At 37.2% G+C, this 288,358-nt stretch overlaps 1 protein-coding gene and 1 long non-coding RNA gene across 7 annotated transcripts; one reads left to right on the top strand and one right to left on the bottom strand.

The window, feature by feature from the left end:
* Positions 1-119,255: 119,255 nt before the first annotated feature.
* TTLL7 (tubulin tyrosine ligase like 7) lies at positions 119,256-275,399 on the bottom strand. 5 transcript variants are annotated; one of them, XM_047794247.1, is made up of 22 exons: positions 275,167-275,399; positions 226,295-226,475; positions 225,987-226,118; positions 221,277-221,398; positions 220,386-220,453; positions 218,873-219,031; positions 211,297-211,513; positions 205,887-206,051; positions 200,931-201,089; positions 195,528-195,622; positions 186,710-186,857; positions 186,552-186,625; positions 185,378-185,513; positions 177,335-177,421; positions 173,018-173,216; positions 168,832-169,037; positions 167,687-167,821; positions 166,531-166,611; positions 151,981-152,141; positions 139,001-139,174; positions 122,522-122,665; positions 119,256-121,201 (listed from the first exon to the last, which is right to left on the bottom strand). In XM_047794247.1, exons 2-21 carry the CDS (start codon positions 226,317-226,319, stop codon positions 122,545-122,547), a joined length of 2,664 nt encoding a protein of 887 aa, XP_047650203.1. In that variant the 5' UTR covers positions 226,320-226,475; positions 275,167-275,399; the 3' UTR covers positions 119,256-121,201; positions 122,522-122,544. The 5 variants fall into 5 exon arrangements, with proteins under 5 accessions (XP_047650203.1, XP_047650205.1, XP_047650202.1 ...); XM_047794249.1 differs by lacking the exon at positions 122,522-122,665; XM_047794246.1 differs by lacking the exon at positions 119,256-121,201 and having other exon boundaries at positions 122,294-122,665.
* LOC125134668 (uncharacterized) lies at positions 163,298-173,098 on the top strand. Of its 2 annotated transcripts, none has more exons than XR_007136705.1 (3): positions 163,298-163,366; positions 163,855-163,973; positions 172,838-173,098. It is a non-coding gene; the product is annotated as an uncharacterized LOC125134668 (long non-coding RNA). The 2 variants fall into 2 exon arrangements; XR_007136704.1 differs by lacking the exon at positions 172,838-173,098 and adding an exon at positions 164,534-164,605.
* Positions 275,400-288,358: the final 12,959 nt, after the last annotated feature.

The following is a 288,358-nucleotide window of genomic DNA, read 5'->3' as shown; positions in this document are numbered from 1 at the left end:
AAAGGGGAAAAGGGAGAAAAACATCCCCAAGAGAGAATTCCTCAATAGCAATTTATATTTCAGCCTAAGAGGTGCTTTTTGTAAATTACATTTGAAAACAGTTGCTTTTCCTGCACCAGGTTTAACAAGGATAATACCTATCCTCTTGCCAAAAACCTTATAGAGATGTTGCAAGAAATAATAAAAGAATGTCTGTGGAGACTCTGAGCTACTTGGAATAAATATGCTAATAAATACAAAGGCTCATTATTAACTCTAGTAAATATACCACCAGGAAAAAAAAAAAGAAAGAAAGAAACACCATAATAAAAGTGAAATTTGGGTAAAATCTACTAACTTCTAATCCAATTATTCTAGATGCTTTGATTATTTTCTTCCTGACTCCTTAAATTTGTAAGGAGTGTATTAGGTATTTAACATCTTCTTATCTCACTGTTTTAAAGATTTTCAACATTCTCAGCAAGTAATATCAGGTACTAACGAGAAACACTATGGGACTCTTAGATCACTGGCAACTGGGTTTCTCCATTGCAGTCAAGAAACCTAATCACTTGTGATGGAACATGATGGAGGATAAGGTGAGAAAAAGAATATATATATATATGTATGACTGGGTCATTTTTCTGTTCAGCAGAAATTGACAGAATATTGTAAATCAACTATAATAAAAAATAAAAACCTCAAAAAAAGAAGCTGTAAAAACATAAAGATTGAGTCTTCTTCCTGTCTTTGTTGTGCATCATATGCTTTCAATCTCCAAGGGATTTTTTTTTTCCAGATGCCTCAGCCAGTCTTCTTGGTGTGTTTGAAAACTCTGTTCTGTTTTCTGAGTCCGTTTCCCCTAAACTATACATACTTAACTGCTCAGGCTGAATTGAACACAATCATCCTTCTTTACCATTTTTCAATGAAGCATTCTGTTCTGTCATCAGGTGAAAGTGAGAACAATACCTTCAAGATCTCATTTGCAGATATAATATTATGAGAAACCTGACACAGATTGATGTACCAGCTTGTAAGGGCACAATTAGGATCTTTATCTGCACAGGGAAAACGTAGGCCAAAAGGCATTTTTCATTTTCTGAACATGCACCAACCAAACTGGTGGGCTGTGAAAGAAGCAAGATGTCAGGTTGCATTGAGAAGTTTTATTTTGTGATGCTTTTCCTGGGCCCAGACAATGACAGACCCTGAAAACTACATTTGTCCTAGCAGGGACCCCCAAACTGTGATGCGGTTGTTACTTATGTTGGTAGGGTTACAATTAACATATCAAATGTGCAAAGAAAAAAGAATTGCTTTATTTTCTACAGGGGATAGGATCTTTTTCATCAGCTCTCACTCTGCTGGATAGCTGATGGGGGTGGAGTGTGGGGAGCAACAGGCTTTAACTGTAATTGGCCTGTTAATGTTTCAGCTCCTTGGAAGTATGCAGTTTCTTTGGGGTAATTTTTCCCCTGTCAGTCAATTCAACATTTGCTCCCTCATGGAATCGCTCCTCACCTCTTCCTCTTCTTTCATCAAATGATGCTTGAATGGAGGGGCTATAACTTAGGAAGCGGGGCTAGAGAGGCCCTCGGTCTCTTGCTGGTATCCAGCTAGGTGTCTAAGATAGGCTGATGTGGTATTTGAATGCATCCTTTTGTGCTCACTTTTGAAATGAACAGCTGTAATAGCAAAGTTCTTGGGGAACTAGGCCATCTGCCTTGATGACTGACTCTAAAATGGGATCTCATTATCCAAACAGGGAGCTCTGTTGAGGCCTGGAACCCACATTTGGTGACTCCCTAGATCTAGATCAATCCTCAGAACAGCCTTTACTATTTATTTCCTTACTTTTTCTCCAGCTATCATCCCCTAGGACAGTAGGTCCTACATTTTTATGTTCTCTTCTTCCATAACCAGGACATTCCTTTCATCATTGTCATAGCTCAGGCTGCTGTAACAAATTACCATAGATGGAGTGGCTGAGACACCATACATTTACACTGCACAGTTCTAGAGGCCAGGCAGTCCAAGATCAAGGTGCCAGTCAATCTTGTTCCCAGCAAGTGCCTTCTTCCTTGTTCATGGACAATCATCTTCTCAATGTAAACTCATATGGCAGAAAGAGGAAGTAAGTTTTCCACTTCTAAGGGCACTAATCCCATCATGAAAGCCCCACCCTTATGACCTAAAGGCCCTTATGACCCTTATTACCCACTAAAGACCCCTTCTCCAAATACTAGGATTAGGGTTTTAACATATGGATTTTGAGGGGGATAAAAATATTCAATTCTTAACAATCATAATCTTTATTTCTTTTTCCAGGTGGTACATCCCCAAACCCACACCTTCCCAGGGGTCATATGATTCAGTGCTCAGCCTTGGAGGTAGAAGGCTTCAAGGGGCAATAAAACACATAGCCTAATATTTTCAGAATATTATTTTTCTTGTTGCAAAATACCGACATTTAAAGACTTTTTTAAAGGTGCAAAGTTAAGAAATTGGCAGTACCTATGTGTGTGTGTGGGAGCCTAGGACCACTTGCCCACACACACACGTGCATGTGAATTGTTCTCTATGTTGGTGTGAGTGTGTGTACATAGGAAGTAGGGGGCTGTAAAGACTCACAGGAAATGTAGTTATCTCAGCCTAGGAGGGCAAGACCCTTCTGAATTATTCCTACCTTCACCATGTTAAAACTTACAGTGTTTCATCACCTGCTATAGGTAATGGTGCCTTGAAAATAGACATGAGCTGTCAGCCCAGGGCACTCTCCCCTCTAGGAACATGCGTATTTCCTCCAGGAGGTATCAGGGAAATGTCAAATCAACAGAGACTGCCTTTCCAACCCCAGCTGGCCTTGACCTGGGATAAAACACTTGTTTCCTGAAAACACCTCATAATTTAGACTCTATGACAGAGGTCCCTTCTGGATTTTCCACACACCATTTATTCTGCTTTCCCAGATTTCCTCATGGAGAATAGATAGCTACAGTGCCTCCACTCCATGCTATGGATTAGGCTGGTATTTAGACAATCGTTTGTTTTCCCCCTGGAATCAAGTACATATGTGTTTCTCTCCCAAATAGTATCCCAGAAGTTAATTTTAAGTAGATTCAATTTTATGGAAAAAAAAAAATAGGATCAGTGAAGAGGAAGTCAAGTAAATGAAATCTCTTAGAGAAAATTCCATCTGGTAAATAATTATTTGCCAGAAACTCTGGAGAAGTAAATGGACCTAACATGATAATCATCCCACCTCACTTTAACCAGCTTCTTTTTATAGCCAAGAATGTACTTTGATGATGGCTTTCATTTACTCACATGTTATTTATGAGTTTTGCCCACATAAAATTTGCAGGTACTTTGCTTTCTCAGTAACCTTTCTATTGCAGATAATTAACAGACGAGTGTCACTGAATTTGCTTTTTTTTGTTCAAGGAATATATAACTCTAAACAAACTAATTTATTATAAACTTTGCTTGAAAAATTTCAGGATTGAAGTTGTTCTAAGTAGTGTTGTGTGAAAACAAACAAACAAACAGAATTTGGGTTATTAGATATAGGTCCTGGCTCATTATGAGCTTCTTGTTTTAGGGGAAGTTGCTCTCAGTCTTATTTGATTGTCTATATAATGTAAATAATAATACTCACAGTGTAATTAGGAGAACTAAGTTAAATTAAGCCTTTAGGAACTGACTGGAGCCGTTCTTGACAATTTTAGACATTCTTTCTCTCCAAGTTTAACATGTATATGTGCAGAAAGGAGAGAAGCCTGAGTCAGGTAAAGAAATCATCATACACGTTCCACTGCATCATTTTGTTTTCTTCTGAGCTTCAGACTCTGGCTGAGGCATCAACAGAAGAAACATAAATAACATAGCATGATAATCAACATCAAGGGGATGGTTGATGATTCAAAAAGAACAATACCCTAGAGGACAAGGATCACAGACCACAGGTCCCTTGCAGTCATCCCCGTGACATTATCAACGGACACATTCTATTGCTCAATATGCCTTTTGAATGGACCAGGCATTGCACACTGAGATGAATAAGATGGATATAGCCATAAACAAGACAGTCCCTCCACTCAAAATGCTTATTGTCCCATAGTGGAGTCAAGAAGTAAACCTGCAGTTCCAGTTAGGTGCAGTAACTACTGGCCAAGAAGTAAGTACTAACAGCCATGAAGAAGGGTTTCTCAGAGGAATTGGTACCTAAGCTGTGATCTGAGGTTGTTTCCAATCACCTACTTTATTTTTGGTATAATTGATTTGAAATTTCTGCTCTTGCCATGTCCTCTTTCTCTCTTAGATAATACTATGTTGAATATAATCTTATTTCTAGCCCTGAACCATAGTTTATTTACTTTCCCAATTCTTCTCAGCAGCTTTACAAAGTTAATTATTTAGCTGAATTCCCTAGAAGTCATTGGATCCTGAATTCATTGAACATTCATCTAAGGGTAGACTATAGAAATTGCTTTTATGGAAAAGTAATGTCATGCACATTTTATAGCACTAAGTGCATACTATTTTTCATTTGTTCAAAGTTAATGTTTGATAATGCTCAGTTCAGTGGATTCAGATGGCAGATTTCAAAATACAACCTTAAAATGGCTAAAAAAATGTACACCTTTATCTTATCAAGCCTTTATCATTTGTACTTGTATAAATAACCTAGGAACATGTTTGTTTGTTTACCTGCAGTCTTTACGATATAATTTTAACAAAACCAATTCAGACTAGCTTAAACAGAATAAAAGAGAATTTTTCAACTTTTCAAATATGACTGGATGTCAGTCCTCAAACATTGTTCTCAATGCTCTTTCTCTCTCTCTCCTTCCCTCCCACGCATCTTTTGGTTCCCTTTGTCCCACCAGTGTTTTCATATGTAATGTCAAAAATAGTCCCCAGCAAATCAACTCAAAGCTTCTGTCATCCTACAGACAATTACAAAGAGAAGTCGGGGATTCTTTCCTAACAAATTCAGCAAAATTCCTGAGGATGGCTAAATCTGAGCCATTTGGCCATGTAGGAAGTATCAACAGGAGCTGAAGGAAGTAACCTGATTGGCCCAATTGAGTCACATGGGCAGCAAAATGGTGGGAGAAGCAACTGTGTGTAACCAACATCTTCACCAGCTTAGAAGGGGCAACTGATGAAAGAGAAGGATGTTGGGCAGACAGCATAACAATAACTTATTATAACATGAAACTATCAATCAAGCATGAAGCATTTTTGAGTCAGGCCAGGAGACTGTTTAAATACTCTGAGTCCTGATCATTTGTCCACCCGGGAAAAGTGTTGCCTCTGTTAAATAAGTAAGAACTGTCCTTGGAACCTGCACATACTTTGACTGTTTCCAGCTCAAAGGAAATGAATCTTAAAAAAAGTAAAAGCTGAACCATGTTCTCAGGCTAAAATAGAGGATTTTATCTTTAGAAAAACAACAGCAGGAAATTCAGAGAAATCTCACCTGGGAAGAAATCTCTATAAAAACACATATGAGCATGCAAAGGGGCTAAGGGGCAAATTATGGGAGCTTCTTTAACTGATCACTTAAACATCCAGCCTTGATGGAGATACTGCATTTTAAGGGGATTGTGGGGGAAATTCAGATGGTTCCAAACTGGGCGATAGAGATTGACAGAATCCAAATGAAAGGTTTACCTCAAAGAATAAGAGTAAAAAAATAGTGAAATATGGATTATTTAGTGGGTGGAAGAGAATAAAGTGACCACTTTGTTTTCTTTTTGATTCCCCCAGTGTCCATGTAACAGATTAATTGTAAAAAGATGCTTTAAGCAACCATCAAAAATCATTAAGCTGCTCTGTTATAGGAATCATGCTATGGGCTGAGGACAAAACAATAAGTCAGGCATGATCTTCTGGTAAAGTTACTGTTTCATGGGTAAGAAATCCTCTTCAGCAGACTGTTAAAATGCAATATCCTAGAAAGAGAACTTTGTAAAATGTGCGGATTTAAGAGTTCACGCTTCCAACTCTGCCAATAATTATGTTCCTCTATGTTGTCTGAAATTCTCCTATTAGAAGTTGACTCATCTGGGTTGGAAGGTATCTCTTTTAAATTTTAAATAACCCTGGTAAGCCTACCACCTTAATCAGGATTGTCAATTGTTCCTATTTGGTGTGAATTAATTAATCAAGCTTCTTAAATCAGTAAACTTAGGATGGTGGGTTGGGTTGGGGTAGGGAGGGCAGGGTTGGGGTGGGGGGTGGGGGGGCTTGAGGAGCAAGGGTAATGGAAGAAAGGAATATTGGTTTTGCAAGATAAGAGAACCAACCTTCCAAGTCCGACTTCCTCTAAGAGACCAATTAAAACTCAGCCTGGCCAGGATAGTTGTGTTTACTGGTTCCATACACTGATGCTCTGCATGAAGACATTTAAGAACACACACTGCTGTAGAATGCATAGATGAATAATTGTGTCTTTCTTTGGTTGCCTCTGGACTCATCAGAAAGAACTGAAATATATTTCCTTCTGCACACTTCCCATCTTACCAGCCAGAGTCAGCTGATATTTGTGTACTCAAGAACTTGGGGGAAGTTGTCAGATAGAGATGGATCCAGGCAGATGACCCCTAGTAGGCTTAGGCAAATTCATTGAGATTAGGCTGAGTTTGTCTGAAAATATGAAACCATCTATACCAGAGAGGGCTTAGTTTTCCAGGGCCTGAGAATACAGAGAGACCTGCAGGAGCTAAGAGGATATGGGGACCTAAAACAACATCAGAGAAGCCCTAGAGGCCTGGGCAAGGGGAACAGCTATGAGCACTGAGGACCAGGGCTTCCCTGTAGCTTCCAGATGTATGTAAATAGCAGGTCCCCATCCATCAGAACTATGGAAGGAAGGGGAGCTGTGAGCACTGGCTGATGGAAGACACCTCACCAGTCCTCATGTATGGGGATGAACCAGATTTAATTTGATAGCAGTACTTGTGCACGGGATGGCATGGAATAATCCATTGCCCATTACAGAATTACCCAGAAGTTATTATTTCAGTGGAGGAGATTCAAAAATCAAAAGGGAAGATATTTAAAGGAGAGCAGAACAGACATACTAGTTGACTCTCCAAAATCCACTGTGAAACTTTACCAATAATTCATTCAGGAAAGGACGATTGACCTAACATGGCCATTAAAACAGGAGAGAGGCCTGCTAGGAATGTCTAGGAAAGGAGTCCTCATTCCTAAGACAGAGATATTTTATTTGTTTGTTTGTTTGATTACTTTTTAGGGCTGCACTTGCAGCATACAGAATTTCCCAGGCTAGGGATCGAATTGGAGCTGCAGCTGCCAGCCTACACCACAGCCACAGCAATATCAGATCTAAGCCATATTTGTCACCTATACCACAGCTCATGGCTACACTGAATCTTTAACCCACTGAGCAGGCCCAGGGATTGAACCTCATGGATACCAGTCAGATTCGTTAATGCTGAGTCACAATGAGAACTCTAGAAAGAGACATTTAAAAAAGTGACGGTCCTTCTTCCTCCGAACATTGTGTGTCTAGGTGGGACTTAGCCACACTGCCTCCAGCCCAAGAACAAAGTCAACTCTTGGAAGTGGCCTTGCTAAGAGAACCACTGAGAAGTGGAGCTTGACCCTAACAGACCATATATACATCACGTTCTGAACCTCTTGTCAGATAAGATGCTAAATTTCAGTGTTCTGTCAATTGCTACCAGGAGTATTTGATAGGCAAGCCACCACTATTTGGGTGTGACCCCCTCTGTGCTTAGCACAGATGGTTCGTTAGGCTTTAGGCAGGACAGTGGGTCAGTATGTATTACAGTGGCCCCTTTTGTCCCCACCTCTACCTATTCTCTACCTTATACACATGTGCCATCATCCCAAAACAATCTGATCAGACTGTATCTTTCCTTTAACACCTCTATGGACTTTCTATTTTTCTGTAGGGAAACTTCTCTAGCATGGCAGACAAGGTCCTTGGAAATCTGGGCTTCACTTGCAATCCTGTCAATCTCCCACTACTCATTCCAGGCTCACCATTCTGATCTCCCTTCTGCTCCCCAACATATTAACCCCGCTTTTTGTCTTTTGGACCATGCATGTGAAGGTCTGCTGCCTAAATTTCCCTTACCCATCTTTTCTGCCTGAAAATCTGCTTTTCCATCCATACCTGCCTCTAAAGTCTTTCCTGGACCTCCATTTGCTTTGTGTTTCATAACACCTGGGGCGTGTCTCCTAAGACCCTTTCATATACCTATGTATATATGTCAATGCTCTGTAATGGCCTGTATGCCCCTTGAGTCCATCTCTAACCTCAGTACCAAGTTCAAGTCTAGACCCATGGTAAGCATTCAATTACTGGAACAAATAAGTGAAGGAATGAACAAATGAGTCCAACCCACCCAGGATCCCTAAGTTAGAAACAAATTCTATAGTATCTAGGTCCTTCTGCTAAGTAACTACTCATATCTCTGAGTGTTATCACAGTTAAAACCAGTTTTCTAATGCTTCCAACCCATATGACGATTTTTTCCACCACCTAAGCTGTATTCCTAATTACTGCTTATCCAAAGGGCTGGATCACTCTGGTGGGCATGACATTTTTATACTGCATTTTAAGTGTGAATGTGAAAAACTGACTTCCAGCCACAACAAGGTTATTCGGGATGGTTGCTTAACACATGTATGACATTGTGTTAATAAATCTAAATTAGAAGCGTGTTATGTAGTGACGCAAAGACCAAAACAAATAGCTAATGTATTAAAATAGACAGTGTATTTTTGAATGTCTTTGCTTACTGATCACATACAAAGGACATCTATGTATTTTTATATAAAAAGTATTTTCAAAGAAGAAAGGCATTGGTAAGAAGTAAGATTTGGTCATATTTTAATGGTGCGATTAGCAACATTTATGCATGCATTAGTAAGTATGAATATTTGTTGAGATAGAATAAATATATACAAGAGAGAAGACAGGCAAGAACACAGAATAATGTGTCTAGGCATTCTATCGGTGCAGTTTTTTCTCCACGGCTCTGCTTCAGCTGCTTGCCACCAGGACACAAACCACCATGGCATTCGGGGAGCTGACAAAACTGCACTGCTCTCTGGCAGTTTGCAAAGTTGGCTGCAAATGGAGATTTTCTAAATGGCTGCTTGCTCGTGGCCTTAGTGCCTAGGAAATACCAATAGCTAAGTGCTTCCTCTATTTCATTTTCTGAATTTCATAGCCTGATAGCAGTCAGGCTGCAGGCATTGTATTCTGAAAGGATTATTGCACTTTCTGAGAAGTTAGTCACTCAGCTTTTGCCCCCATGGCTTGGGACACCAACCGAGACATATTGCAATCACACAGCTGCAATAGACTGTCTCTCGTGGCTTAGTGCTTAATGATGTTCCCAACATCAGACCTCCCTTCTATTGTGTAGACTCTGCCACCAACTCCCTTTTGCTTCTTTGAAAGCTTTTTCTATTTTTGAATTTACCTTATTTATCTTACCTTCACACTTCCCTGACCTGATTACCCTTAGACATAATCAACTCCTGTTTTCCTTTCTGTATCAGTGGCTGCCGCTTGATATTACGGTGTTATTTTAATATCGTAACGGAAAATGATAAAGGCCAATCAATTACTTTGTATTATCCATTGCGTTCCATTGGGATTGATTTTCCTCTATGTAATCATGTTTGCAGCCATAAAAACAAAGATTAAAAAGGGGTTTCTTTCTATTTTTCATATTCAGAGGAGTCATGTTAGTGTCCCTGTTTCATAACATAGCTGCTAAGAACTAAATCTCCTCTAGAGAAATGGAGTCCCTAGGAGGTGGCGAGAGCCACAAACAGGACCCCATGCCTCACCTTGGATTTTGGCCCTTGTCTTGAGTATTTATTTTCTCTACTGCTCTTTAGAAAATTCTGGCATCCCATTTATTATCTAATGAATGTCAATCCTGTGTGGGCTGCACTTTTTTTTTTTGCATTTCCTAAGAGACTGCTACATTGTTGCTTTGCCTTCTCACCACATAAAGTGTTTAAAATCTCCCATGTCCAACAACTTAGAAATGTAGCAATATCGAATTTTCCCCAGGACTGTGGTGCTGTTCACTTATGGAAACTTCAGCTGCACGCCAAGGCTCCCGGTCCTTAAGAATAAATATACATTAGATGCAAGCCTGGCACAGAACAAATTCCAGGAGATAATACAAAGCGGGCAGGCAGCTTGCAGGAGAAACCCGAAGAAGACTCCCAATGCCTTTTGCAAGGAGATCCTCTGAGCCAGGAAATGGCTTCAAGGAGATGTGCTAGAGAGACCAAGTCCCCTAATCACTAGCTTTATAGGAGCTGAGATTGATGAGCTGCTGGGCAGCCTGGAACAGCAGCCCAGGACACGGTGGAAAACAGAGCTCCTCCAGAACCCAACTTGGCCCCAGAGCTGTGCCCCTGCCATTCCTGTGGCCACACAGGTCGACTGGCCTTTTGTCTTTGGTTTAGTGTAAAAAACGCCATCTGGAAACCTTGCCTGGAGGCAAGCTTTGTGTGGCTACGTTTTGTCTGACCTCACTTTCAGTGCTGGACTGCTCCAGACTCTCTGCCCTCCTTCTGCTCCTCAGAAGACCTTTTTCCCAGAAGTAAGCAAACAGCAGACATTACAAATCATTTCAGGTTAAGGGCAGGGTAGGGGGAAAAGGGGGATGTGGGACTGGGATGGGGCTTCTGATGCCAATGTCCCCCGGCAGCACCCAGACACATGTGGACGCCAATGGAATCTCAGAGGTCAGTGCGGCCATCAGGGGACTCTGGGGTCTGGATGGGCAGGATCACTCTGCTCACCCCCTTCTCCCCTCCAGAGGTTAAGATGCCACCCCACCCCAGGCCCTGGGCTCTGGAAATCACTGCTTCTGTCAGTTGCCACAGTGCAGACTCTGCCCTTTAGGCTACGGTATAGCTCTTATTTGCTCCTGTGTTTGTGAAAACGTTCAGGATATAAAGGAGACAAAGAAGGGCTCTCTGCTTGTGTTCGGGAAGGTGGCCACCACCCCGTACTCTGTCGAGACCCTCCATGGAATTTCGGACTGCTGCTTCCCCCTTTCCGGCCCTTGAGTCTATAGCCTCCTTTGCAACTGCCTCATCTGCCAGGTCCCTTCGGGCAGCCCTGTCACCTCCCTAGCAAATGAAGCCTGAGGAAGTGAGCAAGGCCCATCACAAAGCCGCCCTCAGCTCTCCAAAGCCCCAGGCTCCTGTTTGCTCATTTGGTTAAAACAAAGTCTCCAACTGCTGCCCGCAGCACCCTCCCTTTGAGAGTTCATGCTCAGAGCCACCGCGTAATTTTTATTGTAGAGCAAACAGTCGCTTAAATGGGTTGTCTCTGAATGGTCATTATCTTCCCCTCCACCTCCACCTGCCACAAGCCCCCCGGGGTGCGGGGCAGCTGTTGCCAAGCCTGCTTGCTGCCGCCTGCCCCTACGAAAACACAGACCCACCAAGAAACTCACAGCCGTGAGCATGGCCGAATGATCTGGAACTTTTAAAAAAGCGTTCCAAAAGCTTTGCAGCCCACTTAGCGCTCTGGGAGAAGAGAGGCTGTGGAATGGGGTCAGCTTTCTTCCTCAGGGAAATTATTAAGATAGGTTTTAGAATGTATAGTCTGTGTTGGGATGATAAATACAAATAAAATATACCCTCCAAACTCAGAGTTTCTTTGGCTGAAGAGGTCCTCTGGGGTCAGCTATCTCTCCTGCTCTTGTTTTGACAGAAAACTAGAGAGCAGTTTTCCAGGAAACTGATCCAGGATTCCCGCCTTGTAGCTCCCCTCCCATCCCTACTTATGTGTTTCCTCCAAACAGGAACTGTCCTTGTCTGCAGATTATCACTGACGCCCTGACCCCTCCCCACCCCAGGGCCATCTCCACTGAGGCTCCTTCCTCTGTGATTCTTTCCCATTCAAGCAGAGAAACCCTCCCGAATTAAAAGCAGTTTCGCCAAGCCATCAACAGCACACTGATGTCTGATAACAAAGCGGGTTGCTCAGGGTACCTCATCCTATTAATTATCACCCCCCTCCCCAGGCCACTGCACCCACTCCAGATCACACACGTTCCCAGCACAACCCAGAAAGGTGGCATATAGAATTAAGTCTTAACCGTTAAAATCTACGGTTCCCAGTTTGGGTGCAATTACATAATATTGGGTGCAATTACATAATATTTGCATGTTACAAAATAACATTATTTGGAGGCAGAACTTGGAGATGTACCAATGGGTGTTTTCCTGTTTTCTGAAAGAGGAGACCTGGTTACTTCCGAATGCAGCTCATGAATTTTGTCCAAATAGAAGGAAAGCAGACTAGCTTTGAAATATCAACACCTGCCCTAACTTACTTGCTTCTGCATTATGATTCTAATTGCACTCCATATAACCTATTGTTGTTGGATTCCCTCGGGATCTTGGAAAAACTAGCGAAAACAATGTAGAATGAATTTCGTGTGTGAGATCGACAGTGTTTTGTTTTGTTTGGTTTGGTTTGGTTTGGTTTGCCTTATATTAAGTTAGAATTTACAATACAGGTTAGCCCATATGAAAAACATTTCAAGTGATATGAAAGAAATTATCTCCTGAAACTAATGTCTCACATAAAAATTGAACCAGTTGAACCCTTCTCGTAAGCAGCTGACAGGTAAAGCATCTTCAATGAGTTGCCTTCAGATTTGGAATATTCTTTACTTTAAACAGATTGCTGGGGCCAATAATCCAAGTCATTTGCAAAAAGGCATTTAAAGGTGTGTGTTCCTGAAATCTCCTCTTGGGCCCCTCTTAAATTTCAGGACCCAGCATTATAAAGCATTCTTGGGGTCTCTGCCACCTTTAATGTTGTAATAAGAGTAAAATAATAAGGACTTCTTGTAGATTTAAAAAGCAAAAGCAGGTCTCTTGCTGAAAACATATTTATCACTGGGGGAAGGTGATTTACAATTATTTCCTTTAATAGCAATTAATAATAAGCTTAATACTTAAAAAAATGTGCTGGGTACCACATTAAGCACTTTATGTGCATTAACTGTTAGACTCTCACAATTTTTGATGGTAGTCTTTTCACCACTTGTTTTACTGGTAAGAAACCAGAAGAGATGAAGGATTATGCTCAAGGGTATGCAGCAGAATCTGAATACACCTAGGTCTCTCTGTACATGACAGGAGCTTTATCAAAACAGGAAGCCAAAAAAAGGGGAGTTTTTTGATATTTTTGTTTTGAGGGGCTTTTTTGTTTGTTTTCCTTTTCTTTTTATTTTTTTGTTGTTGTTGTTGAAGTATAGTTGATTTACAATGTTGTGTTACTTACAGGTGTACAGCAAAGTGATGCAGTTATACATACATAGACATGTGTGTGTGAATATAAGCTAGATTCTTTTCCCTTAGAGGTTAGTGTGAAATATTGAGTATAGTTTCCTAGGTTATACAGTTGGTCCTTGTTGGTTATCTATTTTACGTATAATAGTGTGGACTTCTTAATCCCAAACTCCTGATTTGTCCCTCCCCATCTCCCTTTCCTCTTTGGTAACCATAAGCTAATTTTCTCTGTCTGTGGGTCTATTTCTGCTTTGTACATAAGTTCATTTGCATCAAGGGTTTTTGTTGATGATGGCTGTTTTTAATGTAGGCAGACTTTAGTGACGGTGGAAGAGCTAATGTTTGAATATTGTTAAGGAAAATCCCAGAGGAAAGAGCTGGGCCTGCAAGGAAAGTAAACTTTTATTACTGTGTTGTTTTAGAAGACTTGGCAGCACAAGTTACTCTCACAACTCGCCCTGTTGCTGTTGCTTAATCAGTATTACACAGCACTACTTAATCCTTTTTATGGCTTAGCTTGTCCTGTAAGGTTGTTGTACTGCTGATAAACCCATTCACAGAAATAATGTACCTTTAAAACATCGACACTGCACTCTGTTTGTAAAGTCAGGACACTTTATTTGCTCAAGTTCCTGTTCTATCAGTGCATTCATTACAGCACGAGGCTAACATCGGGGTTATCTACTCTGTGAGGACTTGAGAGAAGTGAAACCGTTTTAAAACAGGTATTTATTGCACTGTCTTCTGAGATTCTGATTCTAGGATATGAGTCCTTTAAAACCATGGGTTAAAAGTACCTGGACTTAATTTTTCTCATGATATATATCAAGTACATCAACAGTTAAAACTATAATAATTTTTTTTTTATTAAAAACGCAACTCAGTCCTGAAAATGTATGTACACAGGTTTCCTTTTTTTTTTGGCTTGTAAGGGCAATATTGATTATAACCTCTTCTGTAAAAGCTTTTCATAGTCAAATATCCAGAATATCTAGCAATTTTAATTTCACTAAAATAAGCACGTTTAAATCAAGAATTTTTAACATCGCATAATAGTGACAGTATCTGTCGGCTTCCTTTGAGAATCAATTAGCAGCTAAATAACTATACAGATTCTGTAATGATACATGTCTGTGGTATTTCCCCAAATTACCTGGAGCAAGGTAAATGGCAGGAGAGCTGTGGTCACCAGGGAACGCATGAAAGAATATATGACACCAGCATGAAGTTATGCAGGAAAAATCTGTAAAGGAAAAAAAAAATTAGTGTCTGAAGCTGCACAGCAGCTGTTTCAAATAATAAAGTATCATTTGCATCTCTGCTGAGGGTTTGGTTCTGTCGGCTGGCTGTGTCCTATGCATTTTTCCTGAACTTGCTGCTCATTTTTTGAGCTTAGCCAGTTACGATTAATCCATCAAGTAGGTACACTTGTTTGTTTCAGGTATATGAGAGACAGTAAAGCTTCATTTCAAATAGAGATGCCCAAGAGGAAAAGGTTAGAAAGTGCTGTGCAAAGCTGTGAAATACTGACTAGCAATTTAAATTGGAATCAGACAATTCAGCATGAGTAGGGAAAGAAAGAAAAACAAAAAAAAAACACTCACACACACAGTGTGTGCAGTGGAGGGAGTGAGGGATGGCAAAGAGGTTTTATTTTTAGAAGTCTTTGCTAAGTTCTTTATAAGCATCTCAATCTTTGTTAAAAAGAAACAGCAGATATGCACATTTTCCTTAGGGGAGCATTTTTTTTTTTCATATAAAATTTTAGTAGTTGGCTGCCTAGAGTGAGGCTTTTTGAAACAGAATATACAAATTGTATTTTTTATGATTCCTTATTTATAGTGAAACAACCATTTTAATAAAATGATTCACTTAGATTATTTTACTGCTTTTCATTACAGATCTTCATATTTTTCATTTATTCTCATCTTTCTCCCATTTAAAATTGAAATGTTCAGCTCTGCAATTAATCCCAAATGGACGTGATTTTGAAATGCTTTACTCTTTCAAAAACTTGATAAAATATCTTTTTACAAATACTAAAGATTAAAATCAATACAAACCATTTGGCTGCTCATATGTCATCCTTGGGCTGAGTAAAACGTTACTCAAAGCAAATATTTATCATTTATTTAGGGATGGCAGAATTAGGTAGACTTAGTGCACAAAAAAGAACAAACTGCTCTTATCCCTTTCAAATTAGAAAAGCAGTATTGATACCTAGTTATCATTTTGTTAAGATATGGTATCGCCACACACCTAATGCGTTTTATCACAATGATAAGGTGATTTGTTTTGACTTGTTCTGATGAAGGGACAGAGGTGGATTTTGCTTTGTATTTGAAATATCATAACCTGAAGTCAATTCTACGAAAGCCTTTTTCATGTGGCACGTACCATCATTTACCTTAAAATGATGGAGAAATACTGCATTCTATGTTGTCACCAAATGTTAAAGAAAATCCTTAGGATTCTATCCCTAGACTCAGGAAATCCAGTTTAAAGCGACAGGGTTTACATTTGTGGGGATGAAATGGTACACTGTCCTACATTATATGAAAGCCTTTTGAACCTATGTTAGCAACCTAAGGGCAAGGTGACAGTCAACCGAATGTTTATGGTTCTAAAAGAAATTGTCAATACAAATTATTTCTTATTCCACAGGTATGAGCGAAATCAATGTTAAGCATCACTGATTCATTCATGTAAAATTAATCTGCTAAAATAAATGTTACATCAGAGAGCTTAGTTAACACTGGAACATTCAAAATCACATTCTCTTTGTTTTGAATGTATCTTATTGCTGAAACTCTCCCTATATTGTTTTAACAATAGTCAGTACACCCAAAGATATGTAAATAAAGTGAGAGATTTCAGTTAGAAAATGTGTGGAAAGAAAAATGCTACTTGCATTATTACTACATTTTCTCCTCACAGAATGTGTCGTAGTTGAAAACGTAAAAATATATACATGCAAGCACACACACACATCGTCTCTACCTAATTTGCTGAGTTAATGTTCCTTCTCAGAAAATATATACTTTGAATAAGATGGATTAAATATGTTGGTTAGATTTTAGAATGCAATAACATGATTACATTAAAAATGACCATGTTTAAGAGGAAAATAGCGAAGTTGGGCTAATTTATTATTATTACTCATTGCATTTAAAGAAACTTGGACCAGAGATCAAAGTGCATTTTGATTTGTTTGAAAATTGTAAATGACCCATTCCCAGGTTTCCATCCCCATAAAGTTAGAAGGCAGTCTGTGAGTACTCTCTGCTCTAATCAAGAAGGAAGGGACTTCGGCTTCAAATGTCAATGCTGTAAACATGTTAAATCTGGAAAATATTTTCTAAGCAAGCAACCATGTGTAAAATTTACCGAACTTGTCATGAAAGGGCTGCAGCTGCAAACCTGCAAACTTCTCACTTCCATGAAGACTCCAGATGCTAAGACAGGGAAGCAAGGTTTTCCTCGTGGTTCCCCAGCTGTTGCACCTTAAAACGTTGCCGGTCGCCATCTTCTTAACAATCTTTTACAAGGTAAAGAAGCAGTGACCTTTTAATACCAGGAAGGAAAATCCTGGCTTACTTCAGAAAGTGCTCCATGTAATTTACTACAACATTGCCAACCCAAACATTCAGCCATAGACTGAGGTTTGCCGTCTTTCCAGCTGCCCAGTGAAACCAAGTTAGTTTAAGAAAAGCTTCCAAAATGCAGAGGGAAAATAATCAGCTAATTATAGAATTAAACAATTGTCATATGCCGCTGCCAAAGAAGACTTCCATTAAATTACACTTATGCATCATTTGATGAAAACTTTCTGAAAACTATGCTTGCTGCTTATAACTAAAAACATCTTGGGATAAATTTAAAACTTTGCTTTACTACAGAAATGTAAAATCTGCCAGATATCATCATAAACAAAGACAATTTGATGAATTTGAAAAAATTACTAACATTACTTTTAACACTACTACAACACTACTAGCATTATATGTGATATTTACAATGTGCAATCTTCTTTTATAATGTAAAGTGTTTTTAAAATGAAATCTGCACTTAAATGCCAATATCCTCTCCTTCTGGCTTCTCACTTTATGACACTAACATAGGATCTCATTCACCAAGCCAATTGAAATTTTAATAAAAGAAAGCAGGAGTTTCTAATAAACTCCTGCAGTGAGCTGATAATACTAAACATCTTTAGCAGCATGGTGTTTTTTATTATTATTTTAGCTGTATATTAATATGCTAGTATTTGTAAACTCCCCAGTGCCTCTAGATTTATTTCAGAAGACTTCACTACATTCTTCTATTGTGAAAAGTTTATCTGACAAAGAAAAATTCTTTTTCGGTGGTTTTCCACCCAACAACTACTTGACAGAAAACATATAGCTGACAAATGCATCGTGGCTATGTGTTTAGTCCTAGAAGGAAGAGTGACTGATTTCACTTATCGTGGTGCCAGTTCTGGGCTAACCAGAAAAGCTGGCATATCCACAACTGCAAGGGAGGCATTATTTGGGCTTTTGTTTGAGAGTTAGAAAGATATACTGACCTACATCTCTCACCACACTGCATCCCTGCCAAGTCTACCTTCTATTCCATCCCTCAGTATCTTCACCCCCTCAAGTCCTCACCCCACCTCCCACTGGGCCACCATCATTTTTTTTTTTTTAAATCAGAGCAATAGAAACTGTGGCTGCATAGCTTCCACTTGAAACATAATATATAAGGATCCATGTTTGCGGTGCAGTTTGGAGTATGGAATTCAAATAAAACCATGGGGGATATTTTTTTATGACACTGAGTATGATGCGGAGCTGTTATAGTCAATAGGCAGTGAGTTGCAACATATATTGTATGTAATGAGAGTCAACATTTAGACAGTGTTTACTGTGTGTCAGGTGCTCTTCCTGGTACGTTCCATGTATGAACCTATTTGATCCTTTCCACAGCTCTGGGTGGCAGATACTGTGATTGTCCTCATTTTATAAATAATAAAACCAAGGAAGTAACTTCCTAAAGTCATGCAGCTAGAATGGCTGCACCAGATTCAAACATGTAGTCTACACATGGAGTTCAGTTCTTCATTACTCTGCTGCTGTAAACTACATTGTGTTGTGACTGTCTTAGCCATTGGTTTTCATTGCAGCCACTCCTCTGGATGGCACCCTTCCCACTGCTTCATTGCCCCTTATGCTCTAAGTAAAAAGAATTTCTCTGGTTTTTTTTAATCTTAAATTCAGAAAGGAAAGTGAGCCTTCTCACCCTCAATTACTATTACTCCTTCCAATCTGATTAGGTAAAACAACCAACAGTTCACAACCAAAAGAACACAATTGTTGATGTTTTTAAAACAAAGTTGAAAAGAAGACTGGAGCGAACCAAGATGAGCTGGTCTTTATCGGCCTTTGTGAGGTTTAGGTCAAACCCAGAAGATTCACAATTTGACAAATAAGGGATGCGTACACAAGATTTTTAAAGGCAAACTTTCTTTGAAGCTATCAGAGCCAGGGTACAAGGCTTGGTGAAAAGACCACCATTAGGAGTCAGCATCCTACATAGATACCCATGGTAACCATGGTGACTCCAGGACCAGTTTCAACTGGGCTGGCACAATGTGTAAGAAAACATATGGGTCTCTGCAGTCTGGCCTGGACAACCCTCATGATAAGAGCACACATTTTAGGAAAGGAGAACTTTATATCTTCCAAAGTTAGAATACCAAATCAGCTCAACAAGAGAATGACAGCCCCAGGGGCTGAGGCTGGGGGACAGTTTAAACCATTGTACAAAATGCATCAAAGTTGACCCAAAAAATCACAAGTCTATTTTTTTTTCTCCAAATTTCTCATCTCCATATAAGGCCTGGTATTGGTTTTGAGCAGAATGTCATTTCTTGAAATGCCACTCAAATGTGCTCATGTTAGATTACTCCCCAATAATATTTAATCATTAGACGTTCTGGAACTGGTTTCCACAAACAGCTACCAGAAGCTATAGGCACATTAGAAAAAAAATAAGGTAACATTTGGTGATAGAAATGCCATATATCTTTGTTTAGAAGTAGTGGCTTCTATTAAATTTAATTACTTCCCCTGTGGCTTTAAATCAAGGGCAGCTTCTGTTAAATTTAATTACTTTCCCCTGTGGTTTACATGGCAAAGGTGTCATTGCTACTTGCCGAGTGCTTCTGGCCAAAGTGAAAGCTTAGGTTTGATTTGCTCCATTATACCCATGCCTTCCCTCATAATTTTACTTTCTCCCCCTGTCCAAGACATTTTATTCATGAAATCTGCCTTTGGTAGCTTGGAAATTATTCAGTTAGTAGCATGTGATTGACAACTGAAATCTGGAGGAAAAAAAGAAATTTTGGTAAATTTCAACACAAGATAGCCTACCTTCATTTTACCACTTTATTGTACAAATGTGTAGTTTATGTCACACAGTCACACATGAAAGGATGGTTATGCAGAATCTGCATGAAGTTTCACTTTCTTAAATTTTCTGAATGGGGCAGTCATTATCGCTTGTTTCTATTAATGGTACACTCAAGTAAACAATTTTTACTACTAATTATGTTGACACCCATTCCAGCGGCTCTTATGCCCCTTCATTGTAGCTGACTAACAATGTTGCCCTCTATTGAACTGCCATTGGTATATATTCACAGAAGAGAATTCCTAAAAGTTTGCTTCCCTCAAGATGAAGTGGATCTTCATTAACATTCTGAAAATGAAATGCAGCTTCATAAAAAAAAATAAGGCAGCTTTCAGACTCTTCTAGAATTTCAGAGAAATTTTGCATTATCTTTCCCATGATTCTATGCTGATGTCAGACTGTATTTCAACTGAAATGACAATGAAATCATTTCAATTCCATGCAATGTGCAAAAAAACAGTCAATTTTTCACTTGGCAAGCTGAAGTCTAAAGTAATTAAGCACTGCTGTGTGGGAGGCAGCTTCCTGCTCTGAAGTCAGCCTGAGATAATTACCATATTAAAGTCAAAACATCATGTGCCGCACTGATAGATAGATGGATGGAGAGATTGGGCATCTATTAAATGATCCATTTTGTTATGCTTCCTGGGAAATGTGCCATTGATGCCAATTAAGAAATATATATTCCAAGTGAGTATTTCTAAGTGACAAAACTTCTATCCGGTAAATTGAATTTATTATTTACTGATCATGAAGTACTTAAAGTCATAAAATCTAGATAGAGAGCAACCTATGAGGAGAATTACATGCTCTGACTCGGTTTACAAACCCCTCATTACCCAATTGCCACGTTAGCATAAACTTCCTCATAACATTTCCAGCCAAGGTTCTAAGTTATTTCTGTCATGAAAACTCTAGCTGGAATAATAATATGATATTGCAGATAAAATGTAAGCATTCAGAAATTTCAAAAACCCAAATCAGTTAAATGAAATTTTCATTTTTTTGTATGTTTAAAAGAAAGGTAAATGAAATACACCTTGAAAAAATAATCTTTCTTAAATATCTTTAAAGCTCTGCCTATGGCATTGAAAAAAATGAAATGACCCCCAAATATCAAATATGGATAGTAATTCATTAATGCATTTCAACTGAATGCACTGCAGCAAGATTAAATGATGTTAAAATTCTTAGCAATCCCGTTTCTTAAAAGTTAATCACTTATGAATACTCCTTCTCTAGTAACAAAATATATGGTATCACTTATACTTTTAAAGTGACAACTGCCTAGGAGAGCATTTGGTCTATGATTTAAATCTGCCCCCTATTTATCAAAGTTAACATCCAATTGTAGCAAACAATACAATTTTATTTTCAGGTAAATATTAGTGAAAGAAAAGAAGAATATGTTGGCCCTCTGAGAGAAGAGGGCATCGCCAAATCAGGATCTTTTTTTAAGTAAAGAAGAATAGGCACCTCTAAGTCTGCAGTGAAGGTTATGTTTGATCTTCCTTAACTACTTTCTGTGGGATTTATTCGCCACCTTTTCCACTAGCTTATTGATACCATAAAGGACAGAGAACTAAAGAAATATCCCTTTAAAATCAGAGGCAAGAACTTTGAGGATCAAAACTAATATTTCTCTTGTTGACCAAAAAAAAAAAAAAAAGTAGATTTTAAAATACAGAAATCCACCCATCTAAAGATTAAACAATAATTAGTTTCCCAAGAAGGTAATCTAAAGAATCAATAGGCTGCCTTAATATCAGATTCCATCCATGCCCTCTGGCAGATCACTTGATCAGGGGGCCCCGGGAGTCAGGCAGTCATCTGAGCAAGGCTGGCATTGCTAAATTCCAGGCTGTTCTGTAGACAGTTTCAGACCTTCAGTTCTATGCGTTTCAATAGAAATCGTAAAATGAATGCAATTTTAAATGATCCTGTGTAGGGGGGAAGGAAAACTGGAGTTTTATTAGGGCTTGTTTTTGCATCCTGGGATTCAACCGGGAAGTTCTCTAACGGACTTTCTCTTGTATCTCTCACATTGCTAGTGATGACATTCTCTTAACTAGAAATGGATAGAAAAACAGAGAAAATTAGTAATAATGGAAAGAAGGAAAGAATAAACATTTCCTTTGATTCTGTGTGTATATCTGCATGTGCAGAGATAGACATAAACACACATACCCAGAGACACGCAAACACACAGTAAAGGATTTCTGTTTTAAAGCAACAAGAAAAACCCTCTGAATCAGTTTAAAAGAAAATGAAGATATTTGTTTGAGTTTGTTCTCAGCGGGAGTTAACATTTCCTAGTGAACCACAAAATGTTATTTTGTTCCTTCTTTCCTGCTCCTTTTCACTGTTCTAAAGTGAAAACTCACATGGTTAAAAAAGTAGATTTCACTTTCTAAAGGTTTTTTTTAATATATAATTTAGAGAGAAATATTTAGTCAATTTATAACACATCCCCAACCAAAATCAGGCATGCAGTCTTCAGAGCAGGGAGAGACTGCTTTGCTGTGTGCGGTCCTGGTGGGAAAACAGAAGGAAGCTGGAAGTCTCCCCACGGTCAGCCCGCCCCTTGGAGGGGGAGGCCGGTCCAGGCCGGTAGAAGAGCATTAATAGCACTAATAACCCCGATGCTGAGGCTTATCTGTAGATGCAAATAAACGGGTGGAGCAGAGAGTGGGAATTTGGTTTAGTGACTAGAGCTCTGGTCCTAGAGTAAGAAGATCCAGTTTTCTACTTCTGATGCTGCCATGGAATCACTTTGTAAATCGGAACAGTTCAAACTTCGCTCTTGCCTTTTTCTCTCTCTGTAAAATGGAGGCGATCATATGGCCAGCTCACCCTTAGCAAAGAAGAATTAGCAGATCGTCGTCGGAGAAAGACAGCATGTATATTCACAGCATGATTAGTTCTGGGAGAATTTTCAGTTCTTCATTGTGGATGCTAGCATCGTTTTCAACTGCCAAAATCCAGGTGCTATTTAGAGAATTCAGCCTCAAACAATGCATTTATTTTCTGCCCTTTAAATGTCCATGGTTTTGAGGTTTTTCTCACCATATTAACTGCAACAGTGAAATTAGATTGTTCAGCTTCAGTTTATAGTCCATTTCATTCTTTAATTTCTGTGTTCAGAGATGATGAGTTCTGGTTTGCATTCACAGTTGTTCCAGAAAAACAGCAGCTAAAATGGGCTTTCATTTGAAACATTTAAACTTCATGAAAAAAGAAAGTCTGGCTTTATCTATTGCACTGCACTATTTTGAATATAAATAGAATATTACGCATGAGAGCTGTCTTAGGTTTTTCTGAGTGTCCCCAAGTTAAATCTACACACGCCCTCCCCCCAAACATACACTTTTCTACAACGAAAGCTGACTTAAAGCTACTTTCAAAGTCTACCTTGATATATTTTGATTATGTATTGGAAAGTACATTTTTAAGATAGTTCTCCTAACATGCTGAAAAATGAAATAGATTGATCCCATCTCAAACCTCTAAATCAAATAAACAAGACATCAATGCATGTAACCTTTCATTCACACTTCATCCACCACCTCATTCTTTACTCTCTTGCACTTCACCCATGGTAATCTTCCTTCTCTCAACAAATGTCATATCCAGTAACTCAATCATACATCTTAATCAAAAGCAATAAGTGTAGCACCCGACATGAAAGAGCACCTACATAAACATAGTCTTTTGTGCCTTCAAGTCTCTCTCATACTGACACTGTTAACACAAGACAGCATTTCTCATCACTAGAAACACACCCCTGAATTCATTAAGTTCAACACTTTCTCTAACATCATGGAACGACAGCCAGCAGCAGTGTCACCAGATTTTTAAAGCAGACTGGCACTAAAGAAGTTTAGACTTCAGAATTAAGAAGAGACAAGAGAGTCTTTCTTTGATAACCAAGATAATTCCCCCAAGTCGCTAGAATAATTACTTGACCCTTAAATATTATTTTTACGCATAATTTGTCCAATCGGTCCTGGCAACTAAAGTGATAAAAGGGGTGCTCTTCTGTCTTTAAATTTCAAACCAAAGCAAAAAAAAAAACAATTTTTTTTTTTTTTAAATGGGATGTGCTAACGGATCTTCATCAGATGAAGTTCCCTGCAATTTCATCCATGTCATCACTCTGGAAAGTATGACTATCTTCAATGTGTGCCTGGGTAGAGTAAAAAATATAGGCCTTCTCTTCCCTCTCATAATTTTACAGCTTGACTTTTTTCCCCTAATATCATAGTAATATTATCCTGATTGGCCATTAATACTCAAGAGGATACAGCTAGAAGAAAGGAGACTAACATACCTTGAGCCTCTCAGACACAATAGACTCCTGACTAGATGTCCTTGCATGTCTTATGTCAATTCTCTCCACAGCTCGGTTAGGCCAGTATTGTTTCTCCCAATTTTTACAATGAGGAAAATGTGACTCAGCCTTAAGCAAGTAAGTCACAAGCTAGAAAATAGGAGCATCAGGCTGGATTACAAATGGTAGCCTTTCAGTAAATATTTGTGAGTAAATTCCACATCCAACTATACCTGATTCCAGGCAGAGCTTAAGTATAAGCTTTAAAAATTAAGATTTTTTTATCTACACTGCTCAGGATTTTGCTTTTTAGTTTCAGAGGACAGTGTCCTACCAAGGTACCTTCCATAAACCACAGATGAGATATTATTATGTACCCACATTGCACAGATGAGGAAATTTGGGTTTGAAGCCATGTTAGTGCAGCTGGTAAATGCCAGGACCAGGACCACACTTACACTGCCTCTTCGATTATCTCACATGTGAAAATTTATAGGGAAAATAGAGTGCCATCAACCAATAAATTCACCTTTGGAGAGTGAAATGATGTTTGTAATAAATATCTATAATTTTTTGTTCCCATCTGTATCTCTCATGGCAATGGCTACTGACTTGAGTATACTGAATGTAAGGTAGGAGATGGATTCAAGTCCTGGCCAGGCCACATGTTACAAAGGCTCGGTTTTCTCATACAAGAAATGGGAAGTATCCACTTCCACTCAGGCTTATCGCTGAATCCCTGGCATTGGTACCTAAACCAGAGCAAGCCCTCAACAAATTTTGTTAAATAAATAGATGAAATGATTAACTCATAAACAGGGCTTGTTCTAGGTAGACTATAAGAATGATAGCCCTAGAGTTCCCGTCGTGGCGCAGTGGTTAACGAATCCGACTAGGAACCATGAGGTTGCGGGTTCGGTCCCTGCCCTTGCTCAGTGGGTTAACGATCCGGCGTTGCCGTGAGCTGCGGTGTAGGCTGCAGACGTGGCTCGGATCCCGCGTTGCTGTGGCTCTGGCGTGGGCCCATGGCTACAGCTCCGATTCAACCCCTAGCCTGGGAACCTCCATATGCCGCGGGAGCGGCCCAAGAAATAGCAACAACAACAACAACAAAGACAAAAGACAAAAAAAAAAAAAAAAGAATGATAGTCCTAGTTCTCTAGACTGTGGGGTTTTTTCACCATTGAAAAGACAAGTTCCTAAATATTCATAGAAAGAAGCTGCCTTTTTAACTTGCTCAATACTGTACATTTATATAATTTATCTGCTAATAGTTCATTTAGGTTGATTTTTCATACTAGTATTTATTACACTTAAGCCAGTAATTGTCTTCTTATAATAGTCAGTGCAAAGATTTGGGCCAAGGATCAGCAAACTTTCTCTATAAAGGGCCAGATAATAAATGTATCCGTCTCATGGGCCACATGGTCTCTATCAAAACTACCCAGCTCAGCCACTGGAGCACAAAATTATCCAGGTGATATATAAATAAATGAGCCCAGTTTATAGCAATAAAAAAATTTTTTTACTAAAAAGATAGGTGGCAGGCCAGATTTGGCCCATGGCTGTTTAGTTTTCCAATCCCTGTTCTAGAGTCTAGGTGACCACCAGAGAGTGGCATGTTGTCATTATCTTGTTACCTTAAGTGCTTTGTGCATAGTTGGTACTCGGTCCTACTTTACTAGGTTGAAGGAGCTTTCTGAGTTCTGCTGGGCACAATGTTATGCATGCAACAAAACAAAGGAAAAGAAGATAGTGGCTCATGTTCAATAATAGCCCACCCACATGAGAGAAGAGTTTATCAAGAAACACATCCAGGAGGTTAAATTGGGCCAATGGAGTCCCTTGATAGCCCTAGTACCAGGCAAAAGGTATCAAAATAGGATGTTCTTTTGGGTTGGGGGGGCCATACTCAACTTACAACATGTTCAAGTTTCTGCAATAATGAACTATGAGCTATAATATCACACCAGTGACAAAACAAAAAGAGGCACACACAAGCAATCCGCAAGCTGAACATATCAGGAAAAGCTTTTAGCAGAAGCAGATTTTAGAGCTGGTTTTTGAGAGCAGGCTATGTAGAGTGGTGTGAGAAGAAAAGGCATCCCAGGTGGGAGGGAAAACCTATGCAAAGCCAGAGAACAAAGCAAAGTGAAAGACAAGCTGATGAGCTTACATGAAACAGCTGGTTAAAAACAAGAAACAATATCAAAGATTTGCTCAAGACCTTGCTCACTCAAAGTTACCTCTTTCTTGTACACATTGTTAACTTGAGAACTGGATCTGCTGTCTGACAAAAAGTTCTACAAAGCTAGCCCTGTGGTATGAAATGATTTGTGGAAATGTCTTGTGAAGCACATCTGCCAAAGGTGAATTTTATTACGTGATGGGTAGTAGATTCATAGCAACAAAGGAGTTAAACTCAGAGAGAAATTTCATGTAGTTGCAATGGCTTTAAACAGCCAAAGTTCCATTAAGTAAAATTCTATGTAAGCAGAGGAACAAACCAAGTATGAGACCCAAGCACAACAAGAATTTCATAGCCCTGCCAGCAATGCTGAATTAATATCCTCTAGCTCACACTGGCTGGTCACGTGGTGGCCCCTATAGGGTCTTGAACTGACAGTCCTTGCAACAAGCAACATGTATCAAAATGCAGCTGGTTTTAGTGGGCAGGTAAAGTTCAGTAGCCAAATCACTTTTCTTATTTTTGCTTTTATAGAAAGAAGAGTTAGTTTTAAGGCAGGCAGGGGAAAAAAGCTAACCCACATGCTCCCTACTTGGAAAAGCCTCCTGTTTGCCCTGGGGTTAGAGTTTTGGGCTTTCCTCATGAAAAGCTCTTCATGCTGCTGGGAATACTCAAGGGTCTCCAAGGTCAAGGCAATACATATGGCTTGGAGATGGGGACTGTCCTTGCCATTCATCCTGGAAAAAACAAGTGTTAGGGTAGAGGGTGGGAAGAGGCCTTAGTTCACAGATGCGCTGAAGAATTTATTAGTTAAAAGAAAACTGGTTCCTGGAGATTGCCTCGTGGAATATACATTTCATCTTCCTAGCAACCCAAGTGTGCCAGATTTCTACTTTTGTGGAGTCTCCAACTCCGTGTGATTCAAAAGATAAAATGAAGAAAGCCTGTTATCAGTGGGAATTAACATTTAAAAAAACAGAGCAAAGAAGCAGGAACAAATTAGATGACAGTACACCATATCATTTTATATGGCAACAAATTATCTCCAAGATTCTCTGTGATCCCATAATCTCGCACATGGCAGGCTTGAAAACCAAAGGAACCCATTACCTGGAATGCTTGAACCTAGATGGAAAACACTTCTCAGATTGACATGAAGTACAATTAGTAAATTGCTGCATTTCTTTTAAAACACAAGCCTTTGACTGGCCTTTTACTGGAAGACCGTGATGGAATTTCTCTTTGATGGGAAACAGAGAAGCAAATACTTCAACAGGGCAAAGGCGCCAGGAGGAAGCTCCGAGTCTCTCATCTTTCACAGAAGATCTGCAGCATGCATTCCTGAAGACAGAGTGACATCTAAAGGGATTTTGAAATAGCCAGGGCTGCTCTATGGCAGCCAAGCTGACAAAGTCAAGGGCATGTCATATTTTGGAAAACTGATGAGTTTTCAGGTTTCCTGTGCTTGATTGTCCCAAGTAACCATGAAAAGAGGATCAAATTCCGATTTTAATGACATGCCTCAGGGTGCCCTCAGGACAACTGCCATTTTTATCTTAGATTCTGCAGGTCCTCAGTGAACAAAAGGAGGGAAAATCAGCTTTGAATAGATTCCTTACGCTCTTGTCAAAAGTAATCCAACTCTGAATATCTATATCCCAAAATATCATCATGCGGGCAGTTTTTATTAACCTGAGGAATTAATAGAGCAGAATATTTAAAATGGGGTTTCAGTTATTGATTCTCCAATTAGATCTTGTGTTCCCTAGGTGCTGTGTATAATAATGGTTTTGCTCAGTCTCCCGCACTCGCTAGCTCGCCCTGGCACTCTCTCTCCCCCCCACCCCTCTTTCCATGTCTCTGTGCTTCTCATAAGCATGCATGCTTTGAATACACATGTGGTGCATAAAGACCAGATCTGGGAGGCAAGGCTGCATTTGTGGCTTCTGATTATGCTTTTGAAAAATATCCTCAATCCCCAAATTTCGCCTATTCCAAGCTTATAATCCCCACTCTTCTTCCTTCCTCACAAAGTAATTTTTATTTTGGAGTTGACTATCATAATACTCGGCAGCTTAGCAAGAGAGCAGGGCCCCTGCGCTTGTTAACAGCACCCTGATGTTAACAATGAACTAATTACTTTTACTACTGATGTGCTCTGGGGCATTATTTTCTTTCTGTGCATTTTCCTACTGAACTATTGTCATCACTCAATCAGAGGACTGAAAAAAGCAAAAGCAAAAGCAAAAAAAAAAAAAAATGAATGTATTTTCCTCCACAGGACTGATGCCAGAGCCCCCTATCCTAGGTCTTGTTTTTCTCTGCCTTCTTTAATTGCGCATTCCTTGGGAAGTAGGAATGCCTTCTGATGTGTTTTTACTTATTTATGAAAAATAGTATAAAATCATGCAAGGCTCCCAGGATACTCTATCACATTTATAACCATGATGCCCCAGTGAACTGCTTAAGCACGGATCAGCTGCAGACCGAGAACTTAACTCTTTCTTCTTTACAGAAGCTGCGTCAAAGTGGTAAAACAGTGTGTGGTGTATTCCCTTTCCGATAAAAGTGCCTCTGGAAAGTATGTACGTTTCTCCATTTGCACAATAGCATTTACAGTTTTATTGGAGGTGGTGGGGGGACATGCGGGGCGGGGGTAACAATGAGAAAGGACCACATTAGCCCAGAGAAAGCAATGATCAGAGAACATTTACAGAGGCAGATCATTTGCAGCAAAAGTGTTATTTTGCCTGAAGATAGAATTTGCTCACACAACTGATTTTCTGTGATTGTTTTTATATAAAACACCCACCCTAGACCCATTCACACATCCACCCAAACGACAATATTTCACTTTCACGTCCAAAGATGTTGGCATAGAAAATTCAACAAATCGTGGATCCTGAGGCATTGAAACAGTAAATAATGACGGAACTTTTCATCTAGTCTTAATAAAGGAGATTAAAACAACATGTAACATAAGATGTGTGTTAATAAAACAAGTGGTGAAAAATAATCAATTGACGATCCTAATAACAGAAGCATATCTTTACATTTCAATTAATCTTTTGCCAAAGCTGTCTTTTCTTCCTCCAACACTTGCAAATATGTTGCAACCATAGAAAAATGATGATTATCAAGCCAGAGCATTCTTGAAATTATGGCTATTAGTGTTGCTGTTTTTAAGACAAATAATCTTTCTCCTAAGGTAACTTTTCATTCAAAGCTATGGCAGTTAGAGCAAGAAACAATCGTTGCATGTTCAGACGCTGGCTGCTCAGTTTCCCAGAACTGTCAGTGCCCACAATCTGCCTCAGAGGGTTAGAATTCTGATAAGCCATCAGAAATGTAAAGGCTAGGATGAAAAATCACGGGGCCGGGGCCAACGATAGTCAGAATAGTCATTATTGGTCCACGAACCAGTATTTAGGACCAGAAAGAAAACAGCTTCCCATTATTACTGCCGCTTGAACTTTGTTGCTAAAATATTTCTTCAAGTGTGAGTCAGAGAGTCTCATTTTGATTCTTTTGTTCTTCCAATAGTTATTTTCACAGTAAGATGTTGAACGTTTAGCTGTTTTCTTATGGAAGCGACACTGTGCTAACAGAATAGGTCTTTGTTCCTCCTTCTTTACCCAGTTGAGCAAGAGCAACGTGAAAAGAAACTGTGGAAATAAGGAAGCAGAATGATGGCATCATTTAGCTCTTACTCTGTATTCTCCTCCCCGCACAACGAGTAAGTCTGGCTTAGTTCCCGTTCTGATGTGAAACTATAATTTTATGTGGCAACATCAGAATGTTAGGAAGTTGTTTCTTTTATAAAGAAAACATCTTGAAAGTAGGGCTTATAAAAGAGGACAACAGAATCCATGAAAACTACATCAGAATAGATATACTGAAAAGAATTATACTAAGCTGTAATACTTAGGCATCATCCACTAGCTTTAGATAGAATCATAAAACTAAAATGTGGGCCAGGGCATAGCTCTAATGAAAGAACAAAAACCCTAAAAGTAGCTCAAAATGTAAAATCAGAGCATTACAAAAAGTATGCTGACTTTGTATTTTTTTAAAAGGTTAAAAGCCTATGACTAGAGAAATGATAACAAAGATGGGCAGTATATTTTAGTGAGAGAGGAAGGAAAGAGTACGGAAACGACGAGAACATTCGGGAGCGAGACGGCGGCCGAATCTTTCCAAACTGTGATTTTATTATTTAGCCTCTGTGGGCTTTAGTCTCTTATCGCTAGATGATGGGTTTGATTTATACATATCTTTTTTATCTTGGTAAATTAAATAAGGCTTGAGCAATATAAAAATTCAAATAATGCTTTTTTAAAAAGGTTTTCTCAGGAGTTTCTTTACTAGTTCGTGTCCGAATCATTCAGCCTCAATTTGGACTTTCTGTTGTGAAACAGATGCTTTTGCTAGGATTAGCACAATAATCCAAAATATTCCCATGTATCACATATAATAATTTATAAAATTGTCTACAATTCCGGCAAAATTGGTATAGAGGACAAAATGAGGGAAAGAACTGTGCCGTTATCGAGATGGGTTTAATTCCATGAGGCTTCTATAGCTGAACGCAGGGTCTCATACACTGTTTTCTCCTTGACAGGATAACGGTTGTTAATGTTTTAGGGACAGTGTATTTGAAGAGTATTTTGAACAGACTGAAATCAGCTGAAGTCCTCACAAAGTGAATAATGCAGACATTGATCAATTCTACACCAGCCATTCCCACATAATCATCCACATTGTGAATGGAAAATATAAGCTATAATTACTATGTTGTCTGAGCTAAGATGAACTTATTTCTATCCTGAGTTACCAACAATTTTCACTCCTTGCTATACAACCCCCAACCCCTCAAAGGAGGGTCTCATTTCCTAGTTCTAATTTTAACTTGAAAAATCACATCTCAAGAAACCCAATATCCTTTTTAAGAGTAAGAACAATCAAAAAGATGCATAATATATTCAGTTCATAGCAGAGTGAATCATTGAGGCAGCTTCCAAGATATGAAAATATATCTGTGAAAGCTTAGACTTGGTTTTGTCGGAAATGTAGTATTAAAAATAGCAAGCTGATTATATAACTGTGGGAGGGGAAAGTAAGGCATTGGCAAACAATGAAAGAAGGAAAAAATAAATTTAAAACCATCTTTATGAAAGTATAAAGAAATGAGGTGCACCAGAACAAAAGTCTAAGTTTCCAACCAATGGCTAATCCACAAGAGAGTATAGATACATTTTCTTTGGAATTAATGAAGCAAGTTACTGATAAACACCTGGAACTGCCTAGCACCTTCTCTCAAAGCATCACCCTAGGCTGCTTTATTTCTCATTATGGCTGTGGATTTAGAAGAGCAGATATCCTTAGTACCATTTTGCAGAATGACAAAGCTAAGGACTGTATTTAATTTCCTAATGTTTTTAACATCAAGTCAGCCCTATTTATTTTTCCTTTTTTTAATACCCTAAATTTCCATCTAACATATTATACATGGTAGGTATTTTCTAAGTTACTTTTGACATTGGAAATAATTTAATAACTAACTGTGTAGGCAAGGATATGTTTTTAAAAAATTGTTCTCAAAGCCCATTCCAAACTTCTGTCTCAGATATTTGAATTATGGATGTCATTAGCATTCAGAAGGCTGTTCCAGATTGGCCAAGGTGTTCGTTTATTCAACAAGTATTAGTTGACCAACATTGTGTGACAGGTGCTCAGACACAAAGGTGAATATGACATAGTTTTTGCCCTCTGGAAAATCGCAGCCCAGTGGACTAAAGACAATGTCCCTATGATTACAAGTTGGTAAGTAGAATAACCAAGAGCGCCTCGGGATATCACAGTAGTTCCCAGGAAGTATACCAAATGCAGCAAAGTGGTGTGGGAGAGATTCACAGGTGGCTTCCTGGAAGAGGTTGTCCAGGTAAAGAGGGGAGGGGAAGAGCATAGGAAGGAATTCCAGGCAGGGGAGTTATGGGGAGTTCCCAAGGCTGCCTGCAGGTTTTATGATTCTCAAGGAGGGCTTCTGATAGATTTAGCCTATATTCACGGCTATGATTTGTTAAGATGAAGTGAAATGAACAAAAAGAAAGCATGCATGGGGAAAAGTCCAGGGGAAACTGAAAGCTTTCAAGAGTCCTCTCCCAACATGCTTAATTCTCTCAGCTGTGAGTATTGCAACACATGTGATTTGTTGCAGCCTGGGATGCTTGTGAGAGACTAGAGCCCATGGCTGTTACTGGGGGATAGTCATGTAGGCATCCTTTGCCTAGCATGCACCAATTTTCCAGACTCCCAAAAAGAAAACCAAGGTTCATCATAAATCACTTCATTTACATAAACCATTTAGTGGTACTTACTGATTCTAGAAGTAATTGGAATACTCCCCAAATCCAGGTGTCCACACACAAGCCAAGGGACAACTTTGTAAGCAAAGCTTTCAAAGAATAGACATCAGGGCTATTATGGCACTTGCTTTTTACACAGGGGTTATCTTTGGGTACAGAAAACATAACTAGAGGTTTTTAAGAGGAGGATAATTCCTATTAGGCTATAGGAGACAATAGTTCCATGTTATAAGAGAGTCAGGCAAGGGCTGGCTGGGACTAGATCAGAAGTTTAGGCTTTAACCATGGTGGTGGAGTAGGAAATAGGCCAATCTCTGTCATCTGGAAAATCTAATATTTTTAGTTGTTGAGGATCTTGAAAGAGAAACTGCTCTTCCCTTCCCGTGATCTACCAAGGCAATATAACGTATAAGAACAGAGACTTAAACCCCAGGTGCTACATTCTAATCCCAGATCTGCCACCTCCTAGCTGTGTGACCTTGGACAGTTTAACTCCTCGTGCCTCCATTGTCTCATCTCTGAAAACAGATAATAGGAACATAAAGGGCATTTATGTGAGAACTAAATGAGCTACTGTATTTCATTAAATCAGAGCACTGTCAACAGAAGATATATTGGCGGGGGGGAATCTACCTATTAAAGTATGACTCAATACATTACCATCACTTCAAATTTTCAGTTAGCCACAATTTATACAGAGTTTTCTCCTGTATTACCAGAATGCACATGTAAAAAGGAAAATACAATGAAATTAATTGTTTGTTCTCTGCCAGGAAACATTAAATTGTGAGCAGTCTTCCTATAATATTTGTTTTACTAATGTTACATTTTACTGACTTTCCTTGCCTTTCTGAACATACACTATTTTTTGGTTTCAGCACTGAATCGTAATGTAATCATTTTAACAATATTTTAACAATGAAATGCAATTTAGGTATCAAACATGCATGTGACTCAACAGAAACAATGAGAGCGTGAGGAGCTGTAATTAAGTTTGTGGGTACACAGGCCATGATGACTGCACTGTGACTTTGCCTGGTTGATAGCAATTATAAGATGCTATAGCTTATAAGGCATATTCCATTTTCAGAGATATTAAAATGGGGGTACATCTTAAAATAAATTAAGTGCAATAGTAGTAGAGGTGGATTATTGTCAACCAGATGAAGCTTTAGTTTCAGGGCCTTTCAATTGCATCGTCACTTCCAACATCCTGTGAGGGGCCCTAGTAATATATTCACACAGTCACATAGTTCTGAAAATTTGGCTTATATTAAAAAATAAAAAGAGCTTAAAATCAATGATCTAAGCTTCTACTTTAAAAAGCTAGGGGGAAGCAAAAAAGTAAAATAGCAAAAGTAAATAGAAAAAAGAACAATATAATAAATGAGAGGAAATCAGTGAACTAGAAAATTTTTAAAAAGTAGAGAAAAATCAACAAAGTCAAAAATTGTTTCTTTAAAAAGATTTATAAACTTGACAGGTTCCTAGTAAAAGAGAAAAAAAATTTTTTTTTGCCTTTTTGCCTTTTCTTGAGCCGCACCCGCGGCATATGGAGGTTCCCAGGCTAGGGGTTGAATCGGAGCTGTAGCCACTGGCCTACACCAGAGCCACAGCAACGCCAGATCCAAGCCAAGTCTACAACCTACACCACAGCTCAGGGCAACACCAGATCCTTAACCCACTGAGCAAGGGCAGGGATCGAACCCGCAAGCTCATGGTTCCTAGTCGGATTCGTTAACCACTGAGCCATGAGGGGAACTCCAAAAGAGAAAATATTTTAAATATTTTAAAAGAGAATACAATGAATAACTTTATGCCAATAAATTTGACAAACTTAGATAAAATAGAAAAATTCCTTGAAAATACCACCTGCCAAACCAAAATAGGAATAAACTATTTAAAATAGCCCTCCATGTAGGAGACATACTCTAACAATTACCTTAAAATTATCCCCACCTCCTAGTGCTCATCCTTTCTAATTCCCTCCCTTGGTAGTAGGTGGGATTTGTGACCCACTTCTAATAATAATACAAGGCAAACCTGAGAGGAAGTCACTTTCATGATTATATTACAGGATTGTTACTCCTCTCTTGCTAGCAGATTTTCTCTGTAGACTTTCCCCCTTGCTGGCTTTAATGAAGTTGCCCGGTAGAGAGGCCCAAGCGGCAAGGAACAGAGGAGAGCTCCCAGCCAACAGCCAGCAAGGAAAGGCAGCTCCTATTTCCTGAAAAAAATTAAATCCCAGCAGTAACCACATAGGCTTGGAAGCAGATCTTTCCCCCGCTGAGCCATAGATGAGCCCTCAGTCCTGACCAATACCTCAATGGCCCCATTCTGAGAGATTCTGAAGCAGAGAACTCAGCGAAGCCATGTCTGGATTCCTGACTCACAGAAAGTATGAGATGATAAATATGGGATGTGGATTTCCCATTGTGGCTCAGCAGTTAACAAACCCAACTAGTATCCATGAGGATGCAGGTTTGATCCCTGGCCTTGCTCAGTGGGTTAAGGATCTGGTTGCCGTGAGCTGTGGTGTAGGTCACAGATGCAGCTCAGATCCCATGTTGCTGTGGCTGTGGTGTAGGCCAGCAGCTACAGGTCTGATTCAACCCCTAGCCTGGGAACCTACATGTGCCATGGGCACAGCCCTAATAAATAAATAAATAAATAAACATGGGATGTTTCAAGCTGCTAAGTTTGTGTAATTAGTTACACAGCAATAGATGAGTAAAACCTCTTTTTTATTGAATGTGCAATAAATAATATTCTCCAAAGTAAAACTTCAATGGTGAATTCTATCAAACAGCCCACAAAAAAATAATAGTAATCTTACAAAAATTTATTTCGGCACACAAAGGAGGAAGAAATATTTTCCAACTGATTTTATGAGGCCAGAACCACCTTGAAATCAAGATCTGATGAAGATACAACAAGAGAAGAAAATTATAGAATAATATTTTTCCTGAAGGCGAAAATAAAAATACATATCTAAATTAGTAAATTAAATCCAGAAATATATAAAAAAGAAAATACATCATGACTGAATGGGTTTATCCCAAGAATGAAAGGTTGGGTCAACATTTAAAAATCAATATAGTTCATTCACCACATTAACAGAATAAATGGAAGGAAAAAAAAAGTCTTCTCAAAAGAAGCAGAAAAAAAAATGGCAATGCTATCTATGATTAGAAACTTTCAGCGATCTAAGAATAAAAGGGAATTTCCTCATCCTGGTAAAAGCACCTAGTAAAAACCTAGAGCTAATGTCATTTAATGATTGGTTAAGATTGGAAGTAAGGCAAATATGACTGCCTTCACCACTTTTCAACATAACATTGGATGTTCTAACTAGTGGGGGGAGAAAAAGGAAGATAAAAACATAAAAGAAATGAATATTGAAAAAATAGTAAAAGTGTAATTATCTATAGGTAAGATACTTGTGTACATAAAAAACCCTATGGAAGCTACAAAAAATGAAAAAATGACGGTAGTTAATAAATGAATTTTGTACAGAATATGAGGTCAATATTTAAAAATCACTTTCACTTCTATATGCAAGCAATAAATAATTGGAGCATGAAATTTTTAAAATTCACTTTACAGTGGTATTAAAACATCAAATACCAAGGAAAAAATTTTAATGAAAATGAGCAAGAGCTCTGTATCATCTACTATACAACACAGATCAGAAGTTAATATAGACATAAATAGATCAAGAGATAATATCATATTCATGGACTAGAGGACTCAACAGTGTTTCTATACCCATTCTTCCCAAGTTTATCTAGACCTTCAATGCAATTCCTATCAGAATTACAGTAGGCTTTATTTTCATTTTTTAAAGTTTTATTGAAGTATAGTTGATTTTCATAGTACGACAAAGAAATTCAGTTATCATCTACATATATCCATTCTTTTTCAAATTCTTTTCCCATATAGATTATCACAGAATATTGGGTAGAGTTCCCTGTGCTGTGCAGCAGGTCCCCACTGGCCATCATTCCATATAACACATTGTACAAATGACAGTAGACTTTTTTTTTACAGTAGGCTTTTTTGAAGCAATTGACAAGTTAATTCTAAACCTTATATGGAATTCAACAGATCTAGAATAGTATTATATATCCTGAAAAGAAGACCAAGTTGACCTAAACTGACCAATTTCAAGACTTATTACAAACCACAATAATCAAGACAGAATGGTATTAATATAGAATATTTAATCCATGGAAAAATGAGTCAAGAAATAGACCCTCACAAATATGATCAATTGATTTTTTTTCTTTTTACCACAATACCAAATTAATGGAGAAAAGATTTTTTTTTTAACAAACATTGCTGGAGCAACTAGATAGCTATATGAAAAAATAATAACAAACATGAATCCCTCTTTCACTCCATACATAAAAATCAGTTCTGAATGGATCATAAGCCTAAACAAAAAACTCAGATCTGTGAAGCTTCCAAGAGAAAACATAGACACAAGAGGATGTCTTAGCAACCTTAAGCTAGGCGAAGATTTCTTGCACAGACACACCATAAAGGAAAAAAACTGATGTTAGACCTCATCAAAATGAAATTTTTCTGCTTATCAAAAGGCACCATTAAGAAATTGAATAGGTGGAGAAAAGATAAATTAGGAGCTGGGGATTAAAATACACAATACTATATATAAAATAAGTAAACAAGAATGACCTACTGTACAGCACAGGAAACTGTACTCAATATATAAGCTACATTACAATTTGCTACACTTCTTGAGGTAATGGGATGTGAAGAAAATATTATTGTATCAGTCTGTGTTTGTGGCTGTTGTAATCACAGATTCAACATTTAGGTGTAAGCATCCAACTACTTCCCTGTTTACTCTGCAAATAAACAGCTACACGATAATGTTGATGAATGCTTGACATTTTGCCAAAAGAAAAATTTGGATACAAAAGAGTACATGCTTGATAATTCCATATGAAGTTCTAAAATAGGAAAAATATTGTAGAAATAAAATTTCTAGTTCTCTGCTGAGAGTCCCAACTATGTTAATTCGCTATGTCCACTCTTTCCCCTTAATCATATTTATAAGAAGTATTTCAAAAGTCCTTATCTGCTATTTCAAACATCTAGGTTACACTAATGTCTATGAATGGTTTCTCCTTGACTATGGTTCAAATTTCCTTTCTCTTTTATTTTCCTTGTCTAGTTATCTTTGATTATATGTTTGACATTGAGACAATGCCTTGTAATCAATGGCTTTTGTGTTTTCCATTAAAGAATGTTTTACTTAAATTACTAGTGGGACCTTTTTTTTTTTTTCCTGTCTTTTTGTCCTTTTACAGCCACACCTGCAGCATATGGAGGTTCCCAGGCTCGGGGTCTAATCAGAATGTTGCTGCTGGCCACAGCCACAGCCACAGCAGTACCAGATCCAAGCCATGTCTGCGACCTACAGCACAGCTCACAACAAAGCCAGATCTTTAACCCACTGAGCAAGGCCAGGGATCGAACCCACAACCTCATGGTTCCTAGTGGGATTCATTTCCACTGTGTGACGAGAGGAACTCCCCTACCAGTGGGACCTTCAGGTCTTTTCAGACTTTGTTATCAATCTCTGTTTGATCCAGTCTACTTTAGATTTGTCCTTAGTCCTAGTCTTATTTTGAGGTCATTGTCAAGTTATAGTCTTCCTATTGTCTTCAATGAATTTGCGACGTGGTCCATGAAATCTCTCCACTCTGGCTGAACTATAACACCAACATCATCCAGTGCAGTATAATTTCAAGTATCTGTGTTCAATGCATCTCCCAGTTCTACAGTAGTCACTCTTTCCTAAGCCTCATGGCAATTTTTTTCTATATATGTATGCACCAGTTCCACATTAAAGGTCTATGATGTGGATCTTTGGAAGAACCCACCTGCAGACTCTTTTCTCTCTCTGTCACATAACTCCTTTTACCTAATATCCTGGTTCACAAATTCCAATCAATTCAGCTGCCTTACTCTACATTCTCAGCTTGGGAAAACCATCATTCATTACTTGGGCGCCACCTCCCAGTGCTCAAGTCTTAAAAATAGCCTTGTGGAGTGCTCTTTGTGGCTCAGCTGGTTAAGAACCCAACTAATATCTATGAGGATAGGGGTTCAATCCCTGGCCTTGCTCAGTGGGTTAAGGATCTGGTGTTGCTGCAAGCTGCGGTGTAGGTCGCAGATATGGCTCAATTTGACCCCTAACCTGGGAACTTCCATATGCTGCTGGTGTTCCCCCCCACCAAAAAAAAAGAAAAAAAAGCCATGAAAGGTGGAATAATTTGTATAATTCATATGCCTATAGGGCACTTAGCATGATGCTTGCTCTTAGTAAATGGACAATAAATGCTGATTTTTATTTTGAAATCTGTATTTAATAAAATGAAATTATACCTACAAATTTCATTAAAGGAAAACAGTCTATTATAAAATACTTAGAGTGATCTTATTAAAAAAAAACTTGCATTGAAATCTGAAAAAGAAAAGGAAAATGAAGAGGCAACCCACAAACTGGGAAAAAAATATTTGAAACATATTTTTAAAAGACATGTAAAAATATAAAGAGTATATAAAGAATTTCTACCAATCAAGAGTAAAAAGATGACTAAATTTAAAAAGAGCAGAAGGCTGGGACTCTTTAACAACAACAACAACAAAGACAAATGGTCAATAAGTACCCCTCAGTACTCAATATCAGGAAAATGCTAATTAAATCCACAAAATGATACCACTTCATAACTACTATATGGATAAAATTTAAAAGATTGAAAATGCCAAATGTTGGTGAGGATACAGAGCAACTAAAACTCTCACATAAGAGGAAATGACAAATAACATGATCACTTCAAAAAATTTTATGGCATTTTCTAGTAAAGTTAAATAAATATTTACCCTATAACCTGGAATTCCACCCTAAGTATTTACCAAGAGAAAATGAAGATTTTCCACAAAAACCCTTGTTGTAATACATCAATAGGTTAAAACTTGGAAACAACTGAACTGCCCATCAAGAAAACAATAAATAAACAAATTGTATTATATTAATAAAAGTCAGTAATAAAATAATGAAGTACAAATTCAAGGAACAACATGAATGAATTTTTAAAATGTTAAAATGAGAAAAAGACTCCTGATGCAAAAATACACTGCATGTTTTCATTCATACTAATTGTAATAATTGGCAGACCAATCTATGGAGAAAGAAGTAGGAAGGAGTTGAATTCAGGCATGGAGTAGGGATTGACTAAGAGGCAGGAGAAAACTTTCAGGGTAATGAAATTGTTTTGTGAGGGTTTTTGGGTGGTGTAGCACTTACAGGTTTGGGAAATAGTCAAATTTCATCAGATGAATAACAAAGATGTGTGCATTTCATTGTATATTGATTATATGGCAATTAAAAGTTTAAATTCCAATTCAACAAATATAAATTGAAAACCTACTGTTTAAAGGTACTATGTGGGGAGTTCCCTTATGGTCTAGCGGTTAGGACTTGGTTGCTTTCACTACTGTGGCCTGGATTCAATTCCTGGTCTGGGAACTCTTATCCCACATCAAGCCACTGCACAGCACAACCAAAAAATAAAAACATAAAGATACTCGGCTATACTGTGAAAATGCCACATTTTTGATACTGAGTGGATGATAGAGACACACCCTTAACCAGGTAGCCCTATTTCTGCCAGCAGTGGTTAGTTACAGAAGCTTTAACAAGCCTGTATTCACAACTAATTGGGAAATATTTTTGGTCTTAAAATTCCAAAAAAAAAAAAAGCCAAGTAGATTTATTCTTACAAAATAAATGTAAACATCTGCCAAGAAATTAGTTTCCTTGAAATGAAAAATCCAGGGCATTACAGCAGGTAGAAAATATCAGAAGTAAAGAAAGGTCAGCAGGAGAGGGAAGATCCAGTTGATCACACAAAGCCCCTTGGGTCAGGACACCCTGTGACCACTCCTCCTCTTGAAGTGACTGGCTTGATCATTGTTGACACTCTTTGCTCCCAGCTAGTTTTCCATTCCAAAGAGCTTGGCTTTACCCAATTAACACACACTTTGCAAACAAAATAGTAGGAGAAGCAATTCAACATATTTTGAAAACTCTTCACCAGGTATATGATTTTCACAGATGCAGTTATTGAAATGTGAGGAGGTCTCCTTAAGGAAAAATTTGTGCTTGAGTTATCCTGATTGGTTTTCACATGCATATTTGAGATGTTGCTGCTGCTTGTTAAGTTAAATATTTTGTTTTGAAATAGTCAGCTAACTTAAATATTTTCTGAGATCAGGCCTAAAATGATCATTTTCAGACTGCCTCCACATTTGTTTAAATGTGTTTGCCACCATTTATTCATCCCTCTAGAGATTTTCTGTGGTTGAGGAAATACTATACAACTCTTTTACAACCCACCTGGGAAACCATGGGGACAGCTCACTTGGCACACTAGACATAGGTGCTCAATAACGATTTGTTGAATGAAAGAAGGAATAAGTGTTTTGGTCATAAAGAGTCAATATTTCATAATGTCCTATCTCACATTATTTTAGAACCAAACTATTTTAGTGTTGTAGTTCAGTTTGTGGACCATTTTCCCCAGTTTTGAGTCTTGGGTTCAAAGGACTCAGTGTTCAAAAAACATTGTAAGATTATGAGATAATAGGACAATTTCTTAATTTTTCTCTCTCAATTTTATCCTTTGTAAAATGGGGATTAAAAAGTACTCGCACCTACTTCAATTATAACAAAGGCAATGTTCACAAAGCCCTTTGTAGCTAGCTTATAAAAATCTCTCAACTAGTACTTATTGCTATTATTTTTAAGGTATTTTCCATTTCTGCTTTTTAAATATCATTATTGACATACTATAATAGCCAAGAACACAAACTCTAGAACTAGCCCTCTGGACTTTAGTTTTCACATCTATGAGATTACCAGTAATGCGTTAGTACCTACTAGGTAGGGTTATAATGAGGATCAAGTAAGTTAAGAGATGACCTGCCTAGAATAGTAAAAACATGAGTAGGATTAGTTGTTCATATTGTTGATGGTGGCATTTAGTGATGTTGCCAACTAGGAAAGTGTGTTTTTATCTTTAGTGTTATACAGGGTTGAATCCCAGCTCTGTCCATTATTTACAACATGTTCTTAGGAAATTAATGGACACTTCTGTGCCTCAATTTCCTCATCTATAAAGAGAAAATAATAAAAGCACCCATAACACGAAATTATAGTCAGGATCAAATTAGAAAATACATGTAAAGAACTTAGATTAGAGGCCTACAGAGAATAAGGAAGTAATGAATGTTAGCAATTATTGTTGTCGTGCAATAGCTTGTGGCCTGAAAATATAAACAAATAAAGATCCTGTCTAGAATGAACATATAAGCAAGATTCTCATAGAGCATTCCTTTCATTCACAAACCTAATAGTTCACTGTTTCAAGCTCCTAATTCTCCGTGCTGTTCTTTCCTTTTCCTATCTGTCTAGATTGTTCAAAACCTCCTACATCAAAGGCAACCTTTTTTCATTAGCTTTGAAGGACATTTTCTCGCTAATTCAGTTATATCTTTAAGACTAACAATATAATAACAGCAAATCCTGCTCCACAAAGATCAAGATATTTGAATTTTGTTCCCGAAATCTCCACTAAATTGAATGTCTTTGGCTAATTCATCAGGTCTGAGTTGTGCACATTCTTTCTCAAAAAGTATGCCCACAAAGTATCCTGCAAACTTTTATACACTCAGTGCTATACATAAAAAATGAAAGAGCTCAGGGCACCAAATAAAGTCATCTGCACTGGTTGTAATTACCATCATTAAAATTCCAAGAACTGTATCAGAGATACAGTGTAGTTGACCCTTAGCATAAAGCTGCCCACTGTAAATCCATGTCTCCTTAACTTTGTCCAATGGGCAAGTATTATTCAATAGTTATTTAAAAAAAAATATAATTAAAAGACCCCAAAGCTGAGCTGGAAGAAATATTTCAGATCATCTGGTTCAAACCCTCACTTTTTAAGAAAAGAAAATGAGAGTAAAAGATGTTAAGTAACTTGGCCAAGGCCATAAATTTATTTTGCATAAACTTAGTAGTCAAATAATAGTAATCACAGCAATAAGAATACCTTACATTCAGAAAACCCTTCATAGTTTAGAGAGTACTTTTAGACATATTATCTTATTTAATCCTCATAGCACAGGTAGATGGAAGGTAAATATTATTATCTAAATTTTACAGATAAGGAAACAGGTTTAGAGATCTGAAACGATTTAACCAAAGTAACCCAGCTTCTCTGTGACAGAATAAATTTCAAAAACCACTTCCCTCTGGATTCCCATTCCCCACTTTTTCTACTCTCTTACAACATAATATCAAATCATCTAATAGGAGAAAAGAATTGTGTACTATTATCCAAATATGTCCCCCCAAAATACATATGTTAAAATCCTAACCCACAAAGTGATGCTGTACCATTAAGAGGTGCTTAGGCCATGTTGTAGCAGCCCGTATGGACTAAGACATTATGTTCAAGTGTATAACTTTACTATTTGCTTTATGGCAGGAAGAACATAGGATATTTGTTATGTATTTTCCTAATATCACAAGACAAAATACCTTTGAGCCTTTATATATTCCATCCTCCTGTATCAAAGCAGGGTTTCACATAGGTCACCTCTGGCTGAGCAGGCATCTATTTGAAGATAAAGTATTTATCAAATTCTTCAAAGTGTTTTTAGCCAACTTCATCCACAATTATGTTTTTCAATATAATTTAACCAAATTGGCAAATCTTTTATGCTGTACCTAGTACTACATGGAATAGGCAATTAATATTTCTTTGTATTTAAATTCAGAATAACGAGCTATACTAAAGTTATGAGTGTGTTTTATACATATATATATATATATATATATATTCTATTTCAAAGTTGCAAAAGTGGTCTATAAGGGGCTCTGATTAACTTAATTCTATCAGTGAAACGTGTCCTAGGCTACATGATTGGTTCAAAGATGAGCATGTAACCCACTCTGGGCTGATGAGGCAAGAGAAGATGGTTTCCAGTCCTTAACCACCAGAAGAGGAAGTATGATGCTCACAGTGACCGGGCGTCTAGTCCTGCATCAGCCATGAGTAGTCAGTCTCAGGAGCTAATGGCAGGTACAAAGACACATACTAGGCCATTTTACCGGCTTCCTACCCTGTCCTCCCCTGCCAACCTTGTTGAATGAAGAGAATTTTCTGCTTCTGTGGACTTGCACTACAGAACATACAGTGCAACTCCTAGAAGGTCTCCAAGCTCCTAAGGGACCTGTTTAAAATTTTCCAAGTTTTTATTACCCATGTGCTGTTCACCATCCTTAGGCTAACAATTAATTTTCATAATTAGGATCCTTGAAGAGTAACTCCACTGCCCAACTCCTGCAGACAGCAAACCTGGCCACATCCTTGGCTCATATAACTCAAGGCACTTCTCAAAACACAACACTCCCTTCAACAGCGACTGCCCTCTGACCTCCTCCCTTTCCTCTTGCATCACATACAGTAGGAAATAACATGTCCACAGAATGACCTTAAGGAAATCCTTAGATAAGCTGAAGAATGAGATCATTTAGCAGAAGTTCCTGGATTGGACATCTCATGAGAGGGGATCTGGCTTTCTTCTAAACCCACACGTTCCACTAAGCCCCAGAAAGAAGGTGGAGAGAGAAATGTGGTTTTTCATCAATGCTTTTGGCTTTCCAAGTATAGTTTCTTTTTTTCCTGAACACCCGCCCCCCCCTTATATTCTGCCAAGGAAGTAGCACGAGTATCTTTGTCTGTTTAGGCTGCTGTAACAAACTACTATAGACTGAGCAGCTTGTAAACAATAGAAATGTATTTCTCACAGTCCTGGAGCCTGGATGTCTGCAACCAGGATGCCAGCCTAATCAAGCTCTGATAAGATTCTCCTCTGGGTTGCAAACCATCAGCTTTTCATTGTATCCACAGCAGAGAGCAGAGACGGGGAGCATGCTCTCTCATGACTGTTATAGAGCAATAATCCTAATCATGACCTTCTCTAGTCATAATACTTCCCAAAGGCCCCACCCCCTAACACCATCACGTTTCAACAAATAAATTCTTTTTTTTTTTTTGTCTTTTGTCCTTTTAGGGCTGCATCCATGGCATACGGAGGTTCCCAGGCTAGGGGGCAAATCTGAGCTGTAGCCACAACCACAGTAATTCGAGATCCAAGCCGCGTCTGCGACCTACACCAGAGGTCACAGTAACGGCGGATCCTTAACCCACTGAGCGAGGCCAGGGATTGAACCCACAACCTCATGATTCCTCATCAGATTCGTTTCCACTGCACCAGGACGGGAACTCCAAAATTTCAACATATAAATTCTGGGAGGACATAAACATTCAATCCATATCAGTGAGATTCACAGAGATGTCATGATCAGCTTTAATACTTGGTTCTTTGCAAAGAGTGTAACCCAGAGAGCTAGACGCAGGAGTTCTTTGTTTTTTGTTTTTGTTTGCTTGTTTGTTTGTCTTTTTAGGGCTGTACCTGCAGCATATGCAAGTTCCCAGGCTAAGGGTCGAATCCGAGCTGCAGCTGAGATTGGACACCACAGCCACAGCAAACTGGATCCAAGCCACATCTGTGACCAACACTGCAGCTTGGGGCAACACCAGATACTTAACCCACTGAGTGAGGCTAGGGATCAAATCCACATCCTCACAGACACTATGCTCAGATCTTAACCCTCTGAGCCACAATGGGAACTCCTATACTTAGGAGTTTGACCCCTACTTTCATATCATTTCTTATCAGGTTTTACACTGAGTAAATCAAGTATATCTCAGCCCATTTATACCTGTGCACTAGCTCAGAACCCTCAGCAACTACACTCTTTTACTTACTATTTGACCTAAATATGTCCTATCTTATTTCTATAATACATAGAAGATAGTCACAACTGTCATTCAGTGTGTTGCCTAACACTGAAAATATAGTCCCTATAGACATAGAAAACAAGAGTTCCTGTTGAGGCTTCAGCAGGTTGCCAACCCAACTAGTATTCATGAGGATGAGGGTTCATTTCCTGGCCTCACTCAGTAAGTTGGGGATCTGGCATTTTCATGAGCTGTGGTGTAGGTCACAGATGTACCTTGGATCCTGTGTTGCTGTGGCTGTGACATAGGCAGCTTCGACTGAACCTCCATATGCCGCAGGTGTGGCCCAAAAACCAAAAAAAAAAGAAATAAAGAAAGAAAACAAACATATGGTTATCAAAGTGGGGAGTGAGGAATAGGGATTTACAGATGCAAACTACTAAAAGCAGATAAGCAGCAAGAGTTTACTGCATAGCACAGGGGATTATCTTATAATAACTTATAAACAAGTAGAATCTGGTAAAAAAAAAAAAATCACTATGCTGTGCACCTGAAACTTACACAGTCTTATAAATCCAATATACTTCAATTAAAGAGGAAAAAGAAAATGTATCTCCAATCTCACTTTTAAGTATATGTAGGTCATTATAGGGTTATATATTTCCTAACTCATAGTCCGGTTTAAAAGGTAGCTTTCTATAAGGAATATTTTCTTGATTTGGGATTTTAATTAAGCTACCTCTTGCTAGTTCTTAAGATCCATAGCTATTTTCCAGTGGAAAGTAGGTGGATGCTCAGAGGAGCAGAACAGATACCAGACATGGATACATTTACAACTAAGACCTTGGCAATGAAAGCATATAAAGAATTGTATTAGTATGTGAAAAACAACTTGGAGCAAATCATAAATTCTCTCTATCACTTAAACCCAGAGCAGAAAAACTGAGAGAAAAAAAAATAAAATCAGAGTCCTCTTTGCCTTCTTCCTGTAATTTTCTTGCAAATAGCATACACACTGATATTTTAGGAAGGCTCGGTTTTTAGGATGAAATCTTAGAAGTAGGCTATAATATTAAAATGCTAATTGATAGATTCATAATGTTTCCAGCAAGAAATAATCTCTTTCTCACATTCAAAAATAACATGTCTTGTGATCTTAGTTAACCAAACTCAAAGAGTTACTGGACACCTCTGTATGGCATTTTGTAGGCCAAGAAAGAAGCAACACACCATTTCTTAGAAGCATTTCGATTCTGATCAGGAAAAGAGTCAAGATATATAAATGTTAGAATATGGTATTTTTTTATTTTATTTTATTTTATTTTTATTTTATTTTTTTAGGACTGCATCCAGCACATATGGAAGTTCCCAGACTAGGAGTTGAATAGGAGCTGGAGCTGCTGGCCTACATCACAGCCCCAGCAATGCTGGATCTGAGCCATATCTGTAACCTACACCACAGCTCATGGCAATGCCAGATCCTTAACCCATTGAGCAAGGCCAGGGATCAAACCTGCATCCTCATGGATACTAGTTGAGTTCATTATGGCTAAACCATGATGGGAACTCCAGAATATGGTAAATTTAAAAAAAATTTTTTTTTTTAATTACGTCAATTTGAGACCAACAGAAAAAGTGTTAGGCTTTATGGAGATGGCAACTTCAAATCAGGACTTAAGAAATTAGATAACATTTCTAAAAGGCACACTCTGGGAACAGTTTAAATAAGTCAGGGAAGGAATAAGTAAATTCATCCATTAATTAAGCTATTTATGTATGAAGAACTAAACTAAGAAATCCCTGAATGAGAAGAAAAATAAATTGTTGCTGAGTCTGTGAAACTTTTCAGCTGTTTCATATGGAAGGCTCTCGCCCTCAACAAGAACATTGACGTTACCCTCTAGCAAGATACAGCTGGGACTCTGAAGCTGAGTACCAGTGGTTTAAATTAAGAAACAGCTTGTGGTATTAAAATTAAGATACTTTTTAATAAACCAACAAGATGCATCACAAACTTCACAGAGATAGAGAGCCTCTCACATAGTTCAGCAAGTACAGGAATAAGATTCTCTTCATGGGATGTGCATTCATTAGTTACCAAAGGTCTACCCCATATTGTACTAATTACTCTGAAGTTAAGGAGAGAGTCCTTGCCTGCCAGATTGCCTAATATCTAAGGGGGGAAATAAGATAGGTAGAAATACAGTGAGAGAAAATTTCTGGACAAAATACGAGAAATCGAGAAATTCAAATGCTACCTACAGTTTTTCTGTCTCCCAGGGGGCTCAAAGCACATCATAATTACCTGGCAGAGAGTATCATTCACATCAGCATTTTACACTGTGATTGGCAGGGATGCAGGGAATCTAGGTGATCTGCATAAAAACCATGTGCATTGAGGGGGAGAGTAGGAAATTAGTTTTCTATATGGGATATTGCAAGGAATATTGGTAGGTCCAGCAACAAAAGGCCTCAAGGTTATTTTTCCCTCTACCTTTTAGGCACCAGGCAATTCTAGGAAAGTTATTTAACATCTTTTAAATAAGATTTCTTCATCTGGGAATGACATCCTGGGATATCTAGCTTACCTACCTAGTATAAACTGAATGGGTTGAGATGGGGGTGGGGATTTCAAAAAGCTCTGTAATGCACAACACACTTTATAAGTATAAGGGGGAATATCATTATTATTCACGTACTTATTTATTGGGAGTCTATTCACAATTTAGGTGAAAGGTGAAGGATTTGTTCTATAGAGACTGAAAATATGAAGATATCTGTCATTTTGGTTGATAATGTTTCCAGTAGGCACAGTGCAAAAATTTGAGTGGCAGACATGAGAAGAAGAGCTGGAAAGTAGATTTAAAAAATAGAAATAAAAAAACCTCAGGTTCCCAGGAACAAATGCTAGAGAATACTGGAAATACCTGTGCAAGGATCTGGGTTACAGAGGCTCCAGGCAGCCCTACTACATCTCACTCCACCATAAAAAAAAAAAAAAAAAAAAAAAAACAGTGAAATTTTTCTGTCCTCCAAGGTGGGTTCATAAATTAACTGAAAAAGTAAGAAAGCTAGCTGGCCCAAAGAGGGCTCCCTGGTTGTCACAAAATGCCTCAAGATAAAGCCACAAAGACCATAAAATCAGGGAGAGTATGGAAACATGGGGATCTGGCTGCTTAGTGAACACCAGTATGGAGCAATGGCGCCACCTCACAGGGACAGACACCCAAAAAATGGTCAGGTAAATTCCAGAGGGTACTGTAAAACTACGGAAGTCCCTAGGAATTTTGATGCCACGGTGAGGAGAAAAGTAAAGTGTGGCAAATCATGAATGACTGGGTTTAAATGTGAAGTTATCAAGAAAAACATGAAGTGACTAGGGTCTTCTAGAATTGACTAGGAAAAAACTTCCACCACTGACAGTAAAGAAAACCTGACATAGACACATGTTCTGTACACAAAAATACAATTGTATCTTGGTTATTTCAGACTGAAAGTCATAGTCTGAAATATCATGTCTGCTACAAGAGGTTATTCTGTAACTAACAGAGAGGTAGGGAAAATTTTAAAGGCCAAAGTGACATAACCAGATGTATGTACTATAAAGAAAGATATGGAAGATGTTTGGCACAGAGGAACTAGTTGGTGGAATGATACTAGAGGGCAGCCTGCAGTAGTCTCAGCTCAGTGAACCCCAGACTGAAAGTGCTCACAGATCACCTGAGGGGTTCGTTAAAAGGCATATTCTGATTCTGAGGAGGAAGGAGTAACTGAATTCTGACCTTTTTAAAAAGTATTTTTTTAAATTTTTTTAATACATACATTCTTTTTCTCATATTATCCTCCATCATGGTCCATGATAAGTGACTAGATATAGTTCCCTGTGGTATACAGCAGGATCTAATATACAGCACAAATGAACCTTTCCACAGAAAAGAAACTCATGGACTTAGAGAACAGACTTGTGGTTGCCAAAAAGGAGGGGGAGGGAGTGGGATGGACTGGGATTCTGGGGTTAATAGATGACTTTAGAAATACATATAATTATTATAGTTGATTTACAATGTTCTGTCAAATCTCTACTGCACAACCAAATGACCCAGCTACACATCACATACATTCTTTTTTCACTTATCCTCCATCATATTCCATCACAAGTGATCAGATATAGTTCTCTGTGCTATTCAGTAGGACCTCGTTGCTTATCCATTCTTTTTTTTTTGTCTTTTTGTCTTTTTGCCATTTCTTGGGCCGCTTCCGCGGCATATCGAGGTTCCCAAGCTAGGGGTCTAAATTGGAACTGTGGCTGCCAGCCTACACCAGAGCCACAGCAACGCAGGATCCGAGCCGCATCTGCGACCTACACCACAGCTCAGGGCAACGCCGGATCGTTAACCCACTGAGCAAGGGCAGGGACCGAACCCGCAACCTCATGGTTCCTAGTCGGATTCGTTAACCACTGCGCCACGACGGGAACTCCCTGCTTATTCATTCTAAATGTAATAGTTTGCATCTACTAACCCCAAACTCCCAATCTATCCCACTCCCTCCCTCTCCCACTTGAGAGCCACAAGTCAGCTCTCAATGTCCATGCATTTGTTTCTTTTTAGTAGATGGGTTCATTTGAGACTCTCACACTAAGTGAAGTTAAGTCAGAAGGAGAAAGACAAACACCCTATCACTTATATATGGAATCTAATACATGGTACAAATGAATTCTGACTTTTTAACAAAAGCCCAGGTAGGCTGATGCTCCAGTCCATGGGGCTTGTTTTGAGTAGCAAAGATCTAAGTGACAGGTGAAATATAAACTAAATAAACTAGGCAAGGACAGTAGAAAAGCAGCAGAGAAGACATCGACTGAGAAGCAATCAGGAAGTAAAATTGACAGGATTCAGCGACTGATGAGGGTAAGAGGAAACATTTCTGATGACTCAGAGATTTTTAGGCTTAGACACTAGGGTGGATTGTGGTGCCCCTGAGTCCTTGATAAGTAAAGGTTTATGCAGAAACACCAACCCTTTCCATAGTATGTATTTCTATCAAGTTGTTGAGAAGTACTCCCGCTGAGTGAGGTTGCTTTCTGAGCTCTATGCATGCTCAGAGTTCTCTGCAGAGCACTGGCAGCCTGCCTACCCACCCTGCAGAATTACTGCTCAGCCCAATGGGCTTCCACAGCATGGAAAGCTGTTTGAGATTAGGATCCACTTCTCTTTGCCTAGTGAGTTCTGGCTGCCTTGTTTTCATTGCACGCTCTTAATGGTGTGCCCCTGAACAAACTGAAAATATGCCATTAGGGAGATTAACAAACATGGAATGCCTAAGAATCTAAAAGTACTTGGGAACAGCGCGAGTACCATAAAGTGAGTTCTTGCCTACGGAAGGAGGAAACCATGGCAAACAGGTGTTTTAAGATTCCCTGAGCAATAGTCCGGAGAGGGCTCTGGAACCCGGCAACCATCCTCCCTCGGTATGTGAACTTGGCTCTCAGTCTGAAAGAGAGGGTGATGAAGAGATCAGAAGAGGCCTCCGCTTCAGCAGATGCCCAAGAGTCATCACCACAGGTGAAGCAGCAAGTCTGGAGTGGTCCACGTGGTTGCCAAAAGTCGTCCATTGAGATGAACTATTGGAAGGGGCTGTGCAATTGCATTCCTCATTTCAGATTCTTATTGAAGTGAGACCAGATTAGACTGGAGTCCTTGTCTGTGCTCTGTGCACTCGGAGGCCAGGGAGGGGTGAAGGAGAGAGGAGAGGGGGGTGGGAGAGAGCCCAGTGCTGTGCCTCTGTGAACTGGTTTCCTTAATGCATGGAGGTAGCGCTTAGAGCAGTTCATGGCTTCCCCAGGAAACCATTCTAAATGGGCCACGTGCCCAATGGTTTCTATCCCAGTTAAGTAAATAAATGAAATATGCTAATTAGCACCCTATTAGCTAACAGCAGGGAGTAATCCATGGCATTTTGATTGGAAAGAATTCTGTCATCCAAAAGGCTGGTCTGTAACAGAATGCAAACCGGCCTGATTCCCTCCCTCCCTTCCTCATGGCAGTGGTCCAAATGTCTGAGAAGCAGACCTGACAACTGTGTGCAGTTCCCAGGGTGTCACTTCGCTCTGTGAAAGCACCTCCTGGCCTCCGCGGAATCTGGCGCGATGCCGCACCCCTAGCACGGATTTATACAATCCAGAAACGTGGTACAGAGCTCAAAAACCCTGAGCAGTTTTGAGAGGATCTTTAGGGGACAGCTCTTATTTCTTCCATGATGAGAATACCCCCACGTTTTTTCTCTGGCCCTTCCAGATGCCGATCCAGAATGCATTTCTTTAACTCAGATCCACAGGCACGTTAAGAACTTATTGGGGGTTTAGTTGGGGAACGGCAAGTTCATTTAGGTTCACCTCTTTATGTTTGCATTGTTTCAGCTGCAGGAAAACATCATCTACCTCCTGTTTGCCTATTTATTTAAATTCCTAGATCTTCAGCTTGCCTATCTATTCCCCAAGTACTTTGCAGAAGAAAGGATTTGGATTGGGGGCGGGGCGCAGTTGCGGTGAAGGGAAAAGTTCAATAAGAAAACAGTGTGCTTTCCAATTTGCTCTTTGAAGAAGTCCACTTTCCAAGAGCTTTGGGTGTTGGAAGGAATTAGACGTGATGATGCATCTGGCAGGGTGACCTAGAATTTGTCAGAAATCCCCATCCAAGTGTGATTTAGGCAATGAAGCTTACTTATACAGTGGATAGGCTTGGAACACAGTTTCTGGTCTTTATACCAAAAGTTACGGGGGTCACCTGTGAATTGACTGATTGCTGTTAAATAAAAGAGATTGGCAGGGGGCGGATTTTTAATCATCTGAATGTTATAGAGGTAGGTTTCCAGTAGGTTTACTTTCTCAAATTTGGTTCTCCTTTTCTACTATAGTCTCCTAAACCAAATAGATATCGAATGCCTATGATAAAGCCACATAATATTATGTTACTATGTGCTGTGCTGTTAAGTTTCTTCCCCAATAAAAACCAATTATACTTTTTTTTTTTTTTTTTTTGCATATGGCAGTTTCCAGGCTAGGGGTCAAATCGGAGCTACAGCCACAGCAATGCGTGATCTGAGCCATGTCTTCGACCTACACCACAACTCACGGCAACGCCTGATCCTTAGGCCACTCCTTAGCCAGGGATCGAATCCACATTCTCATGGCTCCTAGTTGGGTTTGTTAACCCCTGAGCCATGAAGGGAACTCCCAATTATACCTTCTTAAAGTCAAAATATAGTAATGGAATATATTGGTTATAAGGTTAAAAGCAAGTTACTCTTTTTTTCCATAGTAGTTTTTCATTTACCTGTAAAGAGAATCTTTATTAGATATAAATTCAGAACAAATGCTCAATATGAACTGTTATATCAGCATCATTTTAAAATTTGTCCTCCAATGAAATCTTCAAGCATGTAAGCCCAAGAAAATCTTCAGAGTAAAACTCATATCTCACTCCATACCATTACTCAACCCCACTGACTGCCATACCTGAAGACATTGTTAGGTACCATATGACACTGATGTCTATTTAGAGTGTTTTTTACTGTATATTGGAAAATAAAGCACATTACCTAAATGATTCAAATGGCAAGAAAAAAAATCATCAACAAAAGCCATCTGTGAATTAGCATATGGGCTTCTGGAACCCAACATCTTGTTCTATATGTGAGTCAGAAAAAAAAAAAAGGGAAAAAAGAAGAAGAAAACTGGACCCTATCTTTAAATATAAAACAAGGAGTGATTGTCTCTAATTAAGAAGCCTTCAAAGAGGGTGAGAATGAAGTAGTCAGCTGGACCTCATAGTGGCTCCACCCAGGACTGATCCCAAGAGCTACCACAAAACTTTGTCAGCCAAGACCCAGACGCTGCTAGTGGAAAAATGTGTGCTTGAACTTGAAACTAGAGCTCTCTAAATCTAGGCATGTTCTCTATGTAATATAGGCTCTGTCGTCTTGGCAAATCTATCTATCTTGAACTGGAAAACAGTTCAGTGAAGAATTAAGAGAGAAAGGATATGAGAAAATCAAGAAGCCTAACCATGGTGGCAGCCACTGATGTTACTAGTCAAATGTTAGTGAGCATTCAAACCCTTATCTGCCACCATGCCTGTCCCTACCCCTGTTGGCACAGTAGAACTTTGTTTGTTAAAGGGATTAATGTCCATTTTCCACTTATTAGATATAGTGTATCTGCCTTGAATATGTAACCTGACCATGTTTTGTAAATGGAGAAATGAGGCCTAAATGATTTTACATATTTGTAAAATATGAGGAAGTTTTTTTTTTCCCCTTGAAATTTACATGTTCCAAATACCTGTCCTACTTTGAGTCTGGATTCAAAAGAGAAAACTCACAACCTGGCAGTGAAAACAAAAGACAAAAATAAACATTCTATTGACACTTTAAATTGAGCATGGTCGCAAGGCCACTCAATATGACTATTACCCCCACAGCAGCTCCGATTGACAGATCGCAAGCAAACACTGCCTGCTACCTGGTAATTCTACCTGCTAATTACTTGGAAACATTCAGATCCTCAACGACTGACCTGAATGTTTTTGTGAGTTTGAGGACCAATTAGGGAGGAGTGGGGGGATGCCAGCCACACAGTGAAGTTGACAGTCAGTCAGGAGCTGTTGAAAGTCTATCAAAAATATTCTTGCAGCATAATAAGCTTTTCAGGCAGTCAACCTCCCCAGACATTTACCTTTGCCAACAGTTACAACAATAAGGAAAACTTTATTAGTGGTGTGGCTTTTTTTTTTTTTTTTTTTTTTTAGTGCTGACTATAAAAACACCCACTGAGCTGCTTGCAAGCTCTGCCAAGTGGCAAGTGCACAGAGTATTTCAGATAAGGGGAGAATTTGGACGCCAGCCCAAAAGTGATACTTGGGAGGTTCATGTGTGTATTTCTGGATGGAAGAGAGCATGAGTGTGTGTGTGTGTGTGTGTGTGTGTGTGTGTTAGGGAAGCAAGAAAAAGGACAGGCAGCAGATGAAGAAATGCTGAGACAAGTGAATGCTACTCCCCTTTCTTGCTTTTCTCCTGCTTCTCAGTCATCCCAGTCGGACGACATCTCCTGGGATAATGGCAAACATTGGTGCTGATGTTGGGCTCTGACTGTGAAAGAAATGACCTCTGAGGAAATCCTGTGGATAGAGGAGCAGCTTTCATGGGAGGCGGAGCAGAGGGATCCCATGTTGAATGCTTGTCAAAGGCCATACATGTCACCACTCAAGGTAAGAGTAATTGGTTCGTTCATGAGGTTGACATTTTCTGAGTGCCCATCATGGGCTTGATGCTAGAGAGACACCACCCCCATATGTAATTCATGCCCAGTCAAAGCTGTCACAGAATTGGAATCCATTCACTAGAAGGAGAAAGAGGCACTGTTCCCTGTCTCCAGGAAGCTCACTTTCTAAGAATAATTACTAATCTTTATATTTTTACTTTGTACTTTGACTAAAGTGCAATTTAATTGTATCCTTACTCCCCTCCTTATAAGATAGAATTATTACCCCATAAATTTATAATTGAGGAAAATGAGCCTTGACCGTACTCAAGATCACACAGCTAGTAAGGTCAGATGACTTGCTTCCCAGGGGTTTGGGGACCACAGTTCCTGCTATCTGGATTTTGGTGCACTTGTGAGTTTTGATGTGGCAGAACTCAACTGAAACTAGTGTCTGAGTTTTCCAAGACCCCACTAGGAGCTGTCTGCACTCAGACTACACGCCAGCCTGCTACTGCCAAGATCCAAGAAGAGACACAAAAAGAGACCAGAAAGATCTGATCAATAACCTAATATTATAACTTAAGGAACTAGAAAAAGAACAAACTGAACTCAAAACTAGCATAGGGAAGTAAATCATAAAGATTAGAGCAGAGATAAATGAAATAAAGAATTGAAAAAATAAACCAAGTGGGTATTAATGGTAATTATATAAGTTCCCATTGCTTCGTAATGAACTTACCCCCACAACATAGCAGCTTAAAGCCACAGGCATTCAGTTTTCTGCAGATCAGGAATCTGGGAGTGGCTTTGCTCGGAGGTTCTGGCTCAGGGTCTCTCATGAGGTCATGGTCGCACTGGGAGCTAGGGCAGCAGTCATCTGAAAGCCTGACTGAGCCTCAAATACCTGCTTCTAAGAAGGCTCACTCACATGGCTGGTGGTAAGAGGCCTCAGCTTCTTGTTGTGTTTTAACAGGAAGCATCAATTTCTCACCACTTAGGCCTCACCACAGGGCCTCCTGAGGGTCCTTACAAAATGGCAGCTGTCTTCCTCCAGAGCTAGTGATCCAAGAGCAAGGAAGAAGCCACATGCTTTCTGTAACCTAGGCTTGGAAGTCCCACATGTTTTTACTGCCACCACATTCGACTTGCTAGAATCAAGTTGCTAAATCCAGCCTTCATTTAAGAGGAGGGGAATTAGCTTTTGGAAGCAAGACTATCAAAGAACTTATGGATGTATTTTAAAATCATCACAGTAATCATTTTAAGATTATAGGAGTGTGTCTTTTTTTCTTTATTAGACAATTTTCTATATATTGTATTTATTTTATTTTTATAATGAAAAACTTTAAAAGAGAAAGTTTATATAAGGAGTTACAAACACATTTCTGTACTTCAATGCACTCAGCGAACTTAAAAAAAAAAAAAAACCTACAGAGGTTCTGTGATGACCTAATGGGTTAAGGATCCAGCATAATCACTGCTGTGGCTTGGGTCATTGCTATGACACAGGTTCCATTTGTGGCCTAGAAACTTTTGCACACCATGGGCATAGCAAAACAAAACAAAAAAATAAAACAAACAAAATTCCAAAGGTCAAATTCAACTCTATCAATTATTCCTCTAGTCTTTATCACATCCTCTGAAAACCACAGTCACTAGACAGACAGTTCATCCTCAAATGTCTGCCATACACCTGAGAGGAAGGAACACTAAGCATAAGCCTCACGCCTGCTCCCCCACATGCTTACATCTACTCATCAGTAAAGGCAGACTGCACATCAGCTCAGTTGCCCTTAAAATTGTCTTAACTTGCACAAAAACCCTGCACATTTAGCTGTTCTTAGTTCTTATAAGAAATAGCCATATGAAACCTGTTAGTATAGATTTTATAAATCTGTTTTCAAGGACACTGCATTATTAGGTCTCTCAGTGCTTTCTATAGTAGATCATGAGGGAAATATCTTTTAGAATGCGCTGCCATGGAAAATTGCTCCCTGGAAGAATGAGCATACTTAGTTCTAAAGTTTGGCCTGTTTCCTTTCTTTGTCATGGCTACAAGGAAACTCACAGTAGTGTACCAAATTTGCAGTTAACATAGGCCTTTTCTTTTACATGATCCTGATTTTATAATGTCATCACCTTGCTTTACATCACTCCTTTATCCAAAGCTATGAAAAGTATTTTTTTTTTTAGAAATAAGCTAAAAAGCTAATAAGCTAGTGCTTATCATATGTTAAACACTGGCAAGATATATGTATATCATATGTAATATATAATGTGTGTGTGGTCTCCAGTGAAAGAGAAAATTTTCTTTTCTTTCTTATAAAGCAACAAAAGTGCAATTTGGAAATGGTTAATAGTTTTCAATTTCTCCAAATAAAGACCTCTGGGATATTCTTTTAAAGGGTGGGAGGTTGGGTTTGTGATCAGGAAAACTTGCTATTATCAATACAAAGCAAGTTCTATCCATAGATTTTTTTTAGGAAAAGAAAAATTGTGGCATCACCATAAATCTTAATAACAATGCTATAGACTACAGGATTTTGCTTATTAATTATTATAATATAAACTAAGCAAGCTCTAATCATACCATCTTTGTAGATTCCAAAGTGTGGATTTAGATTGGATTTTAGAGCTCACACATGGTATTACTTAAGCTGGAAAAAACTTCCTTTTGAACAATGTACTCTCAACCTTTGTGACTGCCTTGTCAGGACAATGGAATTCAGACTATACCTCTGTAGGGTTAGGGAATCCCCTGAAGGAGGTGAAAGTTTCCACCCTCAAGTAAGAAACAGCATGGCCTTCAAAGGAGGGAGGGAAGTAGGGTTTGGTGGGTCTTTTGACATTAGGAAGGACTTCATAAATATCACTGCAGATTGGAAGGGCAGCCAACATTCTTATGAATAGTATATGTAAGAAACTACAGCAAAGGTGTGTCATAGCCTGTCTGCTCTCACATCCTGTAGAGCGCAAACTTGTAGGAATACATCCACTCTGCAATAAACGAGCTACGTATGTATTATCTCATTCAGTATTCATAACAACCCTTTTATTTGGAATATTGGAAATCCAGAAACCCTGAAAAGTGAGGACAAAAGCTGCCTAAGATCTCACCACTAAGAAATCATCATACAGCCAATTCAGTCTGACTCCAGAACCCACATACTTAACTGCCTTCAGTTCTCTGCAGTATTTTTTTCTTATTCTTCTGCATTGAATTAAACTTTAAAATCAGACTGTTATCAGTTTTATGCTGAAAGGCAGAGTAATGACAAAGGAGTGACTGGGTCTATGTTTCCAGCAAAGTAGAACTGGGGGCAAGAAAATCTTTATGAGGGAGTTCCCATCATGGCTCAGTGATAACAAATCCAACTAGTATCCATGAGGATAAGGGTTTGATCCCTGGTCTCACTCAGTGAATTAAGGATCTGGCGTTGCTATGAGCTGTGGTGTAGGTTACAGATGCAGCTCAGATCCCAAGTTGCTATGGCTGTGGTGTAGGCCAGCAGCTGTAGCTCTGATTGGACCCCTAGCCTGGGAACTTCCATATGCAGTGGGGATGGCCCTCAATAAAAAAAAAAAAAAAAAAAAAAAAAAAGCCTTGTGAGAAATTTCCAATTACCTATGTTCAACATCCATTTTCACCTCCTCTTCAATAATAGAATCTCCATGTAACCCTGCTCGAAATATAACATTTCTCAGTTTCCGTTAGCAAATTGGCATGGTCATGTGATCAATGTTTGTCAATAAGATTTATGCTAGTGTGTCCTTACAACGCCCATCTTTACCCCTTTCTCCTGCTTCAAACTTGGATAAGATAGTGTGAGCTGTGCACTTACCATGGACTCTTAGATGACCTTGACAGTGGAAACCAGTTCCTTAAGATAGTAGAGCAGAAAAACAGAGAACAAGCAATGTAATGACACTGAGATAGTCAGATCCATCAGGAAAGGCCTACTTCCTTTTACATGAGCAAGAAATAAACTTTTGTTGAAGCCAGTATTGTTTTGGGATTTTCTGTTACATGCAGCCAGAACTACCCTGGCTTGCTCACTCATGGTTCTTTATGGCCCAGAAGCATCTGGCTGGGTAAAAGCGATGTGGGCTGCATCAGCCTATACAACAAACTGTGAATCTGATGTGCAACTGAGTCCACTTGGCTAAAGAGGACTCTATTTTCTCATTTGTCCAAAGGCCTAGTCTGTCTGCTTCTAAAGCCCTGGCCCTATCTGGAAAGGGTGCCTTTTGCTGATTCACAAAAAGGCATTACTATGGGCTAGCTGGGCTTTATTCTAACTAATTTAAGCTCAGAGACGTGGATTGTGCAATGACAGGAGGTTGCAGGAGCAGAAATCTTTCAGAGAAATAGTAACCACTGGGGTTAATTTGCAGAACCTGTGTCTTCTATGGTATTCCCAGAAATAACTTGGGGAAAGGGGACCCAGTGGAAAATTAGACTTCCTATAATCAGTAGGGCAAGGGCTTAGGGTAATTTATGAAAGGGGATATGACTAGATTTTAATCTTGGACAGTTGTGCATACATCATCTCATTTAATTCGCAAAACAACATTATAATTATTATCCAAGATTTACAGAAAAGAAAACAGACCAAGAGAGAGTAAAAAAAAAAAAGTATTCAACATCACAGCTAGTAAAAGCCAAAGCCGGGATTCTAACCTCGCTGACAATCAGCCGATTGTCCAAATGTCACATGATCGAATTAGTGAAGTCTTAAATTTGGTTGCACTTGTGGAAACTTTAAAGTATTTCAGAATGGGCCCAGCAGCTATGCTACAATCCCTTTGTTTAGAATAGAGGTTGCCTGACTTCTCCAGTTATTTCTGTTTCTGAGAAGACAAGCGTTCCCCAGATGGGCGAAGCAGCCAGGATTCCCGCTCAGCGTGACGCAGACCTTCCCACCCCGGAGCTCTCCATGGGAAAAGGGCACATCCTCTTTAATGAAATTTCTCCTCTAGAGGTGCAGCTTCCTTCCCTCTGGTGCTCAACTCGGGTTCATCTTGGGATCACCCTACTCCAAGTTATTTTAAGACGGTATTAATGTTTTATGACTCATTTCCTAGTTTCCTGCTTAGGAAAAAAAATCACAGCCCAGGCTTTCGGTCTCAGACACTGCAAGCAGCTGATGTGTAATTTGGAAAAAGGATATTTTATTGTGAGTGGGAGGATATGCAAGAAATAGAAAATTATTTCTGTTGGAGTAATAGCTGTGTTTATCCCAGTGCCCCTGCCCCCATCTCCAACTGAGAACACATATACACCCAGACTCTTGAAGACCTCTGCACTCACATTTCCTCTCTGTGTCTAAAATTTACCTTTCAGAGACAAAGATTTGTTATTGAGTTGACTCAAGATCATTTCAGGGATAGATCCTTGGATTATCTTACTTTTTTTTTTTTTTTTTGTCTCTCTGGATCTTCCTCAATCTCAGATATGCACATATCTATGTGTGTGTAACCATTTGAAATATACACTTCTTCCTCCAGATAAAAGCTGATGCTAAATAAAAGGAATACTAATGAAATTGCCATAGCAGCTACATGAGGTCAGGAGTGCATGCTTTTGCATGTGGCTTAAGAGAAGGACATGAACTCTGAACATCTCCCTCTGAGGAACACAAAGGGTCCTCATCTGCACTCAGCCCCAGCGGAGCTCTCTGACCTCTGACCCCATGTACTGGCAAACCCGTCATGCCTTAGCCATTCCTGGAACTACTCCCCCCACACCATTCCAGAGGGAGAAAAAGGTTGTCTGGAAGGCAATTGATGAAAATTGTGCTTAAAAAAAAAAAATCAAAGAAGATGGCTTAAAACAAATCCTAAAGACTCAGCCCCTCCATCTGAGGGCTGAGACCTGAAAATGCCAAAGTCATGTAGTCGACCGCAGTGAAAGCAATGAGGACAATTACGTTTTAGATTCAAAAGGCATTTTACAGAGCAGAGCTCTGCCACTATTTTAAATATGCATACTGGCAAATTTGTATGAATTTCTGCAGTCAGGTATAATTGTGATTATGTGTCTTAAAGAAAAGTATTTCTTTATCTCATCTTAGAAAAAACTGCCTTTCTTAAACCGCCAAATATTTAAGCCCTGCTTATTCTAACGTGAACAATTGTTGAATGATGGCTTTATGCCATCACATTATGTATCATTTCATCTACATATATCAAATAATGCATGCCTATGATGTAGACACTATTATTCTCCTCCTGTAATAGATCAGGAAACTGAGGCACAGAGTGTTTAGGTAACTTATCCAAGGTCATATACATTTGACCCAAACCTGGCTTATTCTAGGGCTCAAGTTTCAGAATCCCAACTTTATGATCCCAGATGCTCTGTCTGGATTTGTTCGGCAGGAGATAGAGGAAGGTGTCAGTGTAGAGTTGGAGATGTGTCAGGGAAAGGACAAAAGTGGTAGAAGGACTTTTTGTGATGCAACATGTTGTGTACATCAATAGATGAGAGTGTAATTATTTTCAGGATATACTATCTTAGTATTGTAGCTTAAAACTGCACATTTTCTTTGTAATAACCTTCTAAAAAACTTGCACATTTTACATAGACTAACGTGATAAAATTATAAGCTCATGAATGATCACAAACAACTTGTAGATTCCCACTGAGCAAGGCATCATCATGTTCAATAAATTGAAGCTATTACATCGCTGCTGTTCTTGTCCTTATTATGGAGACATAGCATCTAGATATCTTTAGAGCAAAAGTGGTTTCACAGGCCTTTCCATTTCTTACCAGATCACAGAACAGCCTTAAGGCGATTCCTAAATGAACCTATCACTTCATTCAATCACCAAACATGACAGGGTGCATCCAGCAGGCAGTGAAGGTGATACCACAGTGACAAAAACAGTATCCCTGTTCTACAGGGAGAGACAAGCTTTTTATTTTTCCTTTATAGGGCTACACCTGTGGCATATGAAAGTTCTAAGGTGAGGGGTCGAATCTGAGCTACAGTTGCTGGCCTACACCACAGCCACAGCAACACCAGATCTAAGCCACATCTGTGACCTATGCCACAATTTGTGGCAATACTGGATCCTTAACCTCCTGAGTGAAGCCAGGGACTGAACTCACATCCTCATGGAGAGGATGTAGGGTCCTTAACCCACCGAGCCACAATGGAAACTCCAGAGAAATAGGCTTTAAACAAATAACAAATATGTGTTTGTGTGTTCAGAAAAATAAAGCTCATTAAGGAACAGAGAGTGGTAGTCTGCCAGTGTTAATTTAGGTGGGGTAGTCAGACTTTCCTGAAGAAGTGACTTTTGAGTAAAGGCTAGAATGATGTGGTTATATTGGGGGGGGCAAGGATCCAGGCATGGGAACGACAGGTGTGAAAGTCCTGAGGTGGGTCCTTGACTCCTGCATGGTACAAAGCCTTTGGGGTGGGAACACAGTGAATAAGGGAAAGAATGAGATGAGGTTGCAGAGTAGGCAAGGCCAGGTCCTGTGTGCTTACCTGAGCCCTGGGATGAAAAGCCTTGATCTTATTCTAGGTAAGATGGGAAGCCACTAGACAGCCCTGAGCAGGAGAGTGTTATTTATTATTTGACACGTCTGCTCTTTTGAAAATAGACTATAGCACTTAATGGCACTAATGTTAGGTGACAGCCACTCAGTGGTTGAGAGGTGACCACAGTACAGAATATCAACAGCATTGGCAGCTGGTGTCTCCACCCTCACTCCCCACAGAAGCAGGCACAGCAATTCAAATCTGCCCAAAGGGAAACATTTTAAGGTGAAGTATATGAATTGAGCAGGAGTATGAATTGAAATCATGAATGGGAACTTAAAAGTTAGACACATTTCTACTGAAGCCATCAAGGTACAAAAGAGCAGCCTTCCATCCCGGCAGAAGACAACCTAGGGCATCTCTGAGAATCGCAAACTCTCACCTCCCCTATGGGATCAACAAGGAGGTGCTGAGCAAGTTACTACATCACAGGGATTGTCTCACTGTAGGATGAGCTGGTGATTATTTATTTGCCTCAGGTTAGAGTCAGAAAAGAAGGGGGGGACAGGGAAAGGCAGGCATAAAACAATAAAGCCAAGGTGACAGGAAGCAAAGTGGGCCCACAGGAAATTAACTAAGAGAAAATGAACACTGCAGGCCTACTAGGTACCTGTACAGATGTGATTGTGTTTAACAGAAACAGCAATGCTGTGAGGAAAATTCAGCTCAAATCAATTCAATAACCCACCCAAGGTCATGTGATTGATGAGTGACAGAACAGACGTTTAAGTTCCAGCTTTTTTCTTTTTCTCCAAAGCTGTCCTTTTTTTTTTTTTTTTTAATGCTACATCTAGTTGTACTGATGGTGTTGGCACAGCGACAGTGAGAAGATTGTCCTAAATAAATGTGAGAATAAATTTTGGGCTATTCATTATCCAAGCTTTATAAGCAAGCCATCATCTCTGCAGCGTGACTGAGCTGCACTAGAGAAATTTTAGTGCACACTGAGGGGAAAGTCAGTCTACTTTATGGTACCCTTACCAGCGAGCTTGAAGGGGTGAGGTAAGGAGGAGGAATCCCCAAAACTGTCTTACTTGGAGCTGAAAAGATAAAAAAGAAACAGAATTCCAGCAAACAGAAAAAGATCTCTTAGGTTGAGCTCTCTATTTCATTTATAAAACATTATTCATTAGTTTTAACCAAGTTTTATTAAATCTCTATCTAGCTTGGAATTCTACAGAGAACTTAAATTGCAAAATGTTTAAAAAATATAATTGGCAGTCTGAGTCCACCTCCATGAATATCACCATTAAAGGTAATAATATCAATGTAATATTACCTGTGACATTCTTTTTTTTCTTTTTTGGCCACACCCTGCAGAATGTGGAAGTTCCCAGGCCAGGAATAGAACCTGCACCACAGCAGTGACCCAAGCTGCTGTGGTGACAATAACAGATCTTCAACCTGCTGCACCACAAGAGAACTCCAATATATTTTTTTATACTTTCATTCTGCAAATGTTTACTGAGTACCAATTATGTGCCAGGCACTAGGATAATCTGGCAATGAAATTCCTAAATCCTGCTAGTGTTCTTTCTGAAGAAACCCAGATCTTGTGATACATCACTGGCTCTTCTTTTTTTTTGGACCACCCCTGTGGCATATGGAAGTTTCCAGGCTAGGGGTCTAATTGGAGCTAGAGCTGCTGCCCTATGCCACAGCCAGAGCAATGAAGGATCTGAGCTGTGTCTGGGACCTACACCACAGCTCAAGCAATGCTGGATCCCAAACCACTGAGGAGGCCAGGGATCAAACTTGTGTCCTCATGGCTATTAGTCAGATTGTTTCCACTGGGTCACCATGGGAACTCCCATATCACTGACTCTTAATAACTCTGACGGAAAGAGCCCCCAGTTAAACTGTATAAAATCTACTAAGAGAAAATGAACACTGGAATTTGGAAACTGACACCATATGAAAAAATAAGACATACAGATTCTTGCCCTTCATTTTTCAGTAGTCTTGCCTCTTGTTCTCATCCTCTGAAGTCTGGTTATTGTTAGGCAACAAGCATTCCCAGCACACTATGGCAGATCAACTTTCATTGGCAAAATGTCCATGGGAATGACTGATTTCTATGTGTGGTGGGTTTGCATGCACATGAATGTTGCTCGGGTTCCCCCATGTGTTCTGAAACTCGGATGAGCTGGTATGGGGAGATGAGAATCTTGTCATGGACTGACAGTGCCCATCTGGCTTGTCACCTTCTGGCTCCACCATCATCTCCAGAAATCACATTGGGAGGCCCTCCAAAGAAATGTTCTCTGCAGCCAGTATGTCATTGAGCTGCAAGTCACGCTGCTGGAATTCTAGAGGCCAGAAGAGAGCATGGATTTATCTTGAAGCCTTCACTGTACTATTATTAGACTAGAGTGTGCTCCCTTCCCAGAGCTCTGCATGTCAGAGACATTAACTCTTCTGCCTGGAGAGATTTAAATTAGGCCAGGGTGATCAAACCGCCAAAGAAGTTGGCACGGCATAGGTCAGAAACCTCTCCTGGGCAGCCAGACACAGAGAACTGAGAACTTGACAGCCACGGCCACCACAGACCTGGTGGTGAGCTGGTGGATAGTAGAAGGTGAAGTCACAGTGTTGAATTTTAGAGGTGGAAGGGAGCCACATCCATTTTATAGCTAGGGAAATAGCCACCCAGAGAAAGGAGGTACTTTCTCCAAAGACATTCAGCTGTTAAATTGCAAAGTCAGACCTGAATTCCAGACCCCTAGAATCCTAGCCCCAGCTGTGCCCTTAGCGCCATCATAGGAAAATCCCACTGATAGTGTATTTCTTCCTCTTTTTTTAATGGAATAACAATTTAATTTTTTAATTATAGTTGATTTATAATTTTCTGTCAATTTGTATTTTCTAGAGCTCATTCTTAACAACTATCAGAGAAGCCCTCACTAACATGTTAACTAGTAACACATCCAGGCATTTCCATAGATTTTCTTCTCCTCCTTCAACTTTTAAAAAAAATAGTCTCAAACTTGTAGGAAGAGCCATATGGGAATTATGGCTCAGCGGAAATGATCCCAACCAGTATCCTTGAGGATGCAGGCTCAATCCCTGGTCTCAATCCATGGGTTAAGGATTCGGTATTGCCATGAGCTGTGGTGTGTGTCACAGGCTTGGCTCAGGCCCCACGTTGCTGTAGACTGTGCTGTAGACTGTGCTGTAGACGGGCAGTTGTAGCTCTGATTCTCAGCCCCAGCTGTGCCTTTAGTGCCATCATAAGAAAATCCCACTGGTGGTGTATTTCCCTAGCCTCGGAACTTCCATATGCTGCAGGTGTGGCCCTCAAAAGCAAAAAAATAAATAAATAAAAATAAATTCTCAAACTCATAGAAAAATTATGCACAGAACGAAGAACAGTTTTCCCTAAACCATTTGAGAGTATGATGCCCACATGCTTTCCTGAATCTCTAAATACATTAGTTTACGTGTCCTATAAACAAAGAAAATTCTCCTATATGATTTTTAAAAAAAACATAATATATTTCTCTTATGTTTGCAAATATAATCATCAAAATTAGGAAAATAATATTGATATAACATTTCTACCATCTGGTCTACAGATTCCACTCAATGTTCCTCAGTTTCCCAAAAAGTCCTTTGCAGCAGAAGAGTCCAGTCAGAATCACATGAAACATTTAGAATTGTTCAGAAGGGAAAATGTTCCCTATGATGGTAGCTCCATGGCATCATACATTTGTCCAAACCCACAGAATGTACAGTATCCAGAGTTGACTCTGGATGATAATTGATATGTCAGTGCAGGTTCATCTATTAGTTGTAACATGTGTATCACTCTGGTGGGGGATGTTGATACTGAAGGAGTTTATGCATGTGTGGGGTTTATGGGCGCTGTCTGTACTGGCTACTCAAACACTGACCTAAAAAGCAAAATATTAATTAAGCCAAAGAGGATATGTGAAAGTCATTTAGAAACAGAAAACTGAAGAAGCCCTTTCCTTTGTAAATCAAGAAGGAAAAAATAGTGACAATTATGAAGCCATGATGCATTGAAAAGAAGTAAAATGGGTGATGGAACTCATTATTATTAAAAGACAATTTAGAAAACAAAGTTAGATTCCTAGAATATTTACTGAAGGCAAGCTACATGTCAGCCAAGAATCATTCAGTGAATGAAACATTATCTTATACAATTTAATTTAATCCTTATCTGTTCCTCATGAAAACATATCATTAGCCCATTTTAAGGTGAGGAGACTGGGGCTGAAAACTGGTGGGTGGCTTGCCTAATTTGATTGATTCAGTTGCTGTTCACTGTGGGCCAAGCAGTGTGCTAAACTCTGAGAAGATTCCATAATAAGTGAGAACAATCCTCTGCAGAGACAGAATTGACAATGTCAAGAGAAGGCAGCTATCTGATCCAGTAACCATATAGCATTGAGGGCCTAGGAAATGGAGAAAGAAGTACTGGAGCAACTAACTTCACTTGGAAGGTATAAAAATGCATCGGAGACAGCATTAGAGCTGGGACTTGAAAGATGAGTACAATTTCTCATAAGTATAAAATGCAGGAAAGAATATTTCTGATGGGAATGATGGCAAAAGCCAAGAGCAGGAAGCCCAGAGGGGTTGAAGGATACCCTCAAAGAGAGATATGTCACAGAGAAGATTGGAGGAACATTCCAGGGCTGTGATGATCCTGCTAAGGAGCATGACCTTGACTCTTAAAGCAATAGAGAACCACTGGAACTTTGAGGAGGAAAGCTACACTACTCAATCTATGGTTTTAGAATATCATTTTGTGACTATATGAGAGCAATCAATTACAGAGAACCAGGGCAATGGATAAAGAGACCATAAGAACTCAAGGGTAATAAAATACAGCCAAGTGAGACAAAGGTTCTTGGAAGGATGAAACAATCAAGTCAGAAGTACTGAGGTTTCATTAAGCTAGAAAGAGACTAGTACACTCTTCAAATTGTAACTTTTCTAAGATGTGTGTCTAAATGTCACCTTTTCAAGGATGTTACTTCTAACCACCTTATTTAGAATTGTGACTCTACCCCAGACTCCCGACCCTCTTAATCTTCCTTACTCTTTCTTTTTTCCACAAAACCTATCAACATAACTGCTCACCTTTTTTAAATTGTTTGTCTACCTTCCTCCACTGGAATATAACTTCACAATGAAATACATGTTGTTTGGCTTTTTTATTAGTTTTCTCAAACCCCTAGAACATTGCTCAGGACAGAGTAGATGTACAACAAATACTATTGAACAATGAGTATGGGCAGGCACCAGCATGCTCCCAGCATTGCCTCAAGATAGGCAAATGATATAGCACAAATTAGAGACAATTTCTAGTGTATCTAGAGATAAAGGTCTCCATGATTAGTAAACAGCATATAAGACCAGTCAAGGAAACCGGATTTTTGCATGTAATAAAGCCTTCTGTGATACTGAATATACTTGTAGACTGGGCAAGACATTGATTATAAGGAGGGATGTTTTAGGTGTGGGGATTGAATCATGACAGAAATCCTTAATAAGACTGGGTAAGCAAAATTTATCACTTATCATATCAGGCACCATGATTTATTTTTTACATGTTTTATCTCAGCCTTTGAAACATCATGCCAGCACACTAAGGCAGTGATATTTCTGTTTAACAGATGAGAAAACTGAGATTTAGAAAGGCAACTGTCTTGCCCAATGACAGAGTTCAAACAAGCCAATCTGATTTTAATGCCTATGTGCTTCCCACTATAGCAAGAATACTATAGTAAGAAAGGAAAGATTTTACTAAGAAAGGAAAGATTTTTCTGGATCAGACACAGTGCTATCCACTTTGCAAAAAGCCTCTAAGATGGCTAACATTAATTTACCCATTTTACAGATGGAAACCCAGCACAGAGAGTTGAAATAAATTGTTCAAGATACGTCTAGAAAGTTCTAGAACTTGGATTCAAACCCTGATGGTCTCTAAACCCCGTGTTCATAACCACTGCACTGTATTGCCAAGTGGAAAATGATGATATTGCCAGATGGAGCAGGCTGAGGTTCTGCTGATTTAGGGGAAAGGAAACCCGTAAAAGATCCGTTTCCACAAGGCAAGTACAAAGAGATAAACATTTAGCAAATTAATGCAGTAGTTTGAAGGGTAGTTTGAGCAGATGCCATGTGGAAGTTACCAGAGAAAACATCAGTTCTTTGAGCCAAATGGTATTTTGAGAGTATGAAGAGAATGTAATTATAAGATTTTTAACCATAAGAACAAATCTATATACATAAACACTTAGCTAGGAGAATAGGGCATATTGCTGAGACTACTGCATGAAATATGTCTTTTACTAATTAATAAGATCTGGTCATTATGAAGTTACAAGTGCTCAAATGCAGTGATTATTTTGGGGTTTGACGGATGACTACTGAGGTTAATGTTCATATAGAAATAGGAATTTTCCCCCCTCACTTCTCCCAGTGGTGGGTCCTGAGAGGCCAAGACAGGGAATGTCTTATCCATGACAGCTGGCCCTCCAGCTCTGCGAACAGAGCCAGGGACAGTGAGAGACTGAAGTATGAAGGGAGCTGAAATCATTCACCAAAACAAGGTTGCTATGCAGAAACCAACCAAGGTTGGTTTCCAGCCCCAGAAACGGTGGTTTTCATGGGCGCCATCTTGCCCTCTTGCTTTTACCTGCACTTTATGATGTCTGCAGTTGAAAGTGCCAGGGGGTAAAGGAAAATAACTTAGGAGTTTACAGAGAACTCTCACGCATATGAATTATCTTGCTAGATTATGAATAATTCAAAGGCCGTAAGTAAAGCTCATCCATCTTTGTTACTCCAGCTCCCAATGTGAGGCCTAACAAGTTGTTGAGCAAAAGTCTGTTGGCTCAAAAATGACCAGTTTCATCAAGTCACGGATCTAGGATGAGTCTTAAACTTTAAGGTGTGGCTTGGACATGCCAAGGGACAAAAAGCAACTCTTTGAAAAATAGAACACCCCTAAGTACCTATATGTAGCCCAGTTCTTTCCTGCCATGTGAGGAGATGATTAAAAGAAGTAAAATTCACTAGTCTGACCTGAAGAATGGCCTCAGTAGGGTTTCAGTGTCCCATATCAGGTACTGAGCAGATGTAAAGGGTATGTTTGCACATACCATGTGGAGAGAATATGACACATTTACACTGATCGTTATGGGAACTGGAATCACAGGGAGAGAGAGGAAAACTGTGATGAAGAGCGATCTTTGTCCTTCAATGGTGGGGAACCCTCAGTCTCTCCCGACATGGTCCCGCTGGCTTACCCTGAGGGATGGAAAGAACAAACACTTTTCTCTTTCCTCTGTATTTGTTTCACCAGCAGTCAACACCTCTGCCATCACCCTGCTGAACACCAGGCTCAGATGGATGCCTCTGCCTTTCTGTACTGTATTAATAACAAAAACAAAAGCAAAAACAAAGTTTACAAGTGGAAATAAACTGAAGACAAAGATGGGAAAAAAACATGACAGCAGGGAAATACTTGCCAGAGTGGAATACAAGAAACTTTTTTTTTTGTAGCTTCCATTTTGATAGTCATTGGCAGGACAGCTTCTGGAAAATTATATTATAAATAATATAAACTGGAGTTCCCACTGTAGGGCAGTGGGTTAAGGATCTGGCATTGCTGCAGCTGTGGCATAGGTCACAGCTGCAGCTGGTATTCAATCCCTGGCCCAGGAACTTCCATATGCCTCAGGCACAGCCAAAAATAAAAAATAAAAAGGGAATACTATAAACTAACACATACATGATACATAGTTGGGACTAGGTAAATAACTGTGGAATGAATAAATGAATGAATGAATAAATGCTAGCTTCAGCAGAACAGTGCCAGACATGACAATTCAGTGTTATTATTAAAATGTCTCCAACTCTCCTCCCAGGGCTTCTGTCACAGCACACTTTGCTGATTCTCACTTTTCCTCTGTACCCTGTCTCCTTCCCTGACATTCTCATCTTCTATCCACTTAAAGAGGTCATATTTCCCAGAAGACCTAGCTTAGCTTCTTGTTCCTCTTACTGCGTACATACCACGTCAATGCGCTAAGCGTGTTTAAACTAGTATGCACCACAGCCTCCATGGTGATGATTCCGATACCCCATCTCCAGCCTTGAGCCTCAGTTCCAGAACATTCCCCACATCTGCCAATCCCCTTGATCCTTTCTCCTTCTGTGCCCTCCATGACCTTGTCAGTTCCCTTCTGGACCACTGCAATGCCTCTTGTCCTCTACAGCCAGCCTTGCCTTCCTCAAATTCATCCTACCCAGGCTGCTAACCCAAATTAAACCATGCTTGTCATTCATTTCATGACTTTGAATACTCTATCCCCCACCACTATTTATAGGACCAAGCTTCACTTCTTTGGGATGATGCACAAGTTTCTCTAAGATTTGTCTCTGCCTCCTTTGCTACCCTCATCTCTTCCACTCATTATCTTGCTCTTTTGTCGCTAGAAACACAAGCTGCTTGTCGTTACCCACACACCCCAGGCTATTCCATGCCTCCTGGCCTTCACCCTCATTGTTCCCCTAAGTCCTATATCCTTTCAAGATTTAATTCCATCTGTCCTTCTTCAGGAAACCTTCCTAACCTCCTCCCACCCCCTCTAGACTGGTCAGGTCCCCTTTATCCCTGTGCTCCTTTGTATAATACACATTGCTATCACTAAATTTCCCACACTGCATTAAAACCATCTATAAACAATTCTTCTTCCTCCATCAGAATCTGCACTGAGAGAGAACAAGACCATATTTTGTTCAGCTTTGGGTTCTCAGACCATAACATGGTGTCTGGTATAGAGGGTAAAAACTTAAAGTATGTTTTTTGATAAAAACAAACTGGGGTTGCAGATATGTAAATTAGCATCTCAACCATCTCTGAATGTGTAACTACTCAGAGCACAACCAATTATTCCAGTTCCTAAATTCCCCTTAGGGAGAAGCTCACCCCACTCAATCCTAAGCAGAGCCACAATTGCTAAACTGATATTGCAAAATTGGCCTTAAGCAATGAGTAACCTGACTGTTACTTATAAGGAGGCCAGAGACTGTTGTTAAAAAAATAGTAATGTTACCATTGTGAAGAGAGACCAAGGTTGTTCTAAGAGATCAGCTGTTATTTTGAGTAAACAAGGCACTGGTTTTCTGCCATGTCCATGTGTAGGGACAATATGCATGGTGCCCTAATTGAAAGAAAGGACTAAAGGAAAGAAGTTCTAGCCTGAGAATTGGTGGGCATGTGTATGGGGTTTGGATCAAGCCACAGCTACATCCATGGTTCATCCATGGCTCACTTTGAGGTCTACTGCAAAAGTTTTGAGGAACACAAAATGATGCTAGAATTCTAGCCACTTGGCCAGCCAGTTTAGTATCATGGCATCTTAAGGAATATGTTGCCTCATCAAGCATTCTTTGATTAATAGTGTCACAGGCCTGGACCACAAGCCAGCCACAGGTGGATTTCCTATTAACCTCACCAGAATATATGTTTCTCTGTCCTTACACCATATGCAACAATAAGTAGTCCATTTTGCTGATGCAAGCACATTCTCAAACAACTTGAAACTGCTCCAAACACCAGTAGCCACATGAGAGGGAAAGGACGAAATGTTGTTAATGGAAAGTAAATTCTTGATTGTGTTGGAATTAAAGGGTATATGTTTTGCCCTTTAAGAGTTAAGAGTTAGAGATAAAGGATAAGGAGTCCAGCAGGGTTTTACTCCAATGTCACACAATAGAGCTGGTAATTTACTGTGCAAAATAAACAGCAGAGAAAAATAGAAAGGTGGCATCTCCGTTTTTTAATTCTATTCCTCTAAGGTCATAATGAAGGGAAAAGTCATAATTATAAGGTGTTTGCTTGCTCCTTGGAAAGGTTTATAAGGTTTGTTTACTGCGAACTTTTGGTGACAAGACTAGTTTTCGTATATCAAAGTTTATAGCCTGAGTGGGCGTCATTACATATGGAAGCTGACCTGACTGTTACTTATCCAGAGACTGGTATTCAGAAGTAATAACACTACCACTGCAAGGAGAGATTAAGACTGTCCTAAGAGGTCATGTTGCATAATCAAGGCACTAGTTTTCTGCCAGCTCCAGGTGCAGAGACAATATGTGTGGTGCCCTGATTGAAAGAAAGAAAAAAAGGAAAGAAGTTCTAGCTTGAGAATTGGTGAGTGTGTATATGGGATTTGGGACAAGCCACAGCTACATCCATGGTTCACTTTGAGATCACTGAAAGAATAAGAAATAACACTCAAAACGGCTGTATCTGTACTTCAGTAGTGATTGACAATTGACCATGGATAGAGATGTAATGGATATACTAATGGTGGTGAAAGCAGTAAGTCCAAGTTTTCTTAATCCCTTTTTTATAGCAATATTTTTGGTCAGTCCTTCATTTATTTTCCAACAGTCATCAGTTTTGTCCGAGACAATGAGCTTTTCTGACTTGGGCTACAGTTTCCCCACTGAGCCTCCTACCTAAAGACTCACCTTTCTCCAATCTCTTCTTTAGAACCTTACCATTGTTAACTCCTTAAATACTCTTTGGGTACCACCAACTTCCATCCACTTCCATTCTTTTAGGAAACTACTGCTTCCCTATTCTAGCCACATGTTTTGGGACCATGGGAAGGAAGATAGGCTCATCACAGATGCCCCCTCCTAGACACAGGGGGAGACCCTTGACTTTGAGGGGACTTATAATGGTACTCATTCCCCTTGCCACAGTGAAGGTTCATGCTCAAACTTTTTACCAATAAGGAACCAGTAAAACAAGACTTTTGCAAAGGTGGACTTACAGGGATGTTAAAGAGGTTTGAACTTCAGGGCCTCTTATTAGAACAGGCTCCTGGGAGTAGTAGATCTGCTGGGAGGTATAGAGTGTCCCAATGGGGAGGGAATGAAGCTGGGTTGCAATCATGAGTATTTCTACGTAGGCAGTTCTGGTAAATTTCTTAATGATATCTCAGAGGGTAGAGATCTGATCTTCAAGGCTCCAATAATTTGATAATTTTTTTCTCATTGGAAATATTTTTTGTTCACGTCCATAATTTTACATTCATGTTTTCTATTCTTTTTCTTAAAGAAGGCTCTTTGAATTCTTTAAGCTGCAGGGTCTTGTTTCAGAGCAGAGATCTCTACATATCAGTCTTGGAAATCTCCTCCAGGATATGCCCGCTATTCAGTCCCATTTGTCATGTCCCTCCTTATTACGTGCACCCTGGGTTCCATCCTCTTCACCTCCTCATCACTCCTTCAATACCCTATGTTCAGCTTTGCAGTCTTTGTTCACCATTTCCACCTTGGAATGCCCATCTGGATCAGTCAAAGACCCATCTTCAGGTCCTTTTAGAACCCCACCCAAAAAAATGGTTCATAATTTTCTCACTTTTACTATCTTTCCATTATCCCTGTAAGAATCAAATTTGTTTAATGAAATTTAATTGGAGTAGGATACCCATCACAATATGCCTTGCATTAGTTACTGAATGTCGGCATTTTCTCCTTCTTTATGTATGTCCTCAGGTTAGGACTCGATTTGCTTCGAGCGTATATCTCTACAGCCCCCATCACTGCTTTGATCATAGTGACAACAAATAACCGAAATGAATTAAACACACGTGTTTATTAAATGGCTGGTAAGGATAACTGAAATAAATTAAACACATGTGTTTATTAAATGGCTGGTACCTATTTTGACAGATGTTTTCTGGGCTCAGATACCTGGTATCTGGCCATAGAGGCAACTTTTTTCCATTTCTCAAATGTTCTCCCTTTAGCCCAAGGAAGCACTCAGTGGGGAAAGAAGTAGGCAGCCTTGTACACTCTGGAGCATTTGAACAGAAGTCCTGTTCAAATGACTTTCCTTTCCCTTAGATTCTAGCCAACAATTATAGCTCATCATGCTCCCTGAAAGTCCCAGCCAGGACTGGCTACCTGATGGTCTGTAATATCCTCTGGGCAATCAATATATTACTTACAACTTTTCACTAAACTAAAGTTGCTGGAGGGTATGCTAAGAAGGGCATAACCAGAGAATCTAAGGGATAGCACCGAAAGCAGAGACACTTTTCCATACTCTCTGTTTAGAGAATAAAAATCACCTAAGTAAATAAATAGCAGGCCCAACCATGATTTGTGGCAGTTATGCTACTTCTGCTCAAGCTATGCGAGGAGAAAATAATAAAGATTGTAAATTGCACATGGGACTAGATTGCAAGGTTCAGGTTAAAGGTGTATTGCTTAGAGTTATCTGGGGGTGATTTGTTAACCATCTTTATAGCTTTTGTTCAGAGAAAAAAAGATGTTCTTCCGGCAATTTTTAGACCCAGATCTATATGGCAGGGCTTTTCCTGAGTTAGATGGACATCTTGAGTAAGGATGCTGTTGCACTAGAATATTTACTTTCTGAGGCTGGAATTTGAGATGGTTTGTTCCTTTTTCTAGCACATGTTCCTGACATGAGGGCACCCAGCCTCAGGTATCCCACTTACGATGCAGAGAGTAGCTCAGTCAGGCAGGGGAGTTGCCAGAATCCACAGGCAGAAAGAAAAGAAGGATTCCATATGGGGCTTGACCTCTGCCTGGCCCAGGAAGATTGAGTTTGCTATCTGTGTCTGAACAAGCTCCCAAGGGTTAGCGAGCTCTCCCTTGCAAGTCTCCCCTTTGTCACGGGGTAAAAAAATTATTAGTGAGAAATTTCAATTTCAGACCTTAAAATTGTCTTGCTTGGCCTCAAGCTCTATCCATGCCATGTATTCGTAATACACTTCCTATCACTGTTTGAACCTTTTTTTTTTTTTTCCACCCAGTGGTCCTTTCCATGTTGTTTATAAAGGGATTTTCTTTTAAAACAAAGAATTACTACTTTGTCTGGGCCATTTTATCCAGTGTCCCAAAGGATTCTTAACAGGCTTACAGTGGTTCTTAATGGAGTTTGTGGAGCATCATGGCTGCCAGGGTGTAGTGTCTTCATGCTGGCTGGTCTGTCCAGGTCTGAATGTATCATGACTGCCATTCCCCTTAGATGGAGCATATGGGGATCACTGTGTTACTTTGCAAGGGCTGCCATTAAAAAAGTACCACAGACTACGTGATTTAAAGCAACATAAATGTATTGTCTCACATTTATAGAGGCTGGAGGTCCAAAATCATGGCATGGCTGGGGTTAGCTTCTCCTGAGTGTGGTGAGAAGAAGAATGCTGTTCAGTGCCTCTCCCCTGGCTTCTGGTGGTTGGCTGACAACCTTTGGTCCTCCTTGGCTCTTCCATCTATGTCTTTGTCTTCACGTGACATTCTTCCTGTGTGAGAGTCTCCTTGTCCAGATTTTTCCTTTTTATAAGGGCACCAGTCATCTTGGATTAGATCTCTTGCTAATGACCTCATTGTAACTGCATCTGCAATAACTCCATTTCCAAGTAAGGTCACATTCAGAGATACTGGGTTTGTACTTCCACAGTGGGAGAGAAGCAAACTCCAACCCATAACAATCACTAAGGAGACACGAGGAGACCCTTGGAAAAATCTTATCTTTTGGTTCAAGACTTTATGCCATTTATCATATGACAGTCTTGTGTTGCACAAAAGAGACTAGGATATGCTCTGGTAGCAAACAAACTCATGGATCAACACAATAAAGGTTTATTTCTCAGTCATGTCAAAGTCTGTTGTGGGTCTGGTAGCTATTTTTTGAGGGTTTGGGGAAAACTTTCCTCTAACAGGGACTCAGGGATCTACATTACTTTTATTTTGCATCAGCTTCTCAAAATTCTTTTCCAGCCTTGCAGATAAGTAAGAATGAACATGAAGAACTCCCACTTGTTCTTAACTGCCTTGGGTTGGAAGTGACATGTATCACTTCTAGTCCCAATTAATAGACCAAAATCCATTACATGACCTCAACTCAATTGCAAAGAAGGTTGGGAAATGTAGAGAAGCACATGGATATTTAATGAGCACAAAATACCTTTACTACATCTTTCTTCACCTAGAACATGATATTCGATAAACCAATTCTAGAAGAGGTAGAATAAAAAAGCATTAGTTCAAAACCCTAGACTTTAGAATGAGACTGACTTTGACTGCTAGCTCCTCTACTTAGTAGCTAAGTACAAGTGCAACTAATTCATTTCCTCTCTCTGTCCCTTAATGCCCTCCCTATCAAATGAAGATAATAATACTGCCTATCTTATAAGTTTGTTCTGAGGATTAAATTTAATCAGGAAAATTTAGAAAATAAAATTTAGAAAATTACTGCTACTATTTGCAGTTAGTTATATCCTGATTGAAGGTGTTGTAGACTGACACCTAAATAAATCAGCTGAAGCAATTAGATTAAATGTATCTTGAACTCAGGAGATAGGGGTTGTAAAACAAACCTCATCTAAGAAAGTAGCTTGAACTCCTTACTTTCATAGCAACTTCTAAAAAGGGCTCCAGGTGTCCCTATTTTGAGGTAAAAAGAATAACCCTGAATACACAAAACCTCAGATTCCACATCTGAGATGAAAAACCTATTCCCTTAGTGAGTGTCACTTCAAATCCAGGATGGTTTAGAATTAATTATAAAGATGATGAAGTATTAATACTTTTGTGTCAAGTTCGAGAATAGGTTTTTAATCATTGGGACAATCTGTGTATATTCAACATTTAAAGTGTTTGTAATGATTTAGAATTGGCATATTAGAGAGTATGACAGATTAGCCTTGTGATTCCAATTTAAAATATGTAATTGAACTTGTGATTTCAAGTTGAGGTATAAGATTTTTTACTTAGTTTGTAAACAGAATTAGAATGTTTAAGAGAACTAGATTTACTATATTTATAGGTTTAATAATTTATTAGACTGAAATGACTTATTTGAATTCTCAAGGTAGTTTTGCTCATTAGAGACATAAACTTGTCTGGGAAGTACCTAAAGTGCTTAAAAAGAAAACTGAATATATTGCATTTATAGCTACAGTTTAAAATGCCCAAATTTGTAAATGAGACCACTTAAAGGGAAATTCATTTATTAAGTGGATCAAGCACGTAGTCAATCCTCCCTCAAAGTTACGACTATTAGTTACTTAAAAATTTAAATTTGTAACAACAAAAACTATTTATAAATTGAACTTCGAGATGTATTAAAAAACGGGAGGGGTTTTTTTGGGGGGGGGTTGTTTTGCTTTTGTATTTTTAGGGCTGCAGGTGTAATATATGGAAGTTCCTAGGCTAGGGGTCGAATTGGAGTTTTAGCTGCCAGCCTACACCACAGCCACAGCAACGCAGGTTCCAAGCCACGACTTCAACCTACACCACAGCTCACGGCAACACCAGATCCCCAACCCACTGAGCAAGGCCAGGGATTAAACCTTGCTCCAGGGGAGTTCCTGTGGTGGTGCAGTGGTTAACGAATCTGACTGGGAACCATGAGGTTGCAGGTTTGATCCCTTCCCTTGCTACCTTGGCCCAAGGGAGTTCCCGTGGTGGAGCAGTAGTTAATGAATCTGACTGGGAACCATGAGGTTGCAGGTTCAATCCCTGTCCTCACGGATACTAGTCGGATTCATTTCTGCTGTGTCACAATGGGAAATGTTGATAGTTTTAATTTTGAGAATTCAACATTAATATAAATTAGAGGTAACCCATATTATATAACATAGTGGATTTTAAAATTTCCAAATTTTATGTTTTGAGGGTAGTTTCTAATTAACAGAGTATTATCTATTTTGTTTTGATTATTGATTTAAAGAGTCAGGACTTTCTGGATAGCAAAACATAGATATGATAAGCTGAGGGTGGTTGTAGCCCAAAGTTACAGTTAGTATGAATCATAGGACTTAAATGCCTTTTGGTCACACACACACACACACACACACACACACACACAAACACACACACAGAGAATCATACAGGATGCTGAGAAATGCTGTAGACAGGCAACATCTTTGAAGCACCTCAATCCTCAAGTCATCTTCTAACAGCCTGGAGTTATGTGAGGTGCCCACATGTCATCAAAACCATTCAAGTTGTTCAATGAAGGGGCAGTCCTTCTGGCCTAAGAGAAATGAAATTGGTGAGCAAAGGTCAACATGACACAGATTGGGTGTAAGTAATTCTGCATATAGTAGGTAAAGACTTAACATTTTTATGTGGAAAAGTCAGACTCTTTCCAAACAATTAAAAAAAAAAAAAAAAGCTTTAGAATTAGGCATTGTTCTCTGAGTTCTGCTAATGGAGAAATATAATTGCTGCACGTAATATGTGTCTCTGAAACACTAGTGACCAGACTAACTCTCCCAAGAAAGACAAGGTCTTGACATTCAAGATGGCTGAGCTCAACATCCCTTTTTTTTGTCTTTTTGTCTTTCAAGGGTCACACCCGCAGCATGTGGAAGCTCTCAGGCTAGGGGCTGAATCGGAGCTGTAGTTGCCAGTCTACACCACAGCCACAACAATGTGGGAATCCAAGCTGCATCTGCCACCTATACCACAGCTCATGGCATCGCCAGATCCCTAACCCACTGAGCAAGGGCAGGGATTGAACCCACATCCTCATGGATACTAGTTGGGTTGGTTAATCGCTGAGCCATGATGGGAACTCCCAACAACCTTTTAAGCTGTCTGCATGTGACTTTGTGGTTTTAAAATGGAAAAACTGAGATTTTTAAAGACCTTAAGAAGTGCGTAACTGATATGCTTCTCCAGCAGAAAACGAAGTATCATCAGATTTCGGTGTGACTTTGGAATCAGAAAGCTTGGGTTCAAATCTTATCTCAACCACTTATAGAATGAATGACCTTGAACAAGTCACTTAATCCTCTGGAAGTTTAGTGATTTAACAGAGCGGTAAGTAGAAAAGGCAATAGCTATCTATCTTTTAGGGCTGTGAAATATTGTAAAGAGCTTAGCACCATAACCAACACTTAAGAACCACTCACTAAGTTATACTGCTGCTTTCACTGCATAGGAAATTTCTGTAAAAAGGACATGAGTCCACCATTAACATGGTTGTAACTTTTTTCTTCCCTGTCTTCAGCCTCTGGCCAAGAAATATACATTACTGTTTTACATTAAGTTCGTGTTTTTCATACTGCTTAAAGCAAGTAGTCTCTTTAAGAATCAAAAATGATACACTGTCATCTGTTAAACATTTGAAGAAAGGACATGAAAGCTGAAGGATTTTATTAAAATGTTTCTAGATATGAAATAACATTCTTCTCATCGAACGGTCATAAATTGAGAGATATGAGGAAAGCCAGTTTGCACAGCTGTGAATGTGGAGTTATTATAAACCAAAATTTGACTTCAAAAAGACTTTACCTATACATGAAGCAAATCCAAAATTATTAAAATTTGTGAGGGTTTGGCAATGTTTGATAAGATTTTATTGTTATCCTGATGGGTCCTTCAGTATTTCAATGTTACTTAAATTAATGCTTATGCATTGGTATTGACCAGTCCAAAGCATTAATTAAATGACCATGGTAAAACACTGTAATTTTTTTGATAAATTTAGGAATCTGGGGATGACTGTGTGGATCAGGTCACCTAAAATCTCTGAGCCCACCATAGGAAAATCAGTTTTCTAGAAAACTACCATATGGTTCACATCTACTTACCTGAGCTTCATGAAGACAACTTTCTTGTAAGCCAACTGCTCTGCTTCATAAGTATTTATTACAAAGAGATTTGAAATTTTATTTCCTGGCAAATGGCATTTTTCAAACAATATGTTCCCTATGGTTTCAATAAGTAGCAATTTTTACTAAATTGATAAGGAATTGGGATTTCATTTTTTTAATTACTTAAGGGGTATTTTTAGAAAAGAAATCAGGATTTCATTTTTTAATAGTCTTTTAGTAGAGTAAGGAAGGGTAAGATTATTGTAATTAAAAAAATTGTATACAAATATGGACCAGTACTTCCTCATCCTCACTAGGAGAAAACCAATTAAGAAAGAAAACCTTCAAATGCACAGGACATTTAGATGGTGAAAATGATTGAAGAAGGTTTGGGAACCTCTATGCCGGAAGGTCTTCCAAAGGACAATCCATACCTACGTGTGGTGACTAGGTCTTTCTGGGCCAGATGCCTTTATAAAGCCCCAATTAATCTAAATATTCCATCTTTTGATAGATATATTCTTGGGGGTTCTTTGACAGAAAACTAAAATTTATACTTGAGGAATGCATCTTTGTTAAACACTGAAATACACACCCAAATTAGCCTGACCCCGGATGTGGACTTTGATCTCAAAAGAGTTGAAACTTGCAAATACTGTCATGGTCTTTAAAAGCCTCAAGAACTGGAGATACATTTTTAAGTGGTGTATTTCATGTGGAAGCATCTTTCACAGATTTCATGGCATAATCTTTAATGAAGCTGAGAGAGAAGACTTCACTCATCACATCCAAAACCTGGGGGGGGTCTGTCTTTACACCTCTGTTTACCCAATTTTAAAAAAAGTCTTAAAACTAAAATTAAGGCACACTTAGGGCTCAAAAGTTGGGAGAACTCAAGAGGATTTATTTAAATCTCCCAAATAACAGCTTAAAAACAAATCCTGCTAAATGCTCAATTTCCCTATTCTTGTCAAAAATTTTTGCTTGGCCCGTTCCCTTTTATTAAGCTCTGTAACTCCTCATTATTTTGCAAACTAATGTCTATGGTTGTTAGCAATCATCCATACCTACAAGCATTTCTCGAAGAAGTTAGAAAGCAAAGCCTTGAGATTTGTTAACGTCATGAAGCTGGATTATGAAGATATGATTCATCAGAGAAAATAAACTGTGAGAATATTTTTCAAATGCAGGGAACTCACCTCCTATTTTTCAGATTTTTTTCTTCATTAGCATCATCTGCAAGAATTGTTTGCTCTCTGAGGGGATACCAAAACAATGTCTTAAACTGAAAATATACAGCAAAATTTTGTGGCCTTGGCTTGTCCCAGGGGTGGCAAGGATGGCCAACCAGGTCTTATTTGCAAGAAGATCCAAACTGTCAAAAAAGCTTTAGAAATACTGAAACTGACACATGCCTGCCAGGGCTAAGATCCTACCTTCTCCTGAAATGAGGTTTCCACAGGCTCCAAGCAGAGCTCCTGCGCAGTGAAGGAATGAAGAGGATGATGCTGATGGTCTGATGGGGGAAACAAGCCCTCCTAAGGAGTTCACCACTGACCCAGAGACACAGTTGTGGGAGAAATTGGGCGTCACAGAGGATGAGTGACTTTATCTCTCAGGTGGCACTTATAGTGCCTTCAAAGGAAAATGATTATAGGTATTAAATCACATAGAAGATCAAGCCACCAGAAATGAGAAAGGAGCAAACAAGTGAGAGAAGAGTATTTCCTCACTTCCATGTGAATACCACTGGAGCAAGACTAAAGGACAGCTGGAACTCAGCCATTTAAAAATAGCAGAATATAATACTATGGATACCTAGAAGCAACCTGGCGATTGCTGAGAGTGTCAAGGCAGAAATAGCAAGGTGAAATACATAGAGAACAGAAAATCAAAGGACTTGATAAAAACCATGGATACTGTTATTATTTTTCACCATTATTGTGTTGCCATTGTGGATACAGATAAGAATCTCATAGAAAGCAAATGTAAGTTATATATTGAACAGTCTGGATACTGCAGAGCTCTGTTCTTGCTGCGTATTTTCTTGTAGGGCAGATGCTTTCTGACATAATTTCTTCAAACCTTCTGTCTCCATGGTACAACCCACCACAGCTCCCTTGCTACTAGTGTCACTTCATCCAGCACCTGGTCAGCATCCTGGCCAGATGGTTCAAGCCCGGCTAGCTCCTATAGAGTCCAAGAAGCCCAAAGCAACTTATAGAACCCTTCTAGACTAGACAGTGTGGTTGTAATGTGGTGTGGTTGTAGGCAATACTTCCATTATCATCCCTTGCCAATTCCTTCTTCTTTTATTCATGTCACCAAGTCTAGTTCATACACAGAGGTCCTTCTGGAGAGAAGCAGCCAGCCTCTCTCCCTTTTTTCCAGTTTTCTTTACAAACTTGAGTGGCTCTCTTGGCTCTGCCCCACTAGATCTGGTGAATGGGGGATATATGTGCTCCAAGAATGCACTGCCGTCCACACTGGCAACTTCTCTGATTAGTCCTCTTAGCTTCATTATGTAAACAGAGGAGATGGTAGCCAAGCTAGTTTAGCTACCTCTTAAGGATGCCCTGCAAGGATTTTTTGGAGGCTGTTTTCAGAATGAGAGGCCTGCTCTTCTCATTTGGGGGGATTACTTGTATATCTGAGGCACAGAAATAGTTCAATTCAACATCGTGTTCCATCCAGTAAAAATCTGAGCAAAGAAATGTTAAATGGAGCAGCAAGAATGTTGCTGCTCAAAAGAGGAGTCTCCATGTCTTTCTTAAAGCATTGTCACTGCCATTCCATTAGTACAAAATATTACAGATGTTTTTTCTTTTTTTTTCTTTCTTTTTTTTTTTTTTTTTTTGCTTTTTAAGACTGCACTCGTGGCATATGGAAGTTCCCAGGCTAAGGGGCAAATTGGAGCTACAGCTGCCAACCTACACCACAGCCATGCAAAACAGGATCCTAGCCACGTCTGTGACCTGCACCACAGTTCCCAGCAATGCTGGATCCTTAACCCACTGAGCGAGGCCAGGGATCAAATCCGCATCCTCATGGATATTGGTCTGGATCGTTACCTCTAAGCCACATTGAGAATTTCCAGAAATATTATTTTATTCCCATTCGATAGATATAACAATGAAACAAGTTAAGCATCTTACCCAAGATCATCCAACTAATAAATAGGGTGATTCTAACTTAGTTCTTTCTTGAATTGAACTTCCCTCACAAACATCTCATATTTTTTTCCTCTTTATAGTGAATATCTTATTAAATCAGTATCCATATATGGATATGCCTGAATTTTTTATGTTGCTAAAATAAAAGTAGCCGTTGTTTTGCACACTAACCCAAACATGTAGCTAAATCCTCTATATCTAAGAGACTAATCACTTGTAAATCGATTGTTCATATTCTAACAGTTTAATGGACTTGGTAAAATTGAAACTCTGTTCTCTAATTATATGAGGAAGGCCCAGAGTCAGTAAGCATGATGGTTCTTCTATAGATGTACAATATGAGACTATCTCATATTGTACATCCTCTACTAAACAACAGACCAATTACAGGCCAATTAGGTAATGGAAAAAAGTCATTAGTGAAACTTGATCTAGCATATCTGGCTTGCTAGACAAACACCATGCAAGAGAAAAAAAGAAATAATCTGACCCAGCTTGACCCTAAAGAAATTACAAATCTGTTTATTCATTGTAATATGTCCAATATAACACAATATCCTAAATACTGGTGAATTTTAACATTCTGTCTAGGAATGTTCCTGAATAATGACACATTAACATGATAAACACTTTCTAGGGCAGCCAATGTTAATTTTTTTTTTTCAGATTTTTAAGGACTATGTTTTAGAATGGTTTTAAGTTCATAACAAAAATAAGAGGAAGGTGCAGAGATTCCCCATATATCCTTTGCCCCTACACATGCTCAGTCTCCCCCTTTATCAGCATCACTCACCAGAGTGGTACTTTGTTGTAAGTGATGGATCTACATTAACGCATCACAGTCACTCAAACTTCATAGTTTACATTAGGGTTCACTGCTGGCGGGGTATATCCTCTGGGTTTGGTCAAATGTGTAATGACATGTATCCATCCCTAATTTCCCTGCCCTAAAAATCCTCTGTGCTCCACTTACTCATCCTTCCCGCGACCTCTGGCAACCATTCGTCTTTTTACTGTCTCCAAAGTTTCGCCTTTACAAGAATGTCATGTAGTTAGAATCATTCAGTAGGGGGCCTTTCAGATTAGTTTCTTGCACTCAGCAATATGCATTTAAGGTTCCTCCATGTGTTTTCATGGCTTGATAGTTGATTTCTTTTTAGTACGAAATAATATTTCGTTATCTGGGTATACCACAGTCTATTTATTCATTCATCTACTGAAGGACATCTTGGTTACTTCCAAGTTTGGGCAGTTATGTATAAAGCTGCTACAAACATTTATATTGAAGTTTTTGTGTGAGCATAAGTTTTCATATTCTTTGGGTAAACACCAGGGATAGTGATTGCTGGGTCATGTGGTAAGAAGGTGTTTAGTTTTGTAATTGACTACCATAGTGTTCTAAAGTGGCTGTGCCGTGTCACAGTCCCTCTGAGAATGGATGAGAGCTCTTGTTGCCTCACATCCTCATCACCATTTGATGTTGTCGGTGTTCCAGATTTTGGCCATTCTAATAGGTGAGTGGTGGTAGCTCACTGTTATTTTAATTTGTATTTCCCTGATGACATAGGGTGTTGAGCATCTTTTTATACACTTGTTTGTAATCTGAATATCTTCTTTGGTGATGCATCTTTTAAGGTCCTTGGCCCATTTTTAAATCCAATTGTTTGTTTTCTAGTTGTTGAGTTGTAAGCATTTTTCATATATTACTGACAACAGATCTTTATCAGACTTCTGCAAATACTTTCTCCCAGTCTGTGACTTTTTTCCTCATTCTTTGACCAACTTTTAATTTCATCCTGAGTATACTTCACTTAAAAGTCAAGTGCCAACTGATACACCCAGAGAAAGTCTGACTGCCTTAACAAAAGTTTCAGCTGTGCACTAAGGCTATTACGATTATAAGGTGGTCAAAAGTGCTGAGATAGTTGCCATCTCAGACCAAAATGAAGACAAAATTCCTGATCTTAGGTGACATGGGAAGTTCAGGTATAGGTTTGCAACAGAGAGAAGAGTCAAGGATTCTCCAATAATTCTCAAACTTGAAAATAAAGTTACTTTCTCAAAGCAAAGGAACAAAAACAAACATTCCTTAAATACAGGGGATCTGAGGCCTCTATGATATAGGATTTGCCAGTAACCTCAATTTCAAGAATTAGTATGTCCAAAATAGATCTAGAATTTCTAAACAAAGAGTCACAGAAGGAATGCACAGGTGATGCTCATCAAACATTGTTGTGGGGAAAGATGCTCTGCCAGGCCAATAGTAATTTTGACATGTATACCTGTATTGAGGAGAATAATGAGAAATTGTAGGGTCATATAATCAAAGATCTAAATTATACATAACTTTTCTTGTTCTGACTCAAAATATACTTAATTGGATATAGACTTACATCTATTTGTATCAATTTTAATTCTTGGGAGTAAAATGATTAATGACTATTCCTCTTCTCCATAACAGCTTTTGGATATGTAGTCATAACTATTATATACCTCTCCACTTTCAAACCATCTCCAGGCCAGTCATTCCCAGCTTTTCCAATCTCTCCAGCCAAGATTATAAATCCTTTTATCTTCCAGATTTCCCTTCTCTGATTCCCTTCAGGTTGATTCTATTACTTTTAGATCTTTCAGGTGATCCTTGAACAGTTTAAATACCATAATTTCATTCATGCAAAGGAAAAATCACATTTAGCTTGTGGCCCACTAAGATGTCCAGATCAGTTTTTTAACAGAAGTTTTTGCCAAGCTAAATTCCCTACCCCTTTCCCTCATTCTGTATCCTTGTCCTTTGTTTAATTTTTATTTGAACCCAGATGTATGACCTTATAGTTAACTGGTAAAATCTTGTCTTCTTAGATTCTGCTTGTCAATGGCATACTGGTAATTTTGACCTCCAAACCAAAGTGGCTGCAGAATTTTTACACAGGACCATGGGGTGGAGGGAGGGGGTGCATAAATCTACTTGGAGGTGAGTTCTTAAATGTGCATTTGCTGAACATGTTAGACAAGACTACGAAAACTTCTAAAGGCAGCCAATGAAATGTGGAGAAAAGTTTTCCCAATTCATCTCCTGCTGTCTTCATTTATCAAACATTTGATATTCTTCCCAGCCTCATCTTATCTTATCAGCAAATTTGAAAATCACTCTGTCATATTTTCAAGCAAACTATTAACAGAATATTATACAGAACAGGTTTGAAGACAGAAATATTATAAATTTTCTATCAGATTAATTTTGATGAATTCTCAGAAATATTTTGATATAGTTGTTTAACTTGTTATGACACTGTGTAATTTTACTTCCCAACAGTCTCTTTGTCTCCTTAATTCAAACTTATCATGATGCAGCAGAAAAAGTCAAATAAAATAATACATCTCCAAGATCTTCTAGTAAAATAGCTCCAACAGAGAAAGAATTAGATTAACATGTCTTTTTTTCAGAAAATTCAGCCATCCATCAGTGGTTCTCCTATAATTTTGCCTGCAATTTACATTATTTCTAGGATTTACCTTTGGGTTTAATAAAAGTGAATGACAAGCTCCATGATGGTAGCGTACCATAACAGCCTTGTATCCTGAGAGTCTTGCACAGTACCTATCATCCAGGGGTCTTAGATGTCTGTCTGGCTTCACCATGGATGGGAGGAGCTCTTCTGTGAGTGATTAGATATCTACTTTATTTCCTTAACTCCCATTCAGCCAACCTCTGAGTTCCCAGTTTGTCCCATGGTCATTGAAACAATGACATCTGGAGTATAGCCGTCTGTGTTAAGGACTCAATATCATTTAGATATCTAGGTTTTCTTAAAATTTCTTTGTCTCCTTGGCTAAATATCTACTTTATTTCCTTAACTCCCATTCAGCCAACCTCTGAGTTCCCAGTTTGTCCCATGGTCATTGAAACAATGACATCTGGAGTATAGCCGTCTGTGTTAAGGACTCAATATCATTTAGATATCTAGGTTTTCTTAAAATTTCTTTGTCTCCTTGGCTCTGTTTTCCCTATATAATTTCAGTTCTGCCATATTTACTCTGGATATTAGTTTCCTTGACATATAACACAGAAGCAAAAATAACTGAGAAGTTCTGGAGGTTTTCTTTTTTTCTTTCCTTTCAATGTTATACAATCCATCTTTGACACATTAAACCTCAGTATTTTGTGTTTTAACCTGATTAACACTATTATTATAGGTCTGGTCCACTCTCTTTTAATCACCATGATTAAACGTCCTCCTTTAAATCTTTTGTGCATGCCTTTTTAATTAATTTATTCCAAAAATATTTCTGGGAGCCTTCCAGTTGCCAGTTCCTTTCTACATGCTGATAGTAAGTTCATGGACAAAATAAAAGGTAAAAGTCTGTTCTTTGGTGCCTACCTTCTGAACTGAAGAGAAAGAAAATCATCAAACAAGGGTAAATATAATGTCAGATGTTGGAAGTGCTATAATGAAAAATAGGACAGTGCAAGAGGGTTAATGAATAGGGTATTGAAGGAAGGCCCTTCAAGGTCACAAAAGAGCAGAGCAGAAGGGAAGGAGCGAGCCGTAAGATAGCTGACTGGAGAATTTAATAGAGGGGATAATTAGGGCAAAGCTTTGAGATGGGACTGTGTTTGGTTGGTTCACTATAACGGATGCAAGTGGGCTGATGGGTGGAATAAAATGGAACACCAGAAACCAGAAAATAAATACAGGAAAAAATAAAAAGCAAAGTAGACAGATGGAACAAATTGAAAACACATAGCAAGATGGAAGATGTAAGTCAACCACATCAATAATTACATTAAATACATATGGTCTAAACCAATTAAAAATCAAGAGATTGTCAGTCTGGTTAAAAAAACAAGACAACTGTATGCTAAGTATAAAAAAAACTGTCTACAAGGATCTTTAAATAAAGATTCAGAAAAATCAAAAGCAATAGAATGACAAAAGATATGTCATATAATCCCTAACTATCAGGAAATTAGTATGGCTTTACTAATGTCAGACAGGAGACTTCAACACAAGTATTACCAGGTATAAAGAGGGACATTTTATAACATTAAAAGTGTAAAGTCAACTGAAAGACATAACAATGGTTTTGTATTGTGGTAGAATATAAGTAACATAAAAGTTACCATTTAACCACTTTCATGACAACAGTGGCATTAAATTCATTCACATTGCTGTGCAACACGGCCACCATTCATCCATAGAACTTACTCATCTTCCAAAATTCACACTCTCTACCCATTAAACAATAACTTCCCATTTCTCCCCTGCCCCAGTCCTCTGGAAGCCATCATTCTATTTTCCATCTCTATGAAACCCAACCCGCTGCAGTGGCAATGCTGGATGTTTAACATGCTGCACCACAAGGGAACTCCACGCTGACAACTCTAGGTATCTCATATAAGTGGAAATATATATTCGTCCTTTTGTATCTGACTTATTTGGCTTAGCATGGTGTCTTTAGGGTTCATTCATGGTGTAGAATGTCAGAATTTCCTTCCTTTTTGAGGCTGAATATTATTTCGTTGCATGTATATACCACATTTTATTTAACCACTCATCTGACAGTGAACATCTGGGTTGTTTCTACTTTTTGGCTGTTGTGAGTAATGCTGCTATGAGCATGACTGTATAAATATCTGTTCATTCCATGCTTTCAGTTCTTTGGGGGATATACCCAATGATTGCTGGATCAAATGGAAATTCTGTGTTTAATTTTTTGAGGACCAGCCTAATTGTTTTCCACAGTGGCTGCACCATATTACATTTCTCCCAGCAAGGCACAAGAGTTTCAGTTTCTCCACATCCTCATCAATATTTGTTATTTTCATTTTCCTTTTTATGTAATGACTCTGCAAATGGGTATAAAGTAGTATCTCATTATGGTTTTGATTTACATTTCTCTAAAGATTAGCGATGTTGAATATCTTTTAATGTGCTTATTAGCCATCTGTATATCTTCTTTTGAGAAATGTTTATTCAGTTCCTTTGCCTATTTTTAAATTGGGTTATTTGGGAGTTTGTTTGCTTGTTTGTTTGGCAACACCCACAGCATGTGGAATTTCCCAGGCCAGGGACTGAACCTGCATCACACCAGCAATCCAACCCGCTTCAGTGGCAATGCTGGATCCTTAGCCTGCTGCACCACAAGGGAACTCCAGGTTGTTTGTTGTGTTGTAGGAATACTTTATATACTCTATATTAATTCCTTATCAGATATATGATTTGTAAATATTCTCTCATTCCATTGGTTTTCACACTGTTGATCATGTCCTTCAGTGCACATATAATAATATTAATGAACTTTAAAATAAATGAAACAAAACTGATTTAAAAGAATAAATAGACAAATCCATAATCATAGTTGATTGTTTTAACATTCCTCTTTCAGAAGTTGATGGGACAAAAATATCTGTCAAGATAGAGATTTGAATAACAAAGTTGACTTAGTTGGAATTTATTTTAAAAATAACTTACCCAGACTAAAATTTTATAGAATATCTTATCTAAGCACCACAGAAGTAAACCAGAAATCAATAACAGATTGAATAACAAAAGAGATCCATGAAATACCAAAATATTTTAAATTCAAGTAACGTATTTCTAAAAATGTGGCTAATAACAAATCACTGTTTTAATTCCATTAAAATCCATTTTAATTGAAGAAACAAATGGCATTAAAAATACGATACTTCAAAATTTATGTGCTGCAACTAAAGCAGTGCTTCGAGGGAAATGTATAGGTTTAAATGTATATATTCGAAAGGAAAGAAGGTGCAAAAACAGTGATCTAAATTTCTACATTAAGAATCTAGAAAATGAAGAGCAAATGAAAACCAAGGTAAGTAGAGAGGAAGAAGTAAAAATATCAGGGCAGGAAAAAAAAAGAAAACAAACATCAGAGAAGTTAATGAAGTCAAAAGATGGTTGTTTGAAAAGAATTTTATAAACCAATAAACTTCTAGTGGCTTGAATAAGAAATCAAGGCAGAAAACACAAATTGGTGGGAGTCTCCATTGTGGCTCAGCAGTAATGAGCCCAATTAATTATCTATGAGGATGCCTGTTCAATCCCTTGCCTCGCTCAGTGGGTTAAGGATCTGGTGTTGCTGTGAACTGTGGTGCAGGTCGCAGACACAGCTGGGATCCCACATTGCTGGGGCTGTGGTGTAGGCAGGAAGCTGCAGCTCTGATTCAATTTGACCATTAGCCTGGGAACTTCCACATGCCGCACATGCGGCCCTAAGGAGCTAAAATCAAACAAACGGGAGTTCCCGTCGTGGCGCAGTGGTTAACGAATCCGACTAGGAACCATGAGGTTGCGGGTTCGGTCCCTGCCCTTGCTCAGTGGGTTAAGGATCCGGCGTTGCTGTGAGCTGTGGTGTGGGTTGCAGACGCAGCTCGGATCCCGCGTTGCTGTGGCCCTGGCGTAGGCCGGTGGCTACAGCTCCGATTCGACCCCTAGCCTGGGAATCTCCATATGCCGCGGGAGCGGCCCAAAGAAATAGCAAAAAGCCAAAAATAAATAAATAAATAAAAATTAAAAAAATAAAAAAAAATAAAAGCAAACAAACAAAAAAAACCCCACAAATTATCATTTGTGGATATCATTCCGGGTCCTCAGACATTGAAACTACATTAAGGACCACTCCAACTCTGGCTTAGATATAAAAAGTTAAAGAGACCGTCACTCTCACCTTAACAACCAAAACCAGGTAGATCAGATAAATTACAAAATGATGGGATTATAAAATCAGTCAAAATACTGAGCACAAAAAAGAACTACAAATGATCTAAACACTGGAAATCAAAGAGTCATGTTACATAAGAAAGGAAAGCCCCCAAGTACCCTCATCCTGGACAGAAATGAGAAGAATCTACCAAGGGTGGGATTTGGATACTAGGTGATAAATAAGAGCATTGTCATTTCTGTATCCTAGGAACAAAAACCCAGAAGACAAAAAGTTTCTATCTAAAAAAGTTTCCATTAAAAGAATGGGTTATTGATACAAGCAACAGCTGGATGAATCTCAAACACATTATGTTGTGCAAAAAAACAAAAGCCAGACACATAATTATTCCATTTTTCTATATTACATATTCCAGATATGTAATACTTGTGAATACATTTAACAAAAAAAAATCAAGATGTGGGTATCGAAAATTCAAATCGTTCTGCGGAATACTAAAAATTCCTAAAAAATGGAGAGAAGTAAACCATGTTTAGAGATTAGAAGACTCGATGTTAAAATTGAGTGACTCTATACACACAAATTGGTGTATAGAGTCAATGTAAACCCAATCAAAATCCTAGAAGAATTTTGTAAAAATTGACATATATATCATAGAATTATGTGATACTATAAAGGACTTAAACAGCCAAAAAAAAAATTTTAAGCAAAATAAGTCTGTATTGATAACATTATTTGATTCCAAGACTTTAATATAAGGCTATAGTAACTATGTGGTGTACACATTAGTTCAATAATAGACAAAAAGTCTATTAAAAATGGTAGAGTGTGTATATAATCAAGAGGTTTTTGACCCAAGTACCAAGATGTTTCAATGAGGAGAGGAAAATCTTTTCAATAAATATCACTGAAACAAAAGGACCTCCTTCTGGAAACATGAATGAACTTCACCCACTAGCTCACTCAATATATAAAAACTAATTTGAGATGGATTACAGACCTAAATGTAAAAGCTAAATCTATAAAACTTGGAGAAGAAGATATTAATTTTTTTAATCACCTTGTGGTATGCAAAGATCTCTTAAATAAGACACACAAAAAGCATTAACCATAAAAGAAAATATTCATATTCATAAAGTAGACATTATCAATTTTAAAGACTTGTTTTTAACAAAATATATCATTTAAGCAAATAAAATGGCAGGGATAGTGGACTGCTAGAAACTCCTGAAATGCATACACCTAACAAAGGATTTATATACAGAGTATAAAAGGAACTACTACTATTAATAATAAAAAGAAAAACAACTTTTTATTTTTATCATTGCCAATTTTTTTTTAAATGGGCAAAAGACTGAACAGACACTTTACCAAAAAAAGACACACAAATGGCCAATAAGCACATGAAAAGTGCTCATCAGAGAAATGCAAATTTAAACCAGAATGTGGTACTACTTCACACACACACTTAAACAGCTAAAATTAAAATACTGACAAAATCATATGCTGGTGAGAACGTGTAGCAACTGGAACTCTCATACAGTGCTGGCAGGAGTATTAAAAATGCTCCAACCTTTTTCACAACTAGCAGTTTCTTACACAGTTATACATCTTCCCTTGTTACCTAGTATTTCCTCTCCTAGATATTTACCCAAGAGAAATAAGAACATATGTCAACACAAATACTTGTACAAAAATGTTGTAGAGGCTTTGTTGGTAATAATCAAAAAAAGGAAACAATGCAAAATCTCAATAAAAGAATACCATAAAAACAAACAAACAAAAAACCCGACTGTGGCATATTCATACTATTGTTACTATTCAGCAATAACAAAAAGAATGGATTATTGATATAAGCAACAACTGGATGAATCTCAAACACATTATGTTGTGCAAAAAAAAAAAAAAAGCCAGACACATAATTATTCCATTTTTCTATGAAATCCCAAAACAGGCAGAACAAATCTAGAAATGAAAAATCAGAACTGTGATTGCCCATGGGTTTGGAGAATATTCATATTTTTTTTTCTATATATATATTCTATATATATATGAATATATACATCTATATGTATGTATATGTGCCTCAATGAGAGAATGAGAGAGAATAGGAAAAGAGAAAGTTGAGACAGCAAGTAGGGATAATTCTCATGGGAAGGTCTGCTATAAAAAGATTCAGAAAAATGGAGCTGGAAGGGAATGTGGGCTCAAGGTAAAGGTTGTTTTTATAAAGCCATGTGATATTTCAGTATTTTTGAACCATGATTCAGAGAAGGAATACGTAAAGATACAGGAAAAGAAGACCCAAATGTAGAAGGACATTCTTGAGAAGGTGAGGTGGGGTGGACCCAGAGCATAAGTGGAGGGCTCTTCAGAAGGTCTGTGAATAACCACCCTGATTTCTTTAAACACCACCAGTTAAAAAAGACAATGCATTTTAAGTGTTTAATGCAGTGCCAGCAAATACTCAGTTGCCAAATAAGAAACACACACACACTTCCTTTTTTATTACTCTTCCTTACTGCTCTTCCTTTTTTCTTTTATTTGATTATTCGGATTACACAACATGGGGAGTTTCACAACATACACTTATTCCAACACACAGAGAAAGCAAAGTTTGTAACTAAGGAAGGATGATGACTTTAGCTTAAAGAACTGTCTACGAATGGTTTTAGAAACTGATAACCTTAATAGCTATTCTCAAAATAGAAGAACAACACAGAGAGGAAATGTAAAAAACTTCTTGGTCCAGTGCCGGTTCAAGAGCTGAATTAAGGTTACAGTAGAACAACTTGTAATTATCCTTTCCTCATTTTTAACAAATTGAAAGCTCCCACTTTTCTGTAAATGTTACAAATATCCTAAACTGCCTGTGATTTCTCTAAGCCTCACTGGTTTAGAATTAATATCACTAAAACTCCATTCTCACCATTTACAGGACTACACACACATATACACAGACACACAGACACAGATACAGACAGACAGACAGACAGACAGACACACACACACACACACACACACACAGCCTGTGGTCAACATCGACAAATACCCACAGCTTGAGATTAATAGTCGGGAATTAGGAGGGCAGGAACCTTCAAGAAAAGCCACATGTAAAGGGCAAAGTGAATTTCTAATATTGGGGACAACAAGCATTAACTAATTTTTCCTACTGGAGTGCACTGTCCTTTAGTCTCTATTTCTGCTCCTAATTGTTCCTGCAGGTAGTAGGTTAACATGTAACGTACTTAGAGAAGGAGCAACTGAATATGGCATAGATACTGAAAGAAAGGGCTCAATAAAAGAGCAGCATGTGCTCTAATCTGGCCTTTTACAACATCCACTATCAAAGAGCTTTGGGGGTTTAAGGGGATTAGATACCATAACCCATCTGTCAGGTCATTATGTAAGAAAACGTTCCTGCTGTTTTTAAGGGAAGATGCTTCACTGTATATTATTATCATTAAGCATTTACGAAGTACTGAAAGCTTGCAAAGCACTTTCAAGGTATTTTTATTTGTTGTTCCTCACAAAATGCTGGCAACTCAGAGAATGATTTACAAATGAAGAAACTAAGGTACAGGAAAAAAAAATGGCAAACGTCTCAGTGACCCAGGAGTAAAGGGAATACTTCCTGTCTCCTTCCACCTAAAAATATGTCAAAGGGTTATTTTGTTTGTTTATTTCCCTTTTATAAGCCAGGACCAAGTAGCCTCTGTTTTCCTGCAATCCTATGCATTATTTCCTAACAAATACTTAGGGGTTATTTTCTGTAGACATAGGATGTATCTTAACAGCTGTACATCATGATTGACATTGTTCCATATGGGAGGAGAAGCAGGATGCATTCAAGCATGGCATGTGTAAAGACAGACTGATATATCGTAGCTATCATTTACAAAACTGGAGATCCCAAATCTAAAGCATAATGAGGCAAAAATGAAATACTACATGTCCATTCATCCATATTGCTGGTAATTTGCTAGAAATAATTTAGCATCCCAGTAAACTCTAAGCATGCCACTTAGTATACAAGGGAAAAAAAATAAAGCTGCCCTCCAAAAAAGAGCAAAACTATCTAATATGGGCTCCCTGGACAGTTGTAACAGTGACAATAACATGGGTGCAGTTACCTGACTACATTTGTTTTTCTGAGATTTTTCTCTGGCCTTTTAAACAGAATTATGGGAGTCATTTCTGTGAGTTTTATTATTAAAGGCTTGCAGTTTCCCTTGGAAAAGGAATTAATCCCTATTTAAAATAAAGGAATGAATAGCATTTATATATTTAGGTCTTAATGTCAGAATATATTCCTCAATTGCACAAAATTTTAGAAAGATAATCATCAAACTGGAAGACAATTAATACTGTATTTTCTATCTTTTAAAGTTGTTGTGTCTTCCCCCTGTTAGAAGGAAAAAAAAATCCTACTATTGTTTAACCATGAGCTGCTAAAAATGATTACCAATATTCACTTACTTGTTATCTACTGAGCACCTACTATGTGCCAGACACAATCCCTTTCTTAATGAGTTTGCAGCTTGACAGACAGGATAAGATATATTTGTACATAACTTTATTGCAGGGTAAAAGGTGATGATTCCATCAGTGAATTACAGGTACATTATTCTGGAGATGGAGGGAAGGTACAACTCCAGACAGAACTGCCATCTCATTTACAAGGTGGAGGCAGGGCTGTGTCTTGTAAGGAAGGAGGAGAGATGCTGTACCTGACAGATTTCAATTGAGGTGATTCTCCAAGGATGATGCCTTGGAATTGGGCAGGAAAACAGGGAACTAGGAAAGGGGACATTCTAGAAGAAGGTAGTGGTGAGTGTAAAGGCACAGGGGCAGAGAAGGGACTTGCAGGGGAGCACTAATAGTAGCTGGTAGACCTCAGTAGTCCCTAAGTGGTTAAACTGGATTTTAACTCCTTGTAAAAGAAAGTAGGAATGAAGTCAAAGGCAGACCAATTAGTGCCATGTTTACAAATTTGATTAATTCTCAGATTTAAGAAATTCTGGGGGAGTTCCTATTGTGGCTCAGTGGAAATGAAATCCGACTAGTATTCATGAGGATTGAGGTTCGATCGCTGGCCTCACTCAATGCATCGGGGATCCTGGGATCAGGCATTGCCGTGAGCTGTGGTGTAGATTTCAGACACAGCTCACATCCCTTGTTGTTGTGGCTGTGGCTGTGGCCAGCAGCTGCAGCTCTGCTTTGACCCAGCCTGGGAACATCCATATGCTGTGGGCATGGCCCTAAAAAGCAAAAAAAAAGAAAAAAAGAAATTCTGAGTATGGTGGCCTGGGGTAAAACCTTTGAATTTATAGCTATAGGAGTTCTTGTCATGGCTCAGTGGAAATGAATCTGACTAGCATCCATGTGGACACAGGTCCAATCCCTGGCCTTGCTAAGGATCCGTGTTAAGGATCAAGTGTTGCCATGAGCTATGGTGTAGGACTCAGACACGGTTCTAATTTGGCATTGCTGTTGCTGTGGTGCAGGCCAGTGGCTATAGCTCCAATTTGACCCCTAGCCTGGAAACCTCCATATGCCGTGGGTTTGGCCCTAAAAAGTCCAAAAAAGAAAAAAAAAAAACAGAATTTAAAGCTATAATAATGCACAGGTGATCTGGATATTCAGCCATGTTGGGAGCCACTGGTTCCTTTCAGTTTCCTCTCATTCAATTTGTCTCATTCAATTTGTCTCCTCGTGTCATACCATTCTCTGCCCCTATCTCAGTAACTTCTCACCTAGATGACTGCAATAGCCTCCTTCCTCACTTTCTTGTTACTGCTAGAATCTTGTTTCTAAATCTTCACTGCCCTACTTCAATGCCACAGATAACTCCATATTGTCTCTTACACAAAGGACATGGTATGTACTAAGTTAGCCAAAAGCTTTATGACATAACCTCCCTTTCCTGTTTTATCTGTTTCCAGCACAAATGCACTCATGACACACACACACACACAAACACACACTCCTAACATTTTCTAAAGCCCATTTAACCACTGTTGTGATATCCTGCATTACCCTTCTTTACAAGTAGAAATATTAAATACTAATGATATTTAGCATTTTGTTCCTGGGAATCTAGTCAAAAGAAATAATCTCGATAGAGGAATGGATAAAGAAGATGTGGTGCATATATGCAATGGAGTACTATTCAGCCATAAAAAGAATGAAGTCAGACAGAGAAAGGCAAATACCATATAAGATAATTTATATGTGGAATCTAAATATGATACAAATGAACTTATTTACAAAACAGAAACAAACTCATAGACTTTGAAAAAAAAAGAAAAACTTTGTTAAACCTAAGTTTGGCAAACCAAAGTTTGGCTTTCAAGTCCTTAAGTCTGTTTCTGTTTTCTAAGTTCTATTGTACCATTTCAATTAGAGTTCACCTACTAGTTATTTTATATTATATTTATCTTTCTCTATCTGGTTTACATTAAGTAGTATGATAATCTCTATGTCCATCCATATTGTTGCAAATGGCATTATTGCATGCTTTTTTATGGCTGAGTAATATTCCATCGTATATATGTATCACATCTTCTTTGTCCAACCCTCTGTTGATGGGCACTTAGGTTGACTCCATGTCTTGGCTATTGTAAGATGTGCTGCCATGAACATTGGGGTACTGTATCTTTTCAAATTATGATTTTCTCCAGATATATGCCCAGGAGTGGGATTGCTGGATCATATGGTAGTTCTATATTTAGTTTTTTTAAGGAACCTCCATACTGTCCTCCACAGTGGTTACACCAGCTTACATTCCCACCCACACCCTCCCCTGTCTTTTGTGAATGGTCTCTCTCTACTTGATGGCTTCCTGCTGGCTTATTTTTCCCCTTGTTTTTCACTTTCCTGCATTTCATTCTTAAAGACCAGTTAAAATGTCCCTCCTATGATGAGTCTTCTCTGTTCTGCTAAGCAAGTAGCTATTCCCCTCACCAGACTCCATAGCCCCTGACTAGGTCTCTGCTATCTCATGCCTCACACTGCATTATGATGACTTGCTAGTCCACCATTATGTAAACCATGAGGGCCCAGAAAACAAGGAGCATTGCTTATCTAACAGAAAGGTTTATTACATGCCTTCCTACATTTGTGAATAAATCAATAAATGGTTCAATTCAGAGTAGTAAAGGCTTGAACATTTTGAGTGTTGGGGGGCTGTTGCACAGGTAGATTATAGGCTTCTTGCCTATTAAACATGAATGATAAAGCTATGAGGGGTATCAAAGTCAAGGTCAAGCCTAGGTGATGGCAAGGATGATCTTGTAAGAGAAATCAGAAAACATGGGATGAGAAAGAAAAGAAATGGAAAAATTGACAGATTCAGGGTGGGGCTTGAGGAGGACAAGGAGAAAGAGAGCTCTGGGCTCCAGGCATAGATGCAATAGACAGGCAGACCAGCTTGTGCACCTCTCTCTGTAGGCTGGGGAATATGAGCTTCTCCATGCTCTGCCTGGGATCCTCTGCCTTCTGGCTCTCTTGCTCTTGTGATGCAGTATTGATTGCTGTTAGTCACTGTATGACTAAGTGAGAATCAACATATGTGTAACCAGTCTACTGAGAAGGCTGAAAGTATTAAGAAACAAACAGGAAGCTTGGCCTTTCAACACATCAGATCCCCCATCCCCATATCTAAGTGACACTTCAGGTAGCCCCAGTAAATTTCTATTCATTTCAGTAATTATGACTCATTTCCAGGTAGTAAAAGATGTGGTTAAATTTGAAATGTTAATCTCACATCTCATTTAAAGTGTCTCTTCTCTTCTTCCTCCAGCATGGTTCAGGCTCAACCTGAGTCCGGGATGCTGTAGCAAAATGCTGGACTGTCTGCTCTTCTCCTCTCCCTCTCTCCCCTCCACCATATATTCTGGCTTTTCTAGAGTCAAAATAGGGATACGGAGTGTTGAGAGAAAGGGACACAATATTGCGACTTAGGCAATGATGCTTATCATTCCGTACCTCCTGTTCCTGATGCTTTACATGTATATTCTGTATATTCACATTATGTTTCTTGCAGGGGCCATTTGTGGGTGCCTAAGTGGCAGCAGGTCTAGCTGATGTGGGCACTACCCACCTACCTTCACGCACACATACACACACACACACACACACACACACACACACACACACACACGAGAGTCCTGTCGAAGCAGCTGGAGCATAGTTACATCTGGGACTTGCTCTGTGGAAAGTCCAGATTTGTATGACACCAACTGATGGGAGCAGAGACTTGCCTTAATGCTGCCATGTCTTCTGGCACAGATGACTCCATGAACCCCACAAAATCTTGATGAACCCACCACTCCATAACAAATGGCTTTCTTTCTCGCTGGAAGATAGTCTTATTGTAACAGGAATGAAAAGAGAATGAGAAGAGAAACAAATAGTGTTCAGTTTTTAAATTTTAAAGTAGATTTGTGAAACTGATAGCAGAGGGAAAAGTTTGAATGCTAAAGCTTTCCTTGCAAGAACCAGGTTATTTTGCAAGGAAGAGTGATTTTTTTTTTTTTAATTCAAAAACACAGTTTGGGGAATTGGGTAAGAAATAAAAAGGCAAGGCACTGAAGGAATTTGAGATGTAAAGTTTATGCCATAAACTAGAAAGATCAAAAGAGAGCCAGGTTACTGCACTCCAGAGGAGATAAAGATTCAGGGGCTGAAAGAGGAGAGACAATGATGGAAGAGGATGTGACTAGGGAGAGGGGTCTGGGAGGTTCAAGATGGGGGCCCAGGACTGGAGGAAAAGCAAAATGCACTCAGAAAGCAACCAGAGCAAAAGCAACATGTTACTGGTACCATAGAGGCATAGAAAACCATCTCAGAAATACAGAGGCATAGAAAACCATCTCACTGTCCCAGGTCCATTCTAAAAGCATATCGTAGACCACTACACATCATTGGTGTTAGGCAATTCCATCAGCTGTTCTTTTTATTATCATTCAGGAATTTACTATTCACTTCAGTCTACTTATCACCTAGTGATTATGCCTATATCATCCTTTGCAGACCATCCACTCCTTCCCACTGACTCTCTGGAAGCCCAGGATACATGGAAGTCTCCAACACAGTGCACTGGAGTCCTAGTGCAGTAGTATCACTGTAGAAGGAGAGGCCACCAGCCCCCAGCTTCTGTACATGGATTGTACTGATTACTCTCACTCAATGCCCCAAGCAGTCCCCATGTAAAAACACCATAGTTACAATGATTTTTCTTAGGATGAGGTCCAGACATACCAAGGCTTACCTAGGGGCAAAGCATAACAACAAAAATAAAACCTGATATAAATTTGGAAAAACCAGAATATGGCAAGGTAAATTTCTATCTTACTTACTGTAAGTTATTGCATTGGCCATTGTAACCACTTTCTCACCTTGAATATGTGTGAAAATTGGCTTTCCTGGATAGATAGGCTTCAAAACCACTTTCTTCTATTGTCTCATATATTAAGAACAGTATAAAAATATTTTATTCTTTTCTATACAGTGTAAATTATGTTGAATAAGTTCCTTATCTTTTTTTTAAGGATGCACCTGCAGCTTATGGAAATTTCCAGGCCAGTGACTAAAGCCGAGCCACAGCTATAACCTGAGCCACCGTTGTGGCAATACCAGATCTTTTTTAAATATTTATTTTATTACATTTTTTGATATTTACAGTTTTCTGTCAATATCTGCTAGTAGCATAGTGACCCAGTCTTACATATATGTGTGTGTGTGTGTGTGTGTGTGTGTGTGTGTGTGTGTGTGTATACATACACTTGCATGCACACACATTCTTTCTCTCATACTATCTTTCATCATGGTCTACCCCAGGAGACTGGAAATAGTTCCCTGAGCTATACAATAGGACCTCATTGCTTATCCATTCTAAATGTAATAGTTTACATCTACTAACTCCAAACTCCTCATACATCCTACTTCCTCCTACCTTCCGCCTGACTACCACAAATCTGCTCTCCATGTCCCACTGCATCAGGCCAGGGATCAAACCCACACCTCTGCAGTAACCTGAGCCACAGCAGCTATGGGATTCTTAACCCATAGCACCATGGTGGGAACTCCATAAGTTCCTTATCCTAACAGAAGAAAACAAAGAAGAAGGAGCCTATGTAGACGTGGTATGGCTCTGAGGAATTCTATGGTTGAATCAACACAAGTATTTAAAGATGTTATATGTTGAATTTGATAAAAGTCAGGTTTCAAAATTAAATACCTAAAATTTATCAGGCCATAAAATATGTTCATAGTGCATTCCACATGTCTCTAGATATGCACATGGAAATAGTTCATTCAACCTAGAAATGTTTTCCAGGTCTTTTGAAAGGTATTGTACTTATACTGACCATTTCAGAATCTATGAGGGCTGACCTCAACAATTACAAGCCATGACTCCTGCCTTCCATTGCTTTCCATATCAATAGGCTAAAGCATAATGGAAAACCCTCAATATTCAGCAAATCTCAGACAGTCCTTGAGTGAGTGACTATAGATTATATATTCTATTCAGGTCTACAATTGCAAAGTACCTTTGTAGACTACAAGATGAGATATTAATAAAAATTGTTTTCTCTGTTTTTTCCACATTTTAACAAATATTTGCTAAGAACCTACTTTGGTGTACTAGAAGCTGAAGACACAAAGATAAATGCAAACAAACCTTGCCTTTAGGGAGTTCATAATCTCTTTCATTTAGTGTATTTATATGGTGTTCCCTTCTTTTTTGCTATTCAATTTATTTAGATAAATGGGGTGTGCCTGTTAAAATCCACATTCATACTTATGTCACAGTGTTTGAGAAGAAATCTGATTCTCCCTCCCTCTTTTTGGACATTCTCCACACAAATGTCTGAAGTCTGTTTCTTTTTCTGGTCTTCTCCCTCCTTCCGCCTCAAAATTTTATTTCTCCCCCCCTTCCCTAGTGAGTTAAGTGAAAGTATATTTTATTTTTTATTCGTTAGACTTTTGTGTTCCCCGATCTCAAATCTTAATTTTATAAAACATTTGTTTAGGGAGTTCCCATTGTGGCTCTGCAGGTTAAGAAACCCAGTGTAGTCTCTGTGAGGATGCAAGTTCAAGCTCTGGCCTCATTAGTAGGCTAAGTATCCAGCATTGCTGTAAGCTGCAACTTAGGTTACAGCTAATGGCTCAGATCTTGTGTTGCAGTGGCTGTGGCACTGGTCGCCAGCTGCAGCTCTTATTCGACCCCTAGCCCAGGAACTTCCATATGCCACAGGTGCGGCCGTAAAAATAAAATAAAATTATAATAAAATAAAATAAAAGTTTGTTTATTACTTAGGTAGCTCTTATGTCATTTTCTCCCTACAAATATCAGTAGGACTTGATGGAAAATCAAGTTCTCTGCCTTCTGAGCTGACATTGAAGTTTTCATATCTAGATACCATATCCCAAAATTAGTTTCCTATGAAATATAATGATAATAAAAAACCATAAATAATAGAGGATGATTACATTCATTTCTCATTTCTACTCTTTGTCTGATAGCAAATGTCTCACTCTACGATTTTCATTAGGCTTGACCTCATTTCATTTATGTTCTTAGTATGTGGACTAGGATAAAACTATTTAATTTGAGAGCAATAAGAAATAGCCTTCAAAGAAATCAGAAAGTGGACAGCTTATGAGCAAGAAGAAAATTTCTATAATACCTAGAAAATAATATATGAACAAACCTGGCTCAATCACCATTTATTTCATGCCCTTATATAACTAACTTCCTCATACAAAATGAAATAAAGTTTACATGCATTTTAATTACACCTTATTTTGGGACACCCCTACATTCTAAATTCAGTCAGATTATCCACCTTATTCATTCTCATTTGTGGATTCTTTATTATTAAGCCTTACCCTTAGTCTTAGCTCAAAATCCTGAGTGAATAGATGATCTCCTGAAAACTTTGCTTCTTACAATCCACTTTAGGAACTCTGGGCCATGGCGCTGGATTGCTGCAGCTCTCTGTCTAACAGGGACCTTGGATCCTTTGTTCTGCTAGCTGCCTTTTCTCTGTTTTATGATGGGAAAAATTTTAAAGCTCTTTGGTCACATGTCTGCACTTGGAGTTTAAACTGCAAATGATTGACCACATCATGCTACCTAGAGCATGCGTATAGCTCCATCACTCCCAGCCCTCTCCTCATCCCCACAAATGTTCTTGCTGACTTCATGCTCAGCTCTCATTGCCGGACTAAAGTTATTCAATTCAGTGGAAATTTTTGAAATACATCTCTGTGCCACACAATCTGATAGGTGTTCAGAAAATCAAAGTGAAAAGACAGGAACCTCATTTTAATTAATTAGCACAGGAGTTCCCATTGTAGGTCAGTGGGTTAAGAACCCTACTAGTATCCACTAGGATGCCAGTTTGATCCCTGGCCTCACTCACTGGGTTAAGGATCCGGCATTGCTACGTCACAGATGTGCTTGGATTTGGTGTTGCTGGTGAGCTGTGGTGTAGGTCACAGACACGGCTGGGACCCATTGTTGCCATGATTGTGGCTGTAGCTGGCAGCCACAGCTCCAATTGGACCCCTAGCCCAGGAACTTCCATATGCTGCAGGTGCAACCTTAAAAATTATAATAATAATAATTAGCACACAATTTACTAGGAGGGGAAAATGTGAGTAATTGCCAAAAAGAAGTTTTAATGCAACATTAGAAGTTCATATAAGCAAGCCTTAACATAAAGGACTGAGGCAGGTAGTAATGAGGACATTAGGGGCAGGTGGAGATTTCAACAGATTTCAAGTAAAGGGAATAGAATTTTACAAAAGGAAAAGCATAGAGGTAACCAGCAGAGCCCCTTCCAAGAATTGCATGAAACAAATGTTACAGATAAACAAAGAGGCTCAGAGAAGCTTAAGATAAAAGAGGCTTAAAAGCTCTTGTAAAAGGCTTAAGATGACAGAGCTAGTATTAGATTTAGAATTAATACTCAGGTCTATCCGACTCCAGAGCCCATGCTTTCCACATTATTACCTCAGAATAGAATGCAATTCACTGTCCATATTACACATATATTACAACATGAGATGCCTTCTTAATTCCTAATTCCTTGTCGATATTGTGCTGCCCAAAACATGTTTAACCTGATTCAAATTGGCTTCCTTCCCCACTACTTCACTGAAAAAGCTCTTGTGAAATTCATAACCAGCCCCACATTGACCAATTCACCTCTCTTCTCACCTCACACAATGTCAATGCAGCTTTTTCCTCCTTGAAACAATTTCTCCTCTTGGCTCCTATGACCCTTCATCTCCCTGGTTTTCCACAGTGGCTGCTCTTTTTCAGTCTCCCTAGCTATCTTCTCATCTCCTTCACTCTCTCTAAGGTAGGAATATCCAGGCCTGGCTGTGAGTCTTTCTACTCTCTATCTACCTTCTCTTCCAAAGTGAGCTCCTTCCAATGGCATGGTATTAAATACCTCCAACTTCGAATGCCAAAATGACAGAGAAGTGGCTTAACGTGTAGACCCTGGAGCCAAGGTTCCTGCATTGAAATCCTAGCACCACTGACTAAGCTGGGTGATCTCAGGTTACTTGCTTAACCTCTCTGTGCCTCAGTTTTCTCATTTGAAAATGGATACAAGAATAGTAGCTATTTCTATATATAACCTGCTTCCCAATACTTCCACTTGGATATCAGACTTAACATGTCAAAACTGAATGCCGTATTCCCCAGCCTCCACAAACCTTTCTTTCTCATGTCAATAAATGTCAGTTAATCATACATTTAGATGTTCAAGTCAAAAATTTTAAAACATCCTTGATTGCTTCCCCTTGACTGCCTCCCAACACTGGCAAGTCTTACTGCTCTACCTCCCAAATATTTTTCACCCTAATCATAATCTCTTACTTGAACTTTAGTAGCCTGTCCACTGATCTTCCTATATTCACTCTTTCCACCTTACAATCTCTCTTCCAAGTAGGAGTAAGAATGATCTTTCTTAAAAGGTATAGAGCACCGCACTCTTCTGCTTCAAAGCATCCAGTGGCTTTCCATTGAACTTAAAAATCCAGCCTCCACGCAATGGCCTTGAATAGCCCCTTTGTCTCCATTGCCATCTGCCTGGCCTTCCCTGATTTTCCCCAGGCCAGCCCCTCCCTCATGTCATAGTCACTCTTTGTTCCTTAAACACACCGTCTTATACTTTCCAAGGACTTTGGGCTTCAGTGGGATGTTCTCCCACTGGCAGAGGTGTTTTACCGCTGGGTCTCTGGTACATAATAAGAGTGTTATTATATATGTTCATTGCAGCTCTATTCACAATAGCCAAGACATGGAAGCAAACTAAATGTTCATCAACAGAGTGGATAAAGAAGATGTGGTACGTATACACAATGGAATACTACTCAGCCATAAAAAGGAATGAAATAATGGCATTTGAAGCAACATGAATGGACTTAGAAATTCTCATGCTAAGTGAAGTTAGACAGTGACACACCAACATCATGTGCTATCACTTATATGTGGAATGTAAAAAAAAGGATACAATGAACTTTTTTGCAGAATAGATACTGACTCACAGACTTTGAAAAACTTGTGTTTTCCCAAAGAGACAGGTTGGAGGGTGGGGAAGATGCGCTGGGGGCTTGGGATGGAAATGTTATAAAATTGGGTTGTGATGATCATCGAACAACTAGAAATACAATAAAATTCATTAAGTTAAAGGAACAAACAAACAAAAAAGAGTGCCTAGAAATACTGTGTGTTTTGTAAATAGTTATTTGATTGATTTATAGATTAATTGATGGTATTTTACAAGTCAAACTTTTATTAATTTAATTTATATTTTACATTCTTTAAGGGAATTTTCTATATAAATGATGCCTAAAGTAAAATATTTTTAAGTGCACAGAATAATTCCTAAGTTACAATTTTTAAATTGGGATTTTTCAGTTATGTGTGTGTGTGTGTGTGTGTATGAGTGCATATATGTGTGGTCTGTATTGTGTACGTAACATGATCTAGAGTTTTTTTTTTTAGGGATGGTTTTTAAGAAGTAGGTAGCTCACTAATACATGAAATTTGTTATATTCTGAATTAATTATGTCACATATAGAGTTAGACCCAGGTTCTTAAATACAATTACTGTTTTTTCAAAACTAAGTAAGAAAAGACAAGAACAGTACAGGACCTCAAGGGTACACTCACACAGGGCAACGTCTTCCTAACACATGCTTGTCAACATTCCTAGCAGCAAGCCACAGAAACCTCGCAAATATTTTCACAGAATGTTTTCAATCCACAAGCTGCGTCCTATAAAACTTCTCTTTTAAAATCTTTCAAAAATAAATGTTTTAGGTGTGTCTTTGTTTTTTTATGATTTTTCCTGAATTTAAAATTGCATGAAAAGAACTTTCCTAAAAGCATAGAACTAATGCATTTATTTGTAGTCATGACCTTTTTTTTTCTTCTTTCTGCCCTCACCCTACTAAATGTACCCCCCCCCCAGAGGTTGACAAGTATCTAAAGATCCATAAAACATGAATTTAATAAGTATAATAAATCATTTGTCACTGACATTTTTAAGATTTGGCCTTATCGAGTTTTAACTGATATGTTTTGCAGGTATCCTGCTGTTATATGGAAGCAATATAAGTTTAATATTGAGTTACTGTAACTTAAAGACACTGTTTTACTAAAGTATGAAAACCTTAAGAGGGAAGAGTGTCCCTCAAATAATTAAGGCAAGACTTTAAGCCACAAAATCCAGCAAAATTTCCAATTAAACTTAATCATAATTAATTCTTTGGGAGTTTAAAACTTACTGGTGAAATTTTCACATGTCCATTTTGATGGTCAAGTGTCAGTCATTTGTATTCAGAGTTGCCCTTCTATTTAATAGTACTAAAATCTCTGTAAAGAAAATTTCCAGACATATCAGTTCTCTTAGAGTTGGATATAATCCACTTTATTTTCAGACAATATAAAAATGAAACATCCACTACTCACACATTTAAAACTCTTGCAGTGTTACTTAACTTCATTATACTAGATGGAGGAAAATATATTCTCTTGAGAACAATTTCTGATAGGACAAACAAGATCAATATTCAGAAACTCAAATATGGGCAATAAATAAGAATCATAATGAAGAAACACGCTGTGCATAGAAAATATCTGAAGACAAAAATATGATCCATAACCCCAACTGCCATAATCCTAACTAATCACCACACCTCATCCATCAGGTTGAGAGGCAGGTGAAAGGTTCCTCAGTAAAGCATGGACAGGATTCTACCGCCTACAATGTGAAATGATGGCCACTTAATGTATTTTTGTAAAATGTGCTTATGTTGCTCTCTCTTGGTGAAAAAGTAGTACTGTTCAAATTGATTGCTTATTTCTTAAAACTTTTTTAAAGGTTTTCTAGTTAAGAGAAACAGTCTGTTTTGATACAGCATTTTCAGTGCCATTTGCACAAATTGAAGTGCTAATTGCTAACCTTAGAACAGCTAGAACTCCTTTAAATAATTCTGAGTTTCTAAATTGACGTGAATTAAAAGCCAGTTGGAGCACACACTCCAACATTTTCATTTATGGGCTCCCAGGAAATTTCACTTTGTAATAAACAAAGAACCAAAGAAAATGAATAGAAGGGTACTAACTACTTAAGAAATTCAGCTTTGAGAACCTGAGTCACTGAAAGGTGAAAGTATCTGCAGTCTCCTAAGTGCTCTCTCCATTTATATATTTGCAGAAACAAATTATGATCCATTTGAAAAGAAAATTTACTGTATAAATACAAGTGGTAGCAAAAGTCCAAATGATTAATTTTTTTAAAAAAAATGTGTGATTACCAATTTAAAAATCAGAACCAGTGGTTTGTTGGAGCCAGCTGGTACCAACTTGCAAAAGCTGACTGTGAACATAACTTCCCAACTCCATGTTCACTGACATATTTGGGGGTTTTTTGTTTGTTTGTTTTGGCTTTTTAAGGCCACAGGTATAGCATATGGAAGTTCCCAGGCTAGGGCTTGAATCGGAGCTGCAGCTGCCAGCCTACACCACAGCCACAGCAACATGGGATCCAAGACATGTCTGCGACCTACAGCACGGTTCACTGCAACCCTGGATCCTTAACCCACTGAGCAAGGCCAGGGATCGAATCCACGTCCTCATGAATATTAGCTGGGTTCGTCACCTCTGAGCCATGACAGGAACTCCTCATTGACATATTTTTGATATTAGAAATCTGTCATGATGGAAGTATTTACGCTATAGAAATTGTCAAACACTATAAATCAGAGTTTTGTTTTTCTGTGTGTGTGTGTGTTGTGTTGGAGGACGGACTGTTAACTACTTACCATCATACCACTAGAAATGCCAAAGAGCATGCCAAAAGATCTTTCCCATTGGTCAGTGACAACTGATATATATTTAACAAATTAAGAGCAAGTGAAACTCTTCCTAACCACAAAGAACATGAGCACTGAATAAAGACCCTCTCATTACATACTAAACATTGTTTAAGTGAAAATACTACTAAATCGAGTATAGAATCTTGAAACAAACAGGCATCTTCTCTACTCTCTTCAATACACTTATAATTCAAATACCATATAGCATTTTATTGTCAGAATAGAAACTATTCACAGTAAGTTACCATCTCCTCGTTTCCTTTCCTCCAAATCAAGTCTTTTCAGAGAGGCACTCCAGTCATACTTTTAACCAGTTCTCTGCATTAGTCAATCAGAGCTCAGGAACCTCTGGGAAATTTAGCTTCCCAAAATACCACACTCAACCAAAGTGAAAGAACATTTTGTATGCTTTTGTATTTAAATAAGACACTGAATAAAGTAGATGTTCAATCATGGAAGAGGACATGAAAGATGTAAGCAAAAGTTTGTTTGGCAAAGACTTGAGAATGATGTTCCACAAACCAAGCCCCACCTGTGCCCTTCGGGTTACTCTCATTTGGGAAGGCAAAACCCAGGGATTTTCAGAGTTTTTCTTTCCCTTGGAAGATTTACCCGTAAGTTTAGAGAAATAACCTCAGGAAACAACTGTTCCAGTGTTGAAAACCTTAGAGCAGGTCCTCCTATCCATGAGACAGGAAAATTTAACATATAAAGTATCACAGTCCTTTGTAGTTGCCAAGGGGAAGGCGGGAGGGGAAGGGATGGACCAGGAGTTTGGGATTAGTAAATGTAAACTATTACATTTAAAATGGATACACAACAAGGTCCTACTGTATAGCACAGGGAAATATATCCAATCTCCTGGGATAGAACATAATGGAAAAGAATATAAAAAAGAACCTATATATGTATAACTGAGTCACTTTCCAGTACAGCAGAAATTAGCACAACATTGCAGATCACCTACACTTTAATAAAAAAAAAAATCAGGACTTTTTTTTTAGGGTTGCAGGTGTGGCATATGGAAACTTCCAGGCTAGGGGTCAATTCAGAGCTACATCTGAAGGCCTATGCTACAGCCACAGCAGCACCAGATCTGAGCCGCGTCTGCAACCTACATCACAGCTCATGGCAATGTGAGATACTTAACCCTACTGAGAGGGGCAAGGAATCAAACCCTTGTTCATTTCTGCTGAGCCTCAACAGAAACTCCTGATAATTTTTTTTTAATTTTTTAAAAAACATTTGAGATGGCTTGATTTTAGTCAAAAAGGAAAAAAGAAAATTTGGTTATTTCTATTATAGACATCCCAGTGATCTCTCCAAAAATAGTCCTCTAAAAAATGGAAAGTCCAGATTTTTAAATGTAATTTTTTTGACAACTTACTAAAATCAATAATAATTCCCAAAAAAATGTATCCCAGTCCTCTGCAGCACACAGATGTCAAAGTCACTGAAATAAACCCACAGCACGCAGGCTGATCGCTTGCGCCTGTGTAAGGTACTGCTCACTGTGTGGGGAGGCTCATCAAGGGGAGGTTTGATTGATTATTTTTATTCCAGGTCTGCCTCTGCCCCTAGGACCCAGTGGAAGATGTTACACCTCACAGTGACTATTTTATTGAAAATAATACAATATTAATTAATTAATTAATGATTACATATAAAAAATGAAAAGAGACTAATTGAGCGATAGTTCAGTTAAATAGCTCTAACAATGTCACTAAGAGTGACAGCAGAGCTGAGCAATTGATCAACAGTACCAGGCATTGAGGGTAGAAACAGCTTCTTTGACATTGGTCTTTCCATGTATTTCCTCATAATGAAAACCAATAACAAAAGCATATTTTAGATGAAAAGATGTTAGAGAAGATAAAATCGTTAAAGCAGCAAGAGTTGTCTATCATTTAAACCTCAAAACAGAATATCTAGTGATGTAAAATTGTTGCTAAAATTATTGACAGAAGAACAGGAAGATCATCATATCAGTAACATAGAAAGAGAGAATTACCACACTGCAAAGAACAATCAATGGGAATGCAATTTTCACTGTTACAAGTCATTAAGTTGAAGATATATGAGAATCAGTTTTAAATACAACATATAATCAGAATCTATTGTGAAACCATATAATAAAAATAACTTTAAAAACTGTACCAAATCAATAAGGCATTTACTTAATAAAATAGAAACCTGACCTCTGGTACAGTTATTTTTGAAGGTTCTCTATCAGAAGGAGTGAAAATAAGATTTCATCTCCCTCATCGATGACTTCAAAAATGCAAAAATCAATCTTTATAACCACTCTGTGGATATTATCATGATTATCCCCATTTTACAGATAAGGAAAATGAGAAACAGGCTTAAGGAATTTACTTAAGGTCAGACCATTAGGCTGTGGTGAGACTGAGATTCAAATTCTGACAGTTTCATTCCTGATACACCCGGCAACTGCATTATACACCTCTCATCATTTGGACCAAAGATAAAGATGTAGGAAATCCAGGAGTCCTCTCTGAAGAGAAAGTTTAACAGGGTTTGGGTTTGTTTGTTTGTTTGTTTGTTTTGCCTCTTTCTACTCTATGCTCCTATTTATAATATAAATATTAGACATCAGTTCTGCTTTCTCTTAAGCAAATTACTCATTATTCCTGGGTGCCTCTAAGGGCCATTTCTTCTGGGAACCAGAGCTAGGCCCTCACACTGAAGAGGTGTTCTGTGTTAACAGGAACAGAACATTTTATAGAATTCCTTGCATATCCCTCTTTTATTTATCCTCATTCCATCTCATCATAAATATTTGTTTAGGTGACTTTTTTCTCCACTAGAATCGGAGCTTCTGGAAAATGAGCAGGTTTCTGTGGTATCTAGAGCTCCTGACATACAGCTGATAACTTGATACATGTTTGTCAAAATGAAATTACATGCCACAGCTAGCAAAAGCAGGCTTGAAAGGAACAACTTTAGCCTGCATAGTAAACACACCATCATATTTTTATACTAAATTTTTCACAATGATTGAAAAACATAGACAATTCCGTGACTTCTCTTCTTCATTCCTCGTATAAAATAGATCCAAAAGTCTGAAGGATTCTTCTCCAGAAGTGTCTCTTGGGTCTAGCTGAGGCTCCCCTGGTCCTGACTTGCCTGCACTCTAGTCACATTATCCTAACTGTTTCTCTCTTCCACAGGCCAGCATAGCCAGTGCCAAGAAACACAGACCTCATCTCCTTACTACTTTGTTTTTTTAATGCCAACTTATTCCACCGTGTAAAGGGTAAATTCCAAATGCTTAAATGTGGCATCTAAGGACTTTGTAATTTGACCTCCACCTGCCTCTCTTCATCCACTCAATACCCCAACCTACACTGAGCCACTCTGAGCTTCTCAGCTCCCTAGTGAGTCAGGCCCTCTCACCTCTAATATTCCCTGGGTCTGGAACTGTCTCTTTTGCTGTCAGAATCCTGGTCATATATAAAGACCTAAATCCACGTCTCTGGTGATACTGTTCCTAGTTATCCCGCTCAGGATGCTCATGGTTTCTGCCACTCTCCCCCAACCCCCACCTCCACCCTGTATCTCCATTTTGCCACCTGTCTGCATTAGTATTGTGTATCTCCCCACCTGGAATGTGAGCTCTTTATATCCCAGAGCCCCATTCACTGTGCTTGGCAGGTGGTAGGCCTAATGCTCTATATGGTATTAACAGCGTTCTTCAAGCCTTACTGAGCAAAACCAGGAGCTGCCAATGAAAATCTTTAATTTACCATGATTTGTCTCTACTCGTTCTTGTTTCAAATGAGGCATGTGCATGGTAATTCTGTGATGTTTATACTCAGCATCTCCTAAGAACAAGATACTTGAGGTTGCTCCTTATGGATGGCTCAAGTTTCCCTTCTGGTCAACATATTCATAGTTATTCATGGTTAGAGGAACTTTGGGGAAATTCAACAGCTACGTTATCCCCTTATCCAAAATGGACTTGCTCCAAGAGGAAAGAGGAACTGGAAAATGGGTTATGGGAGGACCTGGAGTGTGCCCCTGAGCACCATGTCGGTTTGGGGTGCTCTCAGTCCTAAAATATCTCGACAGAACTGTGTTTCTCTGGGATGATGAATAAAGGCATCCATGTAAATAAAAATAACAACAACAAACATTTCCTGGGAGGTATGTGCCAGGCTTAGAACTTTGCATAGAGCATCCCAGCTGGTTCCCCTACACCACCGCAGGGATATCCTATTCTATGGTGAAGAAACTGAGGCTCAGAGTCATTTAAACCCAGGTCGATCTGGCATCTGAGGCCACTCTTTCAACCAGCATCTTTCTTTATTGGAAATAACAAGATCTAGGGGTTTGGGGTTTGTTTTCTTCAAAAATCCCTGATTGTGTAAATAACTTTTCATTTAAATTTTGTGGTCTTGAGACTGAATGTAGTGGGTACACAAAAGATTTTTGAGGAGTTCTTGTGGCTCAGCAAGTTAAGAACCCAACATAGTATCCATGAGGATGTGGGTTCAATCCCTGGCCTCACTCAGTGTGATAAGGATAGTGTACAAGCTAGGCATAGTTTGCAGAGGCAGCTAGATCTGGTGTTGCCTGTGGCGGTGGTGTAGTCCTCAGCAGCAGCTCCAACACAACCCCTGGCCCAGGAACTTCCATATGCCATGTGTATGGCCTTAAAAATAAAAATTTAAAAAAACAATATTTTTTTTAATAGAATGGAAGATGATTTCCACCTGGTCACAAGTTCCCTTAGTCCCATTTTTATAGCACCTGACACCTAGTGATACCCCAACAGACTTAGAATCACGAAGAAGAGTCTTCTGATCATTGGTGAGATTTTTTTAATTGCAATGAGAAAATTACACTACTTTCTACAGAGACTAGTGGTTCTCATTTTCCTCACAACAAAACTCTCACATAGACAAAACTGGTATTTATTTTTAGGAAATGAAGACCCTGTCTCACCCAGGTAGTTCATAGCTGAACCGGGATTGGAACTCACATGGTCTGCTTCTTGTTCCCATGTATATTCTATTGCATAAGAAAAGTAAACAAGAGAGCAGACAGGAGATGATAAGCTAAGGAAGGTAAAGTAAATTGCAGTCTTTTTAAGGAGCTTCTTTTTATTTTTCCAAAGCTTGAGATTACTTGGCAAGATGGGGCTATGGGGTTCTTTAGAAATCTGTTATCCCTTATTGAATAAGGAAGTATCTAAGTTATCTGTTCAAACTTCTGTGGAAATTTCTAGCATGTAGAGGAAAAAGCAAGATCAATATTAGAATATTTAAGGCCTAGAAATGGGCTTCTCATGGTTTACCTGGATGGGCATACATCCTCAGGAGATTCTGAGTAGCCACAGAATGTAAAGAAGTGGCTATGGATCTGGAGCTCAGAGAAATAGGACACTTTGTGGGCCAAAATGCGAAAAGAAATATATATATTTTTTTATAAAAGTGTATTTTATACAAATATATAATTTTATAAATTATAATTTATAAAATTATAACATGTGTGTGTATATACACATATATAGATATACATACATATATATAAAATCCAGAAGTGTAAACAATAAGCAGACATGGAATCTGCCTTTGTTCTTTCTATACCTTTACAATAAGAATTCAATTGTTTTAGTTAAAACAACCAAAATAAGCAATGATTCCTTAGTATTTTTATAATGAGGTAACCTTTCTGATGGTAATAAGTGGAAGTGCATGAGATGAAAGGTAGAAATTTCAAAAGGCTCAGAAAAAAATTCAAAAAGCAAATATAACTAATCTTTGGCTAAGAAACCTGAGGCTAAAACACAAAATCAGGCTAACTTATGAGGAATCTACTTATTCTTTATTTGCAGTAAATGTTTCATGACAAGACTATTGCTTCAGTTTGGGAAGAGTCAAAACATAATGGAATTACCTAAATTTGCTTATTTTAAAAAATCCCTTCATTTTCTGCCACAAATTTGAGTTTTCTTTTGTACATCCCATTATATATAGAACGTTTACTGAATAAATACCAATTTGAGTTAAAATGATATTAGGTTTTGATGATCTACCTATTTTTAGCCTAAGGACTAGTGATTTTCTGAATTCACATTTTCATCATTTTAATGAAAATGAGGTAATATGCTGAAATGGTATTTTTGTAGATTGTATTAAGGTTTATATACTCCAGATTTTTCACATATACTGTCATATATTTCCCCTCAGATCTTATATATATATGACAATATATTGTTTGTACTGTTTATAGCCTACCGCAGTTTTAAGAAATAAAATTTATTATATTTCTTGACCTTTTTAAAGTTATCTTCTTCTAACACTAGCAACAGCATATCTGTAACAGAACAGAGCTTAGTTATATATAGTTTTGTTATTATCCTTGAAGGTATTTGTCACAACCGTGCCAATTTAATACTTAAAGGGCTATGTCCACCTGTACCTGTTCTAAGACAGGACAAGATTTGGAATATGCTTAAAATTCCACTGTATGTTACTATTACCATATGGAATAGTGAAGGCTGACTTGCCATAAGGTTGTAAAAATGGTGAGTATCAGTTCTGTACAACAGTCCAGAGACTATTTTCTAAGCCAAAATTTCAGTATTTTTATAACTATATAAAATAGTTCAGTTTAGGTCATGATATCATCATTCAATACATAACTTGGAGTTCCCATCGTGGCTCAGTGGTTAACAAACCTGACTAACATCCATGAGGACACAGGTTTGATCCTTGACCTCACTCAGTGGGTTAAGATTCTGGCATTGCCATGAGCTGTGGTGTAGGTCACAGACGTGGCTCAGATCCTGTGTTGCTATGGCTGTGGTGTAGGCTGGGAGCTGTAGCTTCAATTCGACCCCTTGCTTGGGAACCTCCCATATGTCATGTGTGCAGCTCTTTATATACATATCCTTAAATATACTGAATAGTAGTATATTTCCTATAAGTTTTTTTTTTTTTTTTTTAGGGCTGCACTCGTGGCAAATCAAAGTCTCCAGGCTAGAGGTCAAATTGGAGCTGCAGCTGCCAGCCTGTACCACAGCCACAGCAACAGGGGATCCGGGCCTCATCTGCAACTTACACCACAGCTCATAGCAATGCTGGATCCTTAACCCATTGAGCAAGGCCAGGGATTGAACCCACATCCTAACAGACACTAGTAGGATTCGTTTCCAAAGCACCACAACTAAAACTCCTATTTCCTACATTTTTAAGGAGGGAGACTAATTCAGCAACATTTCATACAGGACAAAACAGAGCTAAAAGACAAAACATCTTATAGCTTCCAAAATGTCTAGCACATTGTTTAAGGAAAACTTACAGAAAGAAAAAAAAATTAGCTCAATAAATTTATTCTCTCACAAATAATACAACAAATTTTAATAAATCCTAGCTTTGAAGGAAATTTGTCAGCCACAAACAGGCCTTTTTGTTTGTATAAGAAGACTGTTTCAGGTGGCCAGAAAGGCTTTTAGTTAAGTTATATCATGTGTTATACAAAGTTCTTATCATCTGCTGGCGAGTGACATAAGACTCATTAAAGACAAGCTTTGATCATATTAGACCCAATGCATCATTAATATTAATCATGAGGGTTGCATTCCATCCACATCTTTAGTATTTTACATTACTTTGCATATCATGATTATGTATCAAATGTCTAATATAACTCATGTTTACCATTAAAAATATCTATGGCCATCTTTCCTCGCTCAAGCCAGCCTTGCTGACATCCTTATTCAAATGTTCCTCTGGAAATGACCAAATTCTTAAGTGGCAAGTGCAAGTAAATTTTCTTGCACTAGATTTGTCAGTGTTCAAAATCATACCACCAGGGTATATTTAATAAATAATTAAACACCTTGATTACTTTTTGTGAATGACTTGGTTTAGTTAGGTGCTCTCCAAAATCTAGTTGATAGAAGACTAGTCCTGAGAGATGCACTGCAGTAGAAGATATAATAATGAAATTAGTTTAGAAAACTAGCTCATTGTCTAGTCCCTTACTGGTGACCCTCAAAGCATCTTAGAATACTGAAAACTCTTAAGAGGTCCTGAAAGTAAAAGAAACACATTCCAATTTATATACCTAATGTTTCCCATGTTTACCTGATGATGGTAATAGCCATTTTCATCACCCCATTCTATATGTACATGAATAATCATTAAGAAATAACTCTCTCCAAATTATTTTAAAGATCTATTACCTTACTTTCTACTAAAGAGCTGTTAATTTTGTTTCAAGGCACTACATGAAGTTTTCTGAAGTTTTCTAACCCTTGAGATTATTTCAGGTTGACTTCTTTTATAATTTTGAAAGATTTTCAGTCATTTTATATTTAAATATGTATTTGTCTTACAAATTTGATAAAATAGGGAGATAACTATCCATATTGGCCTCCTTTTTATCTGCCACTGAAAAAAAATCAAAAATTCAATGTTTAGAGCTAGTATAGAATATTTTTACTTTATAAATTAATAACAAAATTTTAAATACAATTTAAAAATCATTTGGCTGTCAACTATAAAAAATAAAGTATACCTTCATTAAAGATCTTATTGTATGATAGATTTTTATCCAAAGTGCTTCCTTTCTTTAAAGGAAAGAATAATCTAATTTCCCTATATATAATCATTTTAGGAAATCCCTTCGTGGCTCAGAGGAAATGAATCTCACAAGCATCCATGAGGAGGGCAGGTTTGATCCCTGGCCTCGCTCAGTAGGTTACGGATCCGGGGTTGCGGTGAGCTGTGCTGTATGTCACAGACAAGGCTCGGATCCTGTGTTGCTGAGGCTGTGGCTGTGGCCATTGGCTACAACTCCAATTTGACCCCTATCCTGGGAACCCCAATACGCCACGGGTGCGGCCCTAAAAATACAGTAACAATAATAATAATAATAATAATAATAATAATAATAATAATAATAATCTTGGCTAGAGTTCCCATTGTGGCTCAGTGGTTAACGAATCTGACTAGGAACCACGAGGTTGCAGGTTCGATCCCTGGCCTTGCTCAGTGGGTTAAGGATCTGGTGTTGCTGTGAGATGTGGTGTAGTTCGCAGACGCAGCTCGGATCCCGCATTGCTGTGGCTGTGGCGTAGGCCCGCGACTTCAGCTCCAATTAGACCCCTAGCCAACCTCCATATGCTGCAGGAGCGGCCCTAGAAGAGGCAAAAAGACAAATCATCATCATCATCATCATCATCATCATCATCATCTTAGAGAACAATGGTATGAATAGCAATAAGGATATGCTTCTTTTGAGGTTAAGTATGTTTTAATAAGGATAAAATTATAGATTCCTGGGAAAAAATAATTAACATCATTGCTCAGATGCTGACATAATTTGTTCAGATTAGTAATGTCGTTGTTATAATCAGGGATGCTAGAAAGATAGAGTGTCATATTCTAAATTTTAGAACAGTCTACCTTCCAGCTAACTGAGAGAGGAATTGGCACTAATTTTGTTTACCCAACCTGACTTTAATAGCAGGTAAAGTAACGCCCATAGTGCTACTGCTGTCTGTACAGCAGAAGAAAATTACTGTGAAAATATATTTCATCACGCTGAAAGCTTAACTGAGAGCCAATCTCTTCTACTGCTAAAAAGTGTTTGTGTGTGTGTGTGTGTGTGTGTGTGTGTGAGAGAGAGAGAGAGAGAAAGAGAGAGAGAGAGAAACAGAAATAACCATTTGATGACATATTGTAGCTTTCTTATGTTAAACACTTTTTTTATTATGGTAACATATCTGAGTAATTGAAATAATTTCCACTGCACAGATATCACATGCTGAAGCATGACAATGCAATACTAATTGCACATTGTGTTGACATTTCAAGCATATTTTCTGTAACAACATTTGCATTCATATACAGATAGTAAAACACATGGGGATAATTTGAGTCATGATTCATGGTAGCAAATGTATTGCTTTCAAGCTCATCTTCAAACCCAGAATCTTCAGCTAATCTATTAATATTCAATGTTGTAGCATGTACAGTAGTTATGTATGAACCAATCAGCTCAGGACAAAGGACTGCCATTGTTAGCCTTTGAAAGAGAAATATCAGTATTATCTGATTACTTTTGTAAGACTTATTAATTTAGAAAATATTAGCTTATTGAATGATGATTTTACCAAAAGTTTTCAAGTTAGCAGGTGGGGATAAAATAAAAGATTTATGTAGCTCTTTTAGGTAATACAGCCTAGGTAATGCAAAATGTGTCACCTGAATATTTTTCCTTCACTATTCCATTTACCCACTCGTGACAAGGCAAAAAAAAAAAAAAAAAAAGGCAGCAATCTCAAGGTGTGCAATAAGTTTTAATATTACAATTTTTTTGGTCACAAGCCTGTTATTCATAGTCATATATCTTGATTTATATGGATCCAGAAAATTAATGCTCTTTTTTTTTAGGTACTGAAACTACAACATTGTTTTTAAATATCTGAGCAGAAAAACTGAACTTGATTCAATAACACATTTTATCTAAGTTTTATTGTTGCTGAGGCAAAAATACACCACCATAAACCATGTTTAAAAGGCAGGATTTCTCTTTTCTTGACTTTGTCCAGGCAAAGTCAAAACTTCAAAGGGAACTTAAAGTTTAAAAAAAGAAGAAGAAAAGAAAAAGAAAAAAACAGTGTCAGGAATAAAATTTTGATCATCAATATACTTCCAAATTTTAATTTATTTGTAAGTAGAATTAGAACAAAATAATTAGATAACTAAGTCCTTAAAGCTTAAAATTCTCAATTTAAAGAGAAAAGAAATTTTCAAAAATCATCAGGTCACAGCAACACAGCTAGTTGTAATTATACTTTTTTTATTGTTTAACCCTTAGAACCAAATAAACTAAGACTCGAAATGGAAAATAGTATTACAGAAAAGAAAAGGAAGGTATGTTTTTTCACTCTTCTCAAGATACTTATTATTTTTTAAAGAATATACATTTTAGAAAAAAATAGTGCTTTATAGAAAACTAGAAATAATAGATTTTATGCAAATTTTTTGGTACTTTTGAAAAGTCAAGTAATATAGATGTTTAGGTTTAAAGAGAATTTTTTAATGGAATGACTTTGACATGCTAAAGAAGAAAGAAAGCATTTGGCTTAATTTATATTAAGATGTGAAATTTTGAGTTACATAACAAAATTCTATAATCATTAAAAACAGAATTAGAATGAAATCCTTTTCTTGATGTCTAGAAGCCACTGTCATCTAGCTCTGTGTAAACATTAGATGAGAAGATTGGGGCTTTTTGCTTGAGTTTAGTTCATTTTAGTTTGGGGTAAAGGAATTAATAGACAAGTTTTGAATATTTAGACCTAGTTGAGATATATGAAAAAATATGTACAGATCTTTGCATCTGACAGAGACAACCATTGCCATTTCTATATTTTATCCTGTTATAATTTCATTTTTACACATGCAAGGTAAAGTAAAATTTGTTGCTAATAATCATAATATGAGTCACAATAGCTCCTTCAACAGAATACAGAAAGCAAATGGTAACATTTACAATGTTGGATTATTAAAGCAAAAACTAAGCTGTAATATCATGCTATGTTCATAAATGATAACTTAAACATTAAAAGATTACTTTTTATACAATTCTGGAAATCATTATAATCATATGCAGTTCTGGAAAGCATTAGTTACAGAATGAGCAGGGTGTAACAGAATGAAAATGTGCTTTCACTGTAAGTAAACCAAACTCCCTATTAAAATCTCCTGGTAAGATTGAATAGCTTCTGGAGTTTTTCAGATAAAGTTATTTCCCTCCTGGAAGAGAAAGTCAGACTATCACTTATACTGATAGCTTTTAACTCTATGAATAAAAAATTTATAATAAAAACTAAGGAATATTTTATACCTCTAAAACATTTCTATGGCCTCTAGAGACTTCCACGGTTTATTACCGTATCTTCTCTTCTTAGTTTCTCATTAGGGAATAAGCATCACCACAACCATAATCCACAGCATACCAGGTAGTATACATAAATAATGAGTACAGGACTTTTATTCACAACTTCATCATATCAGACTAGATCAGTATAAATAGGCAAGTGGGGGAAAATAAAATTCTAGTACTCAAAAAAAGCCAGGCCTAAGTAGCTAGAAGAATGAAGTTTGCTCATATGGTAACTGGGTAGTTTCATACATTTAAATCATTTAAATTTACTCTTTTTTTGTATGTTTTTTTCCCTCGAAGGGGAAGTATATTGGACATTTTTTTTTTTGATTTGAACTAAAATTTCACTTTTGTACAACCAAGAAAAGAATTTTCAAAATATTCACTCTAGCAAATTAAGTCATCACTTTGATAAGCAAATGCAAGTGAGTGGTCAACAAACTGGGTCAATATCATATAGCAGACACTTTAAATTCTGTCTCATTCATGAATTTAAAAGAAAAATGACTAAAATTGCTCCAAGAAAAGGCCTACTCACTGATCATTTTTATAACGATTTTGTTAATACCCCAACTATTTGCATTATTTATCAAAAAATTCTAAACATACTTAAGAATTCACAAGATGATATCATAAACACTCAGAGCTACAGTGTAATTTCCTTCATCCTAACATCCTTACTCTCTTTCTCTACAAAGGTAATAACAAACTCTTCTTTGGGATGCAATTAGCAAGGAAAAGTATCCATTAGAGTAAGGATACTCCCATATTCATAAAGAATCAAGTAGCTGGAGGTAATTTAGGGAAGAATCTATTTTATCCCAATACAACTGCAGAACATGGCTTTAAATGTAAAATGTATCTAACTTACAACTTTGGCTTGCCAGTTATCCAGCTTGTGAATTAAAGCAGGCCACTTTGCCTCTTTCAGTTCTCCTTCTGCTTTGGGCCCATTTCTCGATTTACTGGAAATAGCTATCAGGATAGTAAAAGGAGGTAAAACATTCATGAATTTTGCAAATAATTAGCATCTCTGAGAAATTAAAATTATTGAGTGACGTTTAATAAACTTAAAGGTCAATATTGTAATTTCTATGGCTATTTATCCTATTGCTGTTTATATTTGTATAGAAAACTGAAACCTCACACATTGCTTTCAAAACTGTAAAAGGAAATAAGCTGCTATGATACTTATGCATAATAACTTGGGACAAGAAGAAAATTTCATACTATATTTTTATTTTTTAAAATTCTCAAGGGCACATCCATGCCTAATAATATCTACTAATCAGAATCTTCTATTTGAAATAGTTTAGATTAATTTCTATGATGAAATATGAAACTCTGTATTAGAGTTTGCAATGTAAATTGGTCTCAACACTGAGAAACTTATAAGAGTGACACATTATTTTGTAACATTAAAGTAAGTTTAAAATTTCAGCTCTTCCACTTCTGAAGAACAGAAGGGATTGTATTTAACCATATGCACCCATCAGAGACACACTTTCCAAGTAAAAGTTCAGTGGTAAGAGATAGAAAAATCATATGGTAAGATGTCACCATTAACCATTATTTTCCATTCTCTTTTTGTGACTCCTGATGAAAATTAAAAATACAAGCTAGTATATTTTATTTTTAACCCACTGGATTGTCTTCCATTTCAGATCATAAATATGATCCTTACTGAAAATGTACATTATCATTTCCACAGGTAGCTAAATTTCCACATAGAGGAATAAAAATGTTAGAGTATCGGGTTGGGATTTTTATAGTACTTTACAGTGTGCCGTAGTAATGACAAACCCACCTTATACTTAATCCTACCGTCAAGCAACACCAGGCTTCCAATTTTTTTTTCCATTTTAAATAGCTACTATATATAGGAGAATTAATAAGGTAATTTACTATTACTTCTTTTTCAAGTCAAAAGACATGTTATCTAGAAAATAATTTAACACTTGTAATGGGATCTTCAAGATCAATTCTTTTATATACTCTGCAGCAAAAATAACATTTCTAGTAGGAAGGTATTAATTATAAACCTAGCAAATTCTAGACATTCACATATTTGTGTAAACAGTTTTAACATGGTTTATTACATTTCCAGAAAGGTTAAATCTTATATCCAGTTTCCTGCTAATTCTTTTTCATATATTATAATAAATATATGTTACTTGAGTGCATGTGTGTATATATTCTCCCACATATATATGTCATATATACATAAACAGTACTTAATGGTCACTGTCTTTGCCATGTTAAAATGGGAAGATAATAATTGCTATTATGCATAACCCATTGCAATCTTCCCTTCTGTTTCACAAATGGCCATATCGGGATGTAAACAACACATTGGAGCGAGCCATTCCAGGTGAACTGTATTTCAAGTTGTATGTTGGTGTTCTCAAGAAGAATTGTGTACTTCCTGGTAGTAAATACCTAAAAATAACAGTTAAAAATTAGGCTTTTACAAACAAGTTACTATAAACAACTCTCACTAAAATATTATGTAGTTAGTAAGCTATATATCCTACATAAGGAATGATACTGTAACAATGCAATGCATATAAAATGATTTCCTCTCCTAGACTGAGGAGGGGAGGCAGGGAGAAGGTCATAAATACAGATTAATACATATGTTTAATATAGATGAAACATGTGATCTTAGTGTCCCAAGACATCCCATAAAAAGCCGTGAACTCACATGCTGTTTACATGGCTCAGGTTAATTTGGAATTCATCATTAATCTCTGCAAATAATGTGTGGAACCAGTCAACTATTTCTTTAATGTATATGACATGAGAATTTGGCTAGCCACATTAAAATAACTATTTCAAGGATATCGAAACCACTGATTATAATTTTATAATATATCACAGATGTATTATGACTACAGGTAATCTAAAACCAAAAGTTACAAAGATTAACATTTAGAACTAGTTTATAAATTTTATATTCTTAGACTACGGGATGTTTATGACTACGGAACACCAAATTACATTTTGCATGCAACATTTGCACCCAAATGTTTTTCAGAATACAGGAATGTTCCAGAGTGTAGGACAATATAGTATACATACTATTTATAACATAGCATCACCATCAGGACCATGAGGAGCATCCCTGACAAAACATTAACATTTCTGTAGTGAAATCTAGAAATATTCACAATAAATCAGATAAAAACTATAAACAACACTGCATTAAGTCAGATGTGTCAATAAATGGGTTACTTTTTTAAAATTTTTTTTAGTTTTAGCTTTCAGAGCTTTGGGAATTAGGTACTGCAAAAAAAGATTGCACCTATATAATTTGTTTTCCTCTAAACCTTTGAGGCCAGTCCAATCTATACATCTACAGAGAAATGATCAAGGAAATCCACATGAGCAAATGCAAATAAGCATCACTGTTAAAAGTAGGAATTCTGGTAGTGATCAGAAGGATATGCTAGAAAGTCAAGATATAGATATCCATAAAAAATTTCCAAGAGCACGAAGAGAAACAGATTTATAAGTAGTCTTGAAAAAAAAAAGAATGAAAGGTAGGGCGCACCAAATCATTTTTTTTCTTCACTTGACATTAGAAACCTCCAGCAACAGTATCATTCTTCTCTAGATATACAAAGAAATTGAGGGCCAAGGTTACTGTTAGCTACCTATTCTATATTAAATAATGCTGGTAACTACTAACCTCTATGCCAATGGAAAATTACATTTATAATTGTGTTCTACGAATTTTGTAGAAGAACATGAATTCATCAGATCAAACCGCATATGGCCTTCAGGTTAAAATGGCAAATTCTCCATAATATTCATAAACATCATTTCATCATGAATTATCTGATAATATCCTCTAAATCTATTACTTAATATCACAAGCTATAAATAATTGCTCAAATCATTAAGTTAATAGAGCAGTAAAATAATATATAATAAACCAAATTAAATCAAAATCACACAATGGGTGATGAATAATGAAACAATTGATTTCTCACATCATAGAGTATATAAATTATTTTCTTAATATCACTTGGGTAATTTATAGGGATTAATTATTATGTCAAGAGCTAGTGGAGTCATGATAATTAATCTGATATATTATGCCATGAAAAGGCTACCCTTCCTAATCTAGGACAAAGGTGCAAAGAAAATAAGGTATTTGACCAAAAACCACTATTCTGTATTAGTTGAGAATTATTCTGTCTTCTACTGAAAATACACTCTGATTACAATGATAATTGCTATAGTAAATAGTAATTTCCACCAATTTTCTTTTGAGGAATTTTTAGGCAATAGTTACTACTGACATTACAATAATACTCATATAGCCTATTGGCTAAAGATCTCCATTTTCACAGATGAAAAAGTAAAAGTACAAAATCCAGGATTACAGCTAACTTATACTATTTCATTTAACACTGGTTTGTATTTAAATAGTGTTTTTCTGTGTGTTAGCACCATTATAATGGCTTTATAAATATTATTTAGCTATATACTATGAGAACTCATTTAGTTCTCATAACAATCCTCTATGGTAAACATTATCATCAGCTCCATTTAATAGATGAATACACCGAAGCATACAGAAATCAAATGCCTTGCCCACAGCCACATAGCCAGTAAGTGTTAGAGTCGGGATTCAAATCCATTTGGGCTCACCCCAGGATCAGTGCTCCCAGCAACTATACTATATTGTCATTTCTGTGTATGAATCCCAGTTTTAAAACTAATGGATATAATGATTATACTCATTTTTTTCAGAAATATGAAGTTATAAAAAAATCTAGGAAGTAGAAAAAAATTTCATACATCCATAAACCTAAACTTTTTAACAGAAGGAGAAAAGGCTAAAATGAAACTTTTTCAGGACTTGAAAAGGAAAAGAAATTCAGTATGAACACCCAAAAAAAGCATATATAAAATCACATTGGAAGAAGCACTTTGCTTCCCTAAAGCAAAGGCTGTGGGATATTTTAAAGCATTACTGGGAAACACAAAGGATTATTTGCCTTAATATAGCCATTAATATCTCCTGGGAGATCCCACACTAGCTGAACATCAAAGATTACTTTTGAAATGTTCTTTGCAATGAAGTTAAATAACACAACTTGATTTTTTCAGCAGGTAGAATATCTCTAGAAAAGAAGATTTATAGACTATATTAAAGAGTTTGTGTTAAAGCACCAAAAAATATGAAGTTTCCAGCTTTATTTCTATTCTAACTACTCTTGTACAAAAATAGCTAACTCATAGCTAATTCATACCAAGGAGAAATACCTCAAACTACCCTATTTCCTTCACACACATACCCTTACTCCTCATCTCTAAGACAAGTTATGCACATCTTCACATATGCATCATACTAATGTAAAACATGCATTTGTCTAATTCCTATTTGATATAGAATTGGCTGGTCTGTCATGTACCAATGTTATTGCTGACCATGGAGAATCTTTAAAACATGAAGTATTTCAAGACATAATAATTAGCCTTGAAACTTAAGCTACATCCAACTTCTGAGATCTTCCTGGATAAAGACCAGGACCCCTGCTCCCCCAGAATACACTTGCCTTCCTGGTTTGGGGAAGATAAGGTAAATAAAGTTTATCACAATATTAGAGCTGTGTTTCTTTTAAATTTTTTAAAATTGTGGTAAAATATATATAACATGAAACTCCCTATTTTTACCATTTTAAGTACACAATTCAGTGCATTAAATACATTTATAATGGTTTTGTAACCATAACCATGATCCAGTTCCAAAACTTATTCATCATCTCAGACAGAAACTCTCCGCCATAAATACTAAATTCCCATCTCCTCCTCCCAGTCCCTGGTAACCTCTATTCTACTTTCTAAGTCTATAAATGTATCTGTTCCAGATAACTCGAGTGGAATTATACTTTATTTGTCCTTTTTTGTTTGGTTTATTTAACTTAGCCTGCTTCCAAGGTTTCATCCATGTTGTAGCATATATCAGAATTTCATTCCTTTTTATACAGGCTGAATAATATTCCATTGCCTGTATATACCGCATTTTACTTATCCATTCGTAAGTTGATGGACACGTGGGAGGTTTCCACTTTTTGACTATTGCCAATAATGCTGCTATGAACACTGGTGTACAAGGATTGGTCTGAGCCCTTGTTTTCAATTTTTCAGGGTATATATATATATATAAAAGTGGAATTGCTGGTTCATATGGTAATTCTATATTTAACTTGTTGAGGAACTGTCAAACTGTTTTCTACAGCAGCCACACCATTTTATATTCTGAACCATCTCCAACTTCTAAATATCCTTACTAAAACTTATTATTTTGTATTTTTTGATAATAGCCAGTGCAACATACATATTGTGGTTTTAACTTTGATTTGGTGGGGGGCGGTCCTAGGTTCAAGTCCCGCCCCTTGTCATATGCTAGCAAAGTGGATTGGATGAGCCATTTGTCCATTCTGAGCTTCAGTTTTCTCATTGGTGAAAAAAGTCCAGTAATTTCTGCCATGCCTATCTCCCAGAGTATGGACTCAATGAAATAGTGCATATAGGTGAAATATTACTATTTATGTGTTATTAACATCAACCTTATTAGCAAGACCACGCCAGTTTTGGAATAGATGTATCAAGTTATCTTAGCCTAAGATAATAATAGTACCATGTATTTAACTTGATCTTTAAAACTTTTATATTGTAAAATATAGCACACATTCAAAAAGTGCATGAAATATCAATGTCCAGTTTAATGAATAACATAAAGTGATTACTTACATAACTGCTACCCAGGTTAAATGACTGAACATTGCTAGTACCCCAGAGCCCTGAATTATAGCACCATCCCTCCCTATAAAATTACCTGCTATCCAGACTTTAATGGTAATTAATTCCTGTTTATCACCTAAGTATACATTTTGTAAACACTATAATTCAGCTTTCCCTATTTTGTAATATAAAAATAAATGGAATGAAGTATTATTCATTTCAGTGTGGCTTCTTTTGCTCAAATTTCTGTTTGAGACTCATTCATGTTGGTATGTCTATGTGCAGTTTGTTCATTTAGGAACACAATTGCTTCAGAATCATTTGTTTAAATAAACTCCCCCCCATTTGTTATAAATTAAGTGTCCCCATTTTGTCATAAATCAAGTCTCTATTTATAACAGGGTATATTTACGGCCTTTGTGGATGGTTCCATTGGTCGCCTACCCTTATGGCGATATTACACTGTCTTGAGTTACCATAGCTTTATTATTAGCCTTAATACACTGCAGTTAATAAATCCTACAATTTTATTGTTCTATTTCAAGAATGTCTTATCTATTCTTGGCCTCTTCCTTTTCTGTATAAATGCCAGAATAAGCCTTGGTCAAATTCTGCAGCCTGGAAAAAATGGTTAGCATTTACATGAGGATTATATTGAATTTATAGATGGATAGAACTATTTGAGAACTGACATACTGTTAATACTGATTTCAATAATGAATAAGGTATATCTTTACATTTTCACATTTTCCTGAATAAAAGTCCTACACATTTTGTTACATTTATCCCTAAGTATTAGTTATTTTTTGATGCTACTGAAAAAGATTATATCTAAAATGTCATATTCTAGCTATTATTGATGTAGAAAAATATGATTGAGTACCTTGATTTTGATTTCATCAAAATTGTTAAATTTACTTATTTGTGGATTTATCTAGATTCTATGAACACAATCATATCTAGTAGTAGTGAGTTTCAGTTCTTTCTCTCAAATCTAATGCATTTTACTTCTTTGGCTTGCTTCCTTGAACCAGCTAGGATAAATAAAATGATACAGTATAATGATAAATAAAAGCAGTAGTAACAAGGGATCTTGTCTTATTTCTCATCTCAAAAGGAAAGCCTTCAACATTTCACCATTAGGTATATGTCTCTTGTAGGGTTTTTATATCTAATCTTTATTAGATTAAGAAATTTCCCCTTTGTTTCTAGCTTGCTAAGCATTTTTTAAAAGCATGAATATATACTGAATTTTATCAAGTGACTTATCTGTATATTTTGTGTTTTTTAATTAAAGCATAGTTAATTTACAATGTTTCTTCAATTTCTGTTGCAGAGCAAAGTGACCCAATCACAGACGGTTCCCTTGCTATACAGTAGGAACCCATTGCCCATCCATTCCAAATGTTTTAGTTTGCATCCACCAACCTCAAACTCCCCAACTGTCCCACTCCTTCCCCACTACCCCCTGCCTGCTCTCCATGTCTGTGATATGTTTCTGTTTTGTGAATAGGATTATTTGTGCCATATTTTAGATTCCACATAAAAGTGATATCATATGGTATTTGTCTTTCTCTTTCTGACTTACTTCACTTAGTTTGAGAATCTCTAGTTCCATCCATGTTGCTGAAAATGGTATTATTTTGACCTTTGATGCCTGAGTAGTATTCCATTGTGTGTATGTGCCCCATCTTCTTAATCCACTCATCTGTCAGTGGACATTTAGGTCTTGACTATTGTGAATAGTGTTGCAATGAACATCAGGGTGCATGCATCTTTTTGAATGAATGTTTTGACCAGAAGTGGGATTGCTGGATCATATAGTAGTTCTATATTTAGTTTCCTGAGGTACCTCCATACTGTTTTCCATGGTGGTTGTACCAATTTACATTCCCACCAAAAGTGAAGGAGGATTCTCTTTTCTGCACACCCTCTCCAGTGTATGTTATTTGTTGACTTATTAATGATGGCCATTCTGACTGGTATAAGGTGGTACCTCATTGTAGTTTTGATTTGAATTTCTCTAATAATTAGTGATGTTGAGCATTTTTTCATGTGCCTGCTGGCCATTCATAAATCTTCTTCAGAAAAATATCTATTTAGGTCTTCTGCCCATTTTTCAATTGTGTTTTTGTTGTTGTTGAGTTGTATGAGGTTTTTATATATTTTGGAGATTAGGTCCTTGTCTATTGCATCGTTTGCAAAGATTTTCTACCATTCTGTGGGTTGTCTTTTGATTTTTAATGGTTTCCTTTGCTGTGCAAAAGCTTTTGAGTTTAATTAGGGCCCATTGGTTTACTTTTCCTCTTATTGATCTCATTCTAGGAAGTGCCTATGTTCTCCCCTAGGAGTTTAATAGTATCTGGCCTTATATTTAGATCTTTAATACATTTTGAGTTTATTTTTGTGTATGGTATTAGAGAGTGCTCTAATTTTGTTCTTTGACATATAGCTTTCTAGTTTCCCATCGCCATGTATTGAAAAAGACTATTTTTCTTTCACTATATGTTCTTGCCTCCTTTATCATAGATTAGTGTACCACAAGTGCTTGGCTTTATTTCTGGGCTTTCTATCCTGTTCCATTGATCTGTATTTCTGTTTTTGTGCCAGTACCATATTGTTTTGATAACTGTAGCTTTGTAATATTGTCTGAAGTCAGGGAGCCTGATTCCTCCATTTCCATATTGCTTTGGCTATTTAGGGTCTTTTGTGTTTCCATACAAATTTTAAAATATTCTGTTCTAGTTCTATGAAGAATGTCCTTGGTAATTTGATAGAGATTGAACTAAATCTGTTGATTGCCTTGGGTAGTAGATTCATTTTGACAATACTGATTCTTCCAGTCCAAGAGCATGGTATATCTTTCCATCTATTTGTGTCATCTATGATTTCTTTCCTCAGCATCTCATAGTATTCAGAGTACAGGTCTTTTGTCTCTTTAGGTAAGTTTACTCCTAGGTATTTTTTTTTTTTGAGGGGATGGAAAATAGAATGGTTTCTCTGATTTCTCTTTCATTGTTAGTATATAAAAATGCAATCAATTTCTGTGTATTAATTTTGTATCCTGCAACTTTGCCAAATTCATTGATGAGTTCTAATAGTTTTCTGGTAGTGTCTTTAGGGTTTTCCAGGTATAATATCATGTCATCTCCTGTCATCTGCAAACAGTGATAGTTTTACTTCCTATGTTTCAATTTGGATTTCTTTTATTTCTTTTTCTTCTCTGATTGCCATTGCTAGAACTTTCAAAACAATGTTGAATAGTAGTGGTAATGAACATCCTTGTCTTCTTCCTGATCTTAGTAGAAATGTTTTCAGTTTTTCACCACTGAGAATGATGTTAGCTCTGGGTTTGACATATATGGCTTTTATTATGCTGAGGTAGAGTCCCTTTATGCTGACTTTCCAGAGAGTTTTTATCAGAAACAGATGTTGAATTTTGTCAAATGCTTTTTCTGCAACTATTAAGAGGATCATATAGTTTTTATTTTTAAGTTTGTTAACGTGGTGTATCACACTGTTTTGTGGATATTGAAAAATCTTCACATGCCTAGGATAAATCTCACTTGATCATGGTGCATGATACTTTTAATATATATTTGTATTTGGTTGCTAACATTTTGTTAAGGATTTTCGCATCTATGTTCACCAGTGATATTGGCCTGTAATTTTCTTTTTTTGTGGTAATCTTGTCTGGTTTTGGTATCAGGATGATAGTGGCCTCAGAATAACCTTGGGAATGTTCCCTCCTCTGCTATTTTTTGGAAGATTTTCAGAAGAAGAGGTGTTAACTCTCTCTGAATTTATGATATAATTTGCCTGTGTAGCCATCATGTCCTGGACTTTTGTTTGTTGTAAGTTTTCTTTAATCACATTTTCAATTTCAGTGCTTGAAATTGGTATATTCATATTTTTATTTCTTTCTAGTTCAATCTTGATAGGTTGTACATTTGTAAGAATCTATCCATTTCTTCTGGTTGTCCATTTTATTGGCATATAGTTGTTTACAGTAGTCTCTTATGACATTTTGTATTTCTGTGGAGTCCACTGTAACTTCTCCTTTGTCATTTATAATTTTATTGATTTGAGCCCTCTCTCTTCTTTTCTCGATTAGTCTGGCTAAGGGCTTATCAATTTTGTTCATCTTTTCAAAGAACCAACTTTTGGTTTCATTGACCTTTTCTACTGTTTTATTTGTCTCTATTTCATTGATTTCTTCTGCTCTGATCTTTAGGATTTCTTTCCTTCTATTAAATTTGGGCTTAGTTCTTCCTGCTCTAGTTGCTTTTGGTATAAGTTTAGGTTGTTTATTTGAGCTTTTTCTTATTTCCTGAGATAAGACTGTATTGCTATAAACTTCCCTCTTCGAACTGCTTTTGCTGTGTCCCATAGGTTTTGGATTGTTGTACCATCATTGTCATTTGTCTCTAAATATCTTGTGATTTCCTCTTTGATTTTTTTCAATGATCCATTTGTTGTTCAGTAGCATATTGTTTAGCTTCCAGGAGTTTGTGGTTTTTTTGTTTTTTTTTTTTTTTCTCGTAGTCGATTTATAGTTACATAGCACTGTGGTCGGAGAAAATGCTTGAAATAGTTTCAACTTTTTTAAATTTACCAAGACTTGACCTGTGGCCCAAAGTATGATCTATCCTGGAAAATGTTCCATGTGCACTTGAGAAGAATGTATATTCTGCTGCTTTGGGATGAAATGTTCTATAAATATCAGTTAGATATATTTGGTCTATGGTGTCATTTAAGGCCTATGTTTCCTATGTTGATTTTCTGTCTGGATGATCTGTCCATTGCTGTAAGTGGGGTGTTAAAGCCCCCCACTATTATTATGTTACTGTTGATTTCTCTTTTTATGGCTGTCAGCAGTTGCCTTATATAGTGAGGTGCTCCTAAACTAAGTGCATATATATTTACAATTGTTATATCTTCTTCTTGGATAGATCCTTTGACTGTTATATGCTGTCCTTCTTTATCACTTGTGACTTTATTTATTTTAAAGTCTATTTTGTCTGATACGAGTATTGCTACTTCCGCTTTCCTTTGATTTCCATTTGCATGTAATATCTTCTTCCATCCCCTCACTGTCATCCCCTCTTCCATCCCCTCACGGTGTGTATGTGTGCTTGGGTCTTAATTGACTCTCTTGTAAACAAGATATATATGGTTCTTGTTTTTGTATCCATTCAGCCATTCTGTGTCTTTGGCTGGAGCATTTAATCTATTTACATTCAGTGTAATTATGGATACGTATTTGTTTACTGCCATTTTGTTAACTGTTTTGGATTTTTATTTTTTGGTCTGTTTTTTCTTCCCTTCCTCTTTTGTTGTCTTCTCTTGTGATTTGTTGACTATCTTCAGTGTTGCATTTGGATTGCTTTTTCTTTCCTTTTTTTTTTTTAATGTGTGTGTCCGTTATAGTTCTTTGTTTTGTGGTTTCCATTAGATTTGGATATAACTAACTACATGTGTACAGAATTGTTTTGGGTTGTGGTTCTCTTATTTTGGATGCATTTTCAATGTTTTACATTTGTCTTCTATTCTCAGGTTTGTTATTTTTGATATCATTTTTGTCAGTGGGTGATTTTCTACCTTTATATTATCTTTGTCTTTACCAGTGCGTTTTCTCATATGAAATTTTCTTGTTTCTAATTGTGGCTTTTTCTTTTCTGCCTAGAGAGTTCCTTTAGCAGTTGTCATAGAGCTGGTTTGGAGTGACAGAAGACTCTTAGCGTCTGCTCATCTGAAAAGCATATGATCTCTCCATCAAACAATCTGTGTATTTTTAAATGATCTTTTATTCCACTAAAATTATAGTGATCACTTTTTAATGTTATAATGTCCTTACATTGATGCAATAAACAAAAATTGGACATAATACATTAACCTATTTAAAGTTTCTGGGTTCATTTTGCTAATATTTCATGTGAGATTTTTGCATCTATGTTCAGGACTGAACTATCATTATCCTCTTCCATAATGTCTTGGTCAGGTTTTAATATCAAAAGTATGGTAGCCTCATAACACAGCTAAAGAATCTTCCTTCCTTTTCTTTATTATTTCTCATTATCCTCTTCCAAATTTCATATGAGAAGAGGAAACTAACTATCATTATCCTCTTCCATAATGTCTTGGTCAGGTTTTAATATCAAAAGTACAGTACCCTCATAACACAAGTAAAGAACCTTCCCTCCTTTTCTCTACTTTTTGGGTGAGTGGGATTAGTAGAATTAGATAGTAAAGATCTGTGAATCTGGAGTTATCTTTGAAAGGCTCTTAGTTATTTAGTTAATTATTAATTTCTTAATAGTTAAGACTGTTTAGGACTTTCAATATCATCTTATATCCCTTTTGGTAATATTATTTTTCCAAGATTTTGTTAACTTAAATCCAAATTACCAAATTTAGTAGCATGAAATTGTTCATATTTTCTGATAAAATTTTCTGTATGTGTAGGATCTGTAATAATACATCTATTTCTATTCTTGATAGAAGTTAACACTATTCCTGTCTTTTATTTTTTTTTAATTTTAAGAAAAAGCAAAAATTTTATTGTCATGGTAAGGATATTAGCTGAGGGTTATGGAGAAAACCAAAACATGGGGATGAGAATATGAGTAAGATTGATTTCTTTTTTTTTAATTTATTTTTTATTGTTATTTCCCACAACACACTTTTTTCCCACTACACAGCATGGGGACCCAGTTACACATACATGTATACATAATTTTTTCTCCCATTGTCGTGCTGCATTGTAAGTATCTAGACATAGTTCTCAGTGCTACACAGCAGGATCTCATTGTAAATCCATTCCATGGGCAATACTTTGCATCCATTGACCACAAGCTCCCAATCCCTCCCCTTCCTCCCTCTCTCCCCCAGGAAACCACAAGTCTCTTCTCCAAGTCCATGATTTTCTTTTCTGTGGAAAGGTTCATTTGTGCCTTATATTAGATTCCAGATATGAGTGATATCATATGGTATTTGTCTTTCTGACTTATTTCACTCAGGATGAGAGTCTCTAGTTCCATCCATGTTGCTGCAAATGGCATGATTTTGTTCTTTTTATGGCTGAGTAGTATACCACATCTTCCTAATCCAATCGTCTGTCAATGGACATTTGGGTTGTTTCCAGCTCTTGGTTATTGTGAAAAGAGCTGCAATGATCATGCAGGTGCATGTGTCTTTTTTAAGGAAAGTTTTGTCTGGATATATGCCCAAGAGTGGGATTGCTGGATCATATGGTAGTTCTACATATAGATTTCTAAGGTACCTCCATACTGTTCTCCATAGTGGCTGTACCAGATTACATTCCCACTAGCAGTGCAGGAGGGTTCCCTTTTCTCCACAACCCCTCCAGCACTTGTTATTTGTTGACTTATTAATGATGGCCATTCTGACTGGTGGTATCTCATGGTAGTTTTGATTTTCACTTCTTTAATAATCTGGGATGTTGAGCATTTTTTCATGTGCTTGTTGGCCATCTCCACATCTTCCTTGGAAAAATGTCTCTTCAGGTCCTTTGCCCATTTTTCCATTGGGTTGTTGGCTTCTTTGCTGTTGACTTGCATACGTTGCTTGTATATTCTAGAGATTAAGCCCTTAGTTGCATCACTTGAAACTATTTTCTCCTATTCTGTAAGTTGTCTTTTTGTTTTCTTTTTGGTTTCCTTTGCTGTGCAAAAGCTTGTCAGTTTGATTAGGTCCCATTGGTTTATTTTTGCTCTTATTTCTGTTGCTTTGGACTGTCTTTTATCAGTCTCACCAGTTATTTATCAATTTTACTAGTCTTTTTAAAAACTTACTTTTGCCATGTTGATCTTCTTTATTTGGTTTGCTTCATTATATTTGTAGTTTCTCTACTCGTTTTTATTATTACCTTGTTCCATATTCTTACGGTTTACTTTAATGTCATTCTGTTACCACTCAAGATTGTTGCTTAGATAACACAATTTTTGCCTTACCCCTTCCTAATATTTCACTTAAGCTTATAAACATCCCTTTAATAATTATTTAGGAACATACCACAAGTTATTATTTGTAATATTTTTGTTATTATTCAGTTAAAAATATTTTCTTACATTCACTATAATTTTTTCTTTGAACTCATGGGTTAGAGTGTATTTTTAATCTTTCCAAAGTATGGATTTTCTGACTATTTTGTTATTTTTAATAACACATGATGAAAAATAGTACTTTTCAATTTTCTGAAATTTGTTGAAATATGTTTTATTATTCTACTATATAGCTGATTTTTATAAAAGACTCAGGTATGGTTGGTATATTATATTCTGAAGTCACTGAATTCACTGCTACTGTGTGACAGTTAAATCTTTTAGGCATATTGTCAAAGTGTTCTTTATTTTTAACTTTTTTGAAAAATATGTATTAAAATCTCTATGGTTGTAGATTTGTCTCTTTTTCCTTGTAATTCTGTTGACTTTTGCTTTACAAAACATCTGGAATGTTGTTACTTCTAGGAATATACAATGTTTATCAAGGCCCCAATCTTTGGCAGGCTCTGGACTCCTACTTATTTCCCTTTGGCCCATGAATCTAACCAAAAAAAGCACTATTCAGTACTAAAAAGTATTCACTAATAAGTACCTGGTTTTACCTCTCTGATGTCTTCAAGCAAATGTTTTGGTACTTTGTCCAGCTTTACTTGTCATCAAGGGAAGAACTGTCCAAATACCTAATGCTCTATTACCAAAGGCAGAAGCCCTAGTTCAGTGGGATTAAACAATATTTTTAGCCATAAAAATGAACTTATATGGAAGCTCAGTACATGAAAGATAGAAATACAGAGATGCTGACACTGAAAATTGTTTGGCAGTCCCAAAACTTTCCAAATAAGTCTAGTTATAGTGAAATATTAAGCTGATCCCAAGAACTCCAGGATCCTAGAAATGTGTGTGTAGATATGGATGTGGACATGGAAATAGATATATAGATATAGATATGGCCATCTGTTCATTTAAATATTAGTTATATTTGCTAAATTATGAGTTCACCTCTGAGTAATGGATTCTCAAATGGTGTGTCTGTTAAATTATTTCTCTCGGACTATAAAGTTGAAGGCCACTCCCTTCCATGTAATAGGTGCCACATATACTTTAAATCCTCTTAATAAATACCCTTCATATCGATGGTCAAAGTAAACATGGCCCATAAACCTGACTGATGCTAGCTCTATTTTCTTCTCTTTTAATTTTACAGATAAATTAGCCAAATATATATCTCCTCGTAAAATATTTAGGTATACCTTATAAATTATTTATATTAGGCATGTTTATATTTACTTATACATATAAATTTATATTTATATTTTGTTAGGTAATGAAATGTAACAATGTATTAATAAATATCAAATTTGTTGATTCCTGAAGATAAAGTGAATGCTATAGGTTCCCAATCTACAAGGGAAAGAATACATGTTCACTTTGTCCCTGTCTTTAAATTAATGTGACTTGGATTTTAATAGCTAGATATTAGGAGGACATGTTTACTTCTCTCTCCTCCTTGTGTTTCCAAATAAAACTTCCACTAGTATAAACTTTCTGGCTTGTTACCAGAAGTCAGTTATCTGATTTGCAGGTTTAAAAGAAGGAATCAGGGAGTTCCCATCGTGGCTCAGTGGTTAACAAATTCCACTAGAACCATGAGGTTGCAGGTTCGATCCCTGGCCTCACTCAGTGGGTTAAGGATCCGGCATTGCCGTGAGCTGTGGTATAGGCTGCAGATGCGGCTCGGATCCCCCATTGCTGTGGTTCTGGCATAGGCCAGCAGTTGTATCTCCAATTAGACCCCTAGCCTGGGAACCTCCATAAGGCATGGGTGCAGCCCTAGAAAAAGACAAAAAGACAAAAAAATAAATAAAAAAGAAGGAATCAGGCATGCTTGGCTCAGCAGCTGGCTCTTTTTAGATCAGCCTATTTACAGAAGGTATGAATTCTTACCTGTTCTCCTGCCAACACTATTAGAACTAGACTTCGTGGGATAGCGCTAGTGAAAGGTTTGGGTTAATCCAGCTCTGTCTTTGACTGGAGGGGTACATTTAATTCTGGAATTCAATACTAGGAAACTCGCTTGTCTCCCATTTCACCATGTCCCTCAATAGCTTTTCTCAGTAAGGAAGTTACATTCTGATGGTCATCTGACCCCTACATTTCTCTCTGAAATGGTTCTGAACCTGGGGAGGAAAGAAGGATGTGTTTACTGACCCCCCCCCAAAATGCTTATAATAATTATACTAGGGTCATACTGAGCATTTATCAGAGGTCTACAACTCAAGGGTCCAAGGTAAGTAATATTTCTTCTGACCACTAGGTCTGAAGCAACTGTAAGGTATAATTTCTTCCTCCAGAATAGCCAGGAAGACTCATCCTATTTGCTCACCCACAAAAATTACAAAATCCCTCAATAGAAAATGGGTAATAAAATCTGGAACTGCAAGAGTGACATTAAAGAGTTCAAAACCATCCTTTCTAGACTGGAACTTAAGGTTTTCCTAATCTTGCTCTCAGAGTATCATTCCTTAGGAAGAGAAGGCTCTTCACTTATACATTGTAATGTCTTAAAGATGGCCATAATTATTCTAAATCATATGAGAATATTAATGAAAGTAATACAAGCTTTATTCAATAATTTGCTTTGGTCAAGCTATTAAACCATAGAATACAGCTTTGGTATTTACATATTAGTGGCTAACTCCACGTCTACCATTTTTGTCATCAATCAGCTTCTGTTTGCAGAGGGAGAGTTAAAACAGGCTAAAGGCACTGCATTATACTACAACAGTATAATGAGAGAATACATGAAAAATAAAGATTAAAATATTTATCTCTCAATATTTTTGTAAAAAGTATGCCAAGCCATTCTGCATTGCAAGTCAAATTTGTGGAAAGTTAGCTATATTATATTCCCTGTGATCTTTTTTTAAAATAAACACATCAATTTCTAGATGTTTCAAAAAGAAAATCCAAGCTATGGTTTTCCATTTTCCTCACCATTTATTTAACTGTTAGCAGATCCTATTGTCTTTTGACTATCGCTTAGTTTTCCAAAGTCATGGTTTATTCGCTGAAGATCCTGATAGCACTACAACTTATACACACTAAAAGTCACACATTGATCTTTAAATTCTAGTAAGAATTATGACTATCCTGGGAAGTGCTAAAATGTGCTTGTTTACTCTGTATTTTGCAGCTTAAAAATAGTATTTTCAGAGGTCCTGTTGTGGCTCAGCAGTGATGAACCTGACTAGTATCCATGAGGACAAGGGTTTACTCCCTGGCCTCACTCACTGGGTTAAGGATCCAGCTTTGCCATGAGCTGTGGTGTGTAGGTCACAGTCGTGGCTCAGATCCCATGTTGCTGTGGCTGTGGCGTAGGCTTGCAGCTGCAGCACAGATTTAACCCCTAGCCTGGGAACCTCCAAGTGCCGTGGGTGTGGCCCTTAAAAAAACCAAAAAAAAAAAAACCCAAGTATTTTTATACTTTTGGGAAACTACCTATTTTAGTGGACGATATTTACAAAAATCCAATTTTTAAATGGAACTTAACAAAATTCACCTCCTATGGATTTGTTGGTGATGAAAGGGCTAGAAGAGGCACATTGAAAAATAAAAATTGAACTAAAGCCATCTTCTCAACTATATTAGGAAAAAGGAAAAATGTTGAAATATCCCTATTGGAGGAAAAATTAAATTTATTACCAGTTTGGATGCTTTATTGGCTTTTGAAAGCAAAAGTACATAAGCCAAAGAATAAAATTTTCATGTAGGTTATTTCTGTCACCTTCATACTTATGATTGCTGTCATTGGTCAGTCCTTTCAAGGTAAAGATTATACAAATTAAAGTATCTTGTAGATAACAGTATGTATGAAATTTTCATTACTAGTATTTAATTTAGCCATATAAACAAAAGAAACTTTCACTTTCAAACTAGATTGTGGCATTACTTTATATAAAACTCACAGGGTCTAGGGAATGTAAACAAGTACCTGGAATTACCCCAATCGGTACCAATGCCTGAGAGTGATCCTCTTGAATCAGCTGCATATTTGTAAACCACTAGCAGGCACTGTTTACAAAGCTCCACCAGGCGCTGGCAACACTGGAGCTGCAAAGGAGTCACCACCTCCGGGCTTTTACTGAAAATACTCTCCCAAGAGGATCTGTTGGCATGGAAACAGACATGACCTCATGTGGCTGTTAAAAATGGCAACCAGCTATATCACTTACCCAGCAACAAACCAATAAAGAAGAGTAGAAATGGCCTCACACATTTGAAGTGACTACAGATGGTTGAAATGTATAAATACAAATTTGGAAGTTAATTTTTACATTAAAAAAACACAACGTAGAATTCATATCTTTAAAGGCTTTACTGCTGCTAGCTTGGAGTAGCTAACAGGACGGTTTCCCAAAACCTCCTAAAAATTGAGTTACTCTATATTAAAGTAATTATAAAATCTGAGTTAATTTCTCAAGTTAGGTAATAGGAACTTGGGTTTTCTAGGAAGCTATATTTATTTTTATATTAATAATGATGGCACAAACAAAAAAGTTGTTACAACTTAATTAGTTATCTCTGCACTAGGAGAATTTAGGTTCCTCCTTGAATTATGACCACCCCTTTCGAAACACTTTCATATGTACTTATGTCCATGATGTTCCTTGAGCACAGGTTCTATAATGTAGGAGTAATATCCACAAGGACCATCCTATTGCAGTTCCCAAGGCAGTATTCTCCCACTTTAGTGCATTCAGCTTATTCCGCAGCAGGCAGTAGTACACGCTGTCCTGGTAAACATAGGGGGGGGTGTGTGTGTGCGCGCGCGCACACATATGCGTGCATGTACACACATGTACAGACATATGTACAATTCCTAAGTTTACTGTCATGGTTCAAATCAGGAAATGCCTTACCACCCCATCATTACCACCAAAAGAGAGAGAGAGAAAAATACAAAGAGAGGGGGAGACTTACTTCCTTAGTGTAAACGAAACCCTTTTCATCCCTCAAGGGGAAAGTTTGCTTTGAGACTTGGTAACGGTTCAAGTCTCATTTTACATAAACCAATTCTTTAACCCTCCGAAAGAGAAAAGAATAGCTTTTCAAATGAAAAAACACTAAGGAAAATATTTTTCTGAAGAAATGTAGTTCCCAATGGGAAATTCAAAGACTCCATTTTCAATCTTTTGTGTATATTTGATATCTTTGGAATTTTTAAAAAATGCTTTAGAAACTCACACAGGTATTTTTTAGTAGAAAGGCTACTGTCTGTATTTTCGAGAGAAGCGTGGTCCCAAAAAGACAGCATGTCATCAATGAGTGACAGGTTTTCTTACAGGGAATAAGATCCAAATAAGTAAATATAAAGGAATAAATTTGTGAGATGTTCAGGGCTAAATGTAATGCTTGTTTTATTATTTAAAAAGAAGTAAAATTATTTTCATTTGAGAACAGTAACATGTTAGTTAACTAAAAATTTTGATTACTTAATATCAGAAAAACTAGATGATATATATATGTGTTTATATATCTATATTTGTGCATATGTATATCTCTCTAATTTACTTAATACAATCAAGAAAAACATTAGAGAACACCAATTAATAAGGGAATATATTTATATATGTCTTCTCGATCTAGCAAGCCTTACATGCCTGGGCCCAGAGAAATTAAACTTTCATATCAATGAAATACACAAAGAAAACATCCTGTGTTTGACTCTGCTGAGCACTTTTACGTTCTCACCCTTGGAATTCTGGGTATTTCTACAAAAGTCTACCTCCATCACTATCCTCCTTCTTAACTTGGATATATTTATATTTTGATATTTTGGAGCCATTGATTGGCTCTCCTCTCAGGTACTCCATCATGGTAAAATTTTTCTTTTCCTGACTTAGAGTATAGAAGTAAGAAAAGAACAAATAAAATGGAATAAAGACAAAGGAGCTTCGTCTATAACACCTTAGTGTGATGTAACATTCTGCAGCATATGTGAGTTATAATATGAGCAGTTTGGCTTCTCATTCCCTCATTGTTCCTTAAATATTTATAATAAACATATGAATCAAGGTCCTCTACCTAATTTTGGTGTGTATGGTCACCATCACTAACCAAAGATCGCATTAATTCATATTTAAGGGTCAGCATGGCAGAATCACCAATAAAGAAAAAAGAAAATGACCAGGACCCGCTTGGTTTGGTACCAGGCTAATGCCATCCCCTTTGCACAAAAGAAGCCTGTTCTTCAACCTGAGTGTGTTAGAACTGAGTCCGCCACCTCCTACCCACCCTCTGGCATCACTGAGAAAATGTGAGGTGCTTCTAAATACTATAGCATCTCAATTTTCAATACCAATACAAAAATGTTTAAGAAGCTCAAAGGATGGAGAAATAACTTAAAATACCAATGCCTTTATCAAAGAACCCAGGGTCATACTTGCCTGCTTTCTGAATCTAAATTCCAAGCAAATGGAAGGGCCAAAATCCATGAATTCAAAAAAAGATTAAATGGTGAAAAGTTCTCTCTGCCACTCCTAATCCTCAGAAAAATATGAAAAGGAATGACTTCAAATGACATTTTTTAATAATGTAACAATAAGATACAGAATACTGAATACCTCTGGTAACAAAGGGGGACTATTAATGAAATCCAGAGATTTGAAAAGCCTCGTACCCAGTAATCCAATAATTTTCACCACCTTTCTCATCAAAATATTTAATAAAGCAGTTATCTAAAAAGTGAAACATTCATTTCTTTCTCCTCTGAGAGAAGTCCTAATGAAAGACCGAGCAGCCCAAAGTTAAGTAGCAGAAAGAGAAAAGGAAAGTAAAAAGAAAAAAAAAATCTGGACCATACCAACTGGACAATCTGTGATACAAAGATTAATGAGCTGAAAAGTACTAACAATACTGCATCCAACTGAAAGTGACATGAGAAAAGTAAGATTTACATCACTTTAATTGTCTGTGTGCTATGCATACATTTTCAGGAAGGTATATGATTCAGCCCAGGGGCAGACTGCTGCCTTAGACTAGTCTTTTTTTTTTTTTTTTTTTTTGACAGCTCTTTTTAATTTCTTTATTATTACTATTATTAAAGTATAATTGATTTACAGTGTTTCATCAAGCTCTGTGGTACAACAAAGTGACCCAATCACACACATTTCCCTGTGCCGTACAGTTGGGCCCCACTGCTCATCCATTCTGACTATAACAGTATGGATCCAAAAAACCCCCAAAATGCCCATCCATCCCACTCCCTCCCCTTTCCACTTTGGGAACCCCAAGTCTGCTCTTCTTGGCCATGATCTGTTTCTGTTTTTTGTTTGGTTGGTTTTTTTAGATTGGATCTTTACAATTTCTTCTTTCCCTGAGACTGTAAAAGAAAAGCTTTGTTCTGACAAACCTCCACAGGAAAATGTCTTTTGGCTAAAGGGTCTAAACTGGATTCTTTTCTTTAGGGTTTACATGTCAGGATTCGGAGTGGAGAGAAGGCTTTTCCAAACAATGCATCCCTCCTCCCATACTATCCCCTGCCTCCTCCTCTTTGCTTTACCTGGCAAACTCGTATTCTCTTCCTGCAGGTCTAAACTGAAATGTTACTTCCCGTGCCCACCTTTCCTGAGCTCTGTGGCCTGAGTTTGAATCCCATAGCACCTAGGCTTCCCCTATCTCAGTAAAACATGGGGCTAATTTTATTCATGAAAAATCCAAGAGCTAGTATCCTGAAGAGAACACATTCAGGATGTGGGGCATCATTCTGAACAGCACCCCCAGGAGGCTGCATGTGATTAAAAAAAAAAAGTCACTGAATGTAGGCTTCAGCAGGCTGGAAGAGCAAGAGAGAAGGATGAGGGTGTTTGTTATTCGATGCATCTGCAAACCCCCTGGGCCAATTCTAGGAAAACCTACTACATACAAACATCTACAATATTCTTTGATGTTTTTTGATGTGGACAGAGAATGGTTTATTCATTTGTTTTCTTATGGGGATGCTGACAGGCAGAGGCAGGAATCAAGGTGGCCCAGAGTTATTGGGGTTATATTTTTGCCAAGAGTTTTACACCTAACTGTGAAAGACAGCTGCACCTTTTATGAGAACTAAGCAGAGTAGATTTTTTTCCCTAGACTTCTAGGCTGGTAAAGCAAAAGTTAAAGGAGTATACATTGACTGGATATCATTGAAAGAATAAGTAGAACTATTGAGTCCAGAGTGCCAATCAAATACACATCATTGTGTGATATCATCAAATGGAGGGGGCCTAGGAATGTCATTTTTAAAGCTGCAAAATAAAATCTGGTGTAAAAATCATCTCTACAAACCACGATGTTTTTTAAAAAAATGAATGCTGGTGAGTGGAATTCAATTTGGATTCAAAGCATCTCTTGCATCCATTTGCTCAGATGCAGTGGGCTGGGGATTTGGCTAATGCTATGGGTCTTGCAGTACAGTGAGCTCAGCAACTGCTGGCAATGCTGTTTTTTTCTTTTTTTGAACCAGAATAACATAATCTTTATTTATTCACTCCTCATAGATACATGAATTTATTCAATGAAAAAAAAATGGAAAAAAAAATGGAAGTTATCATTGTGGCTCAGTGGTAATGGACCTGACCAGTATCCATGAGGACACAGGTTCAATACTGGCTAAGGATCCGGTGGTGTTGTGAGCTGTGGCTATACAACAGATGTGACTCAGATCCTGCATTGCTGTGGCTGTGGCATAGGCTGGCAGCTGCAGCTCAGATTTGACTCCTAACCTGGGAACTTCCATATGCCCTGGGTATGGCCCTAAAAAGAAAAAAAAAAAGCAAGCTAGTCTTAAAGAGGATATAGCAGGAACTGTCACTTTCAAATTGCTGCTTTGAGAGGAGTAAATAAAGCATAGAGTTAAGAGCATAGGCTCTTGACTCAGACAACCTGGGTTTAAATCCAGTTTCATTTACCTACTATGAAAACTTGGGCAGGTTATATATTTCAGGCTTCAATATTTTCATTTACACAATGAGGATAGTAACAATCGTTTACTCAAAATATTATAGTGGTAATTATAAGATTATTTAATATGTAAAAAATAATTAGGCACTTAGTAAGACTTCAATAAATGTTTCTTACTTTCATTATCACTGCTACTAGTAATAGATACACCAGAGACATCTAGAAGGAGTGCTGTGTCAGGTATAAGAGAAAAGGATTCTGAAATGAGTTAGAGTAAATTACCAAAATACTGCAGGGCAGAGGAGCCCTAGAGGCAAAGAAGAATCACTTCATGGGCATCTTTAGGGTCTGGCATTGGAAATTACCTCATGGATATGGATGCAAAGCCATCAGCACCCATTTCAGTAGCAGACTATCTCCCTGCCTTCCACTGGTGAAGAGCAACTGGAATTCACATAAAGCATTCCAACCAATGGATCAATAAACATAAAGAAATTTCAATTCTGACTTTAAATTATGAGAACTTCTACAGAGAGCCATCAACTAAGAGCCACGAGTAGGTTTAAATATTTCACTCAAGCCTCTATAAAAATAATTTATAGACAAAATCATTTGGAGATGGGATTAAGATGGAAGAATAGAAGGACTGGAGCTCAACTTCTCTCCTAAAAATAACAAAATTCACAACTAAAGGCTGAGCATTCTTCACCCAAATGGACCAGAAACCTTAAAAGAGATATCCTACTCAGAAGAAAAAGAGGAGGCCACATCAAGAGGTAGGAGGAATGATTTTGCGATATAAACAACCCCATACCTCCTGGGTGCAAAACCCCACAGACTGGAAACTAACTGGTTCACAGAGACTCACCTACAGGAGTAAGAGTTCTGAGCCCCACATCAAACTCTCATGTGTGGGGATCTGGCATGGGAAGAAAGAGCCCCTAGAGCATCTGGCATTGAAGGCCAGTGGGACTTGTGCACAGGAGCTCCATGGGACTGGGGGAAATGGAGACCCCATTCTTAAAAGGTGTACACAGACCTTCATGTGCACCAGGTCCCAGGGCAAAGCAAAGTCTCCATAGAAATCTAGGTCAAACCTGAATGCAGTTCTTGGAGGACATCCTGGGAAAACAGGGGTGAACGTGGCTTGTTGTGAGGGAAGGACATTGAAAGAAAGCTCTCGGGAATATACAGCAGTGCGCCTTTCTCTGGAGGTGGCCATTTTGGGAAAATCTGGCCCCACCCGTCAGTCAGTGCTGAGGAGCCCCAGGGCAAACAACAATCCAGGTGGGATCACAGCCCCACCCCTCAGTAAACAGGCTACCTAAAGACCCCTCAGGCACAGAGCCGCCTCTAATCCCATCCAGAGACAAAGCCCCACCCACCAGAGGGATTAGAATCAGCTCCACCTACCAGTGGGCAGGCATCAGCCCATCCCATCAGGGAGCCCACAGCAAGCCCCCCATACAAACTTCAGCCACAAGGGGGCAGACACGAGAAGTAAGAGAGGCTACAACTCTATTATCTGTAAGAAGGTCAACATACCAAAAACCTATAAAAATGAAAAGACAGAGAATTATAACTCAGATGAGGGAGAAAGGAAAAAACCCCAGAAAATCAGCTAAGCGATGAGGAGAGTCTCAGCCTCCAGGAAAAAGACTTTAGATTATTGATGCTGAAGATGATGTAAGACATTGGAAATAAACTGGAGGCAAAGATGGATAACTTACAGGAAACACTGACCAAAGAGATACAAGATAAAAAATTTAAACAAGAAGAGATGCGAAATACAATAACTGAAATAAAAAATTCACTAGAAGCAGCTAACAGCAGAATACAGGAGGCAGAAGAACAAATAAGCGAGGTGGACGACAGATTAGTGGAAATTACAGATGCTGAACATAAGAGAAAAAAGACTGAAAAAATGAGGAGAGTCTCAGAGAACTCTGGGACAACATTAAACCCACCAACATCCATATTATAGGGGTGCCAGAAGGAGAAGAGAGAGAGAAGGGAACAGAAAAAATATTCCAAGAGACAAGACCCAAAAACTTCCCTAACACGGGGAAGGAATCACTCACTCAAATCCAGGAAGCACAACGAGTACCATATAAAATAAACCCAAGGAGGAATACACTGAGACACATATTAATCAAACTGACCAAAATTAAAGACAAAGAGAAAATATTGAAAGCAGCTAGGGAAAAGAAACAAATCACATACAAGGGAACCCCAAAAAGGTTATCGGCAGATTTTTCAGCAGAAACTCTGCAGGCCAGAAGGGAGTGGCATGATATACTTCACGTGATGAAAGGAAAAAATCTCCAACCAAGATTACTCTACCCAGCAAGGCTCTCATTCAGATTTGAAGGAGAAATCAAAATCTTCACAGATAAGCAAAAGCTGAGAGAATTCAGCAACACTAAACCAGCCTTACAACAAATACTAAAGGAATTTCTCTAGGCAGAAAAGAACAAGACAAGAAGGAAAGAAAAAAGAGCAACAAAAACAAATCCAAAGCAATGAATAAAATGGAAATAAGAATATACATATCAATAATTATCTTAAATGTCAATGGACTAAATGCCCCAAACAAAAGACATAGACTGGCTGAATGGATACAAAAACAATACCCATATATATACTGTCTTCAAGAGACCCACTTCACTTCTAGGGACACATACAAATTGAAAGTGAGAGGATGGAAGAAAATATTTCATGCAAACGGGGATCAAAAGAAAGCTGGAGTAGCAATACTCATATCAGACAAAATAGACTTTAACATGAAGAATATTTTAAGGGACAAAGAAGGACATTACATAATGATCAAAGGATCAATCCAAGAAGAAGATATAGCAATTTTAAATATCTATGCACCCAACATAGGTTCACCACAATATATAAGGCAAATGCTAACAACTTTAAAAGGACAAATCAACAATAACATAATAATAGTGGGGGACTTTAACACCCCACTTGCAGCAATGGACAGATCAACCAGATAGAAAATCAATAAGGAAACACATGCCCTGAATGATGCATTAAACCAGATGGACTTAATAGATATTTCTAGGACATTCCATCCAAAAGCAACAGAATACACATTCTTCTCAAGTGCACATGGAACATTCTCTAAGATTGATCACATCCTGGGCTACAAATCCAACCTTGGTAACTTTAAGAAAACTAAAATCATGCCAAGCATCTTTTCTGACCACAATGCTATACGACTAGAAATCAACAAGAAAAAAAATGCAAAAAACACAAACACGTGGAGAATAAACAACACGCTACTAAACAACCAATGGATCACTGAAGAAATCAAAGGGGAAATTAAAACATACCTACCAGCACATGACAATGAAGATATGACACTCCAAAACCTATAGGTTGCAGCAAAAGCCATCCTAAGAGGAAAGTTGATAGCAATACAAGCCCACCTCAGGAAACAAGAAAAAGCTCAAAGAAACAAGCTAACTTTACATCTAAAGCAGCTTGAGAGAGAACAGACAAGACTTACACTTGATAGAAGGAAAGAAATCATAAAGATCAGAGCAGAAATCAATGAAATAGAAACAAAGAAAACCATAGAAAAGATAAATGAAATGAAAAGCTGGTTTTTTGAAAAGATCAACAAAATTGATATATCCCTAGCCAGACTTATCAAGAAAAAAAGAGAGAGGACTCAAAGCAATAAAATCAGAAATGAAAAAGGAGAAGTAACAACAGACATCACAGAAATACAAAGGATCATAAGAGACTACTATATGCAACTAAATGCCAATAAAACGGAAAACCTAAAATAAATGGACAAATTCTCAGAAAAGTACAATCTTCCAAGACTAAACCAAGATGAAATAGAAAAGATGAATGGACCAATCATGAGAAATGAAATTGAAACTGCGATTAAAAAACTTCCAACAAACAAAAGTCCAGGACCAGATGGCTTCACAGGCGAATTCTATCAAACATTTAGAGAAGAGCTAACACCTATCCTTCTGAAACTATTTCAAAAAATTGCAGAGGAAGGGATACTCCTAAACTCCTTCTATGAGGCCACCATCACCCTTATACCAAATCCAGACAAAGATACCACAAAAAAAGAAAACTACAGACCAATTTCACTGACGAACATTGATGCAAAAAGCCTCAACAAAATACTAGCAAACCACATCCAACAATACATTAAAAGGATTGTACATCATGATCAAGTGGGATTTATCCCAGGGATGCAAGGGTTCTTCACTCTCCACAAATCCATCAGCATGATACCCCACATTAACAAACTGAGGAATGAAAACCATATGATCCTCTCAATAGACACAGAAAAAGCCTTTGACAAAATCCAACACCCATTTCTGATAAAAACCCTTCAGAAAGTGGGCATAATGGGAACCTACCTCAACATGATAAAGGCCATATACAACAAACCCACAGCAAACATCATTCTCAATGGTGAAAAGCTGAAAGAATTCCCCCCTGAGATCAGGAACAAGACAGGATGTCTGCTCTCACCACTACCATTCAACATAGTTTTGGAAGTCCTAGCCACAGCAATCAGAGAAGTGAAAGAAATAAAAGGAATCCAACCTGTAAAGAAGAAGTAAAACTATCACTGTTTGCACATGACATGATACTATACCTAGAAAATCCTAAAGACTCTACCAGAAAACTATTAGAGCTCATCCATGAATTTGGCAAAGTTGCAGGATACAAAATTAATACACAGAAATCGATGGTATTTCTATACATTAACAATGAAAGTGCAGAAAAAGAAACTAGGAGAGCAATCCCATTTACCATCGCATCCAAAAGAATAAAATACCTAGGAATAAACCTACCTAAGGAGACAAAAGACCTCTACTTTCAAAACTATAAGACACTTATGAAAGAAATCAAAGATGACACAAATAGATGGAAAGATATACCATGCTCGTGGATTGGAAGAGTTAATATTATCAAAATGACTATACTATCTAAGGCAATCTACAGATTCAATGCAATCCCCATCAAATTACCAAGGACAGTTCTCACAGAACTCAAACAAAATATTTTAAAGTTTGTTTGGAAGCACAAAAGACACAGAATATCCAAAGACATCCTGAAAAAGAAAAATGGAGCTGGAGGAATCAGGCTCCCGGACTTCAGACTATACTACAAAGCAACAGTCATCAAAACCATATGGTACTGGCACAAAGACAGAAATATAGATCAGTGGAACAGGATAGAAGGCCCAGAATTAAACCCACACACCTACAGCCAACTCATCTATGACAAAGGAGGCAAGAATATACAATGGAGAAAGGACAGCTTGTTCATAAGTGGTGCTGGGAAAACTGGACAGCCACATGGAAAAGAATGAAATTAGAACACTCCCTAACACCATACACAAAAATAAACTCCATGTGGATTAAAGATCTAGATATAAGACCAGACACTATCAAACTCTTAGAGGAAACCATAGGCCAAACACTCTCCGACATAAATGACAGCAACATCTTCTCAGGTCCACCTCTTAGAGTACTGACAACAAAAACAAAAATAAACAAATGGGACTTAATCAATCTTCAAAGTTTCTGCACAGCAAAGGAAACCCTAAACAAAATGAAAAGACAACCCACACAATGGGAGAAAATTTTTGCAAATGAATCAACTGACAAGGGATTCATCTCCAAAATTTACAAACACCTTCTGCAGCTCCATACCAAAAAAACAAACAACCCCATCAAAAAATGGGCAGAAGATCTAAACAGACAGTTCTCCAAATAAGATATACAGATGGCCGAGAAGCACATGAAAAGATGTTCAACATCACTCATTATTAGAGAGATGCAAATCAAAACCACTCTGAGGTACCACCTTATACCAGCCAGAATAGCCATCATCAAAAAGTCTACAAACAATATGTGCTGGAGAGGGTGTGGAGAAAAAGGAACCCTATTCCACTGTTGGTGGGATTGTAAATTGGTGCAACCACTGTGAAAAGCCGTATAGAGATTCCTCAGAAAACAAAAAATAGAACTACCATTTGATCTAGCAATCCCACTCCTGGGCATCTATCCAGAGAAAACCACGACTTGCAAAGACACTTGTACTCCAATGTTCATTGCAGAACTATTTACAATAGCCAAAACATGGAAACAACCTAAATGTCCATCGACAGAGGAGTGAATCAAGATGTGGCACATGTATACAATGGAATATTACTCAGCCATTAAAAAGAACAAAATACTGGCATCTTTAGCAACATGGATGGACCTAGAAGGCCAGGGATAGAATTCGTACCCTCAAGGAGATTACATCAGGTTCTTAACCTGGTGAGCTACAATGGGAACTTCTATATGACTAGAATATTTAAGTAGAGGACATTCAGAGATCATTTCAGATAAGAATAGTCTAAAGTTTTACAAAATAAGTTTGGATGCAAACTGTTATATTTAGAATGGATGGGCAATGGGCTCCTACTGTACAGTACAGAAAAATGTGTGTGATTGTGTCACTTTGTTGTACAACAGAACTTGAAGCATTGTAAATCAACTTCACTTTAATAATAATAATATAAGGATATAGTCTGAGTCTTTGCAGAGGATTTAAATAATGCAAAGGGGACTGGAGAAATGGGGTTGTAGAAGGTAGCACAATCAGATACTTAATGATATTAACAGTTCAGAGGAAGAAAAGGACAAAAATTTTTAAGATATTTGAAAAATAATGAATTTGTTTTTCTGGAGTAAAGTTTATGTACGAGAGTAATGAGAGAGAAGGCTGGAGAAATAAGGAAGAGCCAGGACATCAGAGAGTCTGTATATAGATAAGAAGTCTAGAGTTTAATGATAAATGAAGGAAATCACTCCAGGTTTTAGAAAATGACTGACAACAGAAGAGATAAGAGCAACAAAGAATTGGAGGCAAGAATGGCTAGAAATCAATTAATTTCACTTAGCCCTTCCATCAAAAAGGCTTCTCTTATCTCAAATCCTAAGATGTCTTAACTGTCTCTTTCATAACCATTCCTTTGGTACTATCTTGTTATTTTTATTAGAGGCAGCAGAGTTTATTGGTTAAGAGCTTGAAGTTTGGGGCCAGGCCCTTTGAATTCAAATGCTAGTTGCACCAGGTCCTTTGCACCTAGCTGTGCCTCAGTTTCCTTATCTATAAAATGGAGATAGTCGTAAAACCTGCTTCAAAGTGATGTTATAAGGATTAAATCACTTAAAACATGTACTGTGCTTAGAAAAATGTCTGGCACGTAGTAAGTGGTATAGTGTTTGCTAGAATCATTTTTAAGTTTCTTGAGGGCAGGATCTGTGTCAGATTCGACTTTGTATCTCCAAAATTATTTAACACAACAGTAAATACCCAATAATTGTTGAGAAAAATGAAGAACAATCTAGAGTTAAATATGTGATCATTGTTAAGAGTAATGAAAAACAATCTAAAATAGCCACAGTGGGGATATGACACAAAAATTAACAATATTTAGCAAATGATTTTATAAAAACAATGAAGGACAAAAAGGATGCAGATGCCCCTGAGATAACAAGCCTGTGTGATCAGGAGACTAACTGCAATTTCAGGAGGTCCAGAGGGAAGCCATTTCTGAATAAAAGGGAAGTATGGAATTTTGGTTTTAGACTCTTGAGGACAAGATGACAGTGAGTCACAACAGCTTTGACAGGACTGAAATTCAGAAGAGGAGCAGGAGTGTGGCCCTACTTTAGAGGTCGGCTACATCAAGACAACCGCAGAAGAGCTGTAAGGATATGGATTTGGAATGGGGATTTTTCAATAATTAAGAATATCTTTTCTATGCTGAACTCCAATTAGTTTGGAGGTACTGTGTTCATATCCATCATCTCACCTACCTCAGCTTTAGTCCTCAAATTATAGTTGAGGACTAAAAATTATATGCAGGTACAAATCTATACTTTAAGATAATAAGGAAATTCAGCCATTTTATTGGGCTACCTTTATAACTAAATACTGAAATATTAAAAAGTCAATAATAAAATATAACTTAGAACTTACCCTGAGTCACAGAAACAGTTCCATAGTCCTTGGCCATGACTCCAGAGCAAGCGATTGAAAACCCGATTGAAAATCCGATATAAATTTACTTCCTCGACATCAGGTACCTTCCAGATGCGTGGAAGAACTGTACGGATACTTGTTTTTACTATGTCCAAAACCTAGTGGAAAAACCAAAGTTTTTCAAGTTTCAAAACTCTAGGTGAATATGTGTATATCTAAAATTCAAAGATGAATATATACAATTCAAAAGTGAATACACACACATGTATACTCACTCACTCACTCACTCAACAACAGCACAGAATGAAAGGTCCAAAAATAGATACTGCATATATGAAACTGGTATATGACATAGGTGGCAAGCCTAACCATTGGAGTAAGAAAAGATAAAATTTTAAATTAAATTTAAATTAAGTCAATACATGGAGATTTTTTTAAAAAGTAATCTTTATTAAAAAAATTGATGAAGTTGAATCATCATTTCACTCAAATTAAAAAAAATCAACTTTAGAATGATTAAGGTTTTAAGTTTGAAAAACAAACTATTACATATGTTAGTGGAAAGTATTAGTGAATACCTTTTAGACCTTGGATTATAAAAAGATCACTTAAATAAGTGTGGACTGTAAAAGATTAATAGATTCCAATCACATTAAAATTAAGAACTTCTAGCCATCAAAAGATACCTTCAAGGAATAAAAGATCAAGTTACAAACTGGGAAAATATATTCAAAACATATCCATCTAACAAAAGATTAGTACCAGGAATATATAATGAACAACTGACCAATTGCTAACATCAACACCAACAAATAGAAAAAAATGGACAAAGATACATGAACAGGAATTTCACAAAAGAGGAAATAAATATGAGCAATAAATGTTAAGAATAAAAATGAAGACTGAAATAAGACATCATTTTCTATCCATTTTATTGACAAAAATTAAAAATCTGATACTATCAAGTGCTGGAGAAATATGAATCTACAGTTCTTAGACATTGTTGGCAGGAGTACAAATTGGAAAATAGCTGAACATTATCTTCTGAAGTTGAAAATGCATGTACCTGATGACCCGGCAGTTTTATTCCTAAGAGAAACTCTCATAGGTCAAAAATAAGAGCCATATACAAGAACATTCAAACAGTTGTTCACAATTGTAGACACCTGGAAACAACCTAATTCTCCAACAATGAAAAAGTGAATAAATAAACAGTTGTATATCTATTCCTTTGGACATGTATATGGATGCCAAAATGAATGAAATAAAACACACAACACATTAATCACATAAATATAAGCTTTTTTAAAAATACATACCAGTGATTACATAAGTATGAAAACTTTTTAATAGAAATAAAAATAATTAAATTTAAAAATTTTATGAGGAATAACCATAGATATAGTAAGAACATATAAAGAAAATACAAGGGGCAGGATGCAATTCACCTATACTGAATCCAAGAAAATGGCTGTTTGAGACACAGAGAGCCTGGGAACAGGAGGCAGTCATTTGATTACATAATAGGTTATTGCTAAGATCCTTGTGTTGGATGTTGGGTTCACACATGGTACAGTAATTTAAAAACTGTACCTAGATAAAAGCTGGCCATACACGGACCAATAATGAGAGAGTATCATGACACAAGGACAGAGATTGATCTAACTCTGGACAACTGAAAGCCTAGAGGTTCTAAAAAAAATTATAAATTCCAAAAAGCTACTTTATTGAATTTACATGAATTTAATACTTTTGCAATTCAGGTATTTCCAATGAAATGCTTTTTTAAAATAGAAACAGACTCACAGACACTGAAAACAAACTTATGGTTACCAAAGGAGACAGGTCAGGGGTGGTAGGGAGGGATGGACTAGGGGTTTGGGATTGGCACATGCACAATGTGGTATATGGAATGAATGGCCAGTGGGGACCTGCTGTATAACACAGGGAACTCTACCCAATATTCTGTGATAATCTATATGGGAAACAAATCTGAAAAGAATGAATGTGTATACCTGTATAACCAAATCATTTTACTGTAAAGCAGAAATTATCACAACATTGTAAATCAACTATACTCCAATAAAACTTTAAAAAATGAAAAAAAAAGCAAATACCAACAAATAGTTATTCTCATTTCAGTTCACCAAAGTAGATTTTTCACTTCTTCTTTTATCTATCTAATTAAAGGAACTGTCCATAAATATGAGAGAGAAGGATGAAAACAGACTTTCAAACATAAAGGTGAATGAAGATAGAAGATACCATTTCTCTCAATAGACACAAACATATAGAGAACTGGGAGCAAAGGAAGAATATAATATGTTTCTCTTTAAAATGGTCATATTTAAAGAAGTTGTATTAGTTTTCTCTGATGAAGGAAATTTTAGAATAAACATTTGTTTAAAAATCAACTTAGGAAAAAATTTTCAATATAACATTGTAGTTAGAGAAGACTATCCACCACAGCTTCTCACAATGAACTGTGCAAGCAGCCCAACTCCTTCCCTTCCCGCTTCAGCTTCTTTCACTGGGAAGTGGGGACAGTAACATAAACCCTAACACTGGAAATTTTAACATTACTTTCATTTCAAATTCCATTGTTAAATACTTATTCAACTTTAAAGTGATCTAACATTTGAGATTATGGGTTTTCATTCATTTCTTTCTGAATACATCCATAGTAAAATGCATATGAGGCATGAGAGCCAATGAGAAGGGCAATTAACCTGTTTTGGCTGCTTGCACCATGCCAAGCACTGTACTAGGTGTATCACTTAGAGACTCGCTTGGCCACTACTCCATATATGTTTTATTTTTAATTTTGAGAAAATTTTAAAAGAATGATAGTTTAATATGCTACCCTACATATGACTAAAAGCAGCAGCTTCAGAAAGTGGTCAGGCAGTTAGGGGTGAGGAACACAGCTGTTCCACTCCTGATGTTTCCTCCAATGTGGAGGTGGACACAGCTTCAGGCCTCTTGTGCCCACCAATCACACCTGCCTGAGGAGTGATTTCCCAGGTTGCGAGGCTAGCATGATCTGGGCAACCCAGAAACCTGCTCCTTCTTTGCCAGGGCACCTGCTGAGAAGACATATTCCCTTTTGCCTTCAGTTTTTTTAAGGAGCCTCCCCAAGGAGGCAAGCTCTAGTCCTGGACTAAGGAGTGGGTTAGAGAGACCTATAACCAGGAGGACATGAGGGAAAACAACCAAGGGAGTGAGAACCTTCCCACAGGCTCTCCCCTCTGCCTGCAACAATCTCCCCCTGTCTCTTCCCCTGGAGAACGTCCATGTCTCACCTCAAACATCACTTCTTCAGGGAGACTTTCAGTTGCCACTAAACTGCTGTGTGATCCCTTAATGCTCAAGTCTTCCCCTATTAATAATTATTCCACTTTATTTTAATTCCCTGATTAGTTAAAAGAGATTGTTATCTACATAAAAAGAGAAACTATACCCATCTTGGTAATAAACTTATCATGTCTCCAAAGCTCAAGATAGGCCCAGCACTTAGGTGTTTGTCTCAGTAAAGATGTTCATTGCAAGAAAGTGAAACCTTTGCAAGCAAGGTAAAAATCAGAGCTAACACTTATTGAGGGCTTATAATAGACCAAGCATTGTTCTAATCATTTTTACATACAGCAATTCATTTAATCCTCAAAACAAAAACTTTGAGATAGATATAACTGGTCCATAATCCTTTTTCAAAAACACTGAAGCTAGATTCCATAATTATACACATTACTCTTTCTACAGGAAAACATGTGAATATTCAAACCAAGAGATAGACAAAAATAACAACTTCCTGTTGAGTCATTGTCACCAAATGAGTTCAGGTGGGTTAGGTTTTGCTGCCTAATGCTTATGAAAAATGCTTTGGTTTTGGAAACATTTTGGATCTAATTTTACAGATGAGAAAGCTAAGGCATAGGGCAGATAAGTAACTTATCCAAGATTACACAGCTAGTAAATGGATGGCTGTGTAGCCCAACCTATGTTCTCAAACACTATTCAACAATGCCTCACAATTAATTTGATCTGTCCTGGTGCCAATGGCAAAATCCTAGAAAAGAATCCAACTGTTTCTTCTTAGATTCAGATTCACTTCCATTAAAATAATACTTGAGAAGATGGGTGGGGTCACTATTACAGAACTAGGTTGCCCAGGCACCCCCTTCATCAGAGCCATGGAGTCTATCAGGGACCAGTTTACTTAAAAGGCCAAGCAGATGGGGAGACAATGCCTCCTGCACCTTTAGCAAAACACCTGCTGAATAATTTTAGGAAGGCAGAGGATAGGCAGGTAAGAAATCAGACTGGGATGAGGTGAATTAGCATCAGCTCTATTTGTTTTTGTTTTTTTAATAGTTCTTTCCCCAACACACTATTTTTTTCTACTGTACAGCATGGTGACCCAGTTACACATACATGTATACATTCTTTTTTCTCACATTATCATGCTCCATCATAAGTGACTAGACATAGTTTCCACTGCTACACAGCAGAATCTCATTGCTAATCCATTCCAAAGTCAATAGTTTGTATCTGTTAACTCCAAGCTCCCCAACCACCCCACTCCCTCCCCCTCCCCCTTGGCAACTACAAATCTATTCTGCAAGTCCATGATTTTCTTTTCAGCATCAGTTCTATTTGTAATGCTGTTTGGATTTCTGGGTGCTTTGGAATTAGAAGTAAATGGATGTCAGATAAATAATTTGTAAAACACAAAAACAAGTGGTCATCAAGGTGTCCTTTGTGTTTATCTGTGAACTCAAGTGAGGCTAACTTACAGAATATGGATACCCATTTCCTGACCTTGTGGCTTTTAAAAGCATCCTAATCTAACATTAAACTCTCCAAGGGAAAAATAAATAGGCGATTCAGTCAATGAAAGCATTAATAAAGTGAAAAGATTTATCTTTTCCATATGAAATATAATACATCTGAAGGCATAAAGCACACAGAAAAATTCATATTTTGAAAGAACATACAGATGTTGAATGACAAACTGCTCCATATGGCTGAACAGTAGGTCCTAAATTAAAATAATAGCATGAGGTGAGAGAGGTTTAGAAATAACATTAAAATCACTACATGCTGTACTAATGATGCATGCAGCAGCCATGGCTATAAGGTAAAGGCATCATTGCTGATGCAAAACGAACAGCCTTGAACAGCATCTATGTCAGCCCAAATAAAAAGAGATGGAAAATAATAACATCAAAATGCATGCAGCAGCAGCTACAATTGGTATTAAGAAGAAATCGCTATTTAGAGAAAAAACACTTGATAAACAAGGATCTCTTAGAACCCTAAAATAAATGCAAATATAGCACAACCTTATTATCACTACTTATTTCTCTTCATTCTTTAATCTTACTTTATGCTTGATATCACATCAGAGAATAAGCTTTTCAGAAAATTTGGCACCCTTCACAGCCCACCACCACTGCAATATTTTCAAACCTTGTGTGTATTCCTTACAAACTATATAAAGCAACTGCATTCTCGGCAGAAAGCTAAATTACCCTAGTGTGGCGTTACCACAACGTGACATTAAGTAAGATTAGCTGTTTCCATTCTCACCTGCTGAGGGTTCTTTTCAGTATTTTAGTCCTACATTGTTGACATTTAAATTTTACACACATTAAGGAAAATTTGAAATAAGGCATGTGGAAGAGTTTGGGTTGTGTGGCATTCTAATCTTAAGAGTTTTACAACATTCTAATGAGCAACTAACAAATGCTTCAATCCTGGAATAGAAAAAGAGAGACACTTGTTTCAACAATGGTTTCTAAATGAAATTAAGAGAATTAAAACTGAGAGTCCTATGCACTCCACATCTAGAATTGTTCTCAGGATGTGGCAGTCTCCTAATCAATATTGCTGAATGCATGTTTGAATGAACAAATAAATGAATGAATAAGCAACTCTCAAAATCCACTATTATGCCTACCATAGTTCTTGTACAAAACTGGTAACCAATAAATGTGTGTCAAATTAAACTGCATCACATCCAACCTTTGTGGTAGTCATGGAGACATGCCATTTGAATCTAATTGTACAGTCAGCTGACAGCATCTCCATTCAGGATCTGTTACGACATCCAAGCCAAACTTATGGTCTCCCCAGAATGCTCCAGGCCAAAGATCGAGCATGGATGGGATACCAGAGAGGGGCTCATTCTACTCAGTGTGATCCCACTCATGGGCACCCTTTGTTCTGGGCTCCCCATCAGCCTGACAGGCCTTTCTCAGAACTTCACTAAAGTCTGAAATTCTTCCTCCCCAGTCCTCCTGGCTCCCAGTCCCTGGTGTCAGACCAACATTGCAATCGGAAGGCTCTTTCTGCCTATTCGAACCCTCTCTCTCTTCTTCATCTTTCTTGAGTGTTTGCTCTTATAAACCTCTTTCACTTCTAATTCTGTCTTATGTCTGCTTCCCAGGGGACTGAACTGACACAGACATCCAATGATTATTGATATCACCCCAGTTCAAAGATGGATAGATCTGATTAATCCACATTTAGATGCTAAACTAGCTAAGTCCTTGGCCTTCTAAAAGGTTAACTTTTAATAATATCTAATTTTACAGTCTAAAGCTGACCCACATTTCTAGGTTTCCCTTTGTTTTCTTGGATGCAGTTTCTAGCTTTAGAAAGCAAAGGTTTCAGATAGTCAAGTGAATGGTCAACATGTTACAACCTGACAGACACGTTTTTATAACTCATTTATACATATTCTATACAAAATAATTCTACATATTAAGAATTCTTAGTAAAATAGAAACATCAGAGAAACAGCCTGGCATGAGGATTCTTAGAAGGAAAAATAAGTCACCTGTATTTTACACTTTCTAAGGCTAGAGCACCCTGCCATACGCTTTCTCGCGTCCTCAAAAGAACATTCCAGTACTTAATGTACAAATCTCAGAGAAGTTGTGAGAAGTCACCTGCCCCAAGAAAAGGGCAAAAGCAGTAGTGAACCCCAGTCTACGTGTCTCCAGGTCCAGTTCCTCTTTCAACTGCCTGTTATTGCCCCTTTTGTTTAAGATCAACATAAAGACATTTAAAAAATTTTTTTTTCAATATACTTTGAAACTAATTCACTATATGGATTCTCTTGTTGTCAATAAAAATATATTTCAGTCAGTCAGCCATTCTCTGATCCCACTTTACCTCTGATTCTAACTGAAATAATAAAGTGGGGAAGAGGTAGAGAAAAAAATTTATATGTATCATTATATAACTATGAAGAAGTCCCATTCTTCACTATACAGCTAAGAAGTTAAGAGTCTATTTTGGAGAAAAAAGCCTCTTAAAGAATAAAATGGTTGACAAAAGAAAAAGAGTTCATGAAAAGGTCAAGAAAAATTGCTACAAATAAGTTGCACAATGGGTAAATCTTGGGCTTCCTCTTCTCATCATGGTCCAGGCTCAGCATCCCTCAGCCACCTTTCAGGGCCTCCATGCAATTGGGCAACTTTGCAAAATGAGCTTACTGTTAAGATTAGCCCTTACTGTTCTCTGAGAATCAAAATTCAAGCTATGAATTCTTCTGCCAAAAATAGAATTGTCAACTAAGTTACCTTGCACAAGAATGACTTTGATTGCTTGGGTAGCTTTTAGCTGGAGATGGAACATCTTGTTACTTTTTGCAAGCACAAAGGAAATATATAGTTGCTCTGACTAATGCCAACATGGAAGAAGCAACAAAGCAGCTCAAAGAAAAGGTAACTAGATATTTAAGTTGTATTAAGAATCATGCCTCTCACATTAGTGCTCTCACTCCCCTAACATGACAGTGTACATGAATACTGAGATGTAGCTGCCATCGGAGAACTGGAGGAAAGGATTACACAAGGATAACTTACTCCAACTACTCTTAGAGTCAATCAATACAAGAGAGGTTAATATACTGGCATAAGTACTTGCTAGTAAAGTGATAAGCAAGCATTTATTTTTACTTGAAATTTATAAACACAACTGAGCATCACAGCCCTAAAACTTGAAATAGATCATTTCTTCTAATTCATCAATATTATCACTATTCACACACACCATTTAATCATCCCATACAATGTTTATCAGACCTTTTCATATCACACGTAAAAATGGGAATAGCATTGTCTTAACTTGTGGCTATTCAGATGACACACAGCACTAGTCAAGAAGCAAGAGCACAAAAAGAAGCAGCTAGCTTGCTACTGACAGAATCCACAAGTCTAGATTTGAATCAACAAAATGTTTACATAAAGCCTCCTACAGATGACTACAAAGTAAGACAAATCCCCTAGCTTTCAGAGAGGTGGAAAAATTAATACAGAAATCTCTCAAGTCAGATCAGAAGTATAACTGAGTACAAAGTACTGTGAGGATTTAAAACAGGAAAAAACAGTATCTAGTTATGGAGGAATCCACACAGGCTTCACAGAAATACCTGTGTCTCCCTGTCATTCTTTCATTTTTAAAAAGATTATGTTAATTTTAAAAAAATAGAAATGTACCATCAATAAATGCATCCTCCAGAAATAAATTATCTTAATAATTTAGTACTTACTTTTTGAAAAATTTTCATGCTAGGTATACATTTTAAAACAGTACCCACATGGACGATTTAAAATGGGACAACACATATTACTGTATAACTTGTTTGTTTACTATCTTGGTATCTTTTTAGGTTGGTTATGAAAAGGAAAAAGTTGACAAAGGTTCTCCCTTTGACATTTTTGCAGATTCTCTGATGGAATTTCTCAGTAGGAGAACAAGAAGTTATTTAGAAGGCTACATATGGTCTAGATCCATGCTGCTAATAAATGCAGCAGCCACTAGACTCACTTGGCCACTTACACTTAATTAAAATTAAAAGTTCAGTTCCTTAGTCACAATGATGAATTCAAGACCTCACTCAAAGGCCATGTGCAGCTAGTGACTGCCATATTGGACATCATAAATAAAGAACAAATCCTTTACTGTCGAAAGTTCTATGGGACAACAGTTGTAGTAAAGAAACCCAGTGTTTTCATTTCACCTGGCTGGAGAATGAATTAGTGACGAAGACTGCACTGCATGGGTGACTAATGGAGAAGAGAAATGAAGGCCACCCAGATCTGCAGGGCTCCCTCAGTGCCAATGTGAACCACACTTGGCCTTCATCACTCTGAACCAGAACGCCTCATGGCCTAGGAGAAATCATGCACTTGGTGGCAGCTTATTGCTTATATCCTTCACTCATGATTATTAAAGTCTGGCTAATTTTACCAATGTGCACATGTTCTATACATCACTAGTAAAAAAAACTCATGCTATACCTCAGGTTAAGATCTGTGATTCTAGGATAGTACTCAATTGAATGCAACTGGACAGTATGGATGTACCCTAATTTATTTAACCGTATTCTACTGATAGGCTGCTTCAAATATTTTGCTTTCACAAATACCACTGCAATATATGTTCATGTATATAAATCATTTTATGCATTTCATACAGATTATTATTCTGTAGGACAGAATGCTGGAAGTGGTTTTGTTGAGTTATAGGTTATGAGCATCTGTTGTTTTGTTTTGTTTTGTTTTGTCGACAAGCCTCTTTACTTCTGCAGAAGGGCGCAGGTACTCCAAAAAGTGCACGCACCGAACAAAGGACCCTCCCCTATTTATCCCTAACACAGGTGATTTATCTGTCCCCTTCCCATTGGTCAGGTCAGGGCACACATTCTTCCCAGTTGGCTAATTTGAAACAAATTGTTACTGGGAGAAGAGGGAAAGGGGAGGGATGGGGGGGTCACAGGAAGGCAAAACCAGAGCAAAATGGAGTAACCAAGATTTCTTTTGATAGAAAAGACATTATGTTACTTTCCACAATTCCCCCCTTTCATTTTTTTATCAAGTATTATTTTCTTCAAACACTTTGATCACGGTTTGGCTCTCATGTTCTATTGTATCCATCAGGAGTATACTGGCTTGGTGGAGAGGGGGTCCCAGTAGCTTTGTTAGGGCAGTTTTTATTAATTTTTGAGTAAGTCCCCTGGCAAAAGGAATTTCATAACATGCAACTAAGACACGGACACTAACTACAGCAGTTTAAGGGGTAAAGATTTAGTCCATTTCTTTTTTTTCTTTTTTTTTAACCAATTTTTTAAAAGGTCTGTGAAGGGGTCATTAATACCAGAATTCTCTGAAAGCTCATCTGCTAAGGTTATTAATCTGCATAGGGCCTTGGTGATGGTGCTTTCTGGGGCAGTGTTGTTGGAAATGAATGTGCAGCACTGGATATCAATCATTACACAGACTCCACCCTTTTCTGCTAGGGTCATGTCTAAAGCAAGTCTATTTTCCCATGTCATTTGACTAGTTGGCCCTAGCTGTTCAGCTATTTCTTCAATGGCATCTCTAGTGTAATTAATGAATCTTTGTTGATTGTAAAAGATGTAGTTTATCCAACCAACATTTTTGTTTATGGTTGACCACCAAAAGAGAGCAGATTCAAACACGGATCTACCTGATTTCTTGTCTTAAATTTGTTTGGAACACCTATTGAGTCAATATAGACCTGGGGGTCAAAGGCCCACCACCCTCCATGGGGGTGATGTCTCGTTTCCTCAGGATTGGCTAAGTTGAGATTGGGGCCTAAAGGCCAGGGTTAAAAGGACAGCCAATTGCACCAAAGTACAGTCTCACTTAGATATTCCGGAAGGATGCCCATTAGTGGACTCCCACAATACCACCAGACATCTGCCTGGGGCACTTGGAACTGGGCTTTATTGTGGGGGTGATGTAGGACCAGCTTTCACTGCACCTGGTCAGGTTGCCTAAGAAAGTCGCCTTTGCTTCTTGTCATTTTAGACATGAGAAGTTGACATTTTCATTTGGCTGCTGAGCAGTTCTCGGGGGCTATTAATAGATTAAAGCAAACTTTCTTTCTAAAGATTTGTACCAATGTATTCTCTCTCCAATAGTATAATAATGGTCCTTTTATCCAGACTATTTCCATCACTGGATATTATTTCTTATTAATTTTTTGCCAAAATGATGTTTTTTCACTTGCTTTTCCTTTATCATTAGTGAGGTCAGGGGTCTATTTACATGTAAATTGGAAATTTGAAGATCCAGAAATTATCTTTTCATGGCTTTTTTTTTTACATACATGCCTTTCCATTTTATTTATTCATATTTCTAGGATAGTTTGCCTTTTGCTGATTGACCTTTAGGAAATATTGGTTTACTGATATTACTTTGTGTGGATTTTTTTTCTTTCAGCTCTGCCCTCTGTGTGTAGACGTTCCCAGGCCAGGGATCAAACCCACACTACAACAGTGACAACGCTGGATCGGATCCTGAACCACTTGGCCACCAGGGAATACCTGCTTTGTGTTTTATATGCTGTAAGTATCTGTCTTCCTCAATACCCACCCCCTGCCCCTTTCCCTGCCACCCATGCTCACCACTTCTGCCTTTTAACCTGGTTTAAGACATCTTTGGTCATCCATTAGTGTCCATATAATCAGATATGTCATTCTTTTCCTTTAAGATTTGTACGTTCTAAAACCTGTTTCTCTTAGGAAGTCGTCTCCACATTCTAAGATTATAAACACAGCTTTCAATATTTTCTTTTAAATGTTGAAAATTTTCTTTTTTTACATGTAAAACTAGAATTTATCTGGAATTTATTTGTGTATATGATAAAAGATAAGGCTTCCAATTAAGTTTCTCACCAATACGTAGACAATTGTTTTTGTATCATTTAGGAGAAAAATTACCTTTACTCCACTGATTCGAAATGTCACATTTATCATGTATTAGTACCTTATACTTTAATCTGTTTATGGGCCATCTATTTTGATTAGCAACTTACCTAAACTCTATCTTCTAGATTACAGAAAGTACACAGATTTGCAAAAAAATCAGAATTTCAATTCCAATAAGAAGTCCTTATTTTAATCAATCAAAGGCACAGACAGTGACCAAGCAAACCAATACTCGAGGATTATGGTAAGTTTTCTGTCCACCTCTGTTACCAGCTTTGTTGCATCCTCCTCAACAGCAGCACAGTGTCTGCTGACATGACAGGACACTAAGTTGTCCCTTGCCAAATAAGTTAATATACAATAGTGAGCTCAATTTACTAAGAGGAAAGTATACAATGTCAAAGTCATCATTTGATCAGAGTCAACTTTCAGCTTAATTAGCAATAAAGCCCAGAATGGGGAAATGGCAGTATGCATTATTAGGGAATACAACAGTTTCACTATGGCTACTAAAATAGCATATTTCCCTGAAAATAATGCTGCAATGCATTCACTGGGCCCCTAGGGCTGCTGGCCATGTCCATCTCTTGCTCCGAGACAGCTCGCACGTACCTTGTACTGTCTCTTCACATTTCCAAAGTCCTACTCCACTGGAAGAAAACCTTCCCATGTTCCTACAACAAGGCCATGGACTCTGCCTTCCCCCCACTAGGATAAATGCTCCTGGTTAGGACAAGCCTTCCCAGCTGACTTACTGGAGGATTTTCCGTCACCTCTCTTTCCTGTGCCATGCCTCTCTTCTAGATCATTCTCATCAGCAACTAACAGCTGCCAGGCTACACCACAGCCACAGCAACACAGGATCCAAGCCACGTCTGTGACCTACACCACAGTTTGCAGCAACACCAGATCCTTACCCCACTGAGCAAGGCCAGGGATCGAACCTGCGTCCTCATGGATACTAGTCAGATTCATTTCTGCTGTGCCACAAGGGGAACTCCAAAAACTAAATATCTCCATCTTAAGAGAAAAAAAAAAAAAAAAAGCCTATCATTAACCCACATCCCTTTCCAGCTACCACCACATTTCCCTTCCCCTCTCAGAAAAATTCTTTTAAAAAAGTGCCTATACTAGCTGTGCCTTTTTCCTCTCATCTCTTTTTTGTGTGTGTCTTTTTTTTGCCTTTTCTAGGGCTGCTTCCTGCGGCATATGGAGGTTCCCAGGAAAGGGGTCTAATCGGAGCTGTAGCCACTGGCCTACGCCAGAGCCACAGCAACGTGGGATCCGAGCTGTGTCTGTGACCTACACCACAGCTCACAGCAACACCGGATCCTTAACCTACTGAGTAAGGCCAGGGATCGAACCCGAAACCTCATGGTTCCTAGTCGGATTCATTAACCACTTCGCCACCAAGGGAACTCTTCCTCTCATCTCTTGAACCTACTCTGGGCAAGTTTTACTCCCCACCATTCTGCTGAATTTGCCAGGATCATGGAACCACAGACCTCCATGTTATCAAAACAAGAACCAGGTCTTGGTGCTCATCTTCTAACTCCATATGCAACCTTAGCTCTGAACTAAAAAACTCATATATATAACCACACACTCAACATCTTCAGTTGGATGTCTAATCAATATATCAACCCTAGCATGTCCAAAACCAAAATCAAAGTAAAATAAGACAACAGGAACGACAAACATCCACCCATTCAATTACAACCCTAGCTAAGCACCATGAGTTCCTGCCTCAGTTACTCAAAACACCTTCTACCTATTCTCTATTTCTATTCTGCCACATTCCTTCTCCCCCAATTCTATTTTTCACAAGTAGCTCCTATGATCTTTTCAAATTATAAACCAGACTATGTACCTCCTCTGCTCAAAACTTTCCAGTAGTTTCCCATCACTTGGAATAAAACCCAAAGACTTTCCATGGCCTCTCAGTTGTGATTGGACCCTCTTATTTGTCAAAATTCAACTGTCACTCCCATATCACTTACTCTTGACCAGCACAAACCAACTATCCTGTAAATAAGGCAATAAATGGTGTGCCCTATGCTTCAAGGACTTGTCAAGCTAACTTCTACCCAGGGCCTCTGTATCTGCTCTTCCCTCTGCCCCAATGCACTGTAGCTACAGACGTGGTCTGCATAGTATTTCTTTCTCACTTCATTTAGGTCACCTTCTCTTAATTTTTTAATTCTGATTTATTTCGCTTCATAGTAGTTAACACAACCCTACTACTATTTATTACCAAACACCTTAACTAGGATGTAAGCTCTATGAGACCACAGAATTGTGTGTGTGTGTGTGTGTGTGTGTGTGTGTGTGTTTTCCAGTCTTTTTTTTTTTTTTTTCAGGCCTGCACCTGCAGCATATGGAGGTTCCCAGGCTAGGGGTCTAACTGGAGCTGTAGCTGCCGGCCTACACCACAGGCAGAGCAATGTCAGATCTGAGCCGTGTTTGTGACCTACACCACAGCTCACAGCAATGCCAGATCCTTAACCCACTGAGCTAGGCCAGGGATCGAACCCGCAACCTCATGGTTCCTAGTCGGATTCGTTTCCACTGCACCATGATGGGAACTTCCAAGACCACAGAATTTTTTTAATTCACTTGTTTATCTTCAGAGCTTAGAATAGTGCCTGAAACATCATAGATATGCAATAAATATTTCTTAAGGAAATAAGTAAACAAATGAGCATGTATGTAGTTTGATTATAAATGTGGCTAATGACCTAGCTTTATATGCAGCTTAATAATCCAAAAGAGCAAACACGTTTGGGGCATTCATTACTCACTTTTCGTTGTTTCACAGAGTCCAATTTTATAAGCCAATATGAAGCCACTTTTGTTTTATGATACTTCCAGTTATCAATGATCTGTTTTAGAGGAGAAACATTAAGAATTTTAATCTAGCAATTTCCTTTAGACAGGCATGGCTGTGGTTTTTAATCCCACAACTGGCCACTAGATGGTGCCTTCTCCTCTAAAAAAAAAACAAAAACAAAAACAAAGCAAAAAGAAAAAAAATAGTGAAAGCAGAAAACAACTTTCTATTAATGAAGAGTTAACCTATGAATGACAATGTGACTGAGGAAATGCTCCTTCACCCAAAATATTTTAATAACTTGGGCTTTCTTTCTAAATTAGGAGTAAGGCCTTTAATGTGAATTTTAGAACTCTGCCATTTTAGAATGTTCCACTGGGTGGTGCAAATGTGTGTGTAACAAGAAAACACAACAAAAACCGGTTCAAAATTTGACCAAAACCATTCAAGGTGTCACATTCAAATATTCTTGACAGTTTGCCCAGGGCCCCGTTTTGTTTTTTGGTTTTTTATTTTTTCCTGTTATTATCTCATTCCATAGGAGATCTTTGAAAATCTTTATAAAAGCAGGCTTAACTTTATATGTCTTCAGTCATTAAGAACAATAATTATATTACACTGATTATTCTCACTTGATGCAGCTGAATCATTAAAATATGACTACACACTAAAAGATATTTTGCATTACTGATTATAAACATGATCTCACTGCTTATGAATTATAATAACTAAAACAACCTCTGTATTTTCTAAAACTTGTGGAGGTTGCAAAAGACATCAGTTAACTTTACTATGTCACTGAGAATAATGCTATCAGGAAATAAATTTTAGGAGTTTCTGCTGTGGCTCAGTGGGTTACGAACCCAACTAGAATCCATGAGGATACAGGTTTGATCCCTGGCCTCACTCAGTGGGTTAAGGAGCTGGACGGTTGGGATCCCACCTTGTTGTGGCGGTGTCATAGGCCCACAGCTGCAGCTCTGATTTGACCCCTAGTGTGGGAAATTTCATATGCTGCAGGTGCGGCCCTAAAAAGCAAAAAAAAAAAAGGAAATAAATTTTAATGTTTTACGAAGAAGAATAAAAACGTATGCACTCTTAGAATTTTGTATACACCAAATACTCACATCCTCTATCAGAAGTAATGATTCTGCATCTGATTTTCCTGGAAACCGGATCTTCATGTCCTTGAGAACAAATAAGGTCTGACTTGTTAGATCATCTTCTTGTTCTTTTGTTCTCAGTTGCCGCAAAGACTCACACTTAAATTTGAAAGAATACAGATATTTGGAGGGGGTCTTATTTCATTGTGCCACTATAATCTGAAAGACATTTCTAGGTAAAAATGATGCACTTTTAATTGAAAAAGATAACAATGAAAAAGAAAGAAAATAATGTTTTTACATTTTTTCTCAGCATTAAATTCTTAGGATTAAATAGATATGATTTCCCTAGAGTGTCTTTCACATTTCTACAGAGCTGTATTTTATGTGTTTAAAAAAAGACTTCCTGGTCAGTTTCATTTTCTACATATACCTTAGGCAATTACTGATTAGAAAAAAAAAAAGCATTCATTATAATCAAGTGAAATTCATTCACTTATATTCTTCAGACTTTTCTCTTTAGAAGCATCAACCACATTAAATAAACAAATTAAATAAGCCTCTGGTTTATGTGAAGGTACAGGGAGATAACTATTTGAGCATTGACAAGTAATCCTGGCTGAAAAATAAATCCACTGACTTCCTCAATATTGAATCTCTGGGATTTATTCTAAGAAATATACATACACAACTAATACTAATATGTTAATAAACAGGAAATATTATAGACAATGTTGTACTTCAGGGCTATATGGATAACTTATCAACGGTTTATGTTTTAACCTATCAACCCTAGTCCCATTAAAGAAAATTTTCCATACATCAAACATCCCCAGATTTACAGATATACTGCATCATATACTGCGAAACCACATATTTACTCAGATGATTTTAAACAGCATTATCCTACTCCATTAGCAAATGGAAAATAAAGTCCTCTTATCAGTGTTCATCCTCAAGTTCTATGATACAGTCAAGTCTGTGTTTTAAGAGTCCATACTCAGTTATAGGTGAAGAAAGATAAATAATCCAAATTCCAGGAGGCCATGAGTTGAATTATCAGAAGGATCTGAAGTTCGATCTGTCCTCCTCCTGGCTAACCCCTCTGCTACCTGAATCTTGGGTACGGCGCTAATCTCAGAGGAGCAAGACAGATGACTTAGGCTTACCATGGGAGAGCTAGTGGAGCTGGCATCATTACTGTGAGGCATATGCCTCGTGTAGGAAGAAGCACGGTTTAAAGAATGTGACCGAGACCCTGATGTTGGCCGGGATGCTGATATCATTTGTTGAGCAGAAAAGGGGCGGTTGTCCACACTGGATGGTGACTGAGATGAGATGGACCGAGGGCAACTGACTGAACGCCTTATGGAGCCTATGGATGGTGAAGAAGAGGGTTCACATAGTAGCAGAATTAGCAGAAGTTCTCCACTGTACTGGGTCTATACAAACCAACAATTAGCAGTGTGGCAATAAATGTCAAAGTATAGGCATCATCATGAGAATATGAGTTTGAAGTTAATTCTTCAATGTAAACAGTGAACCTGGTACAGAACCCCTGTTATGTATGGAGAACGGCTATCATGAAATAATACTTAAACAGTACTTCAATGTTCTATTCTTGAATAATGATATCAAAGGACCAGAAGAAAGGAAAACTAACATGTATAGAGCACCTTCTATAAACCAGGCATCATGCTAGGTGCTACACTTTTATCTTTATTCTCATAGAAACCCTCTGAAGTATGAGCCTCCATTGCCTGAAGGCTCAGAGAAAGAACTTTCTCAAGGTCACATGACAAGAAAGTAGCCAGGCTCAGATTTAAATCCTGACAATGCCAGTCCCCCTCCCCTTTCTTAAAATATCATGATACCATCTACTATAGCTGGACTAGGTTGATCACTTATTAGCATCTGTGTGTAGGTTAGAAATAGAATATTTTACAGCAGGATTCATGAGGGAAAATAGATAGGGGTCTATATAATGGCTAGAATAAATGGATTTTATAAAATTTAGGGCCCATGAGAAAAAAATGATAATAAAACAGAAGATAAACAAAGATTATCCTAAAGGAGTTTAAATATATAACTGGATATTATAAGAGTAGTACTAGACAGATAAATCTTATTCACAGGACAGAAGAATTTTAAAAATTAGATTTAAATTCCCACAGTAAAAGAGTTAAGTGAAGGGAAAAAAATATCTGGATCTAAAGGGTTATTCTCAGAACAACCAGGAAAAACCATAGAATATCTTCCTCCATGGCGATAACATTTAAAAAACAGAAGCAGTTGTTCCAGGTGAATTTCAATTCCTGACACAGAAAAACAGAATGTCACTCAATATTATCAATGTTTTTATCTTTTTATGTTCATATAGTCTATATACCCTGTTATATATTCTCTCTCTGCTCAGGAAATATATCAATCTTCACTAATTAAATAATTTAATAAAACTCACATGAAGGCAGGTTGAATACCCAAATATTTCTCTTCATTAGCTGTTGAAAAAAATTTAAACCTTTATAAAGGCAATGGACAAGAACCTTACATTCAGGGATGTATTTCTAAGGGAAATTTTGAATTGATGATAAGACTAATAGTCCTCATTTGGTTCTGGAGAGTACAAAAAAAGTATACTCATTCAAGCTATAAAAGACTTTTTAAAACAAAACAAAACAAAACAAAAACCTTCCATTTGTTCCAACTATTAACCTTCTCTTGAACTTGAAAGTCATACTAGTTCTTTTGAATGGACGGTGCTTCTAAAAAGGACTGTGTGGGGGCCAATCTTCTACTAAGAACATACCCTCAATAAAGCATGTCCTATTACCTACACCTTGGCCTTGCTCCCTTCAAGGGCTTAGGTGATGGTTTGGACATGTATAACCAGATCATAGGTGCAGAAAGAAATATCCTTTCCTTTGAAACACAACAGATTCCCATTTTTTTCCTCTGCATACACTGGAAATTCAGACAAAATAATGAAAGAGCTAGACATGCCAATGATATTTAAGAAGATCAAAAAAAAAATAGTTGAAACTTGCATACACAAATTATTTGAGAAAAAATACTTCTGCATAGGACTACCGTATATCAAACCAAAATACATCCTTTGGGACGGTAACAGGTTTAAAATTCCTGAGTTACTATCTACAACAGAAAGTGTTATACATCATCTGGATCTTGTTCTTGGTTATCAACAACCCTTTGGAGAGAAAACTCAAAGAGTTTATGGCTATAATATTTCGTAGCATTAAGATTAAAGACAGAATAGACAACAAATTGAAACTCTTGTTACAATTCCTAATATAAAAAAAATGGAATGAATAAGGAAAAATATAACTGAAAAAAATATATATAGCTTTAAGGTAGATGCAAATGATTGCATTTGGAGTTAGGGTTAGGGTTAGGGTTAGAGAGGCAATGAGATCATGCTGTATAGCACAGAAAATTATATCCAATCGCTTGTGATGGAACATGATGGTAGATAATGTGAGAAAAAGAATGTATGTATAGGGAATTTCCATCAAGGCTCAGTGGTAATGAACCCGACTAGTATCCATGAGGATGTGGGTTCAATCCCTGGCCTTGTTCAGTGGGTTAAGGATCTGGTGTTGCTGTGATCTGTGATGCAGGTTGCAGATGTGGCTCGGATCCCACATTGCTGTGGCTGTGGTGTAGGCCGGGAGCTGTATCTCCGATTTGACCCTTAGGCTAGGAACATCCATATACCAAGGGTGTGGCTCTAAAAAGACAGAAAAAAAAAAGTATGTATTTGTGTAACTGGGTCACTTTGAGCTATAGCAGAAATTGACAGAATACTGTAAATCAACTATAATAGAAAAAAAATTTAAATATAGCTTTAAAATGTGAATTTATACTTAAAAACATTTTAGTACACTGTCTAATCTCTATTTATTAACCTATTTGTCTGGGAACAAAGAAAAATCTCAGAGCTATAGGAACCCCAGCAATTTTTTTCTCACTCCTACCCTAATCCTCTGACAGTTCTTGCTGTTAGGGATGCACACATTAGCCAATAGAAAAGAGGCTTAAAAACTGATGAAAACTGGGTAGAACAATGACAACTTCTAAAAGAGAAATCAGAGCCATGCTTACACAGAGACACACTGAAAGTACTTAACAAATCTTTAAGAAAAAAGGAAATAATGGATAAAATACCTTACAAACTCTGGAATAGGTCTCAATAAACGTACATGAAATGAGTAAACAAATGAAATGGAACATAATACATATTTTCCCCTCCAAACACATATACATACCCTTAAAGACAGGCACATTAGCATGTATCTTTATGGAATAATTTGGAAGTAAAAGAAAGGCCCTTAAACATCTTCATCTGTTTGTTCTGTATTCCTTATGCATTTTCCCCATAAGCAGGGAAGGCCAAATTTAAAACTAAACATTTTCAGGAAACTAACATACATATGAAACTATTGCTGGAGATCGAGCCACAGAGGCCCACAAATGTGTTGATTGCATGATTGAAGGGATTCCTCTGTGGAGCCCTAGGACAATGGACAACAAAGCAAACAAAGAAATGAGAGGCAGAAGCTAAGAAAAGTCCTGCACAGGGGGGCAGCCTCAGGAAGGGGTATCCAATGGAGCTTGGGCAACAGCAGTACTGCACTGGATATCTGGGGATGAAGGACACAACAGTGGGCCTTGGGATCAAAGAAGGAACAAAAGACAGGAGACTGGAGGAGAGAGAAAAATGGGGGGAGAAAAAGAAGAAAAAGGGAAAAAGGAAGAGGGAAAGGAAGGAGATGGAGAAGCTGTTTGTTCTCTCTTCTGAACACTCACTTCCTGTACACCAAAAGCCCTGGCAGGTGCTTACCCGTGATGAAAACGGGAGGGAACAAAACTTCAACTATTCCACAGTTTTGTGGCTCACAGACACATTCAAGTCAAATGCCTAGAGAGATACACACATTTAAAAAAATAGGCGAGAATATAAAACAAAATGAGTGACAGAGTCGGGGACGGAATGACAGAATATTTTGGCTTAAAAGAGAGTGCAATCCGCAGATCAACCAGGAAGCACATTTTTAAAAAGTCCATGCAGAAATCTAGGACTTGGCAAAAGCTTTGAGATATAGAAGTAGGAACTATAGAGATCCTTAATTGAACTCGTTTGTTTTCTGTTTGCAGACTCTGAAAGGAATTGGGGGATCCAAACCTAACGGGGGTCCAGCTGGAGAAGGAAGTGGGATGGAATCCAGGTCTCCTCACACACAAGGGTTCATTTGGCCCAAGGTCTTTTTATTGAGTTCGATAATTTCAGTTCCGTAATTCTTCACATAACAACTACATTAGAAGAAATTAACTTACTGGACTGTTGGATTAATTTGTAGTGGTTGGACTGTTTAAGATTATATGTAACTTGCTTTTCTCTTTTCTTGTTTTGGTACTCTTCCTTTCCATTGTCTTCTGATTCTGAAGAGCTGCTGCTGCTACCATAGCTGCTGTCACTGCTATAGTACTTCTGTCTTTTCATCATCTCACTGCTCTCAGGCATGGAAGACAGAGGCTAAAATAGAAGGAAATGTGTTATTTTGTTAGAATTCAAAAAGGCTTATTAACATGATTAGTTACTATTTTTAATTCTCTGCTTATGATTACTGCCTTTCACTTAAGCCTGAAAAAATCAACCTCCCCGAGTACTGTTGCTACAATGCTATTCACTAATTGTTCTGTTTCTGTGAAATAGTCTTTCTTAAATGATATAGGTCAGTCATGAAGAGTAAAATGCTGTTTCAGCATGATTTAAACAAAGGACCAAAGTAGCCCAAAGAATCACAAAATAAAGACAAAATGTTTGAGATAAAACATACAAACCACACATAATCAGCTTTTCTCTGTGTTCCATGCAGAGGGATTACTCATTGCTCATCAAGACTCAGAGACATACCTTTGTTTTATCCCTAATGTTCAAAATCACTCAATAAATGTGCATGTGTGCATGCTTATGAGAGAGAGGAGAGGAAGGAGGAATAAGAGAAGGAAAGAAGGAAGGAAGGAAGGGAGGAAGGACGGAAGGAAGGAAGGGGAAAGCAGCATTTATATAAACCATTATAAAAAAATTCACTATAAAGTAGGTCGTATCTTAAAACAGAGCCTATGAGCCTGTCCACTCACATACTGTGCAACAAGAACCAAGGTATTCCTCACATGTCTAATTTCACTGTAGTCATTTTTAGAAACAAATTTTTCAGTTAATTACCCACTTTCCAAATTGGCTATGTACAAACTCATGTCTTGGAGGATTCCTGACTGACACACAGGGCCTAGTCATAACGGAGCACCGTTCTTTTACACTGCTCATGCTACTTTTAAAAAAGAGAGATATAATGTAAAAATCAGTGTGGCATAAATTTTTTAGAGGATAAGTGCCACGTGTAAGGATAAATCTGTAAGGATTCAAAGTGCCATGCTATCAGGTTCTAATATCTCCATTAGAATCACTTCTCTCCCAGTCTCCCAATCAATGTGTTTCCAATGATGCCAGCTGAAGGAATGAAAGATAAAGGAAGTGGGACAACTTCACTTCAGAAAGAATGTGCACCACCAAGAAATGGACAGTTTTGTAACTCTGTCATCTTAAGAGGCTATATCATACATGCCATATGCCTCTCATTCCTGCTGGGAAAGGTTCCTGTAGTTGTATACTAGCTTCTTGTTCTCTGTTAAATCAAACAAAAATGTTTTGACGTTAGCATGGACCATAATGAAATCCTTAATTACCCTGGGATTTCGGTGAAATAAGGTGAATCCTTTCATGTAAAAGTGCAGGATAAAATACAAAGAGAGAAATAGCATTTCACAAAGTGCCTGGAACACATTGTAAGTCAAAGCAGGATCTTCTGAAAGTTACTGTCTTCGCAACGGATGAAAAATAACCAAAGCAGGGAAGCCGTTTAATACACTAAGGTACCAACCTGCATTTAAAAGAATGTTCTCTTTTTGATAGTCTAATATTTACTCAGCACTAACAATATTCAAAGAGCTATGCGTAAAAACATTTACCAGTAACACAATCATCAAACATTTTGATAGTCTGGGGGATTAGGAATTCTAGAGGAAGGGTGTTTCTTCAGAAGTCTAGCATACCCAGAAGAAACAGTGGCACAATCAGGCTTGCTAGTGGTGCCTGCCTTCATGTAGGCAAATAGCTTTAAAGTTTCTTAAGGAGCTTGACTATGTAATGAGTTATTCAATCCTATAAAGAATCACAAATGGAAATGGATAGCTGAACCTTTATGTCATATATGCATTTGGGACTTGCTAACCAACACATTGTTCAAGCAATAATTAATAAGAAACCATAGCAACATAAACTCCAAACAGTGCTTTAGCTACAAAATAGAATTTGTAAACTGGCATTGATGTGTAACACAAATCATAGCATTTATTTTTATGCCCAATTTTATTATGAACTGAGTTATATATTAAAAATATATAAATGGCACAAAGAATAATAAAACAAATACCAATGTACCTATCAGTTGGCTGAAGAACAATGTTAATACTTTATTTGATATTACTCATATAGTTAATTAATATTTCTTAGATTCTCAAATAAGTTATTTCCCCCAGTATAAGTTTCATTTAACCTTAATTACCTTCAATTATTCTACCAGTGACGACACTGGAAATCAATGTTTGGCATGCAATAACATCCCTTTAAAAATGAAAGCTTACTAAGTTTGGCTCACTCCAGACCCTTGGTGTACATAAGGTTAGAAGTTATAAGAAAACACTTTTGCTTCAGACTGATTATGCAGCTTTCAACACTGTGAAATATTTCTGCCATTAATAACTGAAGGAACTAACCAATTAATTTCATTTAAACAAACACACTGCTAATTCCTACTATTTGCCTGGAATAAGAGGGGTTGAATAAATACACAGTGTGAATTCTGTCATCTACAAGGTCATATTTTTATCCGAATGATAAGCCTTATTTGATGAAGCAAAGGGAAATATAAGACCTTAGATGGCTGACTTAAGGCCTTTGCATTTGCCAATCTGCCATGAACATCATGCCCCCAGGTTGCCTCACATCTGCTTTGCCAAATTGCTAAATAATTAATACACAAAGTTCAGAAATTCCCCAATGTTTTCCAAAATGAAATGATAACTTGTAAAGGTATTCACTTTAAAAGTAGACACTCTAAAAATAGATTTGTTTCAAAGAAATTACCAACATCTTCTCCATTTCTTCAATATAGAACACATAATTCAACAGAAAAATACGTGCTATCCAAGGCCTCTGATCACCACCAGATATGCATCTTTCATCAGGTCCATCTTGCACCAATTTACTCTCTGAGAATCTTCCACTGAGTCATACCAAATTCTTTGTTGTTTCTCCAACACCCTATGCAGCATCACACCTCCATCTATTTGCTTTCAATGTTCCCTCTACCCCAAAGGTCCTTCCAGTCTTCTTGAATGTTTAGAGCACTACTCATTTTTCAAAACCCAGTTCAAATGGCGCTTCCTTCATGAAGCCATCCACGGCACACCAATCCCTTTTTTCTCTATGCTGCTGTAGCACTTTCCACTCCCTTAATTACAGTACTTGCCACAGTATGCCCTGGTTTTTGGTTCACCAATCTGGTCTTCCACCAGTCAGTAAAGTCCTTGTGGACACATTCAGCAAATCTTATTAATGGCTTTGAGGACCTGTTAAGTGGCTAGGTGTTTGTGATGTAAAGATGAAAAATATCTCCTATCTTCAAGGAACTTAAGAGCTCATACTGATGCAAACAATTATTTGTCACAACTGCTCTTTAAAGTGCTGTTTGTGGTGCAGCAACAGAAGGAGAGGTGGAAGATCTAAGTCTAACTTGGGGAAGTAGGGAAGATTTCACAAAGGCAACAATGCTTCAGCTGGATTAGGAGGGGGGTCTAATCTATCAAGCAATGAATGAAATTTTTTTTTCATAGGCAGACACTGCTGGTGCACAGAAATAGCATGAAATCATGACAGAGCATGAAGTGTTCAATGAGATAGTCATAGATTAGTGCTGCTAAAATGTAGAGTGGGAAAAAAAGCAGAATGAAAAAATTTCTAAGATTTTATAGATTCAACCCTTTCCTACTCTACTAGCAAGGACTTTGACATAGGAACATGTGGAGGTCATCACCCCAGAAAAGATGAAGGTAAAGCAAACACCTGCCTATTTTTGCCAACATGACAGCCTTCTAGGTATCCCTAGAAGCTGTAACTATTTTACATAACACGATTTCAATATTGCTGGGCCAGCAAAAGATGAGGCTCCCAATTAGAAGCTCTAGAGTCATGATTTGCTTTATCTATCATGCTATATGTCTCTGATAACTACATGTCTGGGGATATAAGGAAAACAGCACTGAGTAAAGAATGAGGGTACCAATTCTAGGTCCAGCATGGCCCCAACTTAAAAGGTTTTCACTGGATTAGGGAAAGAATCAGAAGATGAGGGAAAGTAACAAAACAAAGCTTCTCCTGAGTATAACGTCATCACTAGAAAGCTAGTCTGCATAGTCCACAAGGTTCCTTAAAAGTGGCATCAGTCATTCTTATAGTGAGAAATATGAAGGAAAAATCAGCTCTACTTGGGAGAATCTGCTTTGATATTAAGGAAGGTAGGGGTACTGTACCTTCAGTCCTCGAGGCTTGGCAGTTTTGCCCATCAGCTTTTCATCATCAATTTCACATTGCTCCAGAAGATCCAAAATATCTTCCTCCTTAAAAAAAAAAATTTGTTTAATCAAAATCATGATCACTAATGGACCAGAATTTTTCCAAGTTCATTAAGCTTGTGTGTAAGGACTCCTAAAACTAATTAGCAAAAGATTAAATGAGAAATAAATGGTCATGGCAAACTATCTAGAAGAAACTTTCACTAAAATATGGCAATAAAAATAATAGCTAAAATCTATTATATATTTATTTTCATAAGCAAATATATTGTTATGTGCTAGTATACCATTAAAATCTTAGAATAGTACAATAAATTACCCTATTAGACACTTTAACTTTTTGAAAAGTTCCAGACCACAATTTCATCAATCATTTCCTTACTGAGTAGTGCAAAATAATATTGCAACTTCAGACAGAAAACTGATGATTGACCTAATAGTTTCGTTTAGAACAATTTAATGTTAGTATTTAGTTAATGGGTACAACTTAATAAAACTTTCAAATTTTTAACTATTGCACAAGAGTATCTTTAGAATTTTATGAAAGGTTTTCATTGTATAGGCTTAATACCTTCTCTTGTGCTCTTCGAGTCATTTTGAAGTCATAGGGTAAAATGCTAAAAACATACACCAAGTGGACCTTGAGCAAACCCAAGAAATAGGAGTATAATAGCTGTACTAAAAGAGGTATAGTCTACTGCTTCATTGAGTTATTTATTCAATGAAAAATCACATCTTCATTTATACATCTAGGATTTATATCTGTGTTTCTTTTTAAAAAGATGGGGAAGTTAAAGAAACAAGAAATCTCCCTGTGCAATGGAAATTTGTAAAATAATTTACTCTTCATCCCAATCTAAGATTTAGCTATTAAAGAGCCAAAATACTCTTGTTATAAAGTTTTGATTAAATAATAATCTTACAATGCATTCCAAAGACAGCAGCACAAGACAGATAACAAGTAAGGAGTTCTTCTGCTTAGGAAAAAGAAGATCATATAGACAAATGACCTCATCATAGAATATACTCATCATAATACCTAATAAAAGATGATAAACTAAACAATGATATTTTTAAGACATCAGATAGCTGTGGATAAAAGAGGTATAAAAGGAATTATAACAGAGATGGAAAACTATTCTCTAGATGATAAGTGGCAACTTTCTACTTTGGGGTCATTCATCACTTCCAGACACAGATGAGCAGAGATCAGGCAGAGAGATTCTGTGGGGATAGAGAATTTAATGGAGTTTTGTTTTGTTTTGTTTTTTAATTGAGTTTTCAAAGGTCACATGGGCTAGTGTGGCAGAGAAGCCCCACAGAATTTGGGGCTTCACCTGTTGGGACTCTCCAATAGCAAGTGGAATAGGATAGAGGCATGGATGGAAAACCAGAAATAATTATCTGTAGCCTTACAGTTCTTAGATATAAATAGAGAATGAGGCTTATAATAGACACTGAATAGATTTCACCCTCAAGGCCTTAGGCACCAGAGGTAAACTAAAGCAAATTTCTACAATCCAGCCTAAGCCCAGATCAACTTTTATTTTTAACTTTTTAGTTGAAATATATTGATATATATCATTGTATAAAGTATTAAACATGTTGATATGATACATTTATATATTTCATATAATTTTCATTTTAACAATAGTTCCTCTATCACATAATTATGTCTTTCTTGTGATTGAAATAATTTAAGTAAATAGCTTTAATGATAAGAATATCATTGTCTATGTTCACTACACTGTGGCATTAGAACCCTAGGACGTATTTACTACTAGTTATAAGACTGTACCCTTAAATGACATCTCCCCTATTTCCCCACACCCTCAGCGATGGTAAACACCATTTTACTCTCTGTTTTCATGCATTTGACTTTTTCAGATTCCACATATAAGTGATATCATATAGTATTTGTCTTTCTCTGACTTATTTCACTTAGCATAACGTCCTCAAGGTCCATCCATGTTGTCACAAATAGCAGGATTTCCTTCTTTCTCATGCCTGAATATCACATCTTTATCCATTCATCCACTGATGGGCACTTAGGTTGTTTCCATAACTTGGCTAGTGTGAATTATGCTGCAATAAATATGGGAGTGCATTTATCTCTCTGTTATCTTGTTTTCATTTCCTTTGGGTATACCCCCAAATGGAATTGCTGGATCATATCGTACATCTATTTTTAGTTTTTTGCAGAACCTCCATATTCTTTTCCTTAGTGGCTGAACAAATTTACATTCCCACCAATAAGAGTACAAGGATCCCCTTTTCTCCATCTTATTACCAACACTTGCTACCTCTTGTCTTCTTGATGATGACCATTCCAACAAGTGTGAGGCGATATTTCATTGTGGTTTTGATTTTCACTTCCCTGATGACTAGTGATGTTAAGTATCTTTTCATATACCTCTTGGCCCCTGGGGTTTCTTCTTTGGAAATTTGTCTATTTAGTCCCTATGCTCATTTTAATGTTTGTATTTTTTGTGTTATTGAGTTGTATGAGTTCCGTACCTTTATCCTATATATGTTTTGCAAAAATTTTCTCCCATTATATAGGCTGCCTTTTCATTCTGTTGTTTCTTTTGCTGTGCAGAAACTTTTAAGTTTGATGAAGGCTGACTTGTTGATTTTTGATTTTTTAAAACTTTTCTTTGGCTCAAAGTGATTAGCCCCTGACCCTAGTGCCCTGAAGAAGAAAGATATGCTTTCTCTTGGGCAAAATAATATCAGTTCAATTTTTATGATTTTTTTTAGGGCCACACCTATGAAAGTTCCCAGGCTAGGGGTCAGATTGGAGCTGTGGCTTCCAGCCTATGCCACAGCCACAGCAATGCCAGATCCAAGCCGTGTCTGTGACTTACACCATGGCTCACAGCAATGCTAGATCCTTAAACCACTGAGGGAGGCCATGGGTCAAACCCTCATCCTTATGGACACTAGTTGGATTTGCTACCACTGGGCCGCAATTGGAGCTACATGATTTTTTAATATACAATGTCTGTATAACAAATAAAAATCATAGAACATTCAAACTAACATAAAAATGTGACCCATAATCAAAAGGAAAAAAAATCAATAAAAGCAAGTCCATAAATGGTCCAGATATTAAAATTAATAGACAAGGATTTTAAAATAACCATTACATACATGTTAAATAAAAGTGATAGAGAAAATGAACAAAATGAATGAAAGATGAAGAATTTTAACAGAAAAACAGAATTCAAAAAGCTAAATGGACATTCTTGACATTCTTGAATATCATCTAAAATTAAGAAGTGATTGGATAGGCTTATTGGCAGACTGGACACAGCAAAGATATGTCAATAGAAATTATCCAAACTGAAGGACAGAAAGAGCAAGGGAGTGGAATAGCAAGAGTGATGAGGGGAGAGAGAAAGAGTGAAAGGAAACTAGAACAGAGCATCAGAAATACATCTTCCCTCAGCATCCATGGAGATTGGTTCCAGGACCTCTTGCAGATACCAAAATCTGTGGGTGCTCAACTTCCTCATATAAACTGGTACAGTATTTGCATATAACCTACACACATCCTCCTGTATACTTTAAATTATCTCTAGATTGCCTATAATACATAACACAAAGTAAATGCCATGTAAATAGCTGTAAATAGAACACAAGTGCTGTGTAAGTAGTTGTTGGGAAATGCCAAATTCAAGTTTTGCTCTTTGGAACTTTCTGGAACTTTTTAAAAATACTTTTACTCTATATTTGGTTGAATCCACAGATGCAGAACTGGTGGATACATAGGTCCAAGTGCATACGAGATGCTGCCCAATGATCTAATATGTATAATTAGAGTCCCATAAAAAGACAATATACAAAGTAAGCCAGGAAAAAAATCTGAAGTAACAAAGGAAAATTTTCTAAAACCAATTAAAGAGATGAACCCACAGCTTCAGGAAGTTAAGAAAACTATGAGCAGGGTGAAGACAAAGAAAACCACACATAGACACATCAAAGTCAAAATTTTGAAAATAAAGAAAAAAGCAGGACAAAAACATAAGACATTCAGGTATGCTGGGATAAAAAGCCTCCCAAAGTGTTCTCTTGTGGTACATCTGGTTAAGGACCCAGTGCTGTCCCTAAGGCTTGGGTCACTGCCATGAAGTGGGTTCAACTCCTGGCCTGAGAAAACTTTTATATGATGCAGGCATAACCAAAGCAAAACAAAACAAAAAACCTGCCAAGACAGAATTCTATACCCAGTTAAAGCATCATTTTAAGTAAAGGCAGAATAAATGACAATTACAAAAAGAGAGAGAGAGAATTCACCATGACCACACTCACACTACAAGGAATATGAAATACTAAAAACAGTTTCTTCAAACTGAAGGAAGATGCCCTTTGTCAGAAGCATGAATCCATATGAAGGAATGAAGAACACAAAAGGAGTAAAATATGTGATATGATTAAAGGAAGCATGCTATAATTTCTACTGAGAAAAAAATCATGTTAGAAATATAACTAAAAGCCAATTAGAAAAGATAAAATAGTATAATAGAAGAGTCATTGATTTAAAAAAAATGAAGGAGAGAAGCAACACTGAAATAATGAATAGGTGGGATAAATACAGAACAGAGAGCAAAAGGGGGGATATAAATAAACATGTGAAATGATTAAAAAAAATAGTAACAGGACAGATTTTAAAACAAATATGACCCAATTATATGCTATTTCCCAGAGATATTTTAAATATAAGAGAACACAGATGGGATGAAAAATGGATGGAAAAGATATGCCACCAAACCAGTAATCATAAAAAAGAAACTACTATGGCTATATTAATCACACAAAGTAAATTTCAAGTGAAGAAATATTACCCAAGAGAAAGATAAACATTTCAACATTTCATAATGATAAAACATAAAGGATAAATTTATTAAAAAGACAATGCTGGAGTTCCCGTTGTGGCGCAGTGGATAACGAATCTGACTAGGAACCATGAGGTTGCAGGTTCAATCCCTGCCCTTGCTCAGTGGGTTAACCATCCGGCGTTGCCGTGAGCTGTGGTGTAAGTTGCAGACACGGCTTGGATCCTGCGTTGCTGTGGCTCTGGCGTAGGCTGGCAGCTACAGCTCCGATTCGACCCCTAGCCTGGGAACCTCCATATGCCCCGGGAGCAGCCCAAAGAAATGGCAAAAAGACAAAAAAAAAAAATTAAAAAAAAACAAAAAATAAAAAAAATAAAAAGACAATGCTGTAACTTCAAAGTGTATGAAACAAAAACATCTCTCAGTATTGCTAGAAAAAGCAAGCCCCAAAATTAGAAAGGTTATAGAATATCTGAAAAACTCTAATAGCCAAATTTACTTAAATTATATGCATAAAACTCTATAACCATCACCATAGCATACGCATTATTTTCAAGTAGATTTAAGACATTCACTAAAATAAGCACTATATTGAGTTAAAGCAAGTCACTATTTTACAAGACAGAAGTGAGAATATGTTTTCTAACACCAATGAGCTAAACTAGAAATTCTTACCAAAAATAAAACTGGAAGTTTTTTGGGGTTTTTTTGTTTTTGTTTTTGTTTTTTTGGCTTTTTAGGGCCGCACATCTGCGGCATATGGAGATTCCCAGGCCAGAGGTCCGACTGGAGCTACAGCTGCCAGCCTACACCACAGCCATAGCAACACCAGATCTGAGCCGCGTCTGCGACCTACACCACAGCTTATGGCAACACTGGATCCTTAACCCACTGAGCGAGACCAGGGATCGAACCCGCAACCTCGTGGTTCCTGATTGGATTTGTTTCTGCTGCGCCATGACAGGAACTCCGAAATTGGAACTTTTAAAATGTATTAAGCAACAAACTTCAAAGTAACCAAAAATCAAAAAATACTAATTTGAAATACAGTTCGTAAAAATACAATATATAAAAATGCTATATATAAGGCCAATATACAAAAATAACCCAATATTTACATACTAGCAACAAATTTAAAAAACAAAAGAATTACAAACTATTATCAGCAACAGTAGCAAAAACACCAAATACTTAAGAATTTAAAGATATGCAAGAACTATACACTGAAAACTACCAACATAGCAGTTAAAGACAAAGTAGATGAGGAGATATGCCATATTTATGGATCAGAAGGCAGTATTGTTTTCCTCAGAAATTGTTTTATAGGTTCTTCAGTCTCAATTAAAATTTTTTTGTAATTAAAAAATTAATCAAAATTTAGAATCAAATTGATTCTAAAATTTGTATGAAAGCACTGAAGGACTTAGAAAAGCCAAAGAGTTTTTAAAAGAATAAATGTGAGGACTCACACTGCCTAATTTTAATGCTAATATAAAGCAACAGTAAGGAAGATTGTGTGATAGTTGTATAAGAATAAGCTCACAGACCAATGGAATGGAGCAGGCAAAGTGGTGACATTTTAACTAGATTTTGAAGAACAGAGGAAAGAAGCGAATTAAGATATGAAGCCTATTCATTATGTGACAAGGCACTTTAACCAGGCTATTTTAATTAATCTCAATTTTATGTTCACAACCTGTCAAGTATAGTTTTAATACTACTATTTTAGTGATCTGATTGATCAAACAGTTTAGTCCACGAATTACAAAATTTACCACAAGGGGGAACTAGAATTTGAATCTAGGTCTAGGCTTTCTAGCAGAAAAGTGGAGGTAGAGGGGCAGGGTGATGAGAAGATGAAACAGATGCTATATCCACAGGAGAGATAAATAACATCATAGAAGAGATGAAGGAAAATGAACAGAGGTCTCTCACAATCTGGGTCAAGAAAAACAAACAAAAACCAGAGAACATAATTCTAATGGTGGAAATGCCTGCCTGCGTCAAAAGAGGGAAATTTGAAGGAAAGGAGTACTGAGGTATACAATACTCCTGCTTCTGTCTCCTGGGCCTAGGCAGCTTGAAAATGGCTTTATATCCTTCTGTTGCAGAATTTAAGTGAAAAGCCCATGACAAAGTCTATATATAATAAACTCCATCATGATTTTTTAATCAATTAACAGGTATTTAAGATACTGGGAGTATCACTCTAGGGAGGTTTCCAGTAATATAAAATATAAAGTTTTAAAAGGTCTGCATGATGGAAAGAAGAACACAAAGAAAGGGTAAACACATGAGTAAATATAAAAGACTACCTAGAAAACCATATTAAAGACCACTGACTGTTTAGACAAGAAATAAAAACTTATTTCTCCAATGGGACATTAGCAAACATGATGCCAGCAGAGGCTTGATTAGTGCCTGTATGCTGGGCTTGTCCTCTTGAAATGATCCCTTTGGAACCCTGAGCTATCATGTTAAGAGATCTGGTTACTCCCCCTTACATGGAGACCCCAAGCCTGCTCCCTGATTGGTCCAGCTATCTCAACTGGGACGCCAGGCTTACGAGTGAAGTCATCTTGGATTTCCACCCCCAGTTGAGCTTTCAGACAAATACAAATATATAATTCACTCCGAGCAAGCTCAGCAGAAGAACCACTCAGCCAAGGCTACAGAATAATGAGCAAATAAATGAAATGGTTTATTACACCACAATAGACAGCTGAAACACCTTTTAGTAAGGTAAGCAGATGGCTATGTGTGTGTTTCAGTTATTTCTCATATGCCAGGTCTATGCAGTATCTGGAAAAATACTGTATGATGTTAATTACAATCCAAATAATGAGAACATCACAAACCACTAGGTTATTTCAAATCTATTTTTTATTCAATTACATGTACACAGCTCTGTAATAAGATATTTATTACAATAGATTAAAACATAATATCAACATTCTCTACTGTGTAATTTGTCCTATTTAGACAACATCTTATTCATGGAATCATTTTGTTGGTTATGAAACATTACCAACTGTTAAAATGGAAGGAAAGTGCATCTTTAAAGTAAAATGTTTTTCTATCTGGATATAAGGTGGGCTATTTCTAAAGACATATTGTTTGGCTTCATTCTTTTTTTTTTCTTTATAAAGATTCATTCCTTTACCTTCATCTTTTTCAAAGGATTATTGAGCTCTCGCTGGAATGAAGCTGCTCTTCCTGAAAGGAAGGTCTGAAAAGCAACAGCCAACAAATTTTCATACTTTTCAAGCAGCGTTTTATCTTCAGGAGGATAAATGCGTCTACAATAAAATCAGATTAAACCAGCTTGTTTAAACAAACAAACAAAAAAAGCCATCATAGCACAAGAATTAAGGTCAACTGCATAGATAATCCCTGACCATCTACTCTGTGTCAGTCCCTTTACTAGGGGTTAGAAATAAAGGTGAATAAAGTTATGAGAAATACATAAATGTTCATCCATTACCCATTCAAACTGAAGTTTATCTAGAGAATTATCATTAAACAATGAAGTTCCAGAAGGTGCAGTATAAATATTTGGTTGGGAGGAGGTGATTGAAGAATTGCAATTGGGCATTACTGGAGAGAGTTTAGGCGATGAGGGAAAATTTGGAAGCTTTAGGCTTAGTGTGATTATTGATCACATAAGAATGTAGGGGTTAATCCTAGTGATATTTTGCGGGCATGGTGGAATTTGCCTCTTGGTAGAGAGAACTGGGTAGGCATCTGGTGAAAGCTACATATTCTCATCACTACTGTTGACAGGATTAAGGCCAGGAAAAAAACATCATCCCAGGAGCATGGGATGCTCCATGATCCCAAATCCTCCTAATTTTGCTCATTCAATGTCAAAGGTAGGGAGGAGGGGCAATCTTTCCAAGAACACAGAGAGCATAGGGGTACCCCTCTCCTGTCAAACATAATACTGTGGAGGGGGTCCAGTTCTACAGAGTCCACACCCCTTTCCATTGTCTCATACCTGGCCCCTTTAAATATTTTCATTATTTGCCTGGATCCTGATATATCTGAATATAAAACAAAGTACAGCAATCACTTTGAACTGACAGAAAGAATACTAAGAGACCTGAAACCTGACTTTCTCAAAATAGTACATTATAATTAAATAAGGTCACAGCAGGAGCTCTCTGAAAGTCTGAACCATCTACTTGCAGACTATCTCATCTTTCTGGAAATAAACAAAAAGGACATTCTAAGAATGAAATAAACAGTGCTTAAAATAAGCCTAAAAGGTTAAAAAATGCAGACCTTATTTTGATATTTCACTTTGATCTATTAAAAAAAAATGAAAGCATGGTTACCTATAATTTCCCATGTGTCGATTTTCATGTTCTTCTTTTGAGATCTGCTTCCGTACCTGAGCAAGTCTCTCTTTCTAGAAATGAAGACATTTTACAAATAAAACCTGACAATGACTTATGCAGTTCAAACTGTAGGTATGTTGTTAAAATTTTCATACCAACTCTTCTTTCCGCCTTTCCAACTGGTGTCTCTGCTGTTCCCAGTCTGAGGAGCCCGGTAAAAGCCTTTTTATTGAATTTTGACCATAGAGCCTCCTTTGAGCCTCAGCTTTTTGTTTAGCCAAGTTTCTCCTTTTATCACTGGTCCTAAAATATAAAGCATAAGACCATCTTCTATAATTCAAATTAGCTCTGAACTTATCCCTGTGAGGAGAATTAGCAGAAGAGGAGACACAATGGGGACAGGAATCAATGTATATTAAATTTATATATTCACATTTGTTACATTCTTCTAGTCTAGTCATTCATCAAACACAGATCTCCATATAGTAAATAGAAGTTCAAAGATAATAAGATAAAATGGAGAAATATAGCAACTTACCGGCTAAACAATCTTAGCTCAATTGACTGATGGGTCTGTTTTCCCATCTTGTAAATGTTAACCCCAGCATTTCTCTCCTGGAGTTCTTATAAAAATTAACTCGTGCTAACGTTAATAGGTCAGATCCTAAATAAACGCTCTTTCCTTTTTCTTCTTTCAGCCAATTCTGTTGCTATTTGAGCATTGTCACTTACACTGAACACTCTAGCATATTTTCAATTCTAGTTGAAATCACACCTTAACAACTGTTGCTTATTTGATAGCATCTGCATAGCCCTTCTCATTTTTGCCCAATCATGAAAAATGAGTCTGATTTTTATTAGAAAAGTCCTGCTGTGTGACTGCTTTCCTCTGAACCTCTTTTCTCTCTCTTCCCTCCCACAGAGCTGGTACAATCAGATAAGCCTGAGGTCTCTTCTCCCCTCTCCCTCCAACTTACACTCCTATTGCCCACCCTCAAAGGCCTAGCAGGAAGAAGGTGGACTCTGGGGAAAAGGGGAAAAGCAAAGCCAACTCTGCCCTCAGCCATAGGAAAAAAAAATGGAGTTCTTATTCTTGAGCTTACATTCCTATGCCTTCCAATTTCACTAGTCTGGTAGGGCTCCTATTAAGGTGTAAACCAAAGATAAGGGTACAAGGAGGCTATTTAGCCAGCTTCCGGTGTAGACTGGTAAAAGACATGCTTAAGTCTGCATGAGGTCCCATTCAATTCAGCAGGGGATTGCATTAAGAATATGGGGCCAATGCCCTAAATAACAGAGTGTTCTTTTGCTTCAAGTATGCACTACCTCACAACTTGAACTTGCAAGAGTGTTAGAAAACTGATCTATTATCTTCCATGACAACACCAAGATTTGAGTGGCAGGAGTTCAACAAGTGAACGTGCAGAAGGAATAATTTGGGAAAAAGAATAAATATATTCAGAAAATTGCAAGTCATTTTGTATGGCTGGAGCTATTTGTAAATACAAGAAACTCAGCTAATTATAAAGTTTTAATACTAGGCTACTGAGACTCAACTTGAACTTTAGGCAGCTGGTGGAGGTGGGGAGTGAATTTTAAAAGATAAGGGCATACATAATTTTACCACATGTTTTAAAGATTATACCTTGGTAATATGTACAGTAGCTTAGAATTGGATGAGGAAGAAGCAGGCCATTAAGATGGTCTATGATCCGAATGTTTGTGACCAATCCCCATCCCAAAATTCATTATGTTGAAATCTGAACCCCTAAGGTGATGGTATTAGCGGGTGGGGCCTTTAGGAGATGCTTAGGTCATAAGGTGGAATCCTCTTGAAAGGGCTTAGCATCTAGAGAACTCCCTCGACCCCTCTGCCATGTGAGGACACAATGAGAAGTCTATAACCCAGGAGCAGACCTCATTCAACCCTGCTGACACCCTGGTCTTAGACCACCAACATCCAGAACCCTGAGAAATAAATTTCTGTTATTTATAACCTACTCAGTCTATGGTATTTTGTTATAGCAGCCTGAATAGACCAAAACAGATAGAATCTGGGAGTTCCTATTGTGGCTCAGTGGGTTACAAACCCAACTAGTATCCATGAGGATGCAGGATCAATCACTGGCCTTGCTCAGTGGGTTAAGGATCTGGTATTGCCATGAGCTGTGTTGTAGCTCACAGATGAAGCTTGGATCCAGCACTGTTCTGGCTGTGGTGTAGGCCGGCAGCTGCAGCTCCTATTTGACGCCTAGCCTAGGAACTTCCATATGCCACAGGTTCAGTGCAGCCCTAAAAAGGCAAAAAAAAAAAAAAACAAAAAAAAACCCCAGATACAATCTACTTCACTGGCAAATATGAAATTGAGGGCCTGGAGTTCCCATGGTGGTGCAGTGGTTAACGAATCTGACTAGGAACCATGAGGTTGTGGGTTCTGTCCCTCGCCTTGCTCAGTGGGTTAAGGATCCGGTGTTGCCGTGAGCTGTGGTGTAGGTTGCAGACGTGGCTCGGATCTTGTTTTGCTGTGGCTGTGGTGTAGGCCAGCAGCTACAGCTCCGATTAGACCCCTAGCCTGGGAACCTCCATATGCCATGGGAGCGGCCCTACAAAAGGGAAAAAGACCAAAAAAAAAAAAAAGAAAAGAAAAGAAACATGAGGGCCTGAACTAGGGAAGCAGCAGTGGGATTAGAGAAAGAGAAAAGATTGAAGGGTTATTGTGGAGGAAAAATGCATATATCTTGATGATTAGTTATTATTATTAATTAGATGTGAGGAGTAGCAAAAAGAGATGAACCTAAGACGACAAGGTTTCTAATTTTAGTGGCTGGATAATGGAGAGTATCGTATTTCCAAGGATAAATACTAAATTTGTCTGAGTTTCCTTTGTTTGTGGAAAGGGGAAATGTTGTGATTTAGGTAGATCTTGACTTGCAAATTTTTTTATATTCCATTTTATCTAGAACAATCATTTCTACACAGCATACAATTTTAAGGAAGGAGAAGACAGAAGGGGGAATAGAAATGAAAAGAAGACAAGAGAGGAACAAAGACCAAACAACTGATAAGAAAAGAAATTGGGAGACAAATTAAACATGAGATAACAGGAAATAGGGAGAATTAAGAAAGGGATTGAGAATACTGTGGTGACAACGCTGTAGAAGAAATGAACATAGAGCTGTATGCACACCCATGGCAGACAAGACACTCATTGACAAGGATACGGACACACATACGGATCAAGCACATACAATAAAGAAGAGTAACAGAAATAATCACACCAAGAAAATCTTTCAGACACATTTAGAAACAAAGAAAAGCCAATCACCCCAAGACATTTTCCCTAGAGAAATGCTTCCATATTCTGGCTTCTGGGAATACTGCCATTCTAAGAACTGTGTTTGCATTTTTATAAATCTAGGTATAAATCAGCACTAATGACTCTTAGTCCAAAATTAAACTTAACCCAAAACCAAAAAAAACCTCCATGCACTCTGCATTTTAGTCAACATTTCTCCATCCAGCTGTATCCATCCACTGACCTAAGGAGTTTTGTTCATACTTTCTGGAGCCTTTTCCACTACCCATTACCCTATGATTCCATCCAAGGGATTTCTCTTTTCTAATCATTTGGCCTTGCACACTCCAGCTCCTGTAATTCAGAATCTCTGGAAGTTCTTTGAACATGCTGTGCTTGCCTCCCTTATCTTACTACAAGGAGATACCTTTCAATGAAATGCCCTTCCCCAATCCTTGTCTTCCAACCCAAATTTTACTCACTATGCACTAGCTCTAGAGGTGGCCCAGGAAATACAAAGATGAACAGACAGAGCCATTGCCCTCAAGTTTAAAATGGTCTAAAGGGGTGGAGGGCAATGGCATGTGAATAAATGCACAGGTTACAATGGATGCTATTTAAAAAGTGCCAGTAAGTCCATGCTGGCAAGGGAGGAAGAAAATCACTTTGCTTCAACAAAGGCTTCAAACAGAAAGTCAGATTGGAGTTAGGTATTTAAGAATGAGTTGACAAAAATGTGGTATATACATGCAATGGAATATTATTTGGCCTTTAAAAGGAAGGAAATCCTGACACATGTTACAATATAGATGAACTTTGAAGACATTATATTAAGTGAAATAAAGTAGTCACAAAAGAGCACAAAGTGTATGATTCTACTTATATGAGGTATGTAGGGTAGTCAAATTCACAGGGACAAAGAGAGGAATGGTGGCTGCCAGGGGCTGGTGAGAGGGGCAATGGAGGTAGCTTAATGGGTACAGAATTTCAGTTTCACACAGTAAAAAAAGTTCTAGAGAAGGATGATGGTAACAGCTGCATAAAAATGTGAATGTACTTACCACCACCAAATTGCACATTTATCATGGTTAAGATAGTAAATTCTAAGCATACATTACTATACTTTTTTAAAATGAGTTGACATTTACCAGAGGGACAGAGCTGAAAGAGAGAATGAGAATACACACAAAACCATGGACATGTGAAATAGCACTGCACAAGAGCTCTTAGAAAAATTAATTCAAACCCAGGGAAAAGAGAAGAACAAAAAGAGATCAGACTGGTATGAGATGCAAGGGCCAAATCAAAAGGAATCTTGTATCTAAAGATGAAAAACACCTTGTATGCAATGTTTAAGCTTTATCTGATGGTGTAGAAACTGTCCAATCATAATATTACAGTTTATAAATATCTCTTTAAATGCTGGCATCCCTCCCTCAGGCTCTGCCCTTGCCCCTCTTTACTTCTCAGTATGTACACTCCATCTGTATGTTCTCATCCGACATCTCAACAGCAATCTACACGTGGATGTCAGTCAAATAGACGTCTGTCTCCCCTAAGGCCCTGTGTATCAAATCCCCCACTTAACAATTCTGCCTAACTTGGTACATTTAAAACTGAATCATCTCTTCATTTCTACCTTCCCCCATTACTTATAAGTCTGTTTCTCACCTAAAACCTTTATTTAAGTAAATGACGTATTTTCAAACAAGACACCCAAGCCAGAAATCTAGGAATCATGGGAGACTTTGAATTCCCAGTAAGCGGATACTCAATAAACATTTGTTAAATGACCTACAAAGCAACAGAGTGGAAATGGGGTGAAGTTCAGGGCTGAAGGAAGGAAGGAAATAAATAAAATAGTTCAGGAAAGAAATGAGAAGTCCTTAAACTTGAAGAGGAGACTAAGAAATTAAGGAGAAGCCATACATTTGTCAAATTCTGTTGATTCGTAATAAAGGGAGGAGGTCAGACTAACTCCCAGATTTCTGGCCTAGATGCAGATAGATTTTGCCATTTCTGATTTCTGGCAAAGTCAGAAAACTAGATCTGGGTGATCATTATTGTATGTACATTTCTATGAGCCATGCAGTCCTTTTTAATAACTGAGCTACTTGAGGAGGGGAAATTTCATTCAATCTTTTATCTCTAGCTTGTAGGATAAGTTAAAAATGTACATAAAACATATAATTAGATTTAGCCTTTATAGTTTAGAAGTAGTTTAGAAGTAACTCCTTAGCAGAAACTCAGCAAGAGAAATATGATTGAAGGAGAAGATAATTCAATTTGGGTCATATCAAATTTAAAGTGCCATCAGGACATCCATCCAGTCATTCATTTACTTACTTCCTCACTTGCTAGCTCACTTACTCACTCACTTCTTGTTTACTGAGCCCCTATGAGACTAGAAGCATCTAGTGTGCATGGTCAGCAGGGAGTTGCAAATGCTCCTAGAGGGCTCAAAGAGGAACCTAAATACCTTGCTATATACTGGTGCAGATTTGGGACTCCAGTGGCTAACTCACAAGTGATGCCACAAAAGTGACTTAAACTGACACAGAAGAAAAGAAGGCTGAGGCAAGATTACATGAGAAAATGACAAGTAGGGAAAAGAAAGTGAAATCGTAAGAGGAAACAGAGCAATGCTGAAAGTTAAGAGAACTCAGAGAACAGTATCAAAGAAGGCCAGTGAAGATAAATTCTCAAGGGCAGGGTAGCATTAAACGCTGCAGACCTCATACATCTGTCACCCTTGAACAGGTTTCAAACAATGGCCAGGTAATCTGATCTAAACTAATAAGTATTTCAGAACTCACAGAACTATGACTATCTTTTCTAGACTCTATTTTAATGATTCTAATAGAATACTTCTGGAAGAAAACAGATTCTTTTTTATCAACCCAGGAATGTTGCCACAGCACAAGATTGGCTTTCCTTTTTATTACCCAAAAAACCCCACAAAAAAAAACAGGAAAAATTTTTTTACTTATTACTTTACTATTTATTTTTTGTTTATTATTTTACTTATTCAGCATATAGCCCCTTTCATATCCTAGTGTCTTTGAAGACCTCAAGTCTAATGTTTAAGAACATTATCTGAATCTGAATTCAAATTATATTGTGCCATCCGAGTATAAAGGAGATAAATTCTGACTCCAATATGATGGTCTGTATTCCCAGGGATGGTAATGAAACACCCTGGGCAATCTACACTCTTCGGGATTTTCTTGAGACTAAAAGTATATGTTTACAATATCTGGAGAGAGAACAAAATGAACTCTGGGGTATTCATAAGTACCCGACATTGTACTAATTGCACTAATTGTACTAATGCCGTACTTATGAATAAAGCATTATATTACATAAAGCATTGTATTATGATTTATGTAAGTAAAGCATTGCATTATGAATTGTGTAGAATGCTAAAGTATATACTCCTTGACTTCAAGGATCTTAAATCAAATTGAAAAGAAAAATCTATCATGATCCAGTCGAAGAGCACAGAACATAAGAAAGTAAACAAAGTGATAAGCCATGTACTTGCAGACTAGAATTCCTCTTGCTGCTCAAAGAAAGACAAATTGGAATAAAAGGAAGCTGTCCCAATAAAAGACGGGGACTTGAGTCACAGACAGTAAGGAAAGGAATTCAGGGTGGGGAACAGAATAAAATAGTGGGAATGGGCAACATAAGGGCGTGGGGGATAATGAGGTCATCAGCTTAACTGATGAAACAGTTTGGGTTGGAGAGAAATAGGTAATAACATGAAAAAGTTGATGTTAAGTTACATTACAAAAGGAGCTCAGACCAGGTGCTGCAAAAAGAAATCCATTTTGGTCCTTAAGCAGAGAGGTAACACAATAAAAAAAAGATCATACCAATAGTCTGATCAACATGAATGTAAACAGGGAATTTCTGGAACTATGGAACAATTTACTCTATCCAAAATTAAAGCAATTCATAGGAAAGTTAATTCAATAATATTTAATAAATTGTCAAGAATTTCCCTAGGGTTATCACTTCCTCTTGTGTGTTACTATGACATGTCTATTCCACCCCAATCCACAGTGAAATACAAGGATAACACAAGTATGCCCATGGAGGGCTCCATCTCCTTGGAGAGAAAAGACACATTCACAACATAAGTTTCACTAGCATGCTCTAGACGTTAAAATTGTGCTACATTATCTTAGTGTAAAAACACTAAGGAAAACAAGGAAGATGAATTTCAACTCTCCCTTCATTTTAGGTCTAGAAATTTCTCACTTAAATCATACATATCTCACTTTTCAGAAGATCAAAAACACCCACAGATAATGTCCTGAATTAATACCATTGTTGGCAAAGTACAAAGACATGAAAAAGAGTAAAACTTCCACAACAATAGTAAACACAACAAAAGTATAGGCATACTGCTTAAATAATCGAAAATGCTTGATACACCTGTGTAAACTAAACAAAATTTCCCTTTTTACAACTTTCCTTTCTATTCCTTGCTTTCAGGATAACCAAAATATCAGTAGAATTGAGGCAAATCAAATGCTTTGATCATACAAAAGAAGTGGTCAAATGAAATTTTCTAAACAAGTTTATATGTGAATCTCTTTTAAAATAATGTTTTCCATATAAATCCACCTCTCACTCAAGCATCTGCCAAATGCTTGGAAACATTTCGAATGAGTAAATTGCTTGGAAGCATCCCACAACTCTTTCAGAGTTCTTGAAATGACAATTAGGATCAACTGAAATCATAAAATTGCTGAGCTTAAATGACCTCAGACTTGCTTTAATCCAATACCATAAGTGCTATCTGAACACTTAAAATGACAGAAAGCTCATTACTTCAGAAAGCAGTTCAATTAAACTTCTAACACATTTTTTTCATAATGAACCAAAAGCTTTCCCATGTGATGACACTTCAAATATTTGACATCCATGATCATGTACACTGCAACCAGCCTAATAACATTCCATTCATCCAGCAAGGCCACTTCTAGGCATATATCCAAAGAAGCTGAAATTAGGATTCAAAGAGATACCTGCATTCCCATGGTAACTGCATCATTATTCACAACAGCTAAAACATGGAGGCAACCTAAATGTTCATCAATGGATGAATGAATTTTTTAAACATGATATATATATATATAGATATATACACAATGGAATATTATTCAGCCTTAAAAAAAGAAGGCAAAAAAATAAAAAATAAATAAAAATAAAAAGAAGGAACTCCTGCCCATGCTTTTCCATGGGAAGGTTAACTTTAACTGCTTCTCTTTTATGTTTACCCAGGCAGCATGATACAGTGGGAAGACCTCTGGATAGAAAGGTAGAAAATGCATGTTTAAATATTTGTTACTTCCTGAATGACATCTGTACTTTAATTTCATCTTGTGAGGTGAGGAAAACAATCTAGAGGGTGTCCTAAGGTATTCTCTAATTCCACCTCATACTCTATATTAAATAATTACACCAACAATGCAACCTAAACATATTTACTGTAGCTTCAAATCATATGCGGAGAAGGAGAGTTCAGAAGGAGGGGGAAAGATATTTAAAAAGAAGAGAAAAAAATAGGTTTGAAGAATGGAATCAAAGAATACAAAATTTACAAGCCAATTGTTCTATGCCAAATATGCTGAAAAAAATTCTAAAAGATGGAGGAAACACTTTACCTTATATTTAGCAGTTTCAGCGCATTTAGCAGCACTCCCTTTTTTACATCATAGTCTATTTTCTGGTCAGTTCCAAAGCTTGGGGCTCGATTGATCTAAAATTTACAAAGAAAACAATGAGTAACCAGATGTTGGTAGGTCAATCAATACTCAGTACAAATTTGTTAATCTAATGTAGGATCCCCAACCAATAGAAGGACTCCACAATAAATCTCAAAGCTCTATATGGTAGATGTCCCAGTCACTATTGCCACACCTCCCTTCCCCATCACCTAAGTCACAGAGTTACAAGAAATTGACTGTCATCACTAACCCCATCCTCCTGCTGCTGAAGCTCAGGATTTTCACTCTGCATATCTACCCTCTCCTTCCCCTCCATTCTCTTCAGTCTATTACTCCCGTGCACTCTAAGTTTTAACTTGAGGAAGTTTGAAGTGACTCCCCCTTATAAAAAGGTTGGAGGACCAGTAATAATAAGAATAAAAATGTAATAGAAAATAATATGTGTGTTACCTATATACAGTCATAATTATACACATGTATGTACCTTGCATATTAAAATATCAGTGCCCTATCTTCACTGCTTTCAGATCTTCTAGATGAATTTGTCTATTGCTGTCTAAAAAATAAATTTTATTTCTATCTACCTGGATCAAACAACAGCTCATCAATTTTCATTATATTTCATTTCATTAAAATTACTCAGAGGATTCCATTAAAGGTAGCTGCAGACTAACCACTATTTTATAACTGTTTAAGAACTCACAGGAGTTAAAGAGCCTTTTGTGATGGTTCCACTTTCCCAGATCATTTCCAGGATTTCACTAAGATGAAAAATAAGAAGTAACTACATACGCCCTGAAATCTAGTATACAAGATACTGCCACTTTAAGAGCTAGAGTTTTTTTGTTTTTGTTTTTATCTTTGTAATTGTTGGGTTTTGTTACCATTTTTGTTGTTGATATGAAAATGTAATTGTACTAGCAGATGTTTTAGAATATTACTTACTCTGAGAATTCAACTGGTGAGAATACTGCTGAGTTCAAAACTACAGCTGAGCTTCATGACCAACTAACCCCACAGGCAATCTCAACAAACATGCTGGAAACCAGTCTTAGAAGAGCGTTATCTTATGCAAATCCATCACAAGAGACAAGATAACTGACAGCACACATTTTACAACTGATAGCTGAAGGAAATGGCACATTATACTTAAGAAAGCAGCCAGGAATACAAATGCCTCTAGTTAGAAACGTGGCACAGGATCACTGCAGAAAAAGTAAACAGAAGCCAAACAACAGAAAGATCACCTGCAATCCCACTACCTAGGAAATTATTAGCCATCTGATAAATGGTGTTCCAGATATTTCTTCTAATTATATATTTATAATATTCATTTTATCTTCCAAATACAACTCTAAATTAAGTGTACTATTTTATAATCCAAGTTTTTCTCCTAACAATGAATCGGGAAAATCTTTCAAGCCATCATTTGATGGTACTGCTTTTATAGACACAGTGCCAAACTGTATTTTTTTAAATAGAGATATGCCTTATTATAACATGCCTTTGCTGATTTCTGATTTAGAAGGTGATGAACATGCTGCCCTCCGTGTGATGTGGTCTCTAGGGGAAGGGAGTAGTAATTGCAAGACCATCCATTTATTTCAGGTAAATTTGAGAAAGGAAGTTTATTAATCTGCTACTTCCAAGTTCCAAGTACTTCTGCTTACAAGTGCAGAGAAGGCACTAAAAAAAAAAAAAAATGCAAAGAAGGGGTAAAGTAATATATTTTATATGAAAAAAAAGTTTCAACCATTCGATACTGATTTAGATCTCTGGAATTTATCAAAGAGAGTTTTGCTGCTACATGTAACAGAATTATTAACAAACAAACAAAAAAAGACATTTAGGAACTGGCAATTAAGTGATTCACTGAAATGTTATCTACCTTTATGGAAGTCCTTAGTGTTTCATTCCAAAATTGTAGTCTGGAATTCTGCTAGGCATCTCTCTCCTCCAGGATGGTAGTGAGGCATTGGTATAACGCAATCTCAGACCCTCTCCCTCTTTTTTTTTTTTTTGGCTGCACCTGAGGCACGTGGAAGCTCCTGGACCAGGGATTGAACCCAAGCCACCAAAGCAGTAACCAGAGCCACAGCAGTGATAATGCCAGATCCCTAACCCACTGAGCCAAAGAGGCACTCCTAGACCCTCTCTTATCTATTTCAGATTCTTCACTCTACTATCATATAAAAGAAAGTGGTCTATGAAGAAATTTACCTACACATTAAATAAACTAATACATAGATAGAAAAAATTAATTCAATTAACATTTTGAATTATTTTAACTTTTATGAGAAAGGTAAAGAAAATATTTTTAAAAGAACCACATATGGGAGGGAGTTCCCATTAGCTCAGTGGGTTAAAGAGCCCAACACAGTGTCCATGAGAATGCAGATTTGATCCCTAGCCTCACTCAGTGGGTTAAGAATCCAGCGTTGCCCCAAGCTGCGGTATAAATCGCAGATGTAGCTCGGATCCGGTGTTGATGTGGCTGTGGCGTAGGCCTCAGCTGAAGCTCCGATTCTACCCCTCGCCTGGGAACTTCTATATGCTGCAGGTGTGGCCATAAAAATAAAAAAGAAAAAGAATCACAAATGGCTGGCAGAAGAAATACTGAAAACTAGGCTTCCAATCCAGCCAAATTCTACTCTGTAATGTGAATGGCTTCTTTGGTTCTTCCTATGCCAATTGTAAAACAGATAAAACTCACAGGTATTAGAGTCTTAAAGGTCAGCAGCTTGTAAATGCATGCAAAAAGGAAAATTATTAGAAAGCAAATTAAATTAATAAATACTATTTATTAACCATCCAAATCAGAGTTATCTATCAAAATAAGCACAATCATTTTACACACATAAAGAAGTTTACGTAGTAGATTCTGTGCTCCTAAATTAGTGTTGCTCCCTCTGGCTAGTACTTTCCCTCAACCTGAACCCTAACCTTCCCAGTCCCCAGCCCCTACTCCACTCTCTACAGCCTTAAATACTCTGCTGAGGTGTTCCCTCTCGCAAAAATTTTAACTCTCAAATACACACATGTACAGAGAGATTAATCACTCTGTTCTGGCTCCCTGTTCTCTACTTATACCTGTAACTATTAGTATAAAACACATATCTGATTCCCCACTGGACCAGAATAAGTATTCTGTCTTATTTTCCTTCTATCTCCACCACCTGGCCCAATGACTTGTTGAAATTAACTCAAAGACACAAAGTATTAGCAATATATTCACTTTCCACTCAATTTCCAAGTTTTTCCCTAAAAAAAAAGAAAAGAAAAGAAAAGAAAGTTTTCCATGATTGAAAATGTGTGCAGTTTACCACTATGAATCACTGCCTGCAATTATTCCAGAAGGTGCCTTACATTCTAGAGGCACTCTCTACCTTATTCCACTTGATGGCGCCAAAAGGTTTTCAGCAGTGTATATTAGGACTACTATGATTGTAACTGGGAGAAAATACAATGAAACAAGACCTAAGTAAGATTCTTTTAACCATTTGGCAATAGTAAATGTTCATTAACCACAGCTGCTGGTTATTGCAGAGTTTTTTAAATGGTTACAATTGATCTGAAAATGATGAAAGAATGAAGATGAAAATAAATGTTATTTAGCTCTTGGTATTGTGGAGTTTTTAGTGGTTCTTATTGATCTAGAAATGATGGAGAGAATAAAGTACAAAGAAACATGAATGCAAACAATGGTATTTTAAGCCTTTAAAAAAGACAGAAATCAACCGTTCAGTCAATTCTAATCCACCAAGCTAATGGAAAGCTCCAATTAGGCAAATGTCTTTTTTAAAACAGATAAATTAAAAATCTATAAAATCATTATCCCTTGCTATCCTTTCAGATTTACTTCATGCACGTGCCTTCACTTCTCTTGCATCTCACCAGGGATAAAAGACAAGTAGCAGAGGAAGAAAAAACAAAAAATACAGGTAAAGGAAAGTAAGAATAGGAAAAAAATAAAACTAAAGAAAATGTTAAGAATTAGTAAGGTGAAGGACCCAGAGTCAAGCACTTTCATTTCCAAGGAATGGAGGAAGCAAAGTGATAAGCAAAATTCTTCACATTTATCTTATTTCTAGGACCCAGGCAAGAGAAAAATTTGAACACCTGACGGGACTATATTTGACTGGAAATGGAGTACACGTGATTTGCTCCAAGTCAACATACACACACATGAAACCAGTAGCCCTCAAATTAGAAACATCTATTTCCTAAAAACACATTTTGAATGTCTTGATCTCACCTACCATTCATTCAATTTGCTTTTGCAAACCTTGACTTTACAGATGTACTTTTCGACTTCCACATCATTAACAAAAAAAGAGAATCCACTTAAAAGGTGGTTGTTGATGCTATTGTCTATGGTAATATGTTCCTTAAAATGTAACTAATCTGGTAAACATTAAATATTCAGACAGGTATTCTTTTCCTTACAAAGTTTGATAAATAGTATTTTGTGGCCATGTGGTCTACGATGGATGGGGGTACTGTAAGACCCCATGACTTCTAGCTTTCTTCTGTATATAATTATAACCATGACCGAAATGTACTAAAGTCTTTTTTTCTTTCTTGACCGTGCCTGCAACATGTGGAAGTTCCCCGGCCAGGGATCAAAGCCAAGCCATGGCAGTGACCCAAGCCACTGCAGTGACAATGCTAGATTCTTAACCCACTGTGCCACAAGGGAACTCTGGTGCAAAAATCTGAAACAGAGATTATTTTTATTTCTCCTTTAAATTATTCCATATCTTCCAAATGTTATCTGACCTTTTATAATCTAAGAAAAATAATGACAACTCTGACCATACCAGGGTCTGGCAGCAAACCCAAAGGCATAGTTGATAGGCTAGACAAGAGGGGAGCCCCAAGCATATAATACAGCCTTGAAGAGAATGCAGGCCACCTGGGGTTTTAGGTATTAAGTACTAATTAATGAGCCAGTTGGAGCCTCTCTCCTTTCAGACACACTGCAACCAGGCAGGCTACAGTCTTGCAGCCCAGATACCCAAAGAGAGGAAAGACAACACGCAGAAATCATAAAGCGGTAAAGCTGTGAGGCTGAGAAAGTAAACAACAAATCTGTAAAAGCAGATCCATGCTATATGTAAACTTCCTGACCTAGAAATACACCCAATACAATTTGGGAAAAGTAAGATCAAACACACATTGATCCACTTTTGTAACTGTTGTGTTCCCTGAATTTTCCTTCTCTTCCTCCCACATACGCCATTTAAGGAAACAATGGGCCAAGTACAACATTTCAAAAGCATTTGTTATAATATACAAGAACAGTGATCATTTCTCTTTCTTCTTAAAGAAATCCCTTACCTCCAAAAGCCATGGCTTTAGTTTTCTATCCAACAAAATATCAAACCCCAGCACTTCGAAGCAGACACTTTCACTTCCCGGAGGCTGACCAGGTCTGCACATTCGATATGCATGCAGGACGTGAGGTTCTGCTACAATCAGGGTCTTTACCACCAATTCCTATAAAGATTGTGATTAAAAAAAAAAAAAGATGAAAAGACTTATTTCATTGTATCTGGCTTGCATACATGGAAGCAAGGCCTGAATTTACAAGCTAACATCCTGGCCAGGTTCAGAAAGCTCTGTGGCACCTCACTTCTGCTGCAGCTCTGACTTCATTGTATCCAACTCTTCCTGCCCACTGCCTTCCAGCCAGGCTTGCTTTCTTGAGGCCTCTGGTACTAGCCGTTCCCTCTTCCTGGGACACCCTCCCCCAAGATTCCCATGCCCGGCTCCTTGATATTCAGGGTCCTTCCCTGACCCCTGAGTCAAGAGCAGGCACCCATGCCTCTTTCCTTCCTCCATCACTACACAGCACAGAACCAGCTGGCCTTTTTCTCTTTTTGTTAAAATAGCATCTTTGTCTGCATTATTTATAATCCCATTCCCAGTGCTTACGATAGTGCCTGGCATTTGGTAAATGCTCACAAAATAAGTAAAAGTTTATAAATTGGCTTCTATTTGCTGAATAAGAAAGGGTAGGATCCTATGCTCGCCTTTTCAGAAACCACATAGAAGGGGAAGAGATGGGAGGGAAGAAAATTACAAGGAGAGTAAACTACTTCACAAACAATATTACAAAACCTCCCACTTAGACAAAGGCTGAAAGCCCAGGAAGACAGAATGTAGGAGAGTTAGATTTCTCTGTGCAGTGATAATTTTGTAGCTCATAAGACTTCTCTGACATGAGAGTACTGACAATTAACAAACTAGCTATCAACATTTGTTGTGAGGACACATAATACTACTAGGGTGAGTTACTAACGCTAATAAAAGAAAAGGGTTTACTGAAGTTTGAGAACAAGCTATGAATTGTGGAAAAGCTGTCTCACTGGTTTTAGTTGAGAATACATTATCTTTTTAACACCTTCTCTACAGGTGTAGGCAGTAGAGCATGGCAGTTAAGAATCTGGCTCCAAAGTCAGAATTTCTGGGTTCATTCTAGGCTTTCCTATTGGCTCAATGTGCAACCTCAGTCCTGTGGCTTAAACTTTATGATTTTCATTTCTCCCAAATGTAAACTGGCAATAGTAACAATACCTGCCCTGAAAGACTGATGGAAGGACAAAATGAGACTCCAGGAAAAATGCTTAGCATGATGCCTAGAACAGAGTAAACCTTCAAGAAGGGTTAGCAATTTAGCTGCTATTGTTATAGTTAGTCCATCATTCTAGAAATCTACCTCACATGGCAGATCAGACTCAAACATCACCCTGCCTGGAGGGAGCTGCATTTATCATATGAGAGGAAAACAGAGAAGACAGAAGTTAACCTCCCTGTTACTCAGAATTCTAATCCAGACCATATTTGGGGACACCAGAGATGCCATGAGAGGCTGTTCTTAGGAATTTTATTCAAAAAAACAAATTCATGGTAGCATCAAAGTATATGGAGATAAAATAGAAATGCCATGTTATTACTGAAACCACTTGAATGGGAAAAAGTAGTTAAAGCCTTGGCTAAAAAGTGTCTATATGAAAAAAAGACAGGCTGAGGTGGGGGGAGAGAAAATATTTAGACCGAATTGCAAATCTGCAATTTTTCTACATAAAAACAACAACTTTAGGAGTGTAAGGGCAAGACTGCAGGTTTATGTGAAATCAGAAATGGTATAACCAAATGCAAATGCCACCAATCAAATCAAATTCCACTAATGCTTTTGAGAATTTCCAACATTTCTTTGAAAGGTGATTCGTAGAGTTGCACCTAAAGTGTACAAAAAGTATTCTATAAGGAAGATTTTATGAGTTACTAAAGTTATGTTTAACCACTATGGCCTGACTTTCTATTGATTTCTTATTCATTGTTGACCACCAAAAAAAGTACATATATCTTTTCTTCATGGAGGGTATTGACAAATGTTAATTTTCATATATAGACAGCTACTTTTTAGAGAAATGACCATCAGTAAAGTAGTCATTGAAAAAAGTTCTATTAAATTCATGACACCTGTAAACTATTAAGATAAAAATTTACTGCACAATTGCCCTCTCCACCTCCTCTTACCATTCTCTTTTGATATTATCCCAGTGAGTCACGTTGAAAAGATATGTATAAGTACGTGCATTCTTAATAAAGAAGGGAAATTTTTTAAAAGTTACATAAATGCACAGAGTTTGACAAGATAATTGTAAGAATTAGTAGATGGTTAATTCTTAGAAAAGTTAACCATCTACTAATTTTTAACTAATTGGTTATTTATAGATTATTGATATACATTATAACTAATGTAGTCAAGAATGAAGCAAAATTTACCCATTTATAGAAAAGATCATGAAATGTGTGTCAGAACTTAATAGGCCCACATTTGAATGTTCAGGTCATATCTGAAAATGATATTTTAGGCTCTAATTTCCATACCTTCTTATTAGTATCATCTTAGTTGTATACCTTCTCCTAATTCAATTATGTAAGGAAAGTATCACTTAAAACCGACGTCTATAAAGTTAATGATACTCATTTTTCTCTCTGTACATTCCTCACCAAGGCAACCCAACAGCTTCCACCTTTTCACAACGACTTCTCCAAAGAATCCAACCCATATGGAAGTGAAAATTTTGGTAGAGAAAAAAGAATACCAGAGGGCATCCAAAACTTTCTTGGTACCAATGAGCTAGTCATCAAACAATCTATTCATTAAATCTTCCAGGCATCACCAAGTAGGGTTTTCCATCAACGAACTACCACCCCCAAACTGCCAATTTCACCACTTTGATGCTTCTGATAGTAAATTCTCATTAGTAGAATATTTTTGGAATTAAAAAAAAACTGGCTTATAAATAAATAAACAGATTGTTGGAATCAAATTTCTTGTCCAGATGTTTTCAGTCCTTCAGGAATATACAGTAGGAGGTTAATAAATTGGTGAGAATCCGACCAAATCCAAATGGACAAACTTTAAAATCCATTGAAGTGCCTATATTTTTAAAATTTTTGAATTTGTTGCCAACATTTATAAATCAGTAAATGTATGGCATCTATTGAAAAATTAGAAGAATAAGGCGGACTGGGCCCAAAATACCACAAGGCACCAATAGGCTGGTGCTGAGTGGTGTCCATCTCCTTTAGACCTCTTATGCTCATCAAAGCACCACCATTCCCAGCACACCCTATTTTCTTCTATCCAGACTACTTCACTCCTTTTCACTTGTCTGACACCTAAGGACCTTTGGGTGTACATTCTGTGACACAGAAAATAAGATTTAAAAAAAAAAATCAACCAACAAAAAAATCAGAAAAAGAATAAACACAATGATGCTGACTTTCTCTTTGATTTTATCAAGAGAACCGAGTTCAACCAACAATGAACTGTTTCATGTCTATTTTCCATGATACATTTATTTAAATACATATTATTTGTCCCAGAAGGAAAGCTGAATCAAATTGTAAAGACTAATCATGCTATTAAGTCTTTTCAACAGACACACTCCTCCAACTCTGAATACCATTTTGATATTTCTGCTAGGATTAATAAAGGGTCTGTTTCACCAAGGTCATCTTCTCATGCATGTTCCCTTTTCTCTCTTTACCCTTACCATTTGGAACTGCATCCACCACCATGGCTTTAGTTATCAATTGCATCCATCTATACACTTTTAATTGTCTGCTTGACTTTGCTACCTGAGACAGCATTTCAAGTTCAACCCATCTAAAACAGAACTCATCATAGCCTCATGGACTTTTAAAAACTTAGCGCAGGTGTCAATGCCTCCAGGTAGTCCTCCCTCCCAACCCATGCACCAGAGCTCCTCTATGTGGGCTTCCACTACATCTCCACAGAATCCAGTGTAGGCCTCTATTTTTCTACTTGCTACGTTGCATTTCATTAACAATTTATGTGCACATTTTTCCTACCAAACTCAAGTTTTTTGAAGCCTAAAGCTGTATCTTAGGAGTCTTCAAATTATCATCCAGAGATGGGCTTATAGTATGGGTTCAATAAATATTCACTGAGTAAATGAATAAATGAATGAATGAACTAATAAATAAATGAATAGAACTCTTTCCCCTCATCTCAAAAACTAAGCTCTACATCTTCTTCTCAAAATAAATTCCTTCTTACACTATTTCAGATAATGCCACACTCATTTTCCCTATATTACTCCTTAAAACTGCAGCAGAATCTCTGAATACTTCTTCCTCTCTCCCCAAGCTCCCCACCCCACCTGACACCAACCCTTCCAAACATTCACATAATCCCACTGTCTACCTCACTGTCATCTCTTTTACTGTGGCTCAACTCAGGCCATTCTTTTCACTTAAACTACTCCCAAGTACCATCCTCTACCTACTCTTGGTCTTCCCTCTAACCCATTCTACACCCATTTTCAGATTTATCTTCTACATTCATGGTCTCTGGCCTTATAACTTTCCTCCTTAAAAATGAATCCTTACTGCCTACCAAGTTAAATCTTGATTTTCAGACCTAAAACTTGGCCTCCAAATATCTTTTCAGCCCCAAGTCCTCAGGAATCTCCCACAAATACACTATGTGCCAACCTGGGTCACTTTTAACTATTCTCATGCCTCCGTGCTTTTACTTAACACTTTTGCCTCCATTTAGAATTCCCTCTTTCCCATCCCAAGCAGTAAAAATACTGCTTATCTATCAAGGGCCATGACAAATTCCACTTTCTTCATAAAAACACACACATTATCTGCCGTCTAATGTAATTTGTTTTTTATTTAAAATGGTTGATGATCCTTTAAATTAATATCAGGGAAGGCAGTTAAAATTGTGGAATGGTATAGTCTTACTGAAATATCACTCCAAAACTTAGCAACATCATGCTGATTTGCTTGTAGGAATTCTGTAAACCATTTGATGGAACGTTTGCTGCCTTTGTTTTCAGTTTCATCCCTTTCGAAATGCTCGTTGTGCTTGTTCACAGAGTAGTTTGTCAGATGCATGTATAACTGGGTCTGTAACAAGTAAGAACCAAAGTCATTATCACCTATGAGACTCTAGAACCATGTGGCTTCACAGAAAAGAAAGCATCCAAAGATGAAAGACAATTTTAAAGTTTAAAGTATCAGACTGATAACTTCATGATTATATCATTTTCATATAAAATTGAATGGCACATTTTCCTTAAAAGGATTGTGAATGTGAATGTAGCCATATACAAAGTATACAAAGTATATTATTCAAAATATATCTACCATGGAAAGTATTAAAATAATAAGGATATATACAACAATGAAAAATATGAAACTATATATTGCTAAGCAAGGATAATAATAAGGATATGTGAAACTATATATTGCTAAGCAAAATAATAAGGATATATTAGAAAATGACCAATGTGAAACTCTATATTGCTAAGCAAGAAGAATTCTCTAAGTTTGAAGTCTGTTTTTCTTAGTTCGTTTGTTTTTGTTTTTCTAAAATTTTCACCCTGATTTGTTTTGGGAGATGAATTTTCTGAAAGAACATTCTGTGTCTTTTTCAAAGAAAGCTAAAAAATGAAAGCTCAAGATAGTAGTAGAAATCAAGAGGGCAGCGACCAAACACAAGCTCTTCCCTCCCACGCTATAACTGGTTAATGAGACACGGTGCACTTCCAGTCAGCAGACTGAAGCAGTGCACAAAGCTGGACAGACGCCTAAATGATTAACAGTAAATTTATAGTCTCTTTATAGTCTTCTGTTTGTTGATAATGTTATCCTCAAATAGACTTGAGAAAGAATCCAACATTTAAAACTTCTCATAGGAAAGTTTGCAGCTGGTAGATGCAAACTCTTACATTCAGAACGGATAAGCAATGAGGTCCTACTGTACAGTACAGGGAACTATATCCAATCTCTGGGAATAGAACATGATGGAAGAGAGTATAAGAAAAAGAATGTGTGTGTATGTGTGTGTGTATATATATATATACATATATGTAGGACTGGGTCACTTTGTACAGCAGAAATTGGCACAACACTATAAATCAAACACATTTTTTTAAAAAATGTATGCTCATAAAAATCTTCTGATGATTGTCAAGTAATAGACATCTAATGGCACCTTATATGTCTATCATAAATATTCGTGAGGTCTATAAATCCTATCTCCATGATCCTACTCCCAAAGATTACTCAGATAGCAATGTTGCATCACAGTGAATATATACTTCAGGCACATGATTAGTATTTGATTTGTTAATAACCAATGATATTTCTATCATATTTCATTTTTACTGTAGTTACTTAGGTCTATAGCACTAAAACCTTTGAAGCAAACATCCAGAACTGATCATATGAGTTACATATTGTTTACTAGCTCATATGCCCACCAATTATTAGGAATTTCTTTTTCATTCACTGAGCAATATTTAAGGAGCACCCACTACTGGCAGGAATTTGTGCTGGGCACTGTGGATGCAAAGATTAACAGGAGAGACACAGTAGCTACCTTCATGAAAAGTAGTGAAAGCTTTAAGTGATGCTTAAAAGAAAGTGCATAAACCTCCCACTTGTCTAATTTTAAGTGCTTGATTTAAAGAAAAAAGAAATCAATCAAACTACAATATTTCCTAGTTTCCAAAATAGAAATCATTTTTGTTTGGAAAGTAATATTTTGAGGAGCTGTCATTTGGCAGTTTTAGTAATAAAAACTCTAGCTACCCTAGTGAAAAAGTGAGTAAGAAATGGAACTTTGCATTTTTCTTAAAACATTATCTTTGTAAGTAGGATTCGAAATTCCACAATTTCACATCTACCTTGACAAAAATCCCCTTCTAAACAGTTCATTGTCAGTTGGACGTTTGCCATAGAAGACATGATGGCAGCTATGAATCAAATAGCAACCTGCAAAGGATGAAAAGGAAATAACTACTCTCCACCCTATTTTTCAGCATGCAGGCTCAATATAATGAACTGGGATTGACAAAACTTTTCTAGGATTGGCTGCTACATTGGTAGCAAAAAATGAATGTTTATTATATTGCAGTGTATGAAGCTTTCTCTTATGATCTCCATATATAGAATTCATCAATATTCAACTCTTACAGAAATATACAGATCATTATAAAATACACACTCGCTATTTTAAAAATTGGAAATAAGAATAAGGGAAAAAGTTGCAGCCGTCTGCTGTCCTGAAACAGCCAATGAGAGGATTTTGGTTTCTTTGTTCCACCTTTTTCTTAAATTTACCTTTTACATAATTATGATCTCACTTTAGACACATTTGGTATTTCACTTTTTAAATTGTTCATATCTCCCTGTAGGAATATGATCATGAAATTTTACAGATACATGAACAACACTGACATTTACACAGGAGAATATCCTTATTTTCATACATGTGAAAATCAAAGCCAGGAGATTATGTGTTTCAAGAGCACTCAGCAAAGTGAAACCCTAGAGGCTACATTTCCTGACTCCCAGGCTTTCTTATTTCCTAAGCCAATCTACTGAAGCAAATCACATACAGACAACTTAAGAAACCAGAATAGGAGTTTCCATAGTGGTTCAGCAGTAATGAACCCAACTAGTATTCATGAGGACACAGGTTCAATCCCTGGCCTCACTCAGTGGGTTAAGGATCCGGTGTTGCTGTGGCTGTGGTGTAGGCCGGCAGCTGCATCTCTGATTCCACCCCTCCCCTGGGAACTTCCATGTGCTGTGGGGAAGTCCAAAAAAGGAAAGAAAAAAAAAACAAAGAAAATTGAAAAAGAAGAAAAAAGAAACTAGAATAAACCACTTGATCACCTAAATAAGCTTCTGAGTCTTACCCTTTCCCATCTCTTCCCTTATCCTTTCCTCCCCAAATGTGACTATTGGCCTTACATGTGTATAATTCAGTCTTTCCACTCCAACTATTTTCATTATAATCTCTGAGCTGACAAGCCCCAAATGATGCCTGTATCTCAGCTCTCTTGTCTGAACTGCAGACCCGTATTATTTATCCAAATGCGTTGTATGATCTTATTATAGATCCCTGTGGAGTCACACAGGCACCTCAGACCAAACGCATCAGCTGTCTGTACTTTGAAAGCTTCTGTACTCCCCATCACGGTGAATGTCATCTGCCCACCCAACTGCCTGTGCCAAAAATCTTGAGTTTTATCCTTACTTTCTCTCTCCTTCATTCTATAAATCAACCTGTCACTATATCAATGTCATCTGTGTTATTGTAAATATATCTTAAATCTGGATTTTATTCTTAGTCCAACCCTACTGCTATCACTTCACATTAAGTCATCTTTCCTCTCACATGTGGTTGGACTAGAACATAGCTTCCTTTTTGTTCTTGTTGTTGTTCTTTTTAGGGCCACACCTGAGGCATATGAGAGTTCCCCGGCTAGCGGGCAACTTGGAGCTGCAGCTGCCAGCCTACACCACAGCCACAGCAACACTGGATCCTTAAACCACTGAGCGAGGCCAGGGATTGAATCCATATCCTTACGAACACTATGTCAGGTTCTTATACTGCTGAGCCACAACAGGACCTCCAGAATACAGCTTCTTGACTCCCTTACTCTGGTCCACCCCATCCATCTCTACCCTCATCTCACATCCCCCACACCATAGACCAGGTGACCTTTTTAAAACAAAAATCTCATTCCCTCTTTCCTTTATTAAAATCTTTCAATGCTTCCCTTATTCCTAGGTTAAATTCCTAGCCTCTTCCTATATTAGATTCCAAAGTCCTTTACAAGGATCTGGCCTTAGAATTCTCCATCCCGCCCTCCTTTCTTAGTCTGTACTTTAGCCATCATAAACATACGTACCATACCTCTGGGCTTTTCTTCCGGAGTCGCACCCCACTCCACCCCACCTCTAACCTAGCTAACCCCTCATTACTCAGATTTCACTTTATAAACTCCCTCTCTAATCATTATCTCCAATGAGTTAGATGCCTCTACTATGTACTGCCATAAGCAACATTAGTTCCTTAGACCATTACACTGACTACAGGGTATTATAATTGTTTATTTTATTTTCTGCCTCTGCACTAGACAGTTACTTTTGTGAGGTCAGGTACTATATGTGTCGTGGTCACTGTCATTCTAAAACCAGAACAAGGCCCACAGTACAGCAAAGTTCAAACATTACTTGGAGACTGGATATATCCACACCTCATGAACTTTAAAGAAAATATTCTCTTTTTTTCTTCCTCTTTTGAAAAAGTTTGACAGTTCCTGTAGTCTTCCTCTGCCAGGTTTACAACATTTTTCAGTTGACTGTACATAGCAACATTTATAATCAATCACCATTAAATTCTGGAAACATGACCACTCAATATAGTTAATTATATGCCTCATACTGGAGAACAATAACCAGGTCTTTGACAAAGTGGGAGTCAATCTTTAACTAATTGTAATTTTCAATATAATTAGTAAATCCAAATATAGGGTTAGAACTTAACTGAACTGTAAAGTACTGATAATAAACTACAATTTGTCTTTCATAAAATATAAATCATGATTTCTGACTTTCATGATAAATTATAATAAATTATAGTTTGACATTCATAAACTACAAATTTCAGTTATAACTTTCATCAATATGTTATGGCTTTACATAGGTAATCTTAATGGAAAATACTTATAAAAATCTCCATTTAATAGAATTAAAATGCACCTCAAAACTGCCAATCTATGTCTCTACCTTATGTTTTATCAATGCAAATTTACAATCTTCTCTTTGTTCCAACACAAATTGATAATTCTACTTTTTAAAAATGTTTCCTTTTCTGTTTCATGCACCTTCTCCCACATTCTACATGTTAAACCATATCTTTAACCAAAGCCTACTCAAATACCACCTCCACTAGGAGGAGCTGAACCAAAACTGTTCTTACACTCAACTCCGTAACACTTGATGTGCACTTCTAAATGGCATACTACTTTTAATTTATATATATGTCTATATAAATCATTCCTATACAGGACCACTACATATACGTATGAACTCTGAAATCCATCCTTGTGCTCACAGCACCTAAAGCCAGTGTCTCTTCCTCATTAGCCTACCTGGAGCAGCAGACCCTTCTTTTCTAATTTTCACAAAGTTGTCTATAAATGAGAGGCAGTCTTGTTTATGTATACAGTTCTTCTAGACTATAAAAGCCTGAGAGGAAGAACTTTGTTGATTTAATGTTAATACACAGCAGGTGTTTTAAAAAGTAGCTAAGCTGAACAAATGAGTAAAATTATACTCTGGTATCACTTACCAAATTGGACTCATTAGGTGGAATGTACTTCTCTGTTCCCATTCGCACAAGTCCATCATGGTATAGAAATATTTTTAGTGGATCACACGATGTTACCAGAATATAAATTCGTAAATCAAACTTATAACCCTCCATTAGGAAAGGCTTTTCAATGTATTCTTGAACAATCAAATGATCCTGAGATGGAAGTTTGTCACCATTTCTTATCAAAGAAATCCTAAGTTTAAAGAAAAGATTAAAATAATTTTATATGGAGTCAATATATTTACAAAGTTATAAAAAACACTCAAGAGGAAAGTAGTGGAGCAGGGACTCCAAAGTCTGTCCCATCACAACACATATACACAAACACACACACACAAAGAGCACAAAAATATTGGCAGAAGCAACTTTTAGAGATCCTCAATACTAATTGAAAGTGTGTAACAACAGGGAACATGTAATAAAAAAAAAATAACAAAACAACAAAAACAGTTGATTCTGTGTAAAATAGCTTTGCAGCATTTTAACTTACTCTGGAACCATCCCCCAACCCACAGCTCAGTAGAGGCCTTGAACAATAGCCCATGTTTCCAGAACAGGTACTGGTTCTAGAAGGAGCATTGTAGAACATTCTTGTGGTTGTTTTGTTTGTTTGCTGCAATCAGTTTTGTGGCTCTCTGGAGGACCTCAAAAGGGCTTGCTTTTGCTTGTCTAACTGGGAACTTTTCCAGTGCTGAGGAAGCTACTTGGGGGACGATGGGACATTTAAAGATGATTGTATTAGTCCAGCTGCCCAGGGCAACAAAAAACAGTTGGGAAAAACAACAGACAAACTGCAAAGATCGAGAAGAAAGATTAAGGAATAGGGCTTGAAAATCTTTGACATATTTCTGGGAATCTAAAAGTCTATATGCATGCCCAGGTTTATGTGTATGCTCCAGAAAGGCCCTAAGCTCTTACCTCTGGCTAACCATAGGCTGCACAAGCAGGACTTTAAGGCTAAGACAGAGTTGTAGACTGCTTGGTTGAGTGTTGAAGGCATGTTCTAACACACACACACTGCACACACATACTATAAGGACCAAGGAATATTTGGAGAGGGTTCCAAGTGTTTAAGGAAACATCTGTCTAATTACTACTTGACCACTGACCTAACAGAAGAGGAACTTCAGAGACCCTACACAACAAAGAATAAAGACTTTACAAAATTATTTCAGAAAGATCACTAAACAAAAAACAACTAGAACAAACAGCAACAAAAAACTTCAAAGGGAGAATCAATTATCAGAGTTGCTACATTACAATATTCAAAATGATCAGCTTTCAAAAAAATATAATGAGTCATGCAAAGAAAAAAAAGTATGGCTCATACATAAGCAAATTATCAATTAATAGAAACTGTAACTGAGGAAATCCAGACATCTGGCTTACTAGACAATCAATTATTTAAATCAACTATTTTAAATTTGTTCCAAAAAGAAAATCTTGTACAAAGAACTGAAGAAAACCATGGGAATAATATTTCACCAAATACAAAACATCAATATAGAAAATGTTTTAAAGGTGGGTGGGACCAAACAGAAATTCTAAGTTGAAAAGTACAATAATTGCAACAAAAAAATAACTAGAGGGGCTAAACAGAAGATTTGGAAAGGCAGAAAAAGAATCAGAAAACTTGAGGATAAATCAATTGAGCCTAACTAGTCTAAAGAACAGGAAGAAAAAAAAATGAACATAACTAAGAGTCCTGTAGGGCATCAATAAAATCAACCCACTTATGATGGGAATCTCAAAAGGAGAAAAGAGAAAGAGGCAAAAAGACTATTTGAAGAATTAATGGCTGAAAAAGCTCCCAATTTGATGAAAAAAATTAACCAACACATGCAAGAAGCCTAAAAACACTCCAAGTTAGATAAACTCCTAGAAAGGCACACTAAGACATATTCTAATCAAAATGTCAAAGGAAGAGACAAAAAAGAAAATCTTAAAAGTATCAAGACTGAAGCCATCCATCATACCCAAGGGATCCCCATTAAGATAAAGAGCTAATTTCTCATCAGAAACAATGAAGGGCAGAAGACAGTAAGTGCTAATAGAAAAAGAAAAAAAAATCTAACCAAGAATTCTATATCTGACAAAACTATTCAAAACTGAAAGAGAAATTAAGACATTCCCAGATAAACAACAACTGGAAGGAGTCTGTTGCTAGTATACCTGGCCTACAAGAAATTCTAAAGACAATCCTTCAAGCTGAAGCAAAATGACACTAGGCAGTAACTCAAATCCACACAAAGATATAAAGTACACCTGTAAAGATGATGACAAAGGTAAATATGAAAGTCATTTTTACTGTTTTTTTATAAATCCTAATTTTCCCTGTATTATTCAAAACAAAATTGCATAAAACAATTATTATAAATCTATTTTGATGAGCACACAATGTACACAGATGTAATTTGCGATAAAACAACATAAAGAGGAGCAAAGCAAAAAAGAAGCAAAGTTTTGTTGTTTTTTTACTATTAAAACTAATCATGTTAATCCAAAATAGGTTGTTACAAATCAAGATGCTAATTGCAACCCAAGAGCAACCACATAAAAAATAACTCAAAAAATATATAGTAAAATAAATGACAAAGAAATTAAAACAGTACACTAGAAAATATCTTTGCAATACACAAGAGGTCAAAAATGGAGAAGCTGAGGTACAAAAACTATACAGACATATAAAACAAATAACAAAATGCAAAAGTAAATCTTTCCTTATCCATAATTACATTAAAAATGGATTCACTCCCCACTTAAAAGCCAAGATTTGGCAGAATGTACAAAAAAAAATGGCCCAACTATATGCTGTCTACAAGAGCCACACTTCATGCTCAAAGAGTTAAATAGGCTGAAAGTGAACAAATGGAAAAGATATTCCATGTAAACAATAACCAAGAGAGAACGGAAGTGGCTATACTAGGATCAGACAAAATAGACTTTAAGACAAAAAGTATTACAACTAACAAAGAAGAACAGTATATAAAGATTTTAAAAATCAGTGCATTGAGATAATATAATTATAAACATATGCATTCACAACAGAGCCGCAAAATACATAAAGCAAAAACTGATAGTTCAACAACAAGAGCTGGAGTCTTCAATACCCCCCACTTTCTTAAAAAAAAAAAAGCGTTTTTATTTATTTTATTTTTTTAAAGTTTTTATTTTGTTCTATTATAGTTGATAATGAATAGAACAATTACATAGAAAACTAGCAAGGAAACAGATATATTCTACAAATGAGAGAGGTGTCCTTCACCTATGTACTACTGCATTACATGATAAACCCTGGCAGCACATATACAACAGTATGCTTTTTCAGCTATGTTTAATACTGTAATCAATACAGAATATTATCTATTTATACTGTTTAACATTAAATATATATATAATATGAATTTTTTAACATAATTTTAACACTAAAATTGAGAAAATGTGAACTTCAATCAACTCCTTGATACTGACATATAGTAAACCAAATTTACATTAAACAATTAATATAAAATTTCCACTAATACTACTTGTTCATCTTTTAAATTACTAAACCACAGTTAAAAATAATGATAAATTATTAAATTATGATAAAAGTTAAAAGGAAATTCATTGAACAATAATTTACCTGGCAGCTACATTCCAAACATCTTTTTTCCTATAGCACACTAAAATTAAAATGACTCATGCATTTTTATTAAAAGCAGGCTCAGCCTCAGCCACATTTTCTTTCAAAAAGTAAACTGCAGAAAACTAATATTAGAAAGCAAAAAGAAACAGGAATATTAAATTGTATAATCTATCCTCAGCTAACATGTCTAGTTCTCAGCAATTTAGCTTAAAATGTGTCTTATTCATTTTCAATTCAATTACCATAGCTACATGAAGAAAAACAATTATTTGCAAAGTAGATAAACACTTTGTCATTAAGACATTTTTAAGATAAAAACAGAAACACCCTTTCCATTTCCTTCTCTAAGTCAGTTTAGCTCTATTGCACTGACTGATATTCCTCTCAAAGATTACACTAAAAGTATTATGAATGAAAATTTTATGTTTAAAAAAATTAGAAAACACTTATTTTTATCTATTTTTTACCTCCTATCAAAATCTCACAACCTGTTGATTAAATTTTTAAATTGAATTATTGAAGTCTGTGGTAAAAAGGGCTCATTAAATATCCAGTTCCAAAAAAGTGACAGAAACCTATTTCATTATTTTTTTGTGTTGGTTCTCAACCATGAGAAACCACTCACATTTATTCGTTCTCTCAATTTTTAAAAATTTTAATATATTCCTACACCATGACCAGGTGGGATTCATCCCAGATTCACAAGGATGGTTCAACATATGCAAATTAATCAACGTCACATACCACATTAACCACAGAAAAGTCAAAAACCATATGATCATCTCAATAGATGAAGAAAAAGCATTTGACAAAGTCCAACATCCATTTATGATAAAAACTCTCACCAAAGTGGGTATAGAGGGAATATTCCTTATCATAAAGCCATTTATGACAAACCCACAGCAAATATAATACTTAATGGAGAAAAGCTGAAAGCCTTCCCACTAAAATCTGGAACAAGACAGGGATGCCCACTCTCACCACTGCTATTCAACATAGTATTGGAAGTCCTAGCCACAGCAATCAGACAAACAAAAGAAATAAAAGGCATCCAAATAGGAAGAGAAGAGGTAAAATTGTCACTGTATGCAGATGATATGATACTATATATAGAAAACCCTAAGGACTCAACCCAAAAACTACTTGAACTGATCAACAAATTCAGCAAAGTAGCAGGATATAAGATTAACATTCAGAAATCAGTCACATTTCTGTACACTAACAATGAAATATTAGAAAAGGAATACAGAAATACAATACCCTTTAAAATTTCACCACAAAAAATCAAATCCCTGGGAATACACCTGACCAAGGAGGTAAAGTACTTATATGCCACGAACTATAAAACATTAATCAAGGAAATTAAAGAAGATGTAAAGAAATGGAAAGATATTCCATGTTCATGGATTGGAAAAATCAATATTGTAAAAATGACCATACTACCCAAAGCAATCTACAGATTCAATGCAATCCCTATCAAATTACCCATGACATTTTTCACAGAACTAGAACAAACAATCCAAACATTTATATGGAACAACAAAAGGCCCAGAATCACCAAAGCAATCCTGAGAAACAAAAACCAAGCAGGAGGCATAACTCTCCCAGACTTCAAGAAATATTACAAAGCCACAGTCATCAAGACAGTGTGGTACTGATACTAAAACAGACGTACAGACCAATGGAATAGAACAGAGAACCCAGAAATAAACCCTATGGTCAATTAATCTTTGACAAAGGAGGCAAGAACATAAAATGGGAAAAAGACCGTCTTTTAGGCAAGCATTTCTGGGAAAACTGGACAGCTGCATGCAAATCGATGAAACTAGAACACACCCTCACACCATGCACCAAAATAAACTCAAAATGGCTGGGAGTTCCCGTGGTGGTGCAGTGGTTAACGAATCCAACTAGGAACCATGAGGTTGCAGGTTCGATCCCTGGCCTTGCTCAGTGGGTTAAGGATCCAATGTTGCCGTGAGCTGTGGTTGTAGGTTGCAGACACTGCTCGGATCTGGTGTTGCTGTGGATCTGGTGTAGGTTGGTGGCTACAACTCCAATTGGACCCCTAGCCTAGGAACCTCCATATTCCTTGGAGAGCAGCCATAGAAAAGGCAAAAAGACAAAAAAAAAAGCCGAATGACTTACACATAAGACAAGACCCCATCAAACCCCTGGAAGAGAACATAGGCCAAACATTCTCTGACATCAACCTCACAAATATTTTCTCAGGTCAGTCTCCCAAAGCTATAGAAATAAAAGCAAAAATAAACCAATGGGACCTAATCAAACTGACAAGCTTTTGCACAGAAAAAGAAAACAAAAAGACAACTTACAGAATGGGAGAAAATAGTTTCAAATGATGCAACTGACAAGGGATTACTCTCTAAAATATATAAACAACTTATACAACTCAACAGCAAAGAAGTCAACAACCTAGTGGAAAAATGGGCAAAGGACCTGAAGAGACATTTCTCCAAGGAAGAGATACAGATGGCCAACAAAAACTTGAAACAATGCTCAACATCACTGATTATTAGAAAAGTGCAAATCAAAACTACCATGAGATATCCACCTCACACCAGTCAGAATGGCCATCATTCATAAGTCCACAAATAACAAGCGCTGGAGGTGGTGTGGAGAAAAGGGAACCCTCCTGCACTGCTAGTGGGAATGTAAGCTGGTACAGACACTGTGGAGAACAGTATGGAGGTACCTGAGAAATCTATACATGGAACTACCATATGATCCGGCAATCCCACTCTTGGGCATATATCCGGACAAAACTTTCCTTAAAAAAGACACATGCACCCGCATATTCATTGCAGCTCTTTTCACAACAGCCAAGACATGGAAACAACCCAAATGTCCATTGAGAGACGATTGGATTAGGAAGATGTGGTATATATACACAACGGAATACTACTCAGCCATAAAAAAGAACAAAATCATGCCATTTGCAGCAACATGGATGGAACTAGAGATGCTCATCCTGAGTGAAATAAGTCAAAAAGAGAAAGACAAATACCATATGCTATCGCTCATATCTGGTATCTAATATACAGCACAAATGAACATTTCCACAGAAAAGAAAATCACAGACTTGGAGAATAGACTTGTGCTACCTGGGAGGAGAGGGGGGAAGGGGAGGGATTGGGAGCTTGGGGTCAACGGATGCAAACTATCGCTCATGGAATGGATTTACAATGAGATCCTGCTGTGTAGCACTGAAAACTATGTCTAGATACTTACTACGCAACATGACAATGGGAGAAAAAATAAAGTATGCATGTATGTGTAACTAGGTCCCCATGCTGTACAGTGGGGGAAAAAAGTGTGTTGTGGGAAATAACAATAAAAAATAAATTTAAAAAAAAGAAAGAAATATTATTCAGCCATAAAAACAACATAATTATGATACATGTTCCAAAATGTATGAATCTTTCATTATGTTCAATGAAAGAAGCTAGGCCAAAGGGGAAAAAAAATCACATTTTATATCACTTCATTTATGTGAAATGTCTGAAATAGGCACATCCAATGGAACAGAAAATAAAGAAAGGGTTGTCAGTGGCTACACGTGGGGAAGATTGCAGAATGACTGCTGATATGGGCTTTCTTTAAGATGTGATAGAAATGTTCTGAATTACTAGCAATGGCTGCACAACCTCATGAGTATATTAAAACTACTGAATTGTACACTTTAACAAAGTGTATGGTTATGTGAATTATATCACAATGAAGAACAAACATAGAGACTGGAAAAAGATCAATTTCCAGGTTGGGATAGGTGGGAAGTGATTGACTATGAAAGGTCAATGAAGTTGACATTTTAGGATAAATAAAATGCTCTCTGTGTTATGGGATGAAAAATAAATAAATAAAAATAAAAATTTTTATATGTTCCAAATGAAAAATACCTACCCATGACCCATTGCACCATTAGCTGGTTTTACTATAAAAGTTTTCTGCTTTCTTTTTTTCTTTAATTCTTTCATATAGTTCTGGAATTGTGTATATTCAGCAGGGAAGATCCATGTTCGAGGAACAAAGGTATAATCCAGAGGCCGGGACTTGATCATTCTGTAAATCAGAGATAATATGTTGAAAAGTAATTTCTATTCAACCTTGTCTAAATTTTCTTTCTCAGTGCTACTGACATTTACACAATGAAGAAGAATCAATGATTAAATGATTAAATAAAATATAATAACATGGCATAAACCACCTGGCTTTTACATTTATTTCCAGCATCATCTCAGGTTGAGCCTTCCAACATCCTATATAACCATAAAAACTGTTTCAAGTTCCCCCAAACAGCACGTTGGTTTAAGTCTCCAAATATTTTCTCCCACCATGGTCTTTGCCTACATTCTACTTACTTTCTTCTCAAAGGATAAACTCCTATACATGTTTAAATGTCCATCTCATAATTTAATTTCTCTATAAATCCTTCCCTGCCCTCCCCAAAATCACCTCTCCCATCATCTTTGTCACCAGCATACGTAGACTCTACCTATAATGTGACATCAAACTACTACATGCATCAGTCTTTCTCCCTTACTAAAATGTGAGTTCTAGGCAGGGACTAGGCCTTAATTATCTTAGTTATTTCAGTTAGCAGTCTCTGGGGTATATAGTAGACATGCAGAAAATATTGTGTAAATGGATCATAAATTTTCACATGAATGCATACTAATGTTTCTTTAATTACATGCACATTTCCTAACCTTTCTTTGTGAAAGAGTTCTCTTATTAAAAATTTTTTCTATTTACCAACTTTCTGGAAATAAAAAAATCTAAGGAACAGAAACACAAACTGCTTAAAAATTCTGCAGTATATTCAGCATAACACTTTACCTGTTAACAGTTTTTCCCAGGAAAGCAGATTATTACACTAAATTGGTCTCTGAGACAAACGTGTGTATATATCCCTGGGTAGACATGTATACATGTGTTTACATGTATGTACACTCACACACGCACCTACTACAGTGCCTGGCACACATTAGATGCTCAGTAATGAGTATTCTGAGCACACATGCACACACATGCAGGATATAACACAACAAGAAATAAGTAAGCATACATTGAATGCCATGTACAGAAAACTTCTTACGTTTAAAAGAAAAGTTTATGTTGCTAGAGAGATAGCAAGTTGCAGGGGAAAAAAATTCTGAAATTCTGAAAACCAGGATTCTACTCCAGCTCTGCCGACAACTATTTATTTGATAATATTCACATATCTGACCCTTAATTACCTCCTCTATAAAGTGGAGGAATGGAACAAGGAAACTAGTAAGACCTTTCTAGTTCTAAAATTCTATCTATTCCATGAAAATATCATTTCAAATCAATATAAACTTGTGAGATAGCGCTATGATATTCAAAACATAAATTTCAAACGTCTTTTCTATTACAAGAAAATGAAGATTACTTGGTCATATTTCTTGCTAGGAAATCCTTCCTACAGATCTCCCCCATTCCTGGAAAATGGTTGATCCTCTGGAAAATAAAAACGCAAACATTAATATTCTCAATGACTTAACATATTCGTTGATACTATAATACAATTACATTCATCCTTTGGATTTAATTTTTTAGTAAACTGACAATTATTAATGTAATGCTTAAGGTTAAATGACCTATAATAAATTTGTGGAAATAAAGTATCTTCGGTAATCAGAGAAAAAAATTGCAAAAACCTACAGAAAAAATAAACAGTTGTTTTCACAGTATTAAAGTTAAATTTTCTCTACTGAATAAGTGATAATTCAATGTCCACTTTTGGTATCTTAGATCTACTCCATTCATACAGATAAGCACTGTAGAAAAACTACTGAAAACGGACTTCTTTGTTCCTTACAATCACTTTTGTATTACCCTCTACACTAACAGATGAAGAACTATGCAAAATGTCAACTATCTACAATTCCATGTATTTGGCTTTTTATTTAGTTTTAATATGTTAGTATTACATTCTAAAAATAAAATAATGATGCCATATCACACACAGCTGACATTACAAGTGATTTCTACATTCAGATCTCTTTATGCAATCTATTTCACATGTAAGCATAATGCAAAGCACCAGCCTAGGACGTTTTCTTCAATCAATTCTTCCTTAAAGATGGAAAGAGGTTTAAAGTTATATTTGAAAGAATGCAGTCTTCAGGCAAAGAGTTAGTACAACTGAATGGCAATGGAACAGACTATTCAGGTAAGTCAGAACTGAAATTTAACATGGCCACCCCTGTCTAAAGAAAATTATGATAGAATTCATATAACTTTCCTATTGACCAATAATTGGGCTTGATTAATTTCTCACCTGGTAATTTTGCAGCTCTGCAATCTTCTCCTGCTGAACAGCAGAATCACACCAGATAAGGTTACTTGTTTCATCCTCATCTGGAGTTTTCATAAAACCCATTTCATCTATTACTAAACGCACTGCAAGTAAACAGTTATATCAAAATTAAAATGCTTCTGAAGTATATTCATTGTGAAAATATTTCTTATGTATATATATATATATATATATCAATTTTATATCACAGTATTTCCTTTGTAAAATATCCATTATAGCATAACCTTATTTTTAGCTAACAACAATTTATCTAATCCAAAGTATACTCAACAGTAACTGAGAACTGCTTTGAGTTTACACCCAAAATCTTCAGTTTGAATTCTCTGAGATTTAACAGGTACACAACACTGTTAAAGAGTTTAGCAATTATTCATAGCACAGTGAAAACACACACACAGCTGAGACAACACTGTGGAAAATATACTTTTATGGCTTTTTCATGACCTTGGGCTAGGTACAAAAGGGAAAGACAAAAATAGTCCCTGATCATCAGACCCAGCCTATTCTTTCCACCTCCTGAGTTCAAAATATTTTTAGCCGTTAAAACCAAGTCAGCTATATTGACTCAGAATACAAAATAATGAGGCGGAATTACAATAGACATTTGGAAACTGGCCCTCCTATCTGCTCCCAACCCTCTAGTCCTATTGGAAAAATTTATGTTCAGAGAAAACCTTGGTTTTTTTTCCCACAGCATGTAGAAGTTCCCAGGCCAAGGATTGAACCTGCATCACAACAGTGACAATGCTAGATCCTTAACCCACTGTGGCCACCAGGGAACTCCAAAATCTTGAGGGTTTTTTTGTGTTCCTCTCTGATTTGGATATCACGATTAACACACGGACGTTTTTCTTCCAATGAATTTAAAGTTTAGAATCAAGATCAGCAAATACTTAGCATAAATTTTGAGTTCCAGCAGAACTAGGAGTCTTAATGGAATGCTGTTAACTATATAGCAGTGCTTCAATGTTATTTTTAAACATCTTCCTCTTACTGCCCTATATATATGGGCAGATACGGTAAAAAAAAAAGGGGGGGGGGATTATCAGAGTGTACTTGGCTCAGGTATGAAACTGATGACCAGACACCTGTTGGTCTCAAGTCCTGGGGATTCTTGATTGTTTTTTGGTTGCTATATGCCAAGAACACAGGCATAATTCAAAAAAAAAAAAAAAAAGGACAGTGACAAGAGAGATGAGATCAAGGAGGGGACTGTTGAAGCAAAGATGCTTTTTACCATGAAGGGCTTAGTAAAATTTAGGGTTGTTCTGAAGGCCCAGGTGATGATATACAACAAGATTTGGGGAATGGCTGATCCTCTCACGTTGCCTGCATAGCTTGGGCATCCTGAGTGCCCAGGAGCCTCTGGGTTATCTCGAGCTCATGGGAAGGGCAAAGGCAATAGTGACACAGCCTGTAAGAGCCCTTTCACTGGCTCACTGAGCCAGCAGACAACAATGACAAGTCCAGAACAGCAGCTCGAGAGCAGACCTGTTTCTGAGTGCATGAAAGTCACTGTCCTTGGCCGCTCATAAACAACCAAGAAGACCTTGATGCAAGAAACAGAACCAGTGGCAGTTATGGATGGAGGGAGTATAATGAGCCACTAAGAGGTGGGTATGAATGCCCACATGAGCTGGTGAGGCTGGCAACATTCAGGTTACATAACAATGGTGGAAAAGATTCATTCTTGCTTTAGATTCACAAAATCAAGTTTGTAAGGTCAGTCATACATAAATCTCTTGTGTTATGAAATTCAAAGCTTGGAGAGCTGACAAAGTTGAACTTCAAAGAAAAATACAATGTTGGGTATTAAACTCACTTTTTTGTCTAAGCTATGTAGTTATATTTTTGTTTGAATTGAAATTTTAGAAACCAGTTGGTATCTTTTTAAGTATACCATCCTCTACTACACAGAAGAGAAATTCCTTTAACATGTTGGTTCCAAATAGAAGGTTGTTGGCAGCTAAAGCCTAAATCCATGTTGGACTTTAGGGAGTTTTCTTAAAAAAAAAAAAAAGTAAAATAATTACCCCCATATTGAAATTCTCCCAAATCAAACGTCCTACTGGTAAAATAGGGATAATCATTTCAACCATTTTCTCCCACATGTCCCTTTGCACACGTACGTGTCCCTTTCTCCAATCTTTCTAGTCTCCATTTAATGAAAATTACCAAAAATACATTTCCTCACAAATCTGTACTACATTTTTTTTTTGCCTTTACCCATGGAGATTTCAGAGGCTGTTCAGGAGTTTTAAAAATAGGAATCCATGCAATAATTCTCTGAATTTTAGATATGGAGGATACCTAAATTAATGTTCCTCAATTTAAATTTCAATTCATATTTTATTTAGGCAGTATTATATAGTAAAAAGAACATTAAATCTGGAAGCAAATTAATTCAGGTTCAAGTTCTACTTTTTCCATCTATTTGACCTTGGGTAAGTTGTTAACTCTCACTGAGCTTCAGTTTCTTTAACTTGCCTAAGGGACATTTTTTTAAAGCAATAATGTGAAATTTCACAATGTATTAATTATAGGACCACTGTGAGAATGCAGTTCACATTCCACAATGTGTCTCTGTGAGGAATTATGAGAGAAATGTCTCTCAAGACTCAGGAATAGAAAAAAAAATTGTATTTCCTTTGAATAACCCTTACAGTTTTATCTTCTGGGCACTATGCTGCTATAGCTGATTGTTTCAATTATTTGCTTTGCTTGCTAGGAAGCTCAGAGTCAAATCCATGCACATCTCTAACTACAGAGGATTTCATGGAATGCAGTTTGTATTCTGATCAGCCACAAGATTCATCTTATTTTACTGTTTTTATTTTTCCTCATTTATTTTCTTATGGCTGTTGGCCACTTCCAGTTCACTACTAGCATGAGGAAAAGCAGAGAAAAGGGGAGCAAAGGGAGTAATGCAGCCTATTTACTGGGTTATTTGGAAGATTAAACGAGTTAATTCATGCAAAAATATTTGGCCAAGGGTTATAAAATGATTAATCTTAAAAATTAGTAGTGGTCAAAGCATTGTACAAAAGGAAATAGGTAATGCCAGGGAGGAAAACACAAGCATCCTGACTATGGCTTCATTATCATTCTATTATGTAATTCAACCTGTCAAAGGAGCAGTAATTAAATTACAAGTGATCTGTTGCATGTCACTAGGTTAAATTAGGGAAAAGTACGGGAGCACTTTCTCCTGGACACAGGGCCGAGTCTTTCCTTCCCTCCCCTGTTTAGCTCTGTATTCTCCCAGCAGTCCATGGTCCAAGTCTCCAGTCTTGACCCAGCCAAACATTACCGAGCAGGCTCAGCAAAGCGGTCTGGAATCAATATGCAGAATGTGAATGCAACTTAAGCCCTTGGAAAGTGAGAGGGACCAAGGTTCCTTACAAACCCCACCACCAGTACCATCAAAGCAAACAAGGAGATAGGTTAACACTACCCATCAATCACTTTGACAACCATTACTCTTGCCTTTGCATTCTAGAAATATGCAAGTAATACACATCTCACCTTTGCTTACTTAAAGCTTTTCCCCTGAGGAACACTTGTTGGAATATAGTATTAGGGAACCTGAATTCCAACCAAATATCCCACCGATTGCTGATGAACTTTGGTGAATTACTATAAATGGAAATGTGGCTCTCAAAGATTAATAATGGGAAGAGTAATTAATGTCGTTGAAATTCAAATGATTTTCCCTCAACTCTTTTAATGCAAGACAATTTTTTAAAAAGAGGAAGATTATTTTAGCACTTACAGTGATTTACCAGTTTTGCAATGCAGGGCAAAAGAATCTTAATTTAAAGCAATTAATTCTTATCTATTCTCTCCACTCCAAATACCACTTACACATAAAAGCTAAAATTCTATTAATGAAAAGCAACAGTATCATCAAAATAATTTTTAAAGCATAGAGAGAAATTTTTCACTCTATTCTTTTTTTTTTTTGTCTTTTTGGGCCGCACCAGCGGCATATGGAGGTTCCCAGGCAAGGGGTCAAATTGGAGCTGTAGCCACCAGCCTAAACCACAGCCACAGCAATGCGGGATCTGAGCCTTGTCTGCGACCTACACCATAGCTCTCGGCAATGCCAGATCCTTAACCCACTGAGCAAGGCCAGGGATCGAACCCCGCATCCTCATGGATGCTAGTGGGGTTTGTTAACCACTGAGCCACAACAGGAACTCCTTCTCTATTCTTTAAGACAGTTTCTCACTATTTAAAATGAATCTAAAATTCTACACTTTTCATTTTACATTAAGTATTTTAGACTGTTTTAAATTAAACATAAGTTTAGCCCCAAGTGAAAAATGCATGAGAATAATACAATTTTCCCAAGCACTTTTATATTTAAAGATTACAGCTAGAACCATTGGGTTTTACTGTTCATATTATCTTATACTTGATTTTAAAAGTAAATATTAAACAAAATCACATCTATTTAATCCAATCTCATCAATAACTAAAGCTTTTTAGTTTATAATGATGTTCTATTTCATTATTGACATGTTTAATATCTCAAAAGAAAATTTTATTACATGAAATTTAAAAATTCACTACACGAAAAAATAATTATCTCTGAATTTCCACATTGTTTTCAACATCAAACTAGTTTTTCAGCAATTATGAAAATCTCATGATTCTGAGGAGACCTACCAATTTCAAACTTTGTCCCGGCAACATTTGCTGTAATGGTTCCCTTCTTTTTCTTCTTTCTAACTTTCCTTTTCATTGTGTTTTGATACGGCAATTCTGTATTCAGATCCAGGGGAGAGGGTCCCTGAATAACTTTAAAAGAAATGTAAACCAACCAAATAGCACTGAAATAACAACAATTCCATACCAGAGAACATAAATGCCCCCAAAGGTAAAATGATAAATTTCGATTCTTTAAGAATCCCCAATTACTTTTTAATTTTTAAAAAAAGGAGCCATGATGAGCATGATTAAATCAATCTGCTTACCTCTTTCTTGAGGCAGAGATGGCATTATTGCCTGTGCCAGTTAACAAGCAGTCATAGGAAATCTGGGAGGCTCACATTAGTCTAAGTAGGATATGGCTTCAATTCACTCAAAGTTCCTATCATATTATCTTGGTGGAATCTTCAGATTGCAGGACACTGAAATTATGAGATAGGAAGATACCTGCAGGTATTTTAAAACAAAGACATTAAGAAAACAAATTTTATGACAATATCTGATGTATGCCAATACTCTTCTTTTTAAAAGCCAAGTAAAGGTGAAAGTTAATGTAGTCAATCAACAAATACTTGTTAATTTATTAAACCGTATGTAAAATGCCAAGCAATAGTTCCCTGTTTTAAAAAGGAGAATGATGAGAGTTCCCATTTGGCTCAGTGGTAATGAACCTGACTAGGATCCATGAGGACGTGGGTTTGATCCCTGGCCTGGCTCAGTGGGTTAAGGATCTGGTGTTGCTATGAGCTGTGGTGTAGGCCAGTGGCTACAGCTCCAATTTCATCCCTAGCCTGGGAACTTCCATAAGCTGTGGATGTGGCCTTAAAAAGACAAATTAGTAAATAAAAATAAAAAGGAGGAGGAGGTTTATTTAAGTCATGTATCATATTACATACAAAAAAGAATATGCCTTGCACAAACAATAACAATATTCACTACCACTTACTGAACACTTACTATCTTAGGTCACTTATACCACTTAATCTTTCAATAAAACTGTAAAGCAGAAGCTTTTATCCCTATCTAATAGATAAGTGAGCCCCGAAAGGACAAATCTTTACAAAAAAATAAGCGACAAAGTGGAGATTAAAATACCATCTCTCTGATGTCAGAACCAGTGCCCCTTAACCAAGACCCCATATAACCTTCAACCCAATGCCTAAAACTTAGCTGCAGCCCCACTTTTAATATGAAACAGTGAAACAAGTGCCAGTGCAGAGGTCACATGCTGACAGAAGGGAGAAAAAAGTAATTCCCTTTTGAGGTGTGTGGGGCAGGGGGCATGCAGGGGAGGTGACTTCATAAAATAAACCACATTTAAATTATACTAAAAAAAATGAGAACAATTTTGAAAGGCATAAAATGGGAGGAGTCATGGCCAAAATGATCTTATTTGGGCACATAGAGGAGCACAATAAACGTTGTGTAATGAAGAACTAATCAGATTTGGCTATGCCTCAACATGGCCTATATTATACTTCATTTATAATTTCATTGTGCATGTATGAACCTAGGTATTTGTGCCCTGTATACGATAATACCTAGTCTGAACTGTCAATTTTCTAAACTTCACCCTTCACATTTTAAGAATCTTTGAGTTCTTGTAAAATGTCTCTAAATATAATGAAAAATCATAAAATCTATCACAATAAACAAAGGTCTGATACAAACACCTGTATCAGGAGGAGATAATCAGGCTTATCAGAAATTTCGAAATTCAGCTACCTAAAATCTGACTCTTATATGTCACTCCTACAGTCATCGTTAATAATAAAATTCATTATTAATGAAAACTTAGAACTTAATTTGTTCTTGGGTATTATTTTTACTAGAATAACTCAGTATCAAAACTAGGGAACCATTATTTATTACAGACCAATGTGGGCGGGCATTATGTTAAGAATCTAACATATTTTACCTCATCAACAAAGTGGGAATTCAGGTATCATTTCCCCCATTTCTCTAGATGTGGAAACTAAGGCTAAATAAGTTAACTAAATCAAGGTAACACAGCCTACAAATAGAAAACCTAGGCTTTGAGTCCAGTTCTGTTTGATCATCTATCTATTCACCGAGCCTATTTTCAGACAGTGTGCTAATATGCTAGATAGATCGATAGATAGGTGAGAAGTTTGCAGCCTTTTTGCAGGCATACTGCAAGATATGAGTGTATTCTGTGAACACATAATACCTCAAACCAAACAATGAAATCCCAGGAAACATCCCTAACCTGGAAATAGACTCGATCATCTTTCAGAATAAAAGAAAGGAGTAGTCTAAAGTTCAGTTTGCTTTCTTTCTGCAAGTCCTCTGATACCTCAGGGAGGTAACTACTTGAGTTTACAAGCCCTTGTCCAACACCTTGTTATTTGAGTAAACAAAGATCCTCTTATGGTAACAGAGTACTTATTACATTGAAAGTAGGTGACAAAGTCAACAAGGGTTTGAGAACAATGTTTGCCTAACCATACTAACAATAAATAAATAATTGCTACAGGCTGCAAAAACAGGTTTATTAATTTCGGACTTAAATAATGAGGCTAAGAACTTTGATTTGAATAGAGCTCAAAACAAGAACTGTTATCCCTTCCCTCAACCACACGGGCATTTAAAGGCCTTAAAATTACTCTATCCATCGTTATGCTCTACTTAATTGCATTTATGGTTTGATGATTAACAAAGTGCTGTAACAAACTCAAGGACTTCATTCTGCATCCCAATTCTAACATCTCACATGATGCTAAGCAAGAGATTTGAGATGACAAGACGGATCACACCTCTCAGATGAGCCATGGTTACCTACTTTCCACAGAGAGAAATGTATTTCAGTTACCTCCAAAATACTTTAAGCCCTTGATTTCTTAAGTTTGGCTGCAAAGTAGAACCACCTGAGAGCTTTTGGAACTCCTGATGTCCAAGCCACACCCAGACCTAGTGGAGCTCAAGCATTTTTAAAGCTCTCCAGATGATTTTTGTGTGCAACCAAGGTTGACAACTTCTCTAAGCATATAGTTGCACTAAAGCAAATAATAATTATAACATACACATATAAAAGTACAAGAAAAAAGTAAAACAAAGGTGAAAACTGTTATAACTGCATAAAAAAAGGTCAACTAGGTAAAAGTCATTTATAAAAATCTTCATGTATAGTTCAACTAAACAAAATGAGTGACTGAAAAAAGAATTAGGAGATTAGGAGAAATTGACTTCTGAGACAAACAATTTTACATTGCCAATAAAGAAACCATTTCCAAAAGGAGTCAATTTAACAAAATTTCAAGCAAATGGTAACCTTAAATGGACTTCAAGTGCTACCATGTGAAGCAACAGCTACACAATACCAAAACAACAAAAAAATAATTCCAATCCATTTGGGATGGAGTACCTACCCTTTCTTCCCAGTTCTTCCCCTTGAATTTCTACCCATCTCTTAAAATCCAGAACAATTTCTACTTTTTCCTTGAAGCTTCCTCTGATCATGTCTGAAGAAATTAATTTCTCCCTCTTCTGGTCTGAGAGACTATTATTTGTACCCATATCACCGATCACAAGACAGGAAGCTAAACTCTGTGAAAACAGTGGTTTTCTTCTGTCGTGTTCATTCCTGTACTCCTAGAGCCTCGAATAGGCCTAATACAGTGCTCAAAAAGGACTGGGTCATAAATTTTAAAAATCAATTCATTAATTAATGACACCTGGGAGTAAGAAGAGGCGGTTATGGAGCTCTGAAAAGCAAATACATATCATTTATAACATATTAATTTCATATTTTTTCAGCATTGAATTAAATTTATTAAATTGTTGTCAACTGGAAGAGAAAAAGCAATTCTCCTTATAGTTTTAATTGTAGTTCTTTGATCTGAGAGTCTATGTGTTTTTCATTTTAGTTTTCATTGTATTGGCTAGCTGTATTTCTTCCTTTGTCTGTTATTATATTTAGAGCCAGAGCAGTGACAATGCAGGATCCTTAACCTGCTGAGCCACCAGGGAATTCCCCTACTTTAATTTTTATACATATATGTTTTCATAGTGACAGGAAGTAAAGCAAACATGTGTCATAATGCATGTTACTGGTTTTATATACTTTTGATAGTGTATCACTTTTCTGAAGAGGAGAAGGGCCAGAAAGATCCCATCCACTCCCTCTCTCTGTGGCCCTAGTACTGACATTAGATTGGGACACACTCCTGAGGACTCTTTTTGGTTCTTGGCTCCTAGCACCACAGTTTTTGGCATCTAGCTCACTCTTACCCCACTTCCATACTTTCAGTTCTCAAAATCCATGAAAAAGTCTGTATTAGTCAATACAGACTTTATAATGCTTCAATAATGCATCTCAAATCTCAGGAGCTTAAAACAAATAGTCTGTTTCTTGATCTGCTACATATGAACCAAAGACTGGTTGGGGCACTCCACATATCATAGTCACAGAGACACCAAGCTGTCAGAGCAGCCATTCTAACAGTAACCAATCACTGTGTCAGAGGGAAAGAGAGTGTTGGAGGATCTTACCCAGGCAGCTAAGAATACACCTAAGTTCTACTCACAATTCAATGGCCTGAAGCAGTCACATGACTCTAGCCAACAAGAGTTAGGAAGTGTAATAATATCAAAAAAGCAGTAAATAACATTAAGAACCATCACACAGGGAGTCCCCATTGTGGCTCAGAGGTAAGGAACCCGACTGGTATCCATGAGGAGGTGGTTTTGATCTCTGGCCTCGCTCAGTGGGTTACGGATCTGGCGATGCTGTGAGCTGTGGTGTAGGTCGCTGACACGCCCAGATTCTGCCTTGCTGTGGCTGCTGCATAGGCTGATACCTGCAGCTCTGATTTGACCCCTAGCCTGGGAATTTCCACATGCTGCAGGCACAGCACTTAAAAGTAAAAAAAAAAAAAAAAAAGAACCATCACACACTCAGACCTTGATTACTTCTTATTTGAACCTGGCATTATTTTCTAGTTCTCTATATCTCCACTTTATAATATTTTCCCCTGCCTCAAAACAGAAAATAAAATAAAACGTCTGAGATTCTGTATTGGGTCCAGTCTACTCCTCAGCTTTAAAGAGTGGACCATTAAACATCCTATCTTGAGCTGAGCTGCTATAGAATTAAACACACGATGTTGAAGAACGGGGAGAAGAGGAGGATGCGGTTGACACAGTCACTTACGTGAAACATACGATGTGCCAGGCACTCTCCTAGGTTTCTACATATAAAATTCTGGTCTTCCCAATGCTTAACAATGCCCTGTTATTATTATCCTCACAGACAGTTGTTTAAGGAAAAGAAGTATAATGAACTGTGATAATGAAACACAAATAAGAACATATGAAACACAAATGATAACAATTCTGTAAATTTGCCTCAAGATAATTCTCTCTGGAATCCTAAACTGTTATTATCTGATGAAAGATATTTCAGCCGCTACTTTAAGAAAAATAAAAAGTAATAAATATAGCGAATATTATATCCAATTAAGCTCTTACTTTGTGGGGAAAACACTCACCATATACACAGTGTATTATGTGCAGAGAGGTTACTGCAAGTAGCAGTCAGAAATCTATTATTTCATCAAAATCATCAAAATAAGGCAGCTCTTTTTTAGGTTCAAAAAGTAATATTTCCAAACATCAGGTCACAAATACAATTTTGTCAATTTTTGTGATTTAAAACATTAAATTTTAGCACTTGGTCTCCAAACTAAATTTGATATATTATTTTTCTTTTCAAAGAAATGATACTTTCTTCTTACATGAAAATAAGAAATGAAAGTAAATGAAACACGTGCCACTTTTTTTTTGGCTGCACTCACATCACGTGCAAGTTCCTGGGCAGGGAGCGAACCTGTACCACAATAGCAAGCAGAGCCACAACAGTGACAAGGCCAGATACTTAACCAACTGTACCATCAAGGAATTCCACTGTGCCACTTTTAAACATTAAAATTTGAACCTTTATTTGTTTTAAAGAGTATTAGGATTATATTTAATGGAAGCAAGCCCTAGACCACTAACTTCAATACTAATGTGCACATACTAATCACCCAGGTATACTCTTCAAGCTCAGATTCTGATTCATTAATTAGGTCTAGGATAAGACCTGAGAGGTTGCATTTCTAACAAGTTTCCAGGTGTGTTGGTCCACAGGCCACACTTTGGGTAGCAAGGCTTAATACCATGCTAATAAAAATTTTTTAACTTAAAGCCTTTTTTTATAGCATGTAAAAATTAAGAAAATAAAATGATTCATTCATGCAGTGAAGTGAAATTATGTATTAATGTTCAAGGGGTCTATGAGTCAAAAAATTCAAATAAAATTTGAAAGGTTGGAAAAGGTATACACAAAGCAGTGATTCTCAAAGTATGGTACAGCAGCATCTGCATCACCTGCAAACTTACCAGAAATGCATATTCTCAGACCCAACCAGAGCTCTACCGAATAAGATATCTCAGGGTGAGGCCCACTGGCAAGCCCTTCAGGTAATTCCGATGCAGGCTAAAGTTTGAGAACCACAGCACTAAAGCCCAAGGGCCAGTGGCATGAGCAAACTCCAGAAAGTAAGGGACATTACATCAGTGCTGGAGCCTATTCCCTCCCCACTAGTCTTTTGAAGTAAAGCCATGTGGATGATGTGGAATCACCTGGCCAAGCAGCAGGAAAAGGAGAAAGCACTTGCCACCCAGGGCTCTGAGCAGCAGGAAGAAAGACTTCGCTACAAAGGATCTCATTTGCTATTGCAGACAGCCCTGCTAAGTGAGATGAGGTTTTGCTAATTTAGAAAGACAGGTGACACTCTTGCTTGAGCCCAAACCAGCTACCAATGCTGACTAACAAAGACATTCATTTTCAAGAGACGTGACCTACCAAAAATGATTTAAAAACTTGAGGATTAACAGCAACCACAAAGACCAATTATATGCCCTCTACTCCCAAGTACTGGGCTGGGAGCCTGAGAGCTTGATCTGAAAAGTCAGAAAAATGGTGGGGGAGGGGGTGAAATGAACATCAGCAAGAGAGTGCATCCACTGTGGTAAGCTCATACAAAGTACTATACACAAAGTGAAAAAAGGAGTTAGAACTATATGATGAATCTCACAAACAATGCGTATCAAAAAAGGTGATGTATAATACTACGACATTTATATGGTTTAAAATTTTATTTTTACCTGCACAATTTTAACCCCCTTTATTTTTGAAATTTTTATTCTAGTCGATTTACAATGATCTGTCAATTCCGCTGTACAGCAAAGTGACGCAGATATATATATATATATATATATATATATATATATAAAATGTATATATACATTCTTTTTTCACATTATCTTCCATCATGTTCCATCACAAGTGATCAGATATAGTTTCCTGGGCTATATAGCATAATCTCATTGCTTATCCATTCCAAATATAATAGTTTGCATTTACTAACCCCAAACTACTTGTCCCTCCTCCCCTGCCTCCCCCGGCAACCACAAGTCTGTTCTCCATGTCCATGAGTTTGTTTCTTTTCTGCAGATAGGTTCATTTGTGCCGTATATTAGATTCCAGATGTAAGTGATATCATATGGTATTTGTCTTTCTCATCTCACTTAGTATGAGAGTCTAAGTTTAAAATTTTAAAACAATAATATATGATACACATTGAGATATAGATATAGATCTCTTAGGAATTAATGCATATAAAATAAAAGTATAAAGAACTACGTGGGAGTGATAAACATGTCCGATACCTCTTGAGAGAAAAGAAGAGCTTCTAATAGCCAGTCCTGTTTTACGCAAAGTGAGCATCTATGCTCCTGTATGGCCAAAGAGGTAACTGCTTTTTTGTTTGTTTGTTTGTTTGTTTGTTTGTTTTTGTCTCTTTGCCTTTTCTAGGGCTGCTCCCTCGGCATAGGGAGGTTCTCAGGCTAGGGGTTGAATCGGAGTTGTAGCCACCGGCCTACGCCAGAGCCACAGCAACACGGGATCTGAGCCTCGTCTGCGACCTGCACCACAGCTCACAGCAACGCCGAATCCTTAACCCACTGAGCAAGGCCAGGGATCAAACCTGCAACCTCATGGTTCCTAGTCAGACTCGTTAACCACTGCGCCACAACAGGAACTTCCAAAGAGGTAACTGTTGCTATAAAGAATGACTATACCTTTGTCATTTTAACCCTTTGAAATAATAGGCAGAAATGAAAATACCCAAATACTTTTGTTTGAACCATTGTATGTCTCCTTGGAAGTATTTTGTTCTGATTCACACTGTTGGAAATGTAGGTCCAATTCTGACTCGTGAGCAATGGATTTAAAGAGGAGCAACATAATCCAAATTTTTTTTTTGATAGACTACATCAGCAGTTATTGTGGGAGCTGGATGGAAGACGGGCAGGAGTAGATAGGGAGTCTCAAGAGTTGCAAAAGTCCAGGAGAGAGATGATTAAGAGTTTGATGATGGATAGAAGCAACGGATACAAGGGGAAAGAATATTGTTGCTATGGAAGAACAGCAGAACTTGGTCATCAAGAAGGGAAAAGTAAACTCAGATGACTTACAGATTCCTGGCTTAGGAAAACTGGGTAGAAGATGGTGCCATTCATCAAGAGAAGGCAGAAAGAAGAGCCACTTTGGGGGATAAGGTGATTTCAATCTTATATTTGCAAAAAAGGATAGGATGGAAAAAGTAGAAAATAAGACAGTAGAATTAGTGATGGCTGAAGATAAGAAATTCCCCTACTTTTATAAATCAAATGCTTTTAGTTAAACACAGAAAGGTCCTTTCCAAAGCATAACTGCTTCTATTTCTGTGCTCTCTGCCAAGAAATGACAATAGATTTTCAAAATGTCCAGCTGCCTGACTGGTGAACAAATGACATCACACAAACAACTATCAAAACAATAATGCATTGGCACCACTCATTGTGTGTACAGATTAAAGGGTTTTTTAGAGAAGCTACTTATTCCCTGAACATAGAAACTTTTGTCTCCCTTTCTCAGACTGGGTATATTCTCAAAAGCTAGATCTATAGTGTGCTCTAGATGTTAAAAAAAAAAAAATTTGTTCAACCACTTCTAAAAGCCCAATAGGGAGCCAAGTATGATATAAGAATAAATAGAACTATTTTTTCATTCTAGCAACAATTAATATTGACCTTGAGCAATGGTAGTTTCCACAAATATACTGCTTATTTATATTTCAAATTATCTTAGCCTGCTCAGTATTTGTTCAATGTTTATGATTAAATTACAATTACTAGCACCCATACAAAATTCCACTAAGCTCTGCAGAATCTCGTGTCTTTGGAATTTAGCCTAGTATAACACAAAAAAGTAGGGATTGATAAATAGGTAATGATAATACAGCATAACTTGAAGGCATTTTTCCTTATTAATGGCTAGATTCCCACTACTTAGGATAATGAAAAAGGCAAAGAGATCACTCAATAAATGTTGAACTAAATAAAGTTCAAAGTAAGTAAGAGCTATATAAGTCGGTTGTTAAAGTGACAGAAGACAAATTTCATAAGGATGCCATCAAATGCTTAAATACAGTTAAAAGCTTCTTTGGGTACATTCCTCCTAGAGTACACTGTCACAGTTCTATAGAATTCTCCAGTAGCCTAAAAGAAAGTCTTACTTGCTCCTTGGAATAACATGTTTTGTTATCAATTAACTTGTGTATATATCACTCACTTTTGTAAATCCATTTGCCTCCTCTCATTCCCATACCTGCACAGAACTGTACCAAATCTAAGACAGTGGAACCTCATATCTGCAAAACAGTCAACCCATGCTTGACCACAAAAAGAGCTCTTCCTTGTTCTAAGCTACAGAATTGGAATTGAAAGTTCTTTGGGCCTGACTTTGCACAACTTTCCATAACCTAGATCACAAGGGGAAAGAGAGGTACTGAGGGAAGTGGAGAATTACTCAAATATCCAGTTCCCTGTTCTGTGCCAGGAAATGCAGAAAATGCACAATAGATATCAAAATGTGCAGCTGGTGAACAAATGACATCACCCAAATGTCATCTGATGCCAGCATTTATAGTTCTCAATGTCCAAAACTTAACATTTTAACTTCCGCTAAAAAACCTGGCATTCCTCTAATGTTCCTTGTCCTCAGTAGAGGCATCACTAGAGCCAGCATCCAAAAGGCAAACAGATTAACTCTTTCTTTGATGTCCTTGTTCGACACTCATTCAGCACACACCCTCTTACCAATTTTAGAGTACAAATTGCTTGTATTATTCATCTTACCATCCACCTCCAAAACGAGTTTTCAGTCTTAAATGTAAAACATTCATTGGGTTGTTAAGCCTCCAATGTCATCCATATCAGTTAACAAGTTAACACATGGAGAAAGACTACTAGCTACCCACTTAATAGCCATTCACTAGTTCTTCCTTGCTAACGAAACACCTATTGAGTTATTATTAAAGGTGGCATTGTTCCTATCTAAATAGCTACCTTTTCCAGGCCTTCTTACTGATGTATATGGCCATGAGACCAAGTTCTGGCCAGTGAGGTATAAGTGGAAGTAGTTGAGCAGGACTTTCCAGTAAAAGGAAGGTAGACAATTGGTGGACACTCATTTATTTGCTTTCTTCCTTCCATCCTGGAATGCAAATGTGGTTGCAGGAGTTGCAGCAATCCAAAGTGACACTGGTTTTGTCTTGAACTGCCTGCCTCTAGGGGGAGAAAAAAAAAAAAAAACCTCTATCTTGTTAAGTCACTGCTATTTTAAGTTTCTGTCATCAGCAGTTAAATATGCCTTCTACTAGACATTCTATTCTGATAGAAATTATTGTTTTTGTTTCTGAAAAAAGATAAACCAGTCTAAATGCACAGTCACTGTGGCACAATGACTCTGGGCATTATCATTTCTGCCACAGCCAACATTTACCCATTTTCTATGAAAGGTAATCTGAAACCCCTCTGGTGAAGTAATTCCATGGGGTTGATGCTAATCCCAGCTCCAAGGCAGGGCAAGTGACTCAGATCTAAATTGACTGCAGAATTCTACATCCTTGACCATGGCATTGGTTCAGAGATGAACACAGGATCCAACTAAGACCAGTCAGTGAGAATTAAGCCTACAACTCATTAGCAGACTCTTAATGGATACAGATTCTTTGGACTTGGATTTGAACCAGAGAGGATACATATCGGCATTGCTGGTGCTCGAGTTGCCTCTATACAGTCTGAGGAGAAAGTCAAGAGAAAGGAGGCAGAGAAAGACAGATAACATATTCTGGAACTCTCTAGTAATGTTAACTAAAAAATTCCTTTTTTGCTTAAACCAGACTCCTAAATAATACAAATAATAATAAACTTAATCTCCACTTTAATTTTATTTTTAAATAAAGAAAATTACTTCGGAATGTCCTCTCATAAAATGCCACACTCAAGTGAAATAAGATGCTTCCTTGCATGTTTCGTCTATGAAACAATTGGCTCCAAGGCAGCAGCTTACAAAAAAAAACTATTTTAATTTACACATTTTCCATCTCAAACACTCAGCCTAGAACATAAGAGCTAAACTGCTGAGTCTCCATATCAGAGGGATAAGGAGGAGATTTTTGTAGTTAAAATAAGAAAGCAGACTTACAGATATAGAGAACAAGCTAGTTGTTATGGGGGGCAACATAGGAGTGGAGGAGTGGGAGATACAAACTGCTGGCTGTAAGACAGGCTACAAGGAAGTACTGAACAACACAGGGAATATAACCAATATTTTGTAATACCTGCTAATGGAATGTAACCTTTAAAAACCATATTAAATTGTTTTTAATTTCCATTGTATTAATTTCTAGAGTCAGATAAATTTGTCACAGTTTTCAAATCCCTCTAATTAAAATTAAATCCCAGTAAAATTAAGACACAGTCTTAGAGTCATGCAGTCTAAGTGTAGAAAATCCATACGGGAAAAAGAAAATGCACAGTCTTAGTTCATACAATGCTCTACATGCTTTCTTCCATCAGCTAAACTAAGCTGAGTGTGTCACCATAAGGTCTTAAGGAGGGAGAGAATAAGAAGACTATTTTGTCTCTAGATCATTAAACTAAGTGTAAAGAGAACTTACAAGATCAGCTTTTGGAAAGAAAGAATATACTAATAGCTTTTATGTAACAGGCCCACTGTTAAGAAAACTAATTAAACTTAACTATATGTTAATAAGTTTAGCTCATTTTAAAATAAAAATCCTTCCCAAAAGTTATTCCAGACCTTAAAAACACTGTATCTATCTGGCGCCACAATCGTTGCTGTGAAACCAGTCCTTTTATAGAAATGCAGAGAAAAAGAACTATTTTTGTCCTCCATTCTAAAAAAACAATAACGGAATGCAGAACAGAATTAGAGCCCAAAGTTAAAACCAGAGCGCAATAATATGATATCCACAGACACTAAACTCTCAAATAGTACGGATTTGTTTTTTTAATAGTTCTTCTCTTGACCTCCCTCAACCTTCCATTCTCACCCAGAGTAAATAAATACTATTAGGATGCATCAGCAATCTGTATAAAAGTTCAGTTATCTCTCTATTATTTCATTACATTTCAAATTAAGGCAATACATATTTTTAATGCTCATCATTTTATTATGTGCGCTATAGAGAAAAAAAAATAGGTGCCCCGCCTTCAACATACATATTTATCTTTCAGAGAAGAAGCTTAGCACATCCAAATCTACCAAAAAGACAAGAATTCATTTAAAACATATGAACAAACTGATTTTATCAATGCAAATATACTTAAGAAGGAAAGTTGACCCTAAATATTTATCAAATTATACATGTAATCATATATCGACAACTAGTAACTCAGTTATAAATTATTTATATAGTTATATAAATAATAATATTTATCTAGTTATATAAATTCATCCATGTCTCATGGAATTTAGTTTTACTATTTTTTAATCTTACCTAGTACTCAAAGTTATGCATACATGGGAGATCAACATGACAGTATAAAAGGATGAGGAGCTCAACTCCCCTCACAAACATATTAAAAATACAACTACAAGTGGAACAATTCTCATGGAAACCTAACTAGAAACTGGCAGAAGGACTGGTAAGATGGGAAGAAAATCATCAGGTCAGGATATGTGCTCCTAGGAGGGGATTAAGAGGAAAAGGGACATCATAGCGCCTGACACTTGCCCAGGGGAATAAGCTGGTCCAGCTGCAGACTGGGCGTCCTAGTCCTGGGGTCCTACACCTAGGAGGCAAGCCACCTTGGCTCCTTGGAGAATTCGCAGGGGCCTAAGGTGTGGTCCAGGTGCCACTTTATATTAACAGCATCCCAGAAGCAACCCAAACTTCTGGCAGTGTGACCACCTAAACGCCTGAGACCACCCTGCAATCCCCAGTTCTAGCTGAGTAAATGCTCTGGCCCCACCCATTCCTTGCCACAGCCCAGCACTAGACCCGCAACAGCCATAACAGGGGAAAAGACATGACTAGGGGCTGCATCTGAGAGGAGCCACAGACACCTACACAAGCAGCAGATCAGTCCTCTGCAGGTGCATGAACCCTATTTGCTTCGGCTCTCCTCTCCACTGGAGTAAAGACTTCACTGCAGAGAGAAGGAAAAACACACACTTAAAGGGAAATTGGCCAGCTCAAACCTGACACTCAGGGGATTCCACTCCAGCAACTTGGGAGCGGACCTTGCCCTTGACCAGGCAGTGGCAGCCACTGAACAGAGAAGTCCTGCCTCATACCCAGCACAGGCTCTAGCTCCTCCATCACCAGCCACACCCCCTACCAAGGTGACAGTGGCCAGTACACCTTGAGAAAAGATGTCACTGGTGTCCACATCAAATCCAGCCCTCCCATGAAAGGCATGGGTGAGTATGGCCTACATAAAGATGCCCCTACATAAGAACCTCCCTTCAAGACCATAATAGATAACTCTTTCACCTAAATTCATAAAGACAGGAAAAGTTAAAAAATGAGAAGTTAAAGGAACTATTATCGATTGAAAGAGCAAGAGAAAATCCCTGAAAAAAATAATGAAAGAGAAATAAACAATCTACCAGACAAAAAATTCAAAACTATGGAAATAAAACACTAACTGAATTAGGGAAGAGAATTGACCTAAACATAGATCATTTTAACAAGGAACTAGAAAATACAAAGACCCAATCAAAAATAGATAATTCATTGTCTGAGACTAAAAAGTACCCTAGAAGCAATGCACAGCAGACTAAATGACACAGAAGAATGCATAATCGATCTGGAAAAGAGAATAATGGAAGTCACCCAATCAGAACAGCAGACAGAAAGACAAAAGAAAAAGAAAAAGAAGAAATAAAAACAACATACGAGATCTACAGGATAACTTTAAACATGCCAGCATTTGCATTGTAGGGATTCCAGAAGGAGATGACAGAGAAGTGGGTATTGAGATGTGTATTTGAAGAAATTATGGCTGAAAACATAAATTTCCCTTTTTGCTTAAACCAGTCTCTTAACCAATACAAAAAAAAAAGCTTATGTTCCATCTTTAATTTTGTTCTTAAATAAAGAAAATCACCTCAAAACATCCTTGAATAAAATGCCACAACTCAAGTGAAAGAAAAAGAAGCTTCTGTATATTTTTCTTCCATGAGAAAACTGGCTCCTGGGCAGCAGCTTTAAAATGTATTTAATTTGCATATTCCTCAATTTTAAACACACAGCCTGGCACATAGGAGCTAAACTGATGAGCTACTAAGACTGAAACAGGAAGAAATAGAAAATATGAACAGACAAATTACCAGTAATGAAATTGAATCAGTAAACTCACAACAAACGAAAGTCCAGGACCACACAGCTTCACTGGAGAATTCAACCAAACATATAAAGAAGAACTAATACCTATCCTTCTCTGGCTATTCCAAAAGATTAAAGAGGAAGGAATATTCCTAAATTCATTCTAAGAGGCCACAGTTACCTAATACCAAAACAAAAGACATTACAAAAAAAAAAAAAGAAAGAAAGAAAGAAAATTACAGCCCAACATCTTTGTTGAATAAAGATGCAAAAATCTTCAACAATATATTAGCAGAACAAATCTAACAATACACAAAAAGGATTATATTTATTCTAGGGTCACAAGGATGGTTCAATATTCACACGTCAATCAATGTGATACACCACATTAACAAAAAAGAAGGATTCAAATCACATGATCATCTCAACAGATGCAGAAAAAGAATTTGACAAATTTGACATTCATGCATGAGAAAAATTCTCACCAAATGGGTACAGTGGGACCATTTTTTAACATAATAAAAGCCATTTATGACAAACCCACAGCCAACAAAGTATTCAACAGTGAAAAGCTGAAAGACTTCTCACTAAATTTAGGAAGAAGACAGGGGTGCCCACTCTCACCACTTCTCTTCAATATAGTATTGGAAGTCCTAGCCAGAGGAATCAGACAAGAAAAAGAAGTAAAAGATATCCAAATCAGAAGGGAATATGTAAAACTATCACTATTTGCAGATGATATGATACTCTACATAGAGAACCTTAAAGTCTCCACTCACAATGTATTATAACTAGTAAATGAATTCAGTAAGGTTGCAAGATACAAGATTAATATACAGAAATCTGTTGTGTATATGCACTAATAATGAAACATGAGAAAGAGAAAATTTAAAAAAATCTACTTAAAAATGCATCAAAAAAATACCTAGGAATAAACTTAACCAAGAATAAGAAATACCTAAACTAAAAACCATAAAACACTGATGAAGGAAATTGAAAATGATACAAAGAAATAGAAAGATATCTCATGCTCTTAGGTTAGAAGAATGAATATTGTTAAAATGGCCATATTACCCAAAACAATCTACAGATTTAATGCAATCTCTATGAAAAACTGAAAAATCTCATGACATTTTTCACAGAACTAGAACAAATAATCCTAAAAGACTCTGAATTTCCAAAGCAATCTTGAGAAAATAGAACAAGGCAGAAGGTATAGCACTCCTAGATTTCAAACAATACTACACACACACACACACACACACACACACACACAAAACTACACAAAAAAAAAAAGACAGAGATCAATTACAGAATACAGAGCCCAAAAATACACCCATGTGCCCATGGTCAATTGATCTACAACAAAGGAGGCAAAAATATACAATGGAGAAAAGACAGTCTTGACAATGTGTGGTGCTGGGGAAACTGGACAACCACATGTGAAACAATGAAATTAGAACATTCCCTCACACCATATACAGAAATAAACTCAACATGGTTTAAAGACCTAAATGTAAGACCTGAAACAATAAAACTCCTAGAAGAGAATGTAGGCAGAAAATTCTTTGACATAAATTGCAACAGTATTTTCTTAGATAAGTCTCATAAGGCAAAAGAAATAACAGCAAATTGATAGGACCTAATTACACTTAAAAGCCTTTCCACAGTGAAGGAAACTATCAGTAAAATAAAAAGACAACCTATGGAATGAGAGAAAATATTTGCAAATGATGTGACTGATGAGTTAATATTCAAAATATACAAACAGCTCATACACTCAATATCAAAAAAAAAAAGACTTAATCAAAAAATAGGCCTACGACCTAAACAGACACTTTTCCAAAAAAGACACACAAATGGCTAACAGGCACATGAAAAGTTACTCAACATTGCAAGAGAAATTCAAATAAAAACAAGATACTACCTCACATCTTCCAGAATAGCTATCATTAATAAGTCTACAAACAATAAACACTGGAGAGGGTACAGAAAAAAGGGAACCCTCCTACATTGTTGGTAGAAATGTAAATTAGTACATCCAATCTGGAAAACAGTATGGAAGTTCCTCAAAACACTAAAACTATAACTACCATATAATCTAGCAATCTCACTTCCAGACATACATCCAGAAAATATGAAAACTCTAATTTGAAAAGATAATTGCATCCCAGTCATGTTACTTATACATATATGTATGTATATATATATATAAAATAGAATATTACCCTGCCATAGAAAGAATGAAATACTGCTATTTGCAGCAATATGGATACATCTAGAGAACATTATGCTTACTAAATACATCAGGGAGAGCAAAACAAACACTATATAGCACTTACATGTGGAATCAAAAAATAATACAAATTAATGTGTATGCAAAACAAAAACAGACTCACAAATATAGAAAACTAACTAGTTATAGATTTCACATATATATTCTCCTTAAAGGGGAGAGGGACAAATTATGGAATTGAGAGATACAAATACTATATATAAAATACATAAGCCGCAAGGATACACTGTATAGCACAAGGGAATACACCATCTTGTGATAAACTATAATGGAATATAATCTTCAAAAATACTGAATCACTACTGAACCTAAGATAATATTGTAAACTAACTACAATAAAAAGAAGAAATAAAAAAGTTATCCATACACTATTCTAATCTAACTAGAAAAAACGTGCATTCTTTAGAACAATTTTAGTAAATGCACTGCAAATGCACTGTAAACTATTTCTGTCTTGGACTGGCTTTGGCGATCGTGCCATGTTGTCAGACATTACACAAACAGATTATTTTTAAAAAGCTTTATTTGTATATTCCTAGTCAATTTTTTAAAGACAAAAAAAATGCTTTCTTTAAGAACACGGAAAAGATGAATCTTACAACAGCAATATACAGTTGGTGTGTAATTTTAAATATTATCTCTACCTACATTATTGCTTTCTACTATTTAATTATTCAGTTATTCACTAGAATCTCTTCTTTAAACTACTAGACTATAGGCTTCTGTACCGTGTATATATTCTGCATTCTCCACAGGTTCAACATATGGGTGAGCTTCGTCCAATCAGTTGAAGGCCTTAAGAGAAAACAGACTGAAGCCCCCAAAGAAAAAATGAACTCAGCCTCAGATTGTCTTCAGCCTTGAGCTGCAACATCAACTCTTCTCTGGTCTCCAGATGGCCAAGCCTGCAGATTCTGGATTTGCCAGTCTCCACAGTCACATAAACCAATTCATAATCATTTGTTCTTCCTCTTCCACCCCTTCCTTCCCTCAACTCCCACTCCTTCTTCCTCCCAATTTTCATATATATACTCTTGGTTCTGTTTCTTTAGAGAACACTGAATAATACATTCATTATTCCATAGGGTCAGCTACATTTCATGAAACTAAAACTGAGATTTAAAATACTCCTTAAGGCAAAAGGTTCTAGAGGGAAAGATATATCACCTAAATATAACCAAGGCCTAAACTAAGGATGCTAGATTATTGTAAGAAGAATGGATGAGGACAGTTGTATAATGAACAATCTACAGGATTTATCTCAAGAATAGAAGTAGGAAATGAGTAGGTTTATATAGACTACTCCATAATTACCACCACATTTCTTTGATTCTAAGCCACAGTGTTTTGTTTTTCACATTCAAAAACATGTAAAATTCTGATGCATCCTAAAATCCCTGACAGCCAGGTGGCAATCCTGACATAGCGATCATGGCCTGTGCTTGTACCTCAAAATTTGCAGAATCAGTGTAAGAGACTAGGAGAAAAACATAGATAATTTAATTAAAAATAATTTATCTTTTGAGAAATGCTTTATCACCAACTCTCGATGACAGAGGATAATGTTGTACAGAAAAAACCCACAATGAGGACTCTGAATGAAGAAGAGATTCAAAAGTGTCTGCCTTTGAAAGTGAAGAAGTTTAAAGAATGCCTTGATCAGTTTATTTGTCTTATATTTTCCCCTTTTTTGTTTGCCTGAAAGCAATGTCATTTTTTTTTAATTATCTTTAAAGGCTCTTCCAACATGTACAAAATAAAACTATAGTATTAAGAAAGTATCATTTCACAGCTGAAATTTCAGAGGATTTTTTTTTCCAAGTAGTAAAACAACAGTATGTCTTACAACATATGTGATCTTAACAGTGATGAAAAATAGTTTATTGGCTATCAGAATTTTGAGTGTATAGATCTAATGACAACTCCAACCATCTTTTGAACCTTTCTTCTAAGTCATCAGTTCTCAAACTTGAACGTGCATCAAAATCTCCTGGAGGACTTGAATAAGATTGCTATGACTGGGTCACTATGCTGTGCAGCAGAAACTGACACAACACTATAAATCAACTATAATAAAAAGAAAAATTAAGGAGTTCCCGTCGTGACGCAGTGGTTCACGAATCCGACTAGGAACCATGAGGTTGTGGGTTTGATCCCTGCCCTTGCTCAGTGGGTTAACGATCCGGCGTTGCCGTGAGCTGTGGTGTAGGTTGCAGACGCGGCTCGGATCCCGCGTTGCTGTGGCTCTGGCGTAGGCCGGTGGCTACAGCTCCGATTGGACCCCTAGCCTGGGAATCTCCATATGCCACGGGAGCGGCCCAAGAAATAGCAAAAAGACCAAAAAAAAATAAAGAAATAAAATAAAAATTAAAAGAAAAGATTGTTAGCCTCCATGCCCAAACTTCTGGCTCAAGGCAACACAACTCATGTCAGACCTACTTGGCTAGGCTGAAAAACCTCATATACTTGACCTAGGCAGGATTAGGTCAGGGTCGAGAACTGAGCCTGCAGAGAAAGGACATTAGTACCTGCAGGTGCATGAGTGAGGGGAAACAACAACTGACATATGAGTGATCCATTTCCAAATCCAGTTCTGACACCAACAATCCGCATAGTAATTACATGAGGCACTAACATTTCCAATTGTTAACCTGAAAGAAAGGAAAGTAGAACTAAGACTCCTTCTAGCTCTAAAATTCTAAAATCTTTGGCCCAAGCAAAGAAAAAATTATAATCTAGGTCATTCATGATCTGGATAGTTTTCTACTCAGGCCGCTCTCAAAATATCACTTTTAATATTCCAACTAAAATTTGACTCCAAAAGCAGAACTTATAAAGTAATGGAGTGATGAGTTCAGCAGTTCTTCTCAAAACAGTGATCAAACTGCAAAAAACTATCTAAAACAACCATTTCAGGACCCTAGAATACAAGGAATTGAGAAGCTTTTATTCAAGAAAAATTACTGGACTTGGAGGAAGAACAGTGGGAGAGGCATTTTAGTCTGGAGTCATCCTCATACACCACTCCCCTCCAGTTCCATCAGTACCAGGGCTGGGCAGGGCATGAAATGCAGCAGCTCTGCAGCTAAACTTGATTTGGAGCAAAGCATAGAAAGGTATCATGCACAGAGGCATTACCAAAACGAATAGCCAAACTTGGTGGCAAATAATCAGGGAAGGCCAATATCACAGTTGCCTGTGGTTGTGATCCAGTCTATCCCATTACTGGACCAGAAAAACACTAGAGTCATATGTACCCACCTTCCATCATGCCAAATGAAGTTCCTCGCATTTTCTCTGCCCCCTTCACTCATCACCTCCACTCCTTATCCACCCCTCAAAAGGATACGAGCTTTAGCATGGAACCCAAGACAAACAGGTTATGTCTAAATTCATGGATAGCTACATGTAAAAGAATAAAATTGAACATTTTTTCATATCATATACAAAAATAAACTCAAAATGCAATAAAGACCTAAATGTTAGACCTGAAACCATAAAACTACTAGAATAGAATATAGTTAGGACACTCTTTGACATAAATCAAAATAGTAATATTTTTTGATCTATCTCCTAAAGCAAAAGAAACAAAAATAGAAATAAACAAAGGGGATATAAAAACTTAAAAAAATTTGCACAGCAAAGGAAATCAACAACAAAACAAAAAGATAACCTACTCAATGGGGAAAAAATATTTGTAAATGATATATTTTACATTTCATTAAGAAGTAAATATCCAAAATATATAAAATGGTCAAATACCTCAAAATCAAAAAGGAAACGACTAGATTAAAAATGGGCAGAAGATATGATAGACATTTCTCCAAAGATAATATACAGATGGCCAACAGGGACATGAAAAAATGTTCAACATCACTAATCATCAGAGAAATTGCAAATCAAATCCACGATGAGATCTCACCTCACACCTGTCAAAATGGCTATCATCAAAAAGTCTATAAATAACAAATGTCAGTGAGGATATAGAGATAAGGGAACTCCAGTACACCATTGGTGGGAATGTAGGGTTAGGGTTAGGGTAGAAAACAGCATGGAAAACAGCATGGAGGTTCCTAAAGAAACTAAAAATAGAAGTGCCATATGATCCAGCAATTCCACTCCTGGGTATATAACTGAAGAAAATGAAAATACTAATTCAACATATGCATGTACCCCAATGTACATAACAATACTATTTACAATAGTCAAGATATGGAAGCAACCTAAGTGTCCAACAACAGACGAATGATTAAAGAAGATGTGGGGTATATATGTGTGTGTGTGTATATATATACACCAAAAAAAATGGAATATTACTCAGCCACAATAAAAGAATGAAATAATGCTATTCATAAAAATATGGATGTATATACAGGGTGTTATGCTTAGTGTAATTAGTCAAACAGAGAGAGACAAATACTCTGTTATTAGTTATATGTGGAATCTGAAAAAAAATAAATTCATTCAACAAAATAGAAACAGACTCACAGATATAGAGAACAAACTAATGGTTACCAATGAGGAAAGGAAATAGGGGAGGGACAAGATAGAGGTATGAGATTGAGATACAAACTAATACGTATAAAATAAGTAAGCACCAAGGGTATATTGCACAGCACAGAGAAACACAGCCATCATTTTGTAATAACCTTAAATGGAGTTAAATCCATAAAAATATTGGGAGTTCCTGTTGTGGCACAGTGGAAATGAATCCAACTAGTATCCATGAGGGTGCAGGTTCAATCCCTGGCATTGCTCAGTGGGTTGGGGATCCTGCATTGCCATGAGCTGTGGTATAGGTCGCAGATGTGGCTCAGGGCTTGGATCCCATGTTGCTGTGGCTGTGGCTTAGGCCAGCAGCTGCGGCTCTGATTCAGCCCCTAGTCTGGGAACATCCATATGCCAGAGGCACAGCCCTAAAAAAAAAAAACCTATAAAGGCACTGAATTACTATGTTGTACACCTAAAACTAATATAATATTATAAATCAACTATACTTCAATTTAAAAAAAAAAAACTAAATCTAAAGTGATAGAATTCAGAATAAAAGCCTTCTCTGGGCAGAATCACGGGTCATTCATTGTAATGAAAGGGAAACCTTCTGCGATGCTGGAAATGTTCTATATCTTGACCTGGGTGATGCTTACACAAGTTTACACATACTTAAAAATCCATCAAGCTTTATTATTAGTAGTCTAGTTTATAGATGTTAATATATATTTGTGTGAGACCTCAATTTTTAAAAAGATAGTGATATACAATCATCAGAGAGGAGAATAGGCGACTCCAGGGCCACAAAAGTCAAAGGGACAACAGGGTTTTCCAAAATGTACCATATGAACAATCATACAAATACTATGGAGGGAAAGATCAAAAAGGAAAAAGACCAAGAAGTTAGTCATCTTATTTAGAAAAGTGGGTTATGACTGTCTGCCAAACAGCCACAGGAAAAGTCAGATTACTGAGGGTTTACTAGATATAAAGAGGAAGAAAGAGATGATTTTCAAAAGGGAATGGGAAAGGAACGATGGCATGTAGTTTAGGAGAGAGAAGGTCTAAGGGAAAGCTGGGTTTTTTTGGAGGTGGGAGTAAGATAGAGATGTTGGGCAGCGGGGGGCGGGGGGGGATGAATAGTTTGAGCCGGTGAGTTAGAAGTAATGAAAAATAAAAGAGAAATGAAATGCTTAATGGGTTAGGCACGAGTATCTAAGTACAGCCCACAGGCCAAGTCCAGCTTAGAGTATATTTTATAAATAAATATTTTGTGTAACACAGCCACCCCCATTGCATGTGTATTGTCTAAGGCTGCTTTTGCCCTAAAAGGGCAAGACTGAGTAGTTGCAATAGAAACCATCTGACCTCATACAGAATAGTTTACTGATCCCTCAAGGAGGGTACTTTTGGAGATAGAAGGATATAGAACTAACAGAAGTAGAGAGGTTAATTCTCTAGAAAAGTAAGAAATGTGCAATTATGCCAACATATAGTGATCAAGCAAGGGAGGGATATAGAAACTTAATCATATTCTACACTAGGGAGTGAGCAGTGCACTGAGGATCCATACATAATTATAAATGGTTTCAGGTCCTCAGAAGACAAGTAAACCATGATAATATTAACAACTACTAGTGATGCTTCTACTACTTCAGCATAAAATTAATAGAATACTGCTATTGAACATTTCCATCTGGATATTCTTAATGCCAACACAAACTCAAAACATCCAAAACCGAACTCATAGTCTTGGCATCTACCTTTCCTAACCCCCTAGCAATTCCATGCCAAGTATTGTTCTGTTTATCTTTCTTTTTGGAACCCATCTACTTGTTTCCACTTCACTTTCATGACTAATCCTAGCCATCATCCATCTTTCACTTGGACCACTACCCTGAGTTCCTAACAGAACTACTGGTGTTTATACTTTAGTCCCTTTCCATCCATTTTCACAATGCAGATTCCAAAATACAAATCTGATCTTGTCATGTTACTCTCCCACTTCCCTTTCCCTCATCATCTTTAAACCTCTTTGATAGCTTTTCAACACTCATCTGATGAAATCCAAACACTCACTCATGGACCAAAAAGACCTTTCCAAAAATGACCTGAGGTACTAGTCATTCAGGTACGCTGACAATATTTCTCAGATTTTCCTTCCTTGCATGGTTTCAGGTTACAGTTAGTCACAAGAGAAATCTGCACACAATTTTGAAGGCAAAACTAAAGTAGCCACTATGTTCTGAAGGTCAGTATAAGGGCACCAGGCACTTTTGTACACGTTGACACTAGTTAGGTGGCTCCCCCTGTTGGCACAGGGACGCTTCTGAGCTTTCAGCTTCTCCAAATCCTGGCACATCTAGCCTTTCTGGACCAGGCACACCTGCTGCTCCATGGCAAAGAACACCAGCTCTTCCTGGAGATCACCCACATTGTCAAGGCTGAGGAAGGCAACACTCAAATACAGGTTCCAGTTTGTTCTTATGAGTTCCAATCTGCCCTAGTTCATGTCCTAGTTCATGTTCAGTTCTTTCAGATTTCCAAACCTGCTGACCCAGGAACAGATGCAAAAATGTAAGTTCTCTGTAGACTTCTATTCATCCCTTTAATAAATATTTTACTCTACATCACTCTTAATGGTTCTATTTCCCTGATGGAACACTGCCTATTAGCCTGCCTGTCTTTCCAGCCTGATTCTGAACCATCTTCCCTTTCACTCTCTGTGTAGTAGCACCCACAGCATATTCCCACTACACAGACTATATACATGATACTCTCTCTCCTGAAATCCACCTCCATCTGTCCCTGGCCTTTGCCTATGAGAGCCATCTTCCTTGACACTACTCTCACAGCACTGAGTACTCTTCCTTTATAGCACTTATCGTCGTAATTATAATTTACTCTTAATTAATTCTATCTCTTTTATTGGCCTATAAACTTGAAAAGAAAAGGTACTATGTTTAGTTCTGCTTACAGGTATGTTCCAAGCACCTAGAAAAGTACCTGGAGCATGATAGGTGCTCAATAAACATTTGTTGAATGAGTGAATAAATGAATAAACATTTGCTCTGGACCAAGCACTATGTACAATGCTTTATGTGGAGTATAGAATGCAATACTTATAAAAACTCTTGTGAGGCTGGAATTATTATCCTTCATATTTTACAGATGAGTAGATGAAGTTACATTGCCATAAGTGGTAAGACATGTACCTTAGCCTTTATGCACAAACAGCTTTATTCCAGCATTCGCACTCCTAATCTCTTTGCCTTTCACAACACTATAAGGCCAAGTTAATAAGATTTTCCTTTTCATTTGACAAGTGAAGAAGCTAAGAGTTATGAAGTTAATTGACTTGTCTAAGGCCATACTAGGTACCAACTAAGCTAGAACCCAGGTCCAACACCAAGTTCATTGCTTTAAAAAAAAAAAAAAACTTGATCCCTCAACCTCCCCACCGCCAAGCTCAAAATTCATCCCTATACTCCTATCCACATTCAGATTCACGAAATCTTTCCTACTATGACTAACCTCTATGAGCATGATCTGCTTTTCAGAAATCAATAAAATTGATGGGAAGACATAGCACAGCACCTTAAACAACACACAGTTGTATGCTAATGTCATACAATGCCATGGCTTAGTTTCCATTAGTACCAATTTAAGCACATCTCAAGACCTTTAATCAAAGGCAATAGAAAAGGTGAGAAATATACAGATAACATATGATATCACTTACATAGGGAATCTAAAATACAGCTCAGATGAACCTATCTATAGAACAGAAACAGATGTACAGACATGGACACCAGATTTCTTGTTGCCAAGGGGAAGGGAGAGGGAGTGGGGTGGACAGAGAGTTCAGGGTTAATAGATCTAAACTTATATTTAGAATGAATAAACAATGAGGTCCTGCTGTATAGCACAGGGAACTATGTTCAATCACTTGTGATGGAACATGATGAAAGGTAATATGAGAGAGTGTGTATAGATGTATGACTCGGTCACTTTGCTGTACAGCAGAAACTGTTGTATAATAAAAAAGTTTTCTGGAGTTCCCATTGTGGCTCAGCAGAAACTAATCTGACCAGCATCCATGAGGATGCAGGTCCGACCCCTGGCCTTGCTCAGTGGATTAAGGATCTGGCGTTGCCGTGAGCTGTGGTGTAGGTCACAGATGTGGCTCAGATCCTGCATTGCTGTGGCTGTGGTGTAGGCTGGCAGCTGTAGCTCCAATCCAACCCCTAGCCTGGGAACCTCCATAAACCGCAGATGCGGCCCTAAAAAGACAAACAGGGAGTTCCCGTCGTGGCGCAGTGGTTAACGAATCTGACTAGGAACCATGAGGTTGCGGGTTCGGTCCCTGCCCTTGCTCAGTGGGTTAAAGATCCGGCGTTGCCGTGAGCTGTGGTGTAGGTTGCAGACGCGGCTCGGATCCCGCGTTGCTATGGCTCTGGCGTAGGCCGGTGGCTACAGCTCCGATTCAACCCCTAGCCTGGGAACCTCCATATGCCGTGGGAGCGGCCCAAGAAATAGCAACAACAAAAAAAAAAAAAAAAAAAAGACAAATAAAAAAATTTTAAAGGTGGTAAATATATATTATACAATATTGATATGGAAAGGTTTTTCAAAAGGATGTGATTAACTTTTCTTAAAGAAAAGGAAGGAAGTTAGAAAGAAGAAATAAGAGGAAGGAAGGAGAATGAAGAGGGTGGAAAGGACAAGTTGAGAGTTAAATTTTTCTTCCTAGCAAAATCAAGCCATTTTTTTCAGTTACATTGGAGTGTATGATTTCATTAGCCTCTACAAAATATGCTTAGTCATTAATCCTAAATAAATCATGCGGCCTCTGACAACAGCTCTCCTGTGTGACACAGTGTGAATTTCGGTTGTCAATCACAAGAGACTCTTCTGGTTTCACAATGTCAAAGGTAATAATTTGAGAATGATGACAGCAGAGTGGGAGCACATGGCAGATAATCATACTGACAACACATCAGTCTTCATAAGATTCAACTCAATGGTTTAGATACTTCTCACAAATTCTAGAATCCAATCCAAGTGGATTATTCCTAACTTGGGTTTTATCACATTGGAATACTCTGGAAATAAATAATCCTTCATTCAAATCCTACAATGAGAAAATGTTCCTCCTTTCTCTGTTAATACTTCACCTCAAAACTATTCTACTACTGTCAAGTGAATTTAATCTTGTGCCTACAAAGACTAACAAAGTAAAGAGTCAAGCTCTTCTTTAGGCTTAAAATTCTCCAATTTTCTTAATATCCTCAATAGGAAAGCTTTTTAAAATAAATCATCTGAAAAACCTCAAAAAGCTAATTTTCCTTCCTGGAAACTGACACTTCAATTTTAAGTACCTAGTTTCAACTTTGAATATACATGCCTTTTGGTATATCAAGCATCTCATTTTCAGGTGCACTGACAAGCAAAGAAATATCAAATTTATTCTCAGTCACAAAACACAGTTCTTTTTTCTTTTTCTTTTTTAGGGCCGCACCCACAGCATATGGAGTCTCCCAGGCAAGGGGTCAAATTGGAGCTACCGCTGCCAGCGTACAACACAGCCACAGCAACACAGGATCTGAGCCATGTCTGCGATCTACAACACAGCTTACAGCAAACCAGAACCTTAACCCACTGAGCAAGGCCAGGGATCGAACTTGCAACCTCATGGTTACTAGTCGGATTCGTTTCCACTGAACCACAACAGGAACTCCAAAACTTAAATTCTTTAACCTCTTTTGGAAATATTTGATTCTACGGTAATATACTTTTGCATTATGTGCAAAAAGTCTGTAAGTCACTGGCAATAAACAATGACTAACATATATTAAATGCTTACTAAGTACCAGGTATTATTCTAAGAACTTCACATCTATTAACTCATTTAAATTTAAGAGTAAGAGTATCCTGCAAATACTTTAATAATACTTGAATGCCTTGAAAGAAAATGCACAAAGCAAAAGGTAAGATAAACATATGTTCCATCTAAGCAAAGCTGATGTAGCAATTTACAAATCCATTTTATGGACACAGGAGAAATGTTTGTTATTTGAACATGATCCAAGTATAAGGAACACAAACATCAATGAAAAAGGAATGCTTTCTCAGTTGCCACTATGGAAGCTGTTACTAAAAACTAAGAAGTAAACTAAAGAGTATAAAAACTAGTAAATTCTCATTTAAATGCAAAAAAAAAAAACTAAGAAATTACATATTTGAAAAAATTATTCAGATGTTCTATTTGAAGCAGTTTGTTATAGAAAAAATCATATTGAAAAATACTTCTAATAAATAAGCTTCCTAACACCAAAATCAAAATAAACAGCAATAGCAAATAGCATACCAGCAAACTACTAAACATATCTACTTAATAAAATGGAAAACATAGACCTTGTCAATAAGCCCACAAAAAATGTTCCTTTCATCATGACATTTAAGACTAACAGATTTTGATATCGTTTGTAGGTTAATATTCATTTCTTTGTATACCTAGAAAATATACACCAGATACAATCCACTACATTCTATCAATAACTTCTGCTAAAATTAGAATTATACATATGTGAGATATTTATCTAAGTCAAAACGATCTTTTATACCTGCACTGCTGTATAGCACAGAGAACTCTACCCAGTATTCTGTGATAATCTATGTGGGAAAAGAATCTGAAAGAGAATGGGTATGTGTGTATACGTAAGACTGAATCACTTTGTTGCACAGCAGAAATTATCACAACCTTGTAAATCAACTATACTTCAATAAAACCTTAAAAAAATAGTATGATACTGGCAAAAGAATAGACATATAAACCATGGAACAAAAAATAACCCAGTAATTAACCTATGTAAACCAGCTGATCTTTGACAAGGGTTCTAAGCATAAACAACAGGGAAAGAATAGTCTCCTCAACAACTGGTGTTAAGCAAACTAAATACCTACATGCAACAGGATGAAACTGGACACAAAAAATCAACTCAAAACGGATTAAAAACTTAAATGTAAGACCTGAAACTGTAAAAACCCCTAGAAGAAAATAGGGGAAATGCTTCTTGAGAGTGGTCTTGGCAATGATTTCTTGGATATGACACCGTAAGTATAGGCAACAAAAGCAAAGATAGGCAAGTGGAACCACATCAAATTAAAAAGCCTCTGCACAGCAAATGAAGCTATCAAAAGAGTGCAAAGATAACCTATGGAACAGGAGAAAATATTTGCAAACCATGTATCTGATAAGGGGATAATATCTAGACTACGTAAGAAACTCCTTCAATGCAGCAAAAAAAATAAATCAAATTAAAAAATGGGCAAAGAACTTGAATAGATATTTTTCCATAGAAGACATGCAAATAATCAAGAAGTATATGACAAGATGTTCATTATCACTAAATACCACAGGAATGCAAATCAAAATCACAATGAGATATCACCTCACACTAATAGAATGGCTATTATTTTAAAAAAAAAAAAAGATAATAAATGTTGGTGAAGATGAGGTGTAACTGGGAATGTAAAATGAAGCAGCCGCTGTGATAAACTGTATGAAATTTCCTCAAAAAATTAAAACTAGAACTACCAGAGTTCCTGTCATGGCGCAGTGGAAACGAATCTGACTAGGAGCCATGAGGTTGCAGGTTCAATCCCTGGCCTTGCTCGGTGGGTTAAGGATCTGGCATTGCAATGAGCTGTGGTGTAGGTCGAAGACGTAGCTAGGATCTGGCATTGCTGTGGCTTGGTGTAGGCCAGCAGCAACAGCTCTGATAAGACCCCTAGCCTGGGAACCTCCATATGCCGTAGGTGCAGCCCTAAAAAGCAAAATTAAAAAAAAAATAGACCTACCATATGATCCATCAATTTCACTCCTCAGTAATTATACAAAATAACTGAAATCATGATTTCAAAGAGATATTTATACACCCGTGTTCATTTCATTATTGTTCACAATAGCCTAGATATGGAAATAACATAAATGTCCATCAGTAGATGAACATAAAGAAAATGTGATGTATTCATACAACGGAATATTATTCAACTTTATAAAGAAGGAAATCCTGCCATATATGACAATATGGATGAACACTGAGGCTTTTACATTAAGTGAAATAAGCCAGTTACATAAGGATAAATATTGCATGATACACTTTTATGAGGTATCTAAAATAGTCAAACAAGGAGAAACAGAAAGAAGAACAGCAGTTGCCAGAAACTGGAGGGAGGGGAATATGAAGAGCTGCTATTCAAGGAATATAAAGTTTCAAAAAAGAAAAAAAAAGAACTGATACCCAGGTCCCAGTCCCAAACATTCCAATTTAATTAGTCTGAGATACAGGCTGGGCACAGAAATTTGTTAAAGCTCCCCCATGTGATTTATACATACAGAAAGGTTTGAAAACTACTGTCTAAATAGATGTGTTGTTTCCTTTGGTCCTCATAAATAGTTTCATTAATTCCATTTTACAGATGAGAAAACAGATTCAGAGAGATTCAGTAACTTGTCAAAAACTTGGTCAGGTCTGTTCAATTCTCAAAACCTTTGCACTACACCATATTATCTTCTGAACTGCAAAAAGCCATCATCCTCTTAAAATCTTTATACTTTGTGAGAAAAAGCCAAATAGTTCCTTCATAAATTTGCATATTGAGTAGGAAAGGGGCCTCTCTATGAATTCTGAGCTCTAATATAGGTCTCTGTTTTTGTTTTGTTCTTTGCATGGCTTTGATTTTATTTTTTTATTTTTTGAAGATTTTTATTTTTTCCATTATAGTTGATTTACAGTGTTCTATTTCTACTATATTAGCAAAGTGACCCAGTCATACATATGACTGGGTATATATATATATATATAGTTTATATGACTGGGTATATATATATATATATATATATATATATATATATATATAGTTTTGTTTTAAATACAGACCATAACCTATGGAGAGTCATGATATCAATTTAATGAGATTCAATAAGTATTTTTAAATGAAAGAATAGAATAGATGAAAATATAAGTGCCAGACCGCATTGAATGTAAGAGGAAAAGTATTAACTGCATGTAAGTACTGAGTCTTGAAACTTTCATTTCCAGAGGAGTGGGAGGAAAGTGTGGATGTGTTTGGGTCTATGCATACTATGGCAAGAAATAAATTGTTATCTCTTACCATGAGTTGCAACCAAATATGTTTGAAAAATATTCTAGCTAGAGATAAAGGCATGATGTAAAAAAGACAATCCTGAAAATGATAGTCACTTTCTAATTTGGATGCACCTGTTTTTCTCTCATCTTGACATGAGATGCCACCCCAGCACTCAAGCACAGTTTAGTTGTCCCTTCCTTTCCTTCTATCTCTTAGGCAGAACTGCCTGTCCTTCAGTGCATGACCACTGCTACAAAATCCACCACATTGTATCATATTTTTAAAGTATTTGATTTAAAGTTCTTTATTGGAAAGGGCAATACCTCCAATTCTGAGCAATGTGAACAAAACACAGAGCCTGATACGTAGTGAAGCTTATTGTTTTTTTTTTTTTTTCTAATGAGGTTACAGCAACTCTCCCTTATTTTACCCATAAAATTCAGGTGATACAAAATATAAATCAAGAATGAATCACATCTTCCATCTTTATGAAAATCACAAATTACAGTTACTTTAATATCTGGATTATCCACACCTAGTCTAGATGATACCCTTCTCTGCTGAGGATTACATCAAAGAATGAGAAAGAAAAAAAAAAGAATGTATATAAATGGGTATGACTGAGTCATTTTGCTATATGGCGTAAATGGGCACAACACTGTAAATCAACTACGCTTTAATTAGGAAAAAAAGCACTAAGAGAAACTTTGAAAGTATCCGTTGTATTAATTAGCTTACGTTGTTTATACCAGACTATTATCTTATCTATTTAATATTAAATTGACTTTTCCAATTCCTATTTTCATACTTAACTCTTAAACAGATCTACTGAACACATCACAAAAATTACACTAAGTAAGTCATGGTTTGTTTCCATTTTATGAATGGCAATGAAGAAAAAATTTTTTTTACCAAAATAGGAATCAAAAGGAAACAAATATAATTTATGCTCTCTTGATCTTAACTTCTTAACTCCAAATTCTTTTTCTCATCTATGTTCCTTTAAATAATGTTATATTATCATGCCTTTCACATTTCTTAACTTTACTGAAATATTGGGACTTTTATTATTCAAAAAAGCTTTTAAAAAATATACATTACATATACAAGTATATAAACATATATATAAAAACACAAACATATGGTTTTAATAGCTTATAACCCTCACCAGTCAAAAGTCCAATATTACCATGCTGAACTGAATAATTAAGACATTTAACAGATATAATTCACTGTATCTAGTAAGTACCTATTAATATGGAAACTATAGAAATTTAAATAAAATAGAATTCACATTTATTTAGCATTAGAAGAAGGTAATTTAAAATTACAATAGGATATAAATGAGCATTAATATTGGGAGAATGCTAGAGTATACCCCAAAAAATTTATTTCAGGAATCCATGTGAAAAATTCTGCCAGTCTCTCTGCAAAGTTAACCTTCAAAATTTCAAGTTACAAACTTATGCAATCTTAAAATGTGAAAAAGAAAATCACATCTCAGTCTTCAGTTTCAATTTTTTGGCCTAAATCAAATGTTTTATGATCTACTTTATGTAGCTTCACTTAACATTTCAGGCCCAAATATGAGAATGAACAGCCAGCTGGGGCTGGAGCTAGCTGGTAAATAGCATCGCTGATATATCTCAGAAAGAAGCAGGCTGCAGCAACCACAGTTCTGAAGATGTTCAAAGAAGGTAAAGAACTGGTCATAAGCCAAATATTTCCTCTTGGAGTACAGTCAGAGGGCCTGGAAGTAGATAAAACTCAGAGCTTGCAACATTTGTATCTCAATTTAAAGGTAGTTCCTTTGGGCCAGAAAAGGGCTGGGGAAGGTACACGTAATAATTTGCAAAGCTATGCTGCAATCCCAAGATTGGACAATTAGGTGTGTCTTTAGAATACAGCAAGTCTCCTACTATGATTGTATTCCCATCAATATCTCCCTTTATGTCTGTTAATATTTGTTGTATGTATCTGGGTGCTCCTATATTTGGGGCATATATGTTGATGATAATAACATCCTCTCCTTGGATGGATCCCTTAATCATTAAGTAGTGTCCTTCTTTGTCTTTCTTTATGTCTTTTGTTTTAAAGTCTATTTTGTCTGATATGAGCGTTGCGACTCCTGCTTTTCTGTCATGTCTACTGGCGTGAAAATATATTTCCCCACCCTTTCACTTCAATCTATATGTATCTTTTGTCCTAAGGTGAGTTTCTTGTAGGCAGCATATTGAAGGTTTTTGCCTTTTTATCCACTCAGCCACTCTGTGTCTTTTGATTGGGGCATTCAGTCCATTGACATTTAAGGTGATAATTGATAGATGATTATTTATTGCCATTTTGAACCTCGTGTTCCAACTGATTCTATGGTTCTCCACAGAACAAAAGATGGGGAAAAAAAATGTAAGTGTAATGTATATATGTAAGGATAACTTGATCCCCTTGCTGTACAGTGGGAAAATAAAATAAAAAATAAAAAAACTAAAAAAATAAAAATATCAAAAAAATAAAAAATAAAAAAATAAAAATAAAGAAAGAAAGAATACAGCAATGTTTTCCTTCTTCACTCAACTCCATTAACAAGAGTTATGTAAATATTTCACCTATACTAAGCTAAACTTTTAACCTTGTACTTCATAACTTCCTCCAGGCAGTCTATAGCAAAACAATGAATTTCCTATTTTCCTCATTTTAGTCCATTAGAATTTATATACATCAACTATCTCACCTACCAAATACATACCTAAACATTTTCAAGTTAAAATAATAATCCTTCACCTATTATGGAATCTGAGACAACCGCTTAAGTAGACCATTAGGATGAAAATGATGAGACACCAGTCAGAGAGACTGAATTACAAATGTGCCCAGGGGACTGAACGCACCAGAGAAGCTTTTCTTTCTCAACTTCCCAGTCTATTTACGGCTTCTCACAGACAAGTATCCACAAATTAGAGGAGATGGCCTTAGTTAGGGACCCTAAACCAGACCCATATTCAAAACCCAAATGAGACAGATAAATTATAGCAAAGAAAGAGCAAAAGAAAGAGTGAAAGAGCAGAAAAGCGAAAGAGCAGAAGAGAGAGAGAGAGAGAGAGAGAGAGAAGAAAGAAAGAAAGAAGAAAGAAAGAAAGAAAGAAAGAAAGAAAGAAAGAAAGAAAGAAAGAAAGAAGCAAGGAAGAAAGTAAGGAAAATAGATGCCCTAAATCTAATATTTAAATATTTAATATTTTTATGACTGATTTTTATAACTCATTTTTTAAGGATCAGTTCAAATCAAAATTAAATCAAGTTATATAGAAGACTTTTCCAATAAAGCAAGAGCTGTTTTGGCATGTGAAAAAGCAAAAGCAAATGAGAATTATAGTTTATTATACTATAACATATAATGTGATATATTAATAATCAGTTATAATTAATGCTAGATTATGTTTTTATATTACAAATGAATGAGCATCTATAACAACACTGTAAATCAACTATACTTAAATAAAATTTTTAAAAATGAAAAAAACATGAGCACTTATTTAAACCTCAAAACTCTAATCCGTCAGTGATAAAAATGGGAATTTCTAATATGACAGACATTTGGCTATGCTATAATCAAATTAGTTGCTTATCATTTGAAAACTGTTATTGAGGCTAAGATATAAATTTTACTCTAATTCATTCATTAGTTCAACATATGTTAAAAGTACCTAATTGACAGCAAACCTAAGATCATGAACTTCCCACTGATTTAGTTTGGGCAAGAAGGATCCAGGCCCTTCCTTCTCTTGTGAGCCCTGAGCAGCACAGAGGAGTAACACTCTGGCTTCTCAGCCTGCAGCACCACAGTAAATCTGAATTAGTCTTCCATAGGTAACCCAGAAGGCTTTTAATAATGTGTACAATGTATACAGATAATACAGATAATATGTGGACAATGTATAATGTGGACAATGTATACAGATCGCAGGAGTCAACTCAAATTCTCAAGAGATTACTAATGAAAGAAAATTTGACTCTAACAATCAAAAGATTTTTAAAAAACCAAACACCTATTACGTTGATTTGATAGTTGACTTTAAAAGACTACTACTAAGGAAGTGAACCAACCATCTGAAATACTCATGTGATTACTACAAACTAATTTCACTCCTCTTTTCAAAAAAATCTGAACAACTACTTCAACGTTTCCTAAGTGAGAATTTACCAAATCCCAACAATTCTGTTTTCATTTTCATTCGATAAAGACTTAACTGATGGTTTAAAAAAATACTCTAGAAAAAATATTTTGGTCTGAAGGGAAAAATTACACTTCTTTGCAAGAGAGGTGGAAGTGGTAATTCCACTATTTTATCTGTATGTAAGACTATTCTAGGCAAAATGGGCCTCTGGGGCCACATTCCATATCATAAATTTGGAATTTCCAACACCCGCTTTCTCCTGTGTGTTGGCACAAATACAAAATTGATTTTGGAGGAAGTTTAAAACCTGTCTAGGTTTATTCCTTTAGCCCAGTTAGCTCAGAGGAGCCATGGCCTTCTAATTATTTGGAAAAGTCCTCCTACTACTGAGTCCAGCTGACTCTCAAATGGATTGTGCCTCAAAAATCTCAGCTAAGAAAAATAATATATAAGAAGGAATTACTGAAAGATAGGCAGAACTTTTATTCTTTGAGACACTGTAACATCCATTCCTGGTTAAGCCAGGTCATCAGAGAGCTATCTATATACCTGGACACACTCTACATTGCTGGTCACCCCAACAGAAGAATAATAGTTACCATTTATTAAGCACATACTACAATCTTGACCTATATCACAATGTTCTCAAGGCAGATATTACTCTCATGTTAGAGAATAAAATAATCAGATCTTTAAAGGATACTTTGCCCAAGACACAGAGCCACATCATGAGCTCATCTGAAGAACACTGTAAAAAAAATTGACCAGAAAATCCCACTGAAGTAAGTATGTGGAGGACAATCTGCATTATGTTATACTGAATCCATGTTAAAAGAAACTATAGCACAAATTTTACTCTGGATTCTATATAGGAAAATTTTTTCCTCTTAGGCAATTGGTTTGTATTTCTCATGAATGAGCTTTTCAATTAATCATTAAACTTCCTCTATGTCCCTCTTTGCTGAGAAATTAGAAAACTTAAATTAAATGTGTGTCCAGCTCTAATAAACATGCAGGATTCTATAACATAGATTTTGTGAGCTAATGTGTCACCTGGCTCATTTCATCTTATTTTTTTTCTTTTTTTTTTCCTGTCTTTTTGGGGCCACACCCATGGCATATGGAGGGTCCCAAGCTAAGGGCTGAATCAGAGCTGTAGCTGCTAGCCTACACCACAGCCACAGCAATGCAGGATTGGAGCCACATCTGTGACCTCCACCATAGCTCATGGCAACATCAGATCCTTAACCCACTGGGCGAGGCCAGGGATTGAACCTGCATCCTCATGGATACTAGTTGGGTTCGTTAACCACTGAGCCATGATAGGAACTCCTTATTTCTTTTTCTCATTGATATTCTCAGATTTTTTTTCATTTCATCCTGCATATTCATACTATTACAAATTAGGTATCTTCAAATGCTATTTACCAAAATTTTGTAAAAATTCTACAAAGTGTACACTTTACTATATACAAATTATATGGCCATAAACTACTGGGGAAAAGTACAAAAGAAAAGCCATTTATAATAATCAAAATCAAATGACAGTAATTTAAACATTTTTTACTCTCTTTTATTCCATTTCTGATAAAACATTCTAAATTACTTCATCCTTGCATAAGTTAGCACTGAATTAATACTTTTATTTATTATAATTTATAATTCCTTAACAAAGTAGGTATAGAAGGAACATACCTTAACATAATAATAGCCATTTATGACAAACCCACAACCAATATAATACTCAATGGAGAAAAGCTGAAAGCATTCCCACCAAAATCTGGAACAAGACAAGGATGCCCACTCTCACCACTTTTTTTCAATGTACTGTTGGAAGTCCTAGCCACAGCAATCAGAAAAACAAAAGAAATAAAAGGTATCCAAATTGGAAGAGAAGAGGTAAAACTGTCACTGTAGGCAGATGACATGATACTACACATAGAAAACCCTAAGGAACCCACACCAAAACTACTCGAACTGATCAATGAATTCAGCAAAGTAGCAGGATATAAGATTAACATTTGGAAATCAGTTGCATTTCTATATACTAACAATGAAATATTAGAAAAGGAATATAAAAGTACAATACCTTTTAAAATTGCACCTCAAAAAATTAAATACCTGGGAATAAACCTGACCAAGGAGGTGAAAGACATATATGCTGAGAACTATAAAACATTAATCAAGGAAATTAAAGTGGATTCAAACAAATGGAAAGATATTCCATGCTCCTGGGTTGGAAAAAATAATATTGTAAAAATGGCCATATTACCCAAAGCAATCTACAGATTCAGTGTGATCCCTATCAAATTATCCATGACATTTTTCACAGAACTAGAACAAACAATCCAAAAATTTATATGGAACCATAAAAAGCCCAGAATTGCCAAAGCAATCCTGAGGAACAAAACCCAAGCAGGAGGCATAACTCTCCCAGACTTTCAGGCACTATTACAAGGCCGCAATGTCAAGACAGTGTCATACTGGTACCAAGACAGACATACAGACCAATGGAACAGAATAAAGAACCCAGAAATAAATCCAGACACCTACAGTCAATTAATCTTTGACAAAAAAGGCAAGAACATACAATGGGAAAAAGACAGTGTTTTCAGCAAATGGTGCTGGGAAAAATGAACAGCTACATGTAAATCAATGAAACTGGAACCTCACACCATACACAAAAATAAACTCAAAATGACTTAAACATAAGACACCATCAAATTTGTGGAAGAGAACATAGGCAAAACATTCTCTGACATCAACTGTACAAATGTTTTCTTAGGTCACTCTCCCAAGGCAACAGAAATAAAAGCAAAAATAAACCAATGGGACCTAATCAAACTGACAAGTTTTTGCAGCAAAGGAAATCATAAAAAAAAAAAAAACAAAACCCAAAAAGACAACCTACAGAATGGGAGAAAATAATTTCAAACAATGCAACAGACAAGGGTTTAATCTCTAAAATATATAAACAACTTGTAACTCAAAATATAGTTATATGTCTACATATGGTATTTGTTAAAGTTAGGATGGAGATAATTTTAAGGGATTTCATTTTGTGAAGATAACACTGTAGAGCTCTATTGGTCTATTTATCACACTTTTTTCTAGGACATTAGAGTATTTATCAATGAATCAATGTGGAAGAAAGCATATTTTGCGAAATGAAAATATTAATGGAGAAAGAGGAAAACATGCACATGAAACAACCTGGATAAACCAATGCCAGATGTGAGATGCACATGCCCATGCCTCTGACCTCACTTTTCTCCTTGCCTTGGTTTTCTTAATTCTCAAACTTTTCTTTCTGGCTCAACTATACTTTAATTAAAAAAAAAAATCTTGGAGTTCCCGTCGTGGCGGAGTGGTTAACGAATCCAACTAGGAACCATGAGGTTGCAGGTTCCATCCATGGCCTTGCTCAGTGGGTTTAGGATCTGGCGTTGCCGTGAGCTGTGGTGAAGGTTGCAGACGCGGCTGGGATCCTGCGTTGCTGTTGCTATGGCTCTGGCGTAGGCTGGTGGCTACAGCTCCGATTTGACTCCTAGCCTGGGAACCTCCATATGCCCTGAAAGCAGCCCAAGAAATGGCAAAAAGACAAAAAATAAATAAGTAAATATAAACTCAAACTTTTTGGTGTTGGAACTCTTTACATCCTTTCAATTTTGTGTTTTGTTTTTGCGGATCATACCTATTAATATCTGCCTTATTAGAAACTAAAACTTAGAAATGTTTAAAATACTAATTTTAAAATAACAATAATAAACCCATTACATGCTAATAAAAACATTGTATAAAAATAACTATAATTTTTTAAAAGGAATGAGTGACATTGTTTTGTACTTTTTCAAATTCCTCCAATATCTTGCTTTAAGAAAACAGATTCTAATATCTGCTTCTGCATTCATTTTGATAAATTTCTTTGCTTGAAATATATGAAAAAATTGGCATAACAGATATGTAGTTGAAAAAAGGAGTATTTTTTAATAGCCTTCTCAAGTTATTATAGATATTTGAACTTGATACAATACCCAAACTCAATAAGTGGTAGTTTCTCAAACCACATGAGGCCACTAATATTCTAACAACCAAAACCAAATAAAGAAAGCACAACAAAAAGGAAATTACAAACCTCTCCTGAAATTAAAAGCAAAAATATTTACACAATGTTAGCAAACTGAATACAACGAGTGTGTTTATATAAGAGTGTGTGTTTGTATTTGCGTATATATACATGTCATGTATGCATGATCAAACAGGATTTATTCCACATATTCAAGGCTTGTCAATATTCAAAAATAATCAACGCAGTCTACCATATCAACAGGCTAAGGGAAAATCATATGTCCATAACAACTGATGCAGAAAAAGCATCTGATATAATCTGATATCCTTTCATGATTAAAAAAAAAAAGTTCAGTACACTAGGAACAGAGGATAAACCTCTTCAACCTAATAAAAATCATCCACACACACACACACACACACACACACGCAAAAAAAAAACCCTACGGGTAACAACACACTTAATAGTATAATTTTCCTCTAATATTGAGAAGAATGCAAGGATGTCCACTCTCACCATTCTAGAAATTCCAGTCACTGCAATAAGAAAAATAAATTAAAAGAATACAGACTGAAAAGAAAAGTGTTTCAGTTTGCAAATGACATAATTTTCTATATTTAAAAAGAAAATAACAAAGGATCTATAGTTCTAGATCCAAAATATGAGTTCAGTAAGGTTTCCGGATTCAAGACCAACACAAAAATCAACTGTATTTCTAGATATTGACAGCAATGAAACGGAAATAACAATTTTTTTTTGTCTTTTTGCTATTTCTTGGGCCGCTCCCGCGGCATATGGAGGTTCCCAGGCTAGGGGTCCAATTGGAGCTGTAGCCACTGGCCCAGGCCAGAGCCCCAGCAACGCGGGATCCGAGCTGCGTCTGCGACCTACACCGCAGCTCACACGGCAGCGCAGGATCATTAACCCACTGAGCAAGGGCAGGGACCAAACCCGCAACCTCATGGTTCCTAGTCGGATTCGTTAACCACTGCGCCACGACGGGAACTCCGGAAACAACAATTTTAATGCAGTATCATTTATAGTTGCTCCAAAGAAAATGAAATACTCAGGATGTCATAATTTTAATTACACAATTATGTTAGAGTTATTCTATGACACTCTGATAAAAGAAATCAGACCTAAATAACTGTAGACACAAACCCTGTTCACAGAATGGAAGAATCAATATAATAAAAAAAACTCCCTAAATTGATGTACAGGTTTAACACAATTCTTATTAACACATTAGTTAAATTATAGCAACAAAATTCTACATTGTATAGATTTAAAAATGGATCTTCCAAAAAGAAAAAGTTAATCAAATTAAGTTTAATTTATTAAATAATTACACCAGGTATTATAATTGCATAATATCAAAAACAGTCTTTTAGATGTCAAAGAATAAAGAGGAAAAGAATTAACAAATAGCAACTTGAGATAATTCTATCAATACATTTTTAAACTGCTAAAAGTAATCAATGCTACATAGGCAACAAAAGGAAAACTAGACAAATGGGACTACATTACACAAAATTTTTGTGTACATCAAAGAATACAATCAATAGGGTGAAAAGGCAAGGAAGGGAGTAGGAGAAAATCATTTACCTGATAAGAGGTTAATATCCAGAATACATAAAGAACCCCAACAACTTAACATTAAAAAAATCAAATAGCCAGATTTTAAAATGAGCAAAGGACTTAAATAGACATTTCTCCAAAGATTATATACAGTCAACAGGTACATGAAAAGATGCTCGACATCACTAATCATCAGGGAAATACAAACAAAACCACAATGAGATAGTACCTCACATCCATTAAGATGGCTACTATAAATAAATACACAAACAAATAAGTGTTGGTAAGGGAGTGGAAAAATTGCAACCGTTGCACACTCTTGATGGGATGATACAGTGATGCAATCACTATGGAAAATAGTATGGGGATTCCCCCCAAAAAATAAAAATAGAACTACTATAGAAACCAGTAATCCCATTTCTGGGTATATATCCAAAAGAATTGAAAGCAGAGTCTTGGAAAAATATTTGCACACCTAGGTTCACAATGGCACTGTTCTCAACAGCAAAGATGTGGAACCCAAATGTACATCAACAAAGAATGAATTACAAAGAAACATGGGTGCAACTAGAGAGTATCATACTAAGTGAAGTAAGTCAGAAAGAGAAAGTCAGATACATATTGTATCATTTATATGATCTAAAATACAGCACAAATTAACCTATCTACAAAACAGAAAAAAAAACTCACAGTCACAGAGAACAGACTTGCGATTGCAAAGGGAGAGTGAGGAGGAAGTGGGATGGTCTGGGAGTTTAGTGTTAGTAGATGCAAACTACCACATTTAGAATGGATAAGCAATGAGGTCCTACTGTATATAGCACAGGGAACTATATCCAATCTCCTAGGATAGACCATGATGGAAGATAATATATGAAAAAAGAATGTATATATATATATGTATGACTGGGTCACTTTGCTGTAGAGCAGAAATTGGCACAACACTGTAAATCAACTATACTTAAATTTTTTCCAACAAATGAATGGATAAACAAAATGTGGTATATGTACAATGCAATATTATTTGATTTTAAAAAGGAAGGACATCCTGTCATATACGACAACATGGATAAAATTTTAAGACATTATGTTAAGTGAAATAAGCCAGTCACAAAAAAACAAATACTGCATGATTCAATTTATAGTGAGATATATAAACTAGTAAAATTCATAGAAACAGAAAGTAGAACAGTGGTTAGTTACCAGAGGCTTAGGAGAGGAGGAAGGGGGAGTTGCTGTTTAATGGGTATAAAATTTCAGATTTTCAAGATGAGACAATTCTGGAGATCTATTTCTCAACAAATGTGAATATATTTAACACTACTGAACTATACACTTACAATGGTTAATATGGTAAATTTTATATGATGTGTTTTTATCACAATAAAAAATTATATAAAAAGTGCAAAATATTTATTGGAAGCTAAAGTAGCATTTGTGTAATGCCCACAAAATGTCAGAAATCATCCATGCATAAACCATAGTATTTTTATCTTACTCTAGACTTTTTTCTTCCAGAAAACATGATAATCACTTCCATATTACCATAACATATATAATTTTATCAAGAAGAGAAAATTTTGGCGGTTACCATAGGTAATTTTACTTGGAGATCTAAATATCTATATTCATAGATATTGCTAAGTGTAGCTGTTTAATTTTGTTCCCAGTAGAAGATAAACTTTAGGACCTTCACTCATCCTATTGTTATTATTCTGATTCCTTATGAATTCAAAAACAAAATTCACAGATACACTTTCAAGCACATTTTGGAAGCAAATATGCCATACTATAGCTAATGAAAAACACTTACCTTTTAACTACTTAGTCAAGGATGAAAATAGCATTCGACAGATATTATATATCCAAGATACATTTTTAAAAGCTTAAATGCCTCCTATTCAGAAATGACAACCTCCTAACACATGTAGCAGCAAACTTTTCTTTCTGCCAGAAATGCTCATTTGGCACTGATTTTTGACAAGTGAAAAAGCTTTTCCACATACATATAGTTCACTTGATTTTAAGACGCACTGATCCCTCCTTTTAAAACTTTCCTTAATATTAAGATTCTGTTTTCCTTTAATTTTTGCAGCAAGTTCTAGAAATAACTTGTTTCAATTTTCCAAAAATAGTGGATTTGAAATATGTCTCTGTTAACTAAGGATAAAGCTAATATGGACTGAAAGTAGACATCAAAGATGAGGAAAAAAATATTCAATGGATTTGACAGCTATAGACCAATTTCTAATCCTACCTTGATTTTGCACGCAGTTTGCCTGATTTTTTCTCTCTCTGTAGCTTGAATTTTCACATCTTTAAAATGAAGGAAATAATATCTACATATCTTTAGGATTTTAGATTGAGATATGCTAAGTAATTAAATACTATCATCTTGGATGATCAAACCTACAGCTAAATGAAAATGTCTCCATCTGGTTTGATGTGAAGTAATCTGATTGTAGAAAGTGTTCATTTTCGATCTTTCCTCTCCATAGAGTAACTGGCCCGTATTTGTTGGCTAACCACAGACCGACTGATTCTAAATATAAACTGAGATGTGTGCTAAAATTATTGTCCTGCTTTTTCAGCAATCACTATGAATGTCACACATGGTTAAAGATTTTATTTATTAAGTACCTTGAAAAAATATATTTTAAACAATAGCAATGAAAAAATGACACATGAAAATTTTCCCATTAAATGCAATGATTTCAATTAAATCCACAGTTGCTAACTTTTTCTACCAATACTCCGCATGTGTACCATTCATATCACAAAGCCAGTAAAACCTCATAATAGAACCACATCAATTAGATTTGCCACAAATTTTAAGCAGGCTCTCTTCTCTTACAAGAGGTAGATATACTACCTTAAATGAAAGGTATACCTAAGCGGTCCTAAAATTCTGATCCAGCAAAGAACATTGAAATAATCTTGAAGCTGCTACCCAGATTATTGCTAATCCATCTGCCAAATCTACAAAAGCTTAACTCACTTTAAAAAGTCACTTTCACTTCAAATAAGCTCATGGAGGAGGGAAGATAATTTTTAAGAGAGATGGGAAGGTTCAAAATAATCTTTTCTCAAACATAATGTTCCATTTCACATGGCTAAGCAGAAGAACAAAAAGAAAACAGAAGTTTGAAAGCTCGGATGCCACAGTACAATTTAGAAAAACCCAAGCAATGTGGATGGTTCAGCATGCCCAGTGGACCAAGAATATCATCACTTTCAAAAGGAAGGTGTTCTCAGTCAGCCCCAGAGGAAACCCAGTGGCCACCTGACCACCTAACTCTAAACCTTCAAGGAAGTCAAAGGAACACAGGCCAACTAGTTGCTTGCAAGTAAAAACTGAAAGAAAAAAGAGGGAAATGTATCGCATTAGCAGATAGATGTCAAATGGGAACTAAGGAAAATAGGGTAGTGGAGAATAGATAGGCAATTCTATTTTTTTCAATTTTTTATTATAGTTGATTTACAATGCTGTCAATTTCTGCTGTACAGCAAAGTGTATATATATACATATATACACACACATATACACATATATATGTATATATACATTCTTTTTTTCACATTATCCTTTATTATGTTCCATCACAAGTAATCAGATAGGGTTCCTTGGGCTCTACAGTAGAATTTCATTGCTTATCTGTAAGGGCAATAGTTTGCATCTACTAACCCCAAACTCCCAGTCCCTCCCACTCTCTCCCCTATTTAAATATACGTTTTCAGCTTCAACTTAACCCTGGGGAAACAGTGACTAGGCCCAGATGAACTTTGACAAATAATGCCTGGTAGGAATGGAAATAAACTTACCACCTTCTAAGAGCTAAAGCAAACTATTTTAAATAACAGATCCCAATTAAGCACAGAAAAATTCTGCCCAAAATACTCTGCCTACCTCAATGTCTAATTTCCACCAGAAACCATCCCATCAGGACCTGAAAAGGTGGGGCCTATTTTGGGGTTAGTAAAGTGACCTCCATTTTCCTGCCTCCTTTTAGATCTTCCCAAACTGATGGCACATTCCAACTATCTGGCTCTCTGCTCCCCACCTGCGCCCTCGAGGCACATTCCTATCCCTACCTCCCCTTCTACTGGTCCTCTGAGACGCTTAATGGCTTCCCTGGCTCAATGGCTTCCTGGTCTCAAGTTCCAAGGAGAGGGCGGGGGACCCAGAGGAAACCCAGGGGAGCACCTAGGGAAGCAAGTCAGAGGCCTGGCCAAGGTACCCATCCAAAGAGTTGGTGACACGTGTCCCTACAAATGGTGAGACGCTGAGGCAGAGTCTCTCTCCTCCAGGAGGGGAATTTCCTCTGGTCCTCTGGTCCAAGGGTACTGGGAATGAGAGGAGGGGAGCATCTGAATTTGGGGAGGGAATGTTGGGACTGTCAGGCACCTCCTAGTGGCTGCTGTTCTCAAAGGCCGTCTTGGGCAATGTTGATGGGGGAGGAGGCAGGAGTCCTTCAACGTCCACCACACACTCTTGTACCTTGTGACCAGGGCTTCTACTAAGAATGAAAGCAGGTCTAGAATCCCTGCCCTCACCTATGTGCCTTCTCCAAATTAGCAGGCCAGAGTGAGTTCACAGATGTTGCACTGCCAGAATACTGAAGCTGGAGACCTGGGAGCCTGATACAGGATAGCGGAAGAAGCTGAAGTTCGAAAGACAGAGATACTGCGTGGAGGATGGAGGTGAATTCCTGAGGAAAGGGCAGGAAACCCAATTACCTGCCTTTCTCCCAGTACCCATGAGTTAACTAATCTTTCTAATCAAAAGACAAGTTTGCCTGAAATAGTATCTGAGGAGCCACAGACAGGAATGAGTGTTATTAATTACTAATATGCAAATGTCCTTACTTAATATGTAAATACCCTATTCTTAATATGCAAATGCTCCAAAAAGAACATACAGAATCCAGGAGAGTTTTAAAACTTGCATAAAATTTAGTCAAACTAAGCATTCCAAAAAAAAAAAAATGTGAGTTCCCATTGTGGTTCAGTGTGTTAAGAACACGACATCGTGCCCATGAGGATGCAGGTTTGATCCCTGGCCTTGCTCAGTGGGTTAAGAACTTGGTGTTGCCCAAAGCTGCAGTGCAGGTTGCAGAAGCAGCTTGGATCCCATGTTGCTGTTGCTGTGGCTGTGGTGTAGGACAGCAGTTGCAGCTCCAATTTGACCCCTAGCCTGGGAACTTCCATACGAAGCAAGTGCAAACGAAAAAAAAAAAAACTGCGTAGCGATGGATGTTAACTAGACATAACTGTGGTGATCACTTTGCAATACATACAAATACTGAATCATTATGTTGTATACCCAAAACTAATATAATGTTTTATGTCAATTATATCTCAATTTAAAAAAAATCAAACTAAGAACTTGCATCTTTTAACCCAGAAATTTTATTTCTGAGACTCTATCCTAAGGACCTAATTTCTAAAATACGGAAAAGAGCTTATGAACAAAGATGTCCATCATAGAATTATTTATTATCATCAAAAGCACAGAGAAAATGAGGAATAATTAGGAATATATGGTACATCTACCTCATGAAAATTATGTAGGCATTTTAAATGTTTACTGTCCAATTGTAATTAAGTGAAAATTAAAGTTATAAAATTTAAAGTAAAAAAATACATAGCACGATTAAAACTATGCACAGGAAAAAATAGAGTAGAAGGAAACACATCAATATATTAGTAGTGGTTGTCTTTAGTTGGTAATATTACAGAGAATTTTTTCTTTTTATATTTTTAGTTTTCAAACTGTAATACTATAATGGAAAGGGGGAAACTTTTTAAAAGGCAAACTTCCCTGTAAGAGGAAAAATCTTACTTGCATAGAAAACTTTCTGGGTTTAGTACCCAGAAATCTTACTTGCATAGAAAACTTTCTGGGATATAAGTACCCAGGGAAAAAAAAAAAAAAATTCTGGAAGAGCACTTGGAGCAAGGAATTTAGAGAATGTGAACAAGACCAGCCAAAGAGAAAGTTGGCTTGCTTAGTGACCTACACCAGTTCCCTGTGATTACCCAATAAGGACCAGGTTTCCTTGCCTAATATGCAAGCTTCTTATTAATTTGTCACCATGTATCCAAAAAGAATAGTAGCAATTTTCAGCTGAACCTCTTCATCTGGCTTTCTCTTCACCTATCGAAACCCTTCCTATTGCTCAGAGAGTGATTTATTCCCTTCCATCCATAAAGACTTTCCTGATTCTCTTATGACCCTAGCAGTTACTATTTCTCCTTCTTCTTAAGGTTCTATACAGCATTTAAGTCTGTACTACCTTTTTCTGGTATTAAGCCAGTTCTAACTATTTGGTTAATTACTTATATGTAAGTAAATATCTCCCCCGCTAGACTTTTCTTGAAATCAAGAAATTGGATGTCTGTAGATAGCAGTCATTTGATAAATACACAGAGATAGAGAGAGGAGGGAGAAAATATAGTTCTAAAGCCAGGTTGGCATTATATTCATTACATCATACAGTTATGTTATCTAAATAATGTGTGTTGCATCTGTTTTAAAATATTCCTGCTGACCCTCCATTACTAGGACAAGCATTTTCCTTTACTTTAATAGCAGTGGATTATATTTTTGCTTATTCATTTATACTATTTCTGCTGTCCTCGCAAGATGCTTCACTGAGGATATGTTCTATAGCCATATAAAGAACAAAAAGAAATGACTTCCCAGAAATCAAACTTAAAGACTCATCTCAAGACCCTACTTATCTTACTAGTCTTGTCTGAACAACAAATGTAAATCTATGCCTCAATTTCATGACTTTATCAATATCCTCATTAACTTAAAAAAAGAATACTCCAGTGCAAATGGTTCAATACTTTAGGAATGATGTACTAAGATGACTATGTCTCTATATGCCATCATACACTATTCCAGTACTTGGAGATAATGAGCATTCATACTATAGCAACATGCCTCCTGAGACATCAACAAGAATTGCACGTCTTAAGAGAAATACATAAATCATAAATGAAAGCAAATCAAATGGCCCAGCAAAAATAATAGCAGCCATTATTTTTGTAAAAAGAGCATACAAGGTCAATACAATTGTTGACTCTGAAGGGCAGGGCAAAAACAAATCAATAGTTTCCCACTCTACAGAACTATACTTTGCTGACTCTGAAGGACAGGGCAAAAACAAATCAATATGGTTTCCCACTATACAGAACTATACTTTGCTTCAACACACATATTTTAAGAGCCAGTGCTTGTCCACATTCTACCACCTGCTGAACCTCCTCTGTATTTCATTTCCTTCATCTGCAAAATGGAGTTATTATCTGTTATGCCAAATCACAGAGTTGTAATGAATCACAGAATACTATCAGCCTGGGTTTATCTGTCAGCCTAACATGGGATGACACACCCTACAAAAGCAGTTCAGTCACACACACCCCATGAACTAAGCAACTGTTCTTGCTGCAAATGTTTCTTTAAAGTTAAAATTTTCCATATTTCCTTTATTTTCCTAAAAGAGTTCTCGAACACTTGAGCACCTACCATGTATCACTGCCAAAAATGTGCTGAACATCTCCTGTTATGATCTAGCTCTCCTATGCAGTGTTGTCCAGATATTATTTTTTGGCATATGCTTTCTAAGAAAATAGGGTAGGTTTTTTTTTTTTTCACCTAATTCAAAGAATGCTCCTACATTTTTACTAAAAGAACAATAATTCCACACACAGGAAGTTTACAGGTTGTTGGTGTTGTTTGAGATTACTTCGATGAAAATTAATTTATGTTTAATTTGCAATGGAACATATATATTTGGGCACACTTGGACACAGAACTCCTTTAATACAGTGGAAGGTCCATGGGCTTTGGGGTTAAGGAGACATATCCAAATTCTGGTTGTGACCTTGAGCCAATAATTGAACTTGGAGCTCTTCACTTTCCACATTGGGTTCTGAGTCGTTATCATGATTTAATAAACAATAGCTAGAAAAGCGAAGTGTCTAGGCTCTGAAAGTGTTATTTCCTATCTCCCTTACAGCTTTTCCTACTATACCAAGACCAATCAAACCCACACTGAATACAGGACAACTTGGATACAGCATCTTCCTCACACGTTAACAGAGGAATGCAATGCAATATAAAATTGAATGGATGATGACACGAATTAGGCATCCAAGAAGTAACGAAACTGACAGGTACAGAAAAGGGCCCTACACTTCACTCGCATGTGCGAAAAAGACACTAATCTGACACACTGAAAATTGCATGGCACAGTCACGGGAGGTTTGTACCGTGGGAAAGGACGGAATCGAAGAACTCGCCAGCAGGGAGCCTCCAGGCACAGGCCACACCCGACCCCACCCGCCAGGGTCTTTCCTCTGGAACCTAGAAGCTGAGGTGAGAGCCCCGCAACTGACCTCGGCCCCCACCACCACCCTTCTCCTTCTGCCCGAATCTCTCAGGGCACGAATGGTGCTGAATCATTAGCACCAACAACAGCAGCTCCCCGTTCTGCTGCTCCCGCGGCGGCCAGTGTTCCCAGAGCAGTGACCAACCGTCCGGGCGGGTGCCCAGACCTCGGAGGCGTAGGGACAAGAAAGGGGGGATCGGGGAGGAGTGGGGCAGCAAGGTACTCACCGGGCTGCAGAGAGCCCAGCCCAGCCCGGGTCCTCGCCTCCTGGCTGCGGGGGGTCCCTCCGCCGCTCCCTCGCACCTCGGCTTCCCGCGGCAACCGCCCCGGGGCCGGCCCCCTGCTCTGGGAGGTCCGGTGCTGCCCTCCGCCCGCCCACCGCCCGCGGCAGCCACAGCTTGGGGCGCCGGCGCTCGACCCAGAGCAGCTGGAGCAGCTGGCGCTGCCCAAGGGGGTGGCGGCTACTGACGGGCCAGACCATTCGCGGGCGGCGACCGGGGGTGCGCGACGTGCGCCGCGGAGCAGGAGCGAGGGCGCTGGGCAGGCGGCGGTTGGGAGGATCCTAGGACCAGGAAGGCTCCTCCGCGCCCCTCCCGCTCCCGTAGAGCTGCGGGCGGGAGGAACCAACCGAGCGCGGCCGCTTTTCCCTGCGGGTGACAGGAGACAGCGCTTTAGCTTTTCCGGGCCCCCCTCCCCGTGGGCTTTGGTCCCGCTCAGGGCTCCTTTAGAACCAGGCAAACAGAGGACCTAGCAACGCCGGCGCCTGGGCGGTGTCCGCTCCTGAGCAGATGCGAAGGGGCGCTGGCAGGAGCCCTGCCTCCGTGCCTCCTCCTGATCCAGCCCCGGGTCCCAGTACTGCTGCAGAGCTCACCACGGACGTCTAACCACTGCAGCGCTCGAAGGGACTCTTCACATCTTTTACACAAGCATCTCTGTGGAGCAAAGAATAAGAGGGCATTTATCCAAGGCCAACTTGAAAGTTGGAAAATAAAATCAAGTGGGGCCCCATCCTGTAGGTGCTTTGTTGATACAGGCAAGTGAGGGATAGTTTGGAGTTAGAGTCACTGCTCCATAAAGGCTGAACCAGAGTAGTTGGAAAATCTAGATTTAGGAAACTGTTTTAACATGTAGATCTATGAAAGATATTTTTTAAAAAATTCAAAACGATTTCAGGTTCATTGTTCATCATTTACCAGATTAGTGTTTCGGGAATGGGGGGGGAATCATCCTTATGTGAAATGCACTTTATAAACTTGGAAAGAGACGCCCCTGCACGTGACATCCCCTTAGACTTCAGCGAAAACACTTTCATGCTCCCTGACCCATCACAACCAGGCTTAAACAGGTTCATTTCAGACCGTGGTGAAGACGGAGACAAGTGTATTGTTCTCCCTATACAAAGGGGAAAAAGAGAGAACAGACTTGGCGACTACCTATGAAATATGATTTAAGGGAGCTCCAAAAAAAGCCCACCAAATGCTTCCCAAACAATATGAATTTCCACAGTTAAAAACCATTTTCTCTAGATTAAATTTTTGTTCTCTTTCCAGTAAATTAACATACTTTTTTTAAACATAAGTTGAGCACCTGCTTGCTGTACACCAAACACTGTACTGAAGGTATTTCCAGTTTTATTCCTTCATTTATTCTTCTAAAAATTCAAAAAGAATGTATATTTTGGTATAACTGGCTCACTTTGCTGTACATCGAAAATTGACAGAACATTGTAAATCAACTATAATAAAAAATTTTAATAAATAAACTTCTAAGAGATTGAAAAAAGAATACCTATGAAATTGATAATATTGTTGCTGTTTTTCAAAAAGAGAAGATGGGCTTAGAGAGTTTGCTGTATTTGGCTTCGCATTTCATAGACTTGAGTGGCAGAGCAGACAGCAACCTGGAGTTGCTGACTTTCCTTAACCTTTCCTTAGGAATGCCTCTGGGAAACACAGGCTAAGTCTTATCCCATCCATGACTGGCACTTGAATGTGAGTTTGTTTACCTTTCCTTTGTGAAAACCAGGTCTCATAGTGGAGAAAGAAACATTTAAGTGTCAAAGGTGGACATCACTCTGAAGTTAGCAATAAGAATCAGAAGGAAGAGGCTGGACTTCATCCAGAACTCTTAGTCCTCAAACGTCAGTTCAAAAAGGTACTGTTAGGGTCATGTGAAGGTGAGGAGGAATTCTTCATTACCTTTTCGTTAATCATTTTCACATGATTACTTATACTGTATTGCACTTTACACTACACCTAAACAATTATTACTCTATTACACTTTACATTCTTATTCTTCCAGTCCCAGGAAGAAGTGTTTTTAAGTGGGCCTAATTACATGGGTCCTCAAACAGCTTAGCAGAATTCAACAAACAGGGCATTAACAACTTTCATATCACCTTAAGGAAGCTTTCTGAGAAATAAAGAATAAAATAAAATCAGCAACCTATGTTATGCCATTATTATTATGTTAACTTTGGATGTTCGTACGTCAGTAGCAGCACAACAGAAATCCCCAGAGCTCCAGGTTGCTGTGGAACTGGGTCACTAGATCCTCGGTGAAGCCAGGCAGCTGTGACTCAGGGCCAGGATGGCCTCGGCCTCTCAAAAATGTGTGGTTCCCCCCCACCCTCCGCCATCCGCAGCTGCTTCACTTTCAAAGGAAACAGCAAAGGAAGAGAATAGGAGTAGACAAAGTGCCTTTGGAATTAGGATTCACTGTTGTGTTGACAGGGATGTAAGAGAGGAGGTTAAGATCTTTGGTGGTCCACCTAGGACCAAACTGGCTCTCAGAACCTCATCAGTTATAAACCTGATGGACTTGGCCACATCTCCAGCCATCTGTTCATAATGACTTTCTTGAAGGATACGTTTCTGAATAAAGAAGGAAGAGGAAATTTTGTGCCAGAGGCCTTGAGACACTGTCAAAAAAGAAAGGAGGGAGTGACATATCTGCACTCCCTGGTCTCCCACAGAGTTTTCAGGGGTTTTCAGCCTCTTGAGGGTAGAAGCTAAGGTCAGAAACTGAGGAATCATTTTCGCAAATGACTGGGGGAGTTCCCATCATGGCTCTGTGGTAAGGAACCATGAGGACATGGGTTTGATCCCCGGCCTTGCTCAGTGGGTTAAGGATACGGCGTTGCCATGAGCTGTGGTGTAGTCTCAGATGCAGCTCAGATCCCACATTGCTGTGGCTGTGGTGTAGACTCACAGCTGCAGCTCTGATTTGACTCCTAGCCTGGGAACCTCCATATGCCGCAGGTGTGGCCCTTAAAAGTAAAAAAGGAAATAACTGGAATTCGGGATTTAAGAAGTATTACTTTGGGCTCTGGCAACAAAGTATAGCACAGAGCTGGAGGGTCACTCCCTAATCCAATCTTCCACAGACCTCTGTGCATCTTGTCACCAGTAAAGAAGGGCTCTGCCCAAAGAGAGCTTATTCTCATAAAGGACACTGATGCCTAGAGAAGGAGCACAGAGCAGTTGAACATGAGTGGAATTGTTCCTGAGCATCTGGGAGACACAAATGAAGATTTCCTGTCCTGAGTGGTAGAGCCTGGGCAGGGAGAGATGACTGTTAAATTTAAGATGATGGATAAAACTGACTTAGGCAGTGATGTAATGTAAATTCATTTGCATTCACAAATCAGCATCACCTGGGGACATTCAAATGCTATTACATTTAATATGGTATTAATAAGAAGAGCACTAGAGAGAAAGAAAATGCTTAATGCCTTTGGTAAAACTACAGTATGAGCCATACCATGTTGAACCTTGATGCAAAAATATTAAGTATTGGACTTCCCACCATGGGGCAGTGGGTTAAGAATCTGACTGCAGCCCCTAGGGTCGCTGCAGAGGTTTTGGTTCGGTACCCAGCTGGGCGTGGTGTGTTAAAGGATCCAGCATTGCCACAGCTGTGACCTACAAAGAAAAAAAAGAAAAGAAAAGAAAAAATATTATGTATGACGTACTATGTGTTGGCCAGGTACTAAATTATATGGTGATATTAACCACCTAAGTCACTCCTTGCTGAGGAGAGTATTCACTAGCATTATATCTGCTAATTTGCTTTAGGCTAACACTTTTTTTTTCCCCCAATGGCCACACCTGCAGCATATGGAAGTTCCTGGGGGCCAGGGATTGAATCCGAGCTGCAGTTGCAGCAAGGCTGGATCCCTCAACGAACTCACTGCATCAATGGGGGAATTGAAACCTACTACACCATTGTGGGAACTCCTAAGGTAACACTTTTTAAGTCATGTGTGTGTGTGCACATGTGAGCTTTTTAGGGCCGCACCCACAGGCACATGAAGGTTCCCAGGCTAGAAGTCGAATCCACGTTACAGCTGCCGGCCGCAGCCACAGCAATGCCAGATTCAAGCTGCATCTGAGACCTACACCACAGATCAGGGCAACACCAGATCCTTAACCCACTGAGCGAGGCCAGGGATCAAACTCACAACCTCATGGTTCCTACCTAGATGGATTCGTTTCTGCTGCACCACAACGGGAACTCCAAATCATTTGTATTTTTAAGTAAGTACTATTTACATCCCCATTTTTAGATGAAGATGCTTAAAAAGTTAATTTGTCAAAGGTAAGAGTTAGAAAGGTGCAAAGCCAGATTTCACACTCAAACCAATACATGACATTACGTACTTTTACTGCCTCCTCCTACGCAGAAAGCAAGTTGCACATTGTATGTTCCTCTACAATGGAAAATCTATTTTCTGGAGTTCTGGTTGTGGTTAACAAATCCGACTAGGAACCATGAGGTTGCGGGTTCGATCCCTGGCCTTGCTCAGTGGGTTAGGGATCCGGCGTTGCCATGAGCTGTGGTGTAGGTCACAGATGTGTCTTGGATCTGGCGTTGCTGTGGCTCTGGTGTAGGCTGGTGGCTATGGCTCCAGTTAGATTCCTAGCCTGGGAAACTCCATATGCTGCAAGTGTGGCCGTAAAAAGACAAAAGACAAAAAAGGAAAGAAAGAAAAGAAAAGAAAGAAAGAAGGAAGGAAGGAAAGGAAAGGAAAGGAAAGGAAAGGAAAGGAAAGGAAAGGAAGAAAGAAAACCTATTTTCTGTTTTTTTAAATCTATTTTCAACTCTCATTCTTAAAAGGAAATGAATCATTTCTAACAAAAATGATTTAAATGATAGTCCTCCCATGGAAAACCAAGTACCCTTTTCTATGGAATGTTCCAGTGGAACACTGGGTAACCCTTAGGTTTCTGTGCTCAGAAAAGAAACACTGAAATAAGAAGTGATCATTAGAACATGACCAGTGATTTCTACATTTTTGCTACAGATTCTGACTGCAGGAACCTTTGAAGGAGACCTTTGAATCTATATTCTTGTGAAGAACCACGGATGATTTTAGTGAGAGAAAAAGGAGTCTAATTATAACAGCATTAAATTTATGTATTAATTTTTGGAGAATTAATGTGTTTGTAACAATGTGACCATCTAAGATGATAACAGACTTTTACATTTAAAAAAATTAATTATGATTGATTTACAATCTTCTGTCAATTTCTGCTGTAAGCAAAGTGACTCAGTTATACATACACACACACACATATACACACACACACATTCTTTTTCTCATATCTTCCATCATGTTCCATCACAAGTGACGGGATATAGTTCCCTGTGCTATGCTGCAGACTTCCATTTTTAAAATATTTTGTCATACTCTCCCAAGAATATTTTTATAGTTTTGTTCATATATGTTCTGCACCTGTCTTACTAAACTTACACCAAATTATTTTCTAGAATTTATCCCTTGAGTGAAATGTTCTTCCCATTTCCTTTTTTAGGGCTTTTTCCTGAATAGAAAGAGGTTGGTTACTTCTGTAATTTATTTTGTATAACCAAATTTTCTTATTGGTTGTTTTTTCACAAAAGTCTTTTAGGTTTTCTTAAAACCCATGCTGATGCTTTCCCAGTCGTCAGCATCAGGACCTTTTATCTCCTTTCCCATTATTTATACCAGTTATTTTAATTTGCTAGAATCACTAATACAAGTGATTACAGTGATGCCTATCTGATTCCTGATTTTAAGTGAAAGATTTGTTTTTTGCCATTTAAGATAATATTTATTAGCAGGCTTTTCTTTATATACAAGTATTCTGTTTCCTATTTTGCTTCAAGTTTCCATTGGCATTGATTGCTTGACCTTATCTTATGTGTTTTCACTACCTATTGATAATGGTTGGATTTTTTTCTTTTAATTTTTAATAGAATCACTATGTAGATAGACTTCCTGGAATTGAGCTTTCATCCCTCTAATAAAGCCTGTTTTATCATAGTATATTACTCGTTTGATTCATTCCTCTATTATGTTCTCTAATATATTATTTAAACATTTGGCATTTATAGTCATAGATGAAACTGTCCTGCACTTTTGTTGTTACATCCTTTCTTTGGCTTTGGTATTGGAGGTGTCCTGGACTCATAAAATTAACTGAAAAACTTTCAATGCTTTCAAGACCCACAATGGTTTATACTGGAATTATATATTCTTTAATGATTAGATTAAAAATTCAGCTGTAAATCCATCTGCCTGCTGTCTTTTTCTATAAAAGATCATTTATCACTTGTCCAGTCTCTTCTATAACAATGAGTCTATTCACGTTTTCATTTCTGTCTAATTTGTGATAATGTATATTCTTAGGAAAGGATTTACTTCTAGTTGTTTTTGTCTTGTTCTTGTTTCTTCAATGCTGCTTTAGGGTCATGGTATTTACTCAGAGTTCTTTAAATCTCTTTCGTACTTTCACATTATTAATCTTGTCTAATTCTTATTATATTCTCTTTTCCTTATCAGACTCACGTGGTATTTACCTGTTTTATTGGTCTTTGAAAGAATTTGTTTTTGAATTTATTTTTCTTTTCTGCTATTTCATCTATTGTAATAATTTCAGCTTTTAATCCATATTTTTTCTTCAAAGTTTCTTTTGTTTTTGTTGATGTTGTTCTTATCTGGATTCATTAAAAGTATTTAATTCCTTTATTTTTACCTTTTTGCTTCCATAATTAAGAGCAACACATTTTCCTCTGAGTTCAGTTTTGCTTTTCCCCATTGTTTTGGTATAAAATGTTTGTTTTTCCAATGCTTCTGGGTGTTTCCATATTTGTCACTTTTATGATCTGAATATTTGTGTCTCCTCCCAAATCCATATGGTGAAAATCCTAACCCTCAAGGGTGATGGTACTAGGAGGTGGATCTTGGGAGGTACTTAAGTTATGAGGGTGGCTCCCCCATGAATGGGATTTGTGCCCTTATAAAAGGGGTTCCAGGAAGATTCCTAGCCCCTTCTACCATGTGAGGACCCAGTGAGAAAGTACCAGCCAGCTATGAACCAGGAAAAGAACCCTCATCAGAAGGTCCTATTGATATTGACTTCCAGCTTCCAGAACTAAGAAATAAATTTCTATTGTTTGTACAGTACTCAGTCTATGATCTTTTTTGTAATAGCTCAAAGGGACCAAAGCCCTTCTTCAATTTTGTCTTTCATACCAGATTTATCCCACTGTGTGTTTCTTAATTTCCAATTCTCTTAATTTCCATATCTTTGTGATGAGAGATTATAACCTGTAAGTTCTCTGCTTTGAATTTGTTAAGGTTTTCTTTTTGGCTAAGCACATGATTAATTTTTGTAAGAGTTCTATGGAAACATGTTTATATGTACATATCCTATTCAAGAAATAAAATGTTCTATATTTTATTATTTATATATGTTAAATCAGGTTTATAAATAGCATTATTCATTTCTGCCATATCCTCTCTATAGCTTTTTTTTTGGGGGGGGGTCTATTGAGTTATTCCAGTTCTGGGAAATATGCTGAACAATCCAGTACAATTGTATTTTTATCATGGTCTTTCACTTCTTTTTTTAAAATAGAAATAAAATATGCCTTTTCAATCCGAAAAGTTTTGTTTGCTTATTTAGTTTCTTTTTTTGTTTTTGGCTTTTTTTTTTTTGGCTTTTTGGCTTTTATGGCTGCACCCACAGCATTTGGAGGTTCCCAGGCTAAGGGCCTAATTGGAGCCGTAGCCACCAGCCTACACCACAGCCACAGCAATGCCAGATCTGAGCCATGTCTGGGACCCACACCACAGCTCACAGCAATGTGGGATCCCTAACCCACTGAGCCAGGACAAGGATCAAACCCGCAACCTCATGGTTCCTAATCAGATTCGTTTGTGCTTCGCCACGACGGGAACCCTCTAGTTTCTTATTTGGGGTGCTAAAAACAGTGCAATTAATCAATTCATAACTTCTCTCCTTATCCTATCTAGGGCTTTTAAACTTTTACTTTGTCTGCTATTAGTATTGCCTCTTCTGATATCTTTCTATGCATTTCCAATGTTTTATTTGGTTTGGATTTTATGGATCTTTTATTTTCAAGTCTCTTTCATTACTGTATTTTACATATGTATTTTATAAAGAGAAAAAAGTTTGTTTTAAAATAAAACTAAATATAATGGACTTTTTATATAATGATTTTTTTCATTATAGCTGGTTTACAGTGTATAACAGACTTTTTAAATATGAGAATTTGTTTTTTTATGATTTTTATTTTTCCATTATAGTTGAATTACAGTGTTCTGTCAACTACTGTACAGCAAAGTGGCACAGTCATACCTATATATACATATATGTATATATATTTTTTTCTTTTTCTCACATTATCCTCCATCATGTTCCATCACAAGTGACTAGATATAGTCCCCTGCGCTATAAAACAGGATCTCATTGCTTATCCACTCCAAATGCAATAGTTTGCATCTACTAACCCCAAACTCCCAATCTATCCCACTCCCTCCCCTCCCCCTTGGCAACCACAAATCTGTTCTCCAAGTCCATGGGTTTCTGTTCTGTGGATAGCAAAAGAATTTGGGTCCAAACACATTTTGGGTAATACTTAATATGCATCACTTTATCCTTTCCATCTTATTTTTTACTTACTGTTATTTCCCCCTTTACCTTTTTATGCTTGCCTATCTGATAACGTTTTATTTATTCCTCTTTCTCCTTGTTTATTTGCAAGTTCTACTGTTTAATTTTTTTCATAAATGATTATCTTCCCTTCTCTTGTCTTATAATTAGATAGCATTACTGGATTATTATATGAGAGCAAAGTATTATTTTCCTTACCAAGATTCTATATTTCCTCTTTTTCAATAAAGTCAGTCTTTGAAAATATTTTCACTTCCTTTTTCAACATTCTTTCTCTCCCACCCTCTGGTTCTACTTCTCTCTTCATCTTTTTCCATCTTCAGATTGCTATTCTGGTCTGTGTCTTACTGGGTTAAAGCCTTTTCTTGTAGATTTGTCTCTGATGAAGTACATAGTAGTAAACTCTTTCCTGTATATCTTCAATCATCTTTCTTTCATGCTTGTCCAGCTATTGAATCCTTTGGTTGTGGTTCTATTATGAGAGTAATCTATGCATACTAATTCATTCTTGTTTCTAGCTTCCATTGTTGTAGGTAAGAAGCCTGACAGTTTTAGTGCTTGGAAACTTGTGAGATTTTTCCCTGTATCCGTAGCATTCAGGAATTTTAACAGACTTAGGTCTTAAGATAGGGGAATTTTTATTCTGATTATTTTTTAAGTATTGCCTTACTTCTGTTTGTTCTTTCTTCCCAACCTTTGAAATTCCATACATGTTAGGTCCCTTGGACCTGATCTCCATTCCCTTTCAAAGTTCCTTTTGCTTTGCCTTATGACTTGAGATTTTTTTTTAGCACTTGATATTTCAGACCACTGACTCAGATTTCAATAGAGAGTATCCTCTCCTTCAGTTCTTCTCTTGAATTTTGTATTTTGGAAACCATATTTTCAATTCTAGGAAGAATTTTTTATGCTTGTCTTGAAACTATTTTTCTTTTTCTTTTTCTTTTTTTCTTTTGATTACACTTATAGCATGAGAAAGTTCCTGGGGCAGAAACTGAACCTGTGCCACAGCTATAAGAGAGCCGCAGCAGTGACAATGCCAGATCCTTAACCTGCTGAGCCACAGGGAAACTCCAGCTTGTCTTGAATCTTAATTCAAGATGTCACCATGTCCTTCAATATAACTCTATCAGTGGTGTGTTTGTTCTGATGACTGCTCTTCTTCCAACTATTGGATGGGTTATTTTTTTTTTTTATGTCAATCCATTGGAGCTCAGATGCTAAATGACAGGAATCTGACAGACCATGAAAGATGAAGCTACCTCTGCCTATAGGGGCCTGTCATTTAAAGCTGAGACTGCCAGACAGTGCTACTGATCTTGAAGGAAACCTTCTCCCTGCTCTCAGATCTCCTGGTGCTACCACAGCCTGAGGAACAGGGAGATCCAGTCTTTCTGCACAGCTTTTTCTTGGCCTTGTAAAGGTAAGATCTGAGCCAACATTGTCTTCTGTCTGGAGACTTACACATTTCTGACCTCCCAGCATTTTCCATTGCCCACTGCTGATGATGTTGCCCTTCCCATAAGGGAAAATTCATCAGATTCATTCCCTCTGCTAGAACCTCAATGGAGCCTGAGACCTAACTTCTCCCTAGCCTCCCAGGGAAGCCAGCAGCCATTAGGCTCTTGAAAGGCAGATAGCCTAGACTGAGACCGAAAGGAAAGGAAGCTGTGTCATGTCAGCATGCAACCAGAATCTCCCTCAAGTCTGAATGTGTTTTTCTATAATTCAAATTAACTTTTGTCTCTCACTCCATCAAGTAATCAAGATTTAATCTCAGTCAGTTCAAGCTCTTCCCTTTCCCCCCACCCCCAGAACTGGATCCTGGTTCTAAAGTTCTTCCATTATGCTGAGATGACGAGACTGAAGAAGTGGGAATCTGATCTGAGTCATCTATCCATTTGGCAAACTCTGCCTGTGTAGAGCCAGACTGACTGTGTTAGTTATTACATGTTCTAACACCTATTTTGTGTTATCACATGTTCTAACACCTATTTCATCGTCCTACATAAAGGACAATGAAACTAGGGTTCCTGGCTGAGCCCAGGTAGTACATGCTTTGAAGCTCAGTTAGGGCTTGTCTACAAGACTAATGTCTGCCAAAAATATATTTGACTGCGAGATGGAGAAGTCTCTGGGGTTTTTGTTTTTTTAAAAGGATTCATCCTAAGGGGGAAAGGAAAAAAACAAAAAACAAAAACAGAAGTCAAGTACATAAGCTTGTTTGAATAAAGATGTCTCTGTGCCAAAATTTCAGTGGCGCAGCTTGGTATCTTTCACTCACATTGTGTTCCAGCCCAACTCTAAGGTTCAAGTCCTGGGAAAAGGAGGCTCAAGACAAACTGTTTTACTGAAGACTCAATAAGATATTGAAAATAAAATAGTAATAATTGGGACCTCATGACAAAGATGAGTGTGAGTCTTTTTGTTTAATTTGGGGGTTGTTACTGCTTGTTTGTCTTCTGAATTCAGTTGTGGCCATTTTGAGGACAGTCATTTCTCACAGGTCTCAGAAATAACAGCAAACTGGGGAGAAGCTGCATCACAGGCAGCAACAGACTGTGATTTCTCAGAAGCTTAAGAAAGCAGAGGGGAAGGAAAATGACAAGTGCTCTTAGATAACTGGGCTTCCTAAGTTCTCGGGCAACTTTCTACGAGCCTATTTTTCTCCCTGAAATAACACGCACACTGAGTAAAACACAAGGTACCATGCAAGAAAATGGGGGGATATCCTAGAAAATATGGGGAAAGAAAGCAAGAACACTAATTGTTGTAGATACTGTGTCTCTATTTTTTACTCACAGCTGCTGAAGTTTGAGAAAACACAATTTTATAGTCAAAGCTTGTTGGGGAGTTCCCATTGTGACTCAGCGATAATGAACCCAACTAATATCCATCAGGATGTGGGTTCGATCCCTGGCCTTGCTCAGTGGGTTAAGGATCCATTGTTGCTGTGAGCTGTTGTATAAGCTGCAGACACAACTCGGATCCTGCATCGCTGTGGCTGTGGCATAGGCCAGACACTGCAGCTCTGAATTGACCCCTAGCCTATTAGCATGGAACTTCCTTTAAAAAAAAAAAAAAAAAAAAAGGCTTGATGGAAAAGGAAACTGAGTCACACGACCATTTGCTGGAGTCATATAAGAAATCAAAGATGGATCCAAGGACTAAAGTCTAGTTCATCTAGCTTTTAACCCATAATGTCATTCCTTTTTTACTTAAGGAAGGAATGATTCAATTAAAGCACAACTTAGAGTTCCCTAGTGACTCAGCAGGTTAAGGATCTGCCATTGTCACTGCCATGGTGCTGCGATGGCAAGGGTTCAATCTCTGGCCTGGGAACTTCCACATATGGCAGAAGCAGCCAAGAAAAAAAGAGAGAAAGAAAAAGTAAAGGACAACAAAGCAGATTAAAAAGTAAAAACCAGGAGTTCCCATCGTGGCTCAGTGGTTAACGAATCCGACTAGGAACCATGAGGTTGTGGGTTTGATCCCTGGCCTTGCTCAGTTGGCTAAGGATCCGGCGTTGCCGTGAGCTGTGGTGTAGGTTGCAGACGCGGCTCGGATCCCGCGTTGCTGTGGCTCTGGCGTAGGCCGGCGGCTACAGCTCTGATTCGACCCCTAGCCTGGGAATCTCCATATGCCGTGGGAGCGGCCCTAGAAATGGCAAAAAGACACACACACACACACAAAAAGTAAAAACCCTCAAGTATTTGTCCTACTGATCACGGTTCTATGATTTTATAATTGGACTTGAAAGACTACAAACTTGTCAGGCCTTAAGAGAGAGTGATCTTCGGTCCTGTGCAAGGTTCCCACGCAACAGTGATATGATGTGAAGAAGGAACACAGCCCTCTGACCCAATGCAACCCCATTTCTTCATTCTGCCAAGAATGTGGCTTAAGGATTTCTGTTTGCTGCTCCCAGTTACAGACACTTTTCTTCTTATAATTGTAACTTGCATATCTGATTATTTAAGACACTATAATATTTTTGGTAGATAATCAGAGTAAATCAGTGTGATAATAATAGGATTTCAATGTATCAAGTTCACTTCCAGAAAAAAAAAAGTATAAACAATTCAACCTAAATCATCCAGAGAGGTTATAATTTTGGTAGATTATTATGGTAAGAGAGCTGTTAATAATACTTCTACTGTGCCTTCCATAAGGAAAATGTTTGATTTAATCTTCATTTAAAGCCATGGAGAGACCACATTACTCCCATTTTATAAAGAAACAAAATTTAAAGGTATTAAGTAACTACTCCAGTGTTACAAATCTAGAAATTTCCAAAGTAGAACTCAAATTCAAGTTTGTCTAAATCTCTTTCTGATTCCTAAGCTCCCGTTTTTACTGCTCTACTCTACTGCCTCATTGAAGAAGAGAAGCTAATATCTTCCATCTCTTTCATGGACCAAAGTATCTGAGACATAGAACTTTTTATCATCAGGCT

This window comes from Phacochoerus africanus, chromosome 8, assembly GCF_016906955.1.
Source record: "Phacochoerus africanus isolate WHEZ1 chromosome 8, ROS_Pafr_v1, whole genome shotgun sequence".
In the NCBI taxonomy this organism is placed as follows: Eukaryota; Metazoa; Chordata; class Mammalia; order Artiodactyla; family Suidae; genus Phacochoerus; species Phacochoerus africanus.
This window is presented reverse-complemented; position numbering and strand designations above follow the sequence as displayed.

Excerpts from the sequence above, each read along its gene's own strand:
- TTLL7 (XM_047794247.1), bottom strand. The coding sequence starts at position 226,319 with ATGCCATCTCTGCCTCAAGAAAGAG. Across the intron at positions 169,038-173,017 it reads CAAATTAATCCAACAGTCCA|GCTCCATAAGGCGTTCAGTC; the intron begins GTAAGTTAATTT and ends CACCATCCATAG. Across the intron at positions 166,612-167,686 it reads CATTACTTCTGATAGAGGAT|ATCATTGATAACTGGAAGTA; the intron begins GTGAGTATTTGG and ends CCTCTAAAACAG.